The 236,666-nt window shown below is 36.3% G+C and overlaps 6 protein-coding genes across 11 annotated transcripts; 4 read left to right on the top strand and 2 right to left on the bottom strand.

Annotated features, from left to right (window-relative positions):
* The first annotated feature begins 33,931 nt into the window (after positions 1–33,931).
* LOC124630619 (protein spaetzle 5) lies at positions 33,932–44,388 on the top strand. The gene is made up of 7 exons (XM_047164581.1): positions 33,932–33,970; positions 38,608–38,753; positions 39,314–39,522; positions 40,685–40,967; positions 42,517–42,690; positions 43,281–43,454; positions 43,635–44,388. Exons 1-7 carry the CDS (start codon positions 33,932–33,934, stop codon positions 43,807–43,809), a joined length of 1,200 nt encoding a protein of 399 aa, XP_047020537.1. The 3' UTR covers positions 43,810–44,388.
* A 5,584-nt stretch (positions 44,389–49,972) lies between these two features.
* On the top strand, positions 49,973–155,150 carry LOC124630237 (DNA N6-methyl adenine demethylase). Of its 2 annotated transcripts, XM_047164007.1 has the most exons (13): positions 49,973–50,152; positions 58,789–60,642; positions 64,862–65,002; positions 102,685–102,771; positions 130,128–130,145; positions 142,299–142,469; positions 146,906–146,975; positions 147,177–149,618; positions 149,697–149,836; positions 149,987–150,215; positions 150,458–150,736; positions 150,989–151,217; positions 151,332–155,150. In XM_047164007.1, exons 2-13 carry the CDS (start codon positions 59,506–59,508, stop codon positions 153,568–153,570), a joined length of 7,182 nt encoding a protein of 2,393 aa, XP_047019963.1. In that variant the 5' UTR covers positions 49,973–50,152; positions 58,789–59,505; the 3' UTR covers positions 153,571–155,150. The 2 variants fall into 2 exon arrangements, with proteins under 2 accessions (XP_047019963.1, XP_047019964.1); XM_047164008.1 differs by lacking the exon at positions 102,685–102,771.
* Positions 155,151–159,701: 4,551 nt separating this feature from the next.
* LOC124630701 (all trans-polyprenyl-diphosphate synthase PDSS2) lies at positions 159,702–174,312 on the bottom strand. Of its 2 annotated transcripts, none has more exons than XM_047164666.1 (7): positions 174,182–174,312; positions 170,198–170,329; positions 168,946–169,134; positions 163,161–163,297; positions 161,422–161,582; positions 160,784–160,975; positions 159,702–160,093 (listed from the first exon to the last, which is right to left on the bottom strand). In XM_047164666.1, the coding sequence occupies exons 2-7, from the start codon at positions 170,299–170,301 to the stop codon at positions 159,932–159,934; spliced, it is 945 nt and encodes a 314-aa protein (XP_047020622.1). In that variant the 5' UTR covers positions 170,302–170,329; positions 174,182–174,312; the 3' UTR covers positions 159,702–159,931. The 2 variants fall into 2 exon arrangements, with proteins under 2 accessions (XP_047020622.1, XP_047020621.1); XM_047164665.1 differs by lacking the exon at positions 174,182–174,312 and adding an exon at positions 172,570–173,196.
* A 977-nt stretch (positions 174,313–175,289) lies between these two features.
* LOC124630844 (glutamate synthase [NADH], amyloplastic) lies at positions 175,290–235,938 on the top strand. 4 transcript variants are annotated; one of them, XM_047164862.1, is made up of 45 exons: positions 175,290–175,459; positions 179,106–179,215; positions 181,077–181,207; positions 206,519–206,688; positions 208,691–208,773; positions 209,325–209,447; positions 209,737–209,846; positions 210,144–210,241; positions 210,766–211,017; positions 211,357–211,478; positions 211,698–211,820; positions 212,219–212,221; positions 213,253–213,443; positions 213,850–213,978; positions 214,301–214,457; positions 214,906–215,083; positions 215,289–215,393; positions 215,646–215,909; positions 216,117–216,204; positions 216,461–216,580; positions 216,879–217,006; positions 217,408–217,532; positions 217,910–218,054; positions 219,587–219,795; positions 220,226–220,371; positions 220,693–220,802; positions 221,361–221,494; positions 221,951–222,136; positions 222,614–222,762; positions 223,216–223,352; positions 223,827–223,953; positions 224,359–224,507; positions 225,966–226,107; positions 226,506–226,739; positions 227,147–227,261; positions 227,806–227,956; positions 228,477–228,613; positions 228,887–228,970; positions 231,085–231,275; positions 231,824–232,033; positions 232,543–232,668; positions 233,174–233,262; positions 233,544–233,714; positions 233,957–234,043; positions 234,319–235,938. In XM_047164862.1, the coding sequence occupies exons 2-45, from the start codon at positions 179,108–179,110 to the stop codon at positions 234,447–234,449; spliced, it is 6,168 nt and encodes a 2,055-aa protein (XP_047020818.1). In that variant the 5' UTR covers positions 175,290–175,459; positions 179,106–179,107; the 3' UTR covers positions 234,450–235,938. The 4 variants fall into 4 exon arrangements, with proteins under 4 accessions (XP_047020818.1, XP_047020817.1, XP_047020819.1 ...); XM_047164861.1 differs by having other exon boundaries at positions 175,290–175,498; XM_047164863.1 differs by lacking the exon at positions 212,219–212,221 and having other exon boundaries at positions 175,290–175,498.
* On the top strand, positions 203,461–206,036 carry LOC124630845 (putative nuclease HARBI1). The gene is made up of 2 exons (XM_047164865.1): positions 203,461–204,049; positions 204,905–206,036. Exons 1-2 carry the CDS (start codon positions 203,594–203,596, stop codon positions 205,679–205,681), a joined length of 1,233 nt encoding a protein of 410 aa, XP_047020821.1. The 5' UTR covers positions 203,461–203,593; the 3' UTR covers positions 205,682–206,036.
* Positions 204,074–206,470, bottom strand: LOC124630846. Its single transcript, XM_047164866.1, has 3 exons — positions 206,038–206,470; positions 205,750–205,906; positions 204,074–204,781 (listed from the first exon to the last, which is right to left on the bottom strand). Exons 1-3 carry the CDS (start codon positions 206,232–206,234, stop codon positions 204,158–204,160), a joined length of 978 nt encoding a protein of 325 aa, XP_047020822.1. The 5' UTR covers positions 206,235–206,470; the 3' UTR covers positions 204,074–204,157.
* Positions 235,939–236,666: the final 728 nt, after the last annotated feature.

The following is a 236,666-nucleotide window of genomic DNA, read 5'->3' as shown; positions in this document are numbered from 1 at the left end:
CTTATCTACTATGAAATCCCCTTATGTACGACCCGTACCTACCTCTATGTTATACTCTCGCCATATAATTCCTTATGTAATCCCCCTATTTTCTCCCTCATATACTTATAACGTACCTACCTGAATTTAATGAACGTCAAATCCTCCCCTGGAGAACACATTGCACTTAAAACAATCGAAGTCCTACACAACATTGATGTTCCTCTATTTAGACCATACTTAAACCAATGCTAGATACGGATCAGTTACCTAATAAGGCCTAGAGAGCCTTACAACATAACCATACGGAAGCCTGTTCCGGGCGTTTAGTTTTTGCATGCAGTAGAGAAGGAACATGTTCGCGGTTCCCACGGGCGTTGCGTAATGTAATCTCGTTTTGTATTGTGTGGGGCGTGTGTCCAATATTTAGTGCGGTACGTTTTGAGCCAGTTGCAGGGTGCTACACGTCCGATAATTATCGCCAACCGATTTTTTTCAAGTTACCCGACACATAAATTATTATTCAACTATGATAAAGCCTATTTGGGGCTAGAATCAGTCAAGTTTTGTGCTACTTTTTTAAGGAAAAGCGATAAGAGTATTTTTTAGGATCATTTAAATAAATAAATGCGAAAGAAATATCAAGTACTTAAGTCACATCTTCGTCGAATGAAGCACGACTTATCTATGTACTACTCACAAACACCACCAGTCCAATGGAAACGCGCCCAAACAAGAGTATTACAAAGATGACATTTATAATTCTAACCGCATAAACAGTCTGCGATCCGAATAAAAGCGAAACCACTTAATACCTTTTACAGTAAACTTTTATTAGAAGATAAAAAGAAATCAGCTTTACGAACGGTAAATGGAACAGAGAGGAATGACTTGAATACTGATTTGTTAGTGGTCGTTGGATAAATCCTGTGACTCACGCGCTTTCACTGGCTTGCTTACTTAATCCATTGGACGAGAATAAGTGACATTAGGTAGGTACTTATTCTATTTTTAAATCCTGTTGTTCGATAGGATTTTATCCGTCTTACCACAAAAACTTTTTAACGTCAGTTTAAGACTTGTCTAAAAAAATGTCAAATTATGACGTTGACATATGATTCATTTTGCAGCCAAAATTTTATTAGACAAGCGTAAAACAGGGTTTAAAGTTTTTGTAGTAAGGCCCTATTTCTTTTGTGGTCTGTGGATGTACTAGCTTATCTAGAAGATTATGATATAGAAATTGCCCTTCATAATTTATAATCATGTAGCCTAGTGGTTAAAACACCTGCCACTCTCAAGTACGAGTGTGCGGGTTTGATTCCAGATCAGGGGCACGATTCTCCTAATTTTACTTAAGCCACATCGATTCACGTTCGACTGCGATCCAATCCCGACTCGATTACGATTGAGACGTATGTGGCATTCCGCTATTTTTTCTTTGAAATAAACGTTTTTATCCTTTTCTGTCATTCAATAATAAATCATTTTGTCTGCAAATTATTAACTATTGCAATATGTATGATTGTAGAGCAAACTACCGTATAGACTAAAATCACCAAAATAGCAGACCAATCGCAAACTAATCGAATGTCGTTGGAATACGATTGGTCTTATATATACTTCCCTGCCGATTTCGGCTATGGTGACTGCTTTCAGTTATCATTGAGAGAAGAACTAGGATGATCAGCTCTTCTATGCGCCCTTTGATGGCTGCAGTACCCTATTTTATGTGTAAACGTGCGCGAGCATTGGCTGCACGTTAGGATACCGTCCACGTAGTTATAATGAATGGCTACTGGTGTTTTAGCCTTAAGAGCATCACGCTTCGCATCCAGTGCGGATTTCCTTTGCTCTTCGAAATCTTTGATCGCATTTTTAAGTAGGCCTCTCCATTCAGGGCGGCAAATGGCTTTTGTCTCCCAGTTCTGAGGATCAATGTTGCACCTTTTCATGTGTCTTTTCTGAACATCCTTGAAGCGTAAGAACTGGCCACCTTGTTTCCGTCTGCCGTTCTGGAGTTCAGAAAAGAAGATGCGCTTGGCCACCCTATCATCATCCATGCGTAAAACATGACCGCACCATCTGAGCTGTCGCCGCATCAGGTACGCTTCTATACCGCAGACATTCGCGCGTCGTAGCACTTCGGTATTTCTAATCCGATCCGACCATTTGATTTTCAGAATGTCTCTTATGCACTTTAGATGAAATCGGTCCAGCGCCCGTATATGTTTCCGATAGAGGACCCATGTTTCAGCCGAGTATAAAAGATTTGGGAGGACTATGGCCCTGTAAACGGAGATTTTTGTCGAAAGCTTCAAATCATGTGTGTGTAAGACCTTGGCTCGTAATTTACCGAAAGCAGCTGATGCAGCGCCAATGCGATGGTTTATTTCGGTATCAAGGTCACACTTGGATGTAATTGTGCTGCCCAGATATTTGAAGGTATTCACTTGCTTCAGCTCAGTATCGCCAATGTTTACCTTGACACGTTCTGTAGCTCCTTGAGAGTCGCTTGCCATTACCTCAGTTTTCCTAACACTGATTTTTAGACCGAAACGACAACAGACTCCCTGAAGGTTAGTCATCAGGTTCTGGAGCTCTTGTGAGTTGGTAACAAAACACAGATCATCAGCGTACATGATCTCCGTTATAAGAGCATGAGATACTTTAGTATATGCTTTTAATCTGGCCAGGTTGAAAAGTCCCCCATCAGTCCTGAAACGTATTTTGATTCCAGCAGAAGTTTGTTTGAGCGCTTCACTGACAACGACAGAAAAGTAGAGAGCAAACAGTGTTGGCGCAAGCACACAACCTTGTTTGACCCCACAGGTGACAGGAAAGAACTCTGACTGGTCACCATTATAGGTAACACAGCAGGTCATCTCGTCGTGCAGAAGGCGAATCATTTTCACAAACTTCTCAGGACAACCTAATTTTGCCAGTAAAGTCCAGAGGGCTTCCCTCGGCACGCAGTCAAAAGCTTTTTCTAAGTCCACGAAGCACATACACAAAGATTGGCCTTGTTCTCGGCTTTTTTCCTGGAGTTGCCTGATGGAAAAGATGGCTTCGCCGGTGCCCCTGTTAGGTCGAAACCCAAACTGAGTTTCTGGCAATATGGCTTCGGAGACTGGTAAAAGCCGGTTGAGAAGAACTCTGGCAAATATCTTCCCAGGGACAGAGAGGAGCGATATACCCCGGTAGGAGTTGCAGTCGGAACGGTCTCCTTTGTTTTTATACAGTGTCTGTATACGGGATATTTTAAATTCAGGTGGTATTGTTTCCTCGTTCCAAATGCGATCAAAAATTTGCCAGATGTAAGTATGAAGTTGCTCCCCTCCGTATTTCAGCAGTTCTCCGGCGATGTTGTCAACGCCAACTGCTTTTTTATTTTTCTGCTCTTTGATGGCTTGAACAACTTCAGCAAAAGTTAGTGGTTCAGCAAGCGACTCATTCGGCGGCAGAGGATGGATACGCCTTATATGCTCAAGGTCTGCTGATCGATCTACATTGAGCAGGTGATTAAAGTGCTCTGCCCAACGATCAAGTATATCCTGCTTAGCAGTGAGCTTTTGGGAACCATCTAGGGATCTTAACGGAGTGCAGTTTTTTATGGAAACGCCAATCAACTTACGCATTTCTTCATAGAAAGCGCCTAGTTGGTGGGTATCTGCAAGCCACTGTATCTTTTTTGCCTTTTCAAGCCACCATCTATCTTTCATCTTCCTCGTTAATTTCCTTAAGGAATCACCACTACTTCGGACTTCTTGACTGGATTTATGATTTCCTTCATTACGCTTTATGAGTGCACGATGCTGTTTGAATGCTTCAGTTAGGGCCCTATCATTCTGGTCAAACCAGTCCTCGTTGTTTCGTTTTTTGTATCCTATGGTTTCCGTAGCCACAGTCAGTACGGTGGATGAGATCTGTTTCCATTTTGATATTAAGGTGATCTTCACACTGCCCCGCATCACGCTGCATCTTGCGTGTCGACGCACCTACGCGCGTTCCTGCGGGAGTGCAGATCTGCATCATCGTGCGGGTTTTTCACGCACTCACGCGCGTAGGTGCGTTTTGTAAATTCTCGCACAGCGAGTTCCATTTTCAAATATACACGTCACGCCCATTCAAAATCACGCGCGGCATTGCGGGATTCAGTGTGCCATACCTTGCGTCTCGCCCCGCACCTACGCGCGGGGGTGCGTGTTTCTCCGCATGTATGTGCGTGATCCGCATGAACGCGCGTGGATGCATTTTCAGTGTGTTGGACTATGCGTGTTTTCCATACAAACGGAGATATTTCCATACAACGGAAAAAAACGCATCCACGCACTACGCTGCATCATGCGGGGCAGTGTGATAATCGCCTAAGTCACCTCGCTGGGCATCAAACACATCTAGCGCATCTGTTAGGCCTTTCTGGTATTTTTCTTGAAGATCTTTACAATCCAGTCGATCTAAGTTGAGAGATATTGGTTTAGCCCTGCAGGGTCTTCGTGGTTCACGAAGGCGGAGTCTCAACTTAGTTACCAAAAGCCTGTGGTCTGTCCAGCAGTGCGCGCCACGCATAACGCGTGTGATATGCACCTGGGAGATGTCCCTTCGTCGCGTTATCGCGTAATCGAGGAGGTGCCAGTGTTTAGAACGCGGGTGCATCCAGGTGGTTTTGAATTTGTCGCGAAGCCTAAACAGAGTGTTTGTGATGGTGAGGTCGAATTGGGCACAGAGTGTGAGTAGTAATTGTCCGTTACTATTCATATTGCCCACACCATTATTTCCAATCACGCCCGGCCACGACTCAGAATCTCTGCCAACCCTCGCGTTGAAATCGCCTAGCAGCAGTATTTGTTCGCTTGAACGTATGCTGGTAAGGCATTGGCAAAGTTCTTCATAAAACTGATCTTTGACACTGTCCTCGTTACTCATTGTTGGTGCGTATACGCTTATCACATTCAGGTAGTTGTCGTTTGGTAGGTGAAGGCGTAATGTGATAATGCGGTCCGAGATGTATTGTGGACATTCTGGCAGCTTTTTTACGATGGTGGATTTGATGGCAAACCCTACGCCAGCTAACCTTCGTTCACTTTGGGGTCTTCCTTTCCAGAAGAATGTATAACTATCTACATTATAGTATTACCTTACTATTAACTGGTAGTAGTAGACTAGTATTGTCTTATATCAGTAGCAGAATGCCCGATATGGTTAAAACTGCTATTGCGATCATATTGTGATTCCATTTCTATTCGATTTGACATTACTAACTTAGGAGAATCGGGCCCCAGACCGTCAATCAATTAGACCAGTTCTCAATGTTTTTAGACACACTCCAATCCCTCAGCCCAAAATCAAATACTTAGGAATCAGACTTGTCTACTTCCTATTAGACGGTTTCTCCAGTTTACATTTTACGTAACGAAACTAAATAATGAGTTGCAAATATATCGTAACTCTGCTAAACACCAAAATAAATAGTTTTACGTGTCCACAAATAGGATTTTCATTGTTTTCCGCGAATTTCCGTGTGACAAATGTTACATGTATGTTACAGAATTTTCCAATAGTTGCATTTGCATTGAAGAGATCGTGGTCAAATCAAAAGCCAGTCTTACCAAGGGTATCGAGTTGTCCGGGTTACCTGGTTGAGGAGGCTAGATGGGCAGGCGCTTCATGTAGGACACTGATACTCAGCTGCATCCGGTTAGACTGGAAGCCGACCCCATCACAGTTGGAAAAAGGCTTTGTTTTCAGAGGTTCTTAACTGGGTACCACTTCTAGATGTTGGCTGGTATACAAGCTGGCAAGATGACAGTCTGGCTGCAGGCAGAAGCGTCAAGTTGCAAATAAGGGATAGGAATGACACAAGAAACATAACACTTCTTGGCAGTCAGGTAAGATAGAATATTTGTAGTACTTTGTGTTTGATCGTAGTGGTGTTCATTATCATAATTTTGTTTTCTGCTGTTGTTTTCTTGTGTGTATAAATGCTTTTTCTTTAGAAATAATAAGCATCAAAAGAAAAAATAGGTACCTAGAACATTGCTTATGGCTTCAGGGTTAAAGTTTTATTTATACCATCATTTTAAAATATTGCTGACTTTATTATCACGTTTAACAATGACATTCGATATCACCTCGTTACCTAATATGCATCATTAGCTAATTAGAGCGTTTGTAAAGAAAACATATAGGTACTACATCAAATAGTTTTAGTAAATTGTAGTTAATAACAATTTAAAACGAGTAAATTATCAAAATAGGCGGTTAAAATTACAAAACACGCTTTTAATGTACCTACCATATTTATCCTTTGTGACGATGCTTTTCCGTTTTCTGATAACTTAATGAAGCCATTCTCTGGACAACATATGCGAGAATTTAAAAACGATTTTTGATAGAAACGCGTATACCTACTATGTTTTAGTGTTTCATTTGTTTGATAAAGGTTCTGAACCGATTTAAAAAATCTTTCACTGTTGGGAAGCTACATTACCCCTCATTGAAATAGGTTATATTTTGTCCGGGTACGACAAATTCCCCCGAGGTGCGAGTGAAACCGCAAAAAAAAGTTAGTTACTCATGTGTCGGCGCGGGCGCGGACGCTGTGGTGCGGGTCATTTGTGCGGCTTGTCTAGAAGCAGGAAATCCCGCTGGCATTGTGTATATTATCTCTTTGGTGATTTCTTCTAAAAAGGTCATAGTCCCATCAGAAAAGCTTTACTATAGATTTACTTTCTCATAAGTTTGATCTTCACACCATGAATAAATTCTTTACAAACTGCAAAACTCAAAGGTCATATCATAACTTATATATTCTAAATTCATTTTGAACCTTACTTACTGCGGTTATAAAGTTCAAAATCAATTAAGCACAATTAAAATTCGCGGTCACTTTAATCAAACAAAATCCGATCACAAGTCGATTTATTGAGCGATCACCAAAACTTGTTCACTTTCCTCCTACTAACTATACGTCGGTCCTGCTCTTTCAAATGACATATGTGGTCATATGATAGAGATAGACAGTGTAGGACAATATGTCACAGAAGTATTGCTTTCTTTGCCTTGTAAGTAGGTTGCTTTGGTTATATCAGGTGAAATATTTTGCAAAGTGGTTGAGCCTAGTGTGACAGGTATTGTTTTGGTGTGACAATGTTTTAATTTTGGCTGGAAATTACCTAGTAAAATTAAGAAGGGAAAAGTGACCATGTAATTGTTAACGACCTGCTTTTTCAGAATCTATATTTTTTTCGTAAGTTACACTTTATCTTAATCTGTCCTCCGAGTTGAGAAAAAATGCTAGGAGTCTTGTTAACAAATATTTTGTATGAAAATAAATAAAAAAACTATCTGAAATAATTTTCCAAACCCACATTTGTGACCACCACCCAACATTTCCACTTCAAACAGCTCTATAAACATAAACATAATCACCATGCTCTCATATATCACGACTACCATGGCCTTTGTCTCACAAAATTGTCCCTCTATCACCTCTATATACTTCCTCTCACTTGATTATGCGATGTCTATTAGCAAATGCACCGGCCGGCTCTCAGTTCGCCACGCGACGCGACGGGCGACGCACGCGTTTCAAAGCAAGCGTCATGAACGCAAAATATAAGATCGTGCGAAAATATTTACGTATCTGTGTCTGTGATTTCGAAGTGGTGTTCTAGTATTTAAAAAATTAAAAAAAAAATTGTGTCTAGGTGGTTTTTTGTTTGAAAATTTATAGGTAGGTGTTTTTTCCCTTTTTAGGGATTTTTTGACTGTATTAATTTTGTTTTGGAAGTGTGTTTGTATTTTGATGAAAAGCCTTGATATTTTGACTGAAAGCAATATTTGAATTGCTTTCATAATTTAATTTATTGAAAAGCTTCAGGGTTAAAGTTTTATTTGGACTCTAATTTAATAATAGTGTTGACTTTGTTATCACTTTTAACAATGGTATTATCACTTCGTTATGTAATATACATCATTAAGCTAATTAGAGCCTGAGTAAAGAAAACATTAAAAGAACAAACAGTTTTTTAAAACTTAAGTCAATAACAACATTAGAATATCACCATATCATTACATAGAATATATAAGTAAATCATCAAAATAAGCTATCCAGGTCACCTATAGAAAAAAATCAAAAACAAGTCTTTAAATAACATTAAAAAGTTACAATATTTTGCAACAACTATCACCAATTTATCTTATTTCTAATCGTTCATTCACTCATTCATTCACGAGACGTGTTTCATTAATCATCGCGCCGACGATCAAATTCTCCGCCCACAACATAAAAATAATTCATTCAAGCCTATTATAGGCAGAAACATAAGCTTATAAACTACTGTGACAAACAAAGTTCCGCAGTTTTTTGTTTGTATTTTGATTTAGAAATCTAGATAGGCCTTTTTCAGCAGTTGAAATGAAAATATGTAATAACTGTAATACGTAATCGTAATTACAAAAAAACACACAAAAACTAAAGAATAAGTAATCTGAACAAGTGTCTAGTATTGTGCATAGGGCACCTTTTTATTATCTGATTTAATTATATTCTTGAAAGTAATTTACAATTAAGGGCTATTTTGAAATAAAAATAACTAACATGCAAAGTCAAAATTTTAAAACAGATGGCCTTTGTATAGCAACTATTACCTAACGCAAATTAGTATAGTTTTTATCAATTTTTACAATTCAAAATTATTTTCCTTATCCTTCAAAGAGATTACCCAACCTTGAATATAACTGTGCAAAACACCTAATTAGCCGAAATCTCTTTAGCAACATAGATACACATAAAGTATAAAAGTTAAATTGCAACATTAACGAAGCATTTCATGAAATTATCTGTTTTTATTGTTTATTCCCACGATTATTATCTGAGCGTCAGCTCGCATCCGTGTCCGAATAATTATACATTCAAATCTTATACATTATAATGCTCATATTACTTTAGTATTTTTGTTTAAGCAATATTTTTGGTTAATTCCTAAATAACAATGACATTGTCCTCATGAATGCAAAAAGAAGATATAGTAAAACGTCTTAATAGCAAAACAACTGACATAATTTTAAAAATAGTTGAAAGCGGATCGCAAAAAAAAATGCGTGACGTCACTTTCTTGAGCATTGATTATTGTTTTTAGGATAGAGTAATTATCGCATACCCATTAAATAATACAAATAATGTAATTATCAGATTATTCAACAAAAACACTTTGCAATCAATAATAGTCAACAAAAGGATCAACTTGGAAAATAAAACAGAGTGTTCGAAGTTTTACATGTTCATATAAAAGACATCAACGCGTTAAAGTAATTTTCAAGAAAAATAAAATAATTTTTATTCGCTCAATTAAGGCTTAACAACGCCAATTATGTTAGTGTTTTTGTGATAAATAACTTATATAAAGCGGAGAAATAATTGGTACGCATGAATTTATTCATGGGATTTACCGGTAAATAGCTATGGAGACATAAATTAAATATGCATAGTTACTAGAAAAGTTATGTTGTTCGAATCAGTTTGCGCATTTTTCCTAGATGTGAATATTATTGTGCAGAAATAATGAAAAGCTAGAAATACTGCGTCGATATGGGTCCTACATTAAACACGGCTCAGGTCAGTATTATGTGCATGGCCTTTTCCAAACTTGAGTTTCCAGTCTAATCATTTAAATCCGGTCAGTTCAGTACTAGTGTTTTAGACAAGGCTATTGCTTTTCTGACTTTTAATCCCAGCTTCCGGACGTAGTTTTACCCACATCCCAAGGGAAATGGTAAACGCACATTCATAAAATGTAGCCTATATATGTTATTCTGGTATATTATAAATTCAATTCAAAAAAGGTAGTTTTGTGTGAAAGAGTAATATCACACATCTTTTGAACATAACCCACATACGTCTTTCGAATTAGATTGTTAGTAGGATGAAATCAGATCAAACATTCTAATACTAAATTGCTCACCCACAACTTCTGAAACCATTTACCAAAATCTACAACCCAATCGCAGCAGATAAGATCAAAACGACATCTACCACAAATCGGTATCACGAACCGACATAAACTCGTATGTTTGTTAACCGACGACAGCAAGGAGGTAACGAGCCACGATCTCGCACTATATACTAGATCGTGGCGACCCGAGCGAACCCGTGGCATTTCCTTATAGCACACGAAACAGTCGAACAGTATACTAAAAGTAGTCTTATAGTGTACGAAATACTCCAATAGAAGCTATTAGGTATTGATTTGTAATAGTTAGGCTGTTGGGAAAGAAGGAAAAATATGAATGAAATTATAAGATGTAGTCCGGTATTAGGTAATGTGGGTAAACATTGGTACTCCACTGCATCTGGTTAGACTGGAAGCCGACCCCAACTATGTTGGGAAAAGACTATGTAAATGAGATGATAATTCCGGTATAAAGAAAATGCTGTTTATTATTTTTGCAAATATTATTTTCACTAATAAGATAAAGCCGAAGTATGGACTAGATCATTTATTGAGAAAGGCTAAAGGCTTTTTATTCAGGTGCCCTTACTTTTATCGGAGTGTTAAAAGAGTTTCTCTGCGTATCCAAATCTTCTTCAATATTAGAGAATAATTAAAGACTATTCATCAAATAACGTATATAAATAAAACTGTACATTTCACGAATATATTCATCACATCCTATCTGCAATTGTGTTAATCATTACTAAGAAACATCACCAATTAAACCAAAAAATTACTTTCTTTGCTCCATATGAATACAGCCTTAAATACAAGATGCCTAATATGTACGTAGAAGTTGCAACTGGTTGTGAATGTATGCTGTGGAAAGGCATTTATATTCGTAATATCGATTTAATTGGTTAGATACATCACGACTGGTTGAATTTGGTAAAGATAATAAATACCTCAATCATGAATGGATTTATTTAAAAAACAACTCTTTCGCTTTCGATGTAATGTGTTCTTCGTACTTACTATAATATTACAAAGCTGAAGAGTTCATTTATTTGCGTTACCGTGTTAATCTCAGGATCTGCTGGTCTAATTTATAAAAGCATAGTATTAGATAGCCGATTTTTCAAGAGAATCTTTAGACCACATTTTACTCGGTTGCATGAAGAAGTTCCCACAGGACGCGGATGAAACCGCTTGCAGAACCTAGTAAGATAATATAACAACACACTCTAAGTCACAAATTAGCCACAACAACACCATTGTTTGAGGAGACTACAAATGTATGTAATCAAGATGATAAGATGCTAACTCATCGCTTACAAACATTATATTAGCGCGTTCCCGTCTGTTGCACCTTAAATGATCGGTGTAATATGCAGTATCATACTAACAATACAAGAAAATAAGATACAGATTAGCCGTTCATCCCGACTACGCTCGAAGTACCTATGTGTAGATATAATTACATTTTCTATGTATTATGGCTAGCTACTATATATGGGCTTAGCTACTTTTTATATGTACTACTCTATGTAATGATGAAAACTGCATGAAAGAGGCGAACAGACAAACAGATGCGGACGTTTTGTTTTTTTATAACATGTAGTGATGTATAAATTATTGAGATTATCACTAATTATGAAACTATCAAGTTTCAAGAAATAATACATTTGGGATAGTATATCGAACGATGTTTGTGTGAAAAATAGTTTATCTGAAATACATAATAAGTAATCTTGCTACCTATAACATTTTGGATAGTTAAAAGAGTCTAGCATTAAATAATTTGCAATTTGAGTCACACGTATTACTGCAACCGACCCGGATTCAATGCCACCGCGTACAGTTACAAATATAACTTATCCTGAATTCCTTCTAAACTGCAAGTTAACATGTCAAGGTTAGTTAGACAAAGTGTTTGTACAATAGTTAGCCGGCTGGTATTTGAACCCGCGACCTCTTGAACCCTCGGTAGACTAACCTTCGTAATACGGCAGTTTCGCAACCCCTTCGAGGAATTGGTAAAGAAATGTTTCTTTTGCCATTATATTTATAGGTAAATACTTTTCGTTTATTTGTGAAAATATTTAGACAGTTTATTATGAGCGTTTATAAGCCAGAGAGGCTGCCATCTGTTTTACTAATACCAAAGTAGTTCGTTCCTATGAAAAGAAAAGAATAATGTGTATCAATAACATTAGAACTTTCTTCTATAACCGCCTTGCTTACATCGCTTGCACTTAAAATATATTGGTAAATTTTGTATTACCTATTAATATGTAGTTATTTAGTTCACAAACCAATATAACAAAATAAAAAAATCAACCTACCCAAAGACGAATTTTAATCGGCAATCAATAAAATTGCATGTAGTTTATTTTATAAGCGAATGAAATCACAGACAGTTAACAAATATTTATGCACATACAAAGCTGCACTCGCCAAATAAATCAAATTATTCAAGGCTGCGTGCGCTAACGATTAGGATCGCCTATCATTTTTGACTATTAGTTTTTTTTATTCACTCAAAGCTGTGGTCGTTTCGTTTTGGGAAACTCCAGTGACAAAGAGATTTAAGAGCCTATTCACGCTATAAAATTGTCGTAAACGTCTTAATTATTTAATTTTGTATTAAGTGCGACATTCGCAACATTCTGTTTTTTACTATGTTTTTTTCCAACCGATCTGGGGTTAGTTTGACCCTGTATATGGTCGTTAAGTCTAGAGAATCAGTGCCACGGTGATTACAGTATTAGGTACTCAAGTTATACCCTTGTGATAGCTTCACAAGGGTACATGGCTCCTTAGATGAAAAAAAAAAAAAAAACACTTTTAGACTAGATGACTATCAATATAATTATGACATTAGCTTTTTCCGGAAAAATTACCTATGACCTTTCTCAAGACAGAGACTAGGCTATTTGTGTACCTTTTAATTAATTTGGTTCAGTAGTTTAAGCGTGAAAGCGTTACAGACGGGATGAAAGAGTTACTTTGGCGAAACATTTACAATATTGGTAAGGATTTTAGGAAGCGCTTATTTAAGTCAAAGCGCATCATCGTATTAAAACTGCAGCAAGCCTCTTAATAAAGCATCGAATATAATTAACATAAGATCACAATACTCGCATGCTGTGAGGCAACATATAACGTGTTACCCGATCGCTGTGAGAAATGAGCTATTGTACCGAAAGTACCCATTGTGAAGCAGCCTTATATTGTCCTGCCTCAAGGAAAATTTGGGGATAAATCTTTCTTTAAAATTAATTTGGTTATTTTTATTTATTTCATTCGTTATTTATTTATTTTTTAAGTACTTGCTTGTTCCATTTATAAATCATACTAAGTAGGTATATTTTCTAACACAAACAAAAATTATGTACATCTTAAAGTTCACTTATTCATCAAGAGGCACTTGGGAACTTTTTTAAATTTTTTACCCGTATTCTCTTTTTTTTTTCAATTTCTATCAAAGTTATCGGTCTTTTACAAATCCAGTGGATTTCAGCGAAATCTTAAAAATTTCATAAGCTTCGCTATTTCATAAAACGATTCTCTTCGCATAGGAGAATCTTCAAAACCTCAATGCATGATGAATCACACTTTTATGCAACTAAAGCAAACCAAATTAGGTATATTTACAAACGCCGAATTTTCGCTCGGTCACGACTGAGATATTATCGCACAAACAATGCTTGAAATCGGGTCGATCTCAGACAAATATAATTGTTATTTCTTCTATTATAGCAGTTTATATGAGAGGTCGATGGTATTTCCTAATATGTTACTGACGTTACGTGACTTTTTTGTCTTATTTGAATAGAAAACTAGCTGTTACCTGCGGGATCACTCGCAGTACTCAGGCTACCTAAATAAGTGACTTCAAACCAATAAAGAAAGAAACTTTTCAGCCTAATAATATTACTATATGACAGATATAACCCTACAGTTACTTAGAGACAATCAAACGGTATTGTTGGTAAACCCGTAATCTTAGCTCATCTCCATTAATCAAAATGAATAGAAGAATATCAATACTTGTTGCCCCAGTGTATATTCAATGAGATAGGGAAATCATACCACAACTTAGCAGTTTCTGACATTTTCGACTGCTTGTAAAGACTAACTAGTATTAAAAAAATAGATAGTCCTTAAAGAATCTTTTAAAGAATCTTCAATTTTAGACTACTTATAAAGACTAGACAGCAAAAACATAAAAGAAAAAATCACCCAATTTAACTTCACCACACTATATTCGTTGTTTCCTATCTCCAAAACCTTGACTACGACACGATATTACGTATATTTACGTGGTCACCATAAACCATGGGATATTATTACCTAACTGAACGCCCTTACAAGGATTTCTGTTTGGTAATGCAACCATGACTTTATGGGATTATCCTTATCGTTAAGTTTAACTTTTGAATGGTCCAGCAGTTTTAAGTAAGAGTCATAGAAGGTCCGAGGTTAGAGTAACAGACTAGTCAACCTGGATATTTGTCCCAAGAGATCTCAGTGCAAGGATTATAAAATATCTTTTTGTCTGTGTTTATTTTGTTTCCATCTTTATTTCATCATTTTTTTCCTTATTTCCTTTCTTTTTTCAATTCCGTAACAATGGTTTGGAAAATAGAACAGACTGGATAGAGAAATATTATGCTTAATCACACTATTATTTTGTTTTTTCAGATCGAAAGGAAGTCAAAATGAAACGACTTTGTTATCAACTGAAGACTTTTCTTTTGGTAAGTTTTAGTTTCTAAATATACTGAACCTCAAAAGCAATAGAATGTATAATTCTTCAAAACAGGTATTTTTTTAATGTTAACTATTTGGCCCACAAAATTAACAATAACTACGGTGAGGTAGTACTTATTTACTTACTATTCTATTAGTAATATCCTTGATAAACAGCAGGGGTCTACTGCTAACCTCTGACAAATGATCTGTGACCAATTTCTATTGACTGTGACCGCCTCTATTTATAGACAATAGTATTGTCTATGGGAAACTTTGGTGGTTTACCTGCGACCCCCCGTAGGTGTATTACGTAGTAAGTTTTTGTGATGGCAGTTTTAAACATAAATAGCCTTACAAAGCTCAACCCTAACTTCAGTTATCTTTCAAAATTTATTCTTGAGTAATAATAACACTCATTGTGAGGTTAAATAATTATATTCATTGCAATGTTACACGTATTTTGACAAAAAATAAATGTATGAATCCAAATATCTGTGCCTGTCTGTCTACTTCAACTACTACTACTGTCCAAAGCCTTTTTTAAGGGATTTCGAGAAAACTATGAACTTTGAATATGTGTCCGTGCTAAAAAGCGACAAAACATTTACACTTATTTAAAACAAAAAGAATTCTACAACAAATATATTTTATTATTCTGCCTATACTAAACTCCTAGTTTACAGACACACAGACAAACGTCAGTAAACACTAGACGCGTGTTCTTTCACTAACATTGCGTCTCGTTGCGTCACGCGCACTTGACACACTGCGGTTGACACATACGTGTTGTGACGCCTGTTGCAGGGTTAAAATTGAGGTTGCACGATTTTTTTTGGTTGGCATTTTCTGGGAGGTTTGTATTAGTGTTATAAGTTTGTATGGTATGGTAAATCTAGCTGTTAAAACAGGCCGCCTCCAGAGAGTCTATACCTTCTCGTATCCGGTTAAAAAGTAGCCTATGTCCTCGCATAAAAAATAGCCTATGTACTTTCTCATGCGTTAGATTATCTGTTTATCTACCAAATGTCATTTATTACTTTAGTAGTTTTCGTGTGATAGCATAATTAGTAATAAAGCTTTTTTTATTGATACCCAATTATATGTAATTAAAACATTTTATTTTAAATCATTAAATTCATTTTGCCTAGGTAACCTAGTTCCATCCTATTTAAAATAAACAAAAAAAAAACAACGCAACTTCGCTCAATGAAACTCTCTAAAAACTGCATCACTATGCATAACATTATCATATCGACCATCCTTTCTTTGGTCACATAATATCGCATTCGATTCTAAACGGACTGAGCGTGAGGCGCCGTTCTGCGCTTGCGCAAACCCCACCCACGACGACGCGGAAATCCCACCACTTTACTGACCATTACTTGTAAAACAAAAAAACATAATTGTCATACTAATTTTCGACCAGCAATGTACTTTAAACCAATAATTTATTGGTAACATTGGACTTTAAAAGAACATCCTTCTTGGTAAAATTGCATTTTGGTTGTCTTTGAACGATGTAGTGTAAAGGTCAATGAACTCGATTCAGGTGGCGTAGACGGATAGGTCAGTTAAGAGGCATTCCATCGGACTATTGTCGTAAAAAAACTAGTTTTAATAGGTGTTAATAATATTCTGCTAATCCGCTTTTCTATGTCCGACACAATTGCTTTTGTGAATCTTGTTAAAAATTACCTAGGTCATCTGCCTAGCCTTTTCCCAAATATATCGGGGTCAGCTTCCAGTCCAATCGGATGCAAATGAGTATCAGTGTTTTACATGGAGCGACTGATCTGGTTCCGTGGGCAACCCAATGGTCCTTGGAAAGTGTGGTTGTTAGACTTTCTGGTTTCTGACTATCCTGTAACGACTGCCAAATATATTCAAATGACAGCCCAGTAATTTAACTTGCCTTCTGAAATATAAAGTAGGTAATCGACAAGCGTTGCTGAGCCACCTTAGCCTTAAGCTCGTCAGAGGAAAACAGTAAAAGGAGAAAACAGACGTTTTGTGTTCAGTTTTAAGAAAATAATGAAGTCTTAAAACTTGTACATTATTATGACATTTAATTTACAATTCATTGCCAAAATTATGTAGCTATGTCAATGATGTGACATTATGCGATACACATTAGAATAAGTAAACTTGGATTAAAACTAGTTTGGAGAAAATCTACATAAGAAAATCATTTCATTTGAATTCTCGTTCGCTTGGTATTAGTCATGGTGATTATTTTAATTAAACTTGTAGAGAATAAGTAGTTCTATGGGCTTTCCCGACATTATTTCGCTTATAAATCGAAGGTCATTATTTCCGTGATTGAAGAGTTGAAATTAACTAAAAAGTGATTTAACAGTTACAACAATTAACCTTGTTTTTGGCATCACAATTAGCAAAAGTTATGACCGTTTCAATTCTGTTTAAATCCGGGTTATACAAAGTTGTGGGCGTGTCGAACATTCGTTTCCTACGAAATTATGTAGATAAATAAATATTGTTGCACAGGAATAATTTAAATAGGTAAGTATTAGGCCAATGCATTTATTTCACTTAACTGCAAACTACGGGAATCGACAAGTTTATTTATACAAAAAAATATACTAAATACCTAATAGCTAGTTAAGTAACCAAACATTACTTTCATTTTCATATTTCAAGGTAACTAAGTCTTCTTTAAACGACAATTTATAAGGATTAAGTTTATGCAACAAAAAAATAACATTCAACAGCTTATTTATTTGTGGGAAGGTAATTTGTAGTTAGAGAAAAGTTTGGTAATTCTGTTAATACAAATGAAACAAGTAGATATTTATAGTTTTGGATATCTGGAGATAATCAAATCTCGAGTTCCAAAATCTAAGAACGGTTTAAAAATAATGAAATTGGTTGGAACAACTTGTTATATTTTTTTTTATTTAGAGACCTGTATCAGAGACATTGTGTTAGAGACGTGTACGACAAACCGTTCTCAATATTTTCGTACATTCATTGTCAATTAGCACAATTCATTAACGCTTCTGTGTTTTTTTCAATAAAATTAATTTTGTATGCGCTTGTTAAGTGAACGTTAATTAGTTGCTAGATAAACATTTTCACAGACATGAACCTTATTATGAACAAAGGTTAAACCTTTGTTCATAATAAGGTTCATGTCATGTACGTAGTATGTATTTATATCGTAAAGCATTTAGTAAATTTATAATCGTCTTTTGTCACGTCCAAAAATTAATGATCATTACAAAACTTTAGCTTCAGACACCAACCTTATATGGTCATTCAGAATTGCACAAACATACATAATAATGCAGAATTCTTCCATAGATTAAGTTATGTCTAGAAATGCAATATCTAGCCACATTTTATTTTGTAGACTGATTGATTAATTTGTTAATACATAATGTGATACGGCGCCGGACCCGTTACCCATATGTATTAGGGTTACTAGACACAAGTCTGTCATTTTTTTGAAATAGATAATTAATGGGGTGCTTAGTAAAGGCGAGATAAACATAGATTTTGTTTAATGGCGGACATTAATTAAGATAGACTTTGACTTGAGACTGAAATGTCTATCAGTTTTTGGTGGCGCCTAGCACGTCATCTATACATAATATGATTTGTCATTTCTATCGATATAACGCATTGTTACCCCCTATTTTAAGTGTCGAAATTTTGTCGGTGAAAAAGTCAATTTTACAACCTAAAAAAATATGTAATTTACCAGATATGAGGAAAATTGTACGTGGTATGTGACAACCCTGATAGCGTTGTTTGTATCGTTATTTATGTATGAAGAAAGGTTGATCACTATATTACACGCCGTTGACCGCTTATGCATTATTTGCAAAGTATTTAACTGTAAGTATAAAGACGAGCAGATTTTATGTTTGGATTTTTTTCGAAATAGTAGAATATTTCTACCGGAACATCATTAATACTGTATATTTTTTATAACTTCGTCATCGCTTTTAAATATAACAGTTTGTAAATATAATATAACTAGAATTTACAAGTTTTACAATTACACACACATATTTGGTAATGCACTATTTTATTTGACACTTAAAGCATCTTCAGACCAGTAGCTCACGTTAAAGTGTCAAGTAGCCTTAGAAGTAGTAGTACTTAAAATTGCTCACAGTAATGCAATACTATAGCAATATGTAGTTTTGTGGTTTCTACATTGAAATAGGTAAAACTTTACTTAGGTTTTTAAAAAGCTAGTATTTTCATCAATTTATTATTGTGGTAGCTTGTAGTGCTAAAAGATGTTTTTTTTTTATCACAAGCATAATAATTATTTATATATCATAGGCATTTTTATTGAAGATTACGATGACAATTTCTTGCGCCCTGTTACCTTTGTGGATTAGATTTTTGCTAGCGAATATTTTTGGTAGAATTTTGCCATATCACCACTTTTTCTTCCCAGCAAAAACACATAAGAAGTGAAGAAGGGCGCGCGTTTTGGGGCTGTCTTTTGTTCTTCAAAAAGTGCTGATTTTCAACCTACTTCATCTTTTTTTATCAAAAAGTCTGAAAATCCTGTCTTACGTCTACAAATTCGGGTATTTTCAGAAGATTTACCTTATTTCTTCTACACAGGCACTATTTCTGCATGAACATCCAAATTCGCACCCTACTCAGCCTCACATCTATCCACTAACTTGACTGCCTATAAATCGTCTAGACGAATCACCAAATAAATATAATCAGCAAACATTACCTTACGTTACATAACAGCCTGATGTTCAACACATAACACACTGGGGTTACACGCGACACGCGAAGAAAGTGCCGCGTGTCACAAGGTCACGGCCGAAACTATGTGTCGGGTTATTTATTGGGTTAGAGATTTTACTTCTTCGTCAGTTAAAAATTATAAACTTAAGGAAACTAAAAAAAAAGTTTTTTTTTGTTAAATATCTGAGATAGCGATAAAACGAGCCTAACGAATTAACTTTTTGATTACACTCGTGTCTTATTGAACAAAGTTGCCAGCTACATTAAAACTAGGGTATGTCTAACTCAGAATCTCTCGGTAACTTAATCTGAAATTGTATTCAACTTAATTCTCTTGTTGATCAAGTTTAAAACGCTCTTACGCTGCAGATAATAGTTTCATTCGCACCTAACTTACCTCTAATACTTATGTGGATGATAGTGCTACTTTTAGGTAAGTGTTAGTAAAATGATTGTAATAAAATTAACCAAAAAATAATATTTTCCTACATGCGTACAGTAGGTTAATTTAAATTTATATTTATAATAAAATCTTTTTACAGCATTAACTTTTGACCTTTTACGACACGAGACAAGAGTAATATAATAATCAAAAATTTGTAGATAATCAAACCAAAATTTAATCGAACCGTGTAACAGGTGTCCATTTCCAATCTTGTACCTAAATACCAGAAGGCCGGTTCTATAACATAAAAAAAACATAAACTATGACAAATGACATCATTGTACAATAGTGTAAGAAAACTTGTCTATTGGTCTGTGGACAGCTGTTAGCGCCTTATCAAATGGTTATTATCATGTTTCTCAATATGATGACTATTATGAATCCGATATTTTACATAGACTTCGCATTTTCTGGAATATCTACCTAGTTCTCCTATGGTGCTCCTAAGTATGTGCGAGTCCCAGATTTTACAAAAAATGACTGCCTGTCTAACTTTACTGAAGTAATCCAAATCTCCTATGAAAATTTTTATTTATTTATTTATTTATTTACACATACAACCTTACATGTACCCTTACAGGACGTGCCTAATGCGGCAGATGGGTTCTTATTAATTCTAAACTAAACTAAAAAATATTAAATCAAATCAAATCTATTTACGTCCAGGCTGCATTGGCCCATAGATATATGTATACCTTAAAGACTAACATACATATTATAGTATACAAACGTTGTTAGTATATAAAGAAGCTGCATTACAATAAATATAAACTGTGGAGCTGGTAAGAGCCCTGATCTTCAGCATATGTTGAGTAGTCTATAAAAAGTGATAAAGTTCGTTGAATCTGACATAATTAAGAAATTAAGATTGTGATAAGATGTTTATGGCTTAATTTAGTTTTAAAAAGCTGTTGGTGGCTTATTTTAAACACGGTATTTACTTTTAAACTAAGATTTACCCATTTTGCGAAATATACTTATGTATGTATTGCTCAATAATAAGGAAAACGCTTGGTCGATTTTAGTGACAGCTATTGATGGCTAATCCTTTCGTATAGAAAATGCGATAAACCACGAGTATTGCTAAATCTTTTGACAGTAGGTAAATAGGTACTAAGAAAGTTGCGTATGTTGAGGAAAATATGTACGTGAAGTTAAAATGAAAGATGATTCTGAGTAAAATTTCTTTGAGTATAGGTGTGTACATAGAGTATGAGTACATGCGTGGTTATATTATTGGGAATAGTCGTTTACATTTTTTTTTTTAATACTAAGAACAGTGAAAGTTTCAGGCGATCGCCGCAATGCAACATTTTTCCCCTATAAGTATAAGTACCATAGTTATCCCCAGTGGGGCCCAACAGGCCAAGGCCCGCCGGGGTTACGGAATTGTTCGAAAGAGTTACCGCAGCCCTAGAACTTAAAGGCCTGCGACGGAACATAATGGATTTTAAGTAAGTAAAAGTCTGACACTCCCTCACCGCTACTAACCCACAGCGGGTGGGGTCATTTGGTGGTTTTTGCCATCATAAAAAAGTACCTAAGTTATTTTAATAAATGCGTTCGTCAATCGGTCCATTCACACCTAGAGTGTAATTATTGATTTTCAAAACCTCCAAAATTCTATCACTTGACCAGTGTACCAACTCCTTTGCTTTATTATAATTAAAGTTTTTTTTTCGTTAATCAACATGAAGCAAACCTGTAAATTACTTCCTGGATTAGGCTTTAACCATAGACATGATCTATATATTATAAAAAAAATAACACGCTTAACAATCCCGCGTGCCAATTTAAATAGCCTTGCAGAACCATTTGTCATTTTATTATGCGGTTATTACTATACGATTATTTTCATGGCTACCTCACGAAAGGGCGTGGCATATTATTGTTACAATTTAATTATAAATCAATAACTCTATTTATCTGCATATTGTCCCCATTGGACAATCACGACATTTTATAATGTACTGTCACGAACAGAAGTCGTTAGAAAAAAAAACAGCTTCCTACTCTTTGTTTCGTAATTAGCAAAAAGTTTGATTGACAAAAAAATAATGGTGACAGATTATGGGACTTGTCATTTTTTTGTGTTGTTTTAATATCTGATTCGTTTTATTGTTAGTCACGATTATTTATTTTAGCCTAAGGCTAAATTATAAGTCCTAAGTACAGTGTATATATCATACGTATAGTTTGCTAAAATAGTTTGAAAACTGGTATCTTTTTAAAGTCTTTAACTCATTTATGGTGTATGTTATTACACTTAGGTCATGCAACCTGAGTGCAAGTCTGAGAGTACTAATACTAGTAGTTTACCTAGTAACACATTTCTACACTTCAATATTAATCATAGTTCACATTCAAGCACAACACATACACAGAACATAAAACACTTACTTCAAATACACACAGCACACACACCAATAGTCTACTCGACGTCCGTGCGTCATTTTTAGGGATCCAGCAGAATACCAGCGTCAGGTATTCTACCTGACACATGCTGAGTTGGACTCCCATTCGGTGCAAACGTAAGACACTGCAGCGCGCCGTTAATCTCTGATTGTATTTCATATTTTATGTTTCTCTTTCTACCCACTTCTTGTTTTGTTTTATTTTTCTTATTGTGTATCTTTGTGGTGTCTTTTTGTTTGTCTGAATAAATGTTTTATCTATCTATCTATCTACAAATCCGGGAGCAGCTAACTTTAGCATTTATAATTTTATATGCGGTACATAAACTTTTATGATTGTTTTATTCTAAAAAGATGAATTTATTTTACTATTATCATAATATACTCGTGATTATTAAAAACTACAGCTCAGCAATTTTTTAAAAATAACGTTTTACTGAACATGTATTTTTTATATTATAAAAAATATTCATATAGTATACCTATATAATTGGTATTTTTAATTAAAAATGGAGAGTTAGCAATCAATTCTTTTATCATGCAAAACAACAAACTGTCAATTAGTGAAGATATCAATCATTAAGAGAAAGTTCTATAAAAATCACCCGTTGGATAGGTATCGTTCGAGCAATAAATGTAGGTGTGAACATAGGAGATGAATCTAAGCGTGTCTTTAGTTTAGTAATCAGGAATCAATGCAATTGGCAAAATTAACAATTTATAATAATTATTATTAAATATTTAGCTAATTACTGCGTACTAGCTGTTCCTAGCGAATTCGTGTGCGTCCAGGGGGAAATTCTATCCGTTCCCGAAAAAATATAGTCTGTTCACCCGCGGAGAGTGTTTATAATTATTTATTGAATCAAAAGCCAACATGGACCAATTACAAATTATAACATAAAATAATAATAAATATACATAAAGTTCAAGAGCCTTTAAGTTTAAGAGTCTTTACAAGCAGACCAAAACTTTTTTCCCTTTTACATAATTTTTGAGTTCAGTAAATAATTCATAAAATGTATTATTTGCTTTGTCAATCCGAAAAAAATCTAGCTGACATACATATTTGATACATATCTAATAACGTAATAATTTATCTGTAAATCACTTTTGCGATCGAGTGTACAAGTTAATTTACGGTCGGTTGTAAACGGATTTCCTAGTGGTCAGCACTTGATTAACTACTTGTAACTAGCAGACAGACAGACAATCTGATCATGTTATATTAGTAGGCTATGACACGCTCTTTGAAATCTAAAAATAAATATTTTTCTTATTGATATGTTGGTAATTAATTTTGCGTATACTATATATATGGCCTTACGAATATTTCAGTAATTAATAATTAAGGAATAATGTTCCATGTTGTTTTGATATTTACTACTTCAAGTAAAGCTCAATTATTTTATGATAGAGCTTACCTATTCCATGTAATTGAGCAGTCATGAGACATAAACTGTCCTAAACTAAGAAGCTAGCATAAATCACAACCATAGACAATTTTAATGTTTCTCTTGACCAAAGCGTATGTAAGGTTTGTTCCCTTTTACGTAATTAGTGTGAATTGCTATAAGCTCTGAGTGAATGACCTTTACACAAAGTGTCAACAAAATCAACAAACATTTGTATTTCGCGTACTTTGAGTCGTTTTATAGAATGAACGAAAGGATCTAAATGACGGAAGGATGCATATTATGATTTCATGATAATTAAAAAAAAACAATATCCATCTATATATGCAATATGCCTCGATATAATAACATTGTTATAAAAAAAAACGAAAAAAATAGACTGACCAACTTTTTATCTCAACCCAAGACAAATAAATATATTCACTTTCAATTCAAATACTTGATTACTCCTAGGAACTGCGATACAATCTCGATCAAAGGACAATAAAAAGTTCTAAGTAACAACTCATTACACATGCAACAAACACTATAGGTACAAGATATTTAACAAACAACAAGCTACTTACAATAACAAGTCATTGTGACAACGTTATCAATCAATCAATCTATCAATCGATTTTTTAACAACTAAATTAGGGCCGTAACACACATGACTGTGTTTCAGAAGGCACTTTTAACAGTAGACCCCGGCTGTCATTTAACATCCTTGACAGTCGTTATGGGTAGTCATAAGCCAGTAAATGTAGTCTTCTAGTGTTACCAAGGAGTATTCAGTTGCCCTGACAAGTGGGTTTAGGAGGTCAGATAGGAAGTAAACTGTCCAACTGGGATGTAGCAACAGTTTCAGACTTTTACGACAGGTTTATAAAACACGTTACTGCAAGGTACACTTTATAACTTCGCTTGGAAACAGTAGGTCGATACCGTTTCATATATTATGTGATACGACCTTTAGCGGTACTACGGAACCAAAAGCAAAACATTATGACAACGATTATATGTAGTTCGACATTTCCTAGAATTGTTACTATGTATCGGTTTATCTATAAGCCTGTGTGTTTTATATTCTGGTAGTTCTGATTATCTTTTGGTCAATTCTAGTAGACAGGTTGTGATGAAAATCGGCCCTCGGTATTTATTAATTTTAACAGTCTTTAAAAAATAAAGTTGTCAGTTTGACCTATACTGTATGTATGTTGAAGCGCGACTATGTCACGTTTTCCTGAACCGATAACGATTGAAGTCGGTTTTAATGCTTAAGTAATAAGTTTTATTGTTATTTGCTCTTGATGCTATGCAAAGGAAATTTTATTGGTCACCTTCTGTGGTATGGTTTATCGTCGGAAAACTAATAAAATCATTTACTCCTTTTTCAAAGACGGGTAATATTTATTTGTTTCATGCAATGATTCACATTGGCATCACGGTAATTTATTAAATATGTATCAGTATCAGTGTTATGTTATAAATAATTATGAGACAACTAATTAATCACTTTGCCTTCATTTTATCATTGAATTTAATATTCATTTGCACATAGAATGCGTTTATTGCATAGATATCTAGGATAAAACCACAATTGTTTTTAATTACTATTTCCTATAGACTTGAGAATGTCTATTGGTTTTGCGTAGTAGGTGTTTCCTGTTAAATAAATCATATTGATCAATGCCTGAGCTGTGTACAGCCTTTTCTAACTTAAGCTAGCCTTAACACAGTTTATGGAGCAAAGTACAAAAATGGTTATTTATTTGCTAACGAATAAATTTTAATATAATATATTTAATATAAAAAAAAAAACTAAATTGATGAATTTTTTTAGATTAAATTGATACAATACAGGATAGACATAATTTCGAAAAGTCAAGCTAAAAAAACAATTTGTTCCAACATGTGTTTTTTTTTCTGATGAGCAAAATTATATTTTATAATGAAACGCAAAAACCTAAAAGTATCAATTTCCACTTTTCGCATACATTACATTCCTTGGAAAAACCTTTTGACACTAGAACAAACATTTACGAAAAACAGAACAATACACTCATTTCAAAAAAGGATATTTAGTAATCTGTGTCGTATCACAATTTCACTTTGTTGAAATCAGTTAAAGAACTTCGTGTTAAGCGTGAGTAGGTTGTGTTCGCGACTGTCCGTAGGCTGTACAAACAGTGTCTATTGTCGTTCTAATTGTATGCAAGTGGAGCGAGGCTGGGTATGCGAGCACACAAGTGTTCGTTGCTCAATGATTTGTTCCTGTGTAAGAGGACATTTCTAAAATTGCATTTTTTATGGTGTCAAAGATTCTTGAGTGTTGAAAAATAAATATTAAGCTGTTTTAAAATGTAAATTCATTCTACTCAATTGTAATAAACAATAAGTAGAGTTCGTTCCTAAGACTAAGTTCACGAAAATAAGATCTATGTTTAAGTAGGTAATTTTTTTTTTCAATTTACATTTTATAACATTAAAAGGAAACTATGATGAGAAATAAAATACAAATAACTGTCATAAAATCCACCAAAGTAACTATTCAATGAAAATGATTAGGTATCATAAAGTTTTCGCAACAATTTCTGTTCTCGTTAGTACAAACTAAGATATGACTTAGTATCGTAATAAATTAAACAAGCATTAACTTATAATTCGACGCTTGTCGTAATAAACTATCCGTGTTTATGCTTCAAATCCATTGATTAACATAACATTATCCTATATTTAGAAAACTTGCATCAATTGGTCATTATTTCAATAGTTATTTAATGTTTTCACGACAGCTGAGGAATTTTGTCGTGACTAATAATGATACAATGTTAAACTAAAAGGACTGAGTCTTTAATAAGACTCAATAAAGTATAAAATGATATAAAATACATACCTACATGCCGAGAGTTTTTCATAGTTATAGAGGTTTCTACCTCTACTAGCCGTTTCCCACGGTTTTGGTTTCGTCCCAGGGAACTTCTTTCGGTACTTGGATAAAATGTAGGCTATGTTATTCGGCAATAGTGTAGTTCCAACAATGTTTTTTTTCTGATTGGTCCAGCAGTTTCAGAGCCTTTAGTATACAAAAATGTTTCCTCTTTATTACATTAGTACCTATGTATAATTGGTATGAATCGGCGATCTCTGCAAAGATAAATAAATCAATTATCCAGAATAACATATAGCTTAACCTTAATCGATCTATATACCTGATTACATAGCCATAAACTTCTCCCGTTATTATATAATATAATAAAAAACGAATAATTTACCAAAACCCACATTTTAATACTTTCGACTTAGCAACAAGAACTTAGCAACAACGTTTTTGCATCAAACTGGTTCATAGTTTATTTATAAGTTTTTGTACGACCTTGAATGAAGTCACAGTAATTATCATAATTTTGATGATTTAGTCTACTAATCTGAGTTTTCCTCATTCATATTGTAAAGTTGATTTAAAACTAAATAAACTAATAAAATTAAACTAATTTCCTTTCTTTTTAGAAAAGTTTTTTGATTAAGCCTTGATTCATAGACTGTTTCTTAGATCCATTTCTATGGTATGCTTTAGAGATTATTTTTCGTAGGTACGACTGCTAGAATTTCTATTTCTTGAAAATTCTAAAAATACCTATATATTTTTTTATCTGGACAAATTGTATAAGGTATCCCTGCAGGATAATATGACCGGACATTAGTTGAGAACTTACCTGGGTATATTAATTACTCTTTACTTGTAGATTTTTACTCTGCTTTAAATTAGTTACAGTTTTTTCTTCTCCGTTTTTTCCCTATGTCACACATCAACTGAAAAAAACTTTTAGACCTCTTTAAAAACCCTCAATGTCTTTGCTGTACCGCAGTCACATTACACGCCAATATTGTACAAAACAAGCTAAGTTTGCGAAACAAAACGCACATAAACAGACAAGTCGACATAACCTTTAACTATTACTATTTACAGTCCAGCCGGTTACGAGATAGTATCTCCTAAAACTGACTCAATGTTGACATATTTATGAAATGTCACAAGTATCAGTTTTCCGGAAAAGTGACGAATGTTAGAAAGCGATTTTAAACGTGCTCGTACTTGGCATTTGGTTGGAAACATACGTGATAAGACATTGGGGAGGTTACGCTGCGATATGTCCGCTTGCAGTCTTTCTAAATATCGTTTTGTATTGCTTTCATTGTGCTTAAGCATTCTGTTGCAGCATTAGAGAGCAAACATTTCATTATCGCCGTAGCTTAAGTTTATAATTGGAAAATATTTATCACAGTTTATATATCAATATTGGATATTTTATCATTTCCGAAATGATGTATGAAGTTTACATTTATATATTCTGCGACCCTAATCAACACGGTACTTTTGATTTTATTCTATATACTTTACTAAAATCGACCACAACGCACACACTACCTCCCCACACACTCACAATACCTCCCCGTATGTTTCCTCTTACCAAGGACGTAACTTATAGTTCGGCCATTCAGAGAATGCGTTCCTGACACGTCGCGATTGAACTGACGACGTAACTTTGCAATGGCGTTGCAGTTACGATAAAAATATTTTTGCTGGTTGTTTACCGTTTTAACAATTGAGGAGCATTAAAACAACATTATTATATCAATAATCAATGAATGTTATAATTTTGTGCCAAACTGAGTGTCAAATAACTTGGTAAACAATATTTTTCTAAATCTATACTGCGCTATTACAAGGTTATGTCAGCGGTTTATATTTTGTAGTGCTGTGCTAAAAATAACAGGCAAGTATCGTAATCTGTTCTTATACAGTTATAATATAAAATAATACGTTTTGATTTTCTTTTTAAGAATTGGAAAATAATGGACTATAAGACTTAATTATAACGTTTATGAAATATAAAAATAAAACTATGACCAAACCGCATTTTTATACTTAGATTAAAAATGGTAACCCCAAATGGCGTTATGGGCCGCCATTTTGTGACGCTAAAACAGTCGTCCGTTGTCGTTTCGTGCGCATAGACCACGTTTTTCAAGTGTTTTCGATCTGTTTTTATTTGATTACCCGGCTTTTGTTAGACCGAGATATCAGGATTGATTCTGTTATTGATAATAATATAATTATACATGTAGGCGAAGATGATGATGAAGACACCACCTCCTCAAGCAAATCGGAGTCTGATTAATATTCTGTTCGCACATTCAATTCAATGTACTTGTAACAAAGAATAAATAAAACAATTTTATTATATGAATATTACCTTTTTTTGGTTTCCACTTAAATAACTAAAATATAAAACAAATGATTCCGCCAATTTAAAACGAAAATAATCTTAAAATAATGCGGCGGTTCATTTTGAAGGAACGGTAACGAACTCAGTGTTATGTTGTGCCCATCACTAGTCGTGACTAACTGATAGGTGTCAGGAACGCATTCTCTGAACGGCCGAAGTATAGTATTCAAACTCGCTGAAGATGTTATCCGTCGGATTTCACTCGGATTTGTGTTTATTGCAGTTTTTTGTTATTTGCGACTTGTTCTACACTTTCTAAAAGTGTTTCGTGTTTTTAAAACTTGATTGTTTTAAAATTGGAACACTAGGTTCGTCGTTCTTTCAAAACAGAAGACCCAGTCGTCTTCGTGTTTATGGAACCTGTGTGTTAAGTTTTCTTATGAGTTGTATACCAAATTATGTTAGTTTTACCCAATCCAGTATTATTGGCATATGTTTCACACTTATTGGTTTATAATAATTTATTATGTCAATGGCAAATTCCTTAATTGCAATAAGGTAAATTTTATCTACTAACTGTCCTACGACCCGGATGCATTCAGTCCGGCCTCAGTGGACAAATCTATACATATAATAAATCTGTAGAAAAGTAATTTTTGTACATTGAAGAAATTGACAAAAAAAATAGCCAGCATGTTAAAGGATAACTAACAGAACCCATTTCCATCATTTTTGTCATTTTTGTCTGTTTATCTGTTTGTTTGTTCGCGATTCACGTAAAATCTACGAATTAAATGCAGACAATGCTTATACACAAAAACTCTACGTAACTTGGGGTATTACTTAGTTTTTGTTTCATCGAAATCGATTCACTCTATCAAAAGATATGATTAATTTTGTGAATTCAAGATGTAAAATATTACGACACGCAATCTATTTGTCAAAACTGTACATTTGAATGTTGTACTTGTATTAGTTGATCGGCCTATTATTAATCTTTACACAGAAAATCACACCTTTATAAGTAACTTCGGAAGAAAAAAAAAATGAAAATTTTGTTTAGCCAAGGTTAAAGTAGCTCCATCTGTGGTAAATAAAATACATCATCAATTTGTCAAAGGAGCGAGGTGGTAAATGACAATATTACCATACATTCTTTATAGAGGATTATTATTTCAACAGATGGAGTTGTGTATTTTCCGTAATTCACCATATTTTAACAAGAAGTGTAATTTTTCGATAGACATTTCAATAGTGTTTGTCAGTTTGCCGTGCCACATCAAAATCCAACTATAATTATTACCTTGATGAAAGGAAAATTAATAGTTCTCGGCCAAATTTAAAAAGGTGCCATCTAAATTATTTTTTGAACATTATGTCAAAAATGATGACTTTAGTGGAACAATTAATTATCATTTAAAGTTACAGATGAAGTTCATATCAGGATTTTTTCATAAACATAGTTTAGCTTATCTTCCACTAATGTGGTGGCCTTAAAACAAATTACTTTGAGTGAGTAGTATTAAGTAGACCTTAATTATTTTTTCTGATGCAAAATATGTAAACTTAATCCTAGAAGAAATGAGGATCTATCTCTCGCAAGCGCTGCTAAGCGTGAGGTAGGTAATGTAGGATTCTGTAGCTTTAAAAACAAGCCCAGATACAAAGTGCAGATAAGAAATGGGAGCTTTCTCGATTTAATACCATACACACGTAAAATGCTTTATGCGTCTGAAAACGTACAAATTACGCGCCGCATACCAGAGACATGTTAACTTTCAACTTCTGATCGCAAATACACTGTTCACGATTACGAACAGTCTCAGTAAGACCCGAGCCAAGTCTAAAAACCCTAAAAAACACCTTTTATATAAAACTACGTTTGATGTCATTTAAGAGGACGAATTGGAATTTTTGGCGCCAAGGATCTCAATTTTTTTCAGTAAATACAAAACGAATCAAAATACAACTTGGTTACCTGAAAGTTCATGGTATAAACCTTATTTTGTTAGACGTAGAAACATGATTAGGTAACTTTTATAACAGAGAAAAATATATCAAACATACCACTTTTTAAAAAGAGATTCACATATTATGGGCAAACGGGACCGATTTAAGCCTCTTAACTTTTTTAGTAGTTGAGTATATACATACTCTTTAAAATTGTAGAAGGAATTTTTATCAAATTATCATTTCTAAATAATAAAATTACAAAACCATTTTGTCGCTTACGACTTTTAGTTATAAGCTAGCGCGCGTATTGTTATCCTCGCCCCGCTCAGACGCTCCGACCCCTTTTGGCGCCTTAGATGCGCGTGCCGGTTATGGAATTATTGTTGACCAATTCGTCGCCTTAATCACAAAGACAGAATTGTTCTCTGTTACAAATCCTATCCACCTATATCCTATCCTAATCCAGAATGCATTGCAGGTGTGCATTGCACAAAAACCAATGGTATCCTATTCGAGAAGTCAAAAGACTTGACCTGCTAACGTCAGCTTCTGCGCTAAGCAAGTGTTCTTAATAGTACCATCAGAATTACTTTCATCGTTGAATGAGGTGATTAAATTTTCAGAAACCACAATAACAGTAGGAGCCAAAGCGTATGATCGCTTCATAGAGCTCTGATTGGCCCCAGGTGACCAAGTCAGATCTGATTTGTTTGTTCATCAGATCTTTGAAAGTGTTTCGGTGGATACTTACTGTCGTCCTGTTTACGTGTGACACAAAATATGGTATATAAACGTCCTCCGCAATAGCGAAATTTTCCCGGTGTGCGGTAGTGACGCACAGTATACAACACTTATGTTTCTTTTGATTTGCTGGCTCCACCAAGAAATGGCAAATTGCGAGCGTACATTTTGAAAATCTTGGCAAAACTGCAGGTTTCAAGTACGAACACATGAAGTGGACTCGCACAGATACGTACATTTTGCCTATTCGTGAACTAATGCAAACATTTCGGTGGAGTCCCGGCTTAGGCCACCACATTAGGCGTGCGCGATCCTCGGGCGTGTGAGTAGCGCGGGCGCCGCGCGTGCGTCGCGAGCGCGTTGCGTGAGCGTCGCGTTTTGCTGCCCTGCGGCATTTGCAGCGCGCTCGCGGCGCGCACGCGCCGCTCTCCTTGACGTTTAACTGCTGAGGCGTTTAGCGGGCGGCGGGGATAGCGGGCGAAGGGGTAAGAACGCAACTCGCCGCGAGCGCGTCGCTTGCACTCTTCACACATGCCGCAGGGCAGCAAAACGTGACGTTCACGCAGCGCGCTCGCGACGCCCGCGCTACTCACACGCCCGAGGATCGCGCACGCCTAATGTGGGGTCAGCCTTACCATAGTGAGTAAGTGCACAGAAAATCCCCGTCATACAAGTGTTTCTCCCCAGTAGTGAAACTATCCTACCCTATGCGCCTGCTGATGATGATGACTCATTTTATCATCCATCCAGCTATTCCCCAACTATGTTGGTGTTGGCTTCCAGTCACCGAATCTGTTTGAGTACCAATATTTTGCTTGGAGCGACTACCTATCTACCTATCTTCAATCCAGTCAACTACACAAGACGATATCCATGGTAAGACTGACAGACTTTCTGGCTTCTGATTAGTCGCAGCAGCTGCAGAAAATGTACAAATGACAGCTTTGTCAGACTCAAAGCATATAGACATAGATTATAACTGTTTCCTGTGAAAATTACTTACGCACCTTATGTAATAATTTTCCAAATTGGCTGACTATATCCAGAGATATTCACAACGTCACAAACTTTACTTCTTTTGTTTAGATAAATGGTCACATCCACAACACAACCTTGATCAATGAATCTATGCGACTGCTAAGTGCTAATCCTAATTATACTGTCACGTGAAAGAATGCACCTACGGGATAAGTAGTATTTTGACTATTCTATATTGCTCACGCAGACGAAGTTGCGGGCAACAGCTAGTATTATAAATATAAATCGTGCAATCTCGTGAAATTCCGCGCCTATTCGTCACCAACACCGAATAAAAGCAGTTTGTATATATATCAGTTATGTAAAGGCGGATGTTAAGACCTCACCCTTGAACTAGTTTGTTAGAAAGACAATGCCTTTCTGTGGTTTGCAATTGGACTGCCTTTCAGAATAGTGTAAGTTTGGGGTGTTGGTGTAGTTAAGGCTATCTTTTAGCGATTCATAATTCATAATTTGTCAGTTGATATTGGAAAGAACTGTTTTTTTAACATAAAGTCCATATCTTCATATAGATAAGAACTTCTAATAAATGTATTCCAAATGAAAGGTTCGGTACGCACATTTTCTGTAACTTTGTATGTGTTTTATTGAGAAGACGATATGAAAAATCACTCTGTGTATATTGCTTCTGATGATGAAACTACAAAATAGCATCGCTTTTTATTACAGCGATGAAAATTATAAAATGCCGATCAAAAAAGAAAAAAAAAACTGTCTAATTTTATTTATTTTATAAAATAATTGGACAAGGAACACTTAATAATTCTTACAAAAAGTGGTAAAAATGATGAAACCTATTTTTCCTTGTTGTGATTTTCAACAAAAAAAAAATACATTTGCATAACCATGTTTTTTCAACGATTACTTAGGGTATATTATTATCATTAATACGATAATTTTAGTACTTTCTTAACCACAAAACCGTGAACAATTTGCATCTCAAAGAGTTTCAGAGCAATTCTCTAACACGTTTACATAAAATTACAAGTTACATGTAATCTAAGCTGTAATTACAAGTTTGCAATTTGTTATTCAATGCACATTATGTAACCCACAGTCGTTTATGGTTGAACCCCACTGATATGAGCAAGTAATGAATAGTGCGTAGATGAAGGTGTTCCGTAGATTCCAATATGTTTTGTATGAGTTTTTCAATGCATGAAAGATTTGGTTACAGTTGGAATTATGGATAAAGTAATCGATTCAAAATTTATGGAAATTATCACAAAGTTTAAATCGATATCATGAGGTAATTTTATTTATTTTTCGTTTATGATTTTTTTTTGTCGCTGGGTAAAAAATGCTATTACGCATGACCTTCCCGGGGGACGGGAGAGGGGTATGTGGGACTCCCCGGTAACGACGTTCGTGGTATACCCACTAAAAAGGCCCAGCGGCACTCCGACCTCGCCTGAGTGGAGGGGGTCTGGGAATCTATGGCATCCAGTCCCCTAGCCGCCTAGCTTTGCAATCGAAAATACCAATTGCTCATAGTTTCAACAGACTTTTTAAATCATAATTTTATTTAAAGGCTTTTATCAAAATTCCGAAGGATTCCTAAATCTCATTAATAGTCTAAGTACGTACTATGGAAGTCGGCCGGGTAATAGGAAGTCTCGCGAACAATGCAACAGCTATGATAATATTTGTAAAAAATCGGAAGATTTTAGATCGCTTTGTTTGTTACGTTACTCCGAGTATTACGACAGTTTAACGCAGTACGAGATAATTAACTCGTTAATTCGAAACATAAAAGAAACGAGAGGTCCCTATGTGGAGAGAAAATAAATACGTATTTATTATGTTGAGTAGTATATTAAATACAAAAAATAGTCAAATAGGTAAGCTGTCTAAACTATATAACTATTTATGTCTGTAACCTATGAAACTGCACATATGATCTTCTCCAAATGAACCATTTTCGAATCCAAGCAGCAGTTAGTCAGTAGTAAGTTTGAAGTTATTTCAAAGACTATATGTGTCAGTTCGCGGTAAAAGGTACCTTTAGGTGTTGACACTTACGACATTATGTTTTTTTAGTCTAATCGATTGTAGAATTTGTATCTCCAAATGACTTAAGCGCAAAAGTCCATAAGGTACCTTTTGTCATGAAATGACATATATTTCACGGAGAAAACCACGGAGGACAAAATCCGTGCAGAAAACAAAGCAAGAAACATAATAGTTCCACATTTTCAGTGTCAATCGAAAGCCCTAAACAACCTACTTCAGTAAAAGCTATGACACCAATCCTGATGCAACAATAAGTTATTCAGCTATATTAACATTATATAGTCACCAAAACGCGAGGTTATCACACAATGTACAATACTATAGTTCGGCCATTCAGAGAATGCGTTCCTGACACGTCGCGATTGAACTGACGACGTAATAACATTCATTGATTATTGATATAATAATGTTGTTTTAATGCTCCTCAATTGTTAAAACGGTAAACAACCAGCAAAAATATTTTTATCGTAACTGCAACGCCATTGCAAAGTTACGTCGTCAGTTCAATCGCGACGTGTCAGGAACGCATTCTCTGAATGGCCGAACTATACAATACTCAATAAGAACTGTCACAATCAGGAGAAGTGACAATTGTATGACAATAGTGAGTAATTTGACACATCAGCTGCACACGAAGGTTAATGAGACCTTCACGACTGATTGATGGAAGGATGAGACAATGATCTACTTTTATAATATTTATTTAAATAGATCAATAAAAGTATACACGACAGAGACGCTCAATACCCAACGCTATGAGACTGTTCGAAAGAATTACCCCGTAACACAGGCCTCCAGAAGGAACATTAGTGGGTTTTAGTCAGTAAGAGTCTGATATTCTCTTCTTTTTCATCCCCAGCGAAAGTGATGTGTCATTTGATAGTTGCCAAATTAATACAAAAAGATGGACGCTTTATACAGTTTGAAAGATAGGTACAGATGAGGGACTGCAATAGCATAATATTGTTAAATCCAACCTCACTTATTTGTATTACTACTACCTACTCTTACATTTGAAATTTAATACTACATAGTAGTTAAATAATATGTAGTGATGCATCACGGAACTTCATAGTAATAGGTACTTACCCAGCATTAAACATTACTATTAAACGCCGACACAGAAAGATAAAAGATGCCGCTAACTCATTTTGTATTCACGAATTTGCACGACGTTTACATTCATCTGATGACAAATCCCGTATCAATTTGAATCTCTGAATTGCAATACACTGTTGCAAAAGCAATACTTGTATTGAATATGTAAAGTGTAAAAGCGTTCTTAACTATTAGAAAAGATATGACTTAGCAGGTACATTCTATGTATAATATTTCACCTAAACCTTCTAAGTAAGAGTGTAATTTGATACAATTTCTAATTATCAGCACTACTTTCAAACTAGAAAAATAAAATGAAGGTTCTGATACCGTCGAAATATTATAACTCAGAGATGTATTAAGAGCCTCAGCTAGAATCCATTGCCACATACAACAATACGGTTCATAACCCAAAGATTATAAACAATAGAGGACCAAGAACTGTTCCTTAAGGAACTCCTCGCCTAAAACATCCACTGCTAACATCACTACATATATAATCCCTCCAAACTCAATAAAACAAATAGGAAAACCCTCACATACAATTTGAAGTCTTCCTCAACTTAAAAAAACAACAGTAGTCAACGCTTAGCTTTCCACGCGTGAGAAGTCGATGGTTTATTCAAGAACCAGATTAACGCATCGCTTTCGTTTACGCGACGAGCATGCGCGATGCGTGCGCGCAGATTAGTGAAGCGGCGTTTTTGTTGTTGGTTACGGACCTGTCTGTTGTTTTTAGGTTGATTTTGTTGATGTAGTTTGTTGGTGGCGGTTTGTATTGATGTTGTACATATAGGTCTGGTACTGTATAAGTTTGCTCTTTGAGTTAAATATTCATGTCTTGTTGTACCATATTGCAAAGCTAAATCCGCTCGCCAATGCATGGATGTAGGAAAATAGAGAGAAAACTATGTAGGAACTAGTACTTTAACAATAATGGAACGTGTATGGGGGAAAAAAAAATAACCAAATGGTGTGCCTATCTTAAAATTGTATACATGCTAGAAATAACATGGCAGTCTAATCCCAGTGACTAACCGCGACATTGACATTTATGCCAAAAAGTGGGCGGTCCCACGACGGAGGCGCAACTTACATCATTATTTGTGAGAACTCTGAATCATTATGCAAGTTATTCGGTTGAACTAGAGCACTGGTTTTTGATGAATGTTTTTTCAAAGTTAAAAAGAAAGGTATTCTCAGAGACTTTATTAACTTTACTTCAAAATTAGATCTTAAATTACTAGAATTGTAGATCTTGAAAACTACGTTATGTACTCAGAAATATTTTAAAAGGCTGCTTAAAAAAATATATCTACCATCGGTAGTCAGCCTAGGAACTAGGACTAGTCGTTATTAGAAAACATATCTAGAGAATCTTATAAGCTTCCCGAAATATGATACTACAAGATACTTATAAGTAGGCAATCTACACCATAACTTTACAAGGGTTTTTCAGAAGACTTAAAATTACTTACTTAGGAAATTTCTAATGTTATTATCACTTAAAACGTTCTAACAATAAATATGTAAGTAAATACGGAAACATTCAGTCGAAGCTCTTTCGGAATACATGTGAGCTCTAATGTAAGAGAAATAGACAATCTACATAACTTGTGGTGTAGGGTTTTTCCAGTATACTTGATATAACTTAGAGAAAGTTAGTGTCAAAACATGCGACAAAATAAACATATATGTATATATAAATATGTATAGTAAGAGAAGTTAAATCAAATCAATATAAAATCGACATATTTTATGCTGAAGATTTATTTCAAAATAATAAAATTCTAAGTTCTTTTTTTTTACTTTTATAGATAGTCGGTACTTTTTTTAATGCAAAAACCGATTGGTATTCAATATTGTTTACATCAACTTTCAAAAACTATTTTTAAGGTGATTAACGGGTATCAGAATGTGCAGGTCTTCAAGGACTCGTTGGATTTATTGGATAACATTTTAACTGAATGTAGCTCTAGTTTATAGGAAAAATACGTAATTTATTTATAGAAGACTGAAGTGTAGGTAAGGGTAAAAAAAACGAGATAATTGGACCATTACAAATAAGAGTGGTACCACAAATTAATTTACATTCTCGTTTAATTCTTATAATGTGACTTAAAACATAATGGGTCAAAGTACCTTTTATTTAATTAACAGTTTTTTTTCGTATTCAAATTATAATTTAGAATCTTATTGCTATGTCAAAAAATATTACATTATCATTACTCTGTCCAGCAACCATCAGATGATGATAAGCCCCTCCCAGTGGGTGTGTCTCCCGACACAGACAAGTAGGTAATGACATCTGCAATTGACATAGTAATGATGATGACAAGATGATACAGCAGTTTAAAGTCGTCTTTTACATAATCTGATTATATCAGAACTATAATTTATTGTAATGTAGATGTGCAATTTGTAAAACTAGCGACAGATTAAAATATAGCTCATGAAATTGCTGCTCTTTGCAATATTTTTATCGTTAAAGGTTAACCTGAACCTTTAACTTCGTTAGGAGTCGATTTGACATCTACTAAATGGCAGTCACTTCTTGTTAAGTTGCTAATTGGGAGCCAACACCAATATAACTGAAAAAATACCAGGTCATCTCATTCTTTACTAGTTGGTAAATTAGTAGTTTCTTAAAACACCGCTGAGTGCTGTGGGTGCGACGATCCCTTCGACTATTTTAGAACTTTACTGATTAAATCTACCAATTTTCTTTCGGACAATCTCGCAGCCGTGACAATCGCACAGTCAAGACTAGACTTTCAGCTAATCCCCTTAATCCATTTGATCTGAGAGATTCAAGAAGACCAATGGAACAATGGAACTTAACATTCTTCTTCTTTTTGTTCACAGATAGTCTGTATATGTTTTCACGGCGGTGATGGGTACAACTGTCCCTACGGACATAACTGCGTGCTGGAGCCAGCGCCCCCGGGCCGCACGCCGCCGTGCGCGCAGCCCGGCCTCACGTACTGCGTGCATCCCGACCCTTATCCTGAGTAAGTTACCTTTACGGGAAGACGAGTGCGTATCAGCACACTTCTCGACTTATAGCCGACCAGCTGTACAAACTTCTCGTCCGAGCTGCGCCAATGCGAATGGTTTTATATAGTAAAACCCATATTATGTAGACATAAAGGCTTTTTTGACTGGTGTTAGCCGATTCCGCGTCGACAAATGTCGGGAAACCCTAAGGTCGATGGACGTGGATTTCACTTAGCAATGGGCTTTTCTTCTTTTAAGGATTACTTGTATTATGCTAGCAAAATGCATAACGTGCAGTTGGACAACTGGGAAACTTTCTTCGCTAGGCTCTATAATATCAAACATATAAGTTTAAACGTCATTTTCACACCATTGTGGAATACCTATAAGAGTTGAAACTAGTTAAAGATAGCTCAACGTGCTCCATTTTCCGGCCATCTTGCGCCAAGGCTGCAAGAGCTTGCGAGCTCATTATTCCACATCCTTGGTTTACATAACAACTCCCTTCCTCCATAACTCCTTACCAGATCTTCACAATACACTTTTCTTTAACACTTTTTCAAACATTTTCCAGAAAGATAATCCGCCAACTGATCCAAGCAGAGCAGTATGACTTCACGACCCTCCTCTCAGACGAGACGCGAGACGAGTTCTCTCTGAAGAAGAATGACTACCCATATGACTACGGACCCAACTCCCTGCCGCACGTCGACCAGATATCATTGGTCAATGACCCCCATTACCACAAGAATAATCCTAAGTATCCTACTAGGTATAATCATGGTGAGTGTGATTTTTTATTTTTTGTTGGAACACCACAGTTTTGGAAGGCGGAGAAAATATGTTTTTCAGTATTCTCGATAATCCTGGATCCATGAAATGACGTCTAAATTCAGTTTTCAGTCCTGTTAAAGCCGGACCCTTATAAGGCAAGTTTTGCATTTTTGTTTCCTCAAAGCTCACGCGGACGAGGTCGCAGGCAGCTGCTAGTACATAAGTATCACGAATTAGTTTGGGAGAAACGCAAATTTTTTCATAGTTTATGGCAGTAAATGATATTGCGCTTTAGTTTCTTGCCAATCTATTCACGTAATCCAAATACATTCTAAATAGTGACCATTTACTATTACACTACTCTAATTCAATAACCTTTCCGATATTTGGAATTGAGCCATTTAGTTCAAAGATAAGCTCTAATGGCCCATTACCAGAAACTTCGCATAGGTCAAGCTTTTACTTTCTAAAAGCAGGTTACCTCAGACTACACTTGGTAGCAATAAATAGAATCCAGTAATTCGTAAAACAAAAAAAAACAAGTTTTCAGAACTTTGTCAAACTCGCTAGGAAAACTCTAAAAATACTGTATAAAATACTAAGGTAAACAGTCATACACCCTGAAGGTTTTATATATTTTGTAATTTGCGAGTGACCAAAATTTTCTGGTTTTAAGTGTAGACGCAGAAACTACAAACGAACTATCGTGAGAAGAATCTCTCGCAAATAAATCTTACAAATCGATTCGACAACTATCTATGGGAATTATACCTGCGTCCACGCAATCGAATATTTATTAAAGGAGGACCGTTCACATGTTTTACTGTAATGTGTAAACCATTGCTATTTTAAGTGGTGTTGACAGGCTTCATAAATTATTTAACAGTAAACTTATTCCAGGATTTAGTAGTTCCTCATTCAAATCAGTATAACAAGATTAGAGATCATCCTCTTACATCATTGTAATCACGTCTCTCTACACATCTTATCATTCTTCTTTAAAGCGGTACTTGAAAGTTACAAGAAAGAAAGAAGACATATGTTTACTAATCAAAATCATCATTTCTACTCGGACCCTCAAGACACAGGCTGTAGCTTAGTTTGAGGGTCATTGCCAAACTTTATTGAAATTCTTTTTGATGAATAAATAATTTTGAATTTTTATTTTCAGACATATTCGCCCAAAAGACACCTTTGCAACCACCGACAGCGAGCGACCCGTCTCCCTACAACAACGTATATTCCAATTTCTCCAATTTCGGTCTCCGTGGTTACTCCCCAAACGGCTACTGGAATCCCATCAGAAACTTCGGGGACTATAACAAAGGTCTAAGACCAAGCCCTTTTGATCACAAGTTTTTTGACGGTACGAATTTCTACCCGAATGGTGAAAACAACGACTGGTTTCGACCGTCTTCTGGTGTGTCGCAGTATAACCCTAATGAGTGGTGGAAGTAAGTATGATAAAATGTAATATAATATAACTATATACCTACTATTTCTATATGTCAAAATCATACATTGAAAGTAGGCCAATTAGATTAATACTTTCACGCCAATATTTACAAAGTACGGCACCCTCAAAAACGCCCTTTGACCACTTCCTAGTTTTATGAGTTTCGAAGTGGAATCAATTTAATTCTCACTAAAAACTACCTGGGATATTTAATATTTAAGTAGAATCTACCAACAAAATAGTAATCGTCTTATTTCTTTACTGACAACTTTGACGACCTCTATGGCGCAATGGTCACCAAGCCGGACTGCCGAATCTGAGGTCCCGGGTTCGATTCCCGGTTCGGTCGACATTTGTGTGATGAGCATGCTTGTTGGCCGTGGTCTGGGTGTTACAATATGTTCTTATAAATATGTATATGTGTAGCTATATGTAGTTTATCAGTTGTGTTAGCACCCATAACACAAGTTAATTAATAACTTACCATGGGGTTAACCAACCGTGTGTGAAAAGGTGTCCCGACATTATTATTATTATAACTTAGCAACCTAAGAAAAGATGCGCTAACTTCCCCAAACATCAACTATTTTCACTTGAAGATAGAAATCTATAGGAACTCGTTTAATTTCTTAACACAGATTGTTTCAACGTCTCATTAAAAATGATTTACGATAAATTCAGAATTCCTAACAAAAGATAAAAAGTATTGTGGGAATCACAATTGTCATATCAGGAGAAAGAATAATAGCAACACATACATTATAGAAGATTTTACATACTTTTTGCGTCATGATTCATGTTTGTTGGAGAAATTTCTTGCATTTCATTACAAGGCTTGTGAATATAATTGACTGATTATGTGTTTCCATCAAAGTGTCGATTTTGAGGCCTGGGCGGAGCGTAGAGAACTCTCTAATCTATGTAAATAATTGTTATAAGGTAGATATTTTTACGTAGTTCGTGTTGCTGGGGAGTTTGTTGAGCTGCTTATTCTTCGAAGGCATATTCGGCGAAGGGTGGGCGATTTGGGGGCTGTCTTTTGTTTTTGACGTTCGAAAAGTGCTGATTTATCACAATAATTTGAAGAAACGTTTATGAGTTTTAGTTCATTTGTCTTTCAATGTAGATCAAAATCAATGTTACCTACCTACTGGTGAGATTTAGTTGCATATGACACACCCTGTTACAGCTTTTTTATCATCCCACTGCTGGGCACAGGCCTCCTCTCACAAGGAGAAGGATTGAGCGTTAATCACCACGCTTGCTCAATGCGGGTTGGTGATTTCGGACTATATAAGTCCAGGTTTCCTCAAGATGTTTTCCTTCACCTTGTATCAGCCATTGGTGTCTAAGTTATACTTATGACACACCCAAATGCTTCTAATTATCCTAATCCTAAACTTAGGGCCTAAAACCAGTAGATACTTCACACTTAATACCAACATAATTATTTCATTCTTTATTCATCATAATGCTAACTTTTTTTTTACACACTGGACCGTTTATTTTACCTTAAAACTTAATCACCAATCTAATCACCATTACAGATACGTATCACCATCTCGTTCCGACGGCGATGTGACGGTGCAGCGCTCCGTCACGTTCCCGACGCTCACCGTTGGCGCAAAGCGACGCAAGCGAAACGCTGAGCTCGTGAAGGCTTCTGAGAAACGCAAACTGACAGGAGCTGAGGCTCTGAGAATTGCGCTAGGACTTGCCAAGTGAGGATGATCATTTTGTTTAGGCTTTGTGTAAGGCTGCCAACGACTGATAAATCGGTGACCGAATTTTTGTAGGAGAAAAATCGAACACACTGATAGCAATAGTGCAACGGACACGTCCTACAAAAAGTCTGACAAGGGCAGGCAGCCTAATGGATGGCATTTTGGTTCAGTCAAGAGTGAAACGATATTTTGTTCTATTACCTACCTACTCCTATACCGTTTCACCTAAGTCTGGATACATTTTTGTACGATAGAAGAATAAGTAGTTATCTTTTTAACGAGGTTTGTTCATATGGAATAGACGAATTTAACGAAAAAATGCCTTGCGATTTTTAGCCACAATGTAGTTAGTTATTTATGTTTTCTACATATGTAATCTAAACTGTTGCAATAACCATCAGTCTCATTTCAAAGTGGCTCCCTCTTGAATAACAATAGGGAAGTAGGTACCTTATAGTACAAGAGCTAACAAAATCTTTAACACCTCACAACTTTCATTTCCTAGTTCGTAAGGACCGATTGCAAATGTACCGTGCCTATTTGTCCTGTACAACACATTTCTTGTTATATAATTCGATGTTTCACAGCGAAGATACTTCAGCGGAACGCCATCGTCGACAGGCTCCGAACCAACAAACTCTGTGTTCCGTGCGAACAGAGTTCATCACTCCAAGAGCGGCTTTGAACAACAAGGGCAACTGGAAATACGTGGTCAACATGCCTGATATGATGTCTCAATTAGTCCGAGCTGAGATTTGCACGTATGTTTTTTCTTATTGTAAGATTGTGTTTAGCGCCATCTATCATGGCGCTTGAGAAACTTTGTAACAGCGCCATCTTTTGTTGAGTAGCAACATTAAAGTTTTAAAACTTGTTTTAAAAATTCAATCTAATTGTGTATCTATACATAATTATTTTATATGCTTAACGTTTCGTTACAGGTCAACACAATGCAGTGGATTATGCTCGGTACCACCTGGATACACTTCAAAATGTGAACAAAAATACATTCAAAAACGTTTGGTGGCTCTCCAATCTAACGGTCAAAATCTATACACCGATGTTTTCTGGATACCTAGCTGTTGCCAATGCACATTTACAGCCAATGCCAATTGAATTTATTTAAAATTCATCACTTGTGATCTTATAACTAGAACTTTCACACTTCGTTGAAAGTTTGACTATCTGATACTAGATGGCACTACTATCGTTAATGTATTATTTTGCGAATGTGTAAGATAATTTCACTGCCCTATTATGTTTAATCATGACATAGATATAATATTAATAAATATTATTATGAATGAAGCATTTTATAATCGCTTATATCCTAAAGGCAGAGTATTATAATTAATTATGTGTAACAAAGTATTAATTAAAGTTAATAGTGGATGGTTTGTAAATAGTAGATATTCCAATATGAAATCTTGTTAGATATTTAACTTAAATAATTCATATTGTCACCAATTTTGCCCATATTATTGTGTAAGCTACAGACTAGATATTAAATAATATCGTTGTAATGAATGAATTAGTTTTGTAAATGCATATTTTCAATATCTTAAACAGTCTTAGACATGGTAACAATATTAGTATTAGGATTATGATCTCTCAGATACCATCTGAGCAATTATTCTTAAGGGTAAAACTAAACTACATTGAAAAAAAATTGAACTAAATAAATATGTAATGAAACGTCAAAAGTATGAATTTAAGACCCTTTAAGAAATTTTGAATCAATCAACAACTTTTCATACCCATAATAAATACCTACATTAATGTTGATTACATACGGGAATAGGACGTAAACTTACAATTCATCGCACGTCCATTTTAAGGCAGTAAGGAAGAAAAAGTTAACTACGTTTGCCGACTACGGTGGAAAGGAGGGCTAGTGAATCTCACTGATTTTGTTTGTATGTTTGTCAGTAGGTATGTTTAATGTCACGGAAACAAGAATAAGTATTCCTCTCTTTTGTACATTTAATTTTTATATTAGTTTGTTATAATTATATTATATGAATATAACTGACGCTGCGTCTTTTTTACCCCTCCTAAAGTATAGATCCTGGCTTTTTCAAAAGATACACTACTTACCTACCTGTATTTATTTCAACTGAATACACCACGTCATAACTCAGTCATATGAAATAAAAGATAGGACTCATATGATAGGACCCTTGGACCCATATACTGTTTTTTTTTTTTTTTTTTGTGAAAATTAAATGTTGTCAAACTTATTTATTACAAGGCTTGAAGTCTCAGAAATACACAAAAGTGTCAATTTAAAATCTCTACACAATTAAATTCAATTAAAAATCATATTTAAAATATAACCTTAACCCTGAAAACAATGATTACAATTATAATTCTAATACAACAAGTTCCCTAGTCTTTGATCCCCTAATTCTTACTGCCGAGGGAAAACATGCATCGCATAGGACCGCCAAAATACTTGTAACTCGACAATGCAACAGGTTTGAAGGCGACGTGAACGTGGGGGCATTGGGAATCGGATGGACAGATCGATTCGCATGCTGAGGCAAAGGTCTTTCACTGAGAAAGGGTGCAACTGGGGTTATTTACTGGTATAATTTTTAGGTAAATTAGAAAGTTACTTTAATACTTGCACTAATAACTAATTAAAATTGAAGGAAAACATAGTAGGGAAATCTGGACATTGTAGACCGAAATCGCTAGTGTGTCTTGGGTGCCTACCCAAGCATGGTGATTATTGCTCAATCTTTCTTGGTGTGAGAAGAGGTCTGTGTCCTTTTGGAGAGACAACTGTACCTTTACACACACAGCTAAGTAGATTTAGACCCACAGCTAGGTTTACTTTCCATTTGGTTAAAATTGAACATTCGTATAAAGCACAGAAAAGAATAGATGTAGATATTGCGGGCCAAAGCCGGGGCTTTGGCCCCAATCGCAACCCCGGTTGAGGGAATGCTCGAAAGAGTTACCGCGGCGCTGGTCATAAGACTCCAAAAGGAACATTTGTTGGTTCTCATCAGTAAAAGTCTGACATGCCCTCCCACTGCACCCACAGCGAGAGCGGTCATTTTCTAATTTTCCACCAAAAAAAGAAGTCATAACCCACTGTTTTACATTTTCTCCCAATTTTTATTTCCAAAATGTCCCGTGCAGCTGTTTATAAGGTCGTCAGTCGAGGGCGACGCTCGCTATGGTCGAACCGTAATCTCCACTCTAGGACTTTGTCTGCTCCAACGGGAATCATTTCTTTGACAGTTAACTTGCAAACTCAGCTCTTCATGATGTTTATGGTAAGTTTGAGATTTGATTGACTTGAAACAAAATGATTGATTGTACTTATTTATTTAAAAACTCGGTCCCACCGACGTATATTCAAAACAAGTCCATGTTAAAAATTTGAAACTTAAGGATACAAGGGTTAGGTAAAATGGTCTAACCCTTATTCGGTTATATCCCTCACCTAGAACCAATTCAGTTTGCAACATTATCGAGCCCTCCGAGATCAATAAGACCCCTAACCAACACAGAAGTGAGCCCACAAAAAAGAAATCATCAAATATGAATAAGAAAACGTAACCTTTTCCCATATTTTCTTCGTCTATTGATTAAGACACATTTTTCGCGGTACTGCGGATGGGCTAACATATTTTTCCTTCTATTAAGTTAACGAGACATCGAGGGGTGAAATCGCCACATCTGGAGGGATGGAAAATCCAACCCTTGGCCACCCCCGGGGTTACTGAGCCTACCTTAACAAATTTTCCCTTAAGCGTAACTCGATGTACTGTTTATCAAGGAAAGGAAATCCTTTGAAGTGACTCTTAACGTGATTAGAGAAAACTTTGAGGAAAATCTTTATTTTTATTTTATTTTTTTCGTAATTACCGTGACTTGTTCAGGTGTTGATTTCTCATAATAGGTGTGTTTGTTACTATATCAAGATATTACAATAAAACAACAAATACTGAAACTGCATTCAAAATTATATAAGCCTGTGTTATCTCACATTTTAAGCACATGTAACACCTTATTAATTTTATGAACTCGAATGATCCCTAAAATGGCAATACCAGTGCCAGTAGTAGTGAACATTAAAATTATAAAAAAATGAAGCAAAGTTTCCCACAGTAAACTCCGCAAATAAACAAAAATATGACAAATAACAGCTTAGACGCTCTTAGAACTAAAATAACGAACCTACGCTATTTAATATTCCAAAACTGTATAACTCAAAAATTATCCCAATATCACGCGCTCGCCACTATAAATCTAAAAGCACTTAGCGAGCGCTAAAACTGACGCGATGTCGCTTTCGAAAAAAATATAAAAATTCAAGCAAAAAGTCGCTCGACACGCGTAAAAGTAAAAGAGGAAGCGGGGAAAAAATCAATGCCTGCGTTTTATGTTCTATGCGTGTGACAGATCCGTTGTCATGGCAACCGTGACGGGGGCTCCACTTGGCGGGAAAGAAGGTCTTATGTCAAACGCGAAAACAACAAAATGGCAGCTATGGTTCCCGCGCAAAGTCGCGTCAGGAACGCTGCGTTCACGTTTAAGCTTTTATTGTTTTCGGAAGTGGAGTGTGCGTCGTGCGAGCGAGACGGGGAGGGCAAGGGATCCGGTAATCGATATTACGCACTTTTGTAGCAATGGAATTGGCGCGGCACGATGCAAGAAACGTTTGCACGCGTTGCAACTACTTTTGAATTTTTGATCGCGGTCTTACTTAGCACTGTTCTCGTTTAGGTTTTGGGTTATTTGCCTAAGTTATACTATCGAATTAATATTTTACATGAACATATAATTAAAATGAATTTTTATTTCATGTGACTAAGAAACCATGACCAAAATGTAATTACTTTTTTTCAATTAATAACTATAAACCTGGCCACAGTTAGGCCAGGCACAAAAAACGATCTCTACGTTCACCAGATGTTCAAATTATGATTATCACGTATGTTAGAGAAAAATAATGACGTTTTTACAGAAACTGAGTAATACAGGGGTGGGGGGTGAAATTCTGATGAGTCACTTAGGTACGGGCCGCTGTGCTAGTCATACAGTTCGCGAATTCGACCGTTTCTCGGAAAAGAAATTATTTCGGTTCTACGAATGGGAATAATATTATTTGATGCGACATTTATGATGTAGAATTTCGCTTAGTAGGAATTTACTGAATGTGTTAGTATTATAATTATAGTTACATTGAATGGGGGTAAAAATAGTCTTCATTATGAAAATCTAAATTCAGAAATACATAGAAAATAACTACTACAGTACAGATAAGTGTAAAAAAACACCAGAATTATTTAAATGGCATGAGAGGTGAAGAAGGCCTATGTTTCTATCAAAAATGGACCTATTTTAACTGGTTTTAAAAAAAACATGGAAAAAAATCTTTTAAGGAATATAATAGCTACCAAACGATTTTAGTCATTAATAAGTAAATAACAATCAATCTATTTATTTACTTATTAATATAGGTTCCTATAAATCAAAGACCATTTACTTAATACCGTCTGAATACACTACAAAAATGATTTATAACACACTGCTCTGAAAACTAAAGTCTGCTCATAATATTTTCACTGAAACACAAGTTCTGAATATAATGTAGCTTCTGAAACTTAGAGCATTAAAAACTGTCTTAAATTCTCACTCGTACAAACTTTGTTATTTAGAGGCTCACTTTATATACACGGATGAGAGGGCAACTTGTTCGTATAAGTTGTTTCTGATTTTATGATTATGGGGAAAGGTATATTATTTATAAAACTATTAAGTAGTCTTTCGTGGTTTCAGTGACAGTACAAAACCCACTCTTTCGCGCAACATTTGCATAACTGCACAGTTAGCATCGTATTTCAAAAGAGCTTAGGTGCAGATGTGGAAAGAAATAATTAGGTTTTTACTTGGATAGCAAAGTAATTATATGTAATATGTCTTCGAACGCGCCTGAATTTTATTTCGTATCCCAAGTTAAATTAATCGAAGGGTCCAGCGTTTCTACTTGTAAAAGATAGACAGAAGTTAATTTTAGTCAATAAGAGCATTTAATATTGACTGTATGTGTACCTATCAACTAAAAGAAGTTATAATATTGGTATGTTAAATCATGTTGAAATTAAAAATAAGCTAATCTTTAATTTTAAGAGGTTCAATATAATATCCTTTGTCACATGAGACTCTCTCATGTGAACTTACATCTGAGATATATAGATGGACTTAATATGCGGTAGTATTAAAATATGTTTGTGTCGAGTATTGGTAAAGGTATAAATATATGCACATACATTAAGGTGTAACCGTAAGGTCACCCCTTACTTTGAAGTAGCTAGAAATTATCAAAGTTCTGGTGGACTAATAGGTGGCCAATACTTAAGCTTACTCAGTCTGTAAGGGCTCTACTTACATAAATAGCCGTTCCTTTTTATTCGGATTAAGATACCCAGGAAGTTTCGTTACACGGCTGTTTGATAGACTCTTTCTTCTATTTTGCCTGTTGCAACACTTTAGGTTATAACGACTGTTGACAACACCCTCTCCACCCACTTCGAGTACAACACTAATTACCAAAATATTGTGGGCAAACCACATTCCGCAACACGAAAAAGATAAGGGTATCAATTAAAAAGAGTTTGTCAAGTGCATCCCTTAGCACGAGACCACGGGGCTCCTCAGCCCAGATTTAGACAGAGGGGACTGTAGTACTGAACAGCGTACGTACTGCACTGGGGTTCAGCCCTCCTTGCACCTTACGGCCTGCCAAAACAATCGGAAACATCAACCTGTCGCGAAATGGGGACGAATGTCGCACCCTCTTAACCAAATTGCGTAATAATTTTATTAACCCTTTTCCCAAATTTTAACCTTCAATTTGCGCTTTACTCTCGCCTTCGCGCGACATATTCACAACGGCAAAAATAACATCAAAAATATTTTTCGTTTATCAAACAGGAATTGTTGTAAGTTGGTTGAAACGCATCTACAAAGCGGCAGCAAACTTGTACCGATCGATAGCACGCCAACGCAAAAGCTCCAAGTAAACAGATCGAAGCTTTAAGCGAACTCCGAATCGAATCCCGCCAAATGCAACGACAGCTGTGCGTAGCCCGTAGCGCGCGTAGCCGGCCGCGGCAGAGGCGGCGCCACCGGGCGGCGTATTATTATTATTTGTAAACAAGCGAGCGAGCGTGTGCGGGCGCGGGGCGCGTCACGTGACCGCGCGCCATTGGCCGCCCGGCAGCTGCGTCGCGCCGCGCGCGCCAGTCCGCCGCCGACCGTCGCCGCGTACACATGCACGCAGATCGCCCCCGCGCGACGCGACACGCGCACAACTGACGCGATCGCGAACTCCGATTCCCTTTTTGTTTATTTTTCGCTTGCGTCCTTCGGACCGTTTTGTTTCCGAGGCAGCGAGACGAAGAAAAAAAGGAGGCGCGGATGGATCGAGCGAGAGAAGGTACAGAGTTCGCGTCTTACACAAAAGTTTTGTGGCTAAATGTGCAAGTGTTTCCAAGTAGTGGAATAGAAGCTTTTGGTTTTGTGGATGTTTAGTTAGAGGTACTCGTGCAGCGACGGCAGCAGAGCGTGAAGCGAGGTCCGGTGCGCGTTCGCGTGCTTCCGCCAGAGCTTTCGTTGTGTGCTTTCGCGAATCGATCCCTGTTTTCCTGCTTGGCGTTTGTTGTTGTAGCAGACAATTGGTAAACTGTATCTGTAAGACTTGTCGGAACACATCAAGGCTGCACTGTCTCACGCTTATCTGAAGCCAATTGGACGTGATCTTGTCGGTAGTTTACAACAGACGGTGGTTCTTAAGAAAGTGTGTGAGAGTTGCAAAACTCCGGGAAACGGTGATAGCATCCGGAGACACGTCGTGGTGACGCATCGGCTGTCATTGTCTGATGTGCATGATGTCACATAATTTAGATCTTAATTGCAACGAGCGAAATTGGAGCGGGAACGATTTTTATCTACTTTATTGCAGTTTGCAAGTTCAAAGCACAAGCTCCAAGGGTCATTCACGTAGATTGTTTTAATTTTATTGCATTGTTTTGTGTCATAGGGTCATGTTTAACATACGTTTGATGAATCCAATCACAGATGGAAACCCAGAGGTCAAACCAATCAAAAACTTGAAATAGATTTCTAGCCCAAGTTTGTTGATTGACTCTTCCAAGAGTTTAACAGACAAATCTTCTTAACTTTCCTGAATTAACTTATCTTCTTTTTTCATCGATCGATTAATATTAGAATTGTACTAATCTCTAATCCAATTGTTTGTCTAAAACCTATCCAAGGCATTTTAAGTTCCCCTTTTAGTATCAAATAGTTTAGATTACTTTAAGTTCATTTTTATTAGATTAACTAGGTATATACTACATACAGTACTCCAGAATCAACATAGATCCAAATCTCTCCTTAACACTCTTTGAATCTTAAGTCGATTCATCATTCATTTTCAAACAGAAAGTCACTTTTCTTATTCCTAATTATTGCTAGTAAGCTGTTACATTTCTTCGAAAGCTCTTTCTTCATAAAAACCTACCTATAGGTACCTATAGGTTCTCATAATCCTCTTCTGAATGGTTTCTTAATTAATTCTGATTCTTGATCTATTAAAGCGTTATTCATTTCTATGTCCCTTAATCTTTCCGCGTCCACAATTTTCTACGCAGTTATTTTTCGTTTGATGTTCTAATTAATGCGAAGTCTATGGACACTTTTCTTCAAGATGCTGTTCATAGACTCTGTATTTGATTTTGCTAGTTTTGAATAGTTTTAGTTTGTTAGCGCGTATACTTTTACAGAAGCTATATTAACCTCATGTTGGTAGTAGGAATAGGGGCTGATTAAAGCTCCTTTTTGCCAACTCCAATAACTGCTATGTTGGCAGCGTTGAAACGGAAGAATAAGGATTGATTAAAGCTTCTTTTTACTGCAATACAATTAAAATTGCCTTGTCTTATATTATACTCAAACGGAGCTTCAAAATCAATAGCATATTTCGCAACTCCGAGATCGGATATCTGAAAATTGGATATTAAATACTTTTAAGCACACAACTTCGAAGGAGATTCCGGTCTCACGGAATAATCGAATGAATAATACGTCTTCCTCCCGCGAATGCGATAATAGGGAGTCAAGTTCAGAGAGGCCAATGAAAACAAATAAACAAATTGGCCAATTTCGCTGGAGTTAACAGTTTGTTCTGAGAGCAACGCAGCGGATTGTGCAATGGTACATGCTTCCTTTTTAGTTGAACAAACGAGTTATGTTTCCTCTGAATCTAGTTTTGGATTGGTTTGTGTTAGGACTTTTGGTGACGCAAATTGAATTTTTGATTGCTTTTCAGTGTCTTCAGTTGCAGCTTAGATTTAAGTTACAGCATGTTCTGAGATTGTGTTAGTTTTTTTATATTGAATGCGTTGCATTTTGTGTTTCATTGCAATTTTGAGACTTTAGTCCATATCCTTCAGAATCCGTGGCAAATACATTGTTTTAAGGTAAAGTTACGCTACGCTACGCTTTACTAATTAATTAAACGCTTTACTAATGGTTGAAAAAAAGCTTGTATACGTAGCAGTAACGTAGACAATTCCCAAAACCTACTAATACCCCGAAATGAAACCTAAAAATAATCTCACGGCCACAATCTAAAATATTAATATCACTTCTAAGTCCAAGCGTTGAAACGGAGTTCTCTTCATCCGCCTGTAGTCTCAAATATCCCGATTATTGCCACAAGTAATATCATAAGTTGATTCATACTTTCTCTGTGGGATAATCCTCCTCTTATTGCTGCCAAGCAAACGCGACGCTTACGCTTTTCATCCTATACATTGCCGAACATGTACGTGCTCAGCCGTCTAGGTAAAAGTTTAAACATCGATGTACTGAAAAGTTTCTCAGAAATGTAATTGTGGTGGATATTTTATTTGAGTTAGGGAGTCGCGACGGTGAACGCTCGCTTTTCAATGAGAATTCAGTTTTAAGTTTGGATACGTTTACATTGAAAGTTAATATTGAATTTTTATAGTTTGAGCAAGTTTTTGTTTATTAGAAGTTGTTTAAGAAGCTATTGGATTGAGTTGTATGTAAAACGATCACGCACGTTGCGTTGAACTTAGTCTTTGAAATGTTCGTTAAATTGACACGCAATTGATTTTGAGTTAAATAAGAGAATAAGAACAATGGAACATGCAAAACTTTGAACCAAAATCAATATTCCCGGAGCGAAGGCACCTATTATCATCTTGAGGATGTATTCAATGAGTGTTAAGTGAATTCATATAGAAACTTTAAGTACGCGACGCGACAAGATGCAAAGGAAACAATACTAAATCATACAATCATCGTCATACACATGTGACTTCCTTCAAACAATTCCATCTCATAGGTGTAAGTACAAAAAATGCTCAATTTCCGATGTCGCATCCGATAGCAAAGACAGACGTGGCTACAAAAAATTCTTTACAAAACTGTATCGACCAACTTTAAACAGCACTTCGTCAAATCCAAAATTCGCCCTATGCCGTTGAATTAAGGGTTGAATTCAAATGTGTTAACCTAGGGGAAAGTGCAACAATAAGTTTGTTGAAATATTAAGGCATCAGAAAAAGTGGTAGTGTGGGAAAGATTGTCGTAAAAACTAAACATCTGCGTCTCTATTGAGCGGGATTCGAGTGGCTGAATGGGATGGGACGGTAACTTTATATCGCGGAGGCCTTATCATTCTAATGTGTTTAGAATTTGATGGAGTTCTGATATTCTATTGGCATGTTTATGAACTTTATTTTACTTCAAATATTCTATCTTATTTAATTAGAAAATGATGTAGACTTGCAAATAAATAACAGTAAGGGTAGTGACATTTTCAATTTTGAGTCCATTCGACAGCGTTTGTTTGTCTGCAAACAAATTTAAATTTACTTTTTCGTCTAGACTAGTTGTATTGGAAAACTAAAGACCTTCGTCTCAATTTGTAGGCGCTTAGTTGTCTTCTGTTGATGGCTAACGGACAGACATAATGTCAACAACCCGTAAAAATCGCCTATTGGCTCAAACGTTAAACAAAGAACAGCTTTAATTTTTTTTAGAATCTTAAACTTTTCCGTGTCTTTGAAGAACTACAAATTAACGCTCTTATCGAATGAGGCACAGCCAAAGACACAAATTAGAATCCTGCTTAATTATAAAGATAAAAGTTTGTATGCACCTATGGATGTTTGTTCCTCTTTAATGCAAAAAGTACTCGAAGAATTTGGATGAAACTGGCAGTACTATAGCTTAAATATCAGAATAAAATAGGGGTAACTTTTTTAGCCAGGTGCAAAAAGTAGTGGCCTCGGGAAACGGGTGAAATCGCAGACGCTAGTCCATTATAATTTCAAAAATTACATCTAAGCCTAGAAAACAAACCAAATAAGAAAACGAACAAACAACAGCCACAATAAACGGTTTAATACTTAATAACAAATATCTACTAGTTGAATTGCTCGTATAAAATAATAGAGCGGGAATTGAATCCGCATCGCTCCGTGGCAATCAGGCTGATGTACGTATCCTGCCTGCCGTGTCATTACATACGGATTTATAGATGTATTTGTGTGAGAAACTATCAATGTAAAAAACATCTGTTCTACGTTGTGATTTGAACGTTTAATTCAGATTTTTAAGAAAATTAACCTTGCTAAAATTATAAATGCGAAAGTAACTATGTCTATCAAAAATACTGAACTAATTTAAGATCTTGGTACAGAGGTAGTCTAAAATCTGAGGAAGGACATAGCACCATTTTATCCAGCTGTGGGAAGATTTTCCCTCTCAGAATGGAGAACCGCAGAGAACAGCTAGTATAGTTCGGCCATTCAGAGAATGCGTTCCTGACACGTCGCGATTGAACTGACGACGTAACTACATTCATTGATTATTGATATAATAATGTTGTTTTAATGCTCCTCAATTGTTAAAACGGTAAACAACCAGCAAAAATATTTTTATCGTAACTGCAACGCCATTGCAAAGTTACGTCGTCAGTTCAATCGCGACGTGTCAGGAACGCATTCTCTGAATGGCCGAACTATAAATACATTTATATTCGGATGTTTATAATATGCGAGTTGTACATAAAATTATTATAAGTTGAATTCCTTGTTTGCACCAATCGAATCAAAAGCACTAAATATCCTTTACAGATGCAATTGCACGTATGATCTACAGTTACAATCCATAATGAAGCACAGACAGTTATTGTTTGATCCTCACCTATATTTTCCATCTCACCGAGCCATTTAATTGGGGTCCCTCAAATGACGACACATCAACAGTTGGTTTTGAAAACCAATGCAATAGGACAGCAAATTCACAACCACTGGTTGAATATGGTGAACAAACAGACAAATAAATTAATCAAGAAGTAACAATATTCAAGGACAATAATAATGTTGATGATTAAGAAAAAAAATATGATCGAAATGACAGCAATAAACCTTGACAGCATAACCATAGATTAAAAAAAGAACTTGCACCTCCTTAATGGTTTTATAACAACTTTTAACAAAACGAAGGTGCTGATCCATCGATAATAATATACGAACTACTTTAAGCAACCATCGATACGTTATCAGTAGATAATCATTATGGAATGATCACTTATATTGAGATATCGGCTTCCTGTGCAGGTATTATGTTCAAACGGATGTTACAGTACACAGCTGGTGAGGTAAAAATGTTCAAGTAGGATTTTATGTTCTGTTATTTAATATCGTGAGCTTTGTGAGTCGTTGAAATCGTTTGTACTTACTTCTTTAATTTATTGTTTGTCGGTAACTGGAGCCTTATTTGGTTATTTGTACGTTTTTGAATGTGTGTCGTAATATTTCGCAATATTTTCAAGATATTAGTCATTAGTTGTATTTATAAAATCTTGTCAATTTCCTCTTGCTAAGCTAACATAAGCTCAAGGTAGCAAGAATCCACCCACATGTGCCCACAAGCTAGTCTCTCTAACTAAAACAAGCATCTTCTCACGAACAAACTACCCACATTCTTCATAACAAGACTGAATGATTTCCGAACATCCAAACGCAGTTCGGTTCAGTTTGCGCGTCGCTACAAAAAAGCGACAACATCCGAAGCTAAAAATATTCCGTATAATTGCAGCCCAACGCTGAAAGCGCAATGCTTTCGTTGCAGCGGTTGTACGGTTGCCCTTGACAACCCAGACCCAGATACTATCGCGTTCTACCCACACGTCCACACACACCCACACACTCGCACCTCACGAATCCTTGCGACACACACTCGCCGAACACATACAGCACACATGCGAACGGCTTGCGTTCTGAAGTGAGCTTTTTAATTTTTTTTCGAGGAACGCTCTTTGTGCGCTCCTACAAAGAGTTTTGCCCTGTGATTACTAGTCGGGACGTTTTGGAGTGACGGTGATGTAATGCGGAATGATTTCGAACGCGACGTTTTTGAACATAGAATCGTAACAAAAGACGACTTGAATGTGTTCGATATATGTACAAATAGTGAGGCATGATGTCACAGCAAGCGTTTGAGAGTTCTTGTCTAAGATAAAGTGTAGCTTATTATTAGGATCGAATCAGTTAACATGAACGAAGTGACATTTACAACATAGCACGCCGACCCCACTGAAACCCATAGCACTCAAGGAGATCCATCAAAACAGCAATCCATCATTAACTGTTAAGTTGGTCGAAAGTAGAACATTATGCGGAGAAGCCACAAAGCTACATTAATTTCATGTAGATAGGGTAACGGAACAGAAAAATCTTGTAAGTCCCTCAGGAAAATACTGCGAGGTATTTGAGGGAAAGCGAAAAAGTCGAAACAAGCAAGTTGCAATTTACTCCCTCTTTGTGATGGAAACAAAAGACATTTCTTTTGATGCGTATCCTTTGGAAGCCTTACTTATGGCTCAGATTCGCCAAAGTTTTATAATGAGAGAATTTGATCAATAAGGAATTAGTGACGTCGGCCATTGAAGATAGGGTTTCATCGACTTTTTTTAAGAATTTAATTTAAATTCTGTCTCTGACTTTCTTTTAAAAAAGCCTCCAGATTCAATTCTTTTGCTGTGAAATTATCGATGTAAAATATATCGACATATTTTTGCAACTGTAAACATTCCATTTTTGAAATAGATTATGACATGACAATTTAACAAGTCTCCACAAATAAGGTTAGTCGATAAAAATAATGGCTGGTTTAATAATAACGTAGCTTTGACGTCATCAATACTGCAAATGAAGTGCTAATGGTTATCTCTTCGCCTGAATAAAATTCCTGTTCTATGAAATAGGTGACTATACATTTTAGTTCAGCCTAATATAATGGCCGATTATGTTATTATACAATGCTAACAATAGGATTACAAATAAACTATTTTGGTAATACATATTTTCATCTGATGTTGAAAATTCACAAAAAAAAAAGCTAATGAAATCCAGTTTCTGTTAATTTTATTGTCCCATTTCTTTTTTATGTAAAAACCGTATTAAAAATTGGCAGCAAAATACTTACATACTTACAAGAAATGTACAAAAAATAATTATGTCAATCAAATCCACAGAAATCTATTTCAATAGACAATTTTAAAAATAAAATACATTTTCTAAAAACGTCACATTGAATCTCGATCAATGAAAATAGACATTTTAAATTGAAACTTTTCAAAAATAGTTCGCCCTTAAAATAGTGTGACAGAAATAGAGCGTAACATTAGGTACTATTGCCGTACCCTTCTAATAATAGATATTGTTTACTCCTATGTGATAATGCTACTAAATAAGCTGGCATTTTAAACTGTGTTCGGCGATGTGCATCCTAAAATTGGTCGCGTAACAAAATGCGCGCGTTTTTTTTTTGTATCGTAGACATTTTGGTGGTGGTTGGTCAGAATTCGCGCCAAAAACATGTTTATTTAATAAAGAATGAAGAAACTTTTGTACATAGTAACGGATACAAATAGTAATTTTATATTGCTTTTTCTATGTGAATGTAAAGCTTCCGAGAACTTCTGAAAATTCCATTTTAAATGCAAGCTGAAGAATTTAATTTTCATAATCATAAATTGCTATTTTGTTTGCCCTATTAATTAGTCAACGAATGCAGAAAATTAAAGGACTTCCCGATCTTTCAACTAATGTTGCCACTTCCCACCAAAGAATTACCTACCAAACATATAAAAAAATGAAAAAAACAAACTAAAACTAATGTTTTTCTTCGCACATTTTCTTGCACGGGCCTGCACGCGATCGGGGTCAGGTTACCAGGGTGAGGGGGGGAGGGTTAGTGACGTCACGGCTGCGAAATGTTACCGGCATATGACAACGTGATTATCGCGCACCGACGGTTTTATCAACGCACATTAACGTTCAGAAACGATTTGCTAATGTTAGTTGGATAAGGTTAGGTTGTTTATCTGGGCTGATGATTTTCTGAACTGGGTATATGAAGATGAACTGAAAAGAGATCTTTTTAAGCTTTTAACTTTTTGTGTGGATTTTTTTGCTGTGGTTTGAAGGATTTAAGTAGATTGTCGGAATGTTTAATACAGTTTGTAGAAATCGTTCAATCTTTTTATATCTTGAAAATAATTCCAAAAATGGTTATTTATTTGCCATATTGACACTGGGGTTCAACAATTTTTAAGTAAGTTGAGCTTTTGAAGTTGGTTTAGTCGTACGCTAAGTTTAAGTTTGTTGTTCAGTACAATCGAATTCACAACATCCATTCAAAAATATTAATATATTTTTAAAATATCAGAAACCAATCAAACTGAACAGTAAATAACAACAGCTGATTGTTCCGAATTTCCATTAAAAGTTCGCAAGTATGGGTTATTCGCGCCATTGCATCGATTCGCGCTCAATTCAAAACAAAAGCGCGCATGCGCGGCCCGCCATCGCAGTAAACATGTCGAGGTCTGCCCATAACTTGCGAATTTCCTTACCTCCATTCTTCCTTCTCCACAATTTACATCTTCCCTGTATAACTAACGCTCTACAAGTTTATTTTTCCATTTTCCTGCTATAGTTTATTCTAATGGTGTATTCTTGTCCGCAGATTGGTGCCGGCCGTACGGATAACCGGCCCAGACGACGCCTCATGCGCCGAAGCTGATACACGTTCAACCAAAAGCCACGAAATCCTCAAACCAAAGCCTCCAGTCATATCTTTCGTTTCGAAAATCTAAATATAAGCACTATTTTTTAACCTTTTAACGATAAATCTAAATCGTAAATAGTATACGCTAACTCCCAAACAGTACAAATTAATTTAAGTCTGAAGTGATCGGTATTTACAATAAAAAAGCCTTGAACGAGCGAAGTTAATCAACCAACGACCAGTATTTAAACGTTCCAAAATAATAGAAATCGTTAAACGAGTGCACAAAATATTTTATCGATCGTTAACAATTATAATACGAACCGAATCCTCGAGCATTTTGTAAAAAAGTCAGCCAAAGATTTTTATAAACCCTTAGACTTTAAGAGTTCGTGTAAGTTCAACTGCCTCTTGTTAAGGACTTTTATATTTATTCCTTAGTTGGATAACGAAGATATTGTGATTAGTTTTAGTGTAAACCAGTGTGCCGTATAACCGTAACATTAAGTGCTACTTAGAATACCGAACGTTAACAAATTAGCGGAGCCACGTCAAGAGTACAAATTGTAAGTTCCAGTGCAGTTCCGAGTGTTCAGTACTACAATAGACTTAGAGCTTATTTTTGTAAGGGTTTATGGTCCCCGACGCGATGAGGCAGCGTCGAGGCAAGGCGTCATGAGCGAGGCGCTCCACAGCGACGCCAGCGCAGACAGCGCTCTTCCGCCGTTCTCCACCTTCGGCGACATGGAGAACGAGCAGCGGATCCTCACAGCCGACACGCGGCTGCTTGACCCCGCCTGGGAGTACTACGAGAGGACCGGAGACACGGTCTCCGTCATCGCCAGCCAGCCGCAGTACCGACCCTGGGAATCAATGCCCATCACGGTGCACTCCAAAGACTCCTTCCTACGGGCTGGCTTCTCCGCGGCGCTGGACTACCAGCCCGTCACGCTGCAGCCGATAACGAACAAGCTGCCGTCCTTCCAGAGCCAGTTCCAGACTTTTCCAGAAACGTCGGTGATACCGGAGACGGGTCTGCCTAGCGTGACCCCGGTGCCGGTCACGGCGAGCCCGACGCCCAGCGCGAGTCCTAGTCAGTTAACCCAACTCACGCAACTAACCACACCGTCGTCACCTGCGCATCTCACAACTCTTGCACAGATGACGCCCCTATCGACCACCCTGACGACTCTGTCGCCGGTCAACGCCACAACATTCCATACGCTAACAGCTGTGAATGCGAGAAGCTTCCCGATCGTGCCGGCGCCCTTGCAGGCGAGGGAGCTGGCACCCGCCGGACAGGCGTACATCGACGACCGGCACATACAGCTATACCAACCAAACATAGCCACTATAAATGCGTATCCGACGCAAAATGGCATCCTACACCAGAATGGAACGCTCCTTCACCAAAACGGGAGCTTAATACAGAATATACAAAGTCCAACCGTTGTTCATGTGTTGAAAAACGAGCCTTTTGATGTGAAAGCACTACAGGAGAAGTATACGCCGAACGGGCTACATCACAGTAATTTCCAGAATCCAATGTTGATTGACAATGGTTATGAGAAAAAGACGAATGGGTTTGGCACCGGTTCGTCGCCAACAAGATCGGACTTTAGGAAGAAGGAGAGACGGAAAATGCGCGCGAATAGCACAGAATCAGACGGGTCTAACATGGAAGTAGGGTCAGAAAGCAGTGGACAGGTCGCGGCGGTGTCTTCAACGGCAGGATTTAAATCACCGATGCACGGAGCACCCCCGATGAACACTGGCCCTATGGAAATGGACGACATTACCAGTGAAAAACAGGTGAGCATTTTAATATCTTACTAACAGTTTTGTTTATATACTTTTACCTGACTAAAAAACAAGCGAATGTTTTGCTATAATATTCACGAACATAAAGAAGATAATAAATATTTGTTTACATAGAACTATCAATCTGAGTAGTAACAGTTTCGACTTCGCCAATAATAGAACGATTCCCTGCCACACACGCCATAGCGCACAATCATTAGCCGCTGATATATGACAGAACAAATGTAAACAAAATGATACATACACGAAACGTAGGCAAGTTGAAAAGCAACACAATAAAATCGGGAACGACAACTAATCTCCCTTCCCACGAATTGGCGAATTGCGTAAACAAGACGCGAGGGAATCGCGAAAAGCCGACTGCGTATTCCACGAAAGATATAAGAATTCTCAGAATTTTCATTCAGCTACACGGCCGTCGAAAGTGGATATTCGAGAGAACCCGAAAAAGAGAAACTTCCCCCGTAATTCCACCTTTTATTATTCTCCGAGCAGTTTTTATTCTCGGTCTTGAGTTTCGAAATGGCCGAACTCCTTGTCTTCGCGGCTATAAATTTAATAGTTAGCCGATTCTCTTGCTCCACCAATAAATTAACTTCCTCTCTCGTTTAAAACACAAATTAAAGTCGGGCGATTTATGCGTGTCCTGCTTAGAAAATTTTATGACTTTGAAATTTAACAGCGAATGCAATTAGTCGGCAGTTTTGAAAAGCCCTCGATATTAACGGAGTTAGAACGTTTTAATTGTGTCCCGAACTGCCGAGTTTATAGTGCCGTTTTACTAAATCATTTTGTCAACAATCCTTGTACAACTTTTTTGTTATATTTGCTTGCAACAGTCTTCACATATGTATAAATTCATTACATATTTTTCTAAAATAGTTATATCCTATTTATTTTAATTGAAACATAAAAACTTTATAGAAATAATAAACAGTTCAATAATATGTTAAGCAATACCTACACGCATGACTAGCTCTAATCAATTAAAAAAAGAAACTAGGCACAAAACTATTCTAACGCTAGATCTACAGTCGAACAGTCGAGAATTCTTTTGTAATTAAAATTTGTTATTAGTGAAGCAAGTTGGCAGACCTAAAAACTTATCTAACGAGTATGAAAGGTTCTAGGTTTCTAGACTTTGACGACATTCTTTAGGCAGTAAATGTCAGCGCTTCCTTGTCTACTAACTAATAACAAACACCTTTTGTAGCAGCTGCTTTAACAGTAATTGTTAGAGATGTACCACGATTAGTCGATATTACGTCTTCAGGGATCGATAATCGGTAATCAGTATAATTAGTGCTGTTGAAGTGAATTATGATGGTGCTGTACAAAGGATAACTGCGCACTGGAATTGATTGAGTGAGATATCGATGCGTAGTTTAGTGGCCAAGTTTTGTTAGTGGTCGTAAAATCGGTTGTTGATATTTTGACGATTAGTTACTATCGTGTATCTACGTTATTATGGTAATGAGCAGTAAGGATATGCTCTAATTGGATATACAACAAATTGAAAAATTCCACATATTTAAATAAAATGCATTTTTTACTATATGACGCCTTTTAATCGATAGTCTTACTATAATAACATTAATTTAAAATGTAAATTCCACTCAATAATTACGAGGTATCGATAAGATTGTTATTGGATCAATCAATTTATAATATCGGCTAATTTTAATCGATGCAATGACTCGACTAAAGAATCTGACGATTTAATTTATCGAAAAAGTTCAGCTGCCGTTGACTTAATATCGATTGTTATCGCATATTTCATAGAATTATTATACTTTATTGCATTTTTCTTTAACAACGTCAATCATAAAGCTGTATTACGGTTAATTCACTATTGCATTTAGCTTAATGGCTCGTTCGTTACTTGCATTTAGTGCAAATAAATAAATAAAGTTCAACGTAATTACATACTCCGTACTACGTCACTCATTTTTAACAGTAACAAAACGATTAATAGTTCTTTCGCCTGTCAAATAAAAAAGTATTTTCGTTGAAATATTTAAATTCAAATTGAGAATTCTGGAACATTAAATTCGAAATGGTAAAAACTTTTTCGCCATTAACCGAACCGAAATAAAAATACCAAAGTACGTGATCATTCGGATGTAATCTTTATTTCCCTATGATAGATTACATTTTCCTTTGTCTAGCCGCAGCTATTACTCATTATGCGAATGAGTCAAACGGGGAAAATCCGAAGCTTCCTAGAAATGTGGACAAAACATTAGGAAAACCGGAAGATGGCTATATTTTAGTGATGTAGCACTTACGAATAGACAATAATGAGGTTTCTTTATTTACTTTTTATTGAGGTTAGGCATTGTACTTATATTGAGTTCTATGTACGAACAAACGGACCGTCTTTTAAACTTAGTATAGGTAGTGAAGAAAAGTGCGGGAGGCTTTATTTGGATAAGATGAATACAGTTATTTCAACAATAACTCGTGAGAAATGTAAAGCAATTTTCGGTCAATAAAATACTAATCTAAGTAGAAAATTCAGCTTCGTAATTAATGAACCTCTTGGAACTTCTAAAAAATATATATGTATGTTCTGAAAAAAAAACTACATACATACTTACAAGTAAAAACTAATTATTTACCTAGAAATAAGCTTCGTGTCACATCTGTTGTTGCATGTTGCAATAGACTAAAGGTTAGTTCTACAAAGCAAAGGCATGTAACTCTATAATGCCAGTCGACTTAATTAAAATTAAAAAAAAACTAACATCTGCAGGATGACCGGGTGATTAGAATATTTCTAAGGTGCTAATAGGAATACGTCATTTTTTGCGATTAGATACTGTAATTATCCTACTTGGATAAAAACTTTATGCAAACAGCCTGCTTTAAATTCTACAAGGAAGGATTAGAACTGACAAGCGTTAAACATTCATATTAATTAGACAATCTATTTTGAATTTAGAACTAAATACTTAACCTGAAAAAAGATCGTGGTGCATCCCTTTTAAGGCCTATTTGCACCGACGAAATAAACATCCGTTTTTTACCACAAATCTTTACTTTCAAATTTGAACGTGAAAAAAGAAAACGGTTGTTTTAAGAAAACTGTCCTTTATATTATCGATGAACCTGGGCCTTAAAATTCTTGCATTTGTCTTGAAAAAAAGTTATTTTCATCGGAATGCATATCCATCCATCGTCTAAGTTCACAAGCGTTCGATATACGAATTTGAATAGAATTCCGTATTTAAATAATCGTCAGCTGTTTGTCGGTGCCACAATCGGTCGGTTCCGATTACGACCGAGATAATACGAACGTTGCACGAATGAAATTGCACCAAATATGGCGGACTTACCGTATCACAGCTGTTACGAGCTTTTATTGGACCGTATTACTTTACTTTTGCAACATTGAAGTATTTAAATTGCTTATAGTTATGGTCAATTAGATTACCTGTAATTTATGTGTGAAAAAATACAAATTGAGCTTTAAATTAAATTACAAAGAAAAAACTTCGAATAATTTGGGATTGATTAATGACTACCAGAACTGGATAAATACACAAGTTGTAATAAGAGTACATGAGATCGCTCCGACTGAATGCGCCGGGGCACCGAGACGAGTCATAATAATGAGCGCGGAATACTCCGAAATTGTTGTCTGGCCAGTAATTGCAACGTCCCTTTATATTGGTAACAATTCGCCAAACATTTTCCCTTCGCCTCTCTTTCTGTTTCGAACAAAACGGTTCTAACTTAGCGGAGTAAACAGTTGGCCCAATGTTTGTTGCAGTATGGCCAACGTTTGGCACGGGATCGTGAATGAATCGCACACGCAACCAACGGGAATACGATCAGATACGACACTCGTGTAACAGTAAAATATGACTTAATGAACACTCCGAAGCCAATTTTTCGAATTAAACTTTCAAAACTGTGTTATTTAATTATCGAATTAATGTAAAAATGATAATTTCCGTGTTATGGTTACGTAAAAAAGGCTTTTAAGAATAAATTGAATGCTAAGTGGGATGTAACAAGTTATCATTAATATACTTAAAATTGACTAAAATGGCGAAGTCGAAACGTGCGTAGTGTCATAAAAGACACAATAATTTTACATTTGACGGAATCTCTCTGCTCCTGAACTTTTTATCGGAATTTTTAAATGCTTAGATTAATGTTTATGAAACTAACTACAATAATAAATCAGAATTTCCGAACGCAGACGAAGAAGAAACGGAAAAGATGCGGTGAATGCATCGGTTGCCAGCGTAAGGACAACTGCGGCGACTGCGCTCCGTGCCGCAACGACAAGTCACATCAGATATGCAAGCAGAGACGGTGCGAGAAGTTGACCGAAAAGAAGGTGAGTACATAGCTTAATTTCATAGAACAATAATTGTAGAAATGACAGAAAAACTTTTTCGCAGAAAGATCATAGAGCAGCTAGTGATAGATATTAAAGAGGAACAGGTAATTTTTCGTGAATGAAAAATGACACCAATTGAGAGGAAACTGAAAATCTTTCTAGCAGTCACTTACGTGAAAGTAGAATTTCAATTGAGTGTGAGACTTAAAAGAACTCAGGTATTGGTGTTTTCTTATACTAATGTAGGTATTCCATTCGTGTGATATTTTAGAGATTCAACATAAGACCATCTTCTAGAGCGCTTTTCCTCAACTAAGTATGCTGGGATCAGCTTAATTAATAACCACAATATTCTTATATCCCTTTAGTTAGCGCCAACTTACTCTTTATTATGACATCTTAGTGTTCAAGTATTTTTTAAAAATGCTTTAGCATCAAGTATGGACATTGCCAAAATAAAGTTATTTTGCAAAGCAGCCTGACAATATTTCATACAGTAATGTTATTGTAATTCTATGTATATTGAAGCCGAAAATGGGCGACATGCCTCATTACACCAATAAAAAAATGTATTTAACAATACATAAATATAAATTTCACACAATGGTTTCATAAAGCATATACGGCGACAGTTAACTTTATAACGCAATTACCGACATCAAATTAAAACAGTTAAATAATTTATCTGACACTCCATTACTGACTTATAAAAATGACCATGGTTGCCAAAATTAAAGTTAATGCCCCAAACAAATATTCGTTCCGATTCACGTTGCTTTTCGATTTCAATACGATCTTTTATACATTCGTATCGATTTCTGATAAATTTCATAAAAAAAATGTGTTGAATCGATTTAGGAATGACGCAAATACCTCGTTGTCGCCTTGTCGTGTCATTTGCATTAATTTATACGAGCGTGTGTTGGTCGACATCTTGTGACGCGGGAATTCTTGACAAGATGGCCGACACTTTTGTATGAGATACGACACGTAAATAACACGACATTGGAGACAAATAGGTGAATTCTAATTAATTGGATGTATGTATAAATTAGCTACAGGTGATTCTGGATATTGTAAGTAATATCTCAATGTTCATGTCCTATTAAATAGTTGTAAAATGCCTTCAATATGTATGAGATAAATCGAATGCTTTATATTCTGTCATAGATAATGATAATCGGCATCATGCGCCTATTTATCGTAGTCAAAAGAAAAACAATTCAAAATAAAACACAGATTATCATAAAATACCAATAAAAATATTTAATAGCTGAATTAATAGGCCGTGAAAAGGCATTCGCATACTTTGTACTACGGAGTACAGTGGAGCAGGGAGTAGTCTCTTTAATTAGGTCGCGTAAATTTATTCAAGTTTCTTTCAAAAAGTCATTTCAAAACGACAATAAATGAAAATCAAAACCATAAAATAGAAAAGATATTTTCTTTTTTCGTGTTTATTTCAGACCACGTTTGTTTTTGTTTTTCGTACCTGATTACTTCACATCTTAAACATGTAATGCATACTTCCCTATTCAGTTCATTATTTTATTTAATAAAAGGGACCAAAACCAATTATAAAATCTACTAGCTTTCCGCCCGCGGCTTCGCCCGCGTGGAATTCGGTTATATTGCGGTATAAATCACAACTATAAGAAAACTTCTCATTCCCACGGAAAAATCTAAGAAGCGCGATGTAACGCTGGATACGATTAGTTGTTAAACCAAAACTGAATGGTACACTATATTATACGTTTTCCCTTGTGGAGCAAAAACCAGCAGATTTTGGGCACTGGAAACCCGGGAACACGCTACATAGAGCTGACCATGCGAAAAACAATGTTTTTCTAAGTGTACTCCAGCAACCCTTAGAGTTTGGCCTTGTGCTTTATTAATGGTCATTGCAAATGAAACCCTTATAGGAAATTGTAGTCTTTTAAATTGAAATGGGTGGTCTGTTGGAATAATCGGAATCCGAGGAATGAGTACACTTTCACCCTTTGCTGCGCCAGTTAAAATAGTGGCTGTAATAATGTTCCACCCAAGCTGAGTGACACGCAGCCTGGTACCATTACACAGTCTAGGGGCATCGAGATTACGCATGAGCATCACCGGAACACCTACTTTTAGTTTTGTTTCGTTTGCAATATATTACCTTGTTTTAAACGACACACAGCGCCATCTACAATCCATCCATCAAGCAAACAATATTTTTGTTTTCCCTCGGGAATATCTATTTTTTTCGGGATAAAAAGTACCCTATTATTTAATCCGGACTTCTAACTTTACGTCTGCAAAATTTCAAAGCAATCGGTTCAGTAGTTACGGCGTGAAAGCGGAACAAACAAACAAACAAACAAACAAACTCACTTTCCGATTTATAATATTAGTAAGGATACAAGGACGAATGACGGCATACAAGTATATGTATTAGCTAAACAGCTGTAAATAAGAAAACCTATCAGTACTTATGTATTTCCTAAAGTTTCATCAGGATACATCAGCTAAATAAAAAATCTAAAATGACATGATGTACGATTTTGTCCTGATTAGATCATCGCCACGACGAGGCAGACAGATTGAAAAATGTTATGAACAGTTCAAAATCATGTTTTTCACAAGCTCAGTTACTGAGCTTGTGAAAAACATGATTTTGAACATGATACTTGAGTGTATCGAAAACATATTGTTTCGAACGAATCTCTACTTCTGACTGTAAGAACGAGCGACTCAATGAAATCGTTATGATAAAATGAAGCAGGTATCTTTTCATCCGTTGTTACATTATTGACAACACCCACTCAATTCCTATTGCTTTTAATCCAAAACCTCAAAAATAAATAGGTAACCGACAAAAATAAAGAAGTAAACATAATTACAGTCTTATCTTTTTATTAAAAAGCTATACTAACAAAAGCAAGTACGTACTAAAATCGCTCGAATACTTTTCCCGAACAAAGGTAACCGAAAAAAAGTTTTTTACCCAAAGAAAGTGCGAAGAGAGAACGTACTTGACTTAATTTACGATTATAAGTTAGCGGCTGCGAAGTAACTTTAGCAAATTAGTTTTAAAACAAGCACCGTAAAGCTTTTGGGGGGTACGGGTGGTCCCACCTTTGTTCCAAGTCCAGGAATTACGTTTGTTCAAAACCTACTTTGAATAAGTACTAGGTTACGAGAAATGCCTTCTTGGAGCCACTTAATAATACGTTTGATAAAAATTTGGGACAAAGTCTATTGTTTTAAAAGGACCTGTGGAGGTCTTAATAATATCTCCGTGTCTCAAAATGGGTTGCCTTTTGAATCAGAGGATCTTAGGCAGAATCTATAATTATCTAAAGAATATGGTCCTAAATATGCACTTTGATGTATTTCCTTGTGTCAAAATGTTTTTTTTTTCAATTCATACCTACTGTTGTATCTGGGAATCATGTATTTTTTTTCTTGCAAGACATTTTTACAATATGTACCTAGTTATAAAAATATGACCCGAAATTATAGTGCAGTCAATTATAAAAATACCACAATTAAGCTACTGTAGGTTAATGGCTAAAAAAGTTAAAAAATACACCTGTAGAGGTAATTAAAGGCATCTACACAAAAAAAAGATTGGTCTATTGGCGTTTTGCTCTCACCTTGTAATTTAAACATTTTTTTTGAGAAATTCATGGAACTATTTATTTCATTTTGATATTTACTAAGACTCTATACCCCAAACCATAATGTGGATCTTCGGCATATGCATAGGGGTGCAAAAACCTCTACTTTGATGTCCTATCTATTTCTTTATTAAATAAAAAAATCACAAAGGAGGTAACAGTTGCTTCAAAAAAATCAATTCAGCTGTTCAACCTATTTGGTCACCGGTCGCTTTTCTTTTTTTCCCGAAAAAGTTTAAAGGTATCCGTATTATTTATATAGTGTTTAGTTCATATGTCGCGCACATTATCTGGGCTCGCAGGCGCACGCGTCAACGTGCGCGGCAGATGCGCGGGAGGCGAGCTCCAATCGCGAGCGTCGACGCCTGCGCAGACCCGCCTTTACTTTTATCTGATTGTACCTATTGTACGGTAAAAGGTGTTGCGCCTTGTTATGGATTTGTTATCGGATTGAATTGTACCTAGTAGGTAGTCTTATTTTTTTGAGTTTTAGGTTTGGTTCAAGAAAGTTAACACTGCCTATATTTAGTTATTGCTTCTGCGGCTCCGTCTGTGTCACTTATCTTCTTCTTTAGTATTACACTACCAATTCTATAATAGTTAAAGTGTTTAGTTTTAAGCTAGTCATCAATGTGGTAGGAATAACAACCGAGGTGCGAAATGAAAAGCTGCAGTGGCACACATTCAATGCTACATTTCATACCTTTCTAAAAAAAGTATGTTCTAAATCCAAACATGTTCATTACATCAATAGACAAAAGACCAAAAGACATAACTGAACAAATCCTCATTGCTGTCAAATATCCCGCTCAAACAACTGACCGCCCCAAAGCAACAGATATGATTCGGAAGGGTGCAACGAGATATTGTTATAATCGGCCCGGTTATCCGGGTGATTGGTGATCACACCTGATACAATCGCCCGGACGCCTCTTATGACACGTTTGGGGAAGGGGGATGCACTGCATTTGAGTGAATGCATTTTTAATTTCATAAATGCTGTTTTGGACAGGATTAAGAACGAAGTCCTAATGGTTTCTCACAAATATTAATGGAACTACTGTTACCTGGATGGAGGGCCCTTTTTTGTATTTCTGAAGGACTTTTAGAAGTTACTTTCAGAAATTTGGGAACTGGGGCCCAGTTACTGGGCACTGGAAAACAATCTAAGGACATTTATCTCAATAATGATCAACTTTTTGATGGCTAGTCAGTCTATTAGCAATATTTTTGTTTGTTTTTGATCATATCATAATGTGCTCTAGAATTTAATTACAATCGTTTTTCCAGTCTTTTCTTCGACAAAAGCATTTATGCCAAAAACGCGTGACTTATGATAAAAATAATATCTGACTAGACTTTTGTTTTGTCGTACCTAGACAAACGAATTAGGTAAGATAAATAGTCGTCGTTGAGAGCTGTTCTATTTTTATAGCATTTCTTTTGTTTATGAAGATAATTGTATTCGTATTGGAGTAATAAAATAACTTAAAAGGTACCTAAAGTGTCTGAGTCACCTTTTTTTTTTTTGGAAAATATTGTTTTCAATATAGGGATGTGCGTTTTCAGTCTCTGGTTGGTTGTGTGAATTAAAAAAATATTTTGTGAAATGTGATTTTATTTTGGGTTAATTTTTTTCTGTAATTTTCTGTGGCACACAATCAATTCAGTTATGGTTATGGTTCTATTGAACGTAAATTGACACTACATTTAATTCTTACGGTAGCAGCACAAACAGCAATATCAATGACAAAATTGTCTCACTAATCGAGTAACAGTGTTTTCCTCTCAATTCACAAACAAACATACAATAAACATTAACCAGTAACTTCAAGATAAATCACTGCCGGTTTTATCGTACATTATTATAGACCTTTTTCGAATATCACCTATTTCTCTAACATTTTCTTGTTCCTCAGATTTAATAGCGCGGGAATACGTCCCCGTCGCCATCTTGAAATTAAAGAAAATTTATTGCTACGAAAGCAATTTCTGTTTTATCATAAGAATATCGAAAAACTTGAGTTTATTAAGCTAAGGATTTACGACAAAACTTCGCCCTATAGTAATTTAGTTTTCATATAAAACTAATATTGGTTGACAAACAATGAATATTTATGGATTCTTAACGCGCTGTTACAGCTATCCAAAACATTGAGCTTTTATCTTTAATTTATGAATTGATACATTTCTAACTGCTCAAGAAATAAAAATAAAATTTATACACTCAAAAATTCATAAAAAAAATATAATGTTCGATTTTTAAACTCGGTCGAACACGGTCCACCCACAGGCGAGGCGATTATAACGGTCGGCGGGAGTTTACACTTTTGATTTTTTTTTTCTGTTTTTTTTTCGAGCCGGCACGCGCCAAGGGCCGGTGATTCACGGCGGAGGCCGGCAGATGTTAGGCAGAGCTTTTTGTGCTATCAGCTGATGTAACGGGCAGGAATCGACTTGTTAATGATGCATCTTGCATGCTCTGAACTATTACGTGTAACAGGAGTCCGTCTTGCGTAATTGTTTTTTTTTTATTCTTTTTTTTCATAAACGTGTTCGTTTCGTTCGCGCATTTTCTGTCATGTTCGAAGTGAAATGACGCAATGTTGAGTAAGTTTTGAAGTTATGGATTTTAACTGAAAATAACAACGTATCTAACATTAATGAAAGACAAAACTATTCTAGCACTTATATTAGAGAGGATTTTAGTCTGTATTCATACTTTTGTACTGTATCCTAATGTGTTAGAGTTCAAAGTTGTTAAGCAAGCATTAGTTGATTTTGTGTTAACGGCAAAATTACGTTGTTCACAAAAACAAACAGGATGCGGTTCAGACGCGTGTTTATGTCAAGTTATCTTTATAAATATAACTGTATTGAGGCATGAACTCGCGGAAATTCGTTCCTATATTTAACCGCCAAAATAAAGGCAAAGTTAGGAAAAACCAAAAAGAAGACCGTGTTTTAGAAGACTGTCTAAATTCAAATATGACAATGACGCTTAGTTTGAAATTGGAATATGACTTAAGTGATGATTTTGTTTATTTAAAAAAAGAATAGCAAATAGTGCCAATAGGTAGCTTACATTTTGTTGTATAGACACATTTATACATCAAATAGTAAAAAAATAAAGCTACAAATAAAAAATATTGTTACCAAACCCACAAATGCTAATATAAATGAGTCCTTTGTCATCGTTATGGCTAGAACAGAAATAACGAGGCATTCCATGTTAGTATTCTAACACTCGACAAACGTCAAAGCGAAATATTTACAATTTAGTTTTTTTCCACGTTTCGCCGTTGTTTTGTACACCGTGCATTAGTTCGTTTTGTTTTGTTTGTTTGTAATTTTTTAGTTTTTACAGAAAACTTTTTGTACAAAAAATAAACCGTTTTTTTTTTATTTATTGCAGTAAAATATGCTACAATTCCTTCAAAATTGTCCTCTAAATCCCATTAGTACCGAATATTTTTTTTAACCGTCACACAGTTAATTATAAAAACCTTTCACACGAAATTAAATAAATCCAAAATGGCGGCCGTAAACTAGAGTCGAAGAATAAAACCTTCATTGTCGGTTGATAATAAAAACTTTACATTAAAGCTGTGCTCAATGAAATATTTACAAAGGACCGTAGACTTGCTATAAACCGGTTTCACCATCTGCATTATAATCTATTAAAATAACACTGGCCGAAGAGTTTTGCCGCCTTTTTTGGTGCATCTTTATAACCTAGTGGTTTAGTTTATTCAATCCTTTTTAAAAAAAGGTATCGGGTAATCTTGCGTATTAAAAAATATCTCCAATTTTTTTTTTAACTATTACATATATTGGTTCTCTATAATTCATTCTATAATGTAAAACTGACAGCGCATAACCCCAAAATATGTGTGCGCAATGTCTTATAAAATTGCCAACACCACAGCCCCCGCGTATATTTTTCAAAAATCATCATCTACTTGCAAAAGTCCGTATTAAACCCAGCTACTGTGCAACAAATCAATACTTTTTCCTAGCAAAGACTACCCCAATGCACGCAACTTATTCAAACAGCCTAGAACACGGTATAAATAACTACATCCATACGACCTCTTTTCTACAACCAAACAGGTACGCACACATGCACAGCTGTACCGACCAATCGCGGCCCAGTTTCCTATCGTAAGTGTTCGCTGTGCGTGTGTGCGTGAGGGGTGCGTCGATGCACCCTTACCACGCATCCAACACGAAACTAAAACTCGATGCAGTTTTATTATTATTAAATCGGGTTTCTGTAGTTATGGCCGACAATCCAGTTATTTATTGATATTTCGTTATTTCATGGGCGCACTCAGCACTATATTATCTGGAATGAAAGTGAAATTATTGCCATTGTAGATTTTTATTACCTTTCTCTTTCAGAATATTTTTATGTTGAATTTATGCATTTTATAGTTAATAAATTCTTGCAAAGAGATAGCTATCTGGACGGCATTAATTTCTAATTTTGTAAATGGTATCATAACTCAGATTTTGATAGATACTCAGAAATTGTTGTTTTACTTAGAAAAATAACGGATATCAGCAGTGGTTTTCAAAGTGACTTTGAACATTTCGTACTTAACTAAAAGTTTGTAAACGTTTATATAGCTTTCAGACTAATTATTTTTTTTTAACAAAAAACAAAAACCCACTCAAGTCATAGACTTCTTAGGAATTTCAAAAAAGGATTACAACAAATTCCAAATACAAAAATTTGAAACAGTACACATTTTTTTTTACCTTCTTTTTTCAAAACACAACTTTCGCACTGGCTATAATGACGTATGCTAACGCAAGTAAGGGTGCGTTCAGAAGCAATGTGGCGGTTAATTTGCGCGTGCTCACGCATACCCAGCGCTTTAACACATCCCGCGCGGTGACTTGAAGAGCTTTTAACACATATTTAAAAAAACACATATGTATGTATGTATGTATGTATAACGTAAGATGGCAAATGTTTTCCTTCATCTTGTAATGAGGTCGGGGAATTTTATGTAGAATAAAAAATGTTTTTTTTTTTTTTCTAAGAATTTTGTTGCGAAATGAAAAACGATTCCGAGAGGGTTGCAAAAGCATGTCATCTTTGACATTTTTTTTCTTAAAGCCCTTGCTTTTAAGAACATATTTTTGTTATAATAAACAGATATTCCTGCGCATAAGTGCCCTAAAAATATGACCCCACGATTGGGTCACATTTTTTTCAACCCTATTTGAATCGACGAAACATGACACGTCTCAATACGCGCCCATTAGGAACATCTCTTACGTTCCATCTCACACAGCGCTTACTTCAAATACCTACGTGCTAACCTATATAGTTTTAACTACGCATAGACAGACTAGTTCATACAGTTCATTAGAGACTTCCCCCTGGCACGCGTCGTGCCGTGCAGCGTGAAACCTCCCCGCCCCACCCTTCTAGAGATCTAATTCTGCACGCGCTCGAATACGTAACGTTGCGTTCTGACTTTGAATTATTATGTTCTGAGTTTGAATTTTTCGAATTTGTTTTTTATAAATGCTTCTAAAGTCTATCATAAGAGTGAAAGAGGTTGGAAACGTTCGAAATTTGAAAATAAAATAGGTTTAAGATACAGTTAAATTGAAAACATGAAGCGCAATGTGTAATTGCTACATAATTTTATATCTGTGACTTTGCCTTCTAAAGATGTTGCTTTAATCTGTTGTGGTCTTATCACTCTTCTGTATGTATTGCAGTTAGTCTACTGTAACTGAAAAATAAAACCAAAAAGGAAGGAAAATCTTACAAGCATTTGAGATAACTGACAGATTATATGTATATGCTGTAAACCGAAAATCAAGTCTAACTTTGAAATTATAATCTGTTTTAGCAACATTATTTAGAGGATGTACGTCAGGAACACATCTATTAAACAGTTAACATAATCTCACAGCCTATCTAACACAGCCAGAAAACAAAAACTAAAAAAACAGAACATTATTTACTTTTCTAGGCACAACACAGTTACGCACTTTACGTAATTTCCACCAAGGAACGGAGGTCGAGATTTTCATTTGTGCGTGTGTGCGGCACATAGGTTTATATGATAAGTGGCGCTCCGCCCCGCTGTGGGGCAAGCCACCTGCACGCGTAACCTACAAATCTGCACTCTAACGGGTGACCATGTTGCATGTAATGTGAAAACAACCAACCTTATTTCAATTTTAAAACATCTTTCCATATTCGAATGAAACCTCCTTGATATATTTTTTATTTGGATTCTATTTTTGAATTCCTCTGTCAAATTAAATTATGTGTTCTCTGTACATAGAGCATTCTATTTTTAAAAAGATTTGATAGATCTATATTTAAAACCTCCTGCTTTTTTTAGGGAGTCTACTATCACAATGGCCGATATTCCTAACAATTGAATGTCCTGATGGATTACTGACTACTCTGATCGGCCTTTTGTGTTGGATAGAGCGAATTTGAAGTGTTGCCAAAGTGGGACATTGTGTAGGCCCATCAAGTTTTTTTTTGATAATATCTAAATTCTAAAAGATGATTGCTTTTTTATCGATGTCTTTATGTAAGTTGGTTCCTGTAAAGTCTTATTACTTTGGTCTACAATAAGCTGGCATGAAAAAATATGTTGGTAAAATGTCCCGAAGTATTGCCAACATTATCATATCCTACGGCAAGCCATCACTAGAGAAACATTTGACTTTACCGCGTTCTACATAAATGTTTATACATAGCCTAGCTGGTATATACCACATAGAAGGGTTGCCCTCCCTCGGGGGTGGGGGGAGTGCGCGTAACCTAGTGAACGCACTCCCTACTTAGCTATCGGGAAAGAACTATTGTAAGGTAATTGCAATGGAATACAGATATCACTACGTGGAACAGACTCGAAAGAGGTTTATATGTTCGGTAGAAACTTTTACTTGGAATAAAAAGGTTCTAAGCCAATCTGTTTCTGAAGTTTCTGGTATTACTAGTTGGTTGTCTTATAGACTAACACGAATTGAATGCCCTAAGAAACACATCTTATCATGTAGTCAAATCCCAAACACAGCCAGATTTTGGATCAGTTTAATGGTGCCATAAGGCATCTATAATATTTAAAAAACAATAACAGGGCTTTATAAAAGCACTGCCTAGGCATACACTACACACCTAGGTATATAATTGTATGCAAGTAATGCCATCCTATTTATTTATTACAATCATGGTAAGCTACTTCAAGTACAAGCTATAGATTGATTGGAAACTGAGGAAAGCGGTTGAAATAACAAGCTTCATAATTTCCAAGAAACAATAATCCTCTTGAGTAATATTGCCAGGAAGAAAAATAGTGAAGTATTTTTCTTGTTCAAGTTGCGGAACTTTGTAAGGGGCTGTAGTGGTGTTTTTATTATGAAATGATGATTTATTATTTATCTCGATTAAAAAGTAGGACGGGATAAATAATACTTGCAGTAATTATGCAAGAATTTTATTTTAAATAGAAGTGATTCAAATAAAATGACTATCGATGCGAAAGAATAATTGAAATTGTTCCGTAGAACTGTCATCGTAATGTTTAGACGAAATAATTATTAATTATACATTTGGCAAATATGAGTTGAACGAAAATGCAACTGGTCTCATATCCTTTTACGGTTGTTTGATACCTTCGTGTTCCATTTTCAAAACGTGTTCTGATTTGTAAAACCTCTCGCTAGGCCATACACTGATTCCTTCAGTACAGCCTCCATAAATTTAATAAGCTCCATCATGAGCTCTTCATGTTCCCTACATATTTTTCCCGTATATTTACATACACAAGTGAGTCATTGCACCACTCATCGAACAATCAACGCCAGGCTAACGACCTCGCAGCTTCAAGCCTTCCATGCCCTTTCAGATGCGACCAGCGCCCAGTGACCTCTCGCTACTCAAACTTCACCCCCTTTCTGACTTGCGTGTCTGAGGAGGCAGGGACGCGGGGCAGCTCTTCTTACCCTGGCGAGGGTCTAAGCCAAGTTTATTGTGTGACCCAAGCACTGATAGGCAAATTGCAGTTTTTTATGCATCACTAGGGTAAGAGAGATAGGGCGTATGTGTAATTGAGGTAAATAGTCCGCTTTTAAAGATGGCCTCCCAGATACGCGTTGATGAATGACGATAATTATTGTAATTATCATTGGTTTGGTTGCGTTTTTTGTGTAAAAGGGGCAAATTTGCATCGTTCAATAAGTAATTGCGTCATTAGGCTACTGGATTTTGTTAATGTGGGTTTAAGTATGGACTAAGTTAATTGCATGGAAGTGAATTGCGTGCATTAATCGTCTTTTTTAACAAAAGAAAATAAGCATACTTATACTCATACTTAAGAATTTTTGTTTTGATCAATTAAATCGAGCCATTGAATATCGATCAGAATCGAAACGTCTCGTAATCGTAATTACGTGACAACGCGTAACTCGATCCCGGCGGGAACTGTAAAGTATAATTTATGATTTAGCTCCGGTTTTCGAACGTCGCGTTCGCTTCCGCCGCGCCGCTCTCAAACATTGTAACGCAACACGAACGCACCTTTATTTGATTTATATCCTTTTTATTTTTTTTATTTTTTCATCAGGAAGGCTTGGGAAACACTTGGCGGCAACATGCTGTACGAAACATGAGTTACTTATCGTTTCATTGAAAACGTCTGTACCGACGATTTATAACTTGTCTTCGTCGCTTCTGTACTTAATTATTTATGTATGTAAAAAATAAGCAGTGCTTGTAATATGCAGTTTGCGCGTACATCTGCTGATGTGGGTAAATGTCATTTGAATACATTTTGTGGTGAATTGATTAAATCTGTAGTACAAAAAACTACATGTAAACGTCCTACTAATGATTTGTTTCTGCAAATCATTTTATAGTAACGAAACAAACTCTTCTTCTTTCATCAAATATCCTCAATTATTCTACAGTGTAAAGTACAATTTTGCTGGATAATTACTAGAATGCAACGAGTTAGAAGATATAATAGTAAGTAGCATCGCAACGCATATTTTTCCCTGTGTACTTATTAAAAAGGCGTCCGGACATCCTTGTTTTCCCTTCAACTGTCAAACCATGACGTTTTACATAATGACAGTTATAATAATCTTATTAAAATATAGACAGCGTAAATAATTATGTGTCCACTACATTATTAATATATGATTTGATCAATCAACCATGTTTTAAAGTAATAAATAAAGTTAATAATGCTTGGAGGACATGGTTAGTGAAATTATAGTGTTGAAGGTTGATAAAAGTTCGTGGAAGTTTTGTATTGTTTTTGCAAATCTAAAATTGTTTTTGAAAAATGTAGGTAGCGTTACGAAGCTGAGACGATGATCTCAACATGGAGTAGGTGTATTTTAAAAGACAATTTTCAAAAAACTTTTGGAAAACCTCACGCAAAAAATCTAGGCGAAATACCATTTTTTTAAGCATTAACTTCTACGTCCAAGTATTATTACTCTAAATGGTAGTGATAAACATACAAATATATACCATAACCTTTTGTAAAAACATATGGCCTATTGTACCTGCCCATTTTCACATCAGAAGCACAACGAGTAATAACAGTGAACAGAGCAGAGACATTTGACACGCATCTGTCGTCTATTGTCTATGGTGCTTTTTTCGTTATAAATATTGAATGGCCGTATCGAAATATGAGTAATGAAAGTTTATTTTGAAAATGGAATTCATATATTTTTTTCTGTTGGCTCCGAATTTTCAATTAAGTAATAATCTAGATTCTAGAACCTTCTGGGTGTTTCTAATGAAGAATTGCCATGACAAAGTATGCGAAGAAAAACACACACATTCCGATCTCATAAAAGCTTGTTATTTTCTAAAAGAGTAGTCTGCTAACACATGCAGGCAGGCAGGTGACATTTTTTCTATGCGTTAGGTTGGCATTAGGTGTCTACAAAGTAGCAATAATGACAAATTAACATATTTTCTAACTTGACGATAATATGGAGCTAGTTAAGTACTTTCATTTTAATTGAAAACACATTGCTACATTTTCAACGTCATTCTAAACTCAATTACCTTATACTCCATCTTCAAACTTCCTTTACTTCATTAAAAAAACGCTATTCAAATTATGATCGCAAAAAAAAACAATATTTCATAATTTAACGACAAGACATTGAGTGCATATAAAACGGAGGCCCAAGTAAATCGTTCTACTCAATCCATCATACGAAAACAGGCTTGCATTTATTAATTTTTGACATAAACCGCGGCCATTTTGAATTGGAGCAGCTGTTGTGTGGAGTTCGTTGACCCCTTTTTTTACGATACCAGGTAGAACCATAGAAATGGTTCGGGCCAAAAACTTAGTTGATCTTATTGTGTATTGTTAATGTTATTTTATGCTTTACTTTGTGGGAATTAAAATTGGGATCAGAATTAAATTGTGGATTAAAAATATTCGACTTGAAGTACCTAGGTGATAGCAACGGTTGTGGAAGAAGATTTGGCCAAAAAGAGACTTAAAACAAGAATAATGGGCAATATAAATGTAAGGAAGAAAAATACTTTTATGAAATACGTTTTCTGATTTAAGATTATAGAATAGAATAGAATAGAATAGGTCTTTATTTGCTTAGAATGTAGGTACATACAAAATGGGATGGTAAATAATACAATAGGATCCGTGTACATTCTGCCTTGTTGGCATGCAAATGCAATAATTATTATACAAAATTGTTTAAGGCAAATAGATTATTGAATTGTATCATCTAGGAAGTCTTGAACAGAATAATAACATTTATCTACAAGAAACTTTGTGAAGCATTTTTTAAATTTTATCAATGGCAGGGTTTTCATTTGATGAGGAATTTTATCTTCCCTATGTTTTCTTTGGGTTCCATAAATGCACAGATTGGTTATATAAAGCATTTTATCCAGTAGAGAGTTACTCCTTTATACTCTTAAACAGTATTCCTAGACTTCAAAGGTCAAATTCAAATATCAAGTCAACACAGTACTTAACACATCCTCGTTAAGCTGATGACTTAATTACCTTTCATTACTATCATAGTAACTCCTTAAAGCTCCTTCATGATATTCTCACTTAGCAGCCAAACCATTGCCGGTTTCGTTCGAAATATCAATAGGGGGTATGTGTCAAAACGGGCAATGGAACTCGAATGTGAAATAGTCCACATGTATAGAGGTGTGTCCTCAGGTGAATTTACGTTTCATTCATAATTTCTGCGTTGTGGAGTGGAATTCCCTTTTGGTCATTTTGCGCAGAAATTGAGTCATCAATTTAAGGGGTAATGCTATGACGCAGTTCCTAACTTGTTTACTTGTATTGGTGAACTTAGGTGCTAGTTAGACTAACTACTCACTTGTGTTTACAATATTATCTATAGGAAAATAGCATAATGGAATAGGATTTAATGGAAATACTTTTGTCTATCTCTGTAAAAACTGAGTTATAATTTAGAGTAGGTCTGTACATATTTGTAAATGCACTACAACTTAAACATTACATCGAATACTCATCAGATATATTGAAGATAATCCTGCAGTATTGCCAATTTGAAAGATCAGCTCAATCATCCCCTATTTCATTACATTGATAAATACCCCGTATAAAATGCACCATCTGTGTTCTGTACTCGTGCACGTGCCAAATTCAACCTTTAGCAAATATTAAAGCAACCGTGACTTCATTGACCAGATGTTGAACATCAAAACAATATTTTACAGTCCAACACAGAACAATTATTTCTATGTTATGACCAAAAAAAGAAACGAAAACGTCCTTTTAACATGTTCTAGGCAGCTTTGTTAAGTCAGAAACGATGATAAATCTGTGTGAATTTTATAAAGCTGAAAATGTAACTGGTCCAATTTGATTCAATGCTTGATAGCCAATTTATCGAGTAAGGCTTCACTTGGCATGCTTGTGAAATCGAGAGAAACAGCTAACAAGAAAATACTGGCATTTTAAGAAGACCGCTGTCTAACAAAACTTTTTATTCACTGACCTATTCGTGTCTTTCAACGTAACCTTTTATCACTTGCGCACGCGCTAGGCAAGCAGCTGCGCTCAGGTAACTATCAGGAAGTTCAACACTTCTACACTATCCCGGAAACATACACACGAGAAACACCCTTATTTTTAACGTACTAAAGTTGATAGTTGAGTGTGGTATTTTGACAGATGTATGTGCTTCCATTGAACCATATGCCAGCTAGGCTTGTTGTCAGCTGCACAGCATACCGACGATGGATTTATAGCAATGTTCCATTATAAGCGATTAATCATGATAACGTGTACGAAAACGTCGTGTTTTTTGACAAAAGCTTAGGTGTACTATGTGATATTTTTTTTGAGGTTTCTCTTATTTTCTCGATAGTGAAGATTCTATGACTTAGGTACATTGTTCTCATAAGAATACCAACCTTCTAAAGTTATAGTTGCAAGATATATAATATTCATATTCTTTGTCGTCTGTGGCAGCTTATTAAACTTTCGCATACTAACAGAAAAGCTTAGAAAGTCTTCTGGAAATCAGCTTATTAAAATATAACCGTAAGCTATTATTTGGGTTCTAATTTTACAATATCTATCGTTCAGTGAAAAAACGGTAATTAAGGAAGATTTTTGTAGCCCAGTTTTAAGATAAAGATGTGCCATTATAGTTAGACAATTTTGATGTTTTATTTTAATGTTTAATTTATATTGTTTCAGGTAAGAGGTGATCAGTCTATTTCAGAAACATCAGACATGCAGATTGGCGACCAACTATGAGGTAAAAAGATGTAGTTTATGTAGTATTTGTTTAATATATTATCTACTCCGAATATACATAAACTGCTATGATTCGATAGTTTTTTATCGAAGTTTCAATTACCTAACAGATTTAGTAAGGCGACGAATTAAAATGCGGTTTTTCAATGAAAATAACTTAAATGCGGTTTTTGAACTAAAAAGCCGTCTTTTTCGATTATAAAGGAAACATCAAACAGGATCGGGTTAACCTAGAGAGATTTAACACATTTATACCTTTTGAAACTTATGTAAGCATAAATTCTTGACATCCAGATTAAAACGTACGCCAATAATCCTCACCAACAGAAAAAAAAACAAAACAGTTCCAAATTCAAACAGTCTGACCATAAACTAGGAAGTAAGAAAACTTCGGCCAGTACACACGTTCCGAAACTCGAAAGGTTGAATGAGTCACCGCTGGCGGGGCGAGGGGCGAGCGGGAAAACGTTCGAGGGTGAAAATGCGACGTTGCATTTTTCTCGGTCCCGTTTCTACGCGAAATGCTCTGTTGCCGTTTCTTTAATTACGCCACCGAGCCAACGATTTTCTCGTTTTTTTTTCCAACGTATAATTAGTTCCCTTTTTGTGATTCTAAATTCGATGTTAATCTACACTATGGATGCTTTTGCCGTTGATGTCAAAGGTTTAGGTTTTTTGACGTTTTCCTGGTAACGTGGTAGAATTACTTTTAAGGCCTTTTAACTTCGTTCAATATGAATTGCGTAGCAAGTACTCATGTCAAACCAAAACAATTATTGTGATTCCTACTAACCAGAACCTAGTTAGGGGTAAAAATGGAACAACAAAACTAAAATAATTTAGTCTCAAACTTGAAACAGCATTTATCTCGAAAAGCTCTCGAAATAAGTAAATACTTCATTAATTAGTATTGTCCTTAAAATATGGCGACTAATTTTAATTCTGTCATACGCAGGCAAGTCACGTCGGAACGAAGTCTAGTCAATTCTGTACAGACTTCATAAAAACTTAGTAAATACGAATGATTACTTCTTTCTTGTTCTTTAATTATACTTTTTCAAAAGTTAGAATCTAATATTTATGTAGACCACGCTTTTGAACGTGACTAGTTATTTATTGAGGAGATACTTAGCCGTTTTATTTCATATTAAATTGTTTTTACAGACTTCAAGATAATGTTTCAAACCTTTGTATTTTTCTCCATATATGGTATTTTTAAATCTTAAAATTTAAACCGTATCGATAGTTACAAGACCAGACGTAAACGGCTTAACCATAAAATCCGTGTTTAAAAATACGTATTATTAAAAATCAACACAAAGATAAAACTTTCGTTCTTACTATCACCAGGTGCAATCTTCGCACACTAAATTAGCAAATAATTTATCAGCTATTGTGTACCCGCGCATCGGAATCGTAAGCTTTGTTACGAAGCTTGCGCAAGCGCAGCGAGCAACAAAAGCTCTTACCTGCCTTTGTATTTTTTTGCGAGGATCCTAGCTACAATGTCATATAAAAACTGTCATATGTCAACAATGCACCCTTACAAGATAATCGACTTTATGCCTAAAGCAGTAGAGTTCATAATCGATTAAATGTAAGATACAGATGCAAAGAATAAGGGTAGAGATCAGATGAGAATTTATTGTCGCTAAAGAAAATTTTCTCACTACATTTGACAGGATTTTATTTGTTCCATATTTTTTTTGTTAATCTTACATCAAATGGCATCATGGTTGAACTAAAATGTAGCTTAAATTCTAAATAAACTTTAGAATAAAAAAAGTTGTAACAAAATGTGAAAAAGAAAGCAAGGGTACCAAATAAACGAGTAAATTGATAGGAACTAAAGAACCATGGCGAAGTAAAACGATTGCCCATTACAACTATCGACAAAAAAAAGCTGGCTCGTGCACTCAAAAGACAAAAGAAAAACAAAAACACATCCGCGTGAGGTGCGCAAAGAGCAAAAGCAAGATGGCGCGCGTCCGGCGGCCATGCCACTTCCGCGGCCGCATCCGCCCGTAATTCGACTCCTGCGCAGCCTGCGGCGCAGCCTTAGCCAATCGATTTGCGAGACGAGCGTTAACTCAAAACTTTAAAATCTTTTATAGCCCAAAAAATTTAAACGCAATTAACTTCCAAAAAAATCGATCCAAACCGTGCTAGAGGCACCCATTTTTTTCGATTAAAACAGCTACAAATTATAAAGGAAATAATGTAATCGGCGCTCTAAATCTTCTAGATAATGTTTTGAAAAAACTCTTCGTGTTTATGTTAATTCATGCTAACGCTTCAGACTTTCAGAATAAAGTATCTAACGCTTTGGTTAACAAAGGAACGTTTTCGTGAAAAACATTGAGATTTATGACAAAAAACGATGGCAAATTGGAATTCTTCCAACGCATCGGTGGATTATGTCATAGTTTTGTAAATGATCAAGTCCACATGTTTTTTTTTTATAGAATCTCATTTAAAAATAAGAACCAATCAAAATAAATTACAATTGTCATTTTTGTAAGCATTCATATCGGGACAGTAAACGTCTCCCGAGTCCCAGTTAGGGCGCCAACTGAACTTTGAAGGGGCCTTCAGTAAACTTGACCTGAAACCAGAACCAGATCGAATGGCACTCCAACATCTAAGGCAAATCCACCTTAAACGCTTATTCAAAGTGTATTTTATCATTACGAATGAAAACTAACACGTAAAACGAGAATGTAATGTAACGTTTGTAAGTTTGGATATTTGCTATTATCTATTTTACTTCTAGTATAGTTATCGGCACGGATATTGAGCCCTGACCTTCACCGGCGCAGAAGCGATTAATGGTTTATTGCCTTATGTGCACAGTGCGCAAAGCGATCCCCACTCTTCCGAAGAGAGCTCAATATCCGTGCCGGTAACTATACCTAAATAATGTAGATCAACAAAATAGAAACATAGAAAACTCTGTTCTCTCATTACCATCATCATCCTCCTCCTCTTAGCCCGATTTTTATTCGGAGTCGATAGATGTCTTCTTCTTCGATATCCCTTTACTTGCCGTCATCTCACAAGTAACTTCCTTTTCAGCCATATTTACTTACTTCTTTTACAAATTAATTCCTTTTTGCAAATCGCGAGGAACTTGAACATCTAGCACAAACATCGAAGACCTTGACATTATCGTAATAGATTCAACACAACAATATATTTTTGGCTCTCAATAGTCAATCGGAACATATTTATTCATACATACTTACAAATCAATTGATAGTTCGTTGAAATATTTATTATTATCTCCTTTTTTGCTTTTCGGAATATCTATGAAATTCGTTGTTTTTTATTGCAAGTGGTTATTTTTCTTTTGCTTTGATAAAAAAAATAATGGTGTTATTGACCCTTGCCTTAAGTTCTTATATTTTATTTATAATTCAGGTGTCTGAAGCTACATAAGGAGAATAAACCAGAGTAAATCGGAATGTATGATCAATACAATCAGTCTAGGTTTCTTCAATTACCAGCTGCATTTCAATCCTAATAAATTGTATTAAGTATTGTATTATACACCTCTTATCCCCAATAGTTTATCAAATATTATAGTTCGGCCATTCAGAGAATGCGTTCCTGACACGTCGCGATTGAACTGACGACGTAACTTTGCAATGGCGTTGCAGTTACGATAAAAATATTTTTGCTGGTTGTTTACCGTTTTAACAATTGAGGAGCATTAAAACAACATTATTATATCAATAATCAATGAATGTTATTACGTCGTCAGTTCAATCGCGACGTGTCAGGAACGCATTCTCTGAATGGCCGAACTATAGTTAATTAATCATCATTTATTTAATATTACAGTATTTAATATTCAATTTAAATAATACGCTGACAGAATTACAAAAAAAATTAAAATGCACGAAAAATATTCAACTCGCGTCCCTTTGTGAGTCGATAGTCGTGAGACAGAAACAGGAACATCGTGCCACCTCACTCACACATTAGAGGATGACACTTCCGAGAATCGTCTGAGCTTTTGAAGTACATATTTGAAATGCCCCACACACAGTACCGTTACTTTACTACAACGAATACAACTCACTTTGCGTTTTTTTTTTCTACGTCTCTCAAGCTTTTGTCCAATTCAACCCCCCTTTATTGTCTATGCGAATTTACAGCACAAACTTTTAGATTGTCCGTTCAACCGTAATGTCTTTGAATAGACGTCATTATTATTCTATTCGGAACGGACTTTCAAACAAAGGTTTATAAATCGATGTCTGCTGTTCCCGAAATATAAGAAAGAGTTCCGATCTCGATAACAGTTTTCTTTTAAAATTGGAATGCTTCGTTCTCAATTACGACCGCGATGCCAATATTAAAAATGAAAATGTCGGCTTTCGGAACGAACTAGCCGTGCACCCACCCCTGTTCAAATGTCGACGAACGGGGAGGCGCGTCGCGCGACGTTGCCAAAACGGAAAGTGAAATTTCGTCACACTCTCTCTCTCATTCACACACACAACGAACACACTCACAGGATAGTTCACTCCTCGTAACTTACGTCTGTGTGGGTTTAATTCGGCAGACGCGGTACGTCTGTGTGCGTTTGTTTTGATGAATATTATACGGTGGCGGCGTGAGTGTATGCGTCAGACGAATTTGTATGAACGTTGCAGTATACCTACGCTAGAACGTTTCCGTGTTCGATCGACTTTCGTAGACGCTGACTTTGAGTCGTGCTTCTGAACAATTAAAGTTATTAAAAGAATAGAGAGCTTTTTCAAGATTTATTGTGAAACTTTTCTTAGGAGTGGATTTTATGGACTCACTTTGAGATAAAATAGCTTCTTATAATGTTCTTTTTATCTAACAAACTTTCAGTACAGACACTATTACGCATTCAATTTTTTCACACTAACACAATATCCCGTCCTATTACCGACATAGTCCAACTTTAAAAATCAATACAAATTGACCATATCTGTACTAGCCATGGTCAAAACTTCCATGGCGTTAGAAGGGGGAGATGACGTCACAGGCCATTACCGCAATCTGTTTGTACCGTACTGTGGAGATCGTAACTCCACTGGGGTAGGGTTAGACAGTGTACGTTGAATTAAATAAGTATTTATGTAGTAAGAGCTTTCGAAGATTAAGTCATTTTAGGTTGCTGTTTAAAAAAATACTTTGATTATTATGAATTAGAAATATGATATAGGTATTATTGTTGGTAACTAGAATTTTTATCCGACTTAATAATACGATATTATCCAGAGAAAGTAGCAGTAAACGTATGCTTGCTATAGATATAAAGAAAGAGTCAGACAAATCTTACCATTTCATTGATGGAGCAAACGATGTTACGACTTCGTAGTATGTAATGACATTAATTATTTAGGTAAGTAGATTCTTGGAATAAAATGTTCTATATTTAAAATGTGAAAAAGAAAAACCTAAGCAAAATCATATTTAGAACACCTAAAGAAATACGAGAAAGACCAAAAAGTTTTCACTCCAAGACTCTTGACCTTTTTAATTAACTCTGAATATTCGCAATGATATTCCATTCTGCCAAGTTATTCCTAAGAAATAACCTAGTTATTTAAAATTCCTAGACTGAGAATATTCTTCGACGCATTTTATGCTAATTCTTTAGGTATTAATTTTAGAGTCGATTTGTTTTAAATCCTTGAGGAAAGAGCTGAAATCATTAACTTTATCAGTTCCTAGGGAATAAAAATATGATACAAAAGGTTGTGTAACAGTAATTATTTAAGTATTACTCCTTGATTATAAAAAAAATCATATATTAAGATACAATGAAGCATAATCTGCACTTATGATTGTTAAGACGACTTCTCTGAGAATAGGACCCCCGGGACCACAAATCCAAAACAAAGTCTAGATACTTGAATTTAATTTCCACATTTTCATTTAAACTGTACACTATAAAGAACATACAGTTAGAGCACATAACATCTAACGTAGGTACCATTAAGAACAAAAACAAAAGCAATTGCGTTTTATCCTCAATCTAATCAGAGAGCTCAGAGTCTGCCAATGTCCGCACTCCAGCCAGTTCTTTACAAGCAAACTTTACACAAGTACACTCAAACCTTACGACGTAGTTATTGTATTTATAATACTGGCAACATTGAATAAAGCTGTTAACCTTCATGCCGACGATTGTGCGGCAGCTTACGGCTCGAGGCGCGAAAATCCGATAACTTTCGTACTTCCCTTCCCCTCCCGCCGCGACCTCACACCCCTCGCCCGCCTTTAATGGTATAAAAAATCAATTTCCCGCCCAAATTACGCAGAGTCGACAAATTGCGAACGCGTCTAGTCTATAATCGAGTGTTTTTCGGTCTACTGTTCACGACCTCCGTTACAATAGCTAAATTCTATTTGTTTTTTTTTACAAAGTGCGAGATTTATTTTTGGTACCTAATTGGAACATTTTTGAATTAGCTTTTTCGTGTTGAAAATTGAAACGCATTCTCTTGAAAATTTAAACACGTATTTTGTGATTAATTTTACTTTGCAACTTTACGTATTTATGTTTGCAAAGTATTCTTAATTTTACTCAATTTTTAAAATGTTTCTAGAGATTTCTAGAAGGGTTAAGTTTTAATAGACTAACAAATAAGTTTTCTAATAATGCTCTCATGGACTACTTTTATTTAGGCTACAATCACTAAAGAAAGAAACTAAAAGAATTACGTTTCTAGACAAATTTATTCAAAAATGCATAATAAATAACAGGCCGACAACTTGTAAAGATAAAGTCTGAAAGCTTTTACTGGCCACAGACGCTATAAAGACACGCACACAGACAACAAAGTAATTCCACCATTACAACTAACGTTAATGTAAACACACCCGAATTCTGAATACATGCACCCACACAGACGCATGTCATGTGTCCCGATGCAGTGTCCGTGTGACCTTGGTGCGAGGGTGAAAGTGTCCCTCTCTGCGTCGCACCCCGCCAACCTTCCGCGATCTATTTGGCGATTTCAAATTTCGAACTTCATTTGTTTCTGATAGACTTCGAATATCGAATGACAGTTCGATTTATAGTGATGACAGTTTGCTTTTTTAATTGTTCTCGTTTTGATATGCAACCTAGATTACTATTCTCCTTGGTTATATTCTAGTTTTGCAAAGCTGTAAATGGCTTTGTTTTTATAGGAAAAATATTATTTTTATGTCCCACAATATTACTTACACAGTAAAAAACTTTCAAAATAAAATTTTGTTACCAACATGATTCAGGACTGTAATTCCTCGGCGTTACAGGGAAACATAACTAATGATACTTTTACTGTTATAGACATACAAGTTTATATGGCTATAAATTTTATGAAAGCATATATCATACTATAAAACCATTGACATAAAAAATAAAATCGATTGGAAATACATAAAATTAAGGCTCAGTTTTACTGTCGAGAGATAAACTCTGTACGATACATATTTTGGAAGAAATAAAAGGTTATTATCTAACTTTTTGTGTCTTAAATAAAAAACTAAGTACTTGAGAAAATGCTGACGTAATAAGGAAGCGTATCTAATTAGTTTAGAATTGAGCTGACAGTCTCAAAAGTTTTGAGTGACAGGCTATTTTAGGATCACTTAGAATCTTAGATAATACTTTGGAAAACTACTGTTCGATTTTAATTTTCTGTTCTTGAACTCGATTACCTAACGTCTTCAGCAATTCTTTTTTATTCTCGATTATTTTTTCCGTGTGTCCGTATCGGAAATAATTTCCTTCTTTAGGATAATTTTATTTTATTCCTTACTACAGATCTGAGCATAAAAATCCCATATAACCTCATAAGAAAATACAATTACAGCTATCATAGACTCACATTTCGTAGCCTTGTAGACGCGACTACGACGTAGCCGCGTAGCGCCGCTAGCTACGAAACACCGCCTCTATTAAATACTTCCGACCGTATGCTTTATATTTTTCTTTATTTTCTTTTATGAGAGAGATATTGTGTACCGATGCTGGTTTTGTACACATAAGTTACTACGGTACTTGATATTATTCCTGCTTAGTCTTGACACTAAAAGAAGCAGATATTAATAGTCATTTGTTTTTTTATTCTGCCTAGTCAAGGTAGGATTGTAGTTCCATACAAACTCCTATCAGATTTTATAACTATAGATCAACGTCAAGCTAACCTGATTAACCATTCCTCCTTCGCATTCGCAAACAGGACCGCAATACTCCCCTAACCCTCAAAAGCGGTGCCAAAACGTTCAGGGAGTCCAAAAAAGGATCAGACACGACAAAAACAAACGTACGTAAACGTGACCTTGGGCGTGTAACCACAGGAGGCATTAATCTCGATATACCCTCGGGCAGACGCGCGCCAGACGGCCCGGACCGGTCACTGATATCGTCATATTCATACTGTAGGGTTACCCCGGCCCATAAGATACATATTTTAAAACTTCCGAGCTGAGGCAGGTTGGGTATTTCTTACTGGGGAATTTTGAAAGGAGCGCTGTTTTGCAATATTTTATGGCGAATTAAAGAGTTGGTTACTACTTTTTTGGGATATAAGCCGATAGATGCACCATCATCGGTATCATTCTTGGTAGTTAATGACGTATACCAGCTCTTCTTTGCTATAGATATAATTCATCTACATAAACCTTTCCCTTTAGGCACTATCAATTGCCCAAAACCGCAGGATTTCCAGTACTTAGTTGGTTTATTTAACACAAAAACGAATTATGACAACCTTACAGACTGTCAGAAATGGCTTGACATCTTCCACACATTCTAACAATTACATTCGAAGCACATCCCTACACCACAGCTTACCCAAATCCTTAACCCTCAATCGCCTTCGACCCAAAGACTCACACACACAATCCCGGACCTCTGACAACCCTACCCCGGGATGGGACGTTGACGACACAATTCAGGGCAACAAGTGTACCAGAATAATGACCATTTATTTTTAGGGGTACGTTTTATGAGCCTCGTGAGGAAGGCATTGATGGTCCTCGATTGGGAGTAAACAGGGACATATTTTTGAGAGGTCTTGGGTTTGAGGCTGATGATGAGTGTTTTACTGGTTATTGCAATTGGAGTAATACAGACGGGTTTGGCCACTGGAATTTGGCTTTGTTTGACTTGTTTTAAGGGAAAGCTCTGTCATGCTAATGTGGGTCGTCTGTTGTAATGCCCAATGTTTATAAACACAGAGTATTTTATGTTTCCAAGACAGTAATTTTATTGTCAAGGTCATGCAAATGCAAAATGTCGCTCATGCAACTATAATGTCGCTGTCAACACAGTCCACCTCAAAAAATCCAAATAGAAAACAAAATTCCCAAAAAAGAAAACTAGGTACAAATAAACCATAAGGAGTGAAATAAACATTCGCATCACGGTACCCTCTCAATACTCCGTACATAGATTATGTTTCGGACCCTCTTTCACCCCTCAGGTATAAGAGGTCAGGTTCAAGACATATGAACCAAAACACGTGATCGTCCTGTTACCTCTTAATTTGCGAATATAAGGTAGGATATTACATCTATTTTGTAATGTGAGAATATTGATAGAACTGGAATCAACACAGGGGGTACACAAACCATTTATAATAGAACAATTAAATACATAAGACCATCAGCCTAGTCTCACATTGCAGTATAAAAAAAAACACTCAAAATACATACCTGGCTGATACTAAAACATCAAAAAGCAACCCAGCTAATCATACAGGATACAACCTAAATGCCTATCAAAAACCAATATTCCCAATAAAGCTTCAAACAAATCGCAAAATCTCAATCCGTCAACAAAGTTAAAAATTTAAATTTTTCATGCGCATTGGGGTGCTTGGCCGTCTGTGCAATCGTCTACGTATAGATTACGGTAAAGTCGGGGTCTGAAGGGATCCCCGAGGTCACGATCAAGATGACTAAACCATGATGCATGCGACATTGTTTGTGTTTTGATATTTTCTTTTCTTTTTCATCTCCGTTATTCTTTGTTTTAGCTCCCATGTTTGGTTCACTTTCGATTTTCTTACATGTGATGGGATTGCTTTTTTCTTTGTTCGATTTTGAGATCGGTATGTATGGTTTCTGCTGAAGTGTTGAAGTTATCTTCTATAGAATTGTCTTCATTATATTTAATTAATAAATCTTTTACATTTGCCTTGAACTATTGTCTTATACTGTTTATGCACGATTGAGTGCCTGCTGTAAAAGTTCTTCCTCCATCCATGTAGGTTAGCTTTTACCCACATTTCAATATCTGCACACCTAATTTCCTTGTTTACCAATTTAACAACCAAACCCAGCATATTTTCTTTACTGAATAAGTAATCATAAATCTTCACAATGCGTACAGAAGTTGCAATTTCCCTATATGTATCGGATTAGGGATTACCAGACGGCTTGGGGTGCGTCGTAATGTAATCCGCGCTCTCGAGGTCAGGTTCAACACTGTTGGGGCATGCAAATGTTGGGCGCTGTTGAACTGTGACTCGTTGAGTATGCTGTTGGAAAACTTTGATGTCAGTGTTGGTGATAGATGGACTGTAGTTTTTATTTTGTTTTTTACCTTTAAGGGGTTTTGAAAAGCTATGAATTAATAAATTGGTGGTTATGCGAAAATATAGGAATTACTAAGTCTTTAGTATTCGTCATGAAGCTATATATAAAGGCTTCCAAAAAACTAAGAAATTCGCGCAATTCACAACGTCCCTTTAAAACTACACGTCAATTCAAATCACTACACAAAAATCCAAATCAAAGATCCAAAGAAAAATTGACGCAACATCGAAACATATCTTCCAAAGATAGGGTGAGAGCACAAATTGTCGGCACAGTCGGCTCACCCACGCCCCCTGGTGTCAATCTACGGCGCGGGAAATCACTTGGATGCTAGGATTTTATTCGCGCGAGAAAATAGAAATTTGAAGCGTGCTACTCTATTTTTTATGCCACGAGTAATTCTTTTGAGTTGGCTAATGTACTTGTGTTTTGTTTGGGGAGTATAGGGTGTTTTGTAGTAAATGTTGAGAAGTAGATGAATGCTGTTGGGTAATTCAAATCACTGATTTTAATGAGGAAACTTAAATGATTACTTGTCATTATTGTGCTTTTTATTAATGAAGCAGTTTTGAAATATCAAAATTATAGTAAGAGTATGTAATTTTGATATATCAAAAATATTGCTAAAAATCATCGAAAGTCCTTGTAACATCTGTATACACTTTAGTACATTTGCACTTCAGTTTTCATCTCAAACGGAGTGCTTTTAACTATTCACACTTCGCTGTTAATAGAGAAAGCGAGCGGTTTTATCGCAACTTGTGTAAATATTCGGCATTTTTAATCAAGGGAGGGTTGTGGTACATTCCGCTTGCATTTTGGGATATGCCATGATATATCATGATATACCCCGCGGTATATCATAAAGGTTTAGGGTTATGGCGCATTTTCGCAATATTGAGCGCTTGTGCAGTGCAGTGCAGAGCCGTTTGGAGTTATGGCTATTTTATTCAGTGGGTGATAATTTTGATGGAAAGTTTTTTGGATTAGTGGTTCAATTTTGATTTTGAATTTAGTTCGGTCTGGTATCTGTCTGTAGTTAATATATATGGTCTTATGGTAATATGGTCTTGAATTGAGAATTTTTCAGATTTGTCACTTTAAATGTGTCATCATGCTCTCTAGCTAGCCTTCTTATTCAAGTATAAAAATATGAATAAATTATCATAATTATTCACTCTAAAACTAGATATTGAAACTAATAAAAATACCTTCATTATTATTATTATTTGGTGAAACTAAATTACCATACATTGTCAAAATTTTCGTCGACCTGCTGACCCCACTAAAGAGCAAGTGACTCCCTACATGTAATTGTAATATGTAATACACTTATACAAGTACCATAACAGTAGGTATCTATATACAACGCATTCCCTTGTAACCACAATGTGTGGGTACATTGTGGGGTTCACGAACATTTATATGAACATACATTTGTACCTACATGCAATGTATACTGTGATAAGCAATAGTACAGGTATGTTGCGAAATATGTATACAATATTACATAGATGTTATTCATTTAGTCACGGGTAAGAGATGACGAAATGTTATATTTGAAATTGAAATCATTTCAGTTTCATTTTTTGACAGATTTTTGACATATGTAATGCAAATCGACGGGGTTTTATAGATAAATAAGAGATATTTTTTTCTTTCTTATAAAATAATAATATTGTACTCTAATCCACAAAACTAAATACGAATTTAAAACAATAAGTTAAATTACACCAAATAAACGTAAAATTAAAAATATAAACAAAAAGTTAACCAATTAACTAACAAAGTTAAGGGATAACAGTTAATTTACGTCACTAATCAGAAAGTTAGCTAACTGGTATTGTTAGTTACACAACAATACTACAGTTCACTGTCGAAGTTTACCTATTATTAAATTTTAACTTGAATCTGTTGGCTGGTGTTTAACTAGCGGCAAGCTCCGGGTTTATTTAAATTGTGCGTTACTTAAAAACATAACTACTTGGGCAATTTATAAAAGATACTATGGTCTGACCGTTTTTTGGTACATTTGACAATCCTGTCAGTCAGAACAAAAATGCTATTTTCCCTAAAAAATTGACAGCTGCCAACTGCACGAAAAATTCGGCACCTATAATATTCTTGACCGCTTATATGCATTCCACATTCAAATAAGCCATTTTTTAAATAATTGAATGAGTTACGTCCAAAAATTTGCTAACCATTAAATCCTTTTTGGGTCTTCATAAATCAAAACAAACACTGTTTTCCTCGAAAATAATATCCGAATAAAATTTTCTTTGGTTTCTCATACTTGTTTCGTAATTAATAAAGAACAAGATTTCGACATTTCCTGCTAAAATGAAAAAGCTTTGTTAAACTTATTAACTCACGTTTTAAGCTACAAAACGAACCCGGAAAAGAATTTCTCAACATATTTACAAAAAAAAAAAACTTTTCAAGAACAAATGTACCACTGGTTACACGTAAAGTTCCTAGCTTACCTTTGCAATGACCATGAAAAACCGTACCTAGAAATGTCAAAACATCAAAAGTCCTTCGTAACAGTTTGATTATTTTCCAACAAGTTTCTTAACAGCACAAAGTTCACAGTATACCTAGAAATTACGTCCTGCACAAAATAATTGAAAGCATTTCATAAACTCAAATTAAAAATTAGACTAGCCGGTTCACTCGTTGTCACTCGCGTCCTGTAGGAACCAGTCTTCTTATTGGGATAAAATATAACCTACTAGCTTCCGCTAGCGGCTTCGCCCGCGTGGTGTGGAGATAAAAAATAGCCTATGTGTTAATCCAGGGTATCACCTGTCTACATACCAAATTTCAATCAAATCGGTCCAGCCGTTTTTGCGTGATTGAATAACAAACATACATCCATACATTCTCACAAACTTTCACATTTATAATATAAGTAGGATGTAGGATGTAGGATGTAGGATGTTACTCGGGAAGAGTGTAGCTTTCCAAATGTGAAAGAATTTTTCAAGATTGATTCACTAGCTTAAGAGACTTCAGGGTACAAAGAAACAAAACAATCCTCTTTATTATACACAGTTATCACATGTCACATTTATTATTATTAAATTATAATAAATCCTGCCACGATTTCACTTCGACCTACTTCGTCTATTGACAAACTGCCGGATGCGAACCTCTCTCAGGTTTTAGATTCAATCATAGCTGGAACAAACTAGGCGCTCATGAGTTTGATCACGACGACAATTTGAAAATTGTACACTGATTCGTAGAAGTTTGACAGGCAAAAGTTTAGTAAGGGAATACTTCGATCTTTGACATATCATGCAATTTAAAAAGACTGAAAACGGAATACACGCCCAGCAATGATATGCTGATGAAGACACATTTGAAAAAAGAACGCGCCACATTAAGAAAAAAAAATAAAGAAAAAAGTCCCTATAAATGAACAATCCTTTTTTTCTTTTAATACGTAAATTGTATGTTTGTAAACAAACCATATCTGTTTCCATGAAGTTCAAGGTCCCAAGGTCTGACCTCGGTCACGGGTATACCCGGGTACTTTGTGACCGTTTACACCCGGGACGAGGGTCCAAGGGTTTTCCTTATACGACCTCTTTATTTTACGATAGGACTGGCTTTAAATATATTGTGTGTTTATTGTTGCTTTTGAAAATCGAACGAGGATTGTGATTAGTGTTTATTCTTGTTTGGATTTTGTATTTATATGAACATGCGTATGTATACAACATGTAACGTAATTAACGCACACCCTCATTACACCCCAATTAGAATATTATGTTATAATCATAATACATACACTGAATTTTTAATTTAGCGTGTATATGCATTGTTATTTACTAAATTAGTTATACCAATTCATGGAGAACTTTTTGGTCATACTACTACGCACGCAAATATCGCGCCGCGCGCCGCTCGACTCGACACAACATAACGAAACTACGAAAAAAACCCGACAATACACGAAGTCTTATTACTTTGAGTTACGGTCTATTTGAATTTGTTTTGACTGTACAGGGTTAATATGACAATAATTTCCGTAGTTTTAATTATTTTTGGGATAAAAAATTACCTATATTAAAAATGATATAAATCGATTCAGTAAACGATTCTGAACAAACTAATTTCAGGATGTGCGTTAATTAAGTTACATGTTGATCTGTCTGTAATAATACATACAGTAATAGAAGAAACATTTTTTGTTTCTTTCAAAAGCTCTAAAACCACTGATCCGATTTGAAATATTAATTCACTGTTGGGAAGCTACACTTCCCGAGTGACATAGACTACATTTTATCCCGCTACGGGCAATTGTGCCTATGGGACGCGGGTGAAATCGCAGGAGAACGGCTGGTACTTTTGTACGCAAGTTTTAAATGGTTTAGCTCTAGTAGGTAGGTAGACATATATTAACTCGACCTTTTAGATATTGTTTTCACAAATTAGCATAATGCCGATAATTTTATTGTTCAACCCGTGAGCCGAAAGAATGACTTTGTGAGCCATGAGTCAGCCATAAGCATGGGACAATGCATCATACTGACTCACCCGCCAATCAATGCGAGCTTTACACCAATTCCAAATTTAAATCATTCGAATGTTGCCGCGTTCTTTGTTTTATAAATCTGGTACTGTTCGAAAAATGTGTCGCATCAACAAATGCTTCTTATTTCGAATTTAAGAAACAATAAAATACATAAAAATTAAATCTTATTTATTAACTTGTAATAAAAATAAATATGGTGTATATTTTATTCCAAATTACAATAAATTATGACGAATTTAAAATTATAATCACACATTTTGTAATCATAATTTCAAAAAAAGAACGACGTTTATTTTTTATGCCCAGACATAAATGAGATATAGAAAAGAGTTTAGACTTCAACCAATAAAATCCTCTTTGGGTAAAAGTATATTTTGTGTTTGGACACGTTGCCGCTGACGTGCGTCATGAGAGCGGCATCATGACATATCCGCCACTTGGTCGCCGGATGGCGGTTCAATTTGTTAAATTAAACTCCACGCTATGCACAGATTCACTTGCCCGATATGTAGGACGGGAATTTTCGTCATTTGTCTAACATGCGTTATCCATTGCTGAAGTACCAATAACTGCGTCATAAAACTAAAATGAAATAGAATAAAATAACATAAATAATTGTTATATAACAAGACTAATTTATTTCCTATTTTCCAAGCATACATCTCAATTTACCAAAACATTTCAACATCCAAAAAATTACTAAAGTTCATAAAATATAGTTCCGCTACTCGCCGCCGCGAGCGCCACCGTCGCACACGCGCAACTACATCGCGTCCCGCGTCACTGCGCCGTGATTGCACTGAATTGAGCTTCCGTCGTCGACAGGATAAAAAAACCCGGCCGTGTCCTCGGCGGCATTAAACAATAGCCAATCGCGGTCTCTGTAGAGCTTTAGGAGGCGTGCATACTGCACGACGCGACAAGACGACACATGCTTAAATATTTAAGTGATTTGGTTGCATCCGATCGATTTTCGAGTCTGGGTTTGGCGTTGTGTTGAACTTTCGGGTTTTAGGGTCGGTTTAATTGGTGTTTAGGATAATGATTTTGTGGTTTTAGTCGTTAATGGTTGGCCTTTCATTTTTAACGAAGTCTTTGCTCCGAATCCAGGTATTTAAATTAGCTAAATGCTTGATCCTATCAATTAAATCATCTGAAGACAAAATAGACCACACATCTCAGATCTTGGCCAATACACCCATAAAATCCTATACCGCATGTCTGTCGCTTCAGTTTCGATATAAAACTGCTTACGGGTGTCGCGCCATTGGAGTCAATTTGATTGTCTGATTGAATTGTCCGACCACTGCTGGCTTTGCCGACTTGCCATGCACGCTAACACCATCGTTATACATGGATTCTGTTCTTTTTAGAATAGATCCTTATTACTTAAGGATACCTCGTGTATCTTTTAAAAGCCTGTCATATAGGGAGGTAACAAAACACGGCTTTGATATTTTTTTGGACTTGATTATTTGGAATATCTTATACGAGTTTACATACCTAGTTATTCCCAGCAGTACCTAGATTCAAATAGCCCAAACGGAACATAGCCTTATGAAGACCCTAACAAATGATTCGATCAACAAATCAAATTGACTATCCGATCTATTAAAACTAAATGTTTGATTACTGCCATACGAAATTTTAAAACTCTGACCCATTTCTGCTCACAAAGAGTACCAAAAGGTTTCCTAGACTTTGTATATTAAATAGACCAGAAACTGAACAAAGGAAATCTTCAAAAATCAGGTCGTTAGTGTTAGTGTTTTCAAAACTTTTGAACCGAAATAGGTACACGAACTCCCGAAGGGTAATCTCTTAATACATTTAGTGGGTAACGCGCATTGATGTGCAGATATCTGGTTAAACACTGGGGAGGGTGTTTCTGACCAATTTGCGACCCTATCTGACGCCCCCGGCGACTATGCGACCAGCTACCGGTGACCCCAGGTATATGTGACTAAAACCTGTTAGGCCCCGTTTACTGATTGATTGGGTGCGTATGAATTACTGTCGAGATTGGAAATTGCTACTCGATGTAGGCGTATTCATGTGTTAAGTTGGCTAACATTGTTTTTTACATCGTAGTAGAGGTTATTGGCATTTTCAATTTTATCATTATTTAGTTTTTTGTCCTAAACACGAATAAGTATTAGTGAGGTATAACTACTAGCATTTAAAGTACCATCGTCATCATCATCAGCCGTTGCAAAGTCTCGGTACAGCATAGAGGTCCTGTCTCCTACAGTCCGTATTACAATGTTAATAAATTATCTCTTTAGTCAGGCCGATACATTTTCAGACTACTTCTAGTTTTCATATTCAACTTGATTAAACTTACTCGGGTGTTAAATTAGTCTGTAGACATCCCGACATTCATGATATAATTTATAGGTGAACTTTCTTATACAATGTAATTGTTTGCTAAATAAACTTCTTCTATTGTGCTCCCGAACATTCTCGAAAGAATACGCTGAAAGGAAAAGCTAACTTGGCAGTCTCAAGATAATAGTTTTAGAGTTTAATGCTAATAAACTTTGTGATTTGTGTTTGTAATTTAACTTGAATAAGTTTGAAAGGAAAATAGAATCCAGAGCTAGCTAGAAAAATTGCAAGTCAAATTGTTAGCGAATTTATTATTGGCTGTAGATTTATTATTTGTCGTTCACGATATAAATAATTTAAATTGAAAGAAAAATCTGGGTGCGAAACAGATTAAATTCCCAATATGCCTGCCATGACTCATAAAACCATCTAATAATTTTTTTCCAATACAAAATCTTAAAAACCAATACAAATATCTATCTGTATTCTAAAAGTATTTGCCAGCAAGGTAAAGGCGGTACGAACTCGATATTGTCGCGCGAATCGCATTCCCATTCAAATAAAACCGCTGAATCGCAACAGACACGTCGAATCGGCACTTTGGGGCGAATATCGCCAATTTGAGATTCACTTAGCCTATAGTATGTCGTTGACGTGCATATTACTTCGCATTTTCGAGCGAGACGAGGCAGCACCAAAACATTTTGCATTTTCCTATAATGATCACGTTGTACGTCTAAATTTTGCCTCAAATTACAGTACATTACATTTCACTTTAAGCAAAATACGTCAATAAATTCTTACTAAATATTGTCCGACCAAAACTCAAGGGAGCGCAGTTCCGCAAATTAGTTTGCATGCCATCTGTCGTCGAATAGCGGCACTAAACACGGGCCCATTGTAATTTACTAACGGTCCGCAAAAACGGACATACCAAAACGAAACAAAACATATTCCAATTAACCTCGTTATTTTTACTGTACAGATTAACGTTCGAGATTATCTTCTGCCTTTATTATCTTCGGCGATGCGATGCACCTGCCTTTTAACCGATTTCAAATAACTGCCATTTCAATCCATCATGGCGGTACAATTCAATGGTCGGTTGTCTTGATGAATTATATTTAACATTAAATATAATTAGGAAACATGTTACTTTTATACGTTTATAGCAAGTGTCTTAACTTAAATGAATTATAGGCGATAGAATGATTTAGTAGAACCTAACATTTCAAGTTGGACTATTAAAGTCGTCTGCAACTGTAGACTACAATAACTCGTCGTAATACACATCTATTTACTTAAACAATGGATATTTTTTTAACAATACCTTTTTAAAATCTTATGGATTATAATCATGCAATATTGCAATTCAAACCTTAACTTCTGGGTTTTAGGATTAAATAACAGGTCTTGTTAGAATAAAATATAGTTATTGCTAACTACGCACATACGTCCATTTATGCTGCCATGGCTGTTTTATCTACAGTTCTAACCTCGTATCTTATGATCGTATTCGGCTTAAACATTCTTAAAATCATATCAAAGAGAAGTGAATGCCATATTCCTTCTTTACAAATACAAAACTCCAATTGTGTCCCGCCACTTTCCAAAAAGGACCAAACTTTTGACCGCAAAAGGCCTTCAAACAACCATATCATCAAAACAACGTCGCAAATATCTCGAACATGTCTCAACAGTCGTCAATGAGGTAATCAAGTGGTTCGCGTGACGGACACGACCTGCCTCAACAAGCCCACGCCACACGCACCCACGATACGAGAATACGAGCCGAATTACGAGTACTACTGTATGATCTCCCGAGAGTAAGTAATTTGTTTACGAATACACGCGAGGTGGGAAGGACCAAGTTCGTGAGTAGCGAGCCGTGTTTTTGGTCCTTTGGTATTTGTAACTTGTCGGGTAGACCTCTTAGGAGATTTCTGATGATAGGTTAACGACATTATTTTGATAGAACGTTTTGATGTTCTTATAATCACTTCAATTAAACTGAAAAAGGTGCGAAACCAATTAAATATTTTTATTAAAAGGCACCAATCACACGCAATAATCAATGAGCTTTCATTTTAAAGGTGTTATCAAATATGAAAGAATTAATTAGAAGCGTTATTAATAACTGACAGATGGTATGAAAGTGTACTAATTCTAATTTACAAAACCAGTTTGTTAATGTAATGTTTGACGATGATGCTACCTGATAATTAATATTTAAATAACGGTAGTCATGTTTTTGATATTCCCCTAGCATTTTAAAAAGTATGTCACAATGTTGCGAGTCATAAATTGAAGGAAGTTCCTCGTATTTGTGTTATCAGGATGGACTAAATAATAATTACGATTATTTCTAGTAATAGTCATGGTTTAGATTTTCATGATAAAAAAAAATACACCAAAATTTAAATTTTTAAAAACTTTACATGTCATTGAAAACTACATTTTATATGCAACATTAGACATAACGTAAATCTTAACAATTGATAATAGCACCAAAATATAACCCAAGAGTAACAACAACTAATAGCAAAATAACGGTCACAATATCTTTCCTACATCTTTCAACTCAAAGCTTCCCAAAAGACCAAAATGCAGCCGTTTACTATAAAGACCTTCCTAATGTTTATTCATCTTATTAAAATCTCTCTAGCGAACGAAAAATGAGTCCCGGACCTGTTCACAAGGATAATTACAAATCCCGCGATTTGAATAAGAATAGACAGCGTTAGTAAGAGAAGGGCAATAGAGAGAGACGGCGATGGAACAAATGTCGTTTGCGTCTAACATAAAAACAGGAGTAACGAACTAAAACGCCAGGTGTGAGTCGTGCCATGTGCTCAGTAACAGAAACTATTTATTTATTCGTGGCCTCAGTTGAAGTAACCTATTTAATTAGTGTGGCTAGATAATGAAAAAGCTCGGTAGGTTTGACAATGACAGCTGTCTGTGAGTGACAGTTGAACGTTTCATCAATATTTTTTTGGTAGTGAAGCAGATTTTCCCGGTATTTTAAACACTCATTAAATTGAAATCTGAGTAAGAGCTTTACGTAAAATACTACAATGCAAAAGGCTGCCAAAATCAGTCAAAAACGAGTTTAACAGAAGATCAATAGTAAATATAATATAAAATGTAAGATAATTCTTAATTACTGCAGTATTTTTAATAAACAGTTTAATTATTTTTTCAATCAAACACTTCTGCTTCACCGAAGAAAACGGCGTAAATAAATATTTAGTTACCATATTATTAGGTATTATTACCAAACTTAATCATATCAAACCAAATTCACTTATATAAATTGCAAAAACAATTAAATTATTTTTTAAACAATCCGCACAACCAAAACAATTTCTAGCATAGCCTCTTAGGGCGCCATCTAGCGGCGAGTAGTGAAACTACTACGACCATAAGCAACGCGGTGCTCTGTGTTCACATTCGTTCGTAAATTCAAACACAGATGGCGCTTACTCGATTTCTTGCAATAACGTTTACGATATTTCAGTTTTATAAATTGAGCAATATAAATACGAAAAAGAATATATATGGTTAAAATCAATGCTTTCAGTAAATAATTAATGTACGTAAATAACGAAATATTTCATACTAAAACACTAATCTGTCGCCATCTAACCTTACCTCCATTGCATGTTTGTCTATTCATTTTTCCCTTATTTTGTGTTAACGTTTCTCCTTTGTTTTACTTACTTTATTTTTGCTTTATGTTAAGTCCGTGGTGTGTCTGTGTTGTTATAGCTTATTTTGGCTCCGGACGGCACCTTGCAGACAGTGAAGAGCGAGTCTCGGAGAGGACGCGGCAGAGGGCGCTCGAGTACCACACCCGTGAGTACCTACCTTAATATTTTTTCTTAACTTTTCTTTTGTTTGTTTGTTTTTTTATTTTTTCATTTCCTTCATGTTATGTGTACCCTTTGGTGACTAATGATTAACAATCATCATTAACCTGTGTTTCTTGTTTTCGGAGAATGATTTCGAATTGAATGAATATCCATCTTATTTTTTCCTATGTAAATACGCGGTAAATATGCATCAACTTTAAAAAATCGAGAGATAAAATGCTTATACATTTTTTTTTCGACGCTTACCTGATATCTTCAAACTATTTCATTCATACATGAATGTCATGCCTAAATAGAGCTTTCTCAGAAGCTTCCTCGTCTTAATGACATACCTACTATATCAAAATCGATAGCGACTTAAAGAATGCGTCGAATAGTGTAGACACAGCAAGCTCAACTTATATCGATGTTCAAGCAACTACCGCAATCCTTAAAGGCACAACGAAAATGTCGGTAACAAGTCTATCGATAGTAACCTTCAACCCCGACATACATAGGTATCATCGACCCTCAGATTTCGAACCAAACCAAAATCCGATCATTGGTCGCCGTGAACCCGCCAATGACAGCGTGACCGCTGTTACATAACGACAATAAATCAAACGCGAACAAAAACCAGGCCACTCTCGCTTTCGAAACGAAATATCCGAATATAGAGGAATAAAGTGTAACCCGGGTTCATGGCCACTCAGCATTCGTAAACAAACCCCATTCACGGAGATTAACACGGGCTGAGAGCGACCACTTTGCAATGAACCATATACATTGCGCGTTTGGTTCAAACCTCAGACTTTCATCCACGAACAAAGACGGCAATGTATAGTAAACTAAGAGTTATGTTCGTATAATAGTGACGGGTTTCGGTAGGATATTTTTCCGCATACCAGCGAACACCACCTGTTTCATTCAATGTATCGAGTGGGCGAATTGTAAATTAATTGAAAGATTATTCAACAAGGTCCTTCGGTGTCGTTCACCTATTTACTGGTTTGTGATTGTGACAGTTCGTGTTGCGCTAGTTATTTATTTATAGGCTTTATGTCGAAGGTTGTAAAGGTTATTGTGCCTAGAGTGTATTGGATTGGTTTTACCTTAATGTTGCGTAATGGCATAAGCAGAGATCTAGGTACGTTTCCTATTAAGTAGATTGTAAAGTAAAATGATCTAGGAAATGATTTGAGTACTTATAACCAAACTTTATATGGAAGGCTTACTCATCAAATGAGCTATTCGGGATTCCTGACATTATCACTTAAGAATTTCTTTTGATTTAAATTATTACTCCAAGACAAAGCGGTGAAAGAGGATCGTACCTGAAAAAAAAGACATGGATTAATTGACAAGGCTTCGATAAATATCTCTATTTCAAATTGCTACGAATCGAATATTTTTTCGTAGACTCGCTACGCGTTGCTACGAATATCCGTCGTAGCAGATTGGCGTGACCGCGTGCCAAATAAAATTGGTGATCGAGACATCTAGCTTGTCGGTTGTTTTTCAATTTATTGGAATATTTCCAAGAGGTGAAAGTACTTATATATATGTAGCTTTATTGAACAAGACCAATGTGACAGTAAATATGTCATAGGTGCTTATGTAAATAGATACTGGAAATTGTTGGAAAAAGCTTGTACTTTGGGAAAAGACATGAAATGGTATAGCGTTATATACGCAAAAGAACATCGGTCAGTCCCAATTTTACGGTAAAATGTTTGATCCGATGTCAAATTGCATATGGCTGTGGACTGTACAATCATAGAAATATTATTCTGAGGAAATAGAATACATACTCGAAATTAATGGCAGGGTTTATGTTCAACAATAGGTCGTCTATCACTGAGATTATGATGAAGTTAATCCAAAATACAACATTTTTTTTTAAATTAAATTACGCCTTCTCTGTTCCTAACAAAATATTAAATCCGTAGCAATAAACACATGAGCTTCTTACATCTAGATCTTAGTGTCTAAGCAATGGACACATAAGATTCCTAGATCTCAGTGTGCCATCACTAGTTTCCATACAAAGTGTTCCTTAAAGCAAACAACACGACATTTGATTAGCTAATGTACTTCAACTTACAAAGAACTTGGAAAATCATCTTTATTTTAAGATCCCCCGCTCTTTGAGTCTAGTTTAAAAGGAATTTTAAGTTATTCCGCTCTATTTTATTAGGATTTTTTTTGGGTATAATGGAATTAGATTGACAATAGAGCGCTTATAAAATAAGAAATGTATGTGTATGAATGACATTTTTGTGGTTATTTTAATATTTAAAGTAAGTTTTGTAATTTTTTTTTCGATTAGTTAGCAAACTACAAAATATTGTGCAGAATCTAGTATTTATTTAACCAAAACAAGATATAGACGGAACTTATCCACATTTTCGAAACTCTTTCAATTGTCAAGTCTACATGAGCAGAACCGCATAAAAAGCCTAGTCTACACAACAACATAAAAGTCGATTATCACTGTAATACGGAACCGTCATTAATCAAACGTCAAACGTCACACCACCCTAACGTCAGTTACGTCAATTCCTACCGCATCTATTAGTACGTCTAAACAATGCAAGCTTTAGAGGGTGGCCAGTGGTCAGTTGGGTGGTCAGTGGTCAGTTGGGTGGTGGGGTGTAATTGAGTCATTATTTATATTGTATGTCGATTATATTAGATGGTATATAATATATTGTGTATAAGGTCGCATAGTGATTGATTGTGAGTATAAGGAAGTCGTCTTACTAATATTGTAATGCGAAAGTAAAGTCTGTCTGTCGAGCTTTCTTGCTGAAATTACTGATTAAAGGTTTGGTAAGAAAGTAGTGAGGTAGTGTAACGCCAAGAGAAACGTGTGAGAAAGCCCTTAGGCTACTTTTTTCTTGGTTGCGGAAATTGGTTCTCCCGGGACGTGAGTGAAATCGCGGGGAGCAGCTAGTGGTTGATATTTCAAAGAAATCTAAAATATTTTTCCTTAATTTTTGTTTGTTGAAGGTATGCCGCAATGTGTGTTGCTGGTTCGATTCCAATATTTTACAAATTATTAATGCAAATTACAGTTAATACTGATACTTACGGGTCATGGTAATTGCAATATATATCACACTAACATTATAAGTTACTTAGTGTGTTTGGTATCTCTTCACGTACAAACTGCTGAAGAGTTTTTAGTGAATCTTGCCATTAAAATAGTAGTTCCCTCAAAAAGCGGGCATAGCTATTGGCAGAAGCTAGATATGCAATAAATACAGCAATTCTATAATGTTATTAAATAGTCCTTTCTAATGATTTCTTCTAAAACAATTAAAGATATTACATACAAAAAATCGACTAAATCCCAATTCCCAATACCACTATCAATTTAAGTTATCGTTGTATATCCCGGCTGTTACTATACAGTATTTGACACAAAAGCTTGCTAGTCACGGACAAAAAGATTGTCTGCAGCTAGACCGAACTTTTTCAAAGGGAAGCAAAACTTCTAGCAAAATGTTTGTCTTTTTTTTCAATTGAGTGTAATTATGTGAGAAGTTTTGTATTTTAATTGATGGGAAAGGCTTTAGTATTGTTTAATTTATGGAAAGAAAATACCATGATTTGTAATGATTTTAGGGAGGTTTTCTGTTTGTCTGTTAAGGTTCCAATTAAGACGAAATTTTCTATCACATGATAGCTCCAATCTTGGGAGATGCAATTGTAGTAGTCAGAAAGCAAGGTCTGAAAAATACGGTTTCTATAGGTATTCTAACTAAAGTTACTCGAGAAAAAATAGAACGACTAAATGATAACATATCTACATAAGCCTTTACTAATACCTCAAAAATAATCAATCATCATTCAAACACACAACCCAAACTACTACTAACAAAATCTAATCCTACCGTTCATTTCGGAAATAAATTGAAATCCTACATAATGAAGACGGGCGCATAAAGGCTGCAGACGGACTAATTTCGCGGCCGCCATCTTGGCGTTGCCATGGCAACGAGACTGCCCCCCTAGCCCTCCCCCCCTGCACTTGCGCTGCACTTCCTAAAGGCTAGACTTAGCTATGTAGAAGGTTGTTATACTGTACGGCCCATAGTTCGCCCAATGTATACGTACGAATAGTTGTGTTTCTGCGCTCAAATTATTGACGAAGATTCAATTTGAGAGGCTGTTATTTAGCTTTGATTTGTTGGTATTGTGATTTTGTTGTTTTAATGAAGTATTGGTGTTGCCAAATTATCAATCTTATATGGCAACGTTTCAATACTTCTGTCCATTCCCCATTACAATAAAAATTATAAGAAATTGTCCTTAAAGTGTTACAAAACAGATGTTCTTATCATATGAAAAGAAAATCACGTTATTAGCTTCATGTTTGCTCGAGATATATTTTTGTAATCTCTTTTTTTCAGAATCATGGGCAACACTGTATTTCTTATAAAAAGGATATATCAAAACCACAGACTTATAAATCCATTTCAAAAACCCATATCCAGCATTCATAGTCAGTCAAACGGCTATGAATTAACAAAACCATTAAAAGCCTATCGCATCCCGTAATCTGTCGGCCATAGGACAAATAATTCACGTCTGATTGCGAAGCCAGACTGACGGAAGGACAGCGGTATCGTCGTGTATTGCTATTAGTTGGCCTTTACGATGCCTGTTTACCAAGGTATGTAGGTATAGGTAAGGATGTAGGAGACGATTTGTATACGAGATGTGGATAGGTAAAAATGGTTAGGGATTTTGGTAATACGTTTAGAAAAATAAATTTTTAATATTGTAGTTTGAGTCAATTAAGAGTCTTGTATTTTTCTTCAAATGACGAAAGAAAGAGAATTTTCAAATCATGTAGAAAATTGCATAAAAAACAAAATTGTGTGTCAAAATAAAATTGTGGCCGACCTTAAATAAAATTGGCATAAGGGTTGATGATTGTATGCGAAACAAAAATCAAAAGTCTTGAATTTTAAATCAGTTTTCTTAAAATTACTTTTTTCAAAAACAAATGATCCATGGGAATAACATCAGCTGACTATACGCTAGCAAAATTCAACGATGAAGAAAACCGTTCCAAATTCAAGTCTGCAAAAGCAATGAAACCTTCGCAATCTCACAGCTATAAAGGTTTAAAAATAGAAAAAATATTATGATAAAGTTTTTATTACCTCATTTTCCGATATTTCTAGTGTCTAATAAAACTTATAGTTAGGGAAAGTTTAGCGCTGTGTCTGACCCGCCCGTGACCATCGCTGTAAACATGAAACGCCTGGAAACAAAATTCAAACAATAAAAACTAAATGATCCGTTAATACTGGTAACATTTCCCGTCAAACTGTAAGAAAATTACGTAACACATTTTCAATTCAACAAAAAGTCTGGATTGATATTTGAATTTGTGAATTGGTAAATGAATATTCTTAAAAAAAAAAACAAGGTTCCTAATTTAAAAATTCCAAACTCAACTTGAATTTATTCGAACTATCTCCTTCTTTTTCCGTGGTTGAGTCCGCGAGCACGAATATCGACGCTAGAGTCCGCCTTCGAATTATAAACTCGGGCGAAATTTGCACAGAGCACTTTGTAATTGCAAATTTCCTAACTGAGCGCATGCGCCATAAGGCGATCAATACGCCAAGACTTTATTATTGTTTTTTCTTAATACAATAACAGTTTGCGCGCCAAAATGCCAAAGTGAGGTTACATTTTTGAAAATAGAATTCTTGAATTTTATGAGTTCGTTCAGAAATAGAAGGGAAATATTTTTTATAGGAATTGTGTCGGCAAGACGGGGAGGTGCCTAGGGGTGGGACCGCCCGCTCCTATTGGATAGTTACTCGAAACTATTGCCTGAAACTTTCATTAATGCATTCTATTACCTCGTTTATGCAATATTCGGTATTCTATTGCTTTGCGGAATGCGTAATTTTATGTTAAAGTTACGTTTGCATAAAGAATTTTATTTTGAATGAAAATATGAATATGGACAGCCGTTTTCAAAATGCAATTTATGGAATAATTAACGCTGTGATTATTTCCGAAATTATTCTGAATAATTTACGTATAAAAGAGGATTTAAAAGTCTTGTTAAATAAATGTTATCTCATTGTTACCCGGGCGTGAAACGTGTGCGTACTTACTCTATATTTAATGTACGCGCGTAATATCCGGCTGATATTTCAGAATATCATAACTTTTCATACTGTTTCAATGTTGTAAAGAGTTGTTAAATATTTTATTTGGGGCGCAGTTGTTTCGAAATTGCTCCTTTTGATTACAGCCCTCGGGATATAGCAGTACCTTTACAATTGATTTCGTAAATACGTAACGTCAACCCGGTTGCGTCAAGAGTTCTACGTAAATAGAAATAACTGAAACAGTTTATAAAAATGACGTAAAATGAAAAGTGGATCGGGGAATGTGGAAATGTTTTTTTTTAACTATGTCACAGTTTTAACTATTCAGACTTATGTTTTCTCATGAATAAATAATAATTGAGTTTGTTAAATACTCGAATCTTCTATATTTGTATATCAAAATGATCAGACATATTGCCATATTTCACCTCACAGATATGATTCTCTTTTCAAACACATTTGAACTCAAAGCTATCGTTTTCACGTCTACCAATTTTCTGGCGTCAATTAAGTCAAGGCTGGCAACTTACGGGAGCTAAAAAAACTACTCCCGCCAACAATGGTCTATAGTCTATTGTAAACCATGTCTGCACTCACACACGCCCGGATACACGTACGAAACGATCACAAAGCTCTAGTAGCATAGACTACAGGCTGTATGTATAGTGCATTCCAGTCTGTCTTACTAACGAGCCAATATGCTGATGCTTTCGTCTGCAAAGTCTTCAAACTTATCTTTACAAACTAATACGGAGAATTAAAATTAACTTGCACTAAAATTGTTTGATAAAACATGTGTTAGAAATGTGGAAAGTTTATTTCAATATAAGCTGTTAGCCTTTTAGTATGGTGTCCCGGTCAAAGGCAACCGTTGGATATCTTTTAAAGTGCCTCTGAATTGGAAAAATCCGATAGAACACGCTATTACATTTTTATTGCGCCGTTTTCAAGAAAAGGTATTTCGCTCCGCAATCTGCTTCCGTTAGGTTGGACAAATTTTGAATGTTATCCGAACGTTTTTTTTATGATTCAATTGTGATGTTGGTATTTCATTTTAAAGTCTGCTGCTTTATAAAACACAAGCCTAGTTCCCGCGGTTTCACCCGCATTTCGTGAGAACTGCTGCCCGTATCGAGATAAAATACAGCCTATGTTACTCGAGACGAGTGTAACTTTCCAACAGTGAAATAATTTTTCAAATCGGTACTGTAGTTTCGGAGCCTTTAAAGTACAAACAAACAAACAAAAAAATGTTTCCTCTTTACTATATTAGTATAGATAACTCGGCAGCTAATTGTTCTGCAATAAATATTCTCAACGAATCTCGTTTATTGAATAAAGAATAATGTCAGTTTCAGTTAATAAATAATTTTCACTTCATAAAGTGATCCGTCATTGAGGGATACCTTTCAACACTAAGAGTGTATGGCGTATTGACAGAACTCTGGTACTTGTCCATATTTTTTCAGCTTCTAATTACGAGTACCTATATTATAATTTTCCAAATAACACATATTTTTCTTATGTTATTTTTGGCTTATATTTCAACATAACACACGGATATTTTAAGCGTTGAACAATATCTACTTCAGTATTCGTATTGTAACGATTTTTCCTTCAACTGAGTACTGACGAAAACTATAAACTTTTAAATCTTATGGGACTCAATTTCCTTACTATTTTTAAAGAATAAAATATGTTTCATCGTCCCTATTTAATTTTCCCAGATCGTACCACATAATTGAATAAACTCGTTCGCAAATAAAATCACTCAAATTGCTTCGCGAACATATGCCTAGTCTTTGAGAAATATGGAAATTCCAGTTTCTGCGTAAATTTAATTCAGTAATGGCTCCACTCCCCCTTTTCTCCCCCCTATAGGCATAAATTAAGCAAAATACGTAAAATAATTTGAATTTTAATGCGAATAGTTATTCTCTTTGATTATATTATGATTGTATTAAAATGAAGGAGCTCGGAATAATATTTTGCCAAAGTCTAGACCTAATTACTGTTAATTTGGTAAGTTAGGCAATTGTAATTAATGATTTAAATTAATATTTTCTTGGGCAAACATTAATTTGTCTCGGTTAATTTAATAAATTATAATTTATTAGTTTCACAATTCGAGGGTTGGTTGGGCATACAAATGAAAATGTTGTTATAAGAATGAACCTTCGAGTACTATTATTAAGGTTCTATAGTCAACTGCCCCTTTTGACTACATAGTTATCAGAAACTTTCATGTAGTTTTCTGCCTTAAATCCTCGTTATTAAGATTCAATTTCGTGCTATTATCCAACACTTTAGGACTTATCTCAAGATCCCATTATGACAAATGAAAATAAAGTCGAGCCGCTACCGTTGGCAGAAAACAAACGAAACATTTATGTAAACTCCAAATAAAACAGCTTTTCGCGGCAAGCGTATTGAAATAGTGCTTGCTGCAGTACAATCCCGCAACCACTTACCCCGGGATTCCGGGATTCCCGCGGGTTGTCACGTCCCGGGGCGCAAGCCACCGTGAAACGTTAGCACTAGAGGTGTGCAACAAGTGAATCGATGTGACTTTTGAGCCCACCGTTAATAAGACACGGGTGACAACCCTCAGGAGGCGATTAGGGTTGCGGCTGACGCGGTTTTAAGAACGCGCCAAATGAACCGAGCCGCCATCGGCAGTGAGTTGCGGCTTGTTCATGCTTTGTTACACGGGGGAGAGATAAAAGTCCAAATTTGAAATGTAAATTGAATATTGAAGAATCATTGAGCTGTGTTTCTGTATTGATTAACACAGATATTCTTGAAAGGGCCCATCCCTTTGTTGAGAAATCTCATATTTTCGTTAAAACTTTACAATGAACACACATAGCATAGCCTAAAAGCTACATACATCATGAAAATAACGTTAACAAATCTTTTCCTTGTTCAAAAAAAATCCCCAAACCAATGCTTAAACCCGCGTGCAATTTCTGTTCAAAAATACAGCAATCCCGGGTTTAACCCCGCCTCGGTTCAAGACGAGAGCCCCTTACGAAGGAGCAATGTAGCAAAAAGAATTGAACATCGAAGTTCACACTGCGTTCGTGTTATATGTGACACAAACCGCAACGTACGATTTGTCGTTAAAAGAATCTAAGCAACAAGTGGGGGCATAAATTGGACGACATATCCGATGACGTAGCTCTAGTGATGTACCTCACAGTCACGTTCCCGGGATCTTATTTTATACATTTTAATGCAAATCGATTTGGCACGTTAAAATTTTATTCGTTGAGCGCGTCGGCAATAATTTAGTCATTATGAAATTGTTGCGAATTATTGGGCTTTTGCTTAGCGTGAAATTATGGTATTCAGTAAATGGATTTTTCGGTTTATTTCATAGACGATGACGATTGAATGTTTTTCATAGAGTGAGAATTATAGTCATGAAAAGCACGTATTTTTTGACATACATCAAAACATCGAAAACGTCATTTATTCATCATTGAAACGTTATTTTTTATATGCAACCTATAAACCTATAAAAATTTTTATAGGTAAAGTTTTTTTTATAGGTAACAATCAAAGAAATAAATTATTCCGAAAATGAAGTACTTAATCTTAATAACAAAAAAGATAATAACATACTTTAAACGATCTTTGTCCTACATAATAAAATATACTTACATAATGTAACAGTACGTGAATAATTCATGTCACATGTCGATATATCCAGAAAGTTCCATCGCATTTACATGTTATCTCTGGTCTTCGTGAAAAAAACTTATGTTTCATTTAAATATTTACCGCGAATGAAAAAATGTGTAAACGGACATTAGGTACGATATGCAAAACGTTTTAAATTGTATTCTTACGTAAGAAGTAGCAAAAATTATTCTATCGATAAAAAAATATTAGGTCGCATGCCTAATTTAGATGAGAGGGAGAAATCATTTTAAAAGGTGCGCGACTTTTCTTACGTTTCAAAAAAAATTTCAGTTCTACGTTCATATTGGATCCTGACGTTTTCTATTACGTCAGTTAAGATTCGCTACTAAGCATAGACTATAATACAAAAAAACAATGAATGCGATTTGTCAACACTTGAAAGGGATTCTCAAAATTTTTGGGACATCCCTAGAATTGTCATAGATATATTATTTCACGGTATTTATTCTCTTATAGTTCGGCCATTCAGAGAATGCGTTCCTGACACGTCGCGATTGAACTGACGACGTAACTACATTCATTGATTATTGATATAATAATGTTGTTTTAATGCTCCTCAATTGTTAAAACGGTAAACAACCAGCAAAAATATTTTTATCGTAACTGCAACGCCATTGCAAAGTTACGTCGTCAGTTCAATCGCGACGTGTCAGGAACGCATTCTCTGAATGGCCGAACTATAAACAACGCCTCGTGTATCGTAAGAGGCTTAACAGACGACTTTTAATATATCGTGGATTACCCGGGTACGCTCAGAAATCTGTTTTATTACCGGCTTAAATTTTCGTATATAACGTAAAATCCGACCGTGCGTTTTACTGCCGTTTTCAATATTTATGTTATCAAATTGTCCTGGGTATTTGGTAATCCTTTGTATTGCGCGATGATATTACTTTCACGTTTGCTTAAGTGCGTCATGTGATCGTCAAATATTTTTTTGAACTGAAGTGAAGGGTGGAAAAATTAAAAAAACCACTCCTCATCCAACTGACGCGCCCCACTTACAATACAATTATCAAAATAAATAACACAAAAATAGAAAAATCTGATGTAAATATTTTATTTATACCTGAAAAACCCTTCAAAAGCAAATGTATATAAAAATAGGACATTTTATATTGAATTACGATAGTTGTAAACCGGGTACTACCGGCCGTAGAAACATAAAAACGTACAAGTCACCGTTCGGGGCCTTAACTTTTTCCGGGTGAACGGAAAATTTAATTTTCTAGGGAAATTGGTATCCCGGGGCACGGCGGTACTGCAATGAATCGAATTTTCCCGATAAAACTCTTATAAATACCCATTGTTGGTAGCGGCTAATAAAAATGATGAGTCCTTGTATTATGTGCAAAATATCTTTTGGTGATATTTTGTGGATTACTTTTTTAACTTTAGAAGTTCAAAGTTCTTTATTTTTTAAACATTGCTTTTCGTTTAAGAGGAAACTTATATCACTCCTCTTTTTGCGTCAAGTGTGTAAAAAAAGGAATTAGATACTTTTCAATTGCCTTCTCACTAAAACAACTTATCTATACAGAATTAAAGGAAAAGTTTATTTAGTATTTACTAGCTCAAAGATCTCCCAACATGAGCAACACGATCGTTTGTGGCATAACAATCTCAAAAACTGCAAAACAAAAGATGTTATATCAAAACGCGTTGCATTTACTTGAAATTGTTTACAATTTGAGACTGATATGGGAATCGGTTGTAAGATTTTTCCCAGACATCTGTGAAAGATACGAACATATGGATCTATGTATGTTTGTTTTAGATAAACGTTTTTTAAGGTAGATTTTGTAATGTGAGGTTATATTTCCTTCATTAATATGTTTATTAATGTGTTCCTTCAGAACTAATTTTTTTTAACATCAACCTCTACAAAACATTTTTTTTTCTGAAAATTCTTAAAAAATTACTTAAAAGAAATCTTTTATAACATAGACAACATGCATACTAGGTGGAGTTCAGTAGTGTGTTGACATCCTTATTATTTAAGTTTTTTTACGTTTGATATTTTTTTCAACACTCTATTTTGCAGTTATACTGCAGATCCTATAGAGACTTACTTATGTACAATACGAACAGTGTAATAATGACGTAACTCAAACTACTTCTTCAAACGGAGAATAAACAAATGAATCATAATGACTATCTTACGGACGTATATAAATCTTGCGTCCGATAAATCAGCCTTGAACCTAACATTATCGATAGTGTCGTAAATCACTTAAAGATATTTTAATTAAACATCCTCTATATATCAGGGAGATAGCGACTCGTGTAGGGCTGCTACGGATAACTGTCAACGCCCAATGGTGGCTGGATTTGGATGTAAGTTGCGTATGTAAGAATGTAAGTAATATTTTGTGGGATTTTTATTATGGATGCCTAATGAATGAAATGATGAGCTATACGTGACATGAATCAAAGACAATCTGGGTTTTCAAAAAATTATACTTGCTAATAGAACTGCTAATGTTCTAAATGAATAAGAAGATGGATGAAAATCTTGTTGGTAGTATTGTTAGAAAATATTTATACGATCTTTTTTATTGCATAACTTTAGGATACTCGTGATACTTATAAGCTTGAATTTGTAAATATATTACTCCTTTCCAACTAAAAATAAAACACTGAATGCAACTTGCATCAAATTCGTAATCAACTCAATCATAAGTACGTTGTAATAAAAAAAAACTACATTGGCAACCCTGCCACAATGTAGAAGGAGAGGGGATGAAATTAATTTAATTTTAACTTGATAATATATCACGTTGGCCGTCGCTAATAATGGAATAATGTTTGTACTAGAAACAATTTGAATTCTTATTAGATAGCGAGATATATTACGTTAATTAGAACGTAACTAACATGGATCCTGAGTTCAATAAATGTGCCAATTAAGTTGTTTCTTCGATAAAAGTTTATGTCGCTCTTTACGAACTTGAACGACCTCTGTATACACTTAGGTGTATTATGAAAAGGAACTCTATCTTTATTTAATTGAACAGTATCTTACCAATATTCACCAAATAAATTCTCAATAAGTTATTTAGTATTACGTTTAAAGACCAATCACTCCAACCGTAAAAAAAATATACTCAAGCTAAAATCCCGGTGAGAAGTGATATAAGGAAGTCAGGACGTACAATAATTCTAACGCAGCGAGTATTCGGCGATCAATAAGAGATACCGCACGGTCTATTTCTGCGTGCGTTTAGTTCTGCGCTAAACGCAAGGCTCATCTACCAGCCTAATGCATTTTCGTAGGCCTGATGGCCAGTCCGCAACGCTAGATATTTCATTCAACCGCCCAGACTATTCAGGCTCCCTAGATTGCTATTCTAACCTCCCACTCTGTCTGAGGGAGGGGGCAGACTACCCCCACTCGCTCGCCTGTACGCCGCTTAATTTCCGTATCGTATGGTCATTAATTTGTAAAGTGATATTTGGTTTATATATGTGTATCGGAATTTATGTATTCCTGTTCAGTTTATGTTGTAATTAGAATTTGCTTGTGGTGCAAGGAAACGTCCAGTTTGAATCGAATAAGATTTAAAAGTACAATGCAGCAGCCTGTATAAATAGCCGTTGTTTACGTTAAACAAAAAGAACGCGAAGCCTTAAAAGTGAGCCAGCGAGAAGCTCACCAAAAGACAATGCCAACATATCAGCATTCAACAAACTCCATTAAAACAAACCACTGCATTAGACCACATCAAAGTGAATGCAACAAAACGCGGGAACTTGTTTATCTGTGCGAGTTTGGCGCCCTTTTTGCGCGCCCTCTGGCGGCGGGATTATGGCGGATTGCCGCTGTCACCAGCGCATTCCCGCCAACTTTTAATTACGACCATTGTGAACTAAGTTTAAGTCGACGACAAAAGAACTTTTTCTAATGAAACTTTGGCCGCCGGTGTCGTTATTACTGAGGTACTTGTTGGTCTAGTTAGTTTTTGTTTAAATAGAAATCTAGGTGGGCGAGTTTTTGTTTTTAAATGAGGTGCATTCACTCAGGAGACGTTTATTTTTAATGATGTTTGGTTTCTTGCATATATCTTTTCTAATTATTATTTGTTGATGTCTATTCCCTTTTCTACCCCATATTTTCACAAGCGCACCTCCTCGCCAAAAATCACTAAAGAAGAAAACAACGACTGATTTTCCACAAAAACATAAATTGTACCTTCGTATCTGGTTCGTTAGCTGCACATTTCCGAACACAAATTGAGCTTGTTCGTCGTTCACGTCTGTGCATAAATTGCAGAGCTCCATATAATTAAAAATCAACATTTACATTCAATTCCATCTTCGTTGGTGGTTCACTCGATGTTATTTTCTTACGACGCTTGTTTGGTCTTCATAAATGATTTCCATGTAATGGGTACCTATCTATGGGTTGTTGAAGAAATTAAATTGAGGTTATCGCTTTTATACATGAAGGTTTTATGTAATGAGGGCTATCTTTCCTGCTGTGGGTAACATTGATGTGAGATTCTCATTTGATAATGAAAGTAATATTATGAAGGATAATACTTATAAGAAAAATTCTCATTGCATTACCAAAACCAATAGTGTTACATAATTCATGATTTAGATAACATTTGATTTTGGTCACGATAACACGACGTGGAACTGAAAATTTCAAGAAAGATTTTAAACTTCTTAGGTACAAGACTTCTGAGGTACTTTGGTCTTAGGTACAAGATTTAAACACTAACCTATTTATCACAAGTAAAACAAAGTAACTAAATATAGGTACAAGAACTACGGTTTTTAAATAAAATAATGCCTTCAGTAAACTAGGCTTGATACCGGCAATTTATGTAATAGTCATAATTGAAATAATGGCGGAGTAGGGCCCAGTAATGTTGCCAATCACAGCCTGAAATTACTACCAATTAATCCTACCATAATAGTTACTATTATAAATATTGTAAGGAGGAAAAATACATTGTAAACTGTATCAATTAAGCTGGTTTGTAGTTGTAGTACTATTTTACCCCGATAATTTTTGTAGAAGGTACACGAAAGAATATGAGTTATTGATCATGCTTTCTAATAAAGGGTTTTACTTATTACCTATAAATATCCTTAATATTAATGATATGAAAATACAAAAATAGCTAAGCTTTAAAACGATGGCTTTATGTTGAGTTTTATTCCTTCAATGCAATGCTGTAATATTATGACAAAAATTCGTCGAGATAAGAATCGATATTTAAAAATGGAAGAGATAAAATTTCATCAGCGTCTGCCAATTCCAGCATTGCGAACCTTTTTGCTCGCAAACCGGTAGTTACCAGTATATTCATTTATATCATATACCTTTTTATTTTAATCAGGTTTCGTACGTTACCTCAATATTTTATTTGACCAACTCTTAACGTGTGTCAGACCCTTGAATTTTGACTAATACATTATGAATCGTGAATACAGAAATGCATTATGCATTTCACTCTAATATAAACAGGTCAATGTGAACAAAAAATATATTCAGTCCACCAAAATAAAAACGATTTATCTAAATATATTCATAAGGAATATTATAATCAGGCAGCCGATCAATATTCCTTCAGCCTATAAGTAATAACCCAACACCGAAGAACAAATATTATTTCCGAACGATAAAGTAGAAAACTTTAACAAATCTATTTGAAGCGAAAGAAACTAACAAAGCTATAAAAGCGAAATAATAGTTATGGAAATGGTCTTTCATTTTCCACGAAAGAAAACTCCGCGAAACTACCGACAATATGAATGAAACTATAATATTAGAAAAGTTTCGTCCCGGGAAATGAGAAAACGTTGTAGGAACTCGTTCGTCTAATACACGTAGTTATAAACTTGTTCAATATAATATCGAGTGGCGGGGCGCTGTCTCGCTCGCACCCGCTGCACAACTGCCCTCGTTTAATTGCATATTCAGCTGAATAATTCTGTCCACCACATAGATATAGACAACGTCTATGTCTGTCCAAACTTCTCTTACTCTAATACAATGCTGATTTAACAATAAGCTCTTTCGTGATCCTCTGCTATATAACCTTAAAATAAAACCAAACCTTACTGGCTGATGCCGAACGCCGTTTAAAGAAACTTAAAAAAAAAATAAGTTTCCGAGCGTGCAATGTCAGTAATGGTGTCCGTATCGCTCTATCTCGCTTCCATTGTACCGATACTATCTATATGAGACAAGCAATCGATATAGAATCGATTAATTTTATTACATCGTTGACCGTTTGAACTAGATGTTGACACAAGCGGTCGTAAGAAATTAATCTAATAGAATTGCTACGACGTAGCAGTCGTAGTAAATATATGGACATGATTATTATATGAGGAACACTTGTACATAGGTTAAGCGATTGTTATGATAATGCTGGCTGCAATAGACGGAGGAGCGATGAAATATTGGCCTCTTTTGCATAAGCACCGCGGCGAAACTCGAGTGAAACGGTTCTACGATGTGCTACGCCGCCGCTACGCCGGAACTCGTAGCGATCTAATTGCTCATTAACTGTGACGCTAATGAAAACAAATTTGTCGTATAAATGTTAAATATAATTCTGGTACACAATAAATTTGACTCTAATTTTAGTTAATGTTGTAACAATTTGTTATTAAGAATTGTCGAGCTGATTCAATTTAGCGTTTATTTCGAGTGTAAATCATAGTTGTTTTGTAGCAACGCTTACTTGAAATACAGTTCCGTTACTGTTTAAGTTTGAATATTTTATTCCTCATTGTTAAAGCGTTACATATATCAAAATTTCGCATTAACATTTCTCCTTGACCTACCAATATTCTATATAGTATGCCGATCCGATCAAAATAAAATCGAGGCCGCTCCGAGAAACGACAATATACGTTGGTATATGACTAGGTACCTACGTTCATTAATCACTTTATACGTACTTATATATGATATTATACGTATATAGATCCGCCGTATTATAACGACAGGAAAACGTGACGCGACGTTTTCGGAAAATTCGGTACCATTTTATGATTTTTAGGGATGTTTTTGAGATTTTGGACAGAATGATTTAGGATTACGAATATGATTAAATTAGTTTTTAGGGTCTCTGGCAAGGTTTCATAATAATATTTTAAATGAGAATCTAGTTTTAATGATTGCATTAATGAGTGCTATTGAAAAGCTAAGTCAAATACGCAAACATGCTTGTCGATAGTTACGTACTTCATATTCATATTGGAACAATTTTATCGAGTATGAATTTAAAACGCAGTCGACCGTTACGATCGAGATAATTTTAGTATTCAGTGAATTTCTAGAGGATCTCAGCTTAAAACTTGCAAGTTCTTATCTTACATAGTTAAGATATAGTATGCCATCGACTGTTACCGGTTACTGCTAGTGTGACAGACAAGGATGGAAATATCGAAAAGTAGGTTATAGGTTGAGGAAAAGAAAATTTCCGTATGTAGAGTAGGTGCTTAGAAGAAATATCAAATAGGTATCATCATGACTCATAAGCAAACATAATACGCGGTCCAATGATAACTAAACGATTCAATTCAAACTGTTTACAACCACATAATATTCAGCCATAAAATACTACAGCAAAACTTTTACTTTCTTACAAAACTTCATTACAAGTTTAATAACGAAGTGAAAGAATTTCATAAGCGCCTCTTCTACACGTTTTTATAAAAGACTTATAAAACAAGCTATTAAAGCTCAGCTCATCTCGACGTATATCTAAAATTTGTAATTTGTTTATCAAACGTCTGGTATAGGTATGTAGGGGCGCGGGGCGGAGCGGGTGGCGCGGGGCGCGGCCGCGCTTGCCGCGCTCGTCCCGTCACACGGCCAGCAGTCACGTGCGACGACGCCGGCCCACAACGCGCTTTACCCAACATATCGATTCCCGCTGCACCTATCGATCGCCGATCGCCCGATGCACATCACTATAACTCGGTTTCCCGCGCAAATTTGATTTTGGATTGCACGTCAACGTCGCGTGTGTTGTGTTTTTTTTTTATTTTGTGACGAGGCCTTGGATTTTGTCGGTCAAGCTTCGCTCAGAAGTTCCGAGGTGGGTTCAACTTTTGCTGTATTGTTTTATGGTTAGTGATGGTAAAAATCTATGATGGGAAAATGGAACCGGTTCGATTGCGCTAAATCGCTTTAGTTAAAAGGTCAATACTCCCGGTGGCACGCGAGCAAGACGCAGCGATGAATGTGGAGCGATGTGGTCGTGCTGTGCTGACGGCTGGAGCCGACCATACCATGACGGACGTCTGATCACTCCACATACACTTCACTAGTAACTCCGAATATCGCGCCTTCCCATACAACGTCGGACTGCATATACAATTAATTGTCAGGTTCCTGACTCACAGCATGTACCTTTGTTAAATTTTAATTAATCTTAATAAGATATGGTTATTTAAGCAATTAATTCTAATTGCCGTAACGGTGGTAAATAACTAATTTAATTAACGTTGTTCGACATGTTTATTACAGATAACGTTTTTTTTTATGTACCTAGAATTTTTATACTTCGAAAAATATAATTCGAAAAATATAATTCAAAAAAGTCGTGGTGGCCTAGTGGGCAAAGGACCAACCTCTCAAGTATGAGGGCGCGGGTTCGATCCCAGGTCAGGCAAGTACCAATGCAACTTTTCTAAGTTTGTATGTACTTTCTAAGTATATCTTAGACACCATGGACTGTGTTTCGGATGGCACGTTAAACTGTAGGTCCCGGCTGTCATTGAACATCCTTGGCAGTCGTTACGGGTAGTCAGAAGCCAGTAAGTCTGACACCAGTCTAACCAAAGGGTATCGGGTTGCCCGGGTAACTGGGTTGAGGAGGTCAGATAGGCAGTCGCTTCTTGTAAAGCACTGGTACTCAGCTGAATCCGGTTAGACTGGAAGCCGACCCCAACATGATTGGGAAAAAGGCTCGGGAGATGATGAATTTTTATACTTCTTTTACTTGATTACTTACCGATTTAATTTTGTTGTTAAGTATAGGAGGTATTATTTTTCCTCGACTCTCTTTACTTATCATGAAGGATTCAAGGTGAAATAAAAATGTATGCTATGGAATAGATCTTTCAGACAATTTATTTTCAGCCTCTTCCTTAGTTCCGGTTTTTAGTATTATATAAAACTATCCCAGATATTTTCTTCCGAATTTAAGTATTTTCTTATTGAAAGTAGGTACCTAGAGACATTTCTCATTTTTTTATGTAAGATTGCCTCTGGAAGATAGAGATACCTAACTTCCTATATTTCCCGAAGAAAAAGTATGAATTGTGGATTTGAAAAAAACGTTATTATGAGAACATTAAAACGCACATAATGTTATGATCCAAAATTTTATTTTGATGGTTATTGTTGGCAATTTAAAAACACCTTTTAAAATTACTGAAAAGCATTTTCCGGGAGCGGAACATAAAAATAAAAATTCATTTAAGAATGCTCTTCAAAAATAATAAATAACAACATTGCTGAATAAGTACAGTAAAAATGGTATTTACGGCTCTCTTAAAAAATATAAAAATACGTATTTTTAATTTACACCGAAATGTATCTTGATCATCCTCCGAGCCTTTTTCCCAATCATGTTGGGGTCGGCTTCCAGTCTATCCGGATTTAGCTGAGTACCAGTGCTTTACAAGAAGCGACTGCCTATCTGACCTCCTCAACCCAGTTACCCGGGCAACCCGATACCCCTTGGTTAGACTGGTGTCAGACTTACTGGCTTCTGACTACCCGTAACGACTGCCAAGGATGTTCAATGACAGCCGGGACCTACAGTTTAACGTGCCATCCGAAACACAGTCAATGGTGTCTAAGATATACTTAGAAAGTACATACAAACTTAGAAAAGTTGCATTGGTACTTGCCTGACCTGGGATCGAACCCGCGCCCTCATACTTGAGAGGTTGGTCCTTTACCCACTAGGCCACCACGACTTTTTTTTTTTTTTTTTTTTACACCGAAATGTATCTTGATATAACGTATATTTGATTTACTGGTAATAAAACGGTACATTTAAATCTTGAGCAAGGTCGTCACAATTTATGTTCGTAATAAATTCGTCAAATAATGTACATCTGAACTGTAAATAGTTTTTTTAGGAGACTTATATAGCTTCCTCATGTTTTAAAAAAAATCTTAAAAAAGAGAGTGTGTTTGTCATGCTGTAACGCTGCAACGGCTGAAGCGATTGAGATGAAATTTCAGGAATGTAATATTCTGGCGTAAGCGGGGATAAGCTAGGTTTTTTTTCGGGTGTAAGATGAAGTAACTCCTCTCAGGATGCAGACAAATTCCCGAGCAAAACTTTGTATAATATGAGTTTGAGATTTTAAAATCTAACTGGATAATTCTAGTTTGTAATACTGCAATTTTTTTATGACGCTGCGATGACACTGCGTTTTTCGCTAGATACAAGATAAAAATGAAATGATAAATAACATCAGCCGATATGCTGCTTCAGTATTAATAGGAAATAACTTTATTGCCTGGAAGCTTTAAGTACTTAATCTTAAACGAACGACAAAGAGCTTAGACACCCAACAGAATAATTTAGTATACAGGAAAAAACAATCATTTTTTCCTCAAACAATACTTATTACAAAAATATATTTAAATAGGCACTTAATATTCATCGTTATCTCAACAATTTGAACACATTTCCGTACACTTCTGTTATTCGTCACGTACGCACTCCATCGTATGAAAATGGACCGAATCCATGCTTGAGGCATTTCCGTTCTAAAATAGAACTTTTCCATAATAACTGCAGATAACTGAAGATGAATCAGCGAAAACAATAACAAAATAAGTACTGTTTTAAGCTCTTTAAAGTCCCAAATCGATAAGATAAAAATTTCCTCTCAACTAAAAAATATTTAGGTCTCGTCAATAAGTAATATTCGTCGCCTGATTTATAGTTCTCCCTTATCTCTTATCGTGATGCAAAGTTTACACAACATAGTCGATTTAGATTGCGTGTGTGTACTCTAGATATGGCTTATCTAATGCCCCGCTTTCTGATTCGCTCTTTTTTAATAGAATATTATTACCAAGTTCCTCAGTTATGACCTCTGACCTCCTTGGTTAAAAAAAGCATGGCTGCCGATAGCGTTCTAAATTTGAAACAAGTCTCGCGTGGGGTATGCAGTGCTGGTGCTAGTGACCAATGTTGCCATGTGACGACACGGTTGTAGTTATGCGTGGCGAATAAAAATTTAGGTCAGTCTCGGTGGCTGGCCTCGATTCATTGAGAGCTCGTGCCGATCGTGCGTTATGCCGGGCTCGATGTTTGATACTGTTGTAAATAAAAACACGTGGCCCACGCATCTGGCCGCCAACAGATTACCTCTACTCGCTACTAGGAAATACAAATCGGTTCGGACTACGCTCAAACCGCACTATATTATTTCCCCATTCACAGCGCTAAATGGAATTAACATTCATTGACGGCGCGATACGTGGCCGGCACGTTTTAATTAACAAAATGTTGCGCTACACGTTTAATATTTGTTAATCAACATTTCCGAACCGTGACTTCTTGAGTAAATGTTTTAATATTCATGCATTCGTTCAGGTAGAAAAGAATCAGTAATGAAAATTGGACCCATAAATAAATTGTTTAAAAAGTACAAAAAACGTTGTGTCTACTTTGTAGAGGGTTTTTTGTTTAACGGCTATCAGAATGAGTGATCGCGCCTGTATTTAACGAACGAAGCATTATTTTAATAAGCCGGTGTATTTTTAAAACAAACCATAAAAGCTGTCTGCGGACAAGCGGTCGCATAAAAAGTGAAAATCAATAATGTCGGCAGCCCGACGCCAGGAGTCTGGATAATTGGAAAATTCTCTGCACATTGAAAGCTATAAATTTTCACTTTTGTCCACGCAGAACCTTTTCCGTGTTGCATTAAGGATAATAAATTAAAACAAAATGCTACTCCCGTGGTTTTTGTTGGGAATTGTAATTTAATTTATATCCATTAAAACTTTGGACATATTTTATCTGAAGTTGGTGCTATAATATCGAGATTTAAGTATCGATTCTGTCGATAGCGATTCGTCTCGAGATGCAGCTCGTGCTTAACTTTCTGAAAAAAAAACGATGACGAAACCCGTTCCGTCTTTAGGCTGTTTATTTTTGTACTTCTACCTGCGTGTGGTCTCACCTATTTGACATTAAGCATTGGATATCATAAAAAATACAAAGAACAGTTAAATGTGTACATAGGGCTTTTAACCGTAAACGTAAATTTTAATTCTGGACATTTTCACGAGCGCCATAATTGACTTTACGAGTCATATCAACTGCAATTAGCCGGTCTCGCGGCTCCTGCCACCTTTACTGTGTTTATTTTGCTTTTGAAATATTAACTGAGATGCTAGACGTGATGCTAGTGTATTTCATTCACTGAATTAACATCTTAATTGAACTTAATAAGGTTCTATCTTTAGATGTGAATCTTGCGAGATCAGCTAGCAACGCGAGCGAGATTTAATTTTATAAACAAGAAGTGTTTTCTTAAAAACTCGAGCACTTCCAACACAAAAGATTATGAAGCCGGTATAATGTCGAGAACTTCACTAAAGGTGGCAGTATTTAAAACTTTGACAAAAGATGTTTCGCTCGAGCTTAATTTGTAACAAAAAAGGTCTTTTCATCCAAACTTAAGTAGGCCTGGGAAATATTTTTCAATTTTTCGTAGCATTTAGTCGTAAATTCTGCAAAATACGTCTTATTACTTCTTGTCTCAATATATCATACTGTGATCATAAAACGACTGCGAAGTTCACCTTTTATAGATTTTACGATCGCTTGAATGGCAGTAAACCGTGGTACGGCACATACGGGTTAAGTACGCGTAGGTACAGTTCCTATGTACCGGCGGAACCCAGTACTTTCACCATGAACTTTCTACGTACAAAGAAATGAGGTGATATTTGCATTTTTTTTTTGTGAAAACCGTCATAAGTTGTGTCAAAGCGGCCCGGGCTACCGTAATGGCTTTTTAATTTTTCCTCAACGCTTCATTTTTTTGTTTACTTCTTTGCTATTTACATTCTCTAGTGGTAATATGTATTTTTATACTCGGCTTTAGAATTTGATTAGCCTAGCTCTAGGTATTAGATACGTGGAAAGCGGGTAAAGGTCACTTACAAAGAAAAAGATAATGCTATTTATAAAACTTGCACTATAATAAACGATTAGATAGAGCTATATTTATCTGATAGATAATCCCTAGAACGAACAGGAACTTCTAAAGATAAAAATAGACTGTACATTATTCTTTAAAGAGAGTCAATAAGGTGTGAAAATTGAAAATACAGTAGCAAGTTCACTCCAACAACCAATTAACCAAGTGACTCAGAACTGGTTGAACGACCAGCTGACTCGTATCAACAACAACAACAAAAATCAATCGATAGTAACAAGTTGTTTTTATATGAACGTAATCGCAAGTAAGTGGTTGAGACCGCGTGGCGTCCAGTCACGCATGCGACGTGTCACTTCCATATTATTCCATTCATGCGCCACGTGCCGAGAGAACTCACTAGCTTGTACTACGAACACTGATATCGTGCAGTTTATTGCCAGGATTTAAGAAGACCTTGGCCAAAACCGGAGCTATCTGTATGAGTCGATAAAAGATGCTACAGTTTGCAAGATTAATAACAACTTAAACGATAATCATAATGTTAAAAGACCACCTAACCGACATTTAAAATGCAATTAACCTTTCCAAGAGAAAGTTCGGAATTTTCTACAGCCGTCTCTCAAAGTTTATCAGTACAAACAATCAAAGAGCAATCCTAAACGTTGTTTACAAACAGAGCCAAATGACTTCATTCACGGTCCCGGGCTCCCGGGCGCCCTCCTCATATTTCCCGAGCGAGGCCCCCGGGATCGGATCGGGTAGACAAGCGTAAGATATCCCGCACTCCTGCGGATCCCGCCCTTGAACTTGGAGCCGTCACGCGCCGACAATACGGACGTTTACCTCTTTTGCCCGTTTATTTCAATACAGATTTATTTACTGTTCTATTTTCGCCAGAAGGAAAAAATAACTTGAAAATATTTCCGCACGAAGTTCCAAGATAAGATAGGCTTATCGTAGCCGACGGAAACGTAGTACGTATAAGCGCCGTAACGTTCGCAATAAGGCGCAACCATAACGCGCCCGAGAAAATTGTGTAAGTACAACGTTTTGAATGGCCAATTCCGCGAAGTAAAAATATAAAATTAAACTAGCAATAGTCTAGCTGCAGTCTAGTGGCAATAAAACCGTCGTTAAACCACGAACGTGTGAACTTTCTCTGGCGTGTTTACACCTCGGGTGTTCGTGCAAAGAACTGGTAAGCCGGGTGCCAAGTGCGGGTGAAATATATCCGGTCGCTCGGGAATACGCGTAGACGTGCGGCAGACGGCCCTTGAACTTTACCCGTCGACTTACCCGGCCGTGGAGCTCTAATGTGCGTGAAACTATGCGTGAGCCGTCGCACGCCGCCGCTACACATTCTCCGCTACCCGTCTGCGACGAGACTAATTCACGTCACAGTGATCTATCACATGTAGTTTAGGAATATCTCAAAGAATTCTGAATGACACCCATACGCTGTCATTGTAGCGATTCAGTTCCTATTGTTTTTATAATGAGAGGATGCAACGTCCGCTATTGTTTTGCAAATTAATGAATTATAGAGGACCACTGAATGTCATATTTTTCTATATGGATGACCTTTATTTGCCACTAATTTACACAGTTTCAACTTGCAACAAATGTTTGTGTATGAAAAACGCTTGGAAACAGGGAAGATATCAGTGGTGTTATCTTGTATTCTCATGAACCGGGTGTTCACTAGTGACATGGACAAATAGCCGGACGTTTGAGACCCGGATAACCGTCTGTTTGGCTCTCGTTACCTTATCGATGACCGCTCTTGCCACAGATGTGCTTTTGTTACTCATTTTTCTGTTAGGTTTTTGAAAAACATATAGGACAGTTCTCCATTAAAGTTTGCAAAGCAAGAGTGTTATTTTAAATACACAACTAGGATCTTCAAATAGGAAGTTTTGCTACCATATTTTACAAAACATAATTTCTAGTAAGTAACTAAATAAAATACGAACTCGGTCCAATGGAAACAGAATTTTCCGTGGTACAAAACGAAAGAACAATTTGTTCGAAACATTATTTTTTCTTTATTCCAATTCTCACAACTGCGAGCAGTAATAATAAATCGAGTGGTATTGTTTATCCGACGGTGCAACAAAAGATGAGTTATGTGTTATATGTATGTATTTGTGACAAGGGATTTTATGATGCTTCACCTGGTGGAAAGTTTAGAGGATATAAAACTCTAAGCTTAAAGGGATAGGAAGGAAAATCGCTTGGAGCAATCCTTTTGGTTGATTTTCTCGTATGTTGCGTTTGACATTTTTCTGAGTAAGATTATTGTGGTATTAGAGTGCTTTTCTTCAAGCCCATTTCACCCAGAGATGGTGTAGCTTTTAATGACTAAAATTGTGTTTTCAGTTAACACTATGAAAGATGCAAAGCCGGATGACAGCCTACAATCCTTGTAGATTTCTATAATTTTCAAGTAAAGAAAACGTCCCGGACCTATGGCAACAACAAACGACTATGCCCGGTTGAAATCCGTCTCAGCCGGGTCACTTCGCCCGGCCGGTCGATAACCCCGGACCGCCTCCGGATATCGACCTTATAATTAACGATACTTGAGGAGAATATATCAAACTTACCGTTTTCAGTGTAACAAAGTTTCTGAACGATTCGAATTTCAATTTTGTAATGAAAAATTGTATAACATTTTTAGAAGTAAATACTTTTTAGAGACTGGTTGTAAAACGTCTTCTTTTGAAAATAGAACACCATTAAAAAAAGAAACATAAACCATTTGAATCTTGCACGACGAACATTTCAAGCGGTTTTTCAACCAGTGACAGTAAAAATAAAAATGGCGAAAATTACGACATTTTAGGCGCGCCTTGAGGTAAAAAACCTTCAAATTATTATGCCTACCTTGAGTTGGAAGACCTTCTGATATAAATAGACACAAAAGGCGAGAGAGCGATAGAAGTTTTCAGTCAAGCCTGTTCAGGTAGATGTTATGAAAATTATTATTCAGTGTAAAATACTTGTAGCTTTCGAGGGCTAATAAACTATTTATTTAACAGTATTCAACTATACGCTCAAGTCTTATTAGAGTTTATTTAGAAACATAATTATTAAAAGTGCAAATTCTTAATTAGATAATAAAAATGACTCAAGCGTTTGCAATTTTGAGCTGCTTACAATATATCGTCGTTTATTCGCTAAAACTTATCGAACCCTATTGTGTTCGATGAGTAAATTACAAAAGAATGCCTTTCTCTGTTCATCAGTTGTATGAATCATAACTTTGCCTTAATTCCTCATCAATGACGTCATGGATATCAAATTATATATATATATATATATGAATTCAAATTTTTACTTTCCTTAGTAAAAATTTCATGAGTTAATTAAAACATTGGTAGAATTACATAAAAAATATTGAGTTTCTAGCACGTTTGGTATCAGAAAAGTACGCTATGGTAACATACCGGGATAAAATATAGCCTATGTTTCTCGAGAAGAGTGTAGCTTTCCAATATTGAAAGAATTTTTCTAATCGGTTCAATAGTATCGGAGCCCGGACAAACAAACACATAAAATTAGTACATAGATTAATATTTACACTGATTCATACATAAGTGTGAGTCCTTACATTCAAAACAGGCGATAAGCTTTCACGTAAAATGATAAGCTACACTTGTAATAACAATCGCAACAAATACTCCTCGCGCTACCTAGACAACGTTCATCCGGTTTTTATCAGTTACCCGGGTTTACAGACATGTCCGGTCGATAACCCGGCCCGCATACGGTCAAAGTTTATCAATCAGGACTTTGTTTATTTAAACTTAACTACAAATTAACTATGGTAGCGAGCTTTCTGTGAACTTTGTTATTCAATATGGCTGACTTTGGAGTTTCGTTTCTGACAGTTGGATAACGAATTTTGAATTTGAATTTGGAGCATTCGTTTTTTAACTTTATAATGGCCATGTATTTGGAATAGTACCTATATGAAATGAGTTTTTACTGGATTTGTAAAGAGTTTAGGTATTTGAATGATGGAATTGAAAATCTAAAGTTACGTTCACATACACATTATCATCTCCCGAGTCTTTTCCCGACTATGTTGGGGTCGGCTTCCAGTCTAACAGGATGCAGCTGAGTACCAGTATTTTACAAGGAGCGACTGCCTATCTGACCTCCTCAACCCAGTTACTCGGCCAACCCAATACTAGGTAAGACTGGTTGACAGACTTACTGACTTCTGACTACCCGTAACAACTGCCAAAGATGTTCAATGACAGTCTTACACAATATAATATAATGTTTAACAACACTAATGTACCGTGTTTGTTGTTTACAGGTCTTACAAGACATCAAGGTAAATATATTTTATCCTTGTCTTACGCATTGTTTCTCGCACCATTGTCTCGTTTCTTTTAGTTGCAATTTCTTTTTGCACGTTTATCTTTTTCTTTTTCAATATAACGCTTATCTTTTCTTTACTAATTTTGTATTTCGTTTTTGTCGTCAGTACTTTATTGTGTCTACAATGTTTCCTGTTTTTTTTTTAGTAACTATTAGCTCATTAGTTGATGTGGAAGTAGGTACTAATTAATGTCCTGTGTTTAAAGGATTATCTTTCGTCTTAACAGCTGTTTTCTTACATTGCATGTCTTATTAACAGCTTCAATCTTTATTATCTCGAAACTCATATTTAGCGTCAATACTTCCAGTGTCATCTTTTTCATTCAATTTCAGATTAATTTTCCCTTCATCTTAAATTCTCATTAATTCTCTCCCTACCATTCCAATCAAGATATTCCATGGAAACCGCAGTCTATGTACGAAGAATATTTTAAAATACATAGGTACTAAGACACATCACATCCGCGAAGGTTCGATACGTCGTGAGGGTTGCACGGGGGGGGCGGTCGATGGGTCAACGACCTCGGGAGGATTTCGATGCCACCCTCCCCTCCTCCCACTTATTTATTTATTAAAATTTACCTACATTGTTCTATAGCGAGTGTTTAATAAGGGAGGGAATTTAATTTTCATCTTATAAATGAGATAATAGAAAAGTAAAGTGCTTCAGTTCTTTGTTTTTCTTTTGTTATATAAACATGGAGGTTAGTTGGTTATCTACCTTCTTTGATTTTGTGTATCATATTCATACATGACATATTTGACCCGTTTAGATGCTTTAAAGTATTTCCAACGGTAATAACATTGCACAAGCCCTACTTGTTAACAAACATTAGATTTTCCAAGAAATTCAATTACACCGTACAACTCCATGATTTCACGGTTCTACAAAACTGTTAATTAATTAATCAGGTCATTGATAAACGTTATCAGGCCCAACCGAAATGCCTATTTATCCTTCCCGATAAGTGGTACACGGCGCACAACACGCTGCCATTACAGAAAGCGTTGCTCGTTCCGGACGGTGTATGCCGGACAAATTCACAACCGCAAACAAAATGTATTGAGGAATCCATAATTCCACCACATAAAGTCCTGTTTCATACACATTTTGACATATCATACATCTCTTTCAAGCCAACCGTGGTCTCTCGCTCTTACAACAATCGCTATCCAATATTCTATTTACAAAACATTCGGCGCGCGACGTTGCCGTCCCGCTGTGCGCTTGCGCCGGTGACGTCACGAGCTGGAGTAACGCTGTCCTTGTCTTGCTTCTCTTTCTAAACAGACCGTATTCCGTTTAGGGCTTGTGCAAAGTTCTGTGTAAATACTAAATGATATGCAGGAAACTTATAGGAAAATCTCGACAGGAGATAAGACAAGAGGAAATTTGTTCTCTGATGACCATATGTGATATGCTATTTTATCCTTAAATGGTCTGTGTAAATAAGTCATACACGTACCAATAGGCAATAGGTAAATAATAATACAAAAGAAACCGTACACGACGATTTAATAGTCTTAAAAAACCGGCCAAGTGCGAGTCGGACTCGTGCACGAAGGGTTCCGTAAATTACAGTTAAATCAACCTATCTCAAAAACTATAAGAGATACTTTGATCAAACCAAAAATCGTTGAAAGAGTTAATTAGCATGCATCACCTCTATTTTTTTTAGAATTTTATACCCCGTAGTTATAAAAATAGAGGGGGGGGGACATACTTTTTACGACTTTGAGAGCTGATATCTCAAAAACCGTTCACTTTAAGAAAAATGTTTTTTAGAAAACTTTATATCATTTTAAAAGACCTTTCCATTGATACCCCACACGGGTATGTACATCGAAAAAAAAAATTTCATCCCTCAGTTACATGTATGGGGGGCCCCACCCCCAATTCTTTTTTTTACTATTTAGTGTCATATTTTTGTAGCGGTTCATACAACACATATTCCCATCAAATTTCATCACTGTAGTACTTATAGTTTCCGAGTAAATCGGCTGTGACAGACGGACAGACGGACAGACGGACATGACGAAACTATAAGGGTTCCGTTTTTGCCATTTTGGCTACGGAACCCTAATAAAAATGATGTTTTGCATACCTATCTCAAAATGTCTCGAAGGATCGGTACCATAAGTCAAAACATAGGCTATGGAAGTACTCTTGAATAAGATTATGACGACTAAACAGATATAGGTAACAGACTGGAATTTGCTACGTTTTCTCTTATATTTTCATAATTAATGTCCCTCATACATAACTATTGTTTTGATTATGACAGCAGCGTCTATGAATGCTAATGACACATTGCTTTGACTAGGAGCTTTCCTGGAAATGTGACTAAAATTTAGTATTCTTTGTGCTGTATTTTTAGCCTCAGTTTTCCCTTTCAAAAGTTCTCTGAACTGTTTTTGACAGTGATATAGCTTAAAAGTATTTGGAATTGAATGGAAATATAAGAAAGTATAAAGTTCAGTCAAACTTGAGGAACTCCCGAATCCGTTGCATTTTAAAACGTTTTGTTGTAGTGCTTGCCTAAATAATCTTCGTTGACCTAAAATCTGTAAAGATGGAACAGAAAGAACATAATCGCAAAAGAGTTGATTTAAATAGTAACTAAAATGAACCTACAAAGACAGAAAACGTCACATCTAAGATATGTAGACCTAAAATAAATGAAATTGATTATGTTATAGCAGCTAGACAAAATGGTATTGTATAACAGTACTTTCTACCACATTCTATTGTTATGTTATTGTGTGATAACAATAGCTGTGATGTTTATTAAATAACAAATGATCATGGCAACAATTGCTAATAATTTGCCTGGTTATTTTCATAACATCCGCTCATGATATCCAAACATCGTGAAGCCGTAATAATATTGGGTATTCGAGCCCGTTTTAGACAATATTGGAACATCAAATTGATGGGCCAAATTTGTGAATCTGTAATTTGATTGGATTTCGAATTTGAATTTTGATGGACCTTTTTGAAAGACCTCTATAGAGCTTTTTGCAGCCATTCCGAAATATTTGGTTTCCCGTTCCAAAAAAGGGTCTCTCTTTAGTTACTTCGTAGTCATGAGTCAAAATTATCTTCAGAAAAAACTTGAAGTTTAAACTTTTTGGTCTCTTGACAAATGACTTTTTCATACTTGTCCACTTGGAGTGTTGGACAAATTGGTCTTTAATCTGCTTAATGGAACGGTGTCATCTCTATTGCATCCTCAAGGAGGATTCAATTAGTCACATCAGTGTTATGTGGTATAACCTTGGGTCGACGGTTACCTTGGTCAAATCGCATTATTTCGAGACCGTTTTACCTGTTTATACTTTCAGATATTCCGTTGTTATTTTCAATATGATTGCATCAACATTGTTTTGTTTTCGTCTACCCTCTTTATCTTCATTCGTTTTTGGGTCTCCACTAACGAGTGCTTCCTAATAAGGAAACGCATAAATCTTCTTGTTTTGTTTGATGTTTATTTTTCTATCGACGTATTTGTTAATGTTGCGTCTTTATTTACTTACATAACATGTATACTTACATTCTGATCTGTGTCTTCACGTACTTCCAATTCGTTGATTAATTCATAAAGTTTCATACGTAACTTCAATTCCTCGTAAATACTAATCCTTCTAGAATCTCTGGAACATTCCAGAGTTGTACGTCTGAGCCACTTGTCGTCCAGCAAATAGCTTAGTTGCGTACACAATAAAAAGACATCGGGCAACACCGGAAGCAATCAATTCCCGCCACAATAGACCCAATGTAGGAAGGTTAAGGATCAATCGAAGTACAATGCTAGTAACCTTCGTGTTCAGTTAAACTGATCACGGAGTTACTGCGTTCTAAGGAATGGAAGTGTCTTTGGTGATCTTTTTCTTTTCTCTTGAGAAAAATTTGCCACTTCTTGTTAAATAGTCTTCAATTATATCTTTGGCAAGGTTTGCGACTGTCATTTGTCATGATTTCCAAGTTCTAAGCCAATTCATCGAATTTTGTTATATTTAATAGACGATATAACGGGTGTGTGGAAGCCGACCCCAACATGATTGGGAAAAGGCTCGGAGGAGGAGGAGGATAACGGGTGTGTCGTTCACAATCACATTAAATTCTATCGCATATACTTTATGATATTCTATGGCGAATTGTAAAAAAATAACCTAATCCATTCAGTGGTTTAACCACAGGAGTCATTTTTCGTTTTTATAATTTACAACATCATGTGTAAAGCAGAGATAAAGTTAGGAGTATCGAATGTTTTGATCAGTTGACAGCTGTCAGTTTTCAAGGGAGAATTTCAGTTGTTTGTAATGTCTGACTTTTATATGGTGTTCTAATTTTCGCACATTTTTATTCTATTTACTTTGTTTGAAAAATTCATTTTTTTTATTTTTACGTATTTTTCTTTTTCCTTTGTGTTAATCGACATATATTAACGCATTTCATTTAATGTGATTATGAACGACACACCCGATATATTCAAAATACGCACAGGCATAGACGTGCTTATCTTAAACCAAAAAAAAATATCTTAACTTGTCCAGACATGTCTAAAAAACTTTTCTGACTTGATAACCTTGATTTTTTTCCTGTATCCTTATGGCAATCTTAAAATAGCACATTAGCCACGTGCAAATAGTTTGTTTAGAATTCAATTAGTTCTTAACAAAATTACAACGTACTAAGCCTAAATTAAACGAAAAGGTCACGGAATATTAATTAGCAGAAAAATCTATAATTAGTGACAGACCCTGAATTAGTTGATTGATTTTATTCAGTAATTAATTAAGTACGGACAATGTCAATCCCGAAATAGTAGCTGAAAATAACACAGTCGATAATGATGGCGACCTTCCAGATTTAGGTGAGCAAAAGGCGTTGAAACCCGCAGAGGAAAACCAACCTGTTACTATTTCGCGCTTTATTGAAGGTAAAATCGTTTGGGGCAGCGGTAAGCCGCGCATTTAGGCGTCCGCCCGCCAAACCGCTGCTGAGCAAATGCGCAAAACCTTGAACACAGTTTACGGCAAACTGCGGCGCCATTGTTGGTCGTTCGGTCGCCTGTGGTTCGTCGATCCACCGCGTGGAACGACCATCCTGCGACCACGAATACGCGGTTTCGTTGAAACGACGATAGAAAATGGACCTGTTATTCGTGGATATTGTAGCAATAACTGTAAAAGTCTGTGTATCTGCTACAATTGATTTTAAGGCTTGCTCTACTCTTATGGCCTTAGGTTTACCAATGTTAGCCAAGTTCGAAGCCCCATTCACACCCGTTTTTAAAGCCATCGATGGATTCGTTCTCTTTCACTTGTCTTGAATGTCAGCCTCGATAAAGATTGCATCATAATTTCATCATTATACCTGAAAGATGCAAATTAAAATTCAAAATTAAAATTCAGTACTTCCATCTGCATCATTTTTACAAAAATAAATAACATCTTCTAAAAATTGCAACAACTCAATTATGAGTATTAAACTCGTGTACAAATAAAACAACAAGGAATTAACATGTGCCTTGCAATAATGAAGGAAATAAATTAATAACTTGTGCAATATGCTGAGAAAACATATGCCATTCACGAACTACAACACTGAAATATACTTGTTAAGCTAGATGCAGCGCAGAAAGTAGGAAATAGCGATTTTATTTCTTCATACTTTTGTTGCTGGTTGACACTAACTTTCTCTAGTTCATCAGGTTATTACGTATTTTACGTATTTTAAATCAAAATATTCTTTCAAATCTCTAAGTTTCGTCCTTATTCTCATTAACTACAAATATTTCCTTTAGACCTCGTTCCTCAGAAATGAAACCTTAAACTTTTGCAGTAGGTACCTCATTCTTGTTTTCATAGAAATCCAAAACAAACAACAGCCTGGCATCAATAATGTCTTCTGTGTATCTAATGTCAATGTCTTCTTCAAAATCACATACAATTACACTTTCTCTCTCTGCATTATTTTTCAAAACAAGATCTTCCATATTTTTAATTACACTTTGTCTCTCTGTATTCTTTTTCAAAACAGTTCTTTCATACATCAATCCAAGTTCATTCCCGCTCCTCCCGTACCTTACACTACTGGCGCTCACACCCGGCGCGTTCAAGAATAGCCGCCGGCCAACGTGGTGGTTCACGTGTCCCACAATGCCTGCCACTTGTGTAATCCATGTCTACTACACCTACATGTGTTCGCCTGACCTGGGACTGGATGTGACATATGACAATACGGAATAACGTCTTCATTTTACCTTTTAAAATAATGTTGTTATTGATTCTTTTTGAGAGTTCTTTTTCCCATTCTTTTATGGTTTTGCGATCGTTGCATTTCTTTGAACTGTGTGCCCAGTATTATTATTTAATGAATCAAATCTTTCATTGCAAACTGTCTTGTCTTCTTTCTGTAGCTTTGTGATTATCATAGTACCTTCAGATTTTCCTGATTTTCATCATATTTATTCTCATCTTCATCATATTTATTCTCTTTATACATTGTTTCTTAACCTAACACAATGCTTTACCTATGATTGGTTTGCGAATTGAAATCGTAGCTCAAACATAACCATACAAATGAATTAATTACATTCTTTGTCTACTACATAAGACATCCTCGAAAACATTATTATCGTGCTTACTTTCTCCTCTAGCCATTTTAAAAGCAACCCCTGTAGTGTGACCTATCTTTCTAATTCGGGAGTTGAAATAATAGAACCGTCTGTTAGGGCTTTAATGGGCGACATTGGTAGTATAGTAGTAGTAGTTAAGCTTGAATATTTAATGTTATCCATAGTGGATTTACGTTCAACACGTGGTGTAAGCGTAGTAAAACTTGTAACCGAAATAACTAACCAAATATCGGTTGTCGTAAGGACTCTTCAAAGAAGTGAAGAGCATGAACTTGGTGTTTGATTGCATTCTAACATTTAACAAATACATAGATGCATTTTGTTGCTTAAATAAAATAGCTGAATTCACAATTTTCCATCAACGAATTTAGGAAACTAATAAAATGTCTGTAATATGATAGAATAGAATGATAAAGATACAAATGCGCTTGCCAAGCGAAATAGTTTAAATAGCGAATATTTTGAGCGATAGTTTATGAGACTTGTGATAGATGATAACTGTCTGACAAGATTGTTGATGTGTTCACTATGTGCATTTTGGAGTAGACGGCCACTGTTTTATTTGTAGCAATTGCAACTTTTTTAATCACTCTATCGTTTTTAATACTATCCATGTCATGAAAGTTACTGAGCAGGAAGATTTCAAAAGCCAGCCCAACATTGAAATATTTGTCACTAAATAATATTGTCTCATATCCCCGATTAGCATCTACAAAGTTATAACATACAACAAGATAAATTAATAGCAATGTAACAATATATTACCGTGAAGTGAAAACATAAATCTTTGGTACGAAGCGCGATTTATAAGGGGGATGCAAATATAATTTACTAACTACGAATAGTACCACAAAATATTATTTTATGTATGTAAAACGATTAGTATCTAAAGCATACTTGTAATGTCGTTGTAGGTGATTCATTTACCTCCATGGTGAATTAATGGGGGTTTGTGCACGATACGGATGTAATAAACGGCTATGGGGTTTGTGTCTATCAGTTTTTGTTTTGGTTTGTTCATAATGAGCTGGGTATGGGGTTGAAGATATATGCATGTATGGTGGTTTTCAGCATTTGAAATGGCACCTAAAGAAGTCTTCGCAGGAGTTTTCATTACTGGCAGTGTGGATTGCATAGCTTTGGTTATTAAAATGTTGGATAACTTATAAATAAACCTTCACAGACTTCAGTATTATTAAAACTTGAAATAGTACACGCTAGAGGTACATACATATATATCACACCTATGTCCCGTAATTTATACACCATAATGCATACAAATATTTTTGCTGCAATTCACACCATCAAAACTCCATCCAAGAAAACTGCGCCATATTTTTGAAGGCAAGGTATCATAGCACCATTAATTATGTGAACGTAGCGATAAGACTATCTAAGTAGGTCGCGGTTACGCCAACCCGAAATACATTTGATCGATCACGGCAAACAACCTATTTTGATAACTACTATCAAATAACGTTAATCGCTTCCCCATGGAAAGAACCATGGGGTTTTTGAGAACTTTGAATAGAATGAATGATTTTCACGTTATTCCGTAATGCAATTATATTATGAGAATGTAATTTTACTTTTGCTGAATCTAAAGAATAAAAAGTATATTTCTGTAGCTTTCAACGTTGGAGACAAAACGTCACAAATAAGGCGAAGGGTCAATGATTTCCTTTCAAAAGGGTACACCAATGACAGCTACTAATAAATATTGTAATAACGGCATCAAAATAATATTGACTCTCCATTCTCCTTTCAGCTGCAATAAATAAATTCAATATTATGCAATTCTTAATATTTATCACAGAAATCTCGTGACGGACGAGTCGTAAATAAAATTTATTCAGCCATAACCGTCGCCATATTTATTTTGAAATAAAACAACGTAAAATACTAACGTAAGAATTACAACCGACGTAAATCATTGCTGGGAAACAAACAATGAATTGTAGAAAATGTAAATACTGTGCGATATTAATGACTAGTCACAAGAAATGTGTTACGGATTTTGATATTCTGCCAAAAAGATCAAAGAACTGACCTTGAGGAACACATGCACTGATAAACACGCGATTCTGAAGCACCTTTGTATATTATATTACCTCTAATAAAAAAACTCATTTTTTATCAAGAATTTTCCTCACAGCAGAACAGTGCAGCATTCATAAAATGCTAGATTCGGAACTTCTAGGCCATACAAATATTTGTTCCGCTTGAAGCTCTAGTTCGCGTTATGAAGGCCGTGTCCCAATCCAAATATAGTTTAAAGATGTTTATTTCTTGATGTAAAACACACTATTTGTAGCTAGAAGTAAACTTCGAAATTAAATTCATACTTTTAATTAAATAATAATGAGAAATAAATGTTTGTAAGTTAAACAATTGTGGACGATAAATAGCAGTTAAGTGGCCGCCGACATTAGGACTTTACCAGCGGATTATGATCCAGTCCGTGTTAGATCCCAAAGACAATTAAATAAAGCCTAAAGCCAGTTACACAAAGTTGAACAAAAGCGATGTTCCCGGGCCGGGCAACTTGTGGCCCGGACAAAAGTCCTTTGTTTACGGCTAATGTACGGCTTGCTTTGTCATTGTGCCTGAATTTTGACTTATTGTTGGGAAGTGACGGTGTGTATACGTCTCAAATATTCGCAGTCAAAAATGGCTAAAAGCGCTCTCGATACTTCCATGTGAAAATTACTGATAACTTGAAATTATTAGTAAAAGTACATGAGTATAATTACAATTTATCATGACCGTTCATGACTCTTGAATATTTAGATAAGGTTTTCATTTCCGAGTTATTTTTACAATCGTCCTAATTTTAGTAACAAGAATTTAACCTTGGGTATTACCAATTCCCAACCTGAGATTACAAGACATTGAGTACAAATAAAAATACCATCTTATCCGCATTAGCCTTCGAGTCTACCTGATATCAAGTTCAATAGAACTATCAATAATCCCATTAAATGGCTCTTAACAATTGCGTAAACCTTCATAATAATAGAATTCAATAACATTAAATTTTTAAGCATCAAAAATATTATATTTCATATTTTTATAATTCAAAAGAAAAATGCATTTTGGAACGCAGCTGCTTCTAATTTTAACGAAGATTGAAATGCATTCAAAAAGTGCAACGAAGTGAAGAATATAAAGTTTTGTAAATACAAGTTTGAAAATGAAAGGTACTTAGTACATTTTTTTTAATAACTGACACTTGTAAACATACTATATCAATGTAGAAAGTAGCCTGTATTAATAAACTGTAGAACTATTAAGAATCCTATGATTACTTAACTATTATAGTTATCTGTGCCCTATGTCACGAGCGTGATAAAATGTTCTATAAAATTCCTCACTTAAAAATATTTTAAAATGTACCTAATTTAATGTACATTGTACAGTCGTAGTCTTTATATCTACGTCGGAATGCAAAAAGTAATTAATCTTTTTAAATCTCAAAAAGCGGCTAATCCATTACGGCGATGTAGCCTCCATTTGATTGATCACAATACTCGTTTGTTATAAGATCCCTTTTTCTGCGCTGGCATGATTATTTTAAATTAAAAAGTAAAGATTTCGTTCTACTTTTTAATAAAAAATAGGTTTGGTAATATCTTCTTCTAATCAAGTGAGCTTAGGTTTAAGCACCTAACAAGCTCTAGTGTCAGAGTTCTCTCAAATCCGCCTGACGGCCTCTGACGTGGAATTGTAACAACGCAATATGGTAACATGATTTGGTAATATAAAATTTAATGTATTTAGGAAATACTTCATACTTTCTATTTTATTTCTCCAAAATTAAATCAAAACTTCTATGTAACCAATTTCACAATGAGTCGATTGTAAAACTGGGTTATACTTAATAAGCAATATACTGGTAACCGATATAGTATATACAGGGTGCAGTCTACCGTGCGACCATCGCACGCCGCTCTGACCACGGAACCATACATCTTCACATCACTTCAATCATGCATTCCTATTTGTAACACCGTTTCACGTTTCGTTAGCTCTAAATTGATATTTTTTGTTAAGAAATTGCTCATGTGTTTTTGTTGCTCTATTGGATTAGAAAGACCATTAGATTCTGTCATTATGTCATGTCTTTATTTGAAGATGAAGTATCTTAGGATGTTAATCTCGTTATGTATAATGTTCATGTAATTCTCGGTAAAGAAAAACAGTCTTACTCAATAGCCAGCTAAGTATAGCCAAGCAACATTGTAGGGTACGAATTAACAGCGCAATCCAACCGGTAAACCGCTATTTATATTACAAACACATCGAATCACTGTAAATAAGCCTCATTATACCATGTAATAACTATATAATAACAACATCTAACGTGTAATTTTGAATTTTCTATTTCCAATCTTAAAATTACGAAGCGCAATCGGCTAGAGTTCGGTCGTTGCCGGTTTGAATCGGCCAATCGTGGAGCTCGATTTGAAAAAGGAAGACGCTGTTGAGATATATAGGCTGCATTACCGTTAATGTTCGTCGGTTATTACCGGCCAGTTTATTGAAGAAACCTTTATAAGGAATAATATTGGTTATGGTTCTAGTTTTGTGTGAAAGTGCTTGTTCGGAAACCTACACGATTGTTATATTATATAATGATCGTTATTATGTTTTACTAGTCTATTTTAATTTGAGTTTTGCATTTAAGATTTGTAGTAAATTTTTTAATTCTATGCCATTGCCTAGAGTTACTTACTTGTAATCTAAGAACATTGTTGCCGATTTAAATCAAATAACGTACAAAACAACAAAACAAACTATACATCTAGAGATTACAATCCTAACTTTTCCTGGACGGAATTCTGAAAATATAGGATCCAATTTCGTTCAATTCCATATAAGTACCTTTTAGTTGCGATCTTATTGCGGGTCGAGCCACAGAGCTGAAAAACGGAACAAAGTTATTTTACTTTTAAACATTGGATCTTCGATTAGATCTTTCATTTTAAAACTGTCGTTCTTTCTTGAAACTCAATTGAATGTATCTTTTTAATCATTGGTCACCAAGTCAATTCAGTTTGTTTTCCTCTCGTCTTTTTCATAATGACTCTCTCCTTTTCTTAAAGAATATCACACCAGAACAGTTTGTAATTTGAATAATTACAAATAAATCTTCTTTCTTCATATCCACACATCTATAAAATTGAAACCACGTTAGAAGGGCTACCACTATAACCTTCACGCCTTATATTTTGGTCATCTATTAATCACTAGATAACCTTTTCCGCGTATTTACTACAATTTGTCTGTCATTGTAATGCTCTCTAACTCATATCCTTCTTCTTATCAAGTGTGCAGGTTTAGTCACTCCTCAGCCCTCCCTAATGTCAGAGTATTCTCAAATCCTCTTGACAGTCTCAGGCTTGGACTTCTCCTCTCCCAAATTCCCCTTTTCTATTGCTAATCTCCCTCCTTCTCTTCAGAGCTACCGCGGTCGCAAGCCCCTCGGAGGTACAGCGGGAGTGGCAGGCGGCGGAGTGCCCGGCGTGGCCGCCGCAGCGTCTCCGAGCCCAGCGCCCCAAGCACCGGCAGCGCCGAGCCCAGCCCCGGCAACCACGCCCGCCATGAAGCAGGAACATCCTAGCCAGCCCATGGTAAGGATCTACTTAGTACTTTGTGTCAGGACAATGGGCATTGATATATGTAGGAGCCCGTCAAACTCTCTCAAGTATTGTTCAGTCGTGGACTGCTCTAATTGGAAATTTAGGAATAGCCTTGTCAGCCCTTGATAGGGTTTCTGTTTTAGTGTATCATAAGCTAGTCCAACTTCGTTTGCCAGCTTACGAGCCTATGGAGAGTCTTGGTATATTAGATGCCTTAATACTAAAAAAAGCTGTTGCAAGCCGTCTTACGCAAAAAAGCAGTTTCCTTGCATATATGTGAGTACTTTTTGAAGAGGCTAAAGCGCTATGGATTAGAGACTATTAATCCAATAATAAACTCAAGTAATATAGAACCTTCATCGTTCTAAACGACGTTATGCAGATAGGTACAATGCAGTTCCCGTTCATTTTGCTAAAAGGAAATGATAGATCCAATTTAGCTTCAAGTCAATCTTCATCTTGGACTTGATTAGGTTCTGCACAAATTAAGACCTAGGATGCACGTTAGTGGTTACCATTCCTGTATAACGAAATCATGCAATTTGATATACCTACTGGTAGCTACGTAGAGGTATGAAAGTTCCTTTAGTATTATGGCTCTTCAATTAATCTTAACGAAGTAACTAACTTTACTATGTACTTATCGACATTTTTATTTGCATTACAACCTTGCTGAGCTCGTAAAACATATTTTAACAGCTCGAACAGCGTCGTAAAAATGTATCTGTTTTCACATTTTGTTTGAATACAACTGCAATTATTGTGAATGGTCGCCATCATTGAGTTATTCAGTCCAAAAGTTATACCGTAAAATTAATACCGTATTAAAACAGTAGTATTCCACTTATAATTAAGTTAATCGTAATATTTACTGGCCAGTTGACATGTCGACCTTAAAATAATGACACATTCGCTCGCCTTTATCCACGAAATTAACATTTGTGAAATAAAAGCCGCTGCGAAATTGTGCCGTGGAACGGAGCGTTATTACAAGCGTTCACGAGGAATAACACATGATTATGGTTTTATAACAGTAAAGTGAGGGATTTGCATAAGTGTATCATAACGAGCCATTACCATAATCGTTGTCATTTAATGTTCGCTTTTAACAAGCTGCATGATTGCTTTATAAGTAATTATGGGGCCGGACATGGTAATTGTGTTTATAAACGTACGACAGGTTTATTTTTAACGATGGTTGGAACACCAGTGATGATTTGTACTTGTTTTAGTAACTAAATGGCTTTTATACGTCAGTAGTTTTAGCATACCTACCTAGTAAATTCTTAAATATTTCTATAGTTTTTTGCAACATTCTGTAGCCCATGAAAGCCATCTCGTAGTTTCTAATTTTCGCAATTGTCAATCGAAATTCAAAGTATCCAAATAAAAATAAAACAAAAGAGCCCAGAAACACATTGTTTTTTTTCGTGTTTCATCAAACAAAACTTTTTAATTAAACCTTTTTTTAATTTGGCTGATTGTTGTTTTTTAATTTGGTTTGTAGCCAGTGAAGGCCAGGTTTACAACAATTAGGTTTAGTGACTGGTACAGCTATCTCTTCCGCTACATTTGGATACGTAAATTGTATGTAATTAACTAAGTAATACTATAAGATTGCAGGGCTGTTTAATCCAAGGTACAAAATTGAAATAGTACAGAATTATGTATTCGAAAAACATAATTATAAAACTAAGTCATAAAAAAGGATTAAAGACCTAATCTCGAAAGACAAAAAATATAATACAAAAAGAGAAATAATGCCCGAAACTAAGTAAATTGAATTGTTAAATTTTCGTAGGTAAATGCGCTCAAACAAAGTTATTCAATTTGTTTGTTCCTTTTCGTTTGCAGTTGACAAAAACGTCTTTGTGACTGTTTTGATATAATTATAATTGAGTTTGTTTGGGCTATTGCTTTTTCAAAATGGAAGGGTAAAAATGGTCGGTTCAAACAAGGTTTTATCACGATACATTATAAAATTTCGTTGATTTTTTTTTGCAGTATTAACAGGAGCAAATATTAAAAAAAGAAACCAAAGAGGTCGTAAATCAAACTTTGTAATAACCTACATAGTTGTGTATTACGTCATTAATATTTCCAAGACTTGGTTATTTGAAGTTTGAAAACTCTAACAACGGGTACATTGAGAGCACTACGTCTAGTTCAAATAACTACTACTTCTATAACAAGATGTCAAAGTGGGAAATTTTTAATTTGCGCCGCGGCCCCCAACTTTGGCAATTTCAGTGCAGTAGGCGCCCAATATATGATATTCATTCGTACACTTTTCTATTTTATTTTAAAGCCGGCCAGTTATATGGCCGTAAGACTGTCGACTTTGCGTAATGAATAAAAACTTTTTTCATTTTAAAACAAACATTTTAAATTCAAATAGGTGTTCTTTTTTTAGACTTTACTTTTTATTTAAGTTCCTTTTTATACGTTTTCTACCATTTTCATGTCTATTTTTCTTTAAAAACTGTCGATAAAAACCTTATATTATAAAAGGAAATAGTATTAGGTATAAGGAACCTCTGTTAACAACAATTTCTATTAGAAACACAGACAGTTGTAACAAATAAATTCAATTTGAGTGTGACAATGTACGGAATGTCCATTCATGGTAGAAATTGGCAATAATCGCCATAGTTATCAGAGAGCGCATTGTTCAGCGATATAATTCATTAATAACAACAAACACGATAAATTGTCCTTTATTGTCTGTTATTGCCCGATAATATTATTATTTGTGGAGTATTTATTTACCTTTTATTGGGAATATAAACTTCCGAATAGAAGCTTATAACATTCGGATATATTTAGACTCACCTTTGTACATGGCGTTAATAAATCTTGAATACGAAAATGACGCTTAAATTTTTCGCAATATAAAATCTGACCAAAAAAATATTCCCTTGCCATATTTTTAAATAATTATCTTTTATCTCCTTACCCATAAATTCTCCATCGTATGGGGAGAGATGGCGTATAATTGTGTTCATTTATGTTCACAATGTAATTACGTATAGCGCTGTAATTTACGGTAACATTGTAATTGGGTATCTAATAAATAGAGGTTCACCAAGCTGCTGTCGCGTCTATTCGATTATTGTGTCTTTATTTCGAATATCTGTAGTACCTATGTAGTCTGTATTATATTAAGATTGTGTTGTAGTTACTAAAAAAATGTCCCGCAATGAAATAACAAGCTTCTTAAACCGTTAGTGCTTGTAGCATTTTAATGTCAAGTGCTCAAACTATTGCCCGTGTAAAGTTTCAGAATTATAAACATATTTACTTATCTACAACAAAGCCCAATCTTTTTTGTGTCTTACAATATTTGCTTCCGCACTCATTATTTAGAAGTATAGTTTATAAAATAATAGGCAACACAAGGCCTATCACACTACATATCACAGGTTGACAGGTACCATGGAATAAGTAATCAGTCAGAAAGTGCCTAAACACCGCGCCCAGTAATGCTCGTAAACAAGAATAACCTCGTTATAGAATCTCATTACGACGACATAACAAAGTTTTAATTACGAACGACGTACGTACGTCGGCATGTTAATAAAATATTACTCAACTTCGTAAAAGGCATCCCCCTTCGTGCTGAAATTAAAATCTTAGAAACTTCAACGAGTTCCGAAGAAGCATTACATTATAATTTGTTGCGTAACATATTTACTTCGTCCTGTCGACGCTTAACATGCTTAAGTTTTGTAATTTAATAATTTCCTTTCTGTAAGAAAGCGTTATTAGAAAAAAAGTACTGTTATAGCGTTTCAGGCTGTGTCTGTTTTCATTTAAAACAAAGGCAAACTTTACCTTCAAGAAAATTACTGAGATTTCATTAAATTACTTCAAACATGTGTTAGAATTACAAAGTCCTCTAACAAAATAGTAAAGTACCTAATTCGTCATTACACCCAACGGTTGGTCATATAACTCAGTATGACGCTAACACAAACAGTTTGACGGCCTCGGTCATCGTGTGATTACGTTAGGGCAGTTCACACGATACATAATGTAGTAAACAATGCTTGTAGCCTCGACATACATAACACAATATTAAATGACTTGTGCGCTAATTATCTAAAACGGTATGACTATTGTAAAAATGCGGTAAGGACGACGGCGGTTAAGTTTAACTTATTTAAATTGTTTATGGATGTTAAACGTAGTAAAATAATGTTATATCTGGCTGAATGAAAAGTATTCTATGACCAAGGACTGACCAAGATTGTTTCTATTGTTCATTGAAATAGAAGTACAACGTTACAAAAGCAGGATAAATCGAAAAACTAATTAAGTACATAAATAAATACGTTAAAATTGTAACTGAAAAGGTTGTGTACCAAAAATGTAGAATTGTACTGGTTTTGAATAATAATTTAAAACAGTGTTTTGTGTTGTTGCAGGCACCAATGCCATTCTACGCGGGAGATCCAAACCGCTTCCCGACGGCGTGGCAGACAGATCCGTCTCAAGGTAATATCACTACAGATTTATAATATCAGTATATTAGTACCTAACGGTATATTTAATTATGACTGTCGAACTTCCTAAGCAAAATGAAAGTTGTCTCTACAGCTATGTAATTATCCAGCATTGTGATTTTTTTCATCCAATATGATTTTAAACTCTGTATGTAATTGAGCGGTGTCCCAAAATAGCATCTTTATTTTACAGGTTGGCAGAACCAGTTCATCCAGCAACTCCCCACACAAACTGGGCAGACAACGCTGGACTACCAGGGCAACCACACAGCGTACGCTACATCGCCGCACTACCAAGCCAACACCACGTACACCGTCCAGAACGTCGCCACCGCCTTCGACGCCAGCAATAACACCTACTACCAGGCTGGCATCCAGTCTGTACCTGCCCAGCGGCCGCCCTCCAACCGCGGCGCCTACACACCCGTGCCATCGCCTAGAGCGCCTCACTACGCAACAGATTACCAACAACAGTACGCTCAGGCAGCAACACCCGGTGCTACATCTGGCAATGACTCTCGACCAGCCTCAGCCGCATCATACCAAAATTCCGTTCCAACAACAGCAGCTGGCTACACTGTCAGTCAACAATCTTACGATCGCACAGAATACTCTCAAGAACATCAAGAAGAATATTCCAACCCTGAAAATGGGTCGGGAGATACCAGCAACGAAGGCGAGAGACAAGAACAAAATACGCCTAATGGACAGCATTCGGGAAACGCCGAGCCTGGATACCTGCAGGGGAGCAACGGTCCGCGAGCTTCACTCGATTGTAGCGGGTATTCGGGCGGCTATAATAGCGGGCAGTACAGAGAGAACGGGCAGCCACAGAACCAGAATGAATGGCAACAACACCAGTGGCAGCACAACCAAAGAATACAGAACCAACAGTTGCAAAACCAACAGCAGCAAATACAAAACCAACAGCAACAGATACAGAACCAGCAAATGCAAAACCAACAACAGCAGTTGCAGAATCAGCAGCTGCAGAATCAATTGCAAAACCAACAAATGCAAAATCAACAGATGCAAAATCAGCAGAGGCAGCAGGACGATGAACAGCAGATGTTCTCGCAATCAGACAGGGTGAACTTAAACTCGAGACTGAAAACGATGATATTAAACAAACAGAACCACACCCGGGACGGCACTAACACACCGCCGGACAAAGGTGACCCAGGGGAAGGGCCGCCTCGGGTTATTGACGATAGGAAGACCGGAGGCGTCACTGTCAATGACGATAGAAACACTACCGGTCATTTTTTATCGTATAGCCACCATCTCCGAGATAATTACCGCTTAGGCGAACAGGCGTATTCTGTCGCTGGTAATTATTCACAAAACACCCAAGCCTATGGCGCGGGTGAGTTCGGAGGTGGTGGCCACCAAGTATGGGAGGGGGGGACAGAGGTCCCAAGAACTTTTGATAAACACGCTTCGACCAAGAACGTAACTAAAGCTCCACAAAAGTTGCCGTCTTACGCAGACATGAGAGGACAATACGGTACATACTCAAACGTACCCTATGAAGCGCAGAAGTATGCAGAAGTTTATAGTAATGATAGTAGTTTAAGTTATACTCAACAAGATAGTAAGGATTTTCAATCAAAAATGCTCATTGGACCAGTATCGGAGATGAATCAACAAAACTGTAACCCACCTAGGGACACAAACGCACAAAGAAGAGCTTATGAAAGTAGGGAAGCATATGACGCTAAATTTAGACATCCTTCGGCACCTTTAATTCCTAAATTGGAGATGCCTGATACCTATCAATATCATAAGGATGATAGATTATTAAAAGCAGAGCCACAGAGGCTTATAAATCAGGCTACATATCTTAAACCAAATGAAATGCCTATCAATAATACGTACAGAGAGTTTCCGAACGGCGCAGCAAGGCCGCAACAAAATACCGTTCTGCCCCCGATATCGACAATCAAACAGGAAAATTTTGGGCAAAAGCCTCAGTCTTATCAGAATTTCCAAAACTTCCCTTATTCGGAACCTGCAAAGCGACCAGAGTCGGCTGAAACTTTCGCACAAATACCGCGAATGCAGGAAAATATGGGCTTCCAAAGATACCATCGTAACTTCACTGATCCAAAGAATAAGGAACCAGAAAAACCTGCTGAGAGAACTACCACAGTTGATCCTAAACCACCGTATTACATAGAACAGATAAAGTCTGAACATTCTCCACCGGGGCACAAAATATACAAAAACCTGCCTTACAATCAGCCTCCAAGGAACGAGCCATATCTTTACCCGGGAGATGGTGGACCGGCTTCTATTAGAAACGAGGTTGGGTATTCATGTTGTCGCCAAGGATCTACTAAGAAACCGCCACCAGAACATTTAAGAGACGGCGCTTGCCCTGGCCTTCAGACTAAAGATGAAATATTAGAGGATGACCCAGATGCAGAAAAAATTGATCCTAAAGCTCCATCAAAGCCCGGCACTCCAGTTCCTGATTTAGCAAAACCTAAAGAGAATCAGTTTAATTATTCCAAAGAGTACCTGGAAAATCTAGAAAGGTTACGAAATAATTCTAGAACCGAAGTTCCTGATTGCAACTGTTTTCCGGCTGATAAAAATCCTCCGGAACCGGGCAGTTATTACACTCATTTAGGTAAGTGAAATTCAGTCAACGTACCTACTATTGTCTTCAGATAGGAAAGTTCAATAATTCTTTTATTGTCGTGTTCAGGGGCTGCATCAACTTTAGCAGAGCTAAGGAAGGATCTAGAAGCTCGAACTGGCTTATCTGGCAAAGAGTTAAGGATAGAGAAGATCTGTTATACCGGGAAGGAAGGGAAATCGGCACAGGGCTGCCCGATGGCTAAGTGGGTGAGTGTATGGATCCCAAAACTCATTCTTACTAATCAACACTTTAACCCAAGCAAATATTTAACAGTGTAAATATAGTGAACATTTAAACTGATTCATCTTATTCTTTAGCAATGAATATTTTCTCAAACCTTAATCATATTGTTACAGGTAATAAGACGTGCAAATTACACAGAAAAAGTATTAGTAGTAGTAAAATTCCGAAACGGTCACAAATGTGCCACCTCCTGGATCGTCGTATGTCTGGTTGCCTGGGAAGGCATTCCGCAATCTGAAGCTGATCTGGACTACACACTGCTGTCACACAAGCTCAATCGATACGGTCTTCCAACTACCCGCCGGTGTGCCACTAATGAGAATAGAACCTGTGCCTGTCAAGGTAAGTATTTTCGTCACATATACTAAACTTTTTATATGGCAAATGTGAAAAGCTGAAACTCTGATTAAAACATTTTGAAAAAAAACTCTTTAATTGAAAAACTACTTTGTTGTTGTTCAGAAAAGTTTTTCATGTTTGTCATGTGACTGTAGATTAAATGTGAACTAAAATACACTCGATAGCAGACCATACCAAGCAAATTTATAATCAACAACTTCTAAAAATTCCTTACTATCTTCCAGGCCTGGACCCAGAGACCTGCGGTGCTTCCTACAGCTTCGGATGTTCCTGGTCGATGTACTACAATGGATGCAAATACGCCCGTTCAAAAACCGTTCGCAAATTCCGTCTGTCTGTGAAGACTGAGGAAAGCGAGATAGAAGAACGCATCCATGTGCTGGCTACGCTACTCAGCCCTTTGTACATGAACCTTGCACCGAAGGCCTTTGAGAACCAGATTCAGTTCGAGAAGGAGGCGTCTGACTGCAGGCTTGGGTTTAAGCCGGGACGACCGTTTTCAGGTATGTAGTTCTTACTACTTTAGGTAAACTAACTGCATAATCCGTAAATGGAAGAGGTGCTGAATGGAAGAGATGTAGCAATAGGACCACCCATTATGTACTTTAATTAGTTCTAAGATCAAAGTTGTAAAAATGGGTGTACCTAATAAAGCTTATCTATCTATCTGCCAAACAATCATGTATCTTTTCACCACATTTTTGTTATTAAAACAAACAACAACATATCTCAAAAATGTTGATGTCTCATTCCAGGAGTTACAGCATGCATCGACTTCTGCGCCCACGCCCATCGTGATCTCCACAACATGAACAACGGCTGCACCGCCGTCGTCACGCTCGCGAAGCATCGCTCCCTCACCAGACCGCCTGATGAACAGCTCCATGTACTGCCTCTGTATGTCCTGGATACCACTGATGAGTTCGGCTCCAAAGACGGACAGGACGAGAAAGTGAAGAGCGGAGCCCTTGAGATACTCGATAAGTGAGTGGTGATGTACAAGTTTTATGACTAATTTCTCTAAAATTTGCTTATTTACGATACGATAGATGTAGCTTTTTACATACAATGACTAATAACATTTTAAATTATTTCCAGGTATCCTATGGAAGTACGAGTACGATCGGTCCCGCTGCAACCATGTCGTCGTCACGGCAAGAAGAGAAAAGATGACGAGAATTCAGAATCAAACACATCAGCTAACAGCAATAATTCCCAGAGCCCTGGTAATAACCAGAAGAAGTCTCAACAGTCTCCGGCGCCTAGGACTCCTCAGCCGGCTGATGCAAGGAATAATGCAAGTCCTCGAAGTCAAAGTAGCGCGTCACCCAGAGCCATCACACCAGCACTCAACCAATCGAACCCTTCAGCGTTCACTAATAACTCACACTACAACTCCGCATTCGTCAACCCTAATATGCAACACCAGAACCCAGGACTTATCAATCCCAATTTAGGCAACCCTGCGTTGTTAGACATGGCGACTATGATAGATAACTTTACGGATGCTCAGCTGCAAAGCAATCAGATATCCAGCACTGTATTAGACTCGCCATACAATCCATACGATCAAAGTTATAATTTACACCATCAGAATGCTATCTATAACCCAAACCATGTATCGCCGATAGTTGAAGGCAATCCAATTCAGAATCACCAGAATCAAAATCCTAATCCGAATCCTAATCAATTGCCAAGTTTCGCCGCTGGATTACAGAAAAGAGAGCAACAGTTCCCCAACCAAATGGCGCCTCAGAACCAATGGCCGGACTTCGCTAACACTGAATTGTTCAACAATGTTGTTAAAGAGGATCCTGATTCTACCACTGCGCATTTGAACGTTGCTCCTAATAATTACAGCCCAGATTCAAGCAGGAGCGAAACTAATTCAGATCCAATGTTGCCAAAAGTTACCCCAGAGCCTGAGAAACAAAATCTAATAGCTGACATCACAAACAAAATTCCTGAATTTGACATGCCCACTTCTCCGCGATTGACTGAGATATCACAAAACTCTCAGAGCACGCCAGCCTCTCCAGCTCCTTCGCAGATCCCAGAACTCAAATCACCGAACAATGAATTAATGAATTGTGATGCTCGTAAAAGCGTATGGAAGTCACCAGACTCTAAAAATTGGGACCCAAAACCCAAAGATCAGGCCACACCTGAAAACGAGAACTCATTATTTAGAGTACCCAAAGCAAGACCTCCATCTAGGTCACAGCATACTAATCCGCCCGAAGCCATTGAAAATTCGACTTTCCTAAAACCATATCCGCCTTCAGACAGGCCGCATTTAAGTCAAGGCTACGAGCACAGGAGTCCATATGACAGTAGATTGAACAACACTGCGCCCCAAACATCCACTTCCCAAAATAACTTCACGATTAACCATGAGGAACAGAACATGCAGGCGGCGGCTAATAAACAAGTTCCCGAGTTTGCTGGCAACAACTTCCACCCCGTTAATCAGAACACTTATGGCAATCAGGCACAGATACAAAGTTATGGCAACTACCCGCAGGTTGCGAACGCCTACTCCTTCCCGCCGAACCCGTACGGACACTACAGCCCATATGAGAACACGTACAATGATTACAACAGCTTGGCGTATTACAATGCTGAGAAATACAAAAGGGAAGAGCTTCTCAGGAACCCACATTGTTACAACTCCTATGGGTACCAATACAATCCAAACTTTGCTCCTAACTTTTATCAAAATCCAAGTCCAAATTGGTGTCAGTCATCACCAAACTGGTGCATATACCCGCCACCATTTTCCATTCCGTATCCACCCGAACCGCCAAAAGCTGAACCTATTGGCGAAGTTACTGAATTCACAGAAAACTTAGATTGTTTCAAAGACGGTCAGATGGGTGGCGTCGCTATAGCACTGGGGCATGGAAGCGTTCTGTTTGAATGTGCGAAGCATGAAATGCACTCTACAACTGCAGTCAAAAGTCCAAACAGAGTTAATCCCACGAGGATATCTCTTGTGTTCTACCAACACAGGAATTTGAATCGTCCCAAACATGGTCTTGAAGAATGGGAGGAAAAGATGAGGTTAAAGAAACTGGGGCTGAATCCTCCGACGCCGGGTACGCCAACGCCGGCGTCCGCGGCCGTGTCCCCGGCCGGCACGCCGACGCCGGAGCGCGCGGAGAAGGCGTCGGCCGGGCTGCCGCCGCTGTCGGTGCTGGTGGAGGCGGCGGCGGCGGCGCGGCGGCGCGGGGAGGTGCGGCTGCGGGCGGACACGCAGACCACGATGTCGTGGACGACGCTGTTCCCGATGCACCCGTGCACGGTGACGGGCCCCTACCAGGAGTCGAGCACCTGACGCAAGCTCGCGCCGACCCGCGCGAACACGAACACGAGACGCTCCGACGTCCCTTCCCTAGCTATGTAAGCTCTATGTTGCCTTTCGATTTTAGAAGTCTTCTAATCGTCGATTAGAGCCGTCGTGCTTTCCAATATATTTTGTAGTTCCTCGATTATGATAAGTATTGTGTGCGGCACGGCACTGGTCCGCTGCGCTGCGCGGTTGAAAATCCAGCGATTCCTTTATGCATTTAAAAATTGGAATTGAGTACCGTTTGTAACTGAAATATTTTTTAAAACGTATACCGAGTGAGTTTTAATCAAAGATGTAACTTTAAGTTTTAATTTTAAATAGTGTTTATCGCATTTCAGCTAGTCTTACGTTACGTTAGTATCGATTGTGTATTTTGTCAAAATGACCGTAATCGTGTAGATTTTTTTGTATATTCTTGTCGTATGTTTTAAGTTAACGATCGTTGACCCGACCACAGAGCGGTTAGTTTAATTTTAACAGACTATTGCTGTATAAAATAGTGACGTTAATGTAGGTTTTGTCTGCATATTTTGTCGATGTTTTTTTTCTAATTAAGCGCATAATCGAAAGTTTTGTGCGACACAATGATCTCATAAACTACTAACCCTACATTATGTAAAGTTTATCAGAACAAAAGTACAAAACACTACATTGAGAGCGGTCGAAGGGCCGCGGCCGGCGTCATGGCGCCGGCTGGTGGCGGATACATTCGGCGGTCGTGTTTATTCATATTTTTGTACCTTTGTCTGTCAATTAGTTGTTTTATTTAATTTGTAATGTTAATTACCATTCCTGTCATTCTGAACATTTGTTTTGGCTTATATTTTAATGGATTTAAATATGAAATGAGGGCGATCGCGCCTTAGTATTTTACCACAAAGATACGAGTGCTTTTCTATTAGGTTAAGACGTGTGTATTTTTAACTTTTTAGAATATTTAACTTATTTATATTGTATTACGTGAACCATTATCGTATCATTTTCTTTGTAATAATTTTAGTGTTACTGTAGACATTAATATTTAATATATTTGCTTTACGGCTCGATCATTAAATTATTACAGGTTGTTTTATGCATGTTTCAAGATCGCCTTCTTTATTTGTCAAATCGAGTGCCTGTATGTTTGGCTATAAATATTAATTGATATTATATGATGAATCTGATTTTTCGACTATATTATTATAAATTGTGACGTTATTGTTTAAGATTTGCGATTGCATTATACGAACATTCTTCTAACTTAGTGACGATAAAATTTTATAAAATTAGATACCATACAATAAAAGATGAATAATAAATTACATACGTTTATATAAGATAGAATATTGCAAGGTTAAAAAATCAATTTTCAGGCGCTTGGAAAGATTATAAAGTAGGCATATTATTGAAAATGAATGAAACCATACTGATGAATAGTTATTAATATATAATTAGAGTAAGGAAAGTTTGTTTTAAAGATTAAACTATTGATATAGTTTATATTTTTTACGTGTACGTATTTATTGAATGGTAAATTTATTGGGACGAACGTGAAAATTATTTATAGGTACAAGTTTTGGATATAACAAAACTTATAAAAACTAAGCAATAATAGACATCGGGGTCTATGTACATTGTAACGTAGGAGTGAAAAATATTAAAATTAACGAATGGTGCGATATTGTCGACGGTCTTATGGTAACGCTTGACGTTTTACATACCGAAATATGCCTAAATTGTATTCGGATATTATTTGTGTATTGCATTGGTAACATGCCCTGTTATTCTTGCCATTAAACAGTTGCCAATCGTTGTAACTCTTCAATTCTCAATGCATTGTGTGAAAAGACATATCAGAAGCAATCACAGTATTTTTAAATGGTATACACGTAACAGTACAGTTGGGATATTTGTAAAACTTTATAGAATCATAATTGCAGTGGCAAAGATTTGACACCAAAAGGTTTAAATTGTAAATTGTTGAACAACCTCATTTGTATGAAATTGTATCATTTAGGTCACATTAGAAGCCTGTGATATACATTAACTGCGAGAGTGCTTGAATGTATGTCTTTCTTCAGTGTGATTGACTCGTCTGAAGCATTATTGCGAAACTTGAATACTTTTCAAAACCAAAAACGACCAGTATTGTCAGATTGTAACCAAAAATGTGTTTTTTTTTATGTTATTCTTATGATGTGGGTATGGGTTTATTACCAATGTCGTTTATAAGAGTGTTAGGTCGCGGGTTCAATGCTCGCCACGTTTGAGTTAGGCGAACTTATTGTGTAACAATATTTTTATTGTCTTCTGCCAAAACAAAAGAGTAATCGAATGTGTCATGTAAATAGAACTACCATTATTTATTAATACAATTAATTTAAAAAACTTTCTCTTGTTTCATTTGTTTTGAAAACCTATTATTTCTAATCATAACACTGCAATCACTTTACACATCTAGTAGGTACACTACTTACAAAACAAATTTAAAATGTGAGTGCCATTTTGGCCTCAATAAACAATAACAGCAAAAAATAAAACTACTTATGTATAAGTAAGCACTTAGCACCAGTACTCAAAACTAGTAATAAGTATTGTTTTTGGAAAGCTAGTTCCTTTCAGGGAATTCAGATAAGGCAAAAATTATGTGATTACGAATACGTACTTATTTACGGGGCGGGGTAGTCTTCACGGAAAATCTGACCACCAGTTACCAAAGGCTCTGGTATTAATGAATTATGGAAGACAGATCAGTCCCAACATGCAAAGACAGCTGCGGTATATTACACTTCAGTCGTCCCTCAGTTACAAAGTCAAAGTCAAAGTAATTTTTTTTTTCCCTTACCTTTGTTAAATAAGCAAATTAATGTTATAAAATGCGGAAAAATATCTTGCTCATTTTATTAATTATTTAAATAAAAATAAAAATAATAATTATGTACGAGGGCTGCCTTTTAAGTTGTGTCGTTTGAAATAAGTATAGATAATCCAATAGGTTATTACCGTTTATTATTTTTTTAAGAATACTTAGCGATATTTAATGCACTTTTGCATGCATTCAAATCAGTTTTTAAATATTTATTCCATTCCAAAGTGGGGGTAGTCAAAACGGCCGATTTGTATACGTCAACAGCTTCTTCAGGTGTGCTGAAAGGTAGTCCACGAAGAATTTTCTTAATTTTGGTTAATGTATTAAAATCATTAGTGCTTAAGTTACAGCTGTAAGGTGGATGATCCAATATTACAACATTTTGGGAACTCAAAAACATCGGTGTTTGGCGGGCGGTGCGCGAACTTGCATTGTCATGGTGCAGTATCATTCGAAGTCTTGAATAGTTTTTTCTAAATTCGGTGATGACTTTTGGCAAACAAACAATGGTATACGAGTCAGCGGTAACCATGTCGCGATATTTTAGTACAATAGTGGCGACACGATCACCCTTTGCCAAAAACGAGATAACCATTTTTTTTTTAAGTGCTTTGCGAGCGTACGACTTTGGTCGGTTTTGGCTCGTCTTGGAAGACCTAGACAGCTGACTGCTGCTTAGAATCCGGATCATAAGCGTATATCCAGGACTTGTTATCACTAACTATATCATAGACCTGCTTTGACTCTCCTCGGTCGAATCGCTGCAGAGTTTGACGTCACCAACTTACTAGGGCTGTTTCTTGGTCGTCGCTAAGAAAATGTGGTATCCATGGAGAGATCATCTATCTTACGCCAAGTTCTTCGTGTAGGATATTTTTGACTGTGGTCCCTGAAATGCCCACGGATGCCTCTATTTCACCATATGCTACATGTCCGTCTGCGAGGATTAGCTGCCGCACAGCCTCGATATAAACTTGCATCATGGCGGTTTTTGGACGACCTTCACGAGGCTTGTCACTGAAGCTAGAGTGCCCAGGTTGAAATTCTAAATATCAGCGTTCTGCGGTCCTAAGGAATGGTGCTACATCACTAAATACAGAATTAATCTCTTTCTAGTACTGAAGTCGCGACAATCCCCTTTTAAAGTTGTAGAAAATTATCGCACTCAAATTTTCCTTACACATTTCCATTTTTGCAACCGACCTGTCACCTTTGAATGGACGATACAATAAAACTATTCGACCTATTTAAAAACATTCTTTTGTTTTCGAATTCTAAATTCAAAAAGATTCAAATAGCATATATATATATTTTTAAAAATCGCGGGAGGTTACCAAACGACAGAACTTAAAAGGCAGCCTTACGTAGTACCTATTGAAATCAGGCATTGACTAGTAAATTTAATAAAACAATTAAATAGCTCACAGCAACTCGGGACTAGGTTACTTCTTACTTCACATAATAAAAACTGAAATTGGTTTAATAAATTGTATATTTTTTATTTGTATCAAAATATTACATAGGTACCCTGGTTATTACAGACAATATTGTTAATACTTTAATACAAAATATTTTTTTTATTAAAATTATATCTTAAGTCTAGGTAGGTATATGTATCATATTCAATACTTCATCCATAGATTCGTACTAACAAATGTAAAACTGTATATTTTGGAGTATTCAAAAATATAATACAATTAAAGCAACTACTCCTATGATATACACATAATTATATAAAAATATAAACAGACTTACTTTACTAGTTCCTAAATATATTTACTTGGAGCCTTAAGTACCTACTTGTCACATTTTTCTCTTAATAACTAATTTCATAATTTGTCTTTTATACCTTGAGTTGTCAAATGGTAACTCTGTGTATTGTATGATTCTTATCTGTATGATATTAAATGATACCAAAAAGCATTCATGAGTATTTCAAGTCGATTTCAAACAATTAAAAAAGCTTTATATACCTACTAATTGCTAATTCTCATGAAAAACAACTAGGTCGGTAACATGCATGTTGGTAGACTGATTCATTCTCCTGAGAAAATTATTTAATAGTATTACAAGGAATGTAATTGTGGAATATAAACAGATCTTCTTGAAACGGAATAGCTTTTCACATTGACGGAAAATCCGCCAACGTGAAAGCGCCGTTAGCGCTAGGGAATGCAATCCCGATCCCGCGGGATCCCGATCTCGCGAGATCTCGTGTAATTTTTCGGGATCAATCCCGACGCATCATATGACGAGATCCCGTTCGAGATTGACGGGATTGGGCGGCAGTGGTCAGTGACGCAACACACACACAACCAAGTCCTTTTGCACCTGTATATACGTCCACGAGCTTAGAAAAATTAGAATCTACCATTAAAAAAGAAATGGATTTGCTTGAGTGTGGAGGAACAAGGGGGCGATTTTTGCAGTTTGCATATAATAATTGCTTCGCCACGCTGTTGCCAACCAGCGTTGAGTCGGAGAGGGCATTCTCAGCAGCGGGGTACATTGCAACGGACATTAGATGCCGTTTAGCAGATGAAACTATTAATACACTTTGTTTTTTAAGGAGTCATTTTCAAAATCACTCTTTTTACTAATTCCCTTGAAATAAGCTTATTGTTTTGATTACCTAATTTACCTACGTTAATTTCCTTGCAACCTGATTATTATTTAGTTGGTAAGATTAAAGAATAAAGGTTTTTATTTTCTTTCGAGTAATATGTTATTTTAATTAACCTCACTATCACAAACAAGCAGTTATCAGACATACAGCTTTTTCAGTCACCTGAATTCAATTTTTTTTTAAATTAGACGGGATCCCGAAAATTCCGGGATCCCGCGGGATTGATATTTCTAATCCCGCGGGATCCCGAATTTGCAATCTCGAGTCGGGATTGCATTCCCTAGTTAGCGCTCAGAGAATGGTCTCTATCTTACAAAAACTGACTACAAAAATAAAGATGACACTATATTTATTATTCGCACTTAACATGGTCATGATGCATAGCGACGATGATGATGGCGAATAGATACAATATATGAACACCGTATGCAGTTAAATAATCACATGTCAATGCTTTCGATACGGAATGTTAGCTATCAAAGAGGTCTTAAAAAAATAAAATATATCTACAAAGTATAAAGAAGACACTACATTTATTTTCTCCACTAAAGATGGTCATGATGCATACGACAGTCGACAATGATGCTAGCCAGTGGACACCGCATGCGCGAAAAAGTCATCACACCTCAATGCTTTCGAAAGGGAATATCGGCTCTCAAAGAGATAGTCCTTACAAAATATATCTACAAAAATAACGAAGACACTATTTATTTTCCCCACTAGAGATGATCTTGTTGCATAGCGACGATGATGATGACGAGTAGATACAGTTTACGGGTACCGTATTCGGGGAAAAATCATCAGATGCCGGCGGGGAGGCTATGATACTACTGCTTGTATAGCTGTGGATGACACTATGTGTATGCCTGACACTAGAGATGATCATGATGCATAGCGACGATGATGTTGGCGAGCGCGGTGCGGGCGTCGCAGGCGGGGAAGCTGTCCAGCACCCGCACCGCGCGGGACGTGTGCGAGCGCTGCAGCCGCAGCGTCTCCTCGATGCCGGGCCCTGATACCACTGCTTCATAAAGCTGGAAAATATCAAAATTATGCCTTCAAATTCGCCATATAAACGACAAAGCTTTGTAGGGACACATGCAATGTAAGTATCTATGGCAGAGTTCAAGGTAAGCAAAAACGTATGGGAGCGTGAGGTATGCGAGGCACGGACAGTTGCTGCCTACTGCGCACTGGTCCGAGTGAACGGTTCTATCTGGAGGCTTACGCGAACGGTATCCGAACACCGTGTTTCTCTCAACCCCTTGCACCCCACGACCAGAAGAGGCAGTGCTCAATTAGGGATTCTACCTAAGACCGATCGCTAAAGCTTTATTGGCTTAGAAAATTATAAAATAACCCCGTCTGAATGGAGGAAATAACAACATTTTTTTGGGCGTCAAGATAGATGGAGACTGTTGCAGGCATTTTCGCAAAAAATCACCATGTTTGGCAGGGAAACAATGAAAAGAACTACATCTTAATACTACTCATAAACGCGAAAAGTTTAGGAAGTTTGTGCCTCTTTCACACAAAAACTACTGGATGGATGTTCATGAAACTGGGCAGTAATATGGCTCGTCAGAATTGAATGAGATATTAGAATAACGTGTCGGCTACATTTTATTCACATTCGGCAAGTAGTTCAATCGGGTAGCAGCTAAAAATTAAGAAGCTAGTTTTTAAATAAAAATCTCTAGTAAAACTTCGTCCATAAGACTTACCGCATGATAATCCACATCATGCACACTCTTCTTGCCAGCTTCAATATACTCGTACAGTTCAGGCCGCGCCTGCAGCGTGAAGGCCAGCGGAGCCCCCACCAGCGAGAAGCTAGCGGGCTCGGGGCCTGTGAACGCTTCCAGGTCTAGGAAGGCTTGCCATGCGAGTGCGAGGTGACAGCCGAAGAGGTAGCCCTGAGGATGAAGGTTGGTTTGTGAGTGGGATAATGGTTGAAATTATTATGTATGACATTTTAGGTTTGTTGATAGGTTTTTTTCTTTTAATGCAACTTTATGGGCCAACTTGAATATATCTAGTAAGGAACAAAATATTTCGGTCAAATATAAAGAGTGCCAAAATGTTCAACACAGGTGATGTCAAAAGTCAAAAACACTTGAATAGCCATAAGAAATTCTACAATGCCCCAATGTTATCAAACACGAAACAATTCCGGTGTTACTTCTCTGAAACAATATTTTCACCGCACAACACTCTATTCATCATTATCATTACATATTTATTATGTATCTTATTGTGTACTGAATCTTCTTCACCATATTTTCATCACTCAAAAGTTGTCTATTAAAAATCATCTCGTCAAAAGCTCTAAGCTACATTTTATGCTACAAAATCAACCTACCTGCGTCTGCAACTCCTGGTTATGTCCAGCCAGCTTCAGAGCAGCAGAGCAGCTCTTACCCAGCAGAGCGCCCGCCGCTAACACGTGACGCGCTGACCACTCGCGGCCAGCGCAACCGATCACTCCGCCCATTGGGAGAGGGTCTGTTATTATGTCCCATTCTGGAATTTGCGGAAATGGTTTTAGGACTAGTAATCATAGAACTGAGAACTGAAGAAGTATAATCACTACATAGTATAAAACAAAGTCGCTTTTTCTGTCCCTATATCCCTTACGCTCAAATCTTCAAAACACTATACATGAGAGGAAATCCAGTGGTGTCATAGCCAGATCATACCAGACTCCATTAATTACTTATTGCGTAAATAAGAATGAAAGTTCACAGAGACCTTTTTAAATGTAAACGGAACCTAAGTGTCATTCCATACTCAGAAAAGGCTCATTGCGCAATCGATTCATTGCCCTTTAGTAATTTTATACTTCTTCTCTCAATCAACGACAAACTAAATCAAGGAATTTCCTTGGTTCACGTCAACCTATAAAATGACGTCAACGCGGAACAAATCCAAGAAAATCGAAAGTCGCAAAACAAATAGCAATTGGTCGGTACCAGTAACATCTGTCCCCATTGTCCGCCAGTGTCACGTCCGAATGGAGGGCGCAGCATAGTTCCTTGCGGCATGCGCGATCAGAATACTAATGTACCCTGAATGTACCACAATAATGTACCACTTTTAGATCGGAATGCGATGATTTCCAATGTCTTGTAGACCCGATTTATTTTGTAGGTGTTGGTTAGTGTTGTATCCTTTGTTTTTTTAAGTGTGAAGAATGATTTGGGTTGTCGAACGCTTTGGAAAGGTAGATTAAGCAGATACACCAAAAAGCTTCATACATATGTATACATTACAATGCTTCGAAAATATAATATAAATTAGTAAGAATAAAATCTGTGTAGGTAAATTAAATCAAGAACGTTTTCAACTCAAAGATGAAACTAAACGTTTCCATAACAGATACTAATAAATCAGCAACCTCAACCCGTAAGGTGATGAATATGTATAGCTAGCATGCAAATAATAATTTTAGCTACGCCTTAATTTGTTTTCGCTTAAGTAAACTTTAAGTGGTGTTAATTACTTAACCCACATCCGTGCAAATAGAACCAGTTTTAACTAAATGTACTGAGCTATTGGTGTTTTAGTGACAGTTTCTATAGTCTAATGAAGAGAGACACAGTATTTGTTGAACCGGAGCATGATAACTTTTTATTTCAAGTGTCGACTAGCTGCTGCCCGAAACTACATTACATACAACAAGCAGAGGGGGTTAGATTGCTGGGTTGCAGTTTAAAGTAATTTTGGAATAGCCTAATTTATACAAACTTTTAATTTTATGTTAGCTATACCTGTAAGTTAAACTTAAGTTATATGCCTACATAAGGCATATCATCGAGAGTCTCGCTACTGTTTCAATAATGGCGTCCACGGTCGATTTCGGCCACGGCGGCTGTTCATTTAAGAAGATCAGTCAGCTGCGCAGGACATATTATAGTGCACGAGCACTTGCGCAGACACAGGTGCACTCCCTATTCCTTCACTCTCATAACCCGATGGGACGGCAATCCGACACGACCGGAAAGAGATCAGGCGCAGGACGATGTTTCAATAAGTACGTAACTTATTGAAACATCGTCCTGTGCCTGCAAATGTTCAAGTGTCTCTGCAAAGTCAAATTACCTGATGCTTCCTGTATCTGCTCTTTAGGCAATGGTCTCGATGGCAGTGGGTTGTTCTGCTCATCACGTTCGCCGAGGAACTCCGCTTCAGCCAGGTCTCGCACTGCTGAAGACATCAGTTCTACCAGCTCTTGGTTCCTGAAAGATTCAAAGATTTAGTTTAATGATAATGGAATGATGCTTTGGCACCTAACCTTAATCAATGAAGTTGTGATTGAAAATATTGCCAAACGTTTAAGGTTTGTTTCGATGATAGGTAACCAAGCTTGACATAATAGGCATGATGATAAATTTTTAAATTCCTTTGTATGATGTAGGTATACGTCTGTTTTAAATGAAAAATTATTAATTTTAAGAAAATGCGAAGTTTTTTTATCAAATAATTGCATTTTTCTCTGTCCACTTTGAATCCGGCGCTTGTCAGTGTCATGTCGTCACTTGTGACGTCACGACTGAAATTACAAGACGCAAGTAAACAACGCTCGTGCAATAATTAAGTTTTTTGTGTTATTAAATATGAATTCGAAAGGGCATAGGTGTTGTGGGGTCCCCTAGTGTAAGAACACATCCAAAACAACTCCTGATAAGTTATTTGTGTACGTTCCTCACAATAAAAAAATACGAAACAAGTGGCTTGAAACTTGCAAGGCGAGATTCAAAAGCAATATTGCCCAGGGTACAACTTTATTTTTGTGAAGATCACTTTGATGTAAGTTATTACATAGTTCTCTAGATTCAAGCATAGTTTATAATGTAAATAACTATTTCGAGGTTAGGTTTCATCTCTCATTGTTTTTTAATTAAACTAGTATACTTACATGGAAGTTTTAACATTTCTAAATTCAGCTGAACAAAAATCTTTATTTGATGCCAAAAACTTTCCCAGCATTATGATATCAATTCTAGGCAAATTAGCGCTGTTTGCCTTGATAAATCCGGGCTCCATAACTCGTGTTATAAACAATTAATTAATTAAAAACAAAGATCGCAATGGAAGTTCACAATAACGAAATGTGACGTTCGCGCGCTTTCGCGCGAGTTGTTTTGAGAGATGACGTCACGAGCTCTGATTGGTGTTCAAGATATCATGGCAGATTGCCTTATTTCGTAATTTTATTTTATAATATATATAAATAAAAATACATATTAATCACATTATTAATAAAGAAAACAATGCGCGTTTTATATTCCAAGCTTCAAGTTTAATTTAATAAATATATTATTTTAATGATTTTTGATTACTGTCATCATGCCTATTGCTTTCCAGTTGATGCATTAATAAAACCGTAAGGATTAAGATAGTACTTTACCTAGAATGCAAAATACACCCACTATTAACTAAGATATTTTTTCAGTCTAGCACGTGACAAGATAAATCTTCACCAAACAATTAACATTATTAAAACGCAATTTAGCCACACATCATTATAAATTACGAGATGTAAAATTATCGCCATTACCTCTATAGAAGAGTTATTGCGTGTTAATTTACAATGACTTTGTCATGTTCTGCCAACTATGTTGCGTAGCTGGGTCAATGGGTCACTATGGCCTATGGTCATATGAGAGATTGCCACCGTTGACACCTCATTTCATGGCAAAGGACGATGATTGCACAATTATTGATATGTAAGTATAAATATAAGTATAATATGTGAGATGCTCCTAAGCATCTCATTTGCAGTCTTCAGTCACTATAGTTCGGCCATTCAGAGAATGCGTTCCTGACACGTCGCGATTGAACTGACGACGTAACTTTGCAATGGCGTTGCAGTTACGATAAAAATATTTTTGCTGGTTGTTTACCGTTTTAACAATTGAGGAGCATTAAAACAACATTATTATATCAATAATCAATGAATGTAGTTACGTCGTCAGTTCAATCGCGACGTGTCAGGAACGCATTCTCTGAATGGCCGAACTATAGTCAGTATAATGAGAATACATGTTATAGACAGAGGAAAAATGTCGAAAATACTTATGAATCACTAATTTTACCGATCTTTTGTAATTATGAAAATCGGTCTCCAGCAGGTACCTACTATTCTGATGAGTATTGCTAGACATCAAGAGAATGTATGAAAAATAAAATCTAAATATCTAGAGCGTGGTAACAATTCTATTGTAAGTTATGTTATTGCACACGTTACGAACTATGAATAGGATTACATTTATAAAAGTGAAAAATTAAGTAACAAACAGACCTAAGAACGTTTTTTTTGTAGGAATCATAAAATTTTGCATATATTAATTTACCCAATGTCGAGGTCTTTGGTGAACCATTGCCAGTTTTCAATTGAGTCCTTTAATGAATAATCCAACAGTTTCCTATGAAGGACTTTTCTAGTGAGCTAGCAGACTAGTACGAATTTAGTTGAAAACTTAGGAAAACAAGGTCAGTAGTTGTAGAAGCATAACATGGTTAAACTTTTCTCACATTACCCATCACAGTTTAGAGCAGACGTGTCATGTGGAAACCAACATCATACATTATAACAGAGAGGTAGTAAAATGGCGAGCCGAGTTCAAAACTCACGACCTCACAACTTGTAAAGTCAGGGCCGTGATATCTGGGACAACACTGATCTACGAGCAGCTTTAGTTTACTCATGCGAAACTAACGAATCGGTTGTTAGAACCAAATATAATTTTCCTATGTGATGGCTGTTTCCGTTCTTTTGCATGCTCCGTGTAAAATATTTTCATATCCATGTTTGAATGCTGTATCGGTAGTACTAGCCAGCTCTTTTGCTAAAGGTGTGTAGACCTTTTAAGGCATCACTTTACATTCTCAACCATATTTCTAGATATATTTTAAGCATGGGACTTAAATTAGATTTACCAACTTTGACTTTACTAAAAGGCCTTTTTTAACTTCTAATCTGAGGAGTAGCAAGTTTCACCTTGGTACTCAATAAAAAACAAAATACGATGGATGCAATCATCCCATTCAATGCATATAACACAAAATACCAACAAAAACATACAGACAGATACTTTCACTGTTACAAGTAAAGATACTAATGAACGGCAGGTTGCGTAATGTCGGAGCGTAAAGTATTGCGTTATGGCAGACCGGATTGAGCATCGTTCTTAACAGCAACTGGTGTTGTGGTCAAGTTTATAATGATGTTACGTAGGGTAGAAGTGGGACAAGAGAGATAAGTCCGAGATCATTATGATATGATGTAGTCAGTCAAATCCCTTCGTCACAATACCTACAATTATGTGTTACATAGCAATAGTTTTTAGAACATTTCATTTAGAACATCGATTTACTTCTAAGGATGTTGGTTCTTTTAGTTCCTACTCATGTAAACAATCTGAATATGTTCAATTTATTTCAAAGTATTCACGTACTACAACTCTATGATATGAAGAACAACCCACAAACTATTTTGTTCAATGCAGAAACCACATTTTCTAACCATTCCTCATGATTGAGAGCCATCTCTGTCAAACCATACAAAAGAATTACCAATTACAATTTAACCTTTAGAGGCGCGCTTTCTTAGTTTTCTCTCGTCATCTTGAATGCGTGTGTGTTGTTCCTACTGTCATTCGTCACTGACATGGCCTCATGACCAAAGGGATTTCCAAAGGGCACGAGCATCATTAATTTGATAAAGAAATTCTTCTAGTGAAATTAAGGAAATACGAAAAAGCTGTAGTAAACAAAGCGAGTTTTAAAATACAAATACCTGGTTGGTGGCTCTTCTGTTTTATCTCAATCATTCTCAAAAGTCAGACAAAAATAAACAGCAAATAAAACAAATTAACATGGGCGTACCCAGCTTTGGGCTCAGGGTGGGGCAGCAGTCAACCTATCCCCCGGGGGAGGGCGGGGGCCCTCCGATTTTTGTATCTTGAGCCGTTAATCTCAAACTTGTTAATCTCTTAATTTGAGAGGTTTATATTTTCAGGTACAGAAAATAAACAATCACACACAGGACAAAAGCCAAAAGTAAGGGCATATAGTTTCTGAATACGCGAGCGACGCGAGCGCGAAATTTTTATCGGACTTAAACCAAATGTTACGCAAAATTTAGCTCAAACGTACTTAACTTTTTGTTTGTTGACAAATGCAAAAATAAGGGCATATAGTTTCTGAATACGCGAGCGAAGCGAGCGCGAAATGTTTATCGGACTTAAAATAAAAATATTACGTATTTAGCCCAAACGTACTTAATTTTTTGTTTGTTGACAAATGCAAAAATAAGGGCATATAGCTTCTGAATACGCGAGCGAAGCGAGCGCGAAATTTTTATCGGACTTTAACCAAATTTTACGTAAAATTTAGCCCAAACGTACTTAACTTTTTGTTTGTTGACAAATACAAACACAATATAGTTTCTGAATACGCGAGCCGAAATTTTAATTATTTTTTAAGACTCAAAACCAAAAGCTTCGTAAAATGTCGCCCAAATATACATTTTCATAAATGGGGGACTAGGTACGACACACCCGATTTACGTCCCTACGAAAACCCCCTCGCTCGCATATATAAGTGGATAAAAATAAAGTAAGATAACGTATAGCAACGTCGCGCAGCTAAGCTTCGCGGACCACTCGGAATGCCTCCAGGGACCAACAGTGGTCCGCGGACCACCGGTTAAGAACCACTGCGCTAAACGATCGTTCTATTGCAGGTCGTACATGGCTGGGCAAGCAAAATAGCGAGCGCGGTTTTTACACTAGGATAAAATTGCATTTCCGAAATTTTGATCACATCTACCAGTTCCATCTCCTTTAATCCATTATTTTTTGGATTAGATGGACGGCTCGGCTCGTTACACCACATAGCAACTATTCTTTTAGGGAATACGGCTCGCTTTCAAATGACGCGCGCACGTTCGGGAACTCGAGCGTGCATTTTGTTTTGATCGCGCTCTTTTCAAAGTCGACATTCTTTTTGTGCAATAACTTACGGATAGTACATAAAATGTTGATGTTGTTAGTTAGAGTTAGTAAAAAAACATTGTTTAATCAGACACCTTATAGGTCAGAGCCAGGGCCCAGGGTGGGGCAAGTGCCCCAGCTTGCCCCAGTGTGGCTACGCCCATGCAAATTAAACAAAGTAAGTGATAAATCCTGCATCAGTTCCTATTAATTTATGTGTCTTGTCTAGAGTCTAGACTAATATGTATTGAATGGGTTATGTAATAAACCAACCAAATCGATTGTTTATATTTCGGTGTCGGTATAGATAGCTATCTTCGGACATATATATACTGTGAATGAACCTCTTTTGACTACATCATGTCTAGCTGTCTTTCCTTCGCTTAATTATCATACATTTTCAACACGACTGGATCCCCCACCTCGTGTCATGTATTGAAATATAAGATTAATGCGACCTCTCACCTACATGGCGGGCTCATTTGCATTATGTTTCATGTTGAATAATAATTTCCTATAATTTGACACAAATGCTTTCATTGATTTTCGTTGAAGTTTTCTTTGGTTCTTTATCTGATGTGTTTGCTATTTCTTATCTGTTCTATTCTGTTTGCTATTTCCATATTTCTTCTTGTATATTCCTAGTTTCTATAGAATGCTCATTTGTGCCTCATTTCTACTTCTTCAAATAAATAATTTATAGTTGACGACCCAGCTAGGTTCTAATTCTAAAATCTACCGACATATCCGCACACGTAGCTATAAATTAGGTAGACGATACGTACTGAATCCATTACTCTCTTGGGGTCATTGATCATTCAACGCGTCCCGACGAAGCTAAGGCATTGTAAACTGACTACAAATATAAAGGAAAAATTCCCACTCACCTCAAATTCGCCAGCTCAGAACAAGAGTTAGCGAGCAGGTAATCTCCGCTGAGCAGAGCTATCTTGTTGCCAAACATCATGTCATCAGGTTCGGCCGCTATAGGTTGTCTGGAGTTCATGTTGACCAGCCCTTTGTGCACCAAGTGAGAGGTGCGGATCATCTCTGTTACTTCTGCAAGAGCTCGTTGACTGGTGGACAGGAAAGATTTAGATTTGAGGGTAGATTAGGATTGAGGATGTAGGTGTCGGTTGACCAATGAATAAATTGATTTAGGTTATTTAGTAAAATAAAACGCTTGTGAATGAATCAGTGTGAATCTTCAATACGCAAGGATGGGTATTCCTTTAAATGCTAAAGGCATTATCAGGAACATTTTCATAATACACGAAATTGCTGATTTTAATTCAACATTTTTTTATTTCCTCTTATCCTCCTCCTATTTACTCCTGTTACTTAAGACAAGACAAGTGATAATTCGAAAGCAAAATCATTTATTTTGAAAGTATTTACTTGGACATGTCGGCAACGCCTTTCTTACAAGTTTTTATGTCTTTATTGAAAGTTCGTTGTGTCGAATCATAATTGAAAGTCCAAACCAATAAGGTTACTCGCTATGAACATGTTTTTGCTCATAAATCCACCTCCGTACCTACTATATAACAACATTATTGGGTAGGATGTCACTCGGCAGAATTAATAAGCTACCAATTAATCACTTTTTACATTCACAGGAAGTTTTACAGCTGGTTTCGATAAATAAGGAAGCTGCAGTCTCAGACCTTCGACCGGACGATGCCCTTTCGATAATATACTGGTGCACTATGCAACAAATTCCACAGTTTATGTCTACCTTATAAAACATTGAGGACGCATAAAATTATGTTTATGACCAAATTGAGAGGCACGTAATGCGAGTTTATTGAAAATGTTCCGTGTTCACGAATTGAAGGATGATTTCGAAAATTATGACGATGATGACGAAAATTCTCGTTATGAAACTTGTGGTTTGGAGTTGTGAAGTTTGTCAGATTTTTGAATAACTCTGTTATAATCATAAGTATTTTAAATACGTGTGGCATCGATGGTTAATGATTGAACTTTTGTATTTCCAAAGTTACATGTTGAGCATAGTCTAGTCTAATTGTGTCTTCTTATGCCCAAATCCGCCTCTCTAATAAATAATACCTTGGCTCAAAGGTCTTTTGAGGACTATGTCCCTATTCTTTTAGCACATTTTCTTCTTCAGCTTACCTATGCAAGACACCAGCAGCCTTGTCCTGCTCCATGTCTGGGATCTCGGGGCTGTGGCCGGCTGCTTTTGATACCAGAAGCACGATGAGCCCCCACGCTTGCATGTTGTTCTTGCCATTGTAGATTAAGTTCCTGGACAAAAGATTTTTCATATTTATCGTACTATTGTAATTCTTAACTGCTCCTAATGTAAAAATTGATCAAATAACATCAGACTACTTAGGGATAATTGGATATCAATAGTGGCGGAGGCGATGGTTTGATACAGTTACCATGGCCCTAGTATATAAAGAGAAGAAGAGAGAACATATTTCATAATAAGGGCTAGGATGGGGATAATCCGAAAGAGTTTCCTCAGACCTACCATATAATTAGAGGAAGGCACATCGATAGACAGGTTTTAGTCAGTAAAGGTCTGAGATTACGCTCGCTCCACCCGTAGCGAAAAGAGTCATTTATCTATTGATGCAAGTGTTATTTTAAAATCTTGACCTATACCAAGCTAATAAGAATATCTGTTCAAACATAACCTGTTTATTAACGTATACCTACTCCTTAAAATTAAGATTTTGAAAACAGTAACAAAAGCTTGATAAAATGATGTTATTAAGGATACAATGATGACCTTCGTGGTCATCATTGTATCCTTAATAAAAAGGAAGTATGACGTAAAATTACTGCCTTTTCGTGATGTTGGTTAAATGTTTGAAGAATACTAATGATGAACATAAGTGATTAAATGAGCGATGATGTGCAATGTTGCAATAAGGAATGGATTGAACGCCAATCGGTAGTAATCTCTGCACGCGATGTTACGATATGGCATAAAGGTAGTAAACCTACATACTTAGGATATGTATTGCGTAGATATGTAAAACCTTATCTATTCCTTCAGTAAGTACCAAGTACTCTCAGGGGGAAAGGCTGTGAGGATAAAAACATGGAGATGCATATGGAATACTTTGTAGTAAGTATGTATCGACAGGTGGACAGACGACCTTATAAAGGTCGCCGGAAGACGCTGGATGCAGGTCGCCTCCAACAGGTATCTGTGGAGATCTAAGGGGGAGGCCTATGTTCAGCAGTGGACGTCCTATGGCTGAGATGATGATGAAGATGACGAAGTATGTATCAGGGTGTGTGAAGCGGCTGAAAACAATGGGAGCAACTAGTATTGCTATCTGAAGAAGCTTTTGGACGACAACATTGATGGTGAATGGTTATAGTACTTTGTTGACATTCAGAAAGTCTTGTTTTTCAACAAAATCAAAGATTGTTGTTACTGCACAATTTGCCGAGTTGGTCCGGCCGGAAATTGTAGCTACAGAAGGTTATCGTGGCAACCAAATGTCATTATGACATCCTTGAAAAGTCCTTAGAAGGCATAACTGCACTTGAGTGCATCTAGATTCAAGTCTAGACGATTTTGTTGAACGATAAATGGTAATGGTACGTTTACTTCAATTCTCAAGGTTTTTTTCTAAAACCAGTATCTAAAGGTCCGCCAAAATGTGTTCAGTACCTACAAATAGTACGGAGATGAAATTATCCGATTTATAGGTAAGTATTACAACTTATATCCGAAAACTGTATAACAGGGAAATAAAGTACATTCCAAACCAAGGGCAGGTTGTGGGTCTAAAAATACCTTCATATTAAAGTTCACTTGACTGACTCTCACTTTGAGCTGATTTTGAGCTACATTGTATAAGTATTAAGTAATTACGAAATACTCTTGAGGACTAAGGAAGAATTTATGTCATGAAGTATTATCACCGACACAAAGGGTATCGATGGGATGTCGACTGTTTCTCTGTTTCTGTAGCTAATAAAGACCTTAAGCTGTCGCCTCTAATGTCACTTTTGTGCAGCTGGTTAGATTCAGATAGCACAATATGTAGTACAGTGCGTAGATAGTGCTGTCACTCACATTTCTCACCACACAATTGGGATCTTCAGTAAACTCGAGCAACGCAAACATTACGGCTTTTGGCTTTACGGGAATAAATCAACAATAGACAGTGTTTCTTTAGGGATGGACCGAGTACAGACCCCTGAGGAACTCCTGAACACAATTCTCCGCGGTAAGTACTACGTCAGACGTGGCAATTCTCATTCTAAATATACCTAGGTGTTTATATTTGGGCACTATCAGACCTGGTTGACAGACAGGCTTACTGCAGTAAACTAGGCACTAACTGAGCTGTTATAGTTTGAACAAATTGGAACATTTAAATTCTGAATTAAGTGGTGTGATAATCGAAGCCCTTAACATCGGCAACGACCGACGGCACGACGAATGCAGATTCGCACCTACGAATTAAATAAGTATTTACGTCAATACCAGTGTACTAATAAAACTTGCCACATACTTAGCTGTCTTCAGCAAAGGATGGTTGCTCCCGACCAATTTGCGCAGATGCAAAGCTACGTTCGCAATTTCATCGCTCAGGACCCATCGCAGACTCAGGAAGGAGGTGGGATATCCGACAATCTTCTCCGCCTCACTCACTGCTCGATTCCAGTCCGGCTTCGAGTTGTGTTGGGCAACACTTGCTCGCTGCGTGTTACATGTGCTCACTTCCCTCACAGTACAAGGTCCCCAAAGTTTCGAAACCAACGCACTAGATGACTGAACTTTCACTAAATCGCACTTCACAACGCGACACAAACGACTCAGACTCATTTTCCCAATGAACTGCACCGACCCGGGAATACTAACGACTACGCAATTCGAATTTCGAAAGCGCGAAAGTAATTATTTGCACAACAAACAGTACTTGCACAAATTCACCAATTTAATACAAAAATAATGCATTAATTATGATGACTAATGCAATTTATTTACCAAGGAGCACTAAATTAGCGTTGCGACTAAATTCAATATCCTATGCAATGTTTGCAAAAGACAGAATTTATTTCGTAAATAATTTTGAACGTTGAATTACGAACGTGCACAACTTTCGCGGGTGATCGGTTGACTGACCGAATGGTGAATGAAGTCTATGAACTGATTGACGTCAGACCTGCTGATTCGGGGTTTGGGGATTGAAGTTTTCACAATGGTGGGCAGGCAGAAAGATAGATGGATTGCATAGCATTTAGTTGTTCCCAGATTTTCAGAGTGTGATTATAAGTACTAAGTACCTTCGATAGTGTGATTCGACTGTACCATTACTTTATGTATAAAGATGTAGGTGAACTAGGTGGAAACCAATTTAGTATCGATCAACGTAACATGAAAATTGGTAGTAGGTATGTTTAGGAGATTGAAACGCACTATGAACACTGAGGATAAATAATATTTATTTGAGTTCTTGAAGACATTTGTACAGCTTCACGCAGCGGAATACCCAGTGCAAATGCTGCAAAATAAAATGCGTTTAGACTCGTTTGGACGCATCATCAGCGACATCTATCTCGCTTTATGGTAATCTTTAAGTGGAATGGACAGTCCGTGTTTTAAGTGGTAGATGCCGTTTTTTTTGTACTTATTATATTTTATATTAAGATTGTAATTCATATCATATTTTATCCGATTGCAATGTGTGAAAATCATAAGTTCAATTATTACTGGCCGTGTGCGGGTATGAGTTAGGTGAGCTTGGGGAAAGACGGACAGACAGACAGACATCAAAATCTTAGCATAATAATAGGGTCCCGCGTAACGTCTAATGCCCATTTTCACCAACAATCTCTTAATCTAAGTGCCACTTAGAATAAGGGCTCTCCCAATTTTGACATAAATAACTATGGATAAGGGATACCTAAACTTTGGTAAAAACGAAATTCTTATTAAGTGTTCCGTAAATGCTCTTAGGGGATCCCTTAATTTAGGTATTTGTTGGTAAAAATGGGCATAACGTTCTTGAACGTAGGTAAGCACTTATTTCAGTAAGGTAGGAATTAGTAGGTAGGTAACAAAATTTTTATCTACTAGTTATTTATTTGTACATATTATACCTGTCTCGCTAACAAACATACCTATGTAAAAACAACGAAACTATTTCACCATCTTAAGTGAAATTCAAAGCTCTCCTCCCTTAAAGATGCTTTAAAATTAAACCAATAAATATCTTCTAGCTTCTGACTTCCCGAATAAATATATTATTATTTTGTTGACTATTCTAGTCATCATCATCATTCATTCAGATTCATCTTCATTCACAAATCGATCGAACCCACATTGGTGTTACCACTTACTAGATACCATTTGGTTCTGTAATTATTAACCTTAGGAATGGGTAAATAAGTCGTGGTGGCCTAGTGGGCAAAGAACCAACCTCTCGAGTATGAGGGCGCGGGTTCGATTCCAGGTCAGGCAAGTACCAATGCAACTTTTCTAAGTTTGTATGTACTTTCTAAGTATATCTTAGACACCAATGACTGTGTTTCGGATGGCACGTTAAACTGTAGGTCCCGGCTGTCTTTGAACATCCTTGGCAGTCGTTACGGGTAGTCAGAAGCCAGTAAGTCTGACACCAGTCTAACCAAGGGGTATCGGGTTGCCCGGGTAACTGGGTTGAGGAGGTCAGATAGGCAGTCGCTTCTTGTAAAGCACTGGTACTCAGCTGAATCCGGTTAGACTGGAAGCCGACCCCAACATAGTTTGGGAAAAGGCTCGGAGGATGATGAGGAATGGGTAAATCCAGAGGAAAATTATACATTTTTATAATCATCAAAATGTATTTGAATCTATATAATAGAAGAGAACAGTAAAAAATGCTAGAATTACCTCATTACTGGATCCGACTTGAATTTGATTTGTCCACATTTCATTACTGTCCACATTTCATTTTTTACGTGAAATAAAATAAACGATTTAGGGTTATGAAAATGTATAAACAATATACTAAATCTTACAAAGTCGTGTAAAATCACCTTAAAAACCGTACAAAATGAAATCTACAGTAAATATTTTTTTCTTAAGTTGTACGGATTGGATATGTCGTTTATGGTAACACTGCTATTGCCCTTTGACCAATCAGAACACTTCTACGATTTGTTTCATTCAGGCGAACACACGCAATAGCCAATCCGGACGAAGCACTAAAAATAGTTCACGTTCAAGCTTCAATAGCTCTTACTTGCTCACTCACTCAGTCATTCGCGTTCTGCCGGTTGTCGTAGTCGTCTGTAGAGCGGTCACTGCGCGGTTACCGGTATCTCTAGTGTCCTTTGATCAAGTTCTCAATCCAACACATTTGTTGTTATTTGATAACATTTGTGTGTGAAAGTGAGAACTGTAAAGTTGTGAAGTAGGTGAGAACAGTTTGTTAAATTTCCCGAAAGTACTTTGAGGTAAGGCCTTTTTTTGCTGCTTTCTTTAGATATTTTCACGGGTTTTGTCTGGCACGTCTCGCGAGTAACTGGTGCTCCACGTGTAATGAATACGTGGTGTAAAATCTGTGTCATCTGCTGAAAATGATGCAATTTTATATTTCATAAAATTGCGCCTCACAATATTTTTCTCACACCATGCGCATTTCTGTTTGTATTACATGATCCTATTTTCCTGTTAATCGTTTGCAAATCGTGGAGTCCGCATTTGACGTTCTTATTTATTCGCAGCGTCTATTGTTCTAAAAATAATTACCGGTGCAAACATTGCTTCGTATGTGCACTGTGGACTAAATAAATAAAAAACAATTCATCTTACTAAAAGTAAAACAAAAACACATCTTATGAGCAAAATATTGCCGTTATCTAGCTATCCCGTATTCCATTTAAAAATAGAATTATTTCTTTATCGGAAACCGGTCGAAGCGCCTTCAATGATCCGAGATTTGGGCGGTCATTGATCTGTCAGCTGGTTCGAATTCCTAATTTAAATATTCAAATCTTCATCTAAGTTTCAGATGTAAATTCCAATAGGTATTAAATTTTCGGCAAAGTTTTGGCTTCTAAAATAAGATTTTGTTTCTCTTTGGTTAATCAGTGAGATAATTATTTATGTTATTGTAGTAATTAACATAAATAACAAATGTCATAGTAACCCTTTGCCCTTTACCAGTGTTTTTTCCTGGTTTAATGATAGTGTCAGTCATTAAGTAACGTTAATTACATACTATGTAATAATGAAGATATATTGAATAAGATGTATTCATAAGAACATTGTCAGTATGTTGACAATCATTCCATATACTAGTAAAAGTTACAAACAAAAAAAATACCTATTTTAACTTCTTTGTCACACTCTTGATGGAGTAGTTCTGGTCATCATTTCAGATGAGGTGGCTCCATAGACAATCTGTGACCTCTCATGTTGCACCTCTTACATAAGAAAAAAGTCAAACATAATAAAGATTCAATATTATTTATGATTTCCGCACTGTTGCACTCGCATCCTGGGGGAACTTCTGCCTAAAGAATCTTTTACTGTAATAATATTCTTCAATAAAATTTTGCTCTATATTCATCATGTAATCTTAACACCAAACATTTGACCTCAACCCGAAATCTCGAACTAAATACTCTTTATGAGCCAATCCAAGTAATTAAGATAAAACGCAGACAGATTATTAAAACCTTAATTAAGTAATTATTCAGAGATCTCGTCTTTGCCAAAGGATTAGCTTTATTGCCCGAGCAATATAAAATTCATAGACAGTTCGTCTGGCATTCATTTGCTTGTCAAAAAGGATAAGATTAATTAATTTACAGTTTTCTTGTGTAATTTTGTTCTTGGTTCTAATTAAAAGGTAAGAGGGAACTTTTGATAGACAGGATAAGTAAGTAGACTAAAAGAAAGATAGAAAAGAAAAATCATTTATTCATATAGGTATGACACATAGAGAAATAAAAATTATAGTAAAACCTGAAAATAAAGGACTACAATAAGAAAACAAAGTGACAAGTAAGTACGGGAAATATTTGTCGTCACCCATGTGAAAAGGCCCTCGCATGTATAGTGCTGAGTCCCTACATGGGCAAAGCCGAAATAACATAACATTATAAAAACGCTTCAGACTCAAAAAGAAAATCTGAATTAACCTTTTAACTTTATTTTGCTCATAAATAGCTTTACATATAATAATTTTGGTATCACCATATCGTTATAATACCTACATCACTTCACAATCAGCTCATTTCATGCCCGTTTTACTATGAGACGGAGAATAACAACTGGTAACAAACTGTTTAATACCTTCTTATATTACTTACACAAGACTTTTCAATTAATTAATTTACCGTTTTCCTTATAATATGCAATATTATAGGAAGGTTCCACCGATTTGATATAGTCATTACATTTATGTACGTTGCGACTATAATGCTAGTAAGCTATATGAATACCAACTACATTATTTTACATGTTACACACCTGGACAGTGGGTAACTTCATATTCTTCTACAAACAAAATTGACTACCAGATTGAAGGTGTTTTATTGCCTAGAAACATTGCAAAAAAAAATGTCAGTCACACCAGGCACTCAGTAGATCAAGTCCTTTGCATGTATAGGATATCAATAAAAATTCAATGATCACCCATCCACATACCAACTGCAACAGTAGCTTAACCTTGATCAATCGACCCATGCAGCTAATTGAGTCACAGCAATAACCAACTGACAATACGTAATTAGGTGTAATTTTTTCATTTATCAATGGCGTGGGAAACTCGGCAAATGCATTATGCTGTCAGTTATGCAGTCCCTATATTATATCATATGATTATTATTATATTATGTAGTTATCAATGAAAAGTGTAAAGTTTTCCATTATGAAATGGTTCGCAAGTTTAGCAGTAGGTACGCTCAATCAATCACTGTCATCTGTGTGTTATGATTTGAGTGCTAAAGTGACTGTATTGTTTGTGGAAAGCTTGCCCAAATTGGACAGAGTATCCAACACAAATCAATTGACAAAGTGATACTTCATATCACTTAGTTGTTGGTTTTGTATAGCCATGGGTGGTGCAAGGTCATCGGTATCCAATAGAGCATTCTAGGATTGGATTAAAGCACCTATGCATCCAGATTCTGGGTTAGTTCATTCGTTCAAATTCTTTTTTTAAATACCTCATTAGAGTATCATATCAACCTACGATCTCTATAAAACCCGGTTTTCAGGAAATAAAACAAAAAATGCTGTAAAAATTCAAGAATTTTCTTATAAAATGCTGTAATCTAGTTTTATGGCATTAAAAGTCGTCGGTCGTAAACATGCTATTTAAACTCCACCACGTTAGTGTGCAAACGATATTGTTTATAGTACAAATGTCAGTGAACCTGCAATTTGTAGTACAAGGCGAAATGGCTTTTATTTAAGAGGACGAATTGGAATTTTTGGCGCCAAGGATGTCAATTTTTCTCAGTAAATACAAAACGGATCAAAATACAACTTGGTTACCTGAAAGTTCATGATATAAGCCTTATTTTGTTAGTTGTAGAAACATGATTAGGTAACTTTTATAACAGAGAAAAATATATCAAACATACCTCTTTTTAAAAAGAGATTCACATATTATGGGCAAACGGGACCGATTTAAGCCTCTTAACTTTTTTAGTAGTTGAGTATATACATACTCTTTAAAATGGTAGTAGGAATTTTTATTAAATTATCATTTCTAAATATTAAAATTACAAAACCATTTTGTCGCTTACGACTTTTAGTTATAAGCTAGCGCGCGTATTGTTATCCTCGCCCCGCTCAGACGCGCCGACCCCTTTTGGCGCCTTAGATGCGCGTGCCGGTTATGGAATTATTGTTGACCACTTCCTCGCCTTAAACCTTGTAAACCTTCGTACGTGACCATAGCAAGTGGTATCACGCCATAGTTTATTCCATGAATGAATTTATGCAATGAATCTGACTCAGTCTGCATACCTAAAAGGAAAATAAAATTAGTAGCCATCCATTTACCTTTTCCTGTTGATTTATTAAAAAGTATCCATTTTGACCCAGGTATGGAGTGGGAAGGGCCGCCCAAGCAAGGCTTGTACGACCCTCAGAACGAGCACGAAGCCTGCGGTGTTGGTTTTGTTGTTGCTATCGACGGAAAACGTACCCATAAAGTAAGTACCTTTTCTTACATAACCCCTGAAACCCTTAAAATGTTTCCAGTCCAGAAATATTTTACGTAACCGGCCTTTCTGTCATTTTTCCTCAAAAGTTTGCATTTTTTCTGTTTATTTTAGACACAATGACGGAGGTTCAATTCATGTTATAATTACGCTAATAATGGGACTAGCAGCCACGTTCATATATCTTTTCCAACGTTTACTTAACGTACCATCACCTCAATTCAATCAATCAAGCTACTGGGCTTATAATAGGGTAGCACCCCAATCTCCCGTTGCCTAGTAACGTTGATGAATTTTGACGAGAGCACTGCACTTTCGTGTCCAGTTCTATCTTCTATATAGATTGAAGGATCAATGTTAAAGCCCCGACTAATTGCTTAGCCTGTCAGGTCTGTACCCTTTTGAAAGAGGTAGCAATACCAATTCATTTTAGTATTCAGCAAAAAAAAACAGTACGCAAATATTATGTCAGGTTATTTGGAATTGCATTTGAGTCTAAAGTTCAGTTCTTTCGTATCGAAATGACGAAATCTTATTCGTTCTACATGCAAATATTTCTTCTTTTAACTGCATTTGGCATCCATAGCAAATCCGCAAGCATTTTATGGAGAAACAGACATTTTTAACATCATAATGTTTTGGAGACCATCCAAAGTGAGACTGCGCTTCGTCTCGATTGGGAATTCTTGGCAGCCCCTGTTCCAGTCCAGAATTAAACAATAAGCCATTTGGGACTATGCAATTGCATCCTGCAATATCGAGACTACGCTGATTGATGAAAATACTATACAAACTTTTGCACAAAAAGCTCTGGATGTGATCATCATGTGCCTAACTGCCTAACCTTTACCCAACTATGTTGGGGTCGGCTTTAAGATGTGATGTTTCATTTATTATATAATCTGGTAAATACTTAGAAAGCCATAGCTCTTCCATAGTCTGTATTCAAAAAGCTAATGACTCGTCTATTTTGGTAATAAATAGGAACCGTTTATTATCTGAATGGTGAATTTAAATGCAATTTATCTTGTATGTCTTAACAGTTGAATGAAAGATTACCAGTGATATGTACCTCTATATATCTTCTATTTTAGACATTTTGTTTGGGCTTATGCTAAATGTGCTACGTCCGCTAATCCACCTATTTTAGCAAAAAAATGTTTTTGATATGAACACGTCAAACACCATAAACAGCATAAAATTAAAACCAAATCAGAATCGAATAGGTGTATGTCTTCCCGAATACAATGACGTCTTTACACATGATCTGAACATTAATTAAAAATCACGTAATGGTAAACAAATAAGGTTGAACCTTGACTTGTTTGACACTGATAAATTCAAGCCATAACTCCTACTATTTAGATAAACTCTAATGATAAACCTCTTGTGTATTTCACGAGTGAATTATATTTAGAAGTTGATAATTTTCTATGACGTAGTACGAGTAACATTCACCTAGACACGTTATTACTATCGTGTTGCTAACCAACTTGCCTCGATCTTATTGCTTAGGAATTAATGTTGCCCAATTCACGGATTGGGACTTCTAATCTGTCTACATTGATGTATCGCATCAGGCTTCTAGTGATTAATTTCTGATGAAGCTGTCTTAATCATCACCTGTCATTTAGGTATTTCAATTGTAAATGCTTTTTAAAAGTTCTTAAACTCCATCCATCAATTGCCTCTCCTTTTGAGGATGGTAGATCCTACTCGACATACTTAAATTTTTCAAAAATATTTTTAACCTTTAATAAAGATCAACCACACATTGATTATTTTATATATTACTTAAGTAAAGTACAAAACATAGTTCTAGTTTCCAACTTATGCTTGAATATGTACACAGATCGTCCGAGATGCAGAGACTCTCGCAAAACGCATGGAGCACCGCGGCGCGTGCGCCTGCGACAACGACACGGGTGATGGCGCGGGAGTTCTAACCGCTATCCCGCATCAGTTCTACTGCGCTCAGCTCAGGTCAGTACCTAACTTGACTGCGAACTTTTATTAACATCTTGAACAAGGTTTCCTTGTGAAATCCACGAGAAACAGGAAAAAAAACAAGTGTATTTTCTCGGTCATGAAAATCAACGTTCTCACTTTCAGGACTAATTGACTGTATGTTCGATTTCTATTGCCAGTTATCTGAACTTAACTGCACAAACAATTGATAGATTTCAGCTAGCTGAACTTTTTGAATGCACTATTCACGTTTTGCATAACCGAGACGACAGATATCGGTGATAAACTACACTGCGTAGGATAATACAGAAGCTATAACATACTGCGGTAAATTATAAACAAATAAAAACAAAATACAGTCGGGCTGGCAGCCAGACTTGTGGTCAAAACAATGCGTCATCAATGCACTAGTTTAGTTAGTACCGAGACGAATGAACTTAATTACCCATAGTTACTGAAATCAGAGTAAAGTTCTCTAAGCCAGAAATATTATGTGTGCATGATCAAAGGAAATTAGACGCTTGTTACGCTCTTTAATTATCCCCTATTTATTTATTTTAAAATTTATGTACACGCTGTTAATAAGAAATAGAAATGGCATAATGCAATTGAGTACAAAAATCCTGCTTATTTACAGTACAGAAATTGCCTGATTAAAACAAAAAAATATCTCTTTCTCTTTATCTCTTTATCTCTTTATTGAAACCACAATATGACACAATACACCGAAGCTCTGTCCCCTGAACTAGGTGGTTAGCCTGTATCTCAGGAGACAGTTCCTTCCCCAATTACAGAAAACTTAAATATGTACTACTACAATTGGGAGCAAAACATTGATTTAAAATTATAATAAAATATATAATAAAATAACAATAGGTATTTAAAATAATTAATAATGGTGTTCTTTACTAAATTAAACACTATTTTTAACTGATTGCGCGCCGTCTTTTGTTTATGTGTGTGTATGTGTGAGTGGTGTGCGTGTATGTGTGATGTGTTAGTGTGTGTGTGCATGTGCTTTGTTATTGTTGTTGAAACAGACTTTAGATTTGTAAAGATATGAGGCTTTCAATTTTGTCGTAATCCATACTATTTAGCCAGCCTACGAGATACTTAGTGAAATCGTGATTGTTTAGTTTCTGGATGTTTTTTTCGGGAATTCTATTATAGACACGAGGAGCACTGTAGATATAGTGACGCTGAGCAAAAGTCGATTTCACGGTAGGTACAGGACATCTAAAGCGTCTTTTATTGTTTGGACTTAGCTTAGGAATCATTTTACGGTGATATCTACGCAGGATCTGGTACAAGTACATTTTGCGGACAGAAAGTACGCCAGCTCGCTCATAGACATCGGTTGTAGGATGACGGTATGGCAGAGACATTAGAACCTTAAGGATGGTGCGCTGCGCTCGCTCTAGTTCAATAATGATTGTCTTAGCCGCTCCACCCCAGGAACAAATGCAATATTGCAGAATGCATTCACACAATGCCCTGTACGTCGTAAGTAACAGCTTAGTAGATGCCACGGTTCGCAATTGCCTAAAAATATAGGTCAATTTTCGAAGTCGGGCACTGATAGTGGATACTTGACGACTCCACTTTAGATTTTCATCGACTATGACTCCCAGATACTTAATGTGACTGACTCTCGTGACTAACTCACATGAGCAGTCGCTTATTGTTCGGCTGTGGTAATTTCTGTTACATGGGAAAGTATGAATTTTCAGCTTCATATCAGGACGAGATCTATTAGTCTTGGCGAAGCATAGGTAGCTCGTTTTGGCAGGGTTTAGTGTGAGCAAATTTTCCTCTAGCCATTTTGAAACTCTAGCAAGACCACTTTCTGCTAGTGACTGAGCGTGTTTCCATGAGTTACCATGAAATAAGATGACAGTGTCGTCTGCAAACATTAATATTTCAGCATTAGGGATGGCGATCTCTGCAAGATTATTTATATAGCCAAGGAAAAGGGTAGGACCGATCGTGCTTCCCTGCGGAATGCCAAAACTACAAGCAGCTGCGTCACTCATATATCTGTCTACCTTTACTCGTTGCTCCCTCCCGCTTAAATAGTTCTGGAACCATTCTAGGACATGTCCTCTGATACCCAGGTTGCTAAGCTTGGTCAACAATATTGGAATAGAGACAGTGTCGAATGCCTTTTTAAGATCGAGGAACACTCCAATAACCTTCTTTCCAGCGTCGACATGTCTTGTGATGGTTGACGTCAACTTCAGAAGGGCATCATTGGTTGATATCCCTTTCCTAAAACCAAATTGACTACTGGTTAGAAGTCCATTCGTTTCCAAGTACGTTGTAAGCTTCTTGTTTACCAATTTCTCCAGTATTTTAGATAAACAGGAAAGCAATGAAATAGGTCTATAATTCGATGGTATCCGTTTGTCGTCTGACTTATGTATTGGTGAAATTAGTGCAATTTTAAAGATCTTTGGATAGGTGCCTTGTTCTAAGCTTAGGTTGCAGAGATATGTGATGGGATCCGTTAGTACTGGCGCTGCCAATCTAATAAGCTTACTAGAGATTTTGTCATACCCAGGCGCACTATTTGGTTTCAGGGATAGTATGATGTTCTGTATTTCTGTAGGGTCCGTAGGGGTAAAAGACATGGATGATAATGGCGCACTATTTACCGCGTCGTTGGCTAACTCGAGTTCGGTTCTGCCAAGTTTACTCAGTGTAGCACTAGCTAATTCGCTACCAATAGTCGTGAAGAAAGCATTCACTTTGTTCAAAGATTGAGTTGGCGTGCTTTCAATGTATAGTAAGTCATTTGGTGGTTCATTTTTGTTGTTCATGTTACAAATATCCTTAATTATGTTCCAAGTTTGTTTGAGATTTGTGCTGTTTTTCTCTAGTTCAGATTGATAGTAGCGTTTCTTTAGAGATTTAATTATTTTGTTGCACGTATTTCTGTATGCCACGTATCTCTGGCGCAGCTCTTCGTCATCTGGCCGCTTTTTGGATTTACAGTGTAGCTTGTCTCTTTTACGCAACGATCTCACGACACCAATCGTAATCCATGGCTTGAGTGGAGCGTTCCTTTTCGGTTTAGTCGAGGTTTTTGTGCAGCTGTTTGTAACGGTCGTAATGGTGTTAACCAGATATTTCGCAGCAAGGTCAACATTATTAGTCTTGTAGTATTCAGACCAGTCTATTTCACGGAGTTGTGAAAGCGCCGCAGAGTAGTCCAGAGTTAGGCATGTAGTACTGGTTTTCTTCTTGATTGCAGCATGTTCGATAGACAAGAGAATGGGACAGTGGTCTGTCAATTCCGGAAAGACCAGCGTCCGCCATTTCTGTTTTGTTCGAATCATGAAATGATCCAAGCAACTGTTCACTCTGGTTGGGTATGTAATACCTTGACGCAGGCCATGCAATGCTAGAACGCACATGTAGTCACTGACGAAACTGCTGGGATTGTCACATGGCAATGTATTAATGTTAATATCCCCAGTAAATACGATATCTTTACTACGAACTTTACTCAAAATCTCGTCTAGTGATGTAAGGTACGGTTGTAGATTCGAGTGGCATGGTGGTCGATAAGAACAAACGATAGTCAACTCTTGTGTGTCCAATAATAGGCAGTTACCTTGTACTATATTAGGTTCAGAGGCCGTTACCCGTACCTCCGATCTAACGTAGGCCACTACACCATCATTCTGATTTATGTTATCCGTGGTCATAAACATGTTGTACTGATTAAGAGAGGGTGGCGAAATACCTTTTTTGGTCCAACATTCAGTAAGTATAATAATATCAATTCTTGTGTTGAGAGTTGCAATAAATGCCAGAAGCAAATCAAAATTACAGTAAATGCTACGAATATTTAAACATAGAATATTTAGCGTATTCGAACTTTTCATATTGTCAATTATTAAGGAACATTTAGAGGAGTCATTTACTTGAACACAGTCCACAGTATCTGAGTAATCAACCTCATTGGCTACTGACAAGTTAGTGGTATTGAATTTTCTCTTTAGTGAGTACTCGGCACCAATCAATTGACCACTTTTCTTTAGAAATATTATTTTTCATACCGCAGCAGAAAATTAGCACTGGAAGTCTACTGTCAAAATCTGTTTCTTTGTATTTTTTTTGTGTACTTGTAATGCGTAAGAGTAAGTGTGTGTATTGTTCGTGAGAGTAACTATAGACGTGTAAATGTATGTTATGTACTGTTAGTGAGTGCACACAGCAGTTAAAATGCAACAAAAAAAAGTGACAAACAATATTACGAATCGACTTATATAAAGTGTACGCGACATATTATATTTAATTGCTAGTCACATGGCTAAACTAAGATTTTTTAATATATACTTACAGTACTGAAAAGATTTATTTACGTAAATCAAAAATCCTTGACAAATGATTAAAAAGTTTGACTTAGTTATCGATTAAAAAGTGTGGCATTTGGCTTTGTGCCAGTGTTAGAACAATCGTGCTCACAGGCTTGCACTTGGCATTCCGCCAGACTGGCTGACGGGAAATCGATACAACATGACAAACTGGAGCAACCGTTTTCCAGCTGGGAATTGTACTGAGAAAATTGTCTAATGGAAACAGTAGCTATAGGACTGAGAAAGGGACAAAAAATCAATAAAATTATTTTTAGGTAGACGCTATAGATAGAGACTGTAGTTTCAGTGCCGGTTTTGAGGGAGAGTAAAAACTTTACTTAAAAAAAAAAATTAATCAATCTTCTCCACATAAATAATTGATGTCTGCAATTTTCTCTCATTTTGAGAAATTCACCTTGTATACTTATTACAAGTACATTTGCCAATATTCTATCCCACGAACCTACATACTTCTAATAAGTTACCATTAGACATTTATAAACACACTTATGTATGCCGTAACATTGTGTAATATGAGTAGAACCAGTTAAAAGCACTACACAGTCAAGTTCAATGTTTCAAACGGCTCAAAGGCCATGGCAATACATGAACACAAAGAAAACATTGTGCAAAACTGTACTTACATAGGTTTTACAAGTTTTCACGAGTATTAAAACTACCAGCAACTTATATTCACTGAATTCAGAATACATTATTTAAATACCGTTAGGTACACAAAAGATTTTGAAGAGCATGTTAAATAATTCAAAAGAACGAGAAGAGTTTGTAGATAGGAAACTGCGCTATAATAGGAATTCCTTTATCGTTGAAAAAACATCGATAAAAAAGGGGAACTACGTTAATGAAAAGATAAATACATTGAACAAGTGTACGGGTTATCGACCATGGGAATGATGATTCAATAGCCCGGCTGCATCAGGTACAAAGACCCATTGATAACATGGAATAAATTGTCAAGACCTTACCGAAGCTAACCAACTTATGTAGAAGAATTTCATGTCATCTGAAGTCTAATTAACTAACCATAAATTATGTCAAGACGTGTCGAGGCTTCCAATGTTATGTGCATAGTTGAACAATAAAAATGCATTATCAATAAAATCAAACACAATATACCCTTTACTTCATCCTAACCTGGAACGAATCATATCAGAAAATATGTTTCAGAAACAACTAGTACGCATAGGCAAGCTATGTTTGGACTCTCAATAATGTGATAATAAACACAGTTTCATGTGGGAAAACCCGTATGCGGTGTACAAACTTCATTACTCGCGTGGACATCCTACCTAATAGAAGCCCCTCTTGCTGAAATATTCACAACCAAGTTACTGACAAAGATGGAATTCGTAACTATGGTAAATCACGACTTTAATTAGACAACAAACTCTGGAAGCTATCGTTCTTTATACTAGTCATTTACAATACAAGCTCGTGGGAGCATCAAAACTTTGGAAGGATATATTAGAACACTATATATATTCAGGTTTTGTTCTTCGAGTTAAAATTGTACGAAATCTTTTTTATAACTTGTTTGCCACTGCCCCTCGTGCCAGTTCAAAGACGTCAATTACATAATAGTCATAGCAGGTCTAATAGACCCCTCCCGATGTAGTGCCCGCAATATCAACAGTCAATTTGTCTGACCCAGTCACCTATTCGCTAACAAATAGATAATGGCCGCCACGATCTGTGGCAGAATCGCTGCGCAGTTGTTTGATTTATCTATGCAATAGTGCTGGGAACAGCTTATCGATAACGCTCTGTGGAGATTTGGTTTGTTGTTTTTGTACGCCGTCTTAGATCGGGTGTTACTGACGAAATTTCTTCGTGCCTAGAACAACTATTGGTTAAAAAGTATTTCTGTACCAATATAAGTTAACCGTCAATTACGGGAAGGTATTTTATTCAAGCATTTTATTCAGCTTTTCGTTGCAATTTCGGTTCCCAATATTATATCAGTTGTTATGAAGTACTGCATATCAAGTACGTAGCTTCTGATGCAGGCTCTGTTATCTGTATCAACTAGATAATGTTTACACAGCTACTAATATAATACATTAATCAAAAAGTAAACACTTCGCGTAAGCATAAGTCAATATCTTAGCTGTTGTCTTCATGGAATATATTACGGTGCATCATGGAATTAATTAGACTCTCAGATGCAATTTAACAGGAAGAATCAGTTGTTATGTAAGCTAAGGCCGTTTATTGGCCCATTAACAATCTTAACATTAAACTTACATGCAGTGATATGCTAATTAGAATTTATCGCATTCTTGAATAAATATACTCGAATCATGTCGCCTCACTATTCGATATCATTACTTGTGTTCTAATATAGGACAGCCTTGCAGCAAGACCTTGGACGTTATCTTAGAAGAGAGCTTAATGATGTTTACACGTATTTCCTTGTTTTCTAAATAATTTGTAATTTCTCACACGATAGCGATAGGGCGTGGGAAGTTGGAAACGGCTTGATGAAGCCAAAGTCTACATGCAACATCTACGTTACCATTTCGCGTGGTTACAAATGTATTCCAAAACAAAGGCTTGAAACCGCAGACCTAAACTATATTATAGTTCCGGATACATAATAAAGTTATTTCGCAGTTACATAAACACGCTAATACATTACCCCTGATAACTCGGCCTTAGCTTTTGAAAAAGAGGCTGCTAATAAAAATAACACGCCATCAAATTACGATTCTCTTCAAGTGTTCAACGAAGCTATTCAGCTCCTCAATAGAACTGCAGATTCAAGGACGCTTGTTCCAAGTTATGACGCAGTTGTCTCCCGTGTTTCCGTGCTACCGGCACAGTGTCTGTTTAATGGAGCTCGGATAGCTGGAAAAGGAAGTCTCACTGCGGGAGAATTCTTGTGCATAAAATGGAATTCATTTTTCGTTAAAATCGTGTTTGAATTGAACGGGTTCTTTGCAAGATCGTCGTGTATCTTATTTGAAATCTATGTCCAATAATTATTAGGTAAGCTTCCGCAGAAATAATGAATTTCTCGAAAATTTGTCGATTTTGACCATGTTAAATTGCATCAAGTAACTTTGTGAATAAATAATTAAATAAATCTTTTTTGACGAGACCTTCTTGGTTTTACGAGTTTTCCTTTGATCATCTATTGAAGGTGATATCTAATCAAAAGTAAATTTTCCGCCTCGTAAATTCGATTAATTGGTGTACTTTGGACAGAAAAGTTGGTTATCACATCACATAGAGTGCAATTTTGCAATGTTACAAAATCAAAAGTGGGTCATTATGTTTATCAAAGTTGTTCTATCTTTTACCTAATAAAGTTTATTTCGAAAATAAAGTACATACCAGTCACGCTCTTTAATACTATCGCCACGAAATTGACAGCCCAATGAAATGTCCTCATCATTCACTAAACGCATGATATCAAAATATTTACTTGAGATAGCATTATCCCTAAATGATTCCACAACTAGATGTAACTGGATATTATTGTTAAAATTATCTCCTTGTGCGCAAACATGGATAAGTGTTATAGAAATAAAGATCTTCACACGGCACGGCGCCACATCTTATCTTGGAGTGGTGTGAATGAAGTGATATAGTTCTCTATCTAATTCCTCTATTGAACTTCATTTTCTGCTCTATTGCCTTAGAGCGCCTCGACTTTTCTGTGGTCTTCTTCTTTATGCCCATCATTCCAGATGCATCCATCCATCCTAAAAAAGAGTTACGTCCTAAAGTTCGACATGCTTTTTGGTGATCTATGGACTAAGAACTTGAAACAAAATTTTAGCTATTTGAATTACAATATAACACGACATGAGGCTCATTATAAAAGATAGAGTAGAAATAAACTATAGCTAATGCAAAACGAATATAAATTTTCAGAAACCAAATTCCTGAATGCTCGTTACACATTAGCTCTGGCTTTAAAAAGCTATTTAGACTATTTACACGCTAGTAAATTTGTACTAGGTACGTAAGCACACGAGACTGAAAATTACGTAATGTCATCCTCTGTTTAGCTTGAACCAAATCGATCTGGTATAAGAAGCGGACGCGTTTATTCTATTTACTCTAAAGTCCTAAGTGAACTGTAATGTCAACTGCTCATGTAACATTCAAATTCCACTTCGTCACAGTTAGAACATTTAAGTTAAACAAATTCCATTTTGTATTACTTTTTAGATCCGCTTTACGTTATTCGATTTCTCAGAAATTTCATAAATCGAATATTGCAAAAAAGGATGACGGAAAGAAATGGTTTTCGTCATCCTTTCCTGCTACTGATATCGAGATATCAGATCGAGGATTTTATAGCCCTATCTTTTGCTAATTCGCATTTCTGCAGAATTCCTTGCTGTATGGAGTTCTACATAAAGATATGTCTCTATCAAAGGTAGTTATTGTGTGAAGTCTATGAAGGCAAATGCTTGTTAATGTATCAAGTACTTGTTTATTTCTATATTTGTTTTCAATTTGCATTTGAAAGTAACGTGAGCAGCACGTTAAGATGTAGTCGAAGAATTAGTGCTCATTAGAACAGTTCATGTGTGACCACATGCAATGTGCTGCGTAGTTACTACAAGGTCGTACTTGTTTGTATTGTATATTCATAATGGAGAATTTCACACTGCTGCCATGTCACTTCCATACGTAACAGTATCATTGAGCTATAACATTCCACCTTCTCAAAGATGGTAATCGTTGTTCGACTGACACCTTGGAAAAGATCTCCTCATATGATTACTTTTGACCAGCCGTCTTCAAAACTTGACAAAATCAAAACCGCGAGGATAACCTAATCTGCAATTGTATGCAGCCACAGTAATACCTCTACAATGTCAAGATATAGTAGCAGTACTCATGTAAACTGAACAATATAGTTAATACGGCTACTTGCAATCTGAACATAAAAAATAACTGAAGGAAACTGGTTATTGCAGTACATAAATATTTAATGTTGTCGACGACAGCCGTAGTTATAACAAGTAATGCATGGCACGATATTATAATAGACTAGGTGTTTTGTAGTGTATGAAATAACTTGTAAATCTATACTGAAGTAAATGAAGACGGTGAAGATCATTCCACTTTATTAATAAAATAGCATATCGACGGTCTTACTTTATAAATAGACGTAGTCGTTAATGACGATGGTAATATAATTCTAAGAATGGCATTACATAACAAAGCGATAGATCAGATGTGAGGTTGTTTGCCGAACGCTCATTGTTCAATGTGCTTTTCCAGAGTTCACACAGGGTATCACATGTCAACAATAGATACCTCCCAACGACAATACTGCGTTCTGAAGATAAAAATGTTTACAGACATGCATATTATGAGACAATATTGTCAGGAGCAACAGTTGATAGAACTATACATGTAATGAGGCAAGTTCCTTGAGGCATCGCTGGAAAAAAACGCAAGACTGAAGTAATCAAATGATGCAATGTAAGCGTATGATAATTTGTTTGTCTTTTGACTCTGCGTGCTTGTTGATATCATGACAACGGTTTTGGATGACGTCGGTCCGCTTATTTCTTTCTAATGTATTATTATCACGGAACACTTCTTCATTATTTGCGATGAAATTGTCAAGGTTGGCAATAACTTTTTCACGCCATATTTTATTTTTTAACGTTTAATCAATACTTTAACTTACCAACCTTTGATCACGATTCACGTGAATAAACAGTGACTTTCAGTGAATGATCCATTTAATCTTTATAGTTTTACACCTCAGGAATGTGAGAGTATGCAACTGTAATCTCCCTGGCCTCGTAAACTTTATTGTTCCCTTGTAGATATATATTTGATTACTACGTTTCTATGTTTATGATTTAATCCAATGTAATTGCACTTACCGGTTATATGATATTCAATATTTTTATTCTAGAAAAAAAATTCATACCTTTTATGCTCTTCTTGATTTTTCAAATTTAACAAATCTGTTTTACTCACTTGAACAAACTGGTACGAATCTCATTCTAGTCCTTGACCTTCCTTCTGAGCTTACTTTATTTTCCTTTGGCTTCCATGCTACGACATTTAGGGTCTATTGTATTTAAAAACTTAGTTAAAGTTGATTAAAGTTATAATCTGTTCATAAAACGTGTCCGATTTCTTCAACTTATTATTTAACAAGATTTTGTTCTTTAGTCCTTTCAACTATACCTACATTGTGCTATCTCCTCATTTTCTCTGCCCTTCAGTTCTTAAATCCAACGTAGTATGCTTAATGCGTCATTGTCTGGAGTTAATAGTCCTTATTCCGCAGCGCTACGTCGCGATGTTCCGTTCACACAGGAAATTATTGATGCATCCATAATGGCTCAGACTTCATATATCATTGACGAGCGTAACAACATTCTCTAATTAGATCGATAGGAGCCCTATCAATTAGTTCGAGTGCAATTGAAACGCTTCAGTTAAATATTAAAATCTTATAACGGGCTTTAGAGCCTACTTTTTCTAAATTTGATGCTCAGAATGTTGTAAATGCTCGGCTCATCTTGTTCAGCTTTCGACATAGTAAGACTTAGTGTTCCGCTAGTGTCTTAGCGATCATCAAAATTAGATGGCAAAGCAATAACATCGAAGTTTACGACCTTTCTTAGGTTTGGTATTATTTATTTATTAACATGCTCATCAAGGAACTCAGAGGTATAAAGATTATGTTACCTAAGCCTTGATAAAGGATTACCACCGCACGGGTGGCGCGACGGTGCTCACGCGTTGCCTTCGTGATTAAGGTTACCTACCTGATTATCGCCTATAATTCGACCAACATTAAATACAAATGTAAACCTAGGCATTAGAGGTTTTATGTCAATGACCCGTTTAGACGTAACATGAACTTTAACATTTTAATAAAATGTCCTGAGTTCGGCTTTTTTAGGGCTGAAGGAAAGAATTTGTAATGTGAGTTTTCTTCTTCTTTCTTCGCACTTATTTGATTGGTTTCTTGAGTTTTGCCTATGTAAGGCTTCTTTCCTTTACTTAAGTTAGACTCAATTTACTCGATTCTCTTCGTGTACAAATCAATAAAATTCGTCTCTTTTACTTTAATTAAAACATGGCACGATCCTAACTACAATGGTCTATTAATATAATTCATTTCGGTTTTAATGGAATGTGCCAAATTTTTTTAAGAAAATAAGTAATTTCAGCACATTAATAGCCGTTACATATCTTTCGGCTCTGTACTTTATAAATTTTCCCACGTTTTACAACCGCTGAGTAACAGTTGGAGAGTATCGATAAAACAATTTATTGTTTTAGATCAGTGGTTCTTAACCTTTTTGACATGAGGGACCACTTTAACTAAAGTTTGTCTTGCCGGGGACCACCTCATCGGTTTACCTAAATTAGCACTCATTTCTTTATTATTTATCAAAAAAAATCTAAAGTTTTGGGTGATTTCTACTCAAAGCCAAACGCATGTCGCATACGCAGTTGTGTAGGTAAGCAAATGCAAATAAAGAAAAACTTGCCTATGTAGTTTCCAAATGCGCGAGCGAAGCGAGCGCGAAATTTTTATCGCACTTAAACCAAATATTACGTAAAATGTAGCCCAAACGTGCTTAACTTTTTGTTTGTTGACAAATGCAAAAATAAGAGCATATAGTTTCTGATTACGCGAGCGAAGCGAGCGTGAAATTTTTATCGGACTTAAAACAAAAATTACGTAAAATTTAGCCCAAACGTACTTAACGTTTTGTTTGTTGACAAATGCAAAAATAAGAGCATATACTTTCTGAATATGCGAGCGAAGCGAGCGCGAAATTTTTATCGGACTTCGACCAAATATTACGTAAAATAGCAATAAAGTAACAAATATTACGTAGCCCAAACATACATTTTCATGAATGGGGGGACTAGGTACGACACACCCGATATACGTCCATGCGAAAACCCCCGCTCGCAATTATAAGTCGATAAAAATTAAGTTAGATAACGTATAGCAACTTCGCGAAGCTAAGCTTCGCGGACCACTTGGAATGCCTCCAGGGACCACCAGTGGTCCGCGGACCACCGGTTAAGAACCACTGTTTTAGATAAACATCACTACGTTTGCACGCAGCTACCACGTGCTAGTCGCGTGGGGGATTCCGTTATCTTTGTTTTTTATTTTCATTATTTTAGTATCTTTATCTGTCTGGCCGTTTTACCGATTAGCTGCGATAGTTTTGTAGTTGGCTACTGTTCTACTAGTTCTTGCTTTAGATAACGGTTCATAGAACTTTGCTTTTTTGACGATTATTTTATATCATCGATAGATGCAGTCCTAACGTCATCTACATATTTGACAAACTCCGCATGGGTCTCCCAGAGTTGTCAAAGATTAGTTAAACATGTGTTACTATGAAACAAAGCCGGCATAATTAAAAGATTAGAATCACGATTGCAGGATTATCGAGATTATCAATATTTTATATTGCATTATGATGGTATTACAGGTAGTTGTGGGGAAATAAATGTAAATGTAAACCACTTGGGATAAGATAAGCCTATCGGTGTGATCACTCGAACAGCGATGATATGACTGATTGCTATTCAAAACAATATCAAATCGATTTTCCGTTCTTATGTCCATTACTAAATCAATGAAGGAATTTTTTCAAAAATTTTAGACCGTTAAATCTATACCTATTGTTGTAAGAAATTCCAGTAGTATCTAGCATTCTTGGACTTGGATAGATTCCAGAAATTGCAATGTGTTCCAACCAATTGAAAGTTCAAAGTCTAAGTGCTGCACATTTCTTTTAGAAGTATTTGAATTAAAACAAGGACGAACGACGCCAGGCTAGAAACATCTCTTCCACAATCTCGAATTTATTTTTAGACCTTGTCATTTAATTTGCAGCCTAAAAAACAAGGTACTACGCAATATTTTTGTAAGTGTGAATTGATAACATCTTTGCACTCGAAACACAGACAGACGGATAAGGTGCAGACGCAATACTAGATAAAAAAATTGATTAATTATAAATCTTGTAGGTAAAACTTTAATTACACAAACAAATAAGACAATCACTGCTTTTTATGATAATTGAATATTTAAATTATCAATATTTAAATTAAGACAATCACTGCTTTTTATGATAGTTGAATATTTAATTTTTTATGATAATTGAAATAATTATGCAATTGTTGATAAAGATTTTAATTATAATTTGATCAACGACGATAGTAATAAAAATCTAGACAAAGGTAAAGTTGATAAAACAATTAACGATGTTACCGCATTTGAAACAGTAGTAGAAGACTCTTGAATAATAGGAGACAATTTGGCAATCGTTACAAGTATTTGTAAAGTAAAGCTTGTATCTTCATTCAAGAATTCTGTAGGAACAATGTCACTAAATTCTTGAATGAAATTGATGAAGAGCTCTCGCTTACAAATGTTTGACTAACAATTTGCGAAACGATTTTTATGTAGACTAGGTTAGAAAAACAGATGCCATAACAGAAAATGTGTAAATAAATGTGACGTCTAATGGTGTAACGTTTGGTTTGGTCTTATATTTATTTAATCGGTTCATTACTTTATACAATCATGTAAATAATATTCTTATGTATTTGGACGTCTGCCAGCAAACATTTTTAAATGCTTAGAGAGGTTATCATTAAGATTTGCTACTAATTTCGATGATATTACGGCAGGTGTATTAAATGTCATCTTAATGAATAACAGGCGAGTTGTTGGCAAAAGCCACGATTGTTTGTTCATAAAAGACGATGACACGACGCTTGGAGAGGTTAGAATAACAACGCCCGCACAAATTGATACTAGATTGCTGACGGTTTGTTGTGCAAATTACGGACTGGGACTTTGATCTTGGAACACATAAATTGCAGAACTAGCGAAGTCTTATGAACTACGATGTTCAAGTCTTATTAAATTCCTCGGTGCTCTACAAAAAGATCCAATAGAATATTGCTGCTCGCTCGTCGGCACTGTTGTAAAGTAATTTCAGAGTTCTTAGAAAGAAGCAAATAACAAATTCCATTGGTGTATTGTGTCTCAACAGTCAAAAACTAGAATTTATAAATCAGACAGTTTTCCTGGGAATCACTCTTGACAAAAAACTACAATGGGGACCCCACATAACATCTCTTGCGGGTCGTCTTAGCTCGGCCGCCTATGCTATTAGAAAGATGAGGCAGCTAGCGGACGTAGAAACAGCTAGACTGGTATATTTTAGTTACTTCCACAGCATCATGTCGTACGGCATTCTGCTGTGGGGACGAGCTGCTGACATTGAATGCATATTTATCTTGCAAAAGCGAGCTGTCAGAGCTATGTACAACTTACGTGGACGTGAATCTCTTAGGGAACTGTTTAAAAACATTAATATTATGACCTTGCCTTGCCAATTTATATATGAAAATATCATGTATGTTAGGAAAAACCTACATTTGTTTGATAAAATATGTGATAGACATAATTATAACACTCGAAATAAAAATAAAATAGCTATCCCGCAGTTTAGACTATCTAAAGTACATACATCTTTCATGGGATATTGTGTCAAATGTTATAATAAAATACCAGACAACATTCTAGAACTAAATGACATGCGGTTTAAAGCTCATATAAAAGCCACACTTTGTAAAAACGCATATTATAAATTAGAAGATTATATTCAAGATAAAAACGCTTGGAAACATGCTGGTCCTGCTCCATAGGACGCACTGACAGTATCAAATTTTATACTTCGGCCGTTCAGAGAATGCGTTCCTGACACCTATCAGTTAGTCACGACTAGTGATGGGCACAACATAACACTGAGTTCGTTACCGTTCCTTCAAAATGAACCGCCGCATTATTTTAAGATTATTTTCGTTTTAAATTGGCGGAATCATTTGTTTTATATTTTAGTTATTTAAGTGGAAACCAAAAAAAGGTAATATTCATATAATAAAATTGTTTTATTTATTCTTTGTTACAAGTACATTGAATTGAATGTGCGAACAGAATATTAATCAGACTCCGATTTGCTTGAGGAGGTGGTGTCTTCATCATCATCTTCGCCTACATGTATAATTATATTATTATCAATAACAGAATCAATCCTGATATCTCGGTCTAACAAAAGCCGGGTAATCAAATAAAAAAAGATCGAAAACACTTGAAAAACGTGGTCTATGCGCACGAAACGACAACGGACGACTGTTTTAGCGTCACAAAATGGCGGCCCATAACGCCATTTGGGGTTACCATTTTTAATCTAAGTATAAAAATGCGGTTTGGTCATAGTTTTATTTTTATATTTCATAAACGTTATAATTAAGTCTTATAGTCCATTATTTTCCAATTCTTAAAAAGAAAATCAAAACGTATTATTTTATATTATAACTGTATAAGAACAGATTACGATACTTGCCTGTTATTTTTAGCACAGCACTACAAAATATAAACCGCTGACATAACCTTGTAATAGCGCAGTATAGATTTAGAAAAATATTGTTTACCAAGTTATTTGACACTCAGTTTGGCACAAAATTATAACATTCATTGATTATTGATATAATAATGTTGTTTTAATGCTCCTCAATTGTTAAAACGGTAAACAACCAGCAAAAATATTTTTATCGTAACTGCAACGCCATTGCAAAGTTACGTCGTCAGTTCAATCGCGACGTGTCAGGAACGCATTCTCTGAATGGCCGAACTATAGCGAATTTAAAATTACACCCGCTAGTAAGATTGTGTTATTCTTTTGATTGTTTGTTTGTAACTTTGTACAAAAATATAAACTGATTTGTAAATGTGAACACCATGTAGCATTTTATCTTTTTTATTATTATTTATTCTCATATTCTTTGTCTATTGTGATTCTACATGATCTTCGCATGTTATTATAGTATGTATCAATACATACAAGCTGTAATACCTATTATTTTTTAAAAGAGTAACCATGGAGTTTCTTGCCCGTTCTTCTCCATAGGAAGCTACTTTTGGAATGGGCAACTAGAATCAACTTTATTTATATTTTTTGACGTTCATAAGTGCTTGTGAAAGCCTAAATGAAATAAATGATTTGACTTCGACTTTGACTTTGTGTATTTCCCACACTCTCATAATTAATAGGAAAATCGATAAAGCTCCTACAACATTCCATTTTTAATATTGGCATCGATATTTATTGTTAGTTGATCAGTGTCGACATACTATGTATTAACAGAATCTGAAATGCATTTACAGTTTAACGTAGGTTTCAGATCTGCGGGCACGTCAGGTTTATCTATTAATAGACGTCATTTTCAATTTAGAATTGTCTCTGCTAACTGCATACGCGAAGTCACGATTTCAACGTCCGTTCGTCTTTTATTTTATCGTCTTTACTGATAGATTCATTGTTCTACATAGTCTACACCTTAGCGTTAAAAAAAATCTGCAAGTAATGTTGTACATAAGCCATATGAAGCCTTGTGCATATTTAAATTTCGCGACCTTTCCCGGATCCTTCTCTGATCTCTATAAAAATAACCGAAGATGTCTATAAATATCCGTTTCGAGTTCTTAATATAATTCGCTCAGAGAATCACATTCGAGTATGTAGGTGCATATACATGTCTATCATCACATGCTTCCTACAATATAAAACAATGCTCCTCCTACAATCGTTTTCTTGAAGATCCTGTACAATGAATTACTCATTCAGATATGAACGCAGAGCAATCCCGACAATTTTAATATCCCGCCGTAAAATTTTCCACATGCAATCTTGGCACGTTTTAATTCAACTTTGACCTTTACGAACCTAGAACATGATCCTATTTTATCTCCCGTAACATTTAATGAAATACTCCACAATCTAGATGTTGCTTCGCTGAAATTAGCGCTTGCTTGTTAATTTTCCGCTTGAGTTAGTTTTACGAGTGGCGAGCATCTCATGATGATGTCTTAGCTAGTTCGTAGTAGATACACCTAAACTAGAAACGGCAATATCTTTACGTAAACTAGATGTCCTTTGACCTTTATGTATTTGACTGTGATTTTCCTTTCTTTTTCATCGTCCTCGTAAGTTGCCACTTTTAGCCAAAAAATAATTTTCAATGCAGTTCACTTTTACTTTCTGGTACAAATTATAAAATATTTTCTGATATTGATTATGGAACGGGTCCAATCTGGGTCAGTTGTCGGTCATTCAACGTTAACCGAGCTGCGATAACCTGTACACGATGCTGTATCGATTTCATTGACTCACATGAACTTCACTTACGTCACTGAAAGTGACACTGGTCCTTATCTGCGCATAAACAGGTGAAGCTGCGGTTTTGAATGAGGATCAAGATGGGTTCACTCTCGACGCAACGATTAAGACCGTCTTACAATTTGTACTTTGACTTTGTAAAGGTTTTTCACTGCAAGGATTTTAAGTCGTGGCGTGTCATTCGTTTGTCCTTAGTAATTACTTTGTTGTATATCCTTTACTTATTTTTTTCTGTATTTTTTATAATTTTGGATAATTTGTTTTGAAGCTTGCAGCTTCATTCAAAACAATGTTAACCCAAATCCATTTACTAAGCTGACGTAGGTAGATATTATTTTTGTCCTTCGTGCAGTTGTTCAAATAGAACATCTTCTACAATTGTTTTTTTTCCCGGGTCTTTAGTAGAATCGTACTACTAATAAATTTACTTGATTTTGATTACTTTTATTAATATTGAGCATTTTCTTCTCATAAATTTACGAGATGATCGTTTTACTTTACATTTATGATGATTTATGTCGATTTGGCTTCGAACAATATATGATGATGACCCAATATATTTATTCTGATAGATGTAAAGTAAAACATGAGCGTATAGTTCATTAGGTATGAAAAAAAATATGTAAGTACTATAATTAGGTATTTATTTTTCTTTCACCGCTCAAAAATGGGGTGGAGCTACTTCACATCGTAATGATGTAAGTGGCGAATTTTGGCGATTAATCACACAATCAGTGCAAGCTAAGTTCAGCGTCCGCGGCGACACTAAGTGCTATTGTAAATATCCCGATTTGGCCGCCATCTTGGCAGCAGGCCAAGCGTTCCTTCGGCGTCTCCTATGGCGGACATAGATCACGCCATGTGCGCGGTCACGTGCTCGGATTCCGTACATCATGATGCGGGATTAATGTTGTTTGTGGTACGGTGATGCAATTTGTTCACGACAGAACCGCTGTCTGTTCCCTTGTACCGTTCAGATTTTGATATATCGTGTGGTGTTGAACGATTGTTATAATAATGGCCGTTTCAGGAACTGTTAGTTGAATTGTTGCCATCGAACTTCAAGTCATTGGGTTGTTTCTAGCGCCACATGTACTATTTGCGCCATCTATTTAGTCTTTATTGCCGTATACTCTTAACCAACATTCCTTGCCCCATTTTCATTAGCTCTTATGGAACCGTGAAAGCATTGTTCTGTCCCTATCAAGTAAACGCGAGTCCGTCTATCCTCATTCATGCGAGCATTATCAAACGGATGTTGGCGGCCACCGAAACGTAAGCATCTTGCTTATCTAGCTGCACACGGTGTTGTGACATTTACACTGACGTTTTATTGTCGATATTATCGTAGTTATTTGTTTTACAAACTTAACTAAGTACTAATTGATGTAGATACGGTTGTAAGACGTAATTGGTGCGGAAATGGAAACATTGTTGTTCCATCACTCTGAATAATTGACATTCACGTACACAACGGCTAATTGAATTTGCAAGAGAAGTTTCTTAGACAGATCTCCCTTATAGGCAAAATAAATAAATCCTTTCATATTCTTCATGCATAAAACCAAGAAATGTCATCTACATCTGGCTGTGCAATTTGAGACGCCCATTAAGATAAGCTTCCGAGCGGACTGGCGTCCTTAGAGCACTTAAGTGCTAAAAGCTATCAAGTAAAATGTTCTAAAAGAAAGTAGTCTTTCTACCTATTGCCAATGTAATAGAACATACCTGTAAGGAATGAGGAATGCTATACAAAGCGTAATAGCTATAATGTTTTGTAAACAAACTCGCTACGTTCATCGTAGACAAGTAATATCATTGTGCAATACTTGATTAGGTAGTTGAATAAAATCTTCATACGTAAAATGTAAACAGATCGATAGACATCGTTTATTACTGAGATGTTTACTTGAACTGCCATCAGATTGTAACTATTGTAGATATAATAAGGAAACTCATCTGTAAATCATGAGGAGTTAAAACCGATCTTAAAAGCATTGTTTGAAAGTCAAAAATTCCGATCACATATCGATGATTCAGTAAGCTTCCTGTCACCATACGCAGACAAGAGCTCCCAAAAAGAATTCAATGAACTCCGAGCCCGCTCAGAATTCCTGGCAAGCCGTAAATACTGACTCTTCAGTATTCGGCTATCTAAATGGGTCGCGAACTACGCATAACTCGCTCGAAAATTCCAGTGTTTTGGAAATTTTCTGCTTTTCATAAATGTTTGGAACTTATGCGCTGTAATACAGAAATTGAAGAGGTAGTATGGAGTCTGTAAAAAATTAAACCTTATGATTCCTGATTCACCAGAAATAATGAACAAAAACATTATTGTTCAATAGTGAACTATTTAGACTAGAGATGGTAGTGTATTGAAACAACCCCTTGCTGTAACCAGTTTCCTAAAAATCTTGAACAGCTGCGTTTACATCAATTATTTCATTCACACGGCCCTCAAGACTAAGCCATCCAGTTTATCTGCCGAAGCAGTATTCCCACATTCTGATTCAGTCGCATTTGTCGTTTTGTGGGTATTTTATGAGTATTTTATGAAGCACTGACATCGACTGGACTTGTTTTATGAGGTTTTATGCCACCATTTACCTGTATCCAGTAGGTGTCGTGGTTTTACTCACGGCTCCAAGTGACAGGCTTATTTTAAGAACTGTCGGGCTTTTGGGGACTTTCCGCTACTTTGGAAATGAGTTTCGTGATTGCGAATTGGATGTTTGTTTGAGGTTATGTTATGTAAGTGAATTAGTCAGGCTTTCGTGCTTGTAATTAAGCTGAGAAATGCCTGTAATAGGTTTTAAATGAATAATAGATTCTAAAAAAACGGCTGCTGCAGTTTTTACGCGTAGACTTCAAGAAAGAAGTTGGTTCAATACTACTAGGCATTGAGTTAACAGACTACCAAGATACCGAGTTTACATAATTTATAGGAACTTATAACAAGACATTGTTTCATAAAATGAATGAACGAACAACTGTCCTTGTATATGGCTCATAAAATAAATCAAATGCGTAGTTCTGCAATTTATTTCTTTGAGTTACGAGTGTTACGACTTTAAATGCCTTAGTTTGAACTTTACATATTTGATTTTATTCTTGTCTTGCATTCAGTCGTTCTTTTTCGTGTTCAGTATACCCTAAAATTAAACCACACTTCGTTTAAAAACACATAAATCATCATACGGCAAGCTATTCTTGTATTTGGCTCTTCAGTAAGCCATCAATATCAATTACATTCAATGATCCAAGATTGGATTTGAATGGGCTGTGAAAGAGTCTTCGCTTCGATAATGCGTAAATTAAAAACACTTTTTACTTGTCATCCTTCAAACTTGGATTGATAGAACTTGAGACTTCAGGTTCTAGTTTATTTTTTCTTAAGTTGGGTTTTTGAATGGAACTGCCTTGAAAGTGTTGTTCTCGTATTGCAGATTCTTCAAAAATAGCTGAACAAAAAATTATGTTAGAGCCTTTCAAAGACAGTACTGCGTAAATGGTAGTCAAGTAAATGTGACCAGTCCTCAGTATCTTCAGCTGCAATATTTAGCTTTGCCAAAATCTTACAACATCGAAAAGAACTTCTTCACCCTTACAATTGCTGCTCACATCGAATTACATTATCTCTTCTAAGTCCGACAAATCATGAATTTGCAGCTACCTGCAATATTGATGACACGCCCAAAAACCTTCGACAAACAATTAGTGCCCACATGACGCAGATACCTAGATTTGCAATATTCTATCATAGATACCGGTATCGCCCGGCTGCCGGCTTGTTGGTCAATATTGCGACGAACGTGACGTAGTTGCGCGCGCAGCCGTCCCTGTGACCTTTACGTGATAACTGAGCACATGGTAGCCAAGCTTTGGGTAGCTTCTATGATGTAATGATGGGAAGTGACGAATGAGACAGTAGCTATTAGTAGCAAAGTTCAATAGGTATGAGAAAATCAGTAGTTGCTGTTTCTAGCAAAGGATAACGTGAACGTTCTGGAAAGCGTACTCGGGTCTTTGTTTTGACTAGATCGAGTACTGTCTGTTGTTTAAAGTCTGTAGCAGTCTCAAGGACTAGTTAAGAAGTATTGTTTGAATTGCAATGTAAGAGGAATTCAAAACTACTTGGAATTTCTATGAGAAAGTTTAAAACAATCTTCGAGACATAACATCCCAAGCTTATACCTTTGCGTGGGATGTTTTAGCTCTAATTTATTCTGTGTTCCCAGTAATTCATTAGTTTATGTTTAATGTGTATTGTTATCGGTATTTTGTCGTAACACGATAGTGTTAAGGACACATTTTGACGCATTGTTATGGTTTTACGATAAAGTCAATTTTGTTCACACACACACACGTAATATGTTTATGTTGACCAAGCCGTAAGTTATCGGATGTTATGGAAAAAATATATTCTCATTATTATTGACGTCAAAAATAGTGTTGCATACAAATTACATAATAATAAGCGACAAAATATATTACATACCTACAAGTAGTTTAGTACCCAAAGAAAAAGCTTTTTAAGACCCTAAACAAACAGTTGAAGGAGTATAAACTATTCAAAGGTTGCTAATATTATGTAAGTCGAAAGAAAAGAAGGTAAAACACTTGAAATGCTATATTTAACCTGTACGATCTTCAGTGTCACTAAAGGCTAGTTCGCATTAGGCTAGTAGTTTAGTCGAGTGCCGAGTAATTTAGTAGCTAAACTACTCGCTACTGCACAGAAATCGTTCGCATTATGGTCCAGTACAGTACACAAGTGTGTGGTGTTTTGCAAGATGAACGCGCTGCAACGTAATGAAGTTAATAAAGTAATTAAGCTAATCGCAATGGCTATTGTAGAAGAGGTGGAAGAGGAAATTTTAGAGACAAAGAAAAAAAAAATATGGGTGCGAAAATGGATTGATAGAAGAGACAAACTAGGTGCTACTAATTGTCTTCTGAAGGAATTAGCATTGGAAGATCCCAAAGAATACTTCAATACTTTGAGAATGTCCGAAAGTTGTGTAAATTTTCTGTTAACGAAAATACACTCTCAAATTCAGCGTAAAGATACTCTTTTGAGGAGTGCAATTCCTGCAATTACAAAATTACAAGCAGTTCTTTACTTTCTTGCTACTGGATGTAGTCTAAGGACACTCACACATATATTCAGACTCGGAAAATCAACTATTTCTGAATTCATTATCGAAGTTTGTGAAGCAATCTATGAATCATTAAAGGAATTTATCAAGGTAAGACTAAATAACCGTAACAGATTTATTATGAAACATTTATTTATTAGAGAATAATTTTTAACATCTTAAGTATAACTTTTAATGAAACTATTTTGTTTGCTCCCATCACTCTTCATTATCAACATTTGCGTTCCGAATTGCTGTGAAAACTAAGTCATTTGATACAATTGTAACATCACTCTGCGTTTCATTGTTGTTTAAATGGTTAGATGGAAGCATATTTGAGGAAAGCTGATAATCGGCAACGTGTCCAGTATGATTAAGTAAAATAGACGAAGAATTATTTTGAGTTGCTTGCTCCCCCAGATTATAGTTACTGATGTCACTATAATATATCGAAGAATCGCTATTACCTCTATATTGTGATCCAGTAGCATACGAAGATTGTGGCGTTTGAGGGATTCTGTTTTGATCAGACGCGTTTAAAATATGCCGACGTCGAATTCTATTTAAGTGAAGTTGAATGTGCTCCTGTGCTTCTAATGCCGATAGTAAGGGCAACGATTTCAGTTGAAGGCCTACGTGTTTACCGAAGACCTCAAACTCATTTTCTTCGACTGTAGAATTAGTAGTATCAGCTATTTCTTTTAATTGGCCGACCATGCTCGAGAGCTGGGCAATTCTTCTCTTTTTTGTCGGAGGTGGAGGAGGTGTAGGTAAACGAAAAGTATCCACTAAAGTACTATTTTGCTCAGAATCTGTATCATCAGTGTGTGAACTATTGGAAGTCTGAAACAACCAAAATTTTATTAGTATCAAAGAGCATTATTTATTCATTTATTTATAATTCATTGTACACAAAAAATACATAAAAATTAAAATATATTTATGACCATTAATTTTTCTTTTTAGATTCCTACTACAACAGAATGGAAAATAATTGAAAATGGTTTTCGAGAACAGTGGAATTTTCCAGGGTGCTGTGGAGCTATCGACGGCAAACATTTCGTCATTAAGGCACCCCCTGAATCAGGAAGTTTATATTATAATTACAAAGAGACAAACAGCATTGTCTTAATGGCTGTTGTAGATCATAAATATTGCTTTTCTTATATAGATGTTGGGTGTAATGGAAGGGTTTCTGATGGAGGCGTATTTCGTAACTGTAGTTTGTACCAAGAATTAGAAAACGGTGGTCTACCAGAGGGTCATGTCCTAGTCGGTGACAACGCATTTCCCTTGAAAGAATATTTATTAAAACCTTTTCCAGGAAATCGATTAACGCTACAGCAAAAAATTTTTAATTATCGTTTATCTCGGGCTAGAAGAATAGTAGAAAATGCCTTCGGTATATTAGCTGCCAGATTCAGAGTGTTTGAAAAACCGATGCCCTATAGTCCTGAGAAAGTTGTTAAGATAGTAAAGACTTGTTGCGCTCTACACAATTGGCTTCGACAAACAAAATTACAGAACAAACAGTATGAATACACAGTAGACTCAGAACACTTTGAAACAGGAACTATCGTTCCTGGTAATTGGAGAAGTGAGCCACAATCTCAGGGAATTCAACCGCTACCTATTTCTTTAAGTAACCGGTCATCCCAAAGATCTACAGATGTTCGGGAGAGATATGCAAATTATTTTGTCGGAAGTGGATCTGTCCCTTGGCAGACAAGAATGATACATTAAATAGCAACACTACAGTATAATCACATAATTATTGTATTGTAATAATGTGTAGATAGGTAGGTACTTACCAAATTACTTTCACTTTCTGTGAGTATTGAGGTTATGTTTCTTAGATATGAATCTAATAAATTGAACCATTTCACTGAAGGGATATAAATCGTGTCGGTCCCAGAGCCTGAACTTTTGGAGTCCTTTATTTTTTTTAATTCCTGCGAGTAGGTAGATCTAAAAAGAAATGGATGTCATTAGGTTAGATGACTTCTAAAAACATAGGTATTAATAACAATAAGAGCTTATTGTATATAGTAATAAATATGCTTCTGAAATACTTAAAATAAACAAAAAAAAGCACTAACCTGATGTTTTTAATTTTCAACTTAATTTCCTTCTCACCGAATCCGGGTATGTTCATTGTTTTTTCTAAATCTAAGTATGCAGATTGTTTCATTTGTTTGTTTTTATAATTCGGGGATTTGATATTCCACAAACATTCGTGTTCAACATATTCGGAAACAAATTTAAAAGTGGTTTCTTCGCTCCAGCGAAATGTCATTTTCGCGCCCACTCACTAATGAACTCGACTAAACCAACAGGTTCAGATTTGTTTAGCCGATAAGCCAGTGAGCACGGAGGAGTAGTGGGGGACGCTACTCGCCCGATAGAAATAGAACAAAATGGATTGGCTCGACTAAATGACTTACCATCCTACTTGACTAAATTTTTGGTGTTCAGACACATTTAGCTACTAAATTATTCGGCACTCGACTAAACTACTAGCCTAATGCGAACTAGCCTTAATACCACACACAATAATTTCTATTTTTCTCTCTTCCACAGAGATACTCATCAGATCGACTTGCCTCCTTTCGGTCGCTATGCCACCGGCATCTTCTTCCTCGACAAGCTTCACCACCAGGACATCGAGAAGAAGTTCGGAGAATTGGCCGAGAGCCTCGGTCTGACTGTGCTATGCTGGCGCACTGTACCCACCAATAATTCCACCATCGGTAAGACATAACACACCATATGTATATTCAGGAACATTCATTTATGTCAGGACATTTTGGAATCAGTTCATATCAATAGTGTTACATTATGTATGTGTATATCTATGTTTTAACCGTCATATTTCATATATCAGAGGGGACGAATCATGCATGTAATTTGGGAAGGGGTTCGAAATATTGGTCATGTCTCCATCCATTTTGTGACGAGAGCTGCTTGATCATTTTGTTGAAATCAAATAGTTAGATGAAGAAAATATGTTTATTCTACATAGAGTGAAGCTAGAAATACCTCCTACCTAGAGGTAGAATTGCAACAAGAATTATAAAACCTCTAACTTAATTAAGTCAACATTTAACCAATGTTAGCTCAGAGAGAATTTTCTGTTCTCATGCAAAAGTTTTAATTAAAGTAGAACCGAGTCTAGCCGCAAAGAGTTTAATTTTAATAATGTAGAAAGACTTAGTTATCCATATAAGATGAATCTACTCTTTTCAACATAACATTACTCTTAGCATATTAGAAAAAAATCTAGAACATTTGTTAACTGATACATTAAATAATTATTAAGCATTTTTTTTTCTTTGGATATGAGATCACAGGAAACAGTGAATAGATAAAACTAAACTAAGAGCCTTTTTAAAAAGCTTGTTTGAAACTATTACGCAGTAGCAAAAGGACATACATTTGAAAACCAAGATGGCGTCTAAATAATCATAGCCAATAGGAATGGTCGGCTAGTTGAACTAAATCACTGTTTTAATTTACAACTGATTGTCCGGCCGACGTAGCTTGCTTATTGATTTTATTAATAACTAGCATTCAGTTAATATAAAGATGGAAGATAATTCTGACTTGATTGTTTATTTTATGTCACATTCTTAAAATACAGACTTACAAAAGAGCGCTTGTCGATATTGGAAAATAATAAAAAGGCTCTCAGTACCAAACCATCGTAAGCTGAAAGCACATTATCATTTATATTGTTCTGTCGATCCCAATCGACATACCACCGATGTTCGTCGCTCGATATAAGGCCAGTTCCGGCGTTGCGATTTTTTTTGCGACTATCATTGCAGGTCGTACTCGTAGTAATGTCGGGTCGTTTAAACGCGGCTGAACGCGGTCATGCGATGCTTGACCAAACGGTTTGTTCGATTTGACATCAGATTCGGTGCTATGCGTTGTTGAGTCACTCGAAGCAATACCGTAGTACAAATTTCTAGTGTCAATACATTTTTATTGCTCCATAAGGCACAGGCAATTTGTGTTACAGCAATGTTTCAGTACTTTTTTAATGTTTCGAGTGATTTTATTACGCATAGTCGGTTCTTATAACATTTTCCACAGGGTATCCACTTTTTCGCTTGTAGTATCTTTATCGAGTAAAGCTTATGATTTTGCATGAAATACAGTCGTTTTGATTTGCATTGCAAATACGTGGATACGCTTGGAAAATTATTGCAAATAATTACGCTAAGTACTGTCGCAAGCATCGAAGAGGATAATCAAGTTGTTGATTTAATAGAATTTTCTTAGAAAATTAATTAGTAGTGCTAGATGCTCGGACAGTACAAGATTTTTAAAGATATATAATTTCAAGAGATTTTTTTTGTTATTTTAACTTAAGATTCATTAGAGAGACATATTTCTTGGCTTATTATGATTTACGTGAAAAAGTTTCTTGCATAGTTATTATTTTTGAATCTTGAGTTAAACAGTCGATTAAGTTTAAACCTATCGAGTCATTGTCATTAAATAACGCTTAAATGGTAATGTTCATGTGTCCATCCATGCAGTTGTCATAAATGTTGCCATCTGTTCAATTGGAATTACATACAAAACCTATTGCATTATACATTTATGACATTTCGAGATACCATTCGATTTATGCCATTGAAGTGTTCTATAAAGTTAGCTTTAAGTAGGATATAAATCTTCTAGTATAAAATTGACAGATCCCCTTGGTGAAGTTAGTAATGGGCTGTTTTGGCTCGCTTTCAGGTCAGGTGGCTCGTAATTCGGAGCCATTTATGCGTCAAGTGTTTGTTACCGGAGATTCTGACGACGAACTTCTAGCCAGACAGGTAAGAACGAGACGGAGAAAACACCGGAACGAAACAGGGTATGAGGAGTATGAACTTGCAATATAAAGTTGCGATTTCATTCTCTTGTAAAGTGGTAGTTAGCGCGAACTTAGGACGTAAGGAACTCTTATAGGTGTTTTTTCAGATCGTTGCGTGCACACTGGCCGGCCGGACGCGACCACTTCGTGCCAAACGTAAATTTTATATACCCTTACATAATCCCTGTGGGATGCTTGTATTCAAAAGTTGGTACAACAACTGAACACAATTAAAGTTTACTAATGTAGACCGAAATAAATAGTTTAAAATGAGTATAGGTACTAACGCAGTACTTTGCCGATTCTTCTCGGAGACTTCTATCCAGTTTTGCAGTGTCATAAAAGCAGAACAAATAAAAAAGACCTTACAAATAAACTTCAAAACAATATCGAAAATAATTATCGCTTTCACACCACTAATTAGGACCTCTAAATTCCTTACCATCTTTTCCATACAGGCATCCCACCGTGTGCTGTATTTTCAGGATCTGGAGTGTGTGTGCGTGTTTTCAGATATTCGTACTGCGCAAGAGAGCGTCCCATGAGCTGGTGGTGCCAGGAGCTAGGTTCTACATCTGCAGTCTTGCCCTCAAGACTGTTGTCTACAAGGGACTTCTTACTTCTCAGCAGCTATGGGTGAGTGGACTTTACCTCTCATAAATATCAGCCTTTGTACTACCAGTGTTAGGCACAGGCCTCCTCTCATACAGGAATAATTGAGCTTCGAACTGGGGCAAAAAAAAAACATCACCTAGAATAACCTAGATGAGTACAGACTAGAAAAAAAATAAGTCCAGAAATACATAGACTCTCCAAAAACCTTAAAATGCTTTAGGGGTTATTAAAGATGCAATTATTAAGAATCCTCCAACTTATTTATAACTTATTATATCCCTCTAACTTATTTATAATGTTCTTTGTACAGGAGTACTTCAAGGACTTGACAAACCCTGCGTTCACCACGTACCTTGCGTTGGTGCACACCAGGTTCTCCACCAATACTTTCCCCAGCTGGGAAAGAGCTCATCCTCTGAGGTATGTATGGATCGACAGGAACTTCAAGTTTATAATTTTCGCCCTAAATGGATACAAGTAGGTACCATCCAGAAGTTTTCTTACAACTAAAAGAGAGAAACCTCAAGATCTATATGAAAAGGAATCAAAAGAAAAACCAGATCAAAATGGACTTAATGGTGTGTGGCAAAATAAAAATTCACAACCATAAAATTGCTTATTTCCCAGCAATTTAATACAGAGCGTTTATAGTATGGACTACATACATTCTTATAGCTTTATGCGGTTTATTTTATAGATCCATTGTTTGTGTTACAGAGTCCTCGCTCACAATGGCGAGATCAATACGTTGCGAGGTAATGTCAACCTCATGAAGGCGCGCGAGGGCGTCATGAAGAGCGAACTCTTTGGAGAAGGTAAGACCTTACTAACGTAACAGGAACTATCTTCCAGATAACGCGTCTGAAAGCCTGGAATCATGAGATAAAATTATAAATGCGAACATATAAAAACGAACCATATAAAATCTTACGAATAGATATTCGTTAGTTTATAAAATTACCGTATGACGTCGGAAATTGATAAATTTACGAAAATGTGGACGTAAAATATTACAATTTATCTCCCGTTTAGAATCTTATGAAAGTTTATAAACTTCCTAGTAAATTGATAAACTTACGGATCTTGTTATTTTCCGGTGACATGTATAAAAACGTAAAAGTTTTTTTTTGGAGTTTCGAAGACCTGAAACGGCTACTTACGGGGAAAGCCCCCTCTTACCATATCATCCCTCTTACCATATCCCCTCTTACCATATCAACCTCCTTAAATTCCGACTATGTTGGGGTCGGCTAGTATTATCCCTATATGTTCTATATACCAAAGAAACTATATAGGTACCTACTTATAGTATGTAACAAAGTAATTTATTATCCTCCAGACCTCAAGAAACTCTACCCAGTCGTAGAACCAAACCTCTCAGACTCCGGTTCAGCTGACTGCGTGCTAGAATTCCTCCTCCACGCTGGCCAGCGGTCCCTTCCCGAAGCTGTGATGACCATGGTGCCCGAAGCCTGGCAGAATGACGTCACCATGCCTAAGGAGAAGAGAGATTATTATCAGTGGGCTTCTTCTTGTATGGAACCCTGGGATGGGCCGGCTTTAGTGTCGTTTACTGATGGACGGTACATTGGTATGTTTGTAGAAAATCTGTTGCAGGGTATTTTCGGATTTGGTCCGCAATAATTTGATGCAGAATTTTGTCAATATTAATTTTGTTCCATCTGATTTTGAAAATAAATAATGATTAATATAAGCTTGAATGATGAAGTATTGGGGTTTTCAACGGGAATATTGTAAACTGCATAAGTCAATATGTTTTAAGAAATAACTAGTTTAGTTAGCAAAGCTGTAAATAAATGGCTGTTACAAGAACAATTCTTAATTAGATTAAAGTAATTAAACCAAATCTGTGATATAATCTGTGTGTATCCACTCGAACGTAATGTAATCTGTGTGTATCTGTTTTCAGGTGCCATTCTGGACAGGAACGGTCTCCGCCCGTCCCGATTCTATGTAACGAGTGAGAATATCCTCGTTATGGCTTCTGAAGTAGGTGTCTACGATGTAGACCCTGACAAGGTCATACTCAAGGTAAAGAGAAGCAAATAATCTACACCAGTGTTTTTCAAAATGTTTATGTTGCTTAAAGTAGCCAAAAAGCCGTGAAGAACTGTAGTGCATTTTTTTTATATGATTGCATTATACTTGAACACCTTAGATTTCAATTTAAGTCTTTCCATTTTAAATCATAGCTTTAAACAAAGCATTGTCCTACCATAACAACTAATAATGTAAAATTAAATGTTCCAGAGTCGTTTGAAACCCGGTCGTATGTTGCTGGTTGACACTGAGGAAAAGAAACTGGTTCAAGATGCCGAACTCAAGATGGAGATCGCACGGAGCCGACCTCACTCTGAGTGGCTTCAAGATAAGGTGAGAAAAACGAACAAAAATGCAGATTTTATCTAGACTGTCTACTCTATCTGTTCATAGCTCTAAGCTGGTTCAAAGTTTCTTCAGAGTAATCGCTAAATAACAGACTGATACACGAGTTTTAAAAAAATTAAGGCCTATTTAACACTGGGTCAAGAAACTACCATTTCTCATCATGCTAGCTCGAGTTGACAGCAGATTTTTAGATATACTTGTCTGTAAATCACAAGCCTTAAACAAGGAATTTTCAATTTATTTCAGTCTATTATTCTGCGATATTTTTATATGAGAAAACATACATATGTTCAGGTTAAATATAATACATACACATTCCTAACATTTGTTTCTCTTTTCTATGCATTACCGTACGTGGGGATAACATTAATACATTTTATCAGATGGTGAGTTTGGTTACACGCATGGCCAGGTTTTCAAAATTGCTGTTGTTATATATTTTGAATTTGTTTCAAAATTCCAAATTGTTGCCGAGTTGAATTAATTTCGTACGGGACAGTACGGGATGCTTATCAGTTATCACTAATCATAACCGTTTTTATGTAGATTACTTACCCGCTTTGTCAAGATGTTTGAATATAAGAAATAATGCCATAATCGGCATTAGCACAATATTGTTGGTGACACATGATCGTATTGCAATAGGGTAACTGCTAAGCCAAAAATAAAAAAAAAGACTTTCGTATTAATTTAGTAAATCATCTTCAAATAAGTATACTGCTTGACCCGAATAATCAGTGATGTCATCATATAAATGAACCCTTTTTAACAGTTCAATGAAGTATTGAATTTTAATAGTTATCGACTATCATAATTATGCCAATTTACTGAGAGATTACACATGCTCAATCTATTCTCGCTTTCTAGGATCACTCCCAAGAGTCGCGTAGTGACCCCAGTTTACTATAAATGCATGTTTTCAGGATTCGCTTACTCTAACAATGAAATTGTTTTACTGTAGCGTTTAATTTCCACGACTGGGAGGACCATTACGGGCGTCGTGTTGAGGCTTTTATTGTTTTACATACAGCAGGTATTCTTTACGGCTTCGTAGGATTTTTTAGTTGTTGTTGTATTTTATTATAGTAGACTATTAAAAGAATGTAAAGCAGAAATGCTCTGGTTCAAAAATAAGGCTGAAGATAAAATGAAACGAGGAGTCTTGTTGTATTTTAGTGCCAAGAAGAATTTTATTTTTGTACATATGTAAACATGCCATAGCGATTACCAATTTGGCGTCTCTGAAGACTAATATGAGCTTTAAAAAACACTAAATCAGCAATTTCAAGCACCACGGTTGCTAAATTAACATACTACAAACATAAAGTAATTTTTGAACCTACATTTTTTTCATAGTCTACTTACTACTTTTAACTTCCTCCCTCCCCGATACATAAAACTACATTTCAACCCACAGATAACAATGGAAGACATTCACAAATCCGTAACGGCTGAGAACGGCAACAGTGCCGTGGTTTCCAACGGCAACGGCACGGACGGCCACGAGAACGGCGGAGTCATCACGGGGTTGGCAGATAAAAGGCTCGGGTTGTTTGGATATACTATCGAGTCTATACATATGCTGTTGCTGCCTATGATTCAGAATAAGTAAGTGATGATTTTGATATATTTATCGTTAGTTGATATCGTTGTTTCATTGGAGATTTCTTTTGTCTGGTGTTCAGGGTTTGATATTCCCATGTTTATTTCATCGCAAAGAATAATGACGTTTTAATTAATTTTTCTTCATCGTTATCATCAACCTTTTTTACCGTCCCACTGCTAGGCACAGGCCTACTCTCACTTAGGGAAGTATCAAGCATCAATCCCAACTCTTGATCAATGCGGATTGGTGATTTCAGACTTAATAGTCCAGGTTTCCTCAAAATGTTTTCCTTCGATTCTAAGGTATACTTAGAACGTACTTACAAGCTTAGAAAAGTTGCATAGGCACTTGCTTGAACTGGAATGGAACACACTCACACATATTAACTTATTTCTTCTTGCATTACAGAAAAGAAGCGCTAGGCAGTATGGGTAACGATGCCCCGCTGGCCTGCCTGTCGCAGTTCCAGCCGATGCCTTACGAGTACTTCAAGCAGCTGTTCGCTCAAGTCACCAACCCACCTATTGATCCCTTCAGGTAAATACCGTAATAATTGACATTTAGTATTTTAAGAATTAAGAGAAGTCCTTGACAAAACTGCTGATAATTTTAAAGGATAATTTTGATTTCGATGAATCGTTCAGCCGTTTGAGAGCTTTGGTGCCACATTCAAACATATATGAGCTTGTGGAAAAAAGCACTAATACTAGTTAATATTTATGTGCAGTTAATTAAGATGTTATTTTTCCTACGAAACTATCAAAAAGTGTATATAATATTTTTTTTCTTTTCTTTTTATTTGATTTTCCCCAGTATTTTAGCCATTACATTAACTGAAATATTGTAATTAACCCCACAGAGAAAAGATAGTAATGTCACTGCTGTGCCCGATCGGCCCCGCGCCGAACATCCTGCAGCCGAGCGCGGAGTTCGTGCACCGCCTGTTCCTGCCGCAGCCGATACTGTCGCTGCCCGACCTCTACGCCTTGAAGCATACCACGCATAGAGGCTGGAAGGTGAGGATATCTATACTAATATTATAAAGCTGAAGTGTTTGTTTGTTTGTTTGAACGCGCTTATCTCAGGAACTACTGGTCCGATTTGAAAATTTCTTTCAGTGTTAGATAGCCCATTTATCGAGGAAGGCTATAGGCTACTTTTTATCCTGGTACGGGAAGTAGTTCCCACGGGATGCAGGTGAAACCGTTGGCAGAAGCTAGTCTTTATATATACAGAGAACACAGTCATGTCACTACTGTAGATACGTAAAGCTACTGCAATCTGTCAAAACTAAAACTTGAAAAATCAACTTAATCTCCAAAAGTGTAAGGTTCAATGTTGATTGGGATGTGCCAGCGTCTGTAATCGTAAAACCTCTACAACCGAATTCTTACAAAACGTTACTCTACAAGAAATATAAGGCGCATACTTCATTTTGTCTAACCACCAACATTCTCTCCGCAGACAAAAGTGATCGACTGCACATTCGACTACCTGGAAGGACCTTCAGGCATGGAGCCAGCACTGGGCCGTATAGCGGGGGAAGCTCATGCGGCTGCTGCTAGCGGCTACCAACTCATCGTGCTGTCTGATAGGCAAGCTGGACGCTGTCGAGTGCCTGTTAGCACTCTTCTAGCTTTAGGTAAGATATAGAGTCAAAGACTGCACATTTGACTACCTAGAAGGACCTTCAGGCATGGAGCCGGCACTGGTTCGTATAGCGGGGGATTAACTGATGCTATATAAGTGTTTACCGTAAATACTAAAAGAACTCTCGCGTTAGGAAAATGTGCGACATCCACTCGTTTCCAAAATATACCCTAACACACTATTATTAATATTTGCAGGTGCTGTCCACCATCATTTGATTGAGACTCGTCAACGCATGAAGGTTGGGATTATCCTCGAAACTGCTGAGGCTAGGGAAGTGCATCACATGTGCGTTTTGTTAGGTAAGAAACTATGAATTTAACATCTTATAATGATAGAATAGATGTTAATCCTCTGAAGACGAATTCTACAGATAATAGTGATAGTGAAAGTGAAAGTGAAAAATGGTAATTTAATTAGCCTAATTTTAATAAAATTAAGTCGACTGGGTGGGGTCGAATATCGATTCTACCATTGAACGACATACGATTTAAATATCGGGAACCATTTACCAAAGAAAAATACCCGCAATCAAAACAAATATTTTTCCCCAGGTTACGGCGCCGACGCAATCTGTCCCTATCTGGCCTTTGAGCTGGCCTTCTCCCTCCGCAACGACCACATTTTAGACCCCAACCTCACCGATGAGGACATATACAAGGCCTACCAGGGCGCCATTGAGACAGGCCTTGCTAAGGTCATGGCCAAAATGGGGATCAGTACCCTACAGTCGTATAAGAGTGCACAGATATTTGAAGCAGTGGGCTTATGTGAAGAAGTCATTGATAAGTGCTTTAGAGGCACACAGTCTAGGATTGGTGAGTTACGATTTTATGGTATTACTACAAAAAGTTAAACAGACGTTCAAACACGTGTTTTAAAAAATGTTGTATGGAGAATTATCCTTATACACAAAATGTCTGTCTAACTTTCTTGTAGAAAGATTTAATTTTGTAAGATAAGTAAAAATAATATAGTGTTGCAAACTCAAAACTTATGGACTCATATATTTGATTTAATTTCAGGTGGAGTGAACTTTGAGATCCTATCGAAGGAAATCTTTGACAGACATGCATTGACTTATGGCGAAGTCAAAGATGCACTGGTTTTGAGGTAAGCTTGTGTTTTTTTGTTACTTTTCACCTGTAGTTATTCCATATTTTATAAATATAAACTGTCAGAATAATTCAGTTTTTTTTTAGTTTATTTTTTTTTTTTCAATGTCCATTAGCATTAAGTTCTGCCTAACAGTATTTCTGTCACAAAACATTAGCGTGTTCGTCTTCGTTTCTATTCTACCGTTAGTGTATTCATCTTCCTAGCTTTTCCCATTGTATAATTTACTAATAATTGTTACAATTGTTTATAGGAACCCCGGCAACTACCATTGGCGAGCGGGCGGAGAGAAGCATATCAACGACCCCATGTCTATCGCTAACCTGCAGGAAGCTGCCATCAATAAAAGTTCATCAGCTTATGATAAATACAGGTGATTTTCAACCCTTTACTTTAGAGTTTATTTTAATTTAACCTGAGGAAAAAATAAGCCGAGTAAACATAAATGCATTGAAAATATTGATTAACCTTTCCGTAAAAATCGTACTACATACTGCGAATAATTAGAAACTTTGTATATATGGATATTTGTTCCTCTTTCACGCCAAAACTACTGAATGGACTTTGATAAAACTTGGCAGTAAAATAGCTTATATATCAGAATACCATATGAGCTTACTTCTAATAGCGAGAAACAACATTGTATTAAATATAATCATCTTTATCTACAGGGAAAGCGCATTGGAATCTATCCGTGCGTGTACACTACGTGGACAGTTAGAGCTCGTCAAGTTGGACGAACCTATACCGCTGAGCGAAGTAGAACCCGCTGTTGAGATCGTCAAGCGATTCGCTACAGGTATGGAAATGAACTAATTAATAAAATAACAAAATTATCTAGTCATGTATGAAAACCATACATATGCCTAGCCTTTTCCCAAGTTTATCGGTATCGGTTTTTAGTCTAACTGACAGATGAGTGTTTTATATGGACTGCCTATTTGACCTCCTCAATTCAGTTATAAGGGCAACCTGATATTTCTAGCTTCTAACTATCCGTAACAAAAACATAACATAAGCATGCCTACGTGGTAATAATAAAACGAATGAAGTGACTCCATTCTAAACTATCTTGAATGACTTTTTTTATCTTACTCATGCACATAAATCATAGCTAGATACAGATCCAAATTTGTGAATTTCCAGTATTGTTCTCTGTGATTTACCACATGGCACTAATTAATGTGTATTTACTTCCAGGCGCCATGTCGTTCGGTTCGATCTCGTTGGAAGCGCATACATCGCTCGCTATTGCCATGAACCGCATCGGCGGCAAGTCCAACACTGGAGAAGGCGGTGAAAATGCTGATAGATATCTCAACCAGGTATGTATTTGCAGTATTGTTTTTTGTTCGATAAGAGTGTTCAAAATGTCGTCCAAGGCGGTTTTTTATATGTCCTTCAATTAATTATCCATTAATTTCAAAAACAAATGTTTAAATTTCACATTTCACTATGGTACGGTACTACTAGTTGCAAGTGTGAGCAAAAATGAGCAAAAAAAAATTATTCAAATTTTTTTGTATTTGCTGTTATAGCAGCAACAGAAATACATCATCTGTGGAAATTTCAACTCTCTAACTATCACGGTTCATGAGATACAGCCTGGTGACGGACGGACGGACAGAGGAGCGAAAATAATAGGGCCCTGTTTTACCCTTTGGGTACGGAACCCTAAAAATGACTTTATTACCTGTTCCAGGACCCCGAGTTCAACAAGCGTTCAGCGATCAAGCAGGTGGCGTCGGGTCGGTTCGGCGTGACGGCGTCGTACCTGGCGCATGCGGACGACCTGCAGATCAAGATGGCGCAGGGCGCCAAGCCCGGCGAGGGCGGCGAGCTGCCCGGTAACACACGGTTATATTACTCATCCTCCAAGCTTTTTTCCCAACTATGTTGAGGACGGCTTCCAGTCTAACCGGATTCGGCTTAGTATTAGTGTTTTACAAGAAGTGACTATCTGACCTCAACCCAATTACCCGGGCAACCCAATACCCCTAGGTTAGACTGATGTCAGACTTATTGGCTTCTGACTACCTGTAACGACTGCTAAGGATGTTCAATGACAGCCATTCAGAAACATATTCATTTCTTTATTCTGCGAAAAGAAAACTTCAATTGTAATTCTACCAACCTTTAAACGAGAACTAATACCCAAATTTTCATTGAAACGAATTCAGCTAAATCCAAGTGTCGCATATTACATTTATTTATTTAATATTTTATGAACAATGGCAGACTTAACGCCTTTATATATCTGACTTCTATAATCACTAGTTAAGAATGGTCCAATCCATGGGAAAAATGGGCAAAAAATATGCATTCCGAAGTAACGCATTCTTCTACAATTTGCCTTAACTAAATCGTAACATGTTCGTTATATACCTCTAAATGTATTCGCTTTAGGTACTTCCTTATGTACTTCCCTTAAGTACTTCCCTTATGTACTTCCCTTGTTTACTCCCTTATGTGCTTCCATATATACTGCCTTATATACCTCCTTATGTACTCCCTTATGTGCTTCCATATATACTGCCTTATATACCTCCCTATGTACTCCCCTTATGTGCTTCCATATATACTGCCTTATATACCTCCCTATGTACTCCCCTTATGTGCTTCCATATATACTGCCTTATATACCTCCCTATGTACTCCCCTTATGTGCTTCCATATATACTGCCTTATATACCTCCCTATGTACTCCCCTTATGTGCTTCCATATATACTGCCTTATATACCTCCCTATGTACTCCCCTTATGTGCTTCCATATATACTGCCTTATATACCTCCCTATGTACTCCCCTTATGTGCTTCCATATATACTGCCTTATATACCTCCCTATGTACTCCCCTTATGTGCTTCCATATATACTGCCTTATATACCTCCCTATGTACTCCCCTTATGTGCTTCCATATATACTGCCTTATATACCTCCCTATGTACTCCCCTTATGTGCTTCCATATATACTGCCTTATATACCTCCCTATGTACTCCCCTTATGTGCTTCCATATATACTGCCTTATATACCTCCCTATGTACTCCCCTTATGTGCGTCCATATATACTGCCTTATATACCTCCCTATGTACTCCCCTTATGTGCTTCCATATATACTGCCTTATAAACAGACAGATCAAACCTAACAGACAGACATGTGTTGCTGGGGAGCTTGTTGCGCCACTTCTTCTTCCCAGCAAAAACACATAGGAAGTGGTGAAGGGCGGGCGTTTTGGGGGCTGTCTTTTGTTTTTGACGTTCGAAAAGTGCTGATTTATCAGCCTAATTTGAATAAACGATTTTGAGTTTGAGTTTATATGCCTCCTCATGTACTCCCCTTATGTTCGTAGCTAACATAATATTATTTCATTCCAGGCTACAAAGTAACAGAAGACATAGCCAAGACCCGTTGCTCAGTCCCCGGCGTGGGGCTGATCTCTCCCCCCCCTCACCACGACATCTACTCCATCGAGGACTTGGCTGAACTCATCTATGACCTGAAAGCTGCTAACCCAAGAGCCAGGATATCTGTGAAGCTGGTGTCTGAAGTGGGCGTTGGTGTTGTCGCTTCGGGTGTGGCTAAGGTATGTAAAACTGATTTTTCAAGAATAGTTGTAATTAGCTAAATATTTTAATGACTCTTCCTAAAACCTGAAGTTGGCTGTGTAGATTTCTTAGGAATAAAATCTTCCCCCTTGTATCTCTGGGTAGTTTCAGATTCGCTTAGATATATGGGATGTTGTGTGTGCCTGTTTATAAGTAAAGCAGCTTTACAACACAAAAAAAACAGGCATTTGTTACCTGAATAGATACTAATGCCATATATCTTACAGCTAATCTTCAAACATTTGCAAGGGTTAAGCTGGAGACCTCATTCCACCGACTTTTTAAAGTCCAAGTAAAAACGCTTCGCTATTCCATTCAAATAATCATAAGTAGATTTGGTATAATAAACATTAATATGTAGTAAATATAGTGTTAGTTGTATATTAAACCCATGTATCTTTCCCCCAGGGCAAAGCGGAGCACATAGTGATCTCCGGTCACGACGGTGGTACGGGCGCCAGTTCGTGGACGGGCATCAAGAGTGCCGGCCTACCGTGGGAACTGGGCGTTGCTGAGACACATCAAGTGCTGGTGCTTAATGATCTCAGATCCAGGTACGGTATACAAGTAATTCAGTTTTTTAACCAAATCTGGCTGCTTTAGGAGTGTAGCTCCCGATTACATTAGACTCACTGCTCCGCTAGTCTTTACAATATTTTATAGATTTTTGTATGTAAAGACCTGGCATAAATTATATGATTATATATTTATTTCTAAAACGAGCAGCGGTCTTTCCAAAAATATTGTTTTTTAACGTCGACTTCAGTAAAAAAACAAAGGACAATAGGCAGATTGGCCCAAATATTGTAGCATAGAAATCTGCCCATTGTTCTATGAGAAATTAAATATACATGTACAATAAAATTCTATTTCAGAGTGGTGGTACAGGCGGACGGTCAGATCAGGACTGGTTTTGACGTGATGGTCGCCGCTCTCCTCGGTGCTGACGAGTTCGGATTCAGTACTGCACCTCTTATTGCACTGGGTAAGCGCCTATCTAAACTACAATATTAAATACTTAAGCCACATTTTATAATAAATCTAAATAAAAAATATTGGAAAGGGTTTGAGACCTTATATAATTTTCCCGCAATGTATATATGGAGAAACATCAAATTTAATTATTCACGCGTAGATCGGCCCTATTCAAAATTTATGAATGAGGCCTATGTTCAGCATGGACTTTCTACAGCTTGAATGATGAAGATCTATCATCATCCTCTGAGCCTTTTTCCCAACTATGTTGGGGTCGGCTTCCAATCTAACCGGATTCAGCTGAGTACCAGTGTTTTACAAGAAGCGACTGCCTATCTGACCTCCTCAACCCAGTTACCCGGGCAACCCGATACCCCTTGGTTAGACTGGTGTCTGACTTACTGGCTTCTGACTACCCGTAACAACTGCCAAGGATCAGTCATCTATATACAAAATAAAACCGAAAAGAATAACATAGTCCACAATTATGTGTCTGCTATCACCTCCCGACTGAACCATCCATTACCATGTTCTATCAATATAATATCCTTGTTTATTCATCCCACAGGCTGCACAATGATGAGGAAGTGCCACCTGAACACGTGTCCCGTCGGCATCGCGACACAGGACCCCGTGCTGCGAAAGAAGTTCGCCGGCAAACCTGAACATGTCATCAACTATCTGTTCATGTTGGCTGAAGAGGTACGTTAACTATACACTTTACTTATATATTGTGTTATCTTATTATATTCTTCACTAATATTATTATTTAGCCGCTGTTAACAGTACATTAATAATAGCGGTGTGGACTTGCTTTCTGAGTAAGATTATGTGGACAGAAGATAAAAACCAAATAAAAAACAAAAATACATAGCAACCAGTATATTACTCAAAATATTTTTTATTTATTATTCTCACTTACAAAGATTCAGAAATTATATCTAAAAACTTGGCTGGTACTGGCAGAATTGTAAGACTTTTTCTGAAACTATGCTGGGGTTCGTAGCTGAGAACCAATGTTTTACACCAAACGATTTCCTACCTGACTTCCTCAGGTTGCTATCATCGCACTCTAGTTTTCCTCTCGTGGTCCAAGTAGCAATAGTAGCTTTCCCTTCGATATTTTATTCTAGCAATTTTATTTGTTTTTATTTGCAGGTCCGCCAACACATGGCCGAGGTAGGAGTCCGTCGCTTCCAAGACTTAATCGGTCGCACCGACCTGCTGAAGGTGCGCGAGAACAACGACAACCCTAAAGCCAGGATGCTGAACCTCAGTCTTATACTGAAGAACGCGCTGCACATGCGCCCGGGGGTCAATATTATTGGAGGGTCCAAGTCACAGGTAATTAATGGTATTTGATAATGTATAGTCCAATTTGACCGACAATCGTGTTTATTAAACGACGGATGTCATTTTCCACGAAGTAGGAATTTTGGTTAAACCTACTTTGTTTTGTCCAATCTTGGAATAAAATCAATCATTTCAAAAACATAAATCCCAAATAAAATATTTACTTTCGTGTTTTCCATGTGACATATAGCTGTATTCCGTCTGATAATACATATTCCCATAAAAATGTTGGTTCAAATAGATTTTCGAATATACTATTTAGTGTTTTATCTTGTAATAATATAAGGGTCAACTTCGCACAGATATACTACGACAGCACTGAGATAATTCATTAATGCGTTGTATGTTGAAGTGCAGATATTCGCGAGATAATTGATTTTCTATTGTTTTATAGTAAGTCGTATATAAGCAGTTATATATACATCTTAAATTAAGCATTATTGTAACATCAATTCACCTTACTTCCAGGACTTCCAACTAGAGAAGCGCTTAGACAACCAGCTGATATCTCAGTGCTCGGCGCTGTGGGACGGCTCGGCGCAGCACGTCGACGTCAACATGAGGATCAGCAACGAGGACCGCGCCTTCACCTCCACGCTGTCTTATCATATTGCCATGTATGTATGGGATAAGAGGATTTAGCTCGTCATGAAGTAACTACTTAAAATACATGAATAAAATACGGCCTGCAATATTTACACATACAGTTACAAATTACGAGGCCTATCTAGGTAAAAAAAAATCGATTCAGTGGGGGTACCAAAGATTAGCGCCGGCTAATCGGAAATCGACAACACTAAATTCCTGGACTATCGATAAAATATGCCGCTTAACAAAAAACTACTATGATGAACATGGCAATGCACCACGCAATAAGATTGAATTAATTAATACGAATCAGAGAGCTAAACAATTTTAATTTGGAATATCCTGAACAATCCTAGATCCAAAGATATATTTTTCATTTCTAATTACGAGCACCTTTTGTATCATACCTGAGATAAGAGATTTATAGTCATAATAATTTCTCTTTTCTTTGTACATTATAATAAAGTTCTTAACCTCAACAGGAAATACGGCGACGACGGTCTCCCAGACGGCAAGACGGTGAACATTTCACTGACCGGATCTGCCGGACAGAGCTTCTGCGCCTTCCTGTCTAAGGGCATCACTGTCACGCTTGAGGGAGACGCTAATGATTATGTTGGTAAGTAAATACACAAGTTAGGTTAAACAGGAAATACGGTGATGATGGTATACCGGACGGCAAAACAGTGAACATTTCACTGACCGGGTCGGCCGGACAGAGCTTCTGCGCCTTCCTGTCTAAGGGCATCACTGTCACGCTTGAGGGAGACGCTAATGATTATGTTAGTAAGTCAATACAAGAACATACATGTCATATGTCATACCAACAATAGCGATTAACTACGAAGGTCAAGAACTAGAAGAATTTTCTGTTCACAAGAATGTGTCGCTCTTTCGAACAGAATAAATGTAAATAAAATGTTCTATGCATAGTAAGTATTTATTTACAACAACAAAAAAGTATGTAAGTATGTTTATTTTATAGTAGGTATCCATAGTTTAAGTTCTGCTTAGTTTGGAAATAAGTGATGCGCGTGAACGTATGAGTAATATTATTTAAAGTATCTAAACTTTTTTACTATTTATTTACCAGGTAAGGGCTTATCAGGCGGCAAAGTGATCATCTACCCGCCGAAGGCGTCGCCCTTCGAGTCACATCTCAACGTTATTGTCGGCAATGTGTGTCTGTATGGAGCTACTTCTGGACGCGCTTATTTCAGGTGAGGACTTTATTTGTTATTAAAGTAAGTATTACTTTTGTAAGTCGTTCATAAATTCAAGAAAAACTACTGAATGGTTTAAGATGAAACTTGACAGTGCTATAGTTTTATTTGTCAGATTATCAATCGAGCTACTTTTTATCTGAGTGTAGAAAACAAATCTTGGTAAATAGGCAGAGTCCATTAATGCGCACTTGATAGATATAATATATTATAAATTAAGCTATTGGATGTTCTTACGTAACTTTACTTTTTTAAAGACTGACATGCCGCTCCAGCCAGTTATCGTGATATCAATAACTAGTAGCCAACTTTGAATTGAATTTCAAAAACAGTCGCAGTTTTGTAAAAAAATAGTATTAATATTTAAATGAAGATTTTTAAACACTTCTTTTCAATCCGCAGAGGCATAGCATCGGAGCGGTTCTGCGTCCGCAACAGCGGTTGTGTGGCCGTAGTGGAGGGCGTCGGCGACCACGGCTGCGAGTACATGACGGCCGGCACTGCGCTTATCCTGGGGCTTACTGGCAGGAACTTCGCTGCGGGGATGAGCGGTATGTGGTTCATTTTATTTGCAGCTGTAAGGCATATAAGGCCATATAAGGCCCAAGATCACAAAACAACTGTTTTCACGCACAATAGGCATGATGACAAATTTTTAAATTCCTTTGTATGATGTAGGTATACGTCTATTTTATATGAAAAATTATTAATTTTAAGAAAATGAAGATTTTTTATCAAATAATTGCATTTTTCTCTGTCCACTTTTAATCCGGCGCGAAAACGCTTGTCAGTGTCATGTCGTCACTTGTGACGTCACGACTGAAATTACAAGACGCAAGTAAACAACGCTCGTGCAATAATTAAGTTTTTTGTGTTATTAAATATGAATTCGAAAGGGCATAGGTGTTGTGGGGTCACTGGGGGACCAAGTAAGAACACATCCAAAACAATTCCTGATAAGTTATTTGTGTACGTTCCTCACAATAAAAAAATACGAAACAAGTGGCTTAAACTTGCAAGGCGAGATTCAAAAGCAATATTGCCCAGGGTACAACTTTATTTTTGTGAAGATCACTTTGATGTAAGTTATTACGTAGTTCTCTAGATTCTAGCATAGTTTATAATGTAAATAACTATTTCGAGGTTAGGTTTCATCTCTCATTGTTTTTTAATTAAACTAGTATACTTACATGGAAGTTTTAACATTTCTAAATTCAGCTGAACAAAAATCTTTATTTGATGCCAAAAACTTTCCCAGCATTATGATATCAATTCTAGGCAAATTAGCGCTGTTTGCCTTGATAAATCCGGGCTCCATAACTCGTGTTATAAACAATTAATTAATTAAAAACAAAGATCGCAGTGGAAGTTCACAATAACGAAATGTGACGTTCGCGCGCTTTCGCGCGAGTTGTTTTGAGAAATGACGTCACGAGCTCTGATTGGTGTTCAAGATATCATGGCGGATTGCCTTATTTCGTAATTTTATTTTACAAAAATACATATTAATCACATTATTAATAAAGAAAACAATGCGCGTTTTATATTCCAAGCTTCAAGTTTAATTTAATAAATATATTATTTTAATGATTTTTGATTACTGTCATCATGCCTATTTTCAAAGTGAACGGTGGTTTAAAAAAAACTGACGGTTATTTTCTTGGTGAACTTAAGCCCACTAGCTTGCACAATACATGTCTTGTTGATTCCTTTTTGACAACTCCACTTCATACAATTTCTCCAAACAGTGATAATAACGCAATACAGACTGTTTTATACGACACATAAGAAACTTAGCAAAAGGTATGCTTTTGATTTTACCATCAGACGCATGCATCAACAGACTTCCTTTAGTTATTGTATTAATACAGACGTCTGCGTATTCAGTAACCATATTAAAAAGCAGGTTCAACCTTTTACTTCTCATATATCCAAAATCAGCCATTAGAATAAAAAATGCATTTATTACATTTCACATTTCAATAACTCAATGTTATATTCCCTTTCAGGCGGTATCGCATACGTGTACGACATCGACGGCTCGTTCTCTGGCAAGTGCAACCACGAGATGGTGGAACTGCTGCCTTTAGAGCTGCAGGATGACCTGGACTATGTGCAGCAGTTGTTGCAAGAGTTCCATGAGTATACTGGGTGAGTTGATAATAAAGGATAGCTGACCCCAACATAGTAAGAAAAAAGCTAGAAAGATTTTATTATTAGCTCTGATTAGCTCTATTTACCTAAGATGGTAGATGTGATTAAATGGGAATAGCAGATGAAATGGGAAGTTATCAAATGACCCACTTTTGAGAGTGGAACAAACTTTCGTCTTCAAATGCTGAGTAACACTTGAACAGGCCAGAGAAAATAGGAATATTGTTTGCTAAATTATTTGTGAAATATTTGCATTTAATAATTTACTTAAAACGTTTCAAAATAGTAACAGACATATTGTATTCCGGAATAGTCCGAATTTAACATAGATTCCATTGACTATAATGCCTTAGATAAGATTGATAATTTCTAACAACATTTCCCCATCTTCCCAGCTCACTAATCGCCGAAGAATTCCTGAAAACTTGGCCGGAGCCAGCCAAGAAGTTCATAAAAGTATTCCCCTATGAATACCAACGCGCTCTCAAGTCCATGGCGGTGAAGCAGCCGACACAACGCAAGGTGGAGACTAACGGGAAGGCGGAGAATGGAGTGCTGGATATTGAGGAAACTGTCAAAGATGTGGAGCTGGAAACTAAGAATCTGGAGAAGATTTTGGATAAGACTAGGTGAGTGAAGAGTGCTTAAGTTGAGCCATAAAAGTAGTACTATATTTTTTAAGTAAAGGATACAATTTTATAGGTAACATTTTAGTAAATAAATTACAGTTGAAAATAATAAAAATGAGTTTTTTTAATGAATCTTGTAGTTTTCAAGATTTTAATTTAGCTTCACAATTTTCAAAATTACTAATTAAGTATTCTGATATACTTGCATTGATCTAAAAGCAGGTATTGTTTCGAGCTAGACACATAGTTACAAGTTTTAAGTATAACGGTTTTTCATAGTTAAAAAAGCGATCAGTTGCTGTTATAATGAACTACCTCATAGTGCTTTTCTACAACATTAATTATGTTACCTACCAACAACATTGCTATTAAATCTTTTTAACAAACCATTATATATGCTATTACAGAGGCTTCATAAAGTACCCCCGCGAGACGACAATGTACCGTCCGGCAGAGAAGCGTCTCCGCGACTGGGAAGAGATCTACAACAGCGGACACGTGCGACGCGGCGTACGAGTACAGGTACAGTTCATAAATATTAGGATTTCTAAAGAAATCTCAGGATCATAGACCAGTCAAATTTTAAAGATCTGTTTACAGCTTAGTCAGTTTGGTCAAACAATTTTTTTGAGGATAAGTAAGCATCTGCAATGCAAGACATCTAAAATTGCTTTGAGGATCTCGCAAAATGTTATACATAGTAGAACGATCGATGTTACGACTTTTTTTTTAATTTTATTAAGTTAGTATATTTGCGGAAACAATCTCACTCAAACTTTGAAGTCTCAGAATGTTTCAATGTTAAAGTCATTTTTTTACTTTTTGAGTAGCTCTTTAAAAACTTCAGCTAGTTACACGTACGGTTTCAAAGAGTGGGTATCACGGAAAATCTATTGTTTACAACAGTTTCTTGAGAAAGTTATAACCGTACATCATCCATCCTCCGAGCCTTTTGCCAATCATGTTGGGGTCGGCTTTCAAGTACAAGTGAGGCTAATAATTATTGATATTACACCTTTTCTCCGGTGTTTTTATTGTTTCCTCACCAGTAAAGTAACGTCCCCAGGCGGCGCGGTGCATGGAGTGCGGCGTGCCGTTCTGCCAGAGCGGCCACGGCTGCCCGCTCGGCAACATCGTGCCCAAGTGGAACGACCTCGTCTACCGGGGGGACTGGAAGGAGGCGCTGCAGCAGCTGCTGCAGACTAACAATTTCCCAGGTAACATAATTATAAGAAAAACATACATAGAGAGAATATTATATACTAACCTCCAACCGCGATTTCACCTGGGACTACTTCTCCAACGGGGATGAAAGTAGCCTATATATTATTCTGATTTGTAAGCTTTATTGCTGCCAAGTTTCATCAAAATCCTAGATGGATAAGTAGTATTTGCATGGCAGAGGAACTAACATCCCCACAACTTTTCGACTACTACTTCCATATATACGATTTAACAATCTTTTTCTAACGATTCCACACTTCTTCACAATCGAAATATAACTCAAAAAATCTCATATATATTTTCCCCAAGAAAATATCATCTTTTCTTACTCTGTACCTATCTGTCTCATACCAAGAAGGTAAAAACAAAAACAGATTTTTCTGTAAAAAAAAATCTCCAACATATTTAAAAAAATATCCATATCGTAAACAAATAACTAAGAAATACCATAATGAAATCCTACCCATTAAAAGAGGCAACAGTTTTAATAAAACTACATAATTTCATCCACAGAATTCACGGGTCGTGTATGCCCAGCGCCGTGCGAAGGAGCTTGTGTACTGGGCATCTCAGAACCGCCTGTCACTATCAAGAACATCGAATGTGCTATCATTGATCACGCCTTTGAGAGCGGATGGATAACGCCTGATGTAAGTACTAATTATATTGATATTTTTTAGAAGTAAGTACGTTGGAAAAATTTTAAGCAAAGAATCATATAAACACAAACCAATGACCGTCATAAAACAAAGACATCGATAAAGATCTATTATAATAGATCTTTAAAATTGAGTTGCAAGATTTCTTTCTAGTGATAGAATCATCGTCAAAAGTAAATAAAAGCTTGTAAAAATGATAATTCTTAAATCGGTCGGTTATTGAATCTTCGGAAGAAAAGTGTAATGAATATTATTCCTCTACAGATTCCTACGTACAGAAATGGTAAAACAGTGGCTGTAGTCGGATCCGGCCCCGCTGGTCTAGCCTGCGCACATCAATTGAACAAGGTAAGTTCTTGTCACATTTCTGACTAAATTTTTTTACAAAACTTCATCATAATTAATCATACATCATTATGTTCGAATATTTAACTTTGTTCCGCCCGCGTTTTCACCAGCATCCCAAAAAAATTCCTTCCCGCGCATGGATAAAATGTAGTTTATATGCTTTTCTGATATATGAACTATTACTGCCATGTTTCACCAAAATCCATCGTGTAGCTATTTCGTGAGAGGAGCAAACATAATATTCATCCTCATCACGGAGGAGAAAAGACTAGCGGAGATGCCCTAACGCAGGTAGGTCACGCGCCTTCAGGTAGGTCAAATACGTCACGACTACGTCACGACAGGCGTGGCTGGACACCGCCCATATACCGTCCTTCACATCAAACTGACATCTTGTCATAGTTGTATTTTAACCACAATTTCAACAAATTTTATTTGTTACTCGATTAAAACGACGAAATGCGCTATCATTAATTGTAGAAATTGCTCAGGATCCAAACTCAAACATACCATAGGATAACATTTCACGTGTAAGTAATATTTTTACTTTAAAGCATATTTTTTGCTAGAGACATCTGTCGTCGAATAGCTGCATTTCTAGAACGTCTAAGTGAAATTGTATTATTTTCGTATGAATCTTGTATCAATGTATATTATTGGTACCAATTTTGCCTTAAAAAACAGCTTCATTTTTCCTTGCATCCTACAAGTTTTTTTTATAGATTATTTACAAACCAAAACATATGATATATTATCATGAAAATTTAAAATTATAAAAACACCATCTTTCGGTAAGTAGTCGACTTACGTATATTTGAAGTAAAATTGTGTTCATCAAGACCACAGAGACACCCGTTACAAAATTAAGTGCTACCAGACATCGAAAATTCAATCACCCATTCTTAAAAAAGCTGCAATTATCTTAAAATTAATCATAACTCTAACTATGTATTTCTTTTAGTAACCAGGCAGCATCGTTGTTATCAGTTACATGTAATAAGATTTAAGACTACATTTTATAAAAACAGTATTTTTGCAATGGCTCCAATACGACAGCATTCTCAATCACCTAGTTCTCATTTCTCCATCTCACCTTATCCCATATCTCCGATATTGGGGCAAAGTCCCGAGTACTATTACTCATAACAAATATAAGATGTGACGAAAATTAGCGTAGATTTATTTATATTCATCATCAGCAATGTTTTACATAGGTATATCTCTCTTGCCGTACATACTTTTTGAATGTACCTTTACTCAGAGCAATATCCGACTCACATAAAGTCTGCTACTTAGTGGATGCGCCGTTATGATACAGTTGTGAAAACTCTAATTTGATACTGTCCCTATAATTTTAATTCCCATTTTTCTTGGTGAATTTCGTAATATGGCAACATCGAAAATAACAACAGTCATCGCAGCACGGTTCTAGAACAAATAGAACGAATTTTCGTGCTTGTGATGCCATAGTGGCTAGTAGACGAACTAACACAATGACAATAGTTGATACTTAAATTACACCATGGGGGTATTTTAGACCCGTGGTGAATAAAAATGATTTTTCATCGAGTCTGGAGTTCCTAGTAGAATTATACCCATTTCATTTCTGGGGGAGTAAATAAATTGTTGTGTGGCAAGTTCTCTGCACAAAATAATACTTATATAAGAATTAATTTTCTAACTTTTTTATCCCTCTCTTTTTCTTCTTTCATTTCAAATGAATGCTTCTTCAAACTTTCTAGTTCAATTACTATTTTAAAAGAATTATTAATTTTGAGTATTTACTTAATTTTTGAGTATGTCACTAGTGGTCGATGTTAGTTTAGGGTTGGATTTTAATCATCCTATTCCACGCTAGATGGATTTACAAAAAATGGGTGGCTTCCCATAAAAGGCGTTTAAGGGTGGATCACGGGTGGAGCCAGTAACGTTCCTCGTCCCCCGCTCACCCGAATTTTGGCGCGCTGCTTTGTTAGGAGATTTTACGTTAGGGCACCTCCGATCCTCATACATAGGAACTTTCGCAATTAAGATATCCGATAGGATTAAAAACGTGAACTTCTTGAAAACTTGCTCAACAGTCCATACTTAACTCACATTTTTATTTCTTCTAGGCTGGCTACACAGTAACAGTATTCGAGCGCAACGACCGTCCCGGCGGCCTGCTGCAGTACGGCATCCCCACCATGAAGCTCAGCAAGGAAGTCGTCGCCCGGCGCATCAAGCTCATGACTGCTGAAGGCATCGCCTTCAAATGCAACGTCGATGTCGGACGCGATATCTCTGCCAGTGATCTGGCTAATGAGTGAGTTTATATATATTCTGCAAAGAAAATATTGAGAAGGAAAAACATAAATGGACAATGATAGACTTAAATGGACGTCAAATTAACGTGCTTAGTATCTGTCTGCATCAATCAAACTCGGATGTAACAAAATATTATATTGTTGTGAGGGTCTTGTCTTCTCCGTGTGAGAGGAGGCCTGCGCCCAGCAGTGGGACGATAAAAAAGGCTGTAACAGTAACTGACTGAGGGTCTTGTAATGTGACGTATAGAAGTAAACTTAAATAACGGGTCACCATTTAACTTACGTTTGGTTAGCACATGGTAGGCTAGCGATAAGATAGTGTTATGGGTGCTAACACAACTGATCAAGAGCGAGAAAATTGTATTTTTTACTATACGGCATGCTGGCAAGAATTTTACTTACATTAAATAAACTTCAATAACACACCATGCGTGTTTTCCGAAATGAAACTCGGCCAAAGCTTGTGACTTCATGAAACCGAAAGGTAATGTATACTGATACATTTCTTGGAATACACACCTTAAGAATATCCTCAATTCACCAGATACAACGCCCTAGTCCTGTGCATGGGCGCCACCTGGCCTCGCGACTTACCCCTGAAGGGTCGGCAGCTGAACGGCATCCACTACGCCATGGAGTTCCTGGAGACCTGGCAGAAGAAGCAGATGGGATCCACCCAGCACCACCAGCAGAACAACCCTGAGCTTAATGCGAAGGATAAGGATGTGCTGGTTATTGGAGGTGGTGATACTGGGTATGTGGATAAATCAGCATCATACTTTCTTTTGTTAAGTTTTTATGTAGCTGTAAGTCTTTCATGGTGTATTAAATAATATTTTTTTCCAACCGTGTTGGAATCGACTTCCAGTGTAACCAGACGCTCTTGAGTACCTGTGGGTTTTTATTGAACGACTACCTATCTGACCTCCTTTACCCAGTTATATGGGAAACCCGATACCTTAATAAAACTGGTTTTAAGACTTTCTGGATTTGAAATCTTTTTAAAGAATGGGGTTAACTACCACTTGCTCGTGGTAGATTACCAATTTCAGAATCTAAAGTTCTAGTGTCTACCTGAACTAAAATATTTTCAAGATGTTTTCCTTCGCCTTTACTCAGTTATTGGTATACAAGATATTTAAAAAGTACATGTAGCTTTGAATGTTACGTATTTGCCAGGCTGATGTTTGAACTACTCTACTAACTTATTACCTTTGTTATAAAATATTAGTACAAGTATATTAACCGTATTTTCTTCTACAGTTGCGACTGCATAGCGACATCGCTGCGTCAGGGTGCCAAGAGCATCACGACGTTCGAGATCCTCCCCGAACCCAAGAAGTCCAGGGGGCAGGACAACCCCTGGCCCCAGTGGCCTAGGGTGTTCAGGTCAGTACTTATAAACAAACTAGCTTTTGCCCGCGACTTCGTTCGCATGGAATAGTGACTTCCGGCATATTTTTGGTTTGACCAATAGATGGCGCTATATGTCCGGAATAAATTTTATTTTTTATTATTTTTTTTAATAAAAACTATCCTATGTCCTTTCTCAAGTTCCAAACTATGTCTGTACCAAATTTCACACAAATCGGTTCAGTAGTTTAGGCGTGAAGAAAAGACAGACAGACAGACAGAGTTACTTTCACATTTATAATATTAGTTAGGATGTTAGAATGTATGTAATGTTCATATGTATAAATGTTTGCAAGATTTAAAAATAAATAGTAATTTAGTAAAATATTTTGATAAATAAGTTAATTAGTTAATATTTCATAGTGATGTACTTGCTATCGAAGATAAACTGGAAATTATCAAGACAGTTTATTATTTAGCTGATGTATTGTTCTGTTAAAAGCTTAGATACGGGTAATTGAGTTGATGTTTTCATTCATAGGGTGGACTACGGTCACGAGGAGGTGAAAGTAAAGTTCGGCAGCGACCCGAGGAAGTTCTCCACACTCACCAAAGAGTTCTTGGATGACGGTAAGCGTCCACTTTTGAATAATATAATCGTATTCTCATACCCAGTAATTCCAATTAATGAGGCATGTCATAAATTCGTTATAAGAATCAGTGGTTTCACCCGGTAACCACTTGATTGACGAATCCTAATTCCCCGAGACTAACGGTATCTAGCACTGTAAGTAAATCACCACATTCTAGCAAACTATCTTAACATAGGACTTATTATGTATTAGTATTGATGACCCTCAAAATATTCTAACTAACCGACGCTATTCTAACTATACCTTTATCGTCCCCAGGTGAAGGCAACGTCTGCGGCGTATCAGCAGTAGAAGTGGAGTGGACTCGCGGCGCCGGCGGGAGATGGGAGATGAAGGAGCTGCCCGGCACCAACAAGGTGTACAAGGCCGACCTCGTGCTGCTGGCTATGGGCTTCCTGGGCCCCGAGAGATATGTCGCCAATCAGCTGGGTTAGTTGAACATAAGTTAAAATATCCCGACAATGTGTGTTCCACACTTGTATATGCTCAATATCTTTATATTCGAGCTCCACTGACCGCTCCCGAACTTACGTAATTTATCCCTTATCCTAATCTTTCTAAATTGATGAGACTCCATTTTATCCAATTTCTATATATTTTTTAAATATATGCGATTTTGAATGTACTGTATATCTATATTTCCATATATTAACGTAACACTGTTTTTACAGATCTCCCCTTGGACGCGCGCAGTAACGTGGAAACAGAGAAATCTAACATTTACAAGACTCCCGTCAGCAATGTCTTCGCTGCTGGAGGTATGTATAGTTATACAAGACTGCATAATTGTTTTTAATTTTGATGACACCTCATTTATTTCATCAGGGTTAATTTTACCTCATCAAAAAGAAAAAAAAAAATACTAAATGCAAAAAAGTAGCTAGCAAAATTATTTTATAATCAATTTCCCTTGCTTGTTTCTTTTCTTTGACATTCTTCAGTTGGATTTTTGACAATTTAATTCCGACACTTGAGTCACATTCTGAGACCAATAAATAAACTTATACATATTTAATTCACTAATCTTCCACAGATTGTCGCCGCGGCCAATCTCTCGTAGTGTGGGCGATATCGGAAGGCAGACAGGCGGCCCGCGCTGTCGACACATACCTCTCCGGCAAGTCCACTCTGCCGGGACCCGGCGGCGTTATCTACGACCATTGAACTATTTATACGCAGAGTATGAGGCGCTAGTGGTATCGATATGTAAGTTGGCACATCAGTAAATTAAGAGTATATAGTAGTATGGTATTCTGACATGGGTATCATGGCTGAGTTTTCGAAAAATCATTGCTAAAGATATAAGTTTAGATCGCCAAGTATTAGGATGTGTCCTACGTGGGTGTATGACAACGTGAAAGCGATACAAAGATTCAAAAAAATCGATTGTCTGTTGTTTTCGCGTTGCATCTAGACCGCTCACATAGGACGTAAGCACTAAAAAAAATATATTTTTGTTTAAAAGCGAGAACATCTCATCAACAACTTACCGCTACTATTAAGTTTAGTTACGTTCTGATTTACATATCGATATCTTGTAACCTCGTACTCAGCATTCAGGATTTGACGTGGCGATCATGTATTGACGCTACTATACATATTAGGTCCTGCCCTTTACACAATGGCCGATAGAAGGCCCATTGTGTATAGCGGTTTTTATATCAACACAACTTTGTGATGGAGATGTAATATAATATCACTTTATATTCGCGTCCCAATGACGACGGTGTGTTTCAATTGAGATTAAAAAAACTTTAAGAACAGTATTTAATTTCCTTCAAGAAATATCAACAATTTATTTTAACTTTCGAGGATTTATCCAGTCCATACGGTCGTCAAAACAATGTCTTATATCTTATATCAAAGATAAATTGCGTTGTTAGAACATTAGGGCCTAGACCCGCTTTGATATACCAACGTTAACCAAAACTAGATCTTATTAACAACTGTGTAAAGTTGAATTTTAATCAGTGTTATCATCATCAAGTTTCATCAATGTATAGTCGTTGAATATGACGTTTTTATATTTAAATTATTTATTTAGTTAATCAATTTGAACGGAGCGACAATAATATTTGAAGCTGCATTGTAATTTATATTTTGTTTATCTAAAATCGTTATGAATAGGCTACCGAATAGATTTTTTGTATCTCTAAAATCGATGAAAGTCGCAAAAAAATAATAAAATGTATTCCAAATAATGGAAACTACGAGCATTTTAATATTTTGAGCGAACGTCATCTAAGTTAGATTGTCAACTGCAACCCAAGTGTTGAATTAGAATAGGAAAAACTTTTTGTCAAAAATTGAAATTAAACACTTATATATTAAAAAGAAACATCGGCAGTCTATTTCTAAGCAGAAAAGCCGAGAACACAAAACAATGGTAGTCGGTAATACTTACGTAATTCCGACGTACATTTTGTAGATTGTCGAATACTATTGTAAGATCTTAATTTTATTCTAAGATACCATATTATTATACAGTTTGATATAATCGTTTTTTGTGTAATCACATTCCGTTTTTTAGACTTTTTGGTCGTTATTACGTTTTAGAGAGAATTTTCATTAATTATACATATCTCATGCCAAATATTGTTTTGGTTACGCATAGATTCGCATCAAAACTATTATTTACAATGAGACGATGAGTTAAAATAAACCGGCCAAGTGCGAGTCGGACTCGCGCACCGAGGGTTCCGTACAAATCCTGGTTAGATAAAAAGTGAGTCTCGCGCCAACCGTTCAGTTTAGAACAATCATAGTTATGGTAATTTCGTGAGAGTCAAAATAGCTAATATTTTTTATTTTATAATATAACTAAAATAGTAGGCCAGTACCTTGTAAAAGTTATTTTATTAAAGTTATTTATATACAACATTTTATAGTCATCATTCAGAAATCTGATTGAAAATAACTAATTATGTCTTAAAGGTCATTGGGCATATCTGACCCGCTTTGTAAAAAGTGGCGGACATGAATCAAAGTAGTTTTAAATCGTGGAGAATGGTATGACGTTTCTTTGAATGTCCAGGATCGTTTGAAAAATATAATAGACAAGCAGTTTCAGAGGATTTTACAGGTTGCAATGCTAGTTTTTATTGTTAAAGACTTTTCATAAAGAAAGGATCTGGAAACCCTGAGTAATCGAGGGCAACTCTTGAATATTGTAGTCACGCATCGAGTCAAAACCAGACATGTGAGTGTATTTTTGAGGGTACTTGTAAACAGTGAAGGGTTGGAGCTGATTTGATTATGGAGACTACAGAGAGTCGAGGGAACTCCTGAACGGTATGTTGCAACTACCACGTGTTTGGGCTTATTTTATTCGTATTGGCGAAGACTTTCCACATAGATAGGTTTAACTGCCATTGTGGGATC

The sequence above is a fragment of the Helicoverpa zea genome, chromosome 5 (genome assembly GCF_022581195.2).
Source record: "Helicoverpa zea isolate HzStark_Cry1AcR chromosome 5, ilHelZeax1.1, whole genome shotgun sequence".
NCBI lineage: Eukaryota > Metazoa > Arthropoda > Insecta > Lepidoptera > Noctuidae > Helicoverpa > Helicoverpa zea.
Note: the sequence above shows the minus strand (reverse complement) of the source record. Positions and strands in the feature narration are given on the sequence as shown.

Bases quoted from the DNA above. Each gene is read 5' to 3' on its own strand.
- LOC124630237 (XM_047164007.1), top strand. From the start codon at position 59,506: ATGAGCGAGGCGCTCCACAGCGACGCCAGCGCAGACAGCGCTCTTCCG. The intron at 60,643-64,861 runs GTGAGCATTTTA...TTCCGAACGCAG, and splicing joins ACATTACCAGTGAAAAACAG to ACGAAGAAGAAACGGAAAAG. The intron at 146,976-147,176 runs GTAATATCACTA...TTTATTTTACAG, and splicing joins GCAGACAGATCCGTCTCAAG to GTTGGCAGAACCAGTTCATC.
- LOC124630845 (XM_047164865.1), top strand. From the start codon at position 203,594: ATGAACGCGCTGCAACGTAATGAAGTTAATAAAGTAATTAAGCTAATC. The intron at 204,050-204,904 runs GTAAGACTAAAT...TTTTCTTTTTAG, and splicing joins CATTAAAGGAATTTATCAAG to ATTCCTACTACAACAGAATG.
- LOC124630619 (XM_047164581.1), top strand. From the start codon at position 33,932: ATGCTATTACGCATGACCTTCCCGGGGGACGGGAGAGGG. The intron at 38,754-39,313 runs GTAAGTTACCTT...AACATTTTCCAG, and splicing joins CATCCCGACCCTTATCCTGA to AAAGATAATCCGCCAACTGA. The intron at 43,455-43,634 runs GTATGTTTTTTC...GTTTCGTTACAG, and splicing joins GTCCGAGCTGAGATTTGCAC to GTCAACACAATGCAGTGGAT.
- LOC124630844 (XM_047164862.1), top strand. From the start codon at position 179,108: ATGGAGTGGGAAGGGCCGCCCAAGCAAGGCTTGTACGACCCTCAGAAC. The intron at 228,971-231,084 runs GTAAGTTCTTGT...TATTTCTTCTAG, and splicing joins GCGCACATCAATTGAACAAG to GCTGGCTACACAGTAACAGT. The intron at 232,034-232,542 runs GTATGTGGATAA...TTTCTTCTACAG, and splicing joins ATTGGAGGTGGTGATACTGG to TTGCGACTGCATAGCGACAT.
- LOC124630846 (XM_047164866.1), bottom strand. From the start codon at position 206,234: ATGACATTTCGCTGGAGCGAAGAAACCACTTTTAAATTTGTTTCCGAA. The intron at 205,907-206,037 runs GTTAGTGCTTTT...ATTTCTTTTTAG, and splicing joins TTGAAAATTAAAAACATCAG to ATCTACCTACTCGCAGGAAT. The intron at 204,782-205,749 runs GTAAGTACCTAC...TGGTTGTTTCAG, and splicing joins CAGAAAGTGAAAGTAATTTG to ACTTCCAATAGTTCACACAC.
- LOC124630701 (XM_047164665.1), bottom strand. From the start codon at position 172,883: ATGAGTCTGAGTCGTTTGTGTCGCGTTGTGAAGTGCGATTTAGTGAAA. The intron at 169,135-170,197 runs GTAAGCTGAAGA...CCTGTCCACCAG, and splicing joins GCTGCTGGTGTCTTGCATAG to TCAACGAGCTCTTGCAGAAG. The intron at 160,976-161,421 runs GTAGGTTGATTT...CTTCATCCTCAG, and splicing joins ACCAGGAGTTGCAGACGCAG to GGCTACCTCTTCGGCTGTCA.